The following is a 255617-nucleotide window of genomic DNA, read 5'->3' on the forward strand; positions in this document are numbered from 1 at the left end:
GCAACAGGATTCAATGAGATGAAGTAGTTACTGTAACAGGATTCAATGAGATGGAGTAGTGACTGTAACAGGATTCAATTTAAGAAGGAATAGCGACTGTAACGGGATTCAATGAGAGAAGGAATAGTGACTGTAACAGGATTCAATGAGATGGAATAGTGACTGTAACAGGATTCAGTGAGATGGAATAGTGAATGTAACAGGATTCAATGAGAGAAGGAATAGTGACTCTAACAGGATTCAATGAGATGGAATAGTGACTGTAACAGGATTCAATGAGATGGAATAGTGACTACAACAGGATTCAATGAGATGGAATAGCGACTGTAACAGGATTCAATGAGAAAAGGTATAGTGATTGTAACAGGATTCAATGAGAGTAGAAGTACTGACTGTAACATGATTCAATGAGAGAAGGAGTAGTGACTGTAACCGGATTTAATGAGATGGAATAGTGACAGTGACAGGATTCACTGAGATGGAATAGTGAATGTAACAGGATTCAATGAGAGAAGGAATAGTGACTGTAACAGGATTCAATGAGATGGTATAGTGTCTGTAATAGGATTCAATGAGAGAAGGAATAGTGATTGAAACAGGATTCAATGAGAGAAGGAGTACTGACTATATCAAGATTCAATGAGAAGGAGTAGTGACTGTAACAGGATTCAATAAGATGGAATGGTGACTGTAACAGGATTCAATGAGATGGAATTGTGACTGTAACAGGATTCAATGAAAGAAGGAATAGTGACTGTAACAGGATTCAATGAGATGGAATAGTTACTGTAACAGGATTCAATGAGAGAAGGAATAGTGATTGTAACAGGATTCAATGAGAGAAGACGTACTGACTGTAACAGGATTCAATGAGATGGAATAGTGAGTATAACAGGATTTAATGAGGTGGAATAGTGACTGTAACAGGATTCAATGAGGTGGAATACTGACTGTAACAGGATTCAATGAGATGGAATAGTGACTGTAACAGGATTCAATGAGAGAAGGAATAGTGACTGTAACAGGATTGAATGAGATGGAGTAGTGACTGTAACAGGATTCAATGAGATGGAATAGTGACTGCAACAGGATTCAATGAGATGAAGTAGTTACTGTAACAGGATTCAATGAGATGGAGTAGTGACTGTAACAGGATTCAATTTAAGAAGGAATAGCGACTGTAACGGGATTCAATGAGAGAAGGAATAGTGACTGTAACAGGATTCAATGAGATGGAATAGTGACTGTAACAGGATTCAGTGAGATGGAATAGTGAATGTAACAGGATTCAATGAGAGAAGGAATAGTGACTCTAACAGGATTCAATGAGATGGAATAGTGACTGTAACAGGATTCAATGAGATGGAATAGTGACTACAACAGGATTCAATGAGATGGAATAGCGACTGTAACAGGATTCAATGAGAAAAGGTATAGTGATTGTAACAGGATTCAATGAGAGTAGAAGTACTGACTGTAACATGATTCAATGAGAGAAGGAGTAGTGACTGTAACAGGATTCAATGATATGGAATACTGACTGTAACAGGATTCAATGAGATGGAATAGTTACTGTACCAAGATTCAATGAGATGGAGTAGTGACTGTAACAGGATTCAATGCGATGGAGTAGTGACTGTAACAGGATTCAATGAGATGGAATAGTGACTGTAACAGGATTCAATGAGTTGGAATAGTGACTGTAACAGGATTCAATGAGATGCAATAGTGACTAACACGATTCAATCAGAGAAGGAGTACTGACTAACAAGATTCAATGAGAGAAGGAATAGTGACTGTAACAGGATTCAATGACATGGAATAGTGGCTGTCACAGGATTCAGTGAGATGGAGTAGTGACTAACAGGATTCAATGAAAAGGAATAGTGACTTTAACAGGATTCAATGAGATGGAAGACTGACTGTAACAGGATTCAATGAGAGAAAGCATAGTTACTAACAGGATTCAATGAGATGGAATACTGACTGTAACAGGATTCAATGAGAGAAGGAATAGTGACTGTAACAGGATTCCATGAGATGGAATAGTGGCTGTAACAGGATTCAATGAGATGAAATAGTGACTGTAACAGGGTTGAATGAGATGGAGTAGTGACTGTAACAGGATTCAATGAAAGAAGGAACAGAGACTGTAACAGGATTCAATGAGATGGAATTGTGAATGTAACAGGATTCAATCAGATAGAATAGTGACTGTAACAGGATTCAATGAGATGGAATAGTGACTATAACAGGATTCAATGAGAGAAGGAAAAGTGACTGTAACAGGATTCGATGAGATGGAATAGTGACTGTAACAGGATTCAATGAGAGAAGAAAACGTCACTGTAACAGGATTCAATGAGATGGAATAGTGATTAACAAGATTCAATGAGAAGGAATACTTACTGCAACAGGATTCAATGAGATAGAGTAGTGACTAACAGGATTCAATGAAAGAAGGAATAGTGACTGTAACAGGATTCAATGAGATGGAATAGTGACTGTAACAGGTTTCAATGAGAGAAGGAATAGTTACTAACTGGATTCAGTGAGATGGAATAGTGAGTGTAACAAGATACAATGAGAGAAGGAATAGTGACTAACAGGATTCAATGAGATGGAATAGTGACTGTAAAAGGATTCAATGAGAGAAGGAAAAGTGACTAACAGGATTCAATGAGATGGAATAGTGACTGTAACACGATTCAATGAGATGGAGTAGTGACTGTAACAGAATTCAATCAGAGAAGGAGTACTGACTAACAGGATTCACTGAGAGAAGGAGCAGTGACTGTAACAGGATTCAATGAGATGGAATAATGACTGTAACAGGATTCAATGAGATGGAATAGTGAGTGTAATTGGATTCAATGAGATGGAATAGTGACTGTAACAGGATTCACTGAGATGGAATAGTGACTGCAACAGGATTCAATGAGATGGAGTAGTGACTGTAACAGGATTCAATGAGAGAAGGAAAAGTGACTGTAACAGGATTCAATGAGATGGAATAGTGACTGTAACAGAATTCAATGAGATGGAATAGTGACTGTAACAGGATTCAATGAGATGGAATAGTGATTGTAACATGATTCGATGAGAGAAGGAATAGTGCCTAACAGGATTCAATGAGATGGAATAGTGACTGTAACAGGATTCAGTGAGAGAACGAATAGTGACTGTAACAGGATTCAATGAGATGGAATAGTGACTGTAACACGATTCAATGAGATGGAATAGTGACTGTAACAGAATTCAATCAGAGAAGGAGTACTGACTAACAGGATTCACTGAGAGAAGGTGTAGTGACTGTAACAGGATTCAATGACATGTAATAGTGACTGTAACAGGATTCAATGAGATGGAATAGTGACTGTAACAGGATTCAATGAGATGGAATAGTGACTGTAACAGGATTCAATGAGAGAAGGAACAGTGACTGTAACAGGATTCAATGAGATTGAATAGTGACTGTAACAGGATTCAATGACAGAAGGAAAAGTGACTGTAACAGGATTGAATGAGATGGAATAGTGACTGTAACACGATTCAATGAGATGGAGTAGTGACTGTAACAGAATTCAATCAGAGAAGGAGTACTGACTAACAGGATTCACTGAGAGAAGGAGCAGTGACTGTAACAGGATTCAATGAAATGGAATAGTGACTGTAACAGGATTGAATGAGATGGAATAGTGACTGTAACAGGATTCAATGAGATGGAATAGTGACAGAAACAGTATTCAATGAGATGGAGTAGTGACTGTAACAGAATTCAATCAGAGAAGGAGTACTGACTAACAGGATTCACTGAGAGAAGGAGTAGTAACTGTAACAGGATTCAATGAGATGGAATAATGACTGTAACAGGATTCAATGAGATGGAATAGTGACTAACAGGATTCAATGAAAGAAGGATTACTGACTGTAACAGGATTCAATGAGATGGAATAGTGACTGTAACAGGTTTCAATGAGAGATGGAATAGTGACTGTAACAGGTTTCAATGAGAGAAGGAATAGTGACTAACAGGATTCAATGAGATGGAATAGTGACTGTAACATGATTCAATGAGAGAAGGAAAAGTGACTGTAACAGGATTCAATGAGATGGAATAGTGACTGTAACAGGATTCAATGAGAGATATAAAAGTGACTAACAGGATTCAATGAGATGGAATAGTGACTGTAACACGATTCAATGAGATGGAGTAGTGAGTGTAACAGAATTCAATCTGAGAAGGAGTACTGACTAACAGGATTCACTGAGAGAAGGGGCAGTGACAGTAACAGGATTCAATGAAATGGAATAATGACTAGAACAGGATTCTATGAGATGGAATAGTGACTGTAACTGGATTCAATGAGATGGAATAGTGAGTGTAACAGGATTTACTGAGATGCAATAGTGACTGTAACAGGATTCAATGAGATGGAATAGTGACTGTAACAGGATTCAATGAGAGAAGGAAAAGTGACTGTAACAGGATTCAATGAGATGGAATAGGGACTGTAACAGGAATCAATCAGAGAATGAGTACTGACTAACAGGATTCACTGACAGAAGGAGTAGTGACTGTAACAGGATTCAATGAGATGGAATAGTGACTGTAACAGGATTCAATGAGATGGAATAGTGACTGTAACAGGATTCAATGAGATGCAATAGTGACTGTAACACGATTCAATCAGAGAAGGAGTACTGACTGACAAGATTCAATGAGAGAAGGAATAGTGACTGTAACAGGATTCAATGACATGGAATAGTGACTAACAGGATTCAATGAAAAGGAATAGTGACTGTGACAGGATTCAATGAGATGGAATACTAACTGTAACAGGATTCAATGAGAGAAAGCATAGTTACTAACAGGATTCAATGAGATGGAATAGTGACTGTAACAGGCTTCAATGAGATGGAATAGTGGCTGTAACAAGATTCAATGAGATGAAATAGTGACTGTAACAGGATTCAATGAGATGGAGTAGTGACTGTAACAGGATTCAATGAGGTGAAGTAGTGACTGTAACAGGATTCAATGAAAGAAGGAACAGAGACTGTAACAGGATTCAATGAGATGGAATCGTGAATGTAACTGGATTCAATGAGATGGAATAGTGACTGTAACAGGATTCAATGAGTGAAGGAATAGTGACTGTAACAGGATTCAATGAGATGGAATAGTGACTGTAACAGGATTCAATGAGAGAAGGAAAAGTGACTGTAACAGGATTCGATGAGATGGAATAGTGACTGTAACAGGATTCAATGAGAGAAGGAAACGTCACTGTAACAGGATTCAATGAGATGGAATAGTGACCAACAAGATTCAATGAGATGGAATACTTACTGTAACAGGATTCAATGAGATGGAGTAGTGACTAACAGGATTCAATGAAAGAAGGAATAGTGACTGTAACAGGATTCAATGAGATGGAATAGTGACTGTAACAGGATTCAATGAGAGAAGGAACAGAGACTGTAACAGGATTCAATGAGATGGAATCATGAATGTAACAGGATTCAATGAGATGGAATAGTGACTGTAACAGGATTCAATGAGATGGAATAGTGACTGTATCACGATTCAATGAGATGGAATAGTGATTGTAACAGGATTCAATGAGAGAAGGAATAGTTACTAACTGGATTCAATGAGATGGAATAGTGACTGTAACAGGATTCAATGAGGTGGAATAGTGACTGTAACAGGATTCAATGAAAGAAGGAATAGTGACTGTAACAGGATTAAATGAGATGGAATAGTGACTGTAACAGGATTCAATGAGGTGGAATACTGACTGTAACAGGATTCAATGTGATGGAATAGTGACTGTAACAGGATTCAATGAGAGAAGGAATAGTGACTGTAACAGGATTGAATGAGATGGAATAGTGACTGTAACAGGATTCAATGAGATGGAATACTGACTGTAACAGGATTTAATGAGATGGAGTAGTTACTGTAACAGGATTCAATGAGATGGAGTAGTGACTAACAGGATTCAATGAAAGAAGGAATAGTGACTGTAACAGGATTCAATGAGATGGAATAGTGACTGTAACAGGATTCAATGAGAGAAGGAATAGTTACTAACTGGATTCAATGATATGGAATAGTGACTGTAACAGGATTCAATGAGAGAAGGAATAGTGACTGTAACAGTATTCAATGAGATGGAATAGTGGCTGTAACAGGATTAAATGAGATGGCGCAGTGACTGTAACAGCAATGAGATGGAGTAGTGACTAACAGGATTCAATGAAAGAAGGAACAGAGACTGTAACAGGATTCAATGAGATGGAATCGTGAATGTAACAGGATTCAATGAGATGGAATAGTGACTGTAACAGGATTCAATGAGATGGAATAGTGACTGTATCACGATTCAATGAGATGGAGTAGTGACTGTAACAGAATTCAATCAGAGAAGGAGTACTGACTAACAGGATTCACTGAGAGAAGGAGCAGTGACTGTAACAGGATTCAATGAAATGGAATAGTGACTGTAACAGGATTCAATGAGATGGAATAGTGACTGTAACAGGATTCAATCAGATGGAGCAGTGACTGTAACAGGATTCAATGAGAGAAGGAAAAGTGACTGTAACAGGATTCAATGAGATGGAATAGTGACTGTAACAAGATTCAGTGAGAGAAGGAATAGTGATTGTAACTGGATTCAATGAGAGTAGAAGTACTGACTGTAACAGGATTCAATGAGAGAAGGAGTAGTGACTGTAACAGGATTCAATGCGATGGAATGGTGACTGTAACAGGATTCAATGAGATGGAATAGTGACTGTAACCGAATTCAATGAGAGAAGGAATAGTGACTGTAACAGGGTTCAATGAGAGAAGGAATAGTGATTGTAACAGGATTCAATGAGAGAAGGAATAGTGATTGTAACAGGATTCAATGAGAGAAGAAGTACTGACTGTAACAGGATTCAATGAGATGGAATGGTGACTGTAACGGGATTCAATGAGGTGGAATAGTGACTGTAACAGGATTCAATGAAAGAAGGAATAGTGACTGTAACAGGATTGAATGAGATGAAATAGTGACTGTAACAGGATTCAATGAGGTGGAATACTGACTGTAACAGGATTCAATGAGATGGAATAGTGACTGTAACAGGATTCAATGAGAGAAGGAATAGTGACTGTAACAGGATTGAATGAGATGGAATAGTGAATGTAACAGGATTCAATGAGATGGAATACTGACTGTAACAGGATTCAATGAGATGGAGTAGTTACTGTAACAGGATTCAATGAGATGGCGTAGTGACTGTAAGAGGATTCAATGCAAGAAGGAATAGCGACCGTAACGGGATTCAATGAGTGAAGGAATAGTGACTGTAACAGGATTCAATGAGATGGAATAGTGACTGTAACAGGATTCAATGAGATGGAATAGTGACTGTAACAGGATTCAATGAGAGAAGGAACAGTGACTGTAACAGGGTTCAATGAGATGGAATAGTGACTGTAACAGGATTCAATGAGATGGAATAGCAACTTTAACAGGATTCAATGAGAGAAGGTATAGTGACTGTAACAGGATTCAATGAGAGAAGGAATAGTGATTGTAACAGGATTCGATGAGATGGTATAGTGACTGTAACAGGAATCAATGAGATGGAATAGTGACTGTAACAGGATTCAATGAGATGGAATAGTGACTGTTTACAGGATTCAATGAGATGGAATAGTGACTGTAACAGGATTTAGTGAGATGGAAATGTGACTGTAACAGGATTCAATGAGATGGAATAGTGAGTGTAACAGGATTCAATGAGAGAAGGAGTAGTTACTGTAGCAGGATTCAATGAGATGGAATAGTGACTAACAGAATTCAATGAGAGATGGAATGAATGGTGACTCAAACACGAATTCTGCAGATGCTGGGAATTCAAGCAACACACATAAAAGTTGCTGGTGAACGCAGCAGACCAGGCAGCATCTCTAGGTAAAGGTACAGTCGACATTTCAGGCCGAGACCCTTCTTCAGGACTAACTGAAGAAAGAGCTAGTATGATCTTTAAAAGTGCGAGGGGGAGGGGGAAATCTGAAATGATAGGAGAAGACAGGAGGAGGAGGGATGGAGCCAAAAGATGGACAGGTGATTGGCAAAGGGGATACGCGAGGATCATGGGACAGGAGGTCCGGGAAGAAAGACAAGGTGGGGGGGGACCCAGAGGATGGGCAAGGGGTATAGTCAGCGGGACAGAGGGAGAAAAAGGAGAGAGAGAGAAAGAGTGTGTGTATATAAATAATGGATGGGGTACGAAGGGGAGGTGGGGCATTAGCGGAAGTTAGAGAAGTCAATGTTCATGCCATCAGGTTGGAGGCTACCCAGACAGAATATAAGGTGTTGTTCCTCCAACCTGAGTGTGGCTTCATCTTGAAAGTAGAGGAGGCCGTGGATAGACATATCAGAATGGGAATGGGACGTGGAATTGAAATGTGTGGCCACTGGGAGATCCTGAAGTGTCGCCTCACCTGGAAGGACTGTCTGGGGCCCTGAATGGTGGTAAGGGAGGAAGTGTAAGGGCATGTGTAGCACTTGTTCTGCTTACAAGGATAAGTGCCAGGACGGAGATCGGTGGGAAGGGATCAGGTGACAAATGGACAAAGGAGTTGTGTAGGGAGTGATCCCTGCGGAAAGCAGAGTGAGGGGGGAGGGAAAGATGTGCTTAGTGGTGGGATCCCATTGGAGGTGGCAGAAGTTTCGGAGAATTATATGTTGGACCCAGAGGCTGGTGGGGTGGTAGGTGAGGACAAGGGAACCCTATTCCTAGTGGGGTGGTGGGTCACTGTGCTCCTCAGGCTGTGTCCTTAGTCCCCTCCTTTCCTTCTTGTGTACCCATGACTGTGTGTCACCACCCGAAGTTCAAATCTGCTAATTAAATTTGACGACGACACTTAGTTGATTGTCCTAATCTCAAACAATAACATGCTGGCTTACAGGGAAGAAGTCATCTCTCCAACACAGTGGTATCAAGGAAACAACCTTTCCTTCAGTGTCGCAAAAACAAAGGAGCTGATTGTGGACTACAGGAGGAATGGAGACAGGCTCACCCCTATTGACATCAATCGATGTGGGCTTAAGAGGGTGAACAGCTTCAAGTTCCTCAGTACACACATCACCGAGGATCTCAAGTGGTCTGCACACACCGGCTGTGTGGTGAAAAGAGCAGGACAGCGCCTCTTTCACCTCAGATGGTTGAAGAAGTGTTGTATGAACCCCCAAGTCCTTGGAACCTTCTACGGGGGCACAATTGAGAGCATGCTGACTGGCTGCATCACGGCCTGGTATGGGAACTGTACCCTCCTTAATCGCAGGACTCTACAGAGAGTGGTGTGAACAGCCCAGCACATCTGTAGTTGTGAACTTCCCACCATTCAGGACATTTACAAAGACAGGTGTGTAAAAAGGGGCTGAAGGATCATTGGAGACCCGAGTCACCCCAACCACAAACTGTTCCAGCTACTGCCATCCGGGAAATGGTACCACAACATAAAAGCCAGGACCAACAGGTCCTGGGGCAGCTTCTTCCACCAGGCCATCAGACTGCTTAATTCATGCTGACACAACTGTATTTCTATGTTATATTGGCTGTCCTGTTGTACATACTATTGATTATAAATTACTATAATTGCACATTACACATTTGAACAGAAACGTAACGTAAAGATTTTTACTCCACACACACACACACACACACACACACACACACACACACAGAGGAGGAACTCAGCAGGCCAGGCAGCATCTATAGAAAGAAAGTTCAGTCGACGTTTCAGGCCAAAACCCTTTGGCAGGACAAGAGAGAAAAAGCTGAGGGGTAGATTTAAAAGGTAGAGAGAGGGGAGAGAAACACCAGGTGATAGGTGAAACCTGGAGGGCGAGGGGGAGGGGATGAGGTAGGGAGCTGGGAAGTTGATTGGTGAAGGAGACAGAAGGCCATGGAAGAAAGAGGAAGGGGGAAGGAGCACCAGAGGGAGGCAATGGGTGGGGAAAGAGATGAGGGGAAAGGGGATGGGAAATGGAAAAGGTGGGGAAGTAGGGGCATGACTGGAAGTTTGAGTAATCGATGTTCATGCTATCAGGCTACCGAAACAGAATATAAGGCGTTCTACCTTCAGCCTTAGTGTGGCCTCGTCACACAGTGGAGCAGGCGATGGAGAGACTTATCGGAATGGGAATGGGAAGTGGAATTAAAATGGGTGGCCACTGGGAGATCCTGCTTGTTCTGGCGGGAGCTTAGACACGCGGCAAAGTGGTTTGCCAATCTATGTCGGGTCTCACTGATGTACAGGAGGCCACACTGGGAGCACCAAACACAGTAAATGACCCTAACAGACTCACAGGTGAAGTTAATGGTAGTGAGGGAAGAGGTGCAAGGGCAGGTGTAGCACTTGTTCCGCTTGCAAGGATGTCCCAGGAGGGAGATCAGTGGGGAGGGATGGGGGAGACGAATGGACAAGGGAGTCGTGTAGGGAGTGATCCCTGCAGAGAGCAGAGAGTGGGGTGGGGGGAAGATGTGCTTAGTGGTGGGATCCCGTAGGAGAAGTTGGAGGTTTCGGAGAATTATGTGCTGGACGTGGAGTCTGGTGGTGAGGACAAGAGGAACCCTATCCCTGGTAGGGTGGTGAGAGGACTGGGTAAGAGCAGACCTGCATGAAATGGAAGAGATGCGGGTCAGGTAAGCTTTGATGGTGGAGGAAGGGATCTTTGAAAAAGGACACCCCCTTCATTCTAGAATGAAAAGCCTCATCGTGAGAGCAGATGCAGCGGAGACGGAGGAATTGAGAAAGGGCAGACATCCCACCTCTCCCGGAAGTTCCGGGAGTCTCCCGCATATGGATAGTGGCTTCCTGATACCCGCAAGTTATATACAATATCCCAGAAATCAATTGTTTTGAGAGGGAGAGGGAGAGGGAGAGGGAGAGGGAGAGGGAGAGAGAGGAAGAGAGGGAGAGGCAGGGAGAGAGGGAGAGAGATTGCAGAGTGTTCCAAAAAAATATATAAAACGTACGTCACCCCAGACTACACTAAAGCGTACCCCTGCCTAATAGGGATCAAAATAATGACAGTGTTGCTCGCTGCACTGTTTGCAAGAGACGTTTCTATTGCCCATGGTGGGTTAAGACTGTAAGACATGTTGAGGTGAGTTTAACAGGTGTCATTCGTTCATTAGCATAGCTAACGTTATTTAAACTAGCTGGTTAGGTGCTAAGGAACTACTCTATTGCAGACACCCCACCTCTCCCGCAAATTGATGGTGCTACCCCCCTGAAATGAGTTTTTGCAGGGTGGGATGTTTGAAAAGGGGATGACCCTTTTACAAGTAGTAGGGTGGGACATCGGAGCAGTGCAAGGGGAAACAATAACAGAATGCAAATTGAAGTGTTGAAGAGCGCGCAATGCACGTAGACAATAAACATATCAGTTAGAATGAGGCTGACTGCGAAGTCATGAAGAAGTTTGTTCAAGAGAGAACAAAGTTGACTGGTGGGAATGGGTAAGGAACTCAGATAATTAGGTTACCTGAACCTGAAACCCCCTATATTGAGGTTGAGGCTCTTCCAATACAACAGAGAAGTCCTGTCACCCAGTATTGGGGGTTTCAGTAGAACAAGAGACGTCCAGAACGCCAATGTTTCCACTTCCTTTACTAAGATGGCGCAGACGCAAAATTGACCGAAGCTGTTACGTCATTCACGCGTCGGCTATTGCGGCAGATCTGGCGAAGAATCGAAGCGACGGCACACTCGCGTGGCGCAGGCGCGATGGTGGGCATGATGGCGGCTGTTAGTCTGCAGACGGTGACAGACGCGCTGAAGGAGCTGATGGTGCCAGCTGGTGAGTGAGATCAATAGGCAGTCGGGCGAGGCCGGTGAGGTATTAGAACCGGGGGTGGTCGTGGATTTACTCCAACCTTGGGACTCTTCGCCCCCGCCGTGCACCCTGGATCCCCATACCAACCCTGTGCTCGTTCGCGGGTTTCATTCGCCTTACTTTCCACAGATGCTGCCTGACGTTCGGTTGCAGTGTCTGTAGGTTTCTCTGGTGTTTACTTGTTATCGTCAGGAATTTGGGGATGTGATTTGGGGCAAGCTCCTGTCAGATATCTCGCAACTGATGTATTCCTCTGTGTTCATTTCCAGAAGTGACTGTCGTGCCGCATGCCAGCGGAGAGGATGTGCTCCTGCAGACTCTGTCACGTAATCTCTCTGCTTTCCGGGAGAAGTTGCTGCACGATACAGGCAGGCTGGCTTTGGGGCAGCTGAGGACTTGTGTAGTGACCCGGTTAGCTTGGCCTCTGAGCGGTGACGAAATCGTGTGGAGTTTTGTTGCTGAAGTACTGTTGCTTCTCTTGTGTTTGAAGCAGGCAATGATTGATGTGTTAGCACAATTCACACCCCCAAAACCGAACCCCAAGAGCCCGGAGTGTGCACCACCACTGTCACCTGACACTCTGGGTGTATCACAGCAGAAAACGGTACAGGCTGCTCTACAGTTTGTCGTCACTCTTGGGATCTGCCCGTACCTGCTTCCAGGGGTGGGAATCCCCCTTGGCTGTAGGTCAGAGTTTGCAGCCACAGTTGAAAAGGTGGTTCGTGACTCGGTGCCTGCTGACGGGAGCTGGCGACTGTACACCATCACCCAGTCGCTCCTCACCATTGCTGAGCATCCATCCCTGGAAAGCCTTGTGTTCAGCAGGCACCTGGGAGACCTGATAGCCAGTCTGTGCCAGCTGGGTTATTCGCCAAACAAAAGTCAGCACAAGTTGGTGTTAGAGAAAGGTTCACCAGGACACTGTGCATCTCAGAAGGTATGGTAATCAGCCCTCTTGAGACTCTCTCTGCTGAAATGGCCAGAGGTGAAGGTTATTTTACATCTGTTTTCCTGAAGCTGGGAGGATTTTCCTGCTGCTGGTGGCTCGTTTTGCAAATAATCTTGTAGACCTCCATAAAGTTTCCATTGTTTCAAAGGAAACAACTTTCTGACTAATGTGTTTATGTGATTTCGTAACCCTGACACCTTCTTTGCAAATCCTTACGCAGCGAGGAAACCAGCCCTTCATCTCTCTAGAGTTCACAGTAACCATCAAGCACCCATACACTAACATTTATATCCCATTCTCCCCTCCCCTCCCCTCCCCTCCCCTCCCCTCCCCTCCCCTCCCCTCCCCTCCAATTCCCATGGACTTTTTTCTGGACACCATTCAGTGTTGTCACAATTTTCCATTTTGGTAACTGGAATGGAGCTTTGTACTGGAGCTGTGACATAGAAACATAGAAAATCCACAGCACATTACAGGCCCTTCGGCCCATAATGTTGTGCCAGCCATGTAATCTACTCTAGAAACTGCCTAGAGTTTCCCTGCCGCATGGCCCTCTATTTTTCTAACCTCTGTGTATCTATCTAAGAGTCTCTTAAAAAACCCTATTGTATCCGCCTCTACCACCGTCACTGGCAGTGCATTCCACGTGCTAACCACTCTCTGTGTGAAAAACTTACCTCTGATATCCCCCTTTTACCTACTTCCAAGCACCTTAAAATTATGCCCCTTCATGTTAGCCATTTTATCCCTGGGGTTAAAGCCTCTGACTATCCGTGCCTCTAATCATCCTATACACCTCTATCAGGTCACCTCTCATCCTCCATCACTGCAAGGAGAAAAGGGCGAGTTCGCTCAACCTATTCCTGTAAGGCATGCTCCCGAATCCAGGCAACATCCTTGTAAATCTCCTCTGCACCCTTTCTATGGTTTCCACATCCTTCCTGTAGTGAGATGACCAGAACTGAGCACAGTACTCCAAGTGGCCTAACAGTGTTGAGTGTCATTCTGGTAAGGTGTCGCTGTGCTAGCGTTCTCTGACTGAGCCAATAAAGGTGATTATTCCATGTGCTTTTGTACACACCTGATGTACCTTCAGGGATCATTGGGTTTGCACTTTGAGTTTTCTCTGTTCTTCAACACCTTGAGGTAATCTGCTATTTATTGTGTCTCCTCCTCCTCCTTTTGATAGTGCCCCAAGATTATTCTTCACCCTCAGCCACACGACCAACATTCGTATCAACAAGCACTTTAATCATGATCCCTACATTGTCCAAATATTTGCATACATTATACGTCCTCTGTGATGGGAGTAACAAGAAGAGAGCATGCCATGATCTTGATGATGGATACTGTTGTCCAAGGCTTAACCTGTTGGAAGGTGTCTGGAGTCTGAGCTTTGATTAACGTGTTTTGATCTCTGTCTGGAGGTCCCAGTTGAGAGGGGACTGGAGTGGTTGAGCAGGGTGTTGGCATCTGCAGGACATGGAGGCAGTGAGAGCAGTCCTGTTCTCTCAGCTCCCTTTGTACTGCAGAGTTGCAGTGTGCTTTGTTTAACCTGCCATACTCTGCACGCTGTCCAGAGAAAGGAGAGCAATAGGAAACTGTTGATTGGGGCGACTGCTTGCTTAAGGTTATATCCCATGGAACCATGTTCTATGTCATACATGCAAAGTTTGTATATTGTTGTCAGGGCCTCACTCAGGCTGAGCAGCAGGGATGTCAGGAAGCTCTACAGAGGATTTTGGATAGAGTATATCAGCCGAACGTCATCAAGGAACTGCTGATTCTTCAGGGAGGATCTAGGCAGGTAAGAACTGCAAACATTCAATACTGGCCTTTCCCGTGATATTAAGCACAGAGGCAGATTGTTCAGCTCACACAACCTGAGTAGCTATCAGTTACCCATGCATACTAATCCTGATGGCCAGCACGTGATTGAGATCCAGAACATTCTGTGATTTGGTGATACAAATATTTGATCAAATACTATTAGAAAGTTTATCTTCCTTCACCACGTTCCCAGGTACCACATTCCAAATCCCCTGCTTTAAACCCGTGTACACTCTGCCTCTTGTATGGAAAAGGTTTCTCACCATTAAAGGACAACCATTTCTTAAATTGTAAGTTGAGATTTTTTTTCTTTAGTCAGTGCTTAGCCGTCCTGGAGAAGGGCCTATTCCACACTGTATCTCAATTAATAATACTGGGAAGGGGATGTGCAGATCTGGATTTTGTTTTGGGGAACAAGGTTGTGCAAATCGCAGGAAAATCACGGGGAGAGCAGGTTCATCACACTGATTAATTCATTTAGATTTAGTATAATAGCACATGTACAATTGGAATAAAGTTTCCAAATTGGGTTGTTGAATTTGAACAGACTGACAAGGTCGTGTGGCAGTTAGGCTGATGCTATTGCAGCTCAGGACTTTGGAGTTTAGAGTGCAATTCCAGCACCATCAGGAAGGAATTTGTACGCTCTTCCCATATGCACGTGGCTTTTCTCCGCTTGCTCTGGTTTCCTCTCACAGTCCAAAGAATTACCAGTTAATATATTGATTGGTCGTTGTAAATTTTCCTGTGTTGCTCGGTGGTCCGGAAGGACCGTTCAGCACATATAAATAAACAGTGATTTGACTGCAGCAGTCTGGAAGGTAAAACAATTTGCTGCTTTTCAAGAAAGAGATGCAAGGAATTCAGGTAAACGTGTTTGGCACACAGAGAGGGTGGTGTGGCCACGTGTGGATGTCAAGGTACACAAATGGTAAGGCAGATTAAAGAAGTTCTTATCAGACACAGTTTAGTAAGGTTTCCTGCCTGGAAGAATAGGGATGAAGTTAAATGTTCTTGATTAGTCAGGTTTTGGAGAGAAGTCAGGAGAATGGGGTTGAGAGGGATAATAAATCAGCCATGATGGAATGGCAGAGCAGTCTCGATGGGCTGAATGGCCTGATTCTGCTCCTGTGACTTATATTGGTTAATTGGTGTTTTGGTGACTGAAAGCAGTTATCTGTGTGGAACCACAGAGCTCAGTAGTGGATCCCTGCCTTTATGCAATTGATAATAGTGATCTGGACCTCACTGTGAGGGGAATGATAAAGTAATTTGCAGATGATGCAAATTGGCTGTGTGACAATAAGACAGGAAGCATTGCACTGCAGGACGATTTAGATGGACTCTTCAATTGGGCAGAAAACTGCTGAATGGGTTTAATCCAAGGTCAGTGAGTAATGTATTGCCTTCTTCCCAATCACATTACTCCTGGCAAGGAGGCAAGAGAATGTGAGGATCTTGGGTGGTGTGTGTGGAGGGACTTTGCAATGTGTCTTCACGTCCTTAAAAGCAGGAGGAAGTGAGGAAAAGTGTCGATGTGAGGAAGATAGTTGTCGGATTTGGGCTGGTACTGATTTAATCCCAGCAAGTGCAGGGTGATGTGCTTATGGGAATTATTGTACTATCATGAGAGGATAAATTTAAGGTGGAGATAGGTAATTAACTAAACAATATTGGAATTAAAGATTATTTGGGATGCAGTGAAGAGGAGTTGAGGCTAGCATGACTAGGAATGGTTATATTTAATGGAGGGCTAGACTTGAGGGGTGAATGGCCTACTCTTGTGTTACGATCAATTAAGAGAAAAGCAGTTCCTCAGCATCTGTGTCTAGGTATTCCTGGAAGTGCCAGCAAGGGCCGTGAAGATGATACATGGGAAACCTCCCGTATTCTATAGGGCAGAGAATTAAAGAGCAGGGAAATTACGATGCAGCTTTATAAGTTGAAGATGTAGTTGATTGTCATTGAACTGTACGCATGTATGTAGGTAAACAAAACAGTGTTCTTCCAGGGCCAGGGTGCGAAATGCAGTACATACAGTTACACCGGCACAATAGGTGAGGCCACAGATGAGGCTACTTAACAAGATAAGAGCCCGTGGAATTACGGGAAAGTTACATACATGGATAGAGCGTTGGCTGATTGGCAGGAAACAAAGAGTGGGAATAAAAGGTTCCTATTCTGGTTGGCTGCCGGTTACCAGTGGTGTTCCACAGGGGTCTGTGTTGGGGCCGCTTCTTTTTACATTGTACATCAACGATTTGGATTATGGAATAGATGGCTTTGTGGCTAAGTTTGCTGATGATAGGAAGATAGGTGGAGGGGCTGGTAGTGCTGAGGAAACAGAGTCTGCAGAGAGACTTGGATAGATTAGAAGAATGGGCATCTGTAGTTGTGAACTTCCCATGATTCAGGACACTTACAAGGACAGGTGTGTAAAAAGGGCCTGTAGGACCCAAGCCATTCCAACCACAATCTATTCCAGCTGCTACCATCTGGGAAGCGCTACCACAGCATAAAAGCCAGGACCAGCAGGCTTTGGAACAGCTTCTTCCATCAGGCCATCAGACTGGTGAACCCACACTGATCTGAGTGTACTCTATATTACATTGACTGTTCTCTTTATTATAAATTATAAATTACTATGGTTGCACATGGCACATTTAGATGGAGATGTAACATAAAGATTTTTACTCCTCATGTATGTGAAGGATGTAAGGAATAAAATCAATTCAATTCTATACTTTATGGTGTCCCCATGGTATAAAAACATGGCTACCATATGCCATCATGAGAAAAATGATTCTGCTTTAAATTTTTAGTTGTCTTTAAACATAGCTTGCACAATACCTGTCAGCTGTACAGCAGCTTCGATATCAATGTGGTCCTTGAACTTAATGGTTTTTTGCAACATTTTAAATATCTGGTTCAAGTTATGACAGTAAAAGCCTTAAGTCTCCAAGCACAACAATATCCAAGCAGATTCTGTTTTTTTTTTGTGAGTATGTGGTTCACTACACTGAAGCTTCCTTCAACAAGGTAGGAGAATGGAAATGCAATGAAGAGCAGTTTGGCTCTTCTCCAAAGACAAGGTAACTTTGTATGACATTGTAGCCATATACCACTAAAGCTGACATTTTTGAAAAACATTTTTGCTTCATCATTCTGAATTTCAATTTCTTCTTGCAAGCTCTTCATGTTCTTCCACCTTGCAAAGAAATAGGTGAATTACCCAGTCCGGAATTTCCAGATTGTTCAAATCCTGAATTAATTCTGAAAATCCTTCAGTGACTGCAGGCGTAAGCAGTACTCTTGCAAATCACCATCTGTGAAAGAGATTGCCATACTTCCCATGCAGAGAAACTTAGAGCATTCTTCTCCAAATGTTTTGCTTGTACTTTTCAAATTTTCTGATAAAAGTGGACACTGTGCTGTTTTTCCTGCATTAAATTGAAATTTTCACCCTACTTTTATATTTAAAATGTTCATTTTGTCATGCAGATCTGCTAGGTATACCAGATCAGCATGTAGAAGTTCAATCTTGTTTCCCAAATTCTTGTCGACTTTGAGCAAAAGTTCAACCAGTTTCAAAAAGATCAAAGAAATCTTTTAAGCAGCAGCTTTTTGACAGCCAATGCACTTCAGTGTGAAGAAGCAAGTTTTCAAACTCTTCATTGTTGTCTTGGCATAATAGCCTGCTACTTAATGGATGAACTTTAATTTTGTTGTTAACAGATATTGCAATAGTTGTGCTTGATAAAGGTCGCAGGCTGAGGTTTTTGGCTGTGAGCTGTTGATGATGAGTTACACAATGGATTGCAAACAGACTTGGAATTTCTTTTTTCATAAATGCCACTAAACCAGCATAGCAATCTGTCATATATGGTGCTCCTTTTGGTGCACAAGATCTCATGTTCCTAATTGGAATACTTTTATCCTCATTTTGAGTGTCGTAGATTGATTCTCTGTTGATTTGTTTTTAACTTTTTACAAAAGAGATTCTCCTCAAACTTTTCCATTTTTGATAAACCATACATCTGCCATTAACAATACCTTATTGTCTCGCACACTAGACTTATCCAGTTGGATCCCAAATCCTGTTCTTTGTAGCTCTGTGCATAGTTGATACTGGATGTCTTCACTCATTTTGTCAATACGTCGAGCTACAGAGTTGTTACTCAGAGGAATTGATTTTATGATACTGGTATCCATTTTGAGAACAGTGTTGAGCACTTCTGATACCACAGGCATTATTAATCTTTCACCAGTTGTGTGAGATTTTCCACACTTTGCTATCATTTTGGAAATGTTAGAAGCAATGAGACCACTATCAAGGATTTTTTTTAGTTTTCTTGGCAAGTAACCCTAGTGTGCAATGCTTTTCAAATGCTTCTTTCATCTTCTGGAATTGAGTAATACTATAAGTAGCCTTTTTAGGGTGTCTTTTACGAAAGTGTTCCTGCAATCTTGATGGTTGATTAGACAGTACATTTTACAAGTAAGACACATGGAACTTGGCTGATCTAATGGGAATGGAATAAAACCATACTCCAGGTATGTAAACACGAGGAAAACTGCAGATGCTGGAATTTCAAGCAACACACACAAAATGCTGGTGGAACGCAGCAGGCCAGGCAGCATCTCTAGGAAGAGATACAGTCGACGTTTCAGGCTGAGACCCTTCGTCAGGACTAACTGAAAGAAGAGTTAGTAAGAGATTTGAAAGTGGGAGGGGGAGGGGCAGATCCGAAATGATAAGAGAAGACAGGAGGGGAGGGATGGAGCCAAGAGCTGGAAAGTTGATTGGCAAAAGGGATATGAGAGTATCATGGGATGGGAGGCCTAAGGAGAAAGAAAGGGGGAGGGGAGCATCAGAGGAAGATATAGTGAGAAGGACAGGGAGAAAAAAAGAGAAAGAAAGGGGGGAATAAGTAAATAAATAAATAACTGATGGTATACGAGGGGGAGGTGGGGCATTAACGGAAATTAGAGAAGTCAATGTTCATGTCATCAGGTTGGAGGCTACCCAGATGGAATATAAGGTGTTGTTCCTCCAACCTGAGTGAGGCTTCATCTTGACAGTAGAGGAGGTCATGGATGGACATATCAGAATGGGAATGGGACATGGAATTAAAATGTGTGGCCATTGGGAGATCCTGCTTTCTCTGGCAGACAGAGCATAGGTGTTCAGCAAAACGGTCTCCCAGTCTGCGTCAGGTCTCGCCAATATATAGAAGGCAGGTGTGTATCATTGTATTGATGCACTTTCTGTAGTTTCTGTTTCTTAGCAGGATTAGAATTCAAGGTCAGACTCGTAGAGATTGCACCATATGTATTGTCCATCATTAACAGGGGGCTAAAATAAAATATAAAATTAACACAAACTGGGAATGCCTATTGGATGGAACGATGGTAACGGCATGCAAAGGATCGGCGAGGCGACGATGAAGATGACTACAGCAGTTGACAAGGATTCAGATTGGAATCTGAATGTTAGTTGGGATAGAGCTGGTGTTTTGCAAGCTCCCTTTGTACTATTCCAGTTAGCGCAATTGACCAGTCATGTTAAGGCCTCATAATCCCCAAAGTTGGTTCCTGACCTTGCATATGAAGCCAAGGTCACTTTGAATACTCGAGAATCCTGTGGATCGGCAGGTTCACTGATTGGCTCTCTTTCACTGTTTGGTTCTGGCCAGTGCTGTACCATTGCGTGACTTGTTTTCCATTGATCTGTAGAGAAAGTTGAGATAGTGTACTTAACTTACCAGCTGTTAGACTGTAAGAACTTATTTCTGCCGTGAGTCAGGGGGAACTGTTGGGCACCTTGGTTGCTAATTTATGTATCCGCAATGACATGTGTTTGGTTGTTAAGTTCAGATGAGATTGCTGAGTTTCAGATGAGCACTCACCGCCTGCAGAGCTGTGGTTCTTCCCGTGTTCCAGTGCCTTATCCTTTTTTTTGGAACTGCCTAATGGTCAGTCAGGTGTCATGCCTCAAGTTAGGGTGCCACTGGCCACGCCCCTCCCCCCCACCACCCAAAGAATCTTGGATGCCTCCCAACAACTTCTGTTCCTCCTAACTCCCCCTTAGGACACATAACAGCCCCTGTTGGGAATTACTGACCTAGAGGATGTAGATGGCCTGGAACTCAAAGCCTGAAGGTTTGAAACAGGCAGAAATCTTGCTCACTTTGTAAAAGTAATTAGTTGTGTACTTGAAATCCATCAAACCTGCAGAGATACAAACCCAGTGTGAGAAGACGAGATTAGGTTGGACAGCTCTATCTGTAAGTTACAGATGTAATGGGCCAAACAGACACCTTTGTCATAATTTTACTGAGATCCTCTCTGATTTGTGTTCACTATATCCTTTGGAGAAGGAGGTCTAGTATTCCACATGACAGGAAACCAGCCCATGACCTGGCATGCTGCTTGGTTCTGGGGTAGTCATGGATGGACAATAAGAGCCAGCCTGTGTTCACTTGTGTCATGGGAGGATATTCACCATCCTTGCTTAGTCTGGCCTTCAGTGAGCTGGAAGTTAATAATGCAATGGCTGACGGGGTAGTTTACGATGCACAAAAATGAGAACACGCAAGCGGAACCTGCTTTACGAGAGAGCTGATGGTAGGTGGCTCCAGGCGCGTGTAGCGGGCGGGCGGCCCTGGGAGCGTGGTGCATTGTTCAGTAACTTGTTGCTGCTAAGCTGAATATTTTGTTTGTTTGCAGGTGGTCAGGGCGAGAGGAGGCACCACACAAACTGTCCCCCAAACTCCAGCCTGGCTGCGACGTCTCTGTGGCCAGTTCTTGTCCCAGGCCCTGATGAAGCCTCATGGTGTGCAAGCTGTGGTGAGAGGGATCGTAGAAGGAGCTGGTGGTAAGTGGTCAGATCAGTCCTGAATATTACTGGTCCAGGAACAGAGGTGGGTGGGAGTGGTTGAACATCTGGGGGTTAGTGCAGCTCTTCAAGGTTTATTGTAGGTGGGATTGGTGCCCAGTGTTAGTGAGGGTAGTCACTGACTACAGTAAGAATCAGCTTTAACGTCACTGGCATATGCCATGAAATTTGTTGTTCTGGGGCAGCAGCACATTGTAATCCATAGTAATAAAAACTATATAATAAGCACATATAAATATAAATTAAATAAGTAGTGCAAAAAGAGAGGACAAAGAATAATGAGGTAGTGTTCAGGGGTTCATTGTTCATACAGAAATCTGATGGTGGAGGGGAAGAAGCTGTTCCTAAAAGGTTGGATGTTTGTCTTCAGGCTCCTGTGCCACCTCCCTGACGGTAACAATGAAAGGGCATGTCCTGGGTGATGGGGTCCTTCAAAGTGGATGTCGCCCTTTTAGACCATAAGGCCATCACATATAGGAGCAGAATTAGGCTATTTAGCCCCTTGTGTCTGCTCTGCCATTTCACCATGGCTGATCCAATTTTCCTCTCAGCCCCAATCTCCTGCCTTCTCCCGATATCCCTTGATGCCCTGACCAATCAGGAATCTCAACCTCTGCCTTAAATATACATAAAGACTTGGCCTCCACAGCTGCCTTTGGCAGTGGATTCCACGGATTCACCATCTGGCTAAAGAAATTCCTCCTCATCTCTGTTCTAAAAGGACACCCCTCAATTCTGAGGCTGTGTCCTCTGGTCTTAGACTCTCCAGATCCACTCTTATCAAGGCCCTTCACCTTTTAATAACGTCACCCCTTATTCTTCAGAATTCCAGTGAATACAGGCCCAAAGACATCAAACATTCTTCGTGTGAAAAGCCATTCAACCCTGAAATCATTTTCGTGACCCTGTTTTGAACCCTCTCCAGTTTCAGCACATCCTTTCTAAGATAAGGAGCCAAAACTGCTCACAGTGCTCCAAGTGAGGCCTCACCAGTGCTTTATAAAGTCTCAACATTAAATCCTTACTTTTATATTATAGTTCTCTAGACAGGAATGCTAACATTGCAATTGCCTTCCTCACCACAGACTCAACCTGAAAATTGACCTGTAGGGAATCCTGCATAAGGACACTCAAGATCCTTTGCATCTCAGTTTTTTGTACTTTCTTTCCAACTAGAAAATAGTCAACCATTTCATTTCTTCTACCAAAGTGCCTGACCATATACTTCCCAACACTGTATTCCATCTGCCATTTCTTTGCCATTCTCCTAATCTAAGTCCTTCTGTAGCCTCTCTACTTCCTTAAAACTACCTGTCCCTCTACCTATCCTCATATCGTCTGCAAACTTTGCAATATAGCCATCAATTCCAGCACCCAAATACTTGACATATAATGTAAAAAAATCAGTTCCAACACAGATCCCCGTGGAACTCCACTCGTCTCTAGCAGCCAGCTGGAAAAGGTTCATTTATTCCCACTCTTTGCCTCCTGCTAATCAGCCACTCCATGCTAGAATCTCTCCTGTAATATCATGGGCTTGAAGCTTGTTAAGCAGCCTCATGTGCGGCACCTTTCAAAGGCCTTTGGAAAATCTAAGTGCTCAACATCAACTGATCAACTTTGTCTATCCTGCTTGTTATTCCTTCAAAGAATTCCAACAGACTTTTCAGGCAAAATTTTCCCTTGAGGAATCCATGCTGACTATGGCCTGCTTTATCATGTGCCTCCAAGTACCCTGAGACCTCAAACTTAATAATCAACTCCAACACCTTCCCAACCACTGAGGTCAGACTAATAGCCTAAAGTTTCCTTTCTGCTGCCTCTCTCCCTTCTTGAAGTGTGAAGTGACACATATTTTTCCAGTTGTCTGGAACCATTCCAGAATCTTGTGATTCTTGAAAGATCATTGTAATGCCTCCATGATCTCTTCAGCCACCCCTTTCAGAACTCTGGGGTGTATAACATCTGGTCCAGGTGATTTATCCACTTTCAGTTTCCCAAGAACCTTCTCTCTAGTTGTGGTAACTTCATACACTTCATGCCCCCGACACTGAGAACTTCCTCCATACTGCTAGTGTCTTCCACGGTGAAGACTGATGCAAAAAACTTAATCAGTTCATCCGCTCTTTCATTGTCCCCCATTGTTACTTCTCCAGCATTGTTTTCCAGCAGTCCAATATCCACTCTTGCCACGCAAACACGAGGAAATCTGCAGATGCTGGAATTTCAAGCAACACACATACAAATTGCTGGTGAATGCAGCAGGCCAGGCAGCATCTATAGGAAGAGGTACAGTCGACGTTTCGGGCCAAGACCCTTCGTCAGGACTAACTGAAAGAAGAGACCGTGAGAGATCTTTTACTATATCTTCTTTCGGTTAGTCCTGACGAAGGGTCTCGGCCCAAAACGTCAACTGTACCTCTTCCTATAGGTGCTGCCTGGCCTGCTGCGTTCATCATCCACTATTGCCTCTCTTTCACACTTTATGTATCAGAAGAATACAGATAAATAAAGTGTGAAATAATTTTTGAGGCATCACCTTTTGAAGGTGTCCTTGATGCTGGGGAGGCTACTGCCCATGATGGAGCTGAGTGAGTGTACAACTTTCTGCAGCTTTTTCTGAACTTGTGCAGTGGCCTCTCCATACCAGACAGAGTTACAGCCAGTCAGAATGCTCTCCATGGTACATCTGTAGATATTTGTCATACTAGGTCTTCTGAAACTCCTGATGAAATACAGCCATTGTTGTACCTTTGTTGTAATTACATCAATATGTTGGGCCCAGGATAGGTCGTCTGAGATGTTGATGCCCAGGAACTTGAAACTGCTCACCTTTTTCACTGATGGTCCCTCGATGAGGACTTGTGTGTGTTCCCTTGACTTGTACTTGTTGAAGTCCTCAATTAATTCCCTGGCCTTACTGATGTTGAGTGCAAGCTTGCTGTTGCAACACCACTCAACCAGCTGATCTACCTTGCTCCTGTGTGCCTCCTCATCACCACCTGAAATTTTGCCAACGATAGTTGTGTCATCAGCAGATTTATAGATGCTTTTTGAACTGTGCCTACCCTGACAGTCGTGGTATAGAGAGAATAGAGCAGTGGGCTCAGCACACATCCTTGAGGGGCACCAGTGTTGATCGTCAGCGAGGAGGGGGTGTTATTTCCAATCCGCACAGACTGTGGTCTCCCGGTGAAGAAGTCAAAGGTCCAGGTGCAGAGGAAGGTACAGAGACCCAATTGATTAGGACTGAGGGCATCAATGTGTCTCCAAATGTGGGAGTGAGGGGTTCCCTTTCCTTTACTCCTTCACATCTCTTACCCTCCACCTTCAATTTCACCTTGCTCTCCTTTACTTCCCTCTATTTTACACATCCCTTCCTTGCTACCCCTTTGCCATTTCCACCCACCCTCCCTCCCCTTCGCCCTGGGCTGCTCTGCCCATGTCACAGCTGTGTTCTGAGTTGTGCTGTGTGCTAAGTTGTAACTTGCTTGTGAATTTGCAGCTGGAGTGGCAGGAGGTCAGAGTGCAGAGGCTGCGGCTGCTGATTGGAGGAAATGCGATACCGTGGCCAGGATACTGGCTTCATGTCCTCAGCAATGTTTGTCTGTTGAAGATTACTACCACCAGGTGTGCCCTCAGGTAAGCACAGGTAGTTGTTCATGCTTAGAAATTGAGGGCATGCACTATTGATGGGCATAGGTGTAGATGAGAAAATTCTTGTTGGGAGGTTACAGACAAACATGGGTAGTCAGACCACTGCAGCAGAACCTGGACTCTAGTGGTATAGCAGAGTGACGGGTGCATTGTTTCAATTGGGGAAAATTCCCAATAATGTACTAGTCTTGATTTGTTCTGTATTCTCTCTCCTCAAACTCAAAATGGCATTGGTGATCATTGGTGACATTCTGTGTGCTGCAGGCAATTGTTCCAAATTATTTCTTAAAAATACTATTCTTGTATTGGTCTCACTGCAATCTGCAGCATAACTCCCCTCCAAGCAATGAACTTTTAAATCAACTCAATGGTCTTCATATCTCATACTTGACTCAAGGACTCCACGGACCATACAGGCTTGGCACCTTTAAGAAGACGAAGGTTCATCACCATGACCAAGGGTGAGGCAGGAGGGGGGGTAACCACAGCCAGACTAAAACACAAAGGGATGAGGCCTCCTCTACCCAGCATCTTGTTGGCAAATATGCATTTGCTGGAGAACAAAATTAAGAACCTGAGGGCTGTATCAGAGAGAATTGAAATCTCGTTGTATTCCATGTCTGACTGAGATGTGGCTTTCACCAGGCATACCGGATACACGTGGCCAAGTGGTTAAGGCATTTGACTAGCGATCTGAAGGTTGTGAGTTCGAGCCCCAGCCGAGGCAGCGTGTTGTGTCCTTGAGCAAGGCACTTAATCACACAGTGCTCTGCGACAACACTGGTGCCAAGCTGTATGGGTCCTAATGCCCTTCCCTTGGACAACATCAGTGTCGTGGAAAAGGGAGACTTGCAGCATGGGCAACTGCCGGTCTTCCATACAACCTTGCCCAGGCCTGCGCCCTGGAGAGTGAAGACTTTCCAGGCGCAGATCCATGGTCTCGCAAGACCAGATACAGCAATCAACCCCAAAAGCTTCTCAATACACAGAATGGACCAAACTGTTGATGTGGAAAGGGCAAAAATAGGAGATCTGTGTTTCATGATAAACTCTCTGTGGTGCTGTGATGTGGTGGCTTTGGTGAACTTGTGTTCCCCCAACGTGGAGCACCTAACAGTCAAATGCTGTCCGTTCTATTTCCGTAATGCTGACTGCAGCTTGCGTACCACCAGTGGCCAACTATAATCAAGTGCTTGTGAGTTTCCTCCGGGTGCTCTGGTTTCCTCTCTCAGTCCAAAGAATTACCAGTTAGTATATTGATTGGTCATTGTAAATTTTTCTGTGGTTAGGCGAGCGTTAAATTAGTGGGTTACTGGGTAGCGTGGCTCGGTTGACCGGAAGGGCATTTCCCCGCTGTATCTCCAGATATATAAATAAACAGTGATTTGACTGCAGCAGTCTGGAAGGTAAAACAATTTGCTGCTTTTCAAGAAAGAGATGCAAGGAATTCGGGTAAACGTCTTTGGCACACAGAGAGGGTGGTGTGGCCACGTGTGGATGTTAAGGTACACAAATGGTAAGGCAGATTAAAGAAGTTCTTATCAGACACAGTAAGCTTCCTGCCTGGAAGAATAAGGATGAAGTTAAAAGGGAAATTGGGGAAAACAGAATGGGCCAAGACATTGGGTATGCAAGTGGATTGTTAGGTTCTTGATTAGTCAATGTGTCAAAGGTTTCAGAGAGAAGTCAGGAGAATGGGGTTGAGAGGAATAATAAACCAGCCATAATGGAATGGCAGAGCAGACTTGATGGGCTGAATGGCCTGATTCTACTCCTATTTCTTATGGTCTTATGATGGGGATGTTGTGGATAGTCTGGAGGGTTGCAGCGGTTACAGAGTGACATTGATAGGATGCAGAACTGGGCTGAGAAGTGGCAGATGGAGTTCAACCCAGATACGTGTGGTGGTTCATTTCAGTAGGTCAAATTTGAAGACAGAATATAATATTAATGGTCAGACTCTAGGCGGTGTGAAAAATCAGAGAGATAAGACCATAAGACAAAGGAGCAGAAGTAGGCCATTCGGCCCATCGAGTCTGCTCCACCATTTTATCATGAGCTGATCCATTTTATCCTATTTAGTCCCACTGCCCCGCCTTCTCACCATAACCTTTGATACCCTGGCTACTTAGATACCTATCAATCTCTGCCTTAAATACATCCAATGACTTGGCCTCCACTGCTGCCCCTGGCAACAAATTCCATAGATTCACAAAGGACGAACAAAGCACAACTCCGTAGCGCAAGAGTGTCAATTGTAAACTGACCGGCAAAAACCTGCAACCCACCGCTGGTGCAGACGCCCGGCGTCTCAGCATCAAGCAAGTATCAAACGTCTATTGAACAGTTATGGAACGACTGCAGAACAAAAGTCCTTCTTTCCTAGTTTGACTCGTTGAACAATTTTTAAAATTGAAAACAGATTAATGTGAAAGAAGATAACATTTGCCAAAAGATGTGCACAAAATAATAAAATCGTTAAAAATAATTGTTAACTTTTAGATTTATTCTCACTAAAACCCATTTCTAGCTCTAAGCTACTTGAGTTCCTGTTATAGATTTTTTTTCTACAAATCGGTTTTTGGTTAATACTTTTTGCATCAGTAGGCTTACTTTTTTTTATTATCACTGGGGTGCAATGCGCCACTTCTAATCATCCAATGCGCCGCAGGTTGCTCATCCCTGGACTGAAGTAATTTCTCCATATCTCTGTTTTAAATAGACGTTCTTCAATCCTGAAGTCGTGCTCTCTTGTCCTAGAATCCCCTACCATGGGAAATAACTTTGCCATATCTAATTTGTTCAGGCCTTTTAACTTGAATCAACAAAGGATGCCTGACAGTTGTGGCTGGGCTTGAATACTGTCGCCTCTTATGAAGTTAAGTCAAGCGACATGGGAGACAAGGTTTTTGCTTCCAGTTGAGCTCAATGCCTTCTATGCTTGCGTTGATCGCTAAAACGTGGAGGAACCATCACAACTCCTATAATTCCTGATGATCTTACGGTTTCTGTCTCTAAAGCCGATGTGCACGCTGCCTTCACAAAAAGCATCTGGCCCAAAAGGGGTACCTGGCCAAATACTAAAGAGCAACTGGCTGGGATGTTCACTGAGATCTTTCACCACTGGCTTCGGCAGTCTGAGGTGTCCACCTTCTTCAAGCGGGCTTCAACTATACTGATGACCAAAAAGAGCATGGTGACCTGCCTCAATGACTGTCACCTAGTAGCACACACACCCACAGCAATGAAGTGTTTTGAGAGGCTGGTGATGAAACATATCAACTCCTGCCTGAGAAGTGACCTGAATCCACTCCAATTTGCCTACCGGAGCAACTGGTCCACAGCAGACACCATCTCGTTGGCTCTTCACTCAAGCCTGGAACATCTGGATAGCAAAGATGCATACATCAGAATGCTCTTTGACTGCAGCTCAGCACTCATTACTATCATCCCCTCAAAACTAAGCAACAAGCTGACCTTGGCCTCAATACCTCCTTGTGCAATTGGATTGGCAACAACATCTCCTCAATGCCCTCCATCAACACAGGTGTGCCACGAGGCTGTGTGCTCGTTCCCCTGCTCTACGTGCTTTACGCTTGTGACTGGCTAAGCACAGCTCCAATACCAGATTCAAGTTTGTCGTTGGCCAAATCAAAGGTAGTGATGAATCGGCATATATGATTGAAAATCTGGCTGAATGGGGTCATTACAGCAGCCTCTTACTCAATGTCAGGAAGACCAAGGAACTGATTGTAGACTTCAGGAGAAGGAAACCAGAGGTCCATGAGCCAGTCCTCATTGGGGGATCATTGCTAGGGAAGGTTAACAAGGTGTTACTATTTCAGAGGACCTGTCCTGGGCCCAGCACGTAAGTGTAATTGCAAAGAAAGCCCGGCAGTGCCTCTACTTCCTTAGGAGTTTGTGGAGATTTAGCATCTAAAACTTTGACTAACTTCTATGGGCGTATAGTGGAGAACATAATGACTGGTGGCATCACTGCCTGGTATGGAAATTACAGTACCCTTGCACGGAAAATCCTACAAAAAGTAGTGGATACAGCTCAGTCCGTCACGGGTAAAGCCCTCCCAACCATTGAGCACATCTACATGAACTGCTGTCACTGGAAAGCAGCATCCATCATTTGGGAACCCCCTCTTCTCACTGCTGCCACCAGGAAGAAAGTACAAAAGCCTCAGGACTCTCACCACCAGGATCAGGAACAGTTATTACCCCTCTACCATCGGGCTCTTGAATCAAAGGGGATAACTTCACTCAACATCATTTGCCCCATCTTTGAAATGTTCCCAGAGCCAATAGGCTCATATTTAAGGTCTCTTCATCTCAGGTTCTTGATAATTATTGCTTATTTGTTTATATTATTAGTCCCTTTTCTATTTGCACTGTTTGTGTTTTCTACGCTCTGGTTGAGTGCCCTAGTTGGGCGATCTTTCATTGGCTCCATTGCAGTTATTATCCTATAGATTTGTTGGGTATACCCACAAGAAAATGAACCTCAGGGTTATATATGGTAATGTGTATGTACTTTGATAATATTTACTTTGAACTTTTGGACTTCGAACTCAGTGCTTTGTTAGCTTCTCAAATGGGCTATCCTTTGCATTCTAATGTTTTTTAAAAATTATTATGCTCTTTATCTTATTGTTTTTTTTCTGCATTATATCTGAAGTAACCTTCATTTTGTTTTCCTTTACACTTTATGTAATGCCTTTGACCAAGACTCACTTTCCTCTTCTCCCACTAGATGGGGCTACAGAGCTGAGAATGAGCACAATCCACTTTCCACACCAACGGAGAGCTCTTACAACACCGATGCAGACCATTCCGCCCAGTCAGCCATGATAGTCCTTGTTAGTAAATAGTTCCACCAGCATTTACTCACTTCCCATATCCACTCATCCCTTCTGTTACCCAAACAAAATATCTGATCCAGAGTTTCAATCCGACAAAATGTTTCTGTGCTGTTTGTCTCCTTAGCCGTTCTCTGCATAAAAATACTTGCCCCTCAGATCCCCTTTAACACTCCTTAATCTCACTTTAAAGCTAAGCCTTCTTGTTTTGGACATCTGTAACATGGAGAAGAGATTCTGACCATCAGCTCAATCTATGCATCTCATAATATTTTTTTCAAACCTCTCTCAGGTCACCCCTTAGCCTAATCTGAGAAGCCAGTTTTATTATGACTGATGTATGATGATACTACCCCACAAGCTCATTCCTGTAAAACTCCTCATCACCATCTGAGAGTGTAATGGCAATAGTGAATTTATAGATGGTGTTTGAGCTGTCCCCAACCACCACAGTCATGAGTTCCAGGGAAAACAAGCCCAGCTTATTCATTCTTTTCTAAACTTCTCCAGTCCAAATCTTATTAGCAATCCCTCCAAAACAATCACATCCACTGTGGCAACCAGAAATGTACAGAATACTCCCAAGTGCTATCTAAAGTTGCATAATAATATCCCAATTTCTATGTTCTGGGACCCAAACTGTGAAGGCAAGCATGTTGTACACTTTCTTCCCCAGCCTAACCACCTTCAGGGAAGCATGAGCTTAGATCTGCCAGTCTTTCTGTTCCTTGACTTTCCTTATCACCCTACTATTTGCTGTACACATCCAGCCCCAAATGATTCCCAAAATTTATCACCTTGGACTTGCCAGAAATAAATTTCATTTGCTAACACTTCTCTGACCTGTATTGTGTAGTCTTGGACAACTGTCCTCATTTCCCCACAACACCAAGTCGTAGAGAAGTACAGCACAAAAACAGGCCTTTTGGCCCACCTAGCCCATGCTGAAATCAATTAAACTGCCCACTCCCATCGATCTGCACCAGGACTATAACCCTTCATGTACCTATCCAAACTTCTCTTAAACAATGAAAGTGAGCTCACATAGACCATTTGTGCTGGCAGATCATTCCACACTTTCACAACCCTCTTGACTGAAGAAGTTTCCCCTCGTGTTCCTCTTAAACTTTTCACCTTTCACCCTTAAGCCATCACCTCTGGGTTAAGTTCCACCCAACCTCAGTGGAAAAAACCTGCTTGCATATACCCTATCTATACCCCTCATAATTTTGTATACCTCTATTAAATCTCCTCTCAGTCTTGTACATTCAAAAGAATACGGTCCTAACCTATTCAATCTTTCCTTATAACTCAAGTCCTCCAGAGCCGGCAACATCTTTGCAAATTTTCTTTGCACTCTTTCAAGCTTGTTTGTATCTTCCCTGTAGGGTGGTGAGCAAAACTGCACATAACATTACAAATTAGGCCTCACTAATGTCTTATACAACTTCAACATAACATTCTGTCTTCTGTACTCAATACATTGATTTGGCCAATGTGACAAATACCTTCTGGGGTAGATGACCACATCTGCCTGTGACACCATTTTCAACGAATTATGTACCTGTATTCCAGATACCCTAGTTCTACCACACTCCTCAGTGCCCTACAGTTCACTGTGTAAGACCTACCCTGGTTGGTCCTACTGAAGTTCAAAACCCACACTTGTCTGCATTAAATTCTGTCTCCTAATTTTCAGCCCATTTTTCCACCAGATGTATATCCCTCTGCAGCCATGATAGCCTTCCTCACTGCCCACTATATCCCCAATCTTGGTGTCAGCTGCAAATTTGCTGATCCAATTAACCATATTATCAGTGATTTAGGTGACAAGCAACAAAGGATCCAGCACTGATCCCTGCAACACACCACTAGTCACAGGCCTCCAGTCAGAGAGGCAACCCTCTACTACCACTCTCTGGCTTCTCCCACAAAGCCAATGTCGAATCCAATGTAATGTCTCATCTTGAATGCCGAGTGACTGACCCTTCCTGACCAGCCTCCCAAGCGGGACCCTGTCAAAGTCCATTAGACACCATCCACTGCCTTGCCTTCATCCGCTTTCCTGGTAACTTTTTCAAAAAATTGTATAAGGTTGGTTAGACATGACCTATGTAATGCCCTGGTTAAGATTTTCACTGCTATGTTGTAGGTATTCCATTTTAATAGTTCTGTAAAAGCAATGTGTTCTGCTTTTAGGATGTTTTGGTTTCAGCTAAAAGATAAGGAATATGATGTTCAACTTAGGAATGTTGTGTCAGCCAATCAGGATGGCAGAATCGGGAGAAGGTTTGAGAGAGTGGGACAAAGAGAGATTTGTGGCAGTGTAGTTTGGGGATTTTTTTTCTGGCAGGAGCTGTGGAGAGGACAGGAAGGAAGGTGGCTGAGGATACTGTGGGAAGGAGCATCCCTGCTGCACAAAGTGCTTTGTGCAGATGAATGGCTCCAAGGAGGAAGGACCAATACTCCCGAAGAGAGCACCCATAAGAACATAAGATATAGGAGCAGAAGTAGGCTATTCAGCCCATCGAGTCTGCTACCCCATTCAACCATGGGCTGATCTAATTCTTCCAGTCATCCCCACTCCCCTGCCTTCTCCCCATACCCTTTGATGCCCTGGCTAATAAAGAACCTTTCTACCTCTGCCTTAAATGCAGCCAATGACTTGGCCTCCACAGCTGCTCGTGGCAACAAATTCCACAGATTTACCACCCTGTGACTAAAGTAATTTCTCTGTATCTCAGTTCCAAATAGATGTCCTTCAATCCTGACGTCATGCCCATTTGCTCGAGATGGATTTTGAGCAAAGTTCAGGATGTGGTGTGTGCTTTCATGCAGGCAGTGGGTCCAGTGTGTGAATAGAACTTCAAGATGAGCTCCAATGATGTGCACGTTTAGACTGGTTTAACTGTAATGGGCTCTTTTATTTATTTTTTTCCCTTTTCTTTTTTCCTCCTAGCTGTTAGATATAGCTGAAATTCGTAAAAGTACTTTATAATTTTATATATATGATTTGTTATTTCTTGACAACTGACAATTATGTATGGGCAGTATTTATGCAGCATTCGCTCAAATCGAGGTTTCTTTAATCAGACCATTACATAGAAACATAGAAAATAGGTGCAGGAGTAGGCCATTCGGCCCTTCGAGCCTGCACTGCTACTTATTATGATCATAGCTGATCATCCAACTCAGAACCCTGCACTAGCCTTCCCTCCATACCCCTGGTCCCCGTAGCCACAAGGGCCATATCTAACTCCCTCTTAAAAATAGCCAATGAACTGGCCTCAGCTGTTTCCTGTGGCAGAGAATTCCACAGATTCACCACTCTCTGTGTGAAGAAGTTTTTCCTAATCTCGGTCCTAAAAGGCTTCCCCTTTATCCTCAAACTGTGACCCCTCGTTCTGGACTTCCCCAACATCGGGAACAATCTTCCTGCATCTAGCCTGTCCAATCCCTTTAGGATTTTATACGTTTCAATCAGATCCCCCCTCAATCTTCTAAATTCCAATGAGTACAAGCCCAGTTCATCCAGTCTTTCTTCATATGAAAGTCCTGCCATCCCAGGAATCAATCTGGTGAACCTTCTTTGTACTCCCTCTATGGCAAGGATGTCTTTCCTCAGATTAGGGGACCAAAACTGCACACAATACTCCAGGTGTGGTCTCACCAAGGCCTTGTACAACTGCAGTAGTACCTCCCTGCCCCTGTACTCGAATCTTCTCGCTATAAATGCCAGCATACCATTTGCCTTTTTCACCGCCTGCTGTACCTGCATGCCCACTTTCAATGACTGGTGTATAATGACACCCAGGTCTCACTGCACCTCCCCTTTTCCTAATCGGCCACCATTCAGATAATAATCTGTTTTCCTATTTTTGCCACCAAAGTGGATAACTTCACATTTATCCACATTAAATTGCATCTGCCATGAATTTGCCCACTCACCCAACCTATCCAAGTCACTCTGCACCCTCTTAGCATCCTCCTCACAGCTAACACTGCCGCCCAGCTTCGTGTCATCCGCAAACTTGGAGATGCTGCATTTAATTCCCTCATCCAAGTCATTAATATATATTGCAAACAACTGGGGTCCCAGCACTGAGCCTTGCGGTACCCCACTAGTCACTGCCTGCCATTCTGAAAAGGTCCTGTTTATTCCCACTCTTTGCTTCCTGTCTGCTAACCAATTCTCTATCCACATCAATGTACCTATTTGGTTGAAAGCCAAATCGTACTGACCATAGACGTCTGTGGTTTAGGAAAGATAGCCTTCTCACCATCGAATCCTGTGGTTGTTAGTGGGGCAAGCAACGAGCCAAGTTTGTACACGAGCCTGATGAGGAGACTACGTTGAGGAGCTTGTCCAGGATTCGCTGAATGCCATGTAATTGCTGTTAAGAATTGTTAAGTGGTTTGTGTGTTTAAGCCTGTGTTTAAACTAGTGTCCGGGAAAGTGACTCGGTACTTATTATGGACGCTGCAGTGATTAAGGGTTGGTGCAATTTAAAGAGATTATTCACAAATGATGCTTGTGTTTTGAGCAAGGTAGGTGTCTAACCCCTTGATGAATGGGTGTTCAGGAGTGCTAATTTCTCTAAAGGTTTTGGGGAAAGTTACGTTGATTGAACAGCGTTTTGACGAATTGGCTGGTAAGGATGTCGTGTCAGTTCAGACTAGCAGTGACGTGACTGAAGTCGCGCTGCCTGATAAGTTGGGAAATTCTGGAGAAGTGGAGGCATGAGCAGTCCATATTTTTAGAGAAAGGAGCATGTAACTGAGGGCAGAGACTTTAAAAACAAGTTGTTCTCGTTACTGCGAAGTGAAGGGGAAAAGGTTGTCTGATGTGAAAGGTCTAATGGGTCCTTCAGCAGTTGATTTAAATTTGTAGCTGGTTTTGGCAATTACGTTACTGGATGATAAATACCAAGGTGCATCTGGGGAGAAACGCAATTATTGTAGTCTGGGGTCAAGTCCACACCAATGGAGAAGAAGAATATGAGCAGTCAACTTAGTTTCTGGATGAATGGCAGTGCTCAGATAATATGAAAAAACAGAGACTGGTAGAGAGCTAAAAGGGTCCAGCAGCAGAAAATCCATTAGTCACGTCAGCTAATTACCTGCAAGCTGTGGAAGATTCTCTTGGCACTGCTGAAAGTGCAGCCGATCTGATGATGAAGTTTAGGCACACGCTCCAGGAGGAAGGAGAGAAGTTGTCTCCCTACATTTTCAGGTTGGAGAAACTGTTACATTGTTTGTGCCGCAAAGGGGGCATTAAACTGTCTGAGAGAAATTGCTTGAGGATGAAGCAAGCTGTGAATGGCGCGCTGTCATATGACGTGACTGCTCTACGTATTTGAATGACCCACTAGATGTGCCCTTCTAGGCATGGGATCACAATTCTATCTCCTTTACCATAGCATTGGAGAGGGATAGGAATAGACAAGGTAGAGACATTTAATTGGGGTAAGGGAAAATATGAGGCTATCAGGCAGGAACTTGGAAGCATAAATTGGAAACAGATGTTCTCAGGGAAACGTACGGAAGGAATGTGGCAAATGTTCAGGGGATATTTGTGTGGGGTTCGACATAGGTATGTTCCAATGAGACGGGGAAAGGATGGTAGGCCACTGAGACAGGGTACAGGAACTGTGGTGTACAAATGCTGTTGTAAATCTAGTCAAGAAGAAAAGAAGAGCTTATGAAAGGTTCAAAAAACTAAGCAATGATAGAGATCTAGAAGATTATAAGGCTAGCAGGAAGGAGCTTAAGAATGAAATCAGGAGAGCCAGAAGGGGCCATGAGAAGGCCTTGGCGCACAGGATTAAGGAAAACCCCAAGGCATTCTACAAGTATGTGAAGAGCAAGAGGATAGGACCAATCAAGTGTGACAGTGGAAAAATGTGTATGGAATCGGAGGAGATAGCAGAGGTACTTAATGAATACCTTTCTTCAATATTCACTACGGAAAAGGATCTTGGCGCTTGTAGGGATGACTTGTAGCGGACTGAGATGCTTGAGCATGTAGATATTAAGAAAGAGGATGTGCTGGAGCTTTTGGAAAGCATCAAGTTGGATAAGTCACCGGGACTGGAGGGGATGTACCCCAGGCTACTGTGGGAGGCAAGGGAGAAGATAACTGAACCTCTGGCAATGTTCTTTGCATCATCAATGAGGACAGGAGTGGTTCCGAGGGATTGGAGGGTTGCGGATGTTGTTCCCTTATTGAAGAAAGTAGGCAGGGATAGCCCAGCAAATTATTGAGTAGTGAGTCTTACTTCAGTGGTTGGTAAGTTGATGGAGAAGATCCTGAGAGGCAGGATTTATGAACATTTGGAGAGGTATAATATAATTAGGAACAGTCAGCATGGCTTTGTCAAAGGCAGGTCATGCCTTACGAGCCTGATTGAATTTTTTGAGGATGTGACTAAACACATTGATGAAGGTCGAGCCGTAGATGTAGTGTATATAGATTTTAGCAAAGCATTTGAATAAGGTACCCCGTGCAAGGCTTATTGAGAAAGTAAGAAGGCATGGGATCCAAGGGGACATTGCTTTGTGGATCCAGAACTGGCTTGGCCACAGAAGGCAAAATGTGGTTGTAGACTGGTCATAATCTGCATGGAGGCCGGTGGCTAGTGGTGTACCTCAGGGATCTGTTCTGGGACCCCTACTCTTTGTGATTTTTATAAATGACCTGGATGAAGAAGTGGAGGGATGAGTTAGCAAATTTGCTGATCTGATGACACAAAGATTGGGGGTGTTGTGGATAGTGTGGAGGGCTGTCAGAGGTTACAACGGGACATTGACAGGATGCAAAACTGGGCTGAGAAGTGGCAGATGGAGTTCAACCCAGATAAGTGTGAGGTGGTTCATTTTGATAGGTCAAATATGATGGCAGAACATAGTATTAATGGTAAGACTCTTAGCAGTGTGGAGGATCAGAGGGATCTTGGGGTCTGAGCCCACAGGACACTCAAAGCTGCTACGCAGGTTGACTCTGTGGTTAAGGAGGCATACGGTGCATTGGCCTTCATCAATCGTGGGATTGAGTTTAAGAGCCAAGAGGTAGTGTTGCAGCTATATAGGACCCTGGTCAGATCCCACTTGGAGTACTGTGCTCAATTCCGGTCGCCTCACTACTGGAAGGACATGGAAGCCATAGAAAGGGTGCAGGGGAGATTGTTATGTACCCCGTACTGGGCTGCCAAACCAGCAGAAATGGATCACTCAGTTGGAGTCTGGATTACTAGAACTAAGAAAGTTTTATTAAAGAAACAAGCAACTCAGTACTCTAATCAAACGGATAATAAATGCAACAGTTCAGCAATGGTAAACACACATGTACACAGAATTAGGATAACAGGATCAATCAAGCCCTATCGTCGTCTAGGGGTAAATGACCAGTTTCAAAGTGACGCAAAGTTCAGTTCAATTGAATTCAGTTCAGTTCGCAGTAATCACTGCCATGGGAGATGGACGGTGGGGGGGGGGGAGGAGAGAGAGAGCAAAAACGAATGAATATTCAAACGGCTTCCACACAGACCTTCGATATTCTTCATAGTCAGCTTTCGGGCGAGCCGTTTGTGATGTCTTCTGAGGTCACTGACCGTGACCCCTCCGTTTCCAGATATGATCGTTTCTCTGCGGTGAACCTGGCACCCAGGCAAGGGTCGACACACACCAGGTTCCCGCTGATCGTGCCTTTCCACCCTGTGCGTCTATGGCTTGGTCCCGCGACCAGCCTTCCAAAACTTCCCATCGACTTATGGGAGGCGCACCTCTTCCAGGGTCTCGTTACCTCGTGGTGTCGTGTGTCATGCCTTAGCGAACCTGTCCCTTTTTATCCCCCTGCTGGGGTATCGCCTGTCCATCACTTCAAACAGTTCAGGGTTCAAAGGGGGAGCCGATCTTAACAGCTCTCCTTCCGTTACTCTCTCCCGTCCTTTCATTAACACCTCCAAATGCTGCTCTATTGTTTTCCTTATCTCTCTTTCTCCTGAAGACAGGTGGCAGACCAACTGCTGATCCCACTGGTGCCAGCACAGGACAGCTAACATCTTAATCTATGTGTATTCTTGTCACACCTCCCACCTTTAAGGGTCTTTACCAGGGTAAAAATTACAAACATGAATACATTATTTGATACACACAAATACACATCTTTATCAGCCATTTGGCTAATACAGCGCATTTTAAGTTGTCAACACCTGACAGACAGTCAGCCATCACATTTTCTGTTCCTTTTATATGTGTTATTAATAATCCCTTAGACCAGGCTCCAACTTAGCAAACTTCATAGTGGTCAAAAACACTGATGAACTGCGATCAATGTAACCTCTCATTGGGTTTCGTCCCGGACCACAATAACAAGGGTCGTCCCATTCCAACTTAGTTTTCTGTCGCAAGGGCTTAGTAGGAGGGGGAGGGGTAGTAACCGCAGAGTTATTGCAAAACTTCCTACAGTACCCCACCATCTCCAAGAGCCTTCTGAGGGCCCTCTTGTGTGTCGGGGTTGGGATGTCAGAGATAACCCGCACTTTAGCTTGCATCGCTGCCAGCTGCCCCTGTCTCACCACAATTCCCAGATAAATGACCTTCGTGTGGCCGAACTCATTTTTTTCAAGGTTCACTATCAAGCTGGCTTCAGACAGCCGTATTAAATTGCCAATACACACCTCTGTGTTCATCAGCCCTTTCGTCACTGAATTACTCATTCTATGGGGGTGTTGCTCACTAGGCTGGCCTAGCGTAATAAACACCACCCAGGGTCCCAGTTCTTTGCATCGCCTCGGGACAATCAAACACACGTGTGCAAGTCGTTTAATTACTTCTCCTAAAGAGTCACTTTGTTCGGGGATTAAGGGAGAGACCTTATCAGCAGAGCTGGCCAAAACAATAGCCTTCTCCCATCTGGTCGGTACCATACTCATCTTTTCAAAATGGTTTTTTTCTCTTATCAGGAGGACCCTAGCTTCATTGATTTCTGCGCTAACACCGACTAGGTTTGTTAGCATATCAAAAGCCTGTGACCGTCTCAGTTCGCGTCTGCCATGATCAATAACATCCTTCCCCCTGGGCAGCCGGTAAACCTCTTTCATGATTCCACCAACTGTTTCCTCCAGCACCGCAAAATGTCCACCGGGGGGTACCCTGTGGGCCAGGTTAAAAATCTCATCCCCATAACTCTTTTGCACCACCCCCCCATGCCTCATCTGCGGGTACGGTACTTGGTCTCCCTTTCTTCCTTAGCACTTCCTCCTCCACACAATAGCCTACTGGTTCCCTTGTTAATTCTGCGTCAGAGAGGGCTGTCTCCACCAAAACCATCAGCCCCTCGTCTCGCTCCTGCGCCTGCACAAATTCTTTCCTGGCTAATGCTAAGTCTGTCTCAGCTCCCTCACTACCTCTTGTTTCACTACACTCCTTCTTTTCACTTTCTACCCCCTTCTCGTACAAGGCTGGCAGAAACGTTTCAGCTAAACTTACTTCGGCAGTCCCGTGATGAACCTGTGAGTCCATGGGCGGGGCCTCAATGCTGACAGGCTGACCTGTCAATCTCACTGCTGGGAACACGATTCCCCCGGCGAGGTCATTACCGAGCAAGACTTCCACGCCTTTCATCGGTAATTCGGGCCTCACCCCGATCGTGACTAGTCCAGAGACCAGGTTGCTTTGTAAGTGTATCTGGTGCAAAGGGACTGCCTCTGTCCCTTCCCCAATACCTTTGACCTTGACCTGTCTGGGTCTCTGAGCTAAACTCTAATACACTCTTCAATATCAATGACTGACACGCTCCCGTGTCTCTCCAGATCTGCACTGGAACTGGTTTTAACCCCTCCTTCACTGACACCAATCCGGCCGAGATAAACCTCTCGCACCCTGCCTGAACTTTGGCAGACCTGTCCTCTCCTAGCGGTTCGTTTACCAGCTCGATACAGCCAGTCAAAATCACCGTTTTTCCTTTTCCCGTCTCCTTCTTTGGGGCAAAGCACCTGGACGCAAAGTGTCCGACTTTTCCACAATTATAACAGACGACCCCAGGAGACTTCCTACCAGATTGCTCCCGGTCTACCTTATCCTTCTCACTAGTCCCCGGCTTACTTTCTGACTTTTCTGGCAGACTCTCCCCGCCGTCCTGACTACCCTTCTGGTAGCCTTTACTCGGGGCAAACTTCATTTTATGCGTCAATGCATACTCATCCGCTAACTTAGCAGTTGCGGCTAACATGGCTGCCTCTTTCTCATCTAGGTAGGGTCTCATACCCTCAGGGACACAACCTTTAAACTGCTCAATCAGGATCAGCTGTAGCAGTCTGTCATAATCCCCCTCTACCCCCTTCGAGGCGCACCAACGCTCACAATATGTTTGCATCTCACGGGTAAACTCTAAATATGTGCGGTCCCATTGCTTCCTCACATTCCGGAACCTCTGCCGGTATGCCTCCGGGACCAACTCATAAATCCTGAGGATGGCCTCTTTCACCACCTCATACCTCTGGGCATCTTCCGCGGACAAAGCTGAGTAAGCTTGTTGGGCTTTCCCTTTCAGTACACTCTGAAGCAAAACAGTCCACTTATCCCTCGGCCAGTCCTGACTGGTAGCAACTTTTTCGAAATGGAGAAAGTACCGATCCACGTCGGTATTGTCAAATGGGGGAACCAGCCTAACCTCCTGGGTCACCTGGAACCCTCCACCTTGTTTCGGCACGGGCCCCTGCTCTGCCCTTATCTTTAACTTCTCCAGCTCAAATTCCCTTTCCGTCTGCCTCTCTCTCTCTTCTCGCTCCCATTGCCTCTCTTTCTCTTCTCTCTCCAACTGTCTGTCCCTCTCTTTCTCTTCTCGCTCCAACTGCCGTACCCGGAACTTGTGCTCGAGTCTCAGTTTTTCAAGCTGCACCTGTACCGCGTCTCCAGCAGGTTTTTCAATAGGCACCACCTCCAGCTCCCCTTGGGGAAACACACCTTTAGATACATAGTGCTCTACGATAGCTCTGTGTATCTCCTCTCTCCTCATTGTCGACTTCCCCTTAGCAAGATTCAACCGTCTGGCCACAGCTACCAATTCCGCTTTCCTGGCATCCTCTAATGTCTCCAAGGTCGGCGCCTTTATAAATCCCTCAACCTCCATTTCTGCTGTTTGTCTTTTCTTTCTTTCGGGAATTTTAACCCAATCAATTTACTCCTTCCCAAATTTAGCGTTCAAAATCACGGACGAGAACCCCACTTATGTTATGTACCCCGTAACTGGGCTGCCAAACCAGCAGAAATGGATCACTCAGTTGGAGTCTGGATTACTAGAACTAAGAAAGTTTTATTAAAGAAACAAGCATCTCAGTACTCTAATCAAACAGATAATAAATGCAACAGTTCAGCTATGATAAATACACATGTACAGAGAATTAGAATAACAGGATCAATCAAGCTCTATCATCGTCTAGGGGTAAATGACCAGTTTCAAAGTGACGCAAAGTTCAGTTCAGTTCGCAGTAATCACTGCCATGGGAGATGGACGGTGGGGGGGAGGGGGAGGAGAGAGAGAGCAAAAACGAATGAATATTCAAACGGCTTCCACACAGACCTTCGATATTCTTTGTAGTCAGCTTTCAGGCGAGCCCTTTGTGATGTCTTCTGAGGTCACCGACCGTGACCCCTCCGTTTCCAGATATGATCGTTTCTCTGCGGTGAACCTGGCACCCAGGCAAGGGCGGACACACACCAGGTTCCCGCTGATCGTGCCTTTCCACCCTGTGCGTCTATGGCTTGGTCCCATGACCAGCCTTCCAAAACTTCCCACCGACTTATGGGAGGCGCACAGCTTCCAAGGTCTCGTTACCTCGTGGTGTCGTGTGTCTTGCCTTAGCGAACCTGTCCCTTTTTATCCCCCTGCTGGGGTATCGCCTGTCCATCACTTCAAACAGTTCAGGGTTCAAAGGGGGAGCAGATCTTAACAGCTCTCCTTCCGTTAAACTCTCCCGTCCCTTCATTAACACCTCCAAATGCTGCTCCATTGTTTTCCTTATCTCTCTTTCTCCTGAAGACAGGTGGCAGACCAACTGCTGATCCCACTGGTGCCAGCACAGGCCAGCTAACATCTTAATCTATGTGTATTCTCGTCACAAGATTTACAAGGATGTTGCCTGGATTGAGGAGCCTGTTTTAGGAGAATAGGTTGGGTGAACTCGGCCTTTTCTCCTTGAAGCGACGAAGGATGAGAGGTGACCTGATAGAGGTGTACAAGATAATGAGAGGCATTGATCATGTGGTTAGTCAGAGGCTTTTTCCCAGGGCTGAAATGGCTAGCATGAGAACGCATAGTTTTAAGGTGCTTGGAGGTAGGTACAGAGGAGATGTCAGGGGTAAGTTTGGTTAGTGCGTGGAATGGGCTGCCGGCGGCGGTGGTGGAGGCGGAAGCAATAGGTTCTTTTAAGAGACTCCTGGATGGCTACATGGAGCTTAGAAAAATAGAGGGCTATGGGTAAAGCCTAGGTAGTTCTAAGGTAGGGACATGTTCTGCACAGATTTGTGGGCCGAAGGGCCTGTATTGTGCTGTAGGTTTTCTATGTTTTTTTCTATATTCAGAGCTACTTTTGAGAAAGTGCAAGTTCCTCCTAAATAGGATGATGAGCAGAAATGAGGAACTGTGTGGTACACCCAGTCTAAACCTGTCATGTTTAGCCCTGGAGGAGTAGCTAGAGTGACAGGAACCCCCAGATTTGTTGGATTGTGCAACACCTCGGCCATCTAGGTGGATGGTACTGATGATCTAGGAGAGGAGTCACACTTGCCTGCAGGATTGCTGGTGAGAACTGAAATGGAGAAATCTTCAGCTGTCTGTGCAAACCATAAGACATTGGAGCACTCCCTGGCCTTCTCCCTGTAACCTTCGATGCTGTGTTCAATCAAGAACCGATCAAGCTCTATGTTAAATACACCCAACGAACTGGCCTCCACAGCTGCCGGTAGTAATAAATTCCACAAATTCACCACCTGCTGGCTAAAGAAATTTCTCTGCATCTCTGTTTTAAATGGATGCCCCTTTATCCTGAGGCTGTGCCCCCTTGTCCTGGAATCCCCCACCATGGGAAACATCCTTTCCACATCTACTCTGTCTAGGTCTTTCAACATTCAAAAGGTTTCAATGAGATTCCCCCCCCCAACTTTCTAAATTCCAGCGAGTACAGACCCAGAACTATCAAATATTCCTCATATGATAACCCTTTCATCCTTGTAAACCTCCTCTGAACCCTCTCCATTGCCAGCTCATCTTTCCTTAGATGAAGAGTCCAGAGCTGTTCCAAATATGCAAGGTGGGGCCTCACCAGTGCCTTTTTAAGCCTCAGCATCACATTCCTGCTCTTGTATTCCAGATCTCTTGAAATGAATGCTAGCATTGCATTTGCCTTCCTGTACTCTACTCGCAAGTTTACCTTTAGAGTGTTCTGCACAAGGACTTCCAAGTCCCTTTGCATCTCAGATTTTTGTTTAGAAAGTAGTCTGCACTTTTATTTCTTTTACCAAAGAGCATGACCATGCATTTGCCAGCATTTGCTATCGTCTTGCCCATTCTCCCAATCTCCTAAGACCTAAGTCCTTCTGCAGCCTACCTTTTTCCTCAACTCTACTTGACCCTCCACCAATCTTCGTATCATCTACAAACTTGGCAATAAAGCCATCTATTCCATCATCTGAATCATTGATATACAGCATAAAAAGAAGTGGTCCCAACACCGACCCTGCGGAACACCACTAGTCACTGCCAGCCAACCAGAAGAGGATCCTTTAATTCCCCCTCTCTGCCCCCTACCAATCTGCCAATACTCTGTGTTAGTAACTTCCCTGTAATACCATGGGCTCTTAACTTGGTAAGCAGCCTCATGTGTGGCACCTTGTCAAAGGTCTTCTGAAAGTTCAAATATACAACATCCACTGCATCTTCTTTAACTATCCAACTTGTAATCTCAAATAATTCCAACAGGCTCATCAGGCAAGATTTTCCTCGAAGGAAACCATGTTGACTTAGTACTATCTTGTCCCGTGTCACCATAACCTCATCCTTAATAATTGACTCCAACATCTTCCCAACCACTGAGGTCAGGCTAATCATACCAGAGTCCAATGAATCTTGAGAGATCATTACTAATGTCTCCACAATCTCTATTGCTACCTCTTTCAGAGCCCTAGAGTGCAGTTCATCTGGTCCGGGTGACTTATGTATCCTTGGGTCTTTCAGCTTTTTGAGCACCTTCTCCCTTGTAATAGTAACTCTTCCCTTTCACCCTTCAACATTTCTCTCACTGCTAGTGTCTTCCACAGTGATGCTTTTACTATCCACTTTGATATTGTTTGCTAGCTTGCTTTCATATTTCATCTTTTTGCTCCTTATGATTTTTTGGTTGCTCTCTGTAAGATTTTAAAAGCTTCCCAATCCTCTGTCCTCCCACTAATTTTTGCTTTGTTGTATGCCCTCTCTTTATCTTTTACATTAGCCACGGTTGCACTATTTTGTCAGTGGAGTATTTCATTGCTGGAATACATCTATCCTGCACCTTCCTCATTTTTCCCAGAAACTCTCACCATTGCTGCTGTGTTGTCATCCCGGCCAGCATCTCCTTCCAATTTACTTTGACCAACTCCTCTGTCATACCACTGTAGTTTCCTTTACTCCACTGACATACTGCTATGTCAGACTTTACTTTCTTCTTATCAAATTTCAAGTTGAACTCAATCATATTGTGATCACTGGCTCCTAAGGGTTTTTATTTTACCTTAAGCTCCCTAATCACCTGCGGTTCATTACATAACACCCAATCCGGTATAGCTGATCTTCTAGTGGGTTTAATGACAAACTGCTCTAAAAAGCCATCTCATAGGCATTCAACAAACTCACTCTTTTGAGATCAATTTCCAACCTGATTTTTCCAATCATGTTAAAATCTTCCATGACTATCATAACATTGCCCTTTTGACTCGCCTTTTCTATTTCCTGTTGTAATCTGTGGTCCACATCCTAGCTACTGTTGTGAGGCCTGTATATAACTGCCGTCAGGGTCCATGCAGTTTCTTAACTCAACCCACAAGGATTCAACATCTTCTATGTCAGATCCTATGTCACATCTTACTACTCATTCGATACCAATCTTTACCAGCAGAGGCACACCACCCCCTCTGCCTTCCTTTCTAACCTTCCGATACAACATGTAACCTTGGACAATAAGCTTCCAACTGCAGCCGTCCTTCAGCCACAATTCAGTGATGGCCACAGCATGATACCTGACAACCTGTAATAGTGCACCAAGATCATCCACCTTATTTCTCATACTCCATGTATTGAGATGTAACACTTTGAGGGCTGTATTTGCTCCCTTTTTGATCCTGCATCCCTAATGCACTGATAACTCTTCCTGCTGGCTGCAATTATGTCCTATAATCTGCCTGCCCTTCCTGACAGTCTGACTGCATGCTATCTTTGCTTTTTTACCATCCGTCCTTTCCCGAGTCCCTTCACTCTGGTTCCCACCCCCCTGCCAAATTAGTTTAAGCCCTCCCCAACAGCTTTAACAAACCTGCCCAGGAGAATATCAGTTTCCCTCGGGTTCCAGTGCAGCCCCCGACTTTTGAACAGGTCATACCTCCCCCAAAAGAGATCCCAGTGATCCAAGAACCTGAAGCCTTGCCTTCTGCACCAGCTTCTCAGCCACACATTAATCTGCCAAATCATCTATTTCTACTCTCGCTGGTATGTAGCACAGGCAGCAGTCCAGAAATTACTACCCTGGAGGTCCTGCTTCTCAGCTTTCTGCCCAGGTCTCTAAATTCTCTCTTCAGGACCTCTTTAATTTTCCTCCCTATGTCATTGGTACCAATCTGTACCAAGACATCTGGCTGCTCTCCCTCCCTCTCCAAAATGTTGCAGATATGATCTGAGACATCCCTGACCCTGGCACCTGGGAGGCAACATAACATCCAGGTTTTGCGTTCACATCCACAGAATCTCCTGTTCCCCTGACTATTGAGTACCACTGCCCTCTTCTCCCACTTTACTTTCTGCACCATGGACCTATGCTCAGTGCCAGTAATCTGGTCTCCATGGCATTCCCCTGGAAGGTCATTTCCCCACAACAGTATCCAAAACTATATACTTATTATTAAGGGGAATGGCCACAGGGGTGCTCTGCACTAACTGCCTATTCACATTTCCATTTCTCCTGACAATCACCCAGCTACTCGCCTCCTGCAACTTTGTGGTGACTACTTCCCTGTAACTCTGATCGATCATCTCCTCACTCTACCGTATAAGCTGAAGGTCATCCAGCTGCTGCTCCAGATCCCTAACACGGTCCTCAAGGAGCTGCAGCCAGATGCACCACGCAGATGTAGCTCCCTGGGAGAATCTGGGTCTCCCAGGACTCCAACACCTGGCATGAAGAGCACACAACGGCTATTTACTACACTAGGTACAGTAAGAGAGAAAAAAAGGAATCTCAACAGAAGCTTACCCAGAGCCAACGCTTCTTTCAAGCTGAAGTGTTCTTTGAGCCAAAGTCTAACACCCCTGCTCTCACCACTGGTCTTCTTTCGACAATGGCCTCCCTGCTGATCCCTTCTGTACTTTTAAACATGCGTCGCTAACCTGTGAGAACCCTCGTTGCTGTGGCCTGCTCCAAGCAGGATGACAGTGATTATCAGGAACACCTCAGGGAAAGAGGTTACCTTCAGATGTGGAGTGCCGACTGCCTGTCTTTTTCCTGTGATGGCAGTGTCTAGTTTTTCTGGGGAAACAGAAGAGAAACAGTCTGCTGGATCGAGAAAGTCAATGTCAAAGTGGATCAATTTTGGTGACTCACTGATGCCCGAGGAATGAAAAAAGAGATTAACTGAGAAGATGTTGGAACATAAAGATGCTTTTTCTACTAATGAGTCTGATGTTGGTTGCTGCAAAAATATTTGCCACACTACTAGAGCGGGCGAGGAGGCCCCTTTCCAGGAGGGATCTCGCCAGTTAGCACCAGAGGAAGTTGAAGATGTTTGGCAGCACCTGCTGAAACTGAAGGAAGCCAAGTTGAGTCACGGAGCAGGGGGACCTAAGCCACAGGAAGATATGAGTGTTGGATGGGAGAGGCACCTCTAGAGGACAGGAAGGGTCACAAGGAGTAGCTCAAGCTGGAGTAGCTGAAGAAGAGATAAGGAGGTCTCAGACAGTCAGGAAGCCCCTAGCTAGGCTGGTTGGGAAACAATGTGTCCATTCCCATGATGACATATGCTGCTTCCACTTACATTTGGATTGGGGTCCTGAAATCACCAGATTCATTTGAATACTGTGTTATTAATGGTTTAATAAGTTCCAAAGTCATGAGGGCATGACTGTTTTTGGTGGGGGAGAGTGTAATGCCCTGATTAAGATTTTTCCTGCTGTGCTCTAGGTATTTCATTTTAACGGTTCTGTAAAAACAGTGTCTTCTGCTTTTAAGATGTTTTTGTTTCAGCTAAAAGATAAGGGGCTATGATGTTCAATTTAGGAATGTTGTGTCAGCCATTCAGGATGGCAGAATCGGGAGAAAGTTTGAGAGAGCGCAGCAGAGAGAGGTTTGTGGCGGACAGTGTGGTTCACCTTTGTTTTTCTGGTGGAGAGGACAGAAAGAAAGATGGCTGTGGATGCCATGGAAGGAGTGTCCCCATTGCACAAGGTGCTTTGTGCAGATGAATGGCTGCAATATTTCTAATGAGAACACCCGTTTGTTCGAGATGGATTTCGAGCAAAATTCCGAATGTGGTGTGTCCTTTCATGCAGGCAGTGGGTACAGAGTGTGAGTAAAAAGACAATTTCAAGATGAGCTCCAACGGTATGCACATTTAGACTGGTTTAACTGTAGAGGGCCTTTTTATTCTTTTCTTTTTTCCTACTAACTGATAAAGCTGAAATTTGTAAATATACTGTGGAGGGCATTCTGACAGGCTGCATCACTGTCTGGTATGGAGGGCTACTGCACAGAACCAAAAAAAGCTGCAGAAGGTTGTAAATTTAGTCAGCTCCATCTTGGGTACTAGCCTACAAAGTACCCAGGACAACTTTAGGGAACGGTGTCTCAGAAAGGCAGCGTCCATTATTAAGGACCTCCAGCACCCAGGGCATGCCCTTTTCTCACTGTTACCATCAGGTAGGAGATACAGAAGCCTGAAGGCACACACTCAGCAATTCAGGAACAGCTTCTTTCCCTCCGCCACCTGATTCCTAAATGGATATTGAATCTTTGGACACTACCTCACTTTTTTTTAATATACAGTATTTCTGTTTTTGCACGTTTTTAAAAATCTATTCAACATACAAGATTGATTTACTTGTTTATTTATTATTATTTTTATTTTGTTTTTTTTTCTCTCAGCTAGACTATGTATTGCATTGAACCGCTGCTGCTAAGTTAACAAATTTCACATCACATGCTGGTGATAATAAACCTGATTCTAATTTATAATTTTATGTGTACGATTTGTTATTTCTTGCTGACAAACAGTTGTGTATGGGCAGTATTTTTTTGCAGCATTCGCTCAAATTAAGGTTTCTTTAATTGAAGCATGATGTTCATATTTGGTTGACCGTCAAATCATATTGACCCTAGATGCCTGTAGCTTACTAAAGGTAGCCTTCTCACAGCTGAGTCCCAAGACTGTTAGCAGAGCTGGCAACGAGCCCAGTGAGGGAGCTTCACCTACAACACACACAGCCATGCTGACTGTCCTTAATCCATCCATGTCTATCAAACACTTCTATATCCAGTTCCTTAGAATACCTTGCATTAACTGATGTCAGAGTCACCATAATGTAATTTCCTGGTTTCTGTTTACAGCCTTTTTTAAATAGTGCGAACACCATTAGCTATCCTCCAATCGTCTGCTATCTCTCCTGTCATTTAGAATGATTTAAATATCTCTTGGGACCATGGCAATTTCTGCATTTACCTCCCATAGGGCCAGAGGGAACACCTTGGCAGGCTCTGGGGAATTATCCACCTGATTTGCCTCAGAGTAGCAAACATCTCCTCCTCTGTAATTCATGAAGTTGATGCTGCTTTACCTCACTTCTGTCGACTCTGTATCCATCTCCTGAGTAAATACAAATGCAAATAATCTATTTAAGATTTCCCTCATCTGTTTCGGTTCTACGCTGGTCTTCCAGAGGACCAATTTTGTCCTTAACTATCCTTTTGCTCTTAACATTCCTGTAGAATCCCCTGGGATTCTCCTTCACCTTGTCTGCAGAGCAACTTCATGCAGACATCCCACCCTGCAAAAACTCATTTCAGGGAGGTAGCACCATCAATTTGCGGGGACTTCCGGGAGAGGTGGGATGTCTGCAATGGAGTAGCTCCTTAACAGCTAGCCAGCTAGTTTAAATAACGTTAGCTATGCTAATGAATGAATGACACCTGTTAAACTCACCTCAACATATCTTTTACAGTCTTAACCCACCATGGGCAATAGTCACTGTTGCAAACAGTGCAACGAGCAACACTGTCATTATTTTTAACCTAATTACGCAGGGGTACACTTTAGTGTAGTTTGGGGTGACGTACTGTACGTTTTATATTTTGTTTGGAACACTCTGCCACTCTGACTTCTTTCGGAACTCTCGCTCTTGCTCTTTCTCTATCACGTGCGTGCGCGCTCTCTCACTCGTGGTCACTTTCACTCGCGTTTGCTTTCTTGCTTTTGCTCTTGCTCTCTCTCGTGCTTGCTTTCTCGCTCTCTCATGGTCGCTCTCACTTGCGTTCGCTCTCTCGCGCTTGCTTTCTTGCTCTCACTCTCACGCGCTTGCTTTCTCGCTCATCGCTCACTCGCGTTCGCTCTCGCTTTCTCTCGCGCTTGCTTTCTCGCTCTCTTTCGTGGTCGCTCACTCGCGCTCGCTCTCGCTTGCTTTCTTGCTCTCGCTGTCTCGCTCTCGTGGTTGCTCTCTCGCTCTCTCGCTTTCTTGCTCTTGCTCTCTCTTGCACTTGCTTGGTCGCTCTCACTCGCGCTTGCTTTCTTGCTCTTGCGCTCACTCTCTCACTCTCTCGTGTGTTCTCTCACGCTTGCTCCCAAAAAAATCAATTTCTGGGACATTGTATATAATTTGCGGGCAACAGGGAGTCACTATTAATTTGCGGGAGACTCCCGGAACTTCCGGGAGAGGTGGGATGTCTGTTCATGCCTTCTTTTAGCCTTCCTGATTTCTTTCTTAAATGTTCTCTTGCATCTCTTGTACTCCATAAGCACCTCATTTGTTCCTACTTGCCCGTACCTACTATGCATCTTCTCTTAACCATGGCCTCAATATCACTTGAAAACCCAGGTTCCCACAGTGCTATCTTTACCTTTTATTCTAACGGGCACATAAAAGTTTTGTACTCAAAATTTTGTTTTCCAAGCCTCCCACTTTCTAAGTACACCTTTTCCAGAAAACAGCCTGTCCTAATTCACACTTGCCAGATAACTTCTGATACCATCAAATTTGGCTTTTCTCTGGTTTAGAATCTCGACCTGCACCAGATCTGTCTCTTTGCATATGTACTTTGAAACTAATGGCATTGTGGTCACTGGATGCGAAGTGTTCCCTCACACAAGCTTCTGTCACCTATCTTGTCCCATTCCCCAGTATCAGATCCAGTATCACACACTCTCTCTTTGGGAATTCTGTGTACTGATGAAGGAAACTTCTCTGAACACATTTGATGAACTCTATCCCATCTAGTCCTTTTGCAGTATGGAATTCCCAGTCAATATGTGGAAAGTTAAAATCACCTACTATAACAACTTTGGGTTTCATCCTCAAGTTTCCTTAAGTCATCCTCAAATTTCGCTTATCACATTCCAAGTCATTAATATACATCATAAACAGCAAAAATCTTAGTACCCAGGGAGACTTCCACACCTATATTCTCTCTCTTAATTACCAAGCCACTTTTGGATCTAATTAGCCAGAGTAACACATAAAATGCTGGAGGAACTCAGCAGGACAGGAAGCATCTATGGAAAGGAATAAAGAGTCGACATTTTAGGCCGAAACTCTTCATCAGGATCTAATGAAGAGTCTTGGCATGAAATGCTGACTCTTCATTCTTCTCCATAGATGCTGCCTGACCTGCTGAGTTCCTCCAGTATTTTGTATGTGATTTCCAGCATCTGCAGAATCTCTTGTCTCTAATTAACCTGTTTGCCTTGGATCCTGTGTCCCTTTGCCTTCTGAACCAGCCAATTATGCAGGATTTTGTTAAATGCCTCACTAAAGTTCAGGTAGGCAACATCTTCATCTATCTGTTTGGTTACCTCCTGCAGAATTGGTCTGTCCTAGTTAGTGAGGTAGGGTTTCACCAGCCCCAGGAGCAATCCCAGTGACCTAAGTAACTAATGCCTTCCTCCTACAGCATCTCTCCTGCACCTTGTTCTCTTCTCATCCTACCCTCACTAATATGTTGCACAGGAAGTAATCCTGAGATTAGGGCACTAGAGGTCCAGCTGTTTAACCTAGAGAAACAAGCACAAAATGCTGGAGGAACTCAGCAGGTCAGTCAGCATTTATGGAGAGGAATAACTGTAGACATTTCAGGCCTAGAGCCTTCTGCAGCAGTTTGTGTAACACTATGGCACCAGTGATCAGTGTTCAATTCCCATCTGTGTGTGTAAGGAGTTTGTATGTTTTCCCTGTGACCATGTGGGTTTCCTCCAAGTGCTCTGGTTTCTTCTCACATTCCAAAAACATGTGAGTTGGTAAGGATTAGTGAGTTGTGGCCAAGCTACATTGACACCAGAAGTGTGGCGACACTTGCAGGCTGACCCATTATGTCCTTGGATGATGTTGGTTGTTGAGGCAAATTACATATTTCATTTCATGTTTCAATGTACGTGTGGCAAATAAAGGTAATTTTAAAAAACCTTTACCAGCTCTGCAGGATGTCATCTTTCTATCTGTAGTACGGATGTGTACGCCAATGTCTAACTATTCACCTTTCCCTCTTAAACTGCCCTATTTATGTTTCATCCAGGTTCTCGAACTGCTTCACATCAAGGCCACACTGACAGCTCGACAGTTCCAGCGGGTAGCTACCACTACCCTCCTCTCAATGGTGAAGGAACAACCAGATCTGGCAGACAGGCACCTACTGGGACCTCTACTTGCTCCACTCATCACCTGTTTGAGGACTGGAGGTAGGGGGATAGACGGGCAGCAGATGCAGCTCTGAGAGATCCAGCTGCCATGAACGTAACCTATGAGTAGAGTTCTGCAAAATGATAGAAACTGTAGTTGATATAACAGAACAGCATAGGAACAGGCCCTTCAACACACAAACAATTAAATCAGTAATCAATAAGCCTCTGTCAGTCAGGGTCAGCCATGGATGTTACATCCCAGCTGTCTAGATACACAAGACAATAGACAATTGGTCAGGAGTAGGCCATTCGGCCCTTCGAGCCAGCACAACCATTCACTGTGATCATGGCTGATCATCCACTATCAGTATCCAGTTCCTGCCTTATCCCCATAACCTTTGATTCCACTATCTTTAAGAGCTCTATCCATCTCTTTCTTGAAAGCATCCAGAGACTTGGCCTCCACAGCCTTCTGGGGCAGAGCATTCCATATATCCACCACTCTCTGGGTGAAAAAGTTTTTCCTCAACTCCGTTCTAAATGGCCTACCCCTAATTCTTAAACTGTGGCCTCTGGTTCTGGACTCACCCATCGGCGGGAACATGCTTCCTGCCTGCAGCGTGTCCAATCCCTTAATAATCTTATATGTTTCAATAAGATCCCCTTTCAGCCTTCTAAATTCCAGAGTATACAAGCACAGTCGCTCCAATCTTTCGACATATGACAGTCCCGCCATCCCGGGAATTAACCTTGTGAACCTACGTGGCACTCCCTCAATAGCAAGAATGTCCTTCCTCAAATTTGGAGACCAAAACTGCACACAGTACTCCAGGTGTGGTCTCACCAGGGCCCTGTACAGCTGCAGAAGGACCTCTTTGCTCTTACCTCAATTCTCCTTGTTATGAAGGCCAGCATGCCATTAGCTTTCTTCACAGCCTGCTGTACTTGCATGCTTGCTTTCAGTGACTGATGCACCAGCACACGTAGATCTCGTTGTGCTTCCCCTTTTCCTAACTTGACTCCATTTAGATAATAATCTGCCTTCCCGTTCTTACCACCAAAGTGGATAACCTCACATTTATCCACATTAAACTGCATCTGCCATGCATCTGCCCACTCACCCAGCCTGTCCAAGTCACCCTGCATTCTCAGAACATCCTCCTCACATTTCACACTGTCACCCAGCTTTGTGTCATTGGCAAATTTGCTAATGTTATTTTTAATTCCCTCATCTAAATCATTAATATATATTGTAAACAGCTGCGGTCCCAGCATTGAACCCTGCGGTACCCCACTGGTCACCACCTGCCGTTCTGAAAGGGACCCGTTAATCGCTTCTCTTTGTTTTCTGTCAGCCAGCCAATTTTCAGTCCATGTCAGTACTCTGCCCCCAATACCATGTGCCCTCATTTTGCCCACTAATCTCCTATGTGGGACTTTATCAAGGGCTTTCTGAAAGTCCAGGTACACTACATCCACTGGCTCTCCCTTGTCCATTTTCATAGTTACATCCTCAAAAAATTCCAGATTAGTCAAGCACAATTTCCCCTTCGTAAATCCATGCTGACTTGGACCAATCCTGTTACTACTATCCAGATGTGTTGTAATTTCATCTTTTATAATTGACTCCAGCATCTTTCCCACCACCTACGTCAGGCTAACCGGTCTACAATTCCCTGTTTTCTCTCTTCCTCCCTTCTTAAAGAGAGGGACAACATTAGCCACCCTCCAATCCACAGGAGCTGATCCTGAATCTATAGAATATTGAAAATGATTACCAATGCATCCACGATTTCTAAAGCCACCTCCTTAAGTACCCTGGGATGCAGACCATCAGGTCCCGGGGACTTATCAGCCTTCAGACCCAACAGCCTATCCGACACCATTTCCTGCCTAATATAAATTTCCTTCAATTCATCCATTACCCTAGGTCTTTTGGCCACTATTACATCTGGGAGATTGTTTGTGTCTTCCCTAGTGAAGACAGATCCAAAGTACCTGTTCAACTCGTCTGCCATTTCCTTGTTCCCCATAATAAGTTCACACGCTTCTGTCTTCAAGGGCCCAATTTTGGTCTTAACTATTTTTTTTCCTTTTCACATACCTAAAGAAGCTTTTACTATCCTTCTTTATATTCTTGGCTAGTTTACCTTTGTACCTCATTTTTTCTCCACGTATTGCCTTTTTAGTTACCTTCTGTTGCTCTTCAAAAGTTTCCCAATCCTCTGGCTTCCCACTCATCTTTGCTATGTTATACTTCTTCTCTTTTATTTTTATGCTATCTATTACTTCCCTTGTCAGCCACGGCCTCCCCTTACTCCCCTTAGGATCTTTCTTCTTCTTTGGAATGAACTGATCCTGCACCTTCCGCATTATTCCCAGAAACACTTGCCATTGCTGTTTCACTGTCATCCCCGCTAGGGTATTGTTCCATTGAACTTTGGCCAGCTCCTCCCTCATAGCACCATTGTTCCCTTTGTTCAACTGTAATACTGACACTTACGAGTTTCCCTTCCCCCTCTCAAATTGTAGATTAAATCTTATCATATTATGGTCACTACCTCCTAATGGCTCCTTTACCTTGAGGTCCCTGTTCAAATCCGGTTCATTGCACAACACTGAATCTAGAATTGCGTTCTCTCTGGTAGGCTCCAGTACAAGCTGTTCTAAGAATCCATCTCGGAGGGACTCCACAAACTCCCTTTCTTGGGGTCCAGCACCAACCTGATTCCTCCAGTCTACCTGCATGTTGAAGTCCCCCATAACAACTGTAGCAATACCTTTGCGACATGCCAACTTTAACTCTTGATTCAATTTACACCCTACATCCAGACTACTGTTTGGGGGCCTGTAGATAACTCCCATTAGGGTCTTTCTACCCTTAGAATTTCTCAGTTCTATCCATACTGACTCTACATCTCCTGATTCTATGTCCCCCCTCTCAAGGGACTGAATATCATTCCTCACCAACAGAGCAACCCCACCCCCTCTGCCCATCAGTCTGTCCTTTCGATAAGACGTATAGCCTTGAATATTCATTTCCCAGGCTCTGTCCACTTGAAGCCATGTCTCTGTTATTCCCACAACATCATACTTACCAATTTCCAACTGTGCCTCAAACTCATCCACTTTATTTCTGATACTCTGTGCATTCATATGCAGTACTTTTAATTCATTACTCCCCTGACCTTTCATATCAGTTCCTATATCACTTGGCCATACTGTACGATCCCTTCTTGAGCTTTCTGCTCTGTTGATTCTGCTGTCATTCTTAACTTTTCAAGCCTGGGCAGTTCAATATGGAGAGCAGGCTGTTGCCTGTGTAGCAAGCTCCTCCTCCCCACACATCAGATGAACCAAACGAACAGCAGAGACCGATACAGTTTGGTACCAGCAGTGTCACTGGAGTTGCCAGTCAGCATTGAACTCAATGGAGGACTGTCTTAGGGACTCCAGCTCCGGATTTTTCCTCTCGGGGTTTACTCCCGAAGCCTTCCCCATGAGTGGGTAGAGCTGCAAGGCAGCAGAGGTTTGAGATCTCCTAAATAAGCTGCCAACCACAGCTGACGAGCCCCCTCTGCCCAAAGTGAATAGTTTTAAAGTGCCTTTGCCCCGTCTTCTGTCAGTAGAAATGGTCCTGTTGGGCTCAGTAGCTAAGCCACATGTGAAGGCCAGGAGCTGGACTTGGTTACCAGAGGCACACCATTGGGAGCATTTAATAGGTAGTGGGAGCTTATCCCCATCACCACCCCCGGCTATAACAACCTTAAGGAACAAACAAGTAATCAAATATCCAACTAAGCCAATCCCTTCTGCCCACTCAATGTACATATCCTTCCACTTCCTTCACATTCATGTGCATGTCTGACAGCCTCTTGAACACCTCCAGCACCACTCAGACAGCACATTCCAGTGTCACGTACCCCATGATGGGAATAAAGAACCAGCAGAAATAGAAAACGCTTCGGAGTCCAGTATTGCTATAAACTAATGATGTTTATTAGTAACTACGCAATGCAGTAATATAAATGTAGATAAATCAAACAAGTTAGCAATGATTTATATATATATATATATATATATGTGTGTGTGTGTGTGTATAGGTATATGTATGTATGTGTGTGTCTGTGTATATATGTGTGTGATATCACACAGTAAGTGTGGAAATATATGTATGAAAAACCAAGCTTCTTTAAGCCTTGGGTAAAAAGATACATAGAAACATAGACAATAGGTGCAGGAGTAGGCTATTCGGCCCTTCGAGCCTGCACCACCATTCAGTATGATTATGGCTGATCATCCAACTCAGAACCCTGTACCAGCCTTCCCTCCATATCCCCAATCCCTTTAGCCACAAGGGCCATATCTAACTCCCTCTTAAATATAGCCAATGAACTGGCCTCAACTGTTTCCTGTGACAGAGAATTCCACAGATTGACCACTCTCTGTCTGAAGAATTTTTTCCTAATCTCAGTCCCCTTTATCCTCAAACTGTGACCCCTCGTTCTGGACTTCCCCAACATCGGGAACAATCTTCCCGCATCTAGCCTGTCCAATCCCTTTAGATTTTTATACGTTACAGTAAGATCCCCCCTCAATCTTCTAAATTCCAACGAGTATAAGCCTAGTTGATCCAGACTTTCATTATATGAAAGTCCTGCCATCCCAGGAATCAATCTGGTGAACCTTCTTTGTACTCCCCCTATGGCAGGGATGTCTTTCCTCAGATTAGGGGACCAAAACTGCACACAATACTCCAGGTGTGGTCTCACCAAGGCCTTGTACAACTGCAGTGGTACCTCCCTGCTCCTGTACTCGAATCCTCTTGCTATAGTCTTACGATGATGAGTAAAGTTCAGCTCAGATCAGTTCGTGGTATTTAGTTGAGTAGTGATGGAGACAGAGGGAGGGATTTGAGCCTTCAGGTGAGCTGACGCTGTCGATCTTCTCGTTGTTCTTCGAAATCCTTTAAAAGTCACCGACTGTGACTTTAATAAAGGGGATCGGTTTTCTGTGGTGGAGCTATCCCCCAGGTGAGGGTGGATAACTCTCTCTCTCTCTCTTCAAAAGTACAGTTCATAGGGTTAATTCAGGACCCCGTCACACCAGCTACCCACAGCCCTCCGTAAAATTTTTTAAAAATCCACATTTTTTCCTTTGATCTTGTCCCCTCTCACTGATGAAAACTTACTGATCACATTTGATTTATCAAGAGAATCTATCCTGCATTTGCACTGGTTTCCGGATAGGTTTGTCCATTGAGGCAAGGAAAGGATGGTAGGGTGAAGGAACCACAGTTGATAGGAGATGTGAAACATCTTGTCAAAAGGAAGAAGGAAGCTAACTTAAGGTTTAGGAAGTGAAACCCCCTGGTTTCCTTGGCTGTGTAAGTCTAGGGAAGACACCTACAAGACCCGCCAAACTTGTGAGATTGAGATGGCTCGTCCCATTTCAAATCCCGGTTTGTGTGGATGCAGTGTAATTTGCTACCCTGTTACAAATTAGTGCCACAAAATTATAGACAGTACCCTGCATATGATTAAAGGAATTATATTTATGAATCTTAACTAAAGGGTTAGTAAAAAATAACAAAAAGAAAAGGGCCCATTCTAATTAAACAGTCAAATGCTCACAAGTTGGAGCTCATCTTGAACTTCTCTGTCACTCACGTGCTGGGCCCTCGGTCAACGTGGACGTCCACACCACCTTCCGAACGTCGCTTAAAATCCATCTCGAACAAATCGGCCTCACACCGGATCGTATGCTACGACCTGTTCTCCCCAGCGTCTTCTCTTTTCATCTCCTCTCGAACAAAAGCCCAAGACCAACCTCATTGTCCCTCACCAAGAAAACCTCCCACTAATTGGATGGCACACGTTCCACATCATCCCTTATCTTCAACAATAACCCAAACAGGCTGAAAGCAGAACAGAGCTGCTAAATAATTTCCTGTAGTATAACAGTAAAGATGTGAACCAGGGCATTACAGAAGCAAGGGTCAGACAGGGCTCTGGAGAGTTACAAAGTGGTCAGGAAGGAGCTGATGAATGGACTTAGGAGAGCTAGAAAGGGTAGGAGAAGTCCCTGAGGCATTCTACAGGTATGTGAAGAATTGGGATGACCAGAGTGAGGGGAGATCTGATCCAAGGATAGAAGAGGAAATGTGCCTGGAATCAGAGGAGATATGGGAGGTTCTTTGCTTCATTATTCACCGGTGAGGGACCTTAACATTTGTGAGGACAGCATAAATCAGGCTGATATGCTGGAACATGTCACCGTGCTGGACTCAGTGATGCCGATGAATATGCACCCAAAGTCCAGACTCACTGACAAAGAGACCCGAAACACTAGGCCTCAAACTCCGGTCTTGCTGACCCGCACATCTAGGGATTCCCTATCCTCGCTGGATTGCTGGCCCAACAACCAACCACAGTCTACTTCTGAGGTGCTGCAGGGTGACTCGTGTAGCAGCAGAACTCTTAATGGGTACGATTAAATATTCTCAATTCAGCCTGATACAGCTAAAAAGCACAACTGCTTCCAAGGTCAGTACAGTCAACAAAGATGCCTTAATGTGTTTAAACAAACTATCACTGCTTATAACTGACGGGAACAGAACTGATTGTGGACAGATTCACCCTCATAGGATTCCACGCAGAAAACATGGCTGCAGGTGGCGGATGCAAGTGCATTTAAGGAAACGAGGTTTTAAGCACCCAGTACCAACTGTCTTGCAGGCGAACGTGCAGTCTCTGATGAATAAGATGAATGATCTCACAGCTAGGGTGCTGAATCAGAGGGACATTAGGACCGCGTGTGTCCTTTGTTTCACGGAATCCTGGTTAACCCCTTCCGTATCGGATGCAGCAATTCAGATCGACAGGTTTACTATACACTGTCAGGATAGATCTATAGTCTCTCAAAAGCAGAGGTGGAGGCGGATACCTCATGGTCAACTCTTCTTGGTACATAAATATATCATTGCTGTCCCAGTTCTGCTCACCTGACCTAGATATTCTAGCAGTTAAGTGCTGTCCTTTTTACTGACCATGGAAGGTTTCCAGGATCATTTTGGTAGCTGTATACATTCCATCTCAGGCCAATGTCAATCAGGCTTTAGATGATCTGATCAATGGGATCAACATGCACAAAACAGCACATCCTAACGCCTTCACCATTGTTTTGGGAGATTTTAACCAGGCCAGTCTGAAAAAATCATGAAGCCATTACCATTAACAAATCACTTCCAATACCTTGAATATGCTGCAGTTGTTACCAATCTCATTAAAACCTGTGTGGATGAGTGTGTGCCTACAAAGATTTACTGTACATTCCCAAACCAAAAGCCATGGATCAACCAGGAGGTATGTCGTCTGCTGAAGGTTAGATCTGTGGCATTCAAGTCTGCCAACCCAGGCCTGTACCAGAAAACCAGGTATGATTTGCGGAGGGCAATTTCAAGGGCGAAGACACAATTTCGAACGAAGTTGAAAGCAACATCAGATGTACAACAACTCTGGCAGGGTTTGCAAGCCATTACTTCCTAAATAGCGAAACTCAACAGCATGAATGGTAGCGATGCTTTGCTACCAGATGAATTCAGTGCCTTCTATGCCTGCTTTCAAAGGGAGAATATAACTACAGCTGTAACCCTGTGACCTCTACCTTGGAGGCTGTGTTTAAAGAGAGTGAACCTTCGCAAGGCAGACGGTCCCAATGGAGTACCTGGTAAGGCTCTGAAAACCTGTGCCAACCAACTAGCGGGAGTGTTCAAGGACATTTTCAACCTCTCAGTGCTACTGGCGGAAGTTCCCACTTGCTTCAAAAAGGCAACAATTACACCAGGTCCTAAGGAGAATAATATGAGCTGCTTTAATGACTATTGCCTCGTAGCACTCACATCGATAGTGATGAAATGCTTTGAGAGGTTGGCCATGACTAGACTGAACTCCTGCCTCAGCAAGGATCTAGATCCGTTACAATTTTCCTATCACCACAATAGGTTAACGGCAGATGCAATCTCAAAGGTTCTTCACATGGCTTTAGACGACCTGGACAACACAGAAACACCTATGTCAGGATGCTGTTCATCGACTATAGCTCAGCATTTAATACCATCATTCCCACAATCCTGATTCAGAAGTTACAGAATCTGGGTCTCTGTACACCCCTCTATAATTGGTCTAACCGGAAGACCACAATCTGTGCGGATTAGTGATAACATATCCTCCTTGCTGATCAACACTGGCGCACCTCAGGGGTGTGTGCTTAGCCCACTGCTCTACTTTCTATATACACATGACTGTGTGGCTAGGCATAGCTCAAATACCGTCTATAAATTTGCTGATGATACAGTCATTGTTGGTAGAATCTCAGATGATGACAAGAGAGTGTACAGGAGTGAGATATGCCAACTAGTGGAGTGGTGTCGCAGCAACAACCTGGCACTCAATATCACTAAGACAAAAAACTGATTTTGGATTTCAAGAAGGGTAAGATGAAGGAACACATACCAATCCTCATAGAGGGATCAGAAATGGAGAGAGTGAGCAGCTTCAAGTTCCTGGATGTCAAGATCTCTGAGACCTAACCTGTTCCCAACATATTGATGCAGTTATCAAGAAGGCAAGACAGAGACTATACTTCGTTAGGAGTTTATGAAGAGATTTGACATGTCAACGAATATACTCAAAAACTTCTGTAGATGTACCATGGAGAGCATTCTGACAGGCTGCATCACTGTCTGGTATGGGGTGGGGGGGGCTACTGCACAGGACCAAAAGTAGCTGCAGAGGATTGTAAATTTAGTTGGCTTCATCTTGGGTACTAGCTTACAAAGTACCCAGGACACCTTCAAGGAGCGGTGTCTCAGAAAGACAGCGTCCATTATTAAGGACCTCCAGCACCCAGGGCATGCCCTTTTCTCACTGATACCATCAGGTAAGAGGTACAGAAACCAGAAGGCACACACTCAGTGATTCAGGAACAGCTTTCTTTCATTCGTAAGGCCAGTGATGTTGTGGGGATGGAACTGGACTCCCTCATGGTGGTGTCTGAAAAGAGGATGCTGTCTAAGTTGCATGCCATCTTGGTCAATGTCTCCCATCCACTACATAATGTACTGGGTGGGCACAGGAGTACATTCAGCCAGAGACTCATTCCACCGAGATGCAACACAGAGCGTCATAGGAAGTCATTCCTGCCTGTGGCCATCAAACTTTACAACTCCTCCCTTGGAGGGTCAGACACCCTGAGCCAATAGGCTGGTCCTGGACTTATTTCCTGGCATAATTTACATATTACTATTTAACTATTTATGGTTCTATTACTATTTATTATTTATGGTGCAACTGTAACGAAAACCAATTTTCCCCGGGATCGATAAAGTATGACTATAACTATGAGCTTCTTCCCCTCTGCCATCCAGTTCCTAAATGGACATTGAACCCATGAACACTTCTTCACTTTTTAAACATATTATTTCTGTTTTTTAATCTATTCAATATACATATACTATAATTTATTTATTTATTATTTTTTCTTCCTGTATTATGTACTGCATTGAACTGCTGCTGCTAAGTTAACAAATTCCACGACACGTGCCGGTGATAATAAACTTGATTCTCATTCACTGAGACTCTGGCGTGTTCTCTAGTTTTTCCACATCTCTCTCGAAACCCTAAATCCCATCTCTGTCACCATAACAATCTGTACAAACTTAAAAATAAATCAAAAAACAATTAAACCAAAGCTGCGACCTCAACGGAGACCATAGTTCACGTCATCTTGAAAGAATTTGAGTGAGCTAGAGGTTTTTCTCTTTCAAGGATGAGAGTTGAGTCTGTACGGTTGTACAAGATGATAAGAGGCATAAATAGACCGGACTTTTTCCCAGGGCAGAAATGGTTAATATCAGTAGGCATAATTTTAAGGTGATTGGGCAGATGCAATTTAATGTGGATAAATGTGAGGTTGTCCACTTTGCTGGCAAAAACAGGAAAACAGATTATTATCTGAATGGTGGCCGATTAGGAAAAGGGGAGGTGCAACGAGATCTGGGTGTCATTATACACCAGTCATTGAAAGTGGGCATGCAGGTACAGCAGGCGGTGAAAAAGGCGAATGGTATGCTGGCATTCATAGCAAGAGGATTCGAGTACAGGAGCAGGGAGGTACTACTGCAGTTGTACAAGGCCTTGGTGAGACCACACCTGGGGTATTGTGTGCAGTTTTGGTCCCCTAATCTGAGGAAAGACATTCTTGCCTTAGAGAGAGTACAAAGAAGGTTCATCAGATTGATTCCTGGGATGGCAGGACTTTCATATGATGAAAGACTGGATCGACTAGGCTTGTACTTGTTGGAATTTAGAAGATTGAAGGGGGGATCTGATTGAAACGTATAAAATCCTAAAGGGATTGGACAGGCTAGATGCAGAAAGATTGATCCCGATGTTGGGGAAGTCCAGAACGAGGGGTCACAGTTTGAGGATAAAGGGGAAGCTTCTTAGGACCGAGATTAGGAAAAACTTCTTCACACAAAGAGTGATGAATCTGTGGAATTCTCTGCCACAGGAAATAGTTGAGGCCAGTTCATTGGTGATATTTAAGAGGGAGTTAGATATGGCCCTTGTGGCTAAAGGGATCAGCGTGTATGGAGAGAAGGCAGGTATTGGGTTCTGAGTTGGATGATCAGCCATGATCATATTGAATGGTGGTGCAGGCTCGAAGGGCCGAATGGGCTACTCCTGCACCTATTTTCTACGTTTCTATAGGGGCATGTCAGGAGGAAGTTTTTTATACAGAGAGTGGTGGGTGCTAAGAACGCGCTGCAGGGGTGGTAGAGGCACGTACATTAGACACACGCTTGCATCATAGAAAAATGGAGGGCTATGTGAGAGGGAAGGGTTAGATTGACTTTGGGGTAGGTTACATCATGAGCCAAATAACTTGTGCTGTGATGTACTGGTCCTTGTTTTATCGATGACTTGTGCAACTACAGCGTAATGTCCAGTGCTTTGACTGATGAAAGCCAGCGTGTTAAACACCTTTTTTCATCTCCCTGACTTCCTATCAATCTTTACTCCAGAAGGAGGTGACTGTAATGAGAGATCAAACGTTTAAGGTAGGAGTTTGAGGGGATTTGAATAGAATTTGTTTTCACCCTGAGAATGTTTAGGACCTGGAACTGCTGGAGTGGATGTTGGGGCCAAGGACCTCACAATGTTTAAAAATGGGATGAATTTAGAAAGGTACTTGCAGGCTAGCCTAAATCTTGTAGGCTGAAGGGCCTGTTTTCATGCTGTATGTCTCTATGATTATGTGTGAGCAATGGCAGTAGCATTTACATCCAATGAATGAAAACTCCCCACTGTTGACACCAAGAGATTATAGCAGAGAAAAGTTTAAGAACTGTGGTTTCTCTTTGGTGGTTATATGCAAATTAGTGAGGCAGGAGTGGGCAGGATCCAACTGCGTTCCCGGGTGAAAGTCTGAGCCTGCCAAGGTTTACAGTACTCCTTACATCATGTTCATAAAACAGCACGATGAAACATCAGATTTCTTTCGCAACTTCCACATTTTCACACTACCCACCATCTCCATTGATATTACACTGCATCCTCAGGCAGTACCCCTCCCTTCTGTGCAACAAAGCCCTGAAGCAACAGTAGCTTGTTAGATGTAAAATATCACTCCTGTACTTCATCCATGTAAAGGAGCAGTAGCCTACCCTTAAACATTGTTAATCTGTGTGTGAATCCAGGTGAGGTATTTTTGCAGATGTGAACGTGGAAGGGTTGTAGAGGCCTGGGAGCGAAGCAGTGATCGGAGTGGCGTACTCTGTTGAACTGTGACTGATGTGATTGAATAATGCTTATTAATTCTTATTCCTGTAAAGAAATTTGTTCAGTGGATTTTTGAGCCTTCTTGGAATTGTCACCTCAAAATTTTCCTACCAGAATCTTGATGAGAAGCCACAATTAAATCTACTTCCGTTTCCAAGATCTGCATTCTGATAAAGTCATTATTTCGGCTTGTTCTTAACATTGAGCCTGTTCTTCCTGCCTTGACATGATTCCTCATCTTCTCCAGGTTCTTTTCTCTCAGGTCCATGACAGTTTACAGTTCTTTATACCTGTCAGCTTCTTTTCACTGCCAAATCCCCCTGCACCTCTCTGGTGAATACACACTCAAGGCACACCCCTTTGCCTGGTTGAACTCGTTCTCACGTTGAACATATCCTTCAAATCCATTCACTTTCCCCAAGATGACCTTCAGGGAAAGTGAAGAGGTGATAGAGAGGAGCTATAGGCAAGTAGTCACACTGGGGCCTCGGGAGACAGATAATTATTTACAGTCAGAAGAGGGAAGGGCAAGAGTCAGATACCAGAGAGTATCCCAAAGGGATGGAGTGAGGTGGAGGATAAATGCATGGCTGAGGGATTGGAGCAGGGGGCAGGGATTCAGATTTCTGGATCGTTGGGACCTCTTTTGGGGCAGACGTGACCTGTACAAAAAAAACAGGTTGCACTTGAATCCCAGGGGTCCAATATCCTGGCGGGGAGGTTTGCTAAGGCTATTGGGGAGAGTTTAAACTAGAATTGCTGGGGGGTGGGAACTGAACTGAAGAGACGGAGGAAGGAGAGGTTGGTTCACAAATAGACAAAGCTTGTAGGCAGTGTGAGGGAGGATTGGCAGGTGATAGTGAAGGGATGCGCTCAGACTGATGGTTTGAGATGTGTCTATTTTAATGCAAAGAGTATCATGAACAAAGCGGATGAGCTTAGCGTGTGGATCAGTACTTGGAGCTTTGATGTTGTGGCCATTACAGAGGCTTGGATGGCTCAGGGGCAGGAATGGCTACTTAGTGCCGGGCTTTAGATGTTTCAGGAAGGTCAGGGAGGGAGGCAAAAGAGGTGGGGGCGTGGCACTGCTGATCAGAGATAGTGTCACAGCTGCAGAAAAGGAGGAAGTCATGGAGGGATTGTATACGGAGTCTCTGTGGGCAGAAGTTAGAAACAGGAAGGGGTCAATAACTCTTCTGGTTGTTTTTTTATGGACCACCCAATAGTAACAGGAACATCGAGAGGCAGATGGGCAGACAGATTCTGGTACGGTTGTGGTGATGGGGGATTTTAATTTCCCCAATATTAATTGGCATCTCCCTTGAGCAAGGGGTTTAGATGGGGTGGAGTTTGTTAGGTGTGTTCAGGAAGGTTTCTTGACACAGTATGTAGATAAGTCTCCAAGAGGAGAGGCTGTACTTGATCTGGTATTGGGAAATGAACCTGGTCAGGTGTCAGGTCTCTCAGTGGGAGTGCATTTTGGAGATGATGATCACAATTCTATCTCCTTTACCATAGCATTGGAGAGGGATAGGAACAGACAAGTTAGGAAAGCGTTTAATTGGAGTAAGGGGAAATATAAAGCTATCAGGCAGGAACTTGGAAGCATAAATTGGGAACAGGTGTTCTCAGGGAAATGTCCAGCAGAAATGTGGCAAATGTTCAGGGCATATTTGCTGGGCATTTTTCTTAGGTACGTTCCAATGAGACAGGGAAAGGATAGTAGGGTACAGGAACCGTGGTGTACAAAGGCAGTTGACAAGCTAATCAAGAAGAAAAGAAAAGCTTACAGAAGGTTCAAAAAACTAGGTAATGATAGAGATCTAGAAGATTATAAGGCTAGCAGGAAGGTGTTTAAGAATGAAATTAGGAGAGCCAGAAGGGGCCATGAGAAGGCCTGGGTGAGCAGGATTAAGGAAAGCCCCAAGGCATTCTACAAGTACGTGAAGAGCAAGAGGATAAGACGTGAGAGAATAGGACCAATCAAGTGTGACAGTGGAAAGGTGTGTATGGAACTGCAGGAGGTAGTGGGGGTACTTAATGAATACTTTGCATCAGTATTCACTATGGAAAAGGGTCCTGGTGATTGTCGGGATGACTCACAGTGGACTGAAAAGCTTGAGCATATAGACATTAAGAAAGAGGTTGTGCTGGAGCTTTTGGAAAGCATCAAGTTGGATAAGTCACCGGGACCGGACGAGATGTACCACAAGCTACTGTGGGAGGTGAGGGAGGAGAATGCTGAGCTTCTGGCGATGATCTTTGCATCATCAATGACGATGGGAGAGGTTCTGGAGGATTGGAGGGTTGCGGATGTTGTTCCCTTATTCAAGAAAGGGAGTAGAGATCGCCCAGGAAATTATAGACCAGTGAGTCTTACTTCTGTGGCTGGTAAGTTGTTGGAGAAGCTCCTGAGAGGCAGGATTTATGAACATTTGGAGAGGCATAATATGATTAGGAATAGTCAGCATGGCTTTGTCAAAGGCAGGTCATGTCTTACCAGCCTGATTGAATTTTTTGAGGATGTGACTAAACACATTGATGAAGGTAGAGCAGTAGATGTAGTGTATATGGATTTCAGCAAGGCATTTGATAAGGTACCCCATGCAAGGCTGATTGAGAAAGTAAGGAGACATGGGATCCAAGGGGACATTGCTTTGTGGATCCAGAACCGGCTTGTCCACAGAAGGCAAAGAATGGTTGTAGATGGGTCAAATTCTGCATGGAGATTGGTGATCAGTCATGTGCCTCAGGGACCCCTTCTCTTCATGATTTTTATAAATGACCTGGATGAGGAAATGGAGGGATTTGTTAATAAATTTGCTGATGACACCATGTGGGTGTTGTGTATAGTGTGGAGGGCTGTCAGAGGTTACAGCTGGACATTGATAGGATGCAAAACTGGGCTGAGAAGTGGCAGATGGAGTTGAACCCAGATAAGTGTGAGGTGGTTCATTTTGGTAGGTCAAATATGATAGCAGAATATAGTATTAATGGTAAGACTCTTGGCAGTGTGGAGGATCAGAGGGATCTTGGGGTCTGAGTCTATAGGACATTCAAAGCTGCTGCACAGGTTGACTGTGTGTTTAAGAAGGTACACGGTGTATTGCCCTTCATCAACCATGAGATTGAGTTCAAGAGCAGAGAGGTAATGTTACAGCTGTATAGGACCCTGGTCAGACCCCACTTGAGTACTGTGCTCAGTTCTGATCACCTCAGTACAGCAAGGATGTGGATGCTAAAGATAGAGGGCAGAGGAGATTTACAAGGATGTTGCCTGGATTGGGGAGCATGCCTTATTGGAATCGTTGCGTGAACTTGGCCTTTTCTCCTTGGAGTGACAGAGGATGAGAGGTGACCTGATAGAGGTGTATAAGATGATGAGGGGCTTTGATCGTGTTGTCATGTATCCCGTGACGAGAATAAAGAGCCAGCAGAAATGGAAAACACTTTGGAGTCCAGAATTGCTATTAACTAATAATACTTATTAGTAACTACGCAATACAGTAATAATATAAATGTAGATAAATCAAACAGGTTAGCAATGATTTTATATATGTAAGTAAGTAAATCAGTAAGTGTGGAAATATATGTGAAAAATCAAGCTTCTTTAAGTCTAGGGGTAAAAAGATACGGTCTTATGATGATGAGTAAAGTTCAGTTCAGTTCGTGGTTTTGAGTTGAGTAGCAAGTAGTGTTGGAGAGAGAGGGAGAGATTTGAGTTTTCAAGTGAGCTGACGCCGTTGATCTTCTCTTTGTCCTCCGAAATCCTTTAAAAGTCACCGACTGTGACCACAACAAAGGGGACCGGTTTTCCTGTGGTGGAGCTATCACCCAGGTAAGGGTGGACACATGGACAACTCCCCACCAGTCAACCCCTTTCCTTTTCACTGCAAGAGCCACTGATTGATCTGCCTGATCGATGCTCCAAAAACCCATTTTTTCTGCGGGCACAGCAAAACTCATTCAGTGTCCAAAACATGCGGCTGAGGTCTATATCATCTTACCTCCTATTTATCTCACTATACTGAATACCAGCTGTCATTCAAATAACTCCTCCTTCCTCTCTCTGTGTAAGAAATGCAAGCAGGCAAATGTCCTTGGAGAAAGTATAAACAACCTGTGAGCAGTCTTCATCTCTCTGTCTTTTAAAAACAAGTTGTTGGTGTTAAATAACTCTCTCTTTTCGAAAGCACAGTTAATAGGGGTAAACGAGCACAGTTCATGGGGTAATTCAGGACCCTGTCACAGTGTGGATAGTCAGAGGCTTTTTCCCAGGGCTGAAATAGCTAACACAAGAGGGCACAGTTTTAAGGTGCTTGGAAGCAGGTACAGAGGAGATGTCAGGGGTAAGTTTTTTACGCAGAGAGCGGTGAGTGCGTGGAATGGGCTGCCAACGACTGTGGTGGAGGCAGATACGATAGGATCTTTTAAGAGACTCCTGGATAGGTACACAGAGCTTAGAAAAATAGAGGGCTATGTGTAACCCTAGGTAATTTCTAAAGTAAGTACATGTTCGGCACAGCATCGTGGGCCAAAGGGCCTGTACTGTGCTGTACATTTTCTGTGTTTCTACATTTAAGATATAGATACGGGCATATCTACAGGACCAAGTTATGACTTCCTTTTCATAGGATACATCAAACAATCTTTCTTGGGCTTCTTTTTCATTTCTGTTCAGCTCATTCAGATCAGGTTTTCAGATGGAGTCTTTTGTGTTCATGTTGCTCCCTGATCCCATAGAAAACACGGGTTTCTTCACTTTCGCTACCAGGTGGTCTGACTTGAGGAATACAGGAGATGTAGGAGAATTCTTGACAAAAATAAAGAAGATGGCTAAGGTAAAGGAGATTTAGAGCAAAAGGGTAGTGAGGGAGGGAATAGATACCCCTCAGGATCAATGTGGCTGTCGATGTGTGGAGTCCCAGGATACAGGCAAAATTTTAAAATTTCTCATCTGTATTTACAGTGAGGAAGGTCATAGAAGCTAAGGAATTAAGGAAGATGAATAATGATTGATTGGAGCCATATCAAAATTTAAAATAAAGTTGCAGACGTATAGGCAGAGAAAGCGGCTGTTGAAGCACCAGGACACGAGAGGCTGGCTGATCTTAAACCTTTATTTCAGATAAGCCAGGGATCTGTAGACTGACGAGCCTAATATGTGGTGGGAAAAACTGGAAGGAATTCTGAAGGACAAGATTAGGGGCAGTAAGAATGACGTTTTTTCATTGGAGAACAGTTCTCACGAATTCTTTGAAGCAATGACAAAGGATATTGATGAGGTATGCTAGCAGTAAGGCTTTTGAAAGGGCTCTACATGGTAGGCCAGTTTGGTATATTAGATCACATGGGGAACCAGGCTGAGCTGGGCAATTTGATGCAAATTTACTGTGTTGAAATGTAGTAAAGGTTTTATTTTCAGAGATGGGAGCTGGAACCAGTGTCTGTTGCAGGGATTGGCGTTGGGGCCAGTGTCAGCTGTAGGAATGCATGCTTGGGCTAGTGTCAGCTGTATAAATGGCACTGGGGCCAGTGTCGGCTGTAGGAATGGGCACTGGGGCCAGTGGCAGCTGTGGGGATGGGCACTGGGGCCAGTGTCAGCTGTGGGGATGGGCACTGGGGCCGGTGTCGGCTGTAGGAATGGGCACTGGGGCCGGTGTCAGCTGTAGGGATGGGCACTGGGGCCAGTGTCAGCTGTAGGGATGGGCACTGGGGCCAGTGTCAGCTGTAGGGATGGGCACTGGGGCCAGTGTCAGCTGTAGGGATGGGCACTGGGGCCAGTGTCAGCTGTAGGGATGGGCACTGGGGCCAGTGTCAGGTGTGGGAATGGGCGCTGGGGCCCGTGTCCGCTGAGAGAATGGGCGCTGGGGCCAGTGACTGCAGTTGGGGTGGGCACTGTGGCCAGTGTCTGCTGTTGGGATGGGGTCTGGGGCCACTATTAGCTGCAGGGATGGGTGTTGGGGCCAGTGTTCACTGCAGGGTTGGGCACCAGGGCCAGTGTTAGCTGCAGGGATGGGCAGCGGGGCCAGTGTCTGCGGCAGGGGTGGGCACCGGGGCGAGTGTCAGCTGCAGAGATGGGCACCAGGGCCAGTGTCTGTGTCAGGGGTGGGCAGCAGGACCAGTGTCTGCTGCAGGGATCAGTGTTGGGGCCAGTGTCTACTGTAGTGATGAGCACTGGGGCCAGTGTCTACTGTAGTGATGGGTGTTGGGGCCAGTGTCTGCTGCAGTGATGGGCGTTGGGGCCAGTGTCTGCTGCAGTGATGAGCATTGGGGCCAGTGTCTGCTGCAGTGATGGGCGTTGGGGCCAGTGTCTGCTGTAGTGATGGGTGTTGGGGCCAGTGTCAGCAGCAGGAATGGGCACTGGGGCCAGTGTCAGCTGTAGGGATGGGCACTGGGGCCAGTGTCAGCTGTAGGAATAGGCACTGGGGCCAGTGTCAGCTGTAGGGATGGGCACTGGGGCCAGTGTCAGCTGTAGGGATGGGCACTGGGGCCAGTGTCAGCTGTAGGAATAGGCACTGGGGCCAGTGTCAGCTGTAGGGATGGGCACTGGGGCCAGTGTCAGCTGTAGGGATGGGCACTGGGGCCAGTGTCAGCTGAAGGAATGAGCGCTGGGGCCAGTGTCAGCTGTGGGAATGGGTGCTGGGCAATTTGATGCAAATTTACTGTGTTGAAATGTAGTAAAGGTTTTATTTTCAGAGATGGGAGCTGGAACCAGTGTCTGTTGCAGGGATTGGCGTTGGGGCCAGTGTCAGCTGTAGGAATGCATGCTTGGGCTAGTGTCAGCTGTATAAATGGCACTGGGGCCAGTGTCAGCTGTAGGAATGGGCACTGGGGCCAGTGTCAGCTGTAGGGATGGGCACTGGGACCAGTGTCAGCTGTGGGGATGGGCACTGGGACCAGTGTCAGCTGTGGGGATGGGCACTGGGGCCAGTGTCAGCTGTAGGGATGGGCACTGGGGCTAGTGTCAGCTGTAGGGATGGACACTGGGGCCAGTGTCAGCTGTAGGGATGGGCACTGGGGCCAGTGTCAGCTGTAGGGATGGGCACTGGGGCCAGTGTCAGCTGAAGGAATGAGCGCTGGGGCCAGTGTCAGGTGTGGGAATGGGCGCTGTGCAATTTGATGCAAATTTACTGTGTTGAAATGTAGTAAAGGTTTTATTTTCAGAGATGGGAGCTGGAACCAGTGTCTGTTGCAGGGATTGGCGTTGGGGCCAGTGTCAGCTGTAGGAATGCATGCTTGGGCTAGTGTCAGCTGTATAAATGGCACTGGGGCCAGTGTCAGCTGTAGGGATGGGCACTGGGGCCAGTGTCAGCTGTAGGAATGGGCACTGGGGCCAGTGTCAGCTGTAGGGATGGGCACTGGGGCCAGTGTCAGCTGTAGGGATGGGCACTGGGGCCAGTGTCAGGTGTGGGAATGGGCGCTGGGGCCCGTGTCAGGTGTCGGAATGGGCGCTGGGGCCCGTGTCAGGTGTCGGAATGGGCGCTGGGGCCCGTGTCCGCTGAGAGAATGGGCGCTGGGGCCAGTGCCTGCAGTTGGGGTGGGCACTGTGGCCAGTGTCTGCTGTTGGGATGGGCACTGTGGCCAGTGTCTGCTGTTGGGATGGGGTCTGGGGCCACTATTAGCTGCAGGGATGGGTGTTGGGGCCAGTGTTCACTGCAGGGTTGGGCACCAGGGCCAGTGTTAGCTGCAGGGATGGGCAGCGGGGCCAGTGTCTGCGGCAGGGGTGGGCACCAGGGCGAGTGTCAGCTGCAGAGATGGGCACCGGGGCCAGTGTCTGTGTCAGGGGTGGGCACCAGGGCCAGTGTCTGTGTCAGGGGTGGGCAGCAGGACCAGTGTCTGCTGCAGGGATCAGTGTTGGGGCCAGTGTCTACTGAAGTGATGAGCACTAGGGCCAGTGTCTACTGTAGTGATGGGTGTTGGGGCCAGTGTCTGCTGCAGTGATGGGCGTTGGGTCCAGTGTCTGCTGTAGTGATGGGTGTTGGGGCCAGTGTCTGCTGCAGTGATGGGCATTGGGGCCAGTGTCTGCTGTAGTGATGGGTGTTGGGGCCAGTGTCAGCAGCAGGAATGGGCCAGGACCAGTGACTGCTGCAGGGGTGGATGCCGGTGCCAGTGTTGTTTGTCAGGGATGGGCTCGGTGGGGGGGGGGTGGGCAGTGTTGTCAGGGATGGGCTCTGGGACAGTGAAGGTTGTTATCTACGATTACAGTGGGACCTAGTTGAACTGGGGAAGTTGGCTAGGGTGTTGTGTTAGCCATTTCAGCCCTGGGAAAAAGCTTCAAACTATCCACACGATCAATGCCTCTCATCATCTTATACACCTCTGCCTGAGTTGTTGTACATACATCTGGTGTCACCTCCAACTTCATTCGAAATTGTCTCTTCGCCCTTGAAATAGCCCTCCGCAAATCATCAAAGTTGCTGGTGAACGCAGCAGGCCAGGCAGCATCTCTAGGAAGAGGTACAGTCGACGTTTCAGGCTGAGACCCTTTGTCAGGACTGACGAAGGGTCTCGGCCTGAAACGTCGACCGTACCTCTTCTTAGAGATGCTGCCCGGCCTGCTGCGTTCACCAGCAACTTTGATGTGTGTTGCTTGAATTTCCAGCATCTGCAGAATTCCTGTTGCCTCCGCAAATCATACCTGGTTCAAGCCTGTGTTGCCAGACTTGAATGCCACAGATCTAGCCTTCAGCAGATGACATACCTCCTGGTTCATCCACGACCTTTGGTTTGGGAATGTACAGTAAGTCTTTGTGGGCACACACTCATCCACACGGGTTTTAATGATGTCGGTAACAACTGCAGCATACTCATCCAGATTCCAAGATGAATTCCTGAATACAGTCCAGTCCACTGATTCAAAGTAGTCCTGCAGGCACTCTTGTGCTTTCCTTGTTTATACCTTTTTGGTCCTCACTACTGGGGCTGCAATCTTCAGTCTCTGCCTATACTCAGGGAGTAGAAGTACAGCCGAATGATCAGACTTACCAAAGTGAGTGTGTGGAATGGCATAGCAGGCATTCCTGATGGTGGTGTAGCAATGGTCCAGTGTGTTGTTTCCTCTAGCATTGCAATGGATTTGTTGATGGTAATTGCTTAGTGAGTTTTTCACTGGCCTGGTTAAAATCCCCCAAAAGGATGGTGAAGGCGTTAGGGTGTGCTGTTTCGTGCTTGTTGATCCTATTGCTCAGATTATCTGAAGCCTAATTAACATTGGCCTGAGGTGGAACGTATACTGCTACCAAAATGACCCCAGAGATCTCCCGTGGTAGGTAAAATGGACGGCACTTACTGCTAGATATTCCAGGTCTGGTGAGCATAACTGGGACAGCACTGATATATTTGTGCACCAAGAAGAGTTGATCACGAGGCATACTCCTCCACCTCTGCTTTTGAGAGATCTATCCTGACAGTGTACAGTAAACCCATCGATCTGAATTGCTGTATCCGGTACCAAAGGGGTTAACCAGGATTCCGTAAAACAAAGAAAACAGCGGTCCTAATGTCCCTCTGATTCAGTACCCTAGCTCTGAGATCATCAGACTTGTTCACCAGAGACTGCACGTTTGCCAGCGATATAGTCTGTATTGGGAGTTTAAAACCCCCATTTCCTTAAACGCACTTGTAACCCCGCCCTGCAGCGATAGTTCGTTTAAATGCATTAAGACATCTTTGTTGATTGTACTGACCTTGGAAGCAGTTGTGCTTTTTAGCTGTATCAGGCTGAAACAAGAATATTTAATCATATCCATTGAGAGTTCTGCTGCTACACGAGTTCCCCCTAAGTGCCCCAGAAGACTCTAAAATATTATAAACCTCAGAATTAAATGCCTCTCATTATCTTGGGATAAACACAAGCCAGACCTGATCAATCCTGTCTGGGTTGCCGGAGTGAGGGCGTCTAGTGATTAAAGACCTGAAACACCCGATGACCTCGGGTTGCATTACTGATGTTGTATCCCAGTACACACCCGGATGTTGGACCAGGTTAATGAAAGGCATCGGCCAGATTAAAGTGGTTCAACAATTCAAAATACCTCACTACACTAAACTCCACAACCTTATCTCTCCCAGCCCCACATCTATATCTACCAGCCCTACCCTCAAACCTAATCCTAAAACCAAGGGACCACACACCCCTAGGCTCACCCCAGTTAACCCTGGGCACACCCCCACAAACCCGATGACTTGTGTAAGGAGGAGCAAGATCCAATAAAGGCAAGTGTTGGACCTGGTTAATGAAGACATGGTCCAGATCAAAGAGGCAGGGTTGCATGACACTGAACCTCAATTGACAAGAACAAGAAGCACAAGAGGAATGGTTCTCCCACTGCCCGCATACTCTCCTAACTATCTATGCCTGTCCCCCTAACTATCAAGTCTATCACCATCACTCTACGCTTCCTGCTGAGCCTCGGAGCCTGCCACAGGAGACGATGATGACTGCATAGATTATTCAACATCATTCCAGTTCTGTTGGGCATGTAGGACTCTGCAGTTGAGCACGATGCTTCTTTATTCCAGGAATGGCGTATGAGTCAATGCCGGTGGAAGAGGTGAAGGTGGATGAACAGGAGCTGACCAGGTGTATAGAGGATGTGTACAAGGTAAGACTAGCAAGTCTAATTTATTTCAGATCAGACTGCATTTCCTCTGGGCCAATTCCTGGGGTGTGAGAGCTTTTCTTAGCCAGGGTGATCACTTGGGAGAAAGCCGTGTTGGATCTGTGATGGAATGGCAGACCAGATTTGATGACCCATTTCTGTGCCCATGTCTGTGAGTGCATGGTTTCAGGGGCCTGGTATCTCACCCCACTAGTCCTCCTGTCCTCCCAGCTGCTGCTGACGTTGAACACAATGTGTAATAACCCAGATCTTATTTAGGAGCTTAACGTAAAGGAACCCTTAGGAGGCAGTGATCATAATATAATTGAATTCGTGCTGCAATTTGAGAAGAAAAATCATAAGTCACATGTATCAGTATCGCAATGGAATAAAGGAAATTACAGAGGCATGAGAGAGGAGCTTGCCCAGGTGGATTGGAGGAGGATATTGGAGGGGATGACAGCAGAGCAGAGGCGACTGATGTTTCTGAGAATAGTTCACAAGACGCAGGATACATATGACCCACGGAAGTAGTTCTAAAATGGTAAGGGTTGGCAACTGTGGCTGACAAGGGAAGTTAAAGACTGTGTAAAAGCCAAAGAAAGGACATATATGGTAGCAAAACTGAGTGGGAAGTTGGATTTGGAAGCTTTTAAAATCCAGCAAAAGGCAACTAAAAAAGCTGTAAGAAGGGAAAAGATGAAATATGAGGGCAAACTAGCTAATAATATAAACCAGGATACAAAAAGTGAGAGTTGATATTAGACCACTGGAAAATGATGTTGAGATAGTAACGGGGGACAAAGAAATGGCAGATGAACTTAATGAGTACTTTGCATCAGTTTTCACTGTGGAAGACACTAGTAGTGTGCCAAGTTCCGTGAGTGTCAGGGAGCGGGAGTGAGTGCCAGTGCTATTACAAAAGAAAAAGTGGTAGGTAAGCTGAAAGGTCTTAACGTAGAGAAGTCACCTGGACCAGATGGACTACTTCCCAGAGTCCTCAAGACTGGTTACTGAAGAGATAATGGATGCATTGGACATGATCTTTCGAGAATCACTTGATTCTGGCATGGTCCCAGAGGATTGGAAGATTGCAAATGTCACTCCACTCTTTAAGAAGGGAGGAAGGCAAAAGAAAGCAAATTATAGAACAATTAGCCTAACCTCAGTGGTTGGGAAAGTGTTGGAGTCTATTAAGTGTAGCCTCCTGGTAAGCCTCAGGCTTGCTCAGCTTGCTTCTGTCTGGGGGAGCAGCCTTCGCCCTGCCAAACTCTGTAATTGAGTTTGTGTGGATGCTGTGTGATGTACCCCACCACGCCAAGTAACAGACAGTACCCCATATGCGATTAAATGATTACAGTTTATAGATCTTACTGAAACTATGTAATTAACAGAGCTACAATATAAAAGGAAAGTAAAAGGCGCCAAACTTATCAAAGTTCAATCATAGAAACCATAGAAACTACAGCACAGAAACAGGCCTTTTGGCCCTTCTTGGCTGTGCCGAACCATTTTCTGCCTAGTCCCACTGACCTGCACATAGACCATATCCCTCCATACACCTCCCATCCATGTATCTGTCCAATTTATTCTTAAATGTTAAAAAAGAACCCGCATTTACCACCTCGTCTAGCAGCTCATTACACACTCCCACCACTCTCTGTGTGAAGAAGCCCCCCCTAATGTTCCCTTTAAACTTTTCCCCCCTCACCCTTAACCCATGTCCTCTGGTTTTTTTTCTCCCCTTGCCTCAGTGGAAAAAGCCTGCTTGCATTCACTCTATCTATACCCATCATAATTTTATATACCTCTATCAAATCTCCCCTCACTCTTCTACGCTCCAGGGAATAAAGTCCTAACCTATTCAAACTTTCTCTGTAACTGAGTTTCTCAAGTCCCGGCAACATCCTTGTAAACCTTCTCTGCACTCTTTCAACCTTATTTATATCCCTCCTGTAATTTGGTGACCAAAACTGAACACAATACTCCAGATTCGGCCTCACCAATGCTTGCACTTTGTGCAGAACCGTTGGAGCTCAATTAACGGAGTCTTCTTTCCACCATTCGATCCCCTCCAACCTCCTCGACCCGCCACCTGGGACCAACCACGGTGGTCGACCAGATGCTCCACATGAGTCTGTCCTCATCTCCTCTCCTCGCCGAAGACCCTGGGCCTCGGATGCCTGCTTGGGGTCCGTTCCGCTGCCCAGCTTACAGCATCGTGTCTCCTTTCTCTGTCCCCATTGTGCCTTCTGCCCCAAAGCCTGCGAAAACAATAGCTTACAGAGACACAAGAAAGAATATTGCCTATCCCAATTGGTTAGCAAATGAATACAATTCTCTTTATCAGTAGTTATAACCCAAACAAGCTGCTAGAGAGAAAACCACTGTCTCAGCAGTTAACATCACAGAGAAGCCATTTTATTTTTAACATAACAAAGGAGCCACTTTATTAGCCTTAGCAGTAACATAAAAGGAGAAATCCCTTACAATAAGGATGAGTTTTCAGGGTACTTGGAGACTAATGATAAAATATGTCAAAGTCAGCATGATTTCTGTAAAGAGAAATCTTGCCTGACAAATCTGTTAGAGTTCTTCGATGAAGTAACAAGCAGGGTAGATGTCATTTGTTCGGATTTTCAGAAGACATTTGATAAGGTGCCACACACGAGGCTATTTAACAAGATAAAATCCCATGGCATTACAGGAGAGATACTGGCATGGATAGAGGAATGACTGACAGGCAGGAGGCGGCAAGTGGGAACAAAGGGGATCTTTTCTGGTTGGCTGCCAGTGACTAGTGTTGTTTGTCAGGGTCAGTATTGGGACCGCTGCTTTTCACATTGTCAATGATTTACGTAATGGAATTGATGGCTTTGTGGCAAAGTTTGTGGATGATACGAAGATAGGTGGAGGGGTAGGTAGTGCTGAGGAAGCAATACGATTGCAGCAGGACTTGAACAAATTGGAAGAATGGGCAAAAAAATGGTAGATGGAATACAGTATTGGGAAATGTATGATATTGCTTTTTGGTGAAAGGAACAACAGTGCAGACTATTGTCTACTGTAAATCGGGAGAAAGTTCAAACATCAGAAGTGCAGAGGGACTTATGAGTCCTTGAGCAAGACTCCCAGAAGGTTAATTTACAGGTTGAGTCTGTGGTAAAGAAGGCAAATGCAATGTTGGCATTTATTTCAAGGGGAATAGAATATAAAAGCAAGGAGACAATGCCGAGGCTTTATAAGAAACTAGTCAGGCCACAATTGGAGTATTGTTAACAGTTTTGGCCCCCATATCTCCAAAAGGATGTGTTGTCGTTTGCAAGAGTGCAGAGGAGGTTCACGAGGAGGTGACCAGGCATATAGATGAGGGTAGTGCAGTGGATGTGATCTACATGGATGTTAGTAAGGCATTTGACAAGGTTCCACACGGTAGACTTATTCAGAAAGTCAGAAGGCATGGGATCCAGGGAAGTTTGGCCAGGTAGATTCAGAATTGGCTTGCCTGCAGAAGGCAGAGGGTGGTGGTGGAGGGAGTACATTCGGATTGGAGGATTGTGACTAGTGGTGTCCCACAAGGATCTGTTCTGGGACCTCTAATTTTCGTGATTTTTATTAACGACCTGGATGTGAGGGTAGTAGGGTGGGTTGGCAAGTTTGCAGATGACACAAAGGTTGGTGGTGTTGTGGATAGCGTAGAGGATTGTCAAAGATTGCAGAGAGACATTGATAGGATGCACGGGTGGGCTGAGAAGTGGCAGATGGAGTTCAACCCGGAGAAGTGTGAGGTGGAACACTTTGGAAGGACAAACTCCAAGGCAAAGTACAAAGTAAATGGCAGGATACTTGGTTGTGTGGAGCAGCAGAGGGATCTGGGGGTACATGTCCACAGAACCCTGAAAGTTGCCTTAAAGGTAGATAGTGTAGTTAAGAAAGCCTATGGGGTGTTAGCTTTCATAAGTCAAGGGATAGAGTTTAAGAGTCGCGATGTAATGATGCAGCTCTATAAAACTCTGCTTAGGCCATACTTGGAGTACTGTGTCCAGTTCTGGTCACCTCACTATAGGAAGGATGTGGAAGCATTGGAAAGGGTATAGAGAAGATTTACCAGGATGCTGCCTGGTTTAGAGAGTATGCATTATGATCAGAGATTAAGGGAGCTAGGGCTTTACCCTTTGGAGAGAAGGAGGATGAGAGGAGACATGATAGAGGTGTACAAGATAATAAGAGGAATAAATAGAGTGGATAGCCAGCGCCTCTTCCCCAAGGCGTCACTGCTCAATACAAGAGGACATGGCTTTAAGGGGTGGGAAGTTCAAGGGGGATATTAGAGGAAGGTTTTTTACTCAGGGAGTGGTTGGTGCGTGGAATGCACTGCCTGAGTCAGTGGTGGAGGCAGATACACTAGTGAAATTTAAGAGACTACTAGACAGGTATATGGAGGAATTTAAGGTGGGGGGTTATATGGGTGGCAGGGTTTGAGGGTCGGCATAACATTGTGGGCCGAAGGGCCTGTACTGTGCTGTACTATTCGATGTCTATGATTCCAGAAATGAAAGATTTAATATGTGAGGATCATTTGTCAGCTTTGGCCTGTATTCACTGGAATTTAGAAGAATGCAGGGGATCTCATTGAAACCTACCGAATGTTGAGAGGACGAGTTAGAATGGATGTGAGGAGGATGTTTCCTATGGGGGTGTATCCAGAACTAGAGGGCATGGCCTTAAAATTGAGGGGCAAACTTAGAACAGAAGTAAGGAGGAATATTTTTAGCCAGAGAGAAGTGAATCTGAGGAATACTCTGCCACTGACTGTGGGTATATTTAAAGCCAAAATTGATAGTTTCTTGATTGATCAGGGCATGAAAAGTTATGGCGAGAAGGCTGATGTATGGGGTTGAGTGGGATCAGCAATCAGCTATGGTGGAATGGCAGAGCAGACTCGATGAGCTGAATAGCCTAAATCTGCTTCTTTGTCTTATGGTCTTATGACCCTTTGGCCCATCTTGTCCATACTGATGCTGCCACCCTGTGCTTGGCCCACATCCCTCAGGACCTTTCCCATCCATGTACCTCTCAAAGTAATTTCTACCCATCTCTACCACTTCCTCTGGCAGTGTCTTCCACATACCCACTATCCTCTGTGTGGCGTAGAACACTAGAGCACAGAAACAGGCCATTCAGCCCTTCTAGTCTATGCCAAACTGTTATTTTGCCTGGTCACATTGACCTGCACCGGGTTCATAGCTCTACCTACCCCTCCCATCCACGTGCCTATCCAAATTTCTCTTAAATATTGAAATCAAACTTGCATCAACCACCTCTGGCAGCTTGTTCCACACTCTCACCACCCTCTGAGTGAAGTCATTCCCCCTAAATCTTTCCTTTCTCAACCTAAGCCCAAGTCCTGCCTTGGGACTTCCCTACCCTGAGAAAGAGACTGATCATTCACCCATTTCTTTGTCCCCCATTACTACCTCACCAGAACTATTTTCCAGTGGTCCAATCTCAACTCTCGCCTCCGTTTTACTCTTTATATAACTGAAAGTTTTTATTATCCTACTTTATATTATTGGCTAGTTTGCCCTCATATTTCATCTTTTCCCTTCTTATGCCTTTCATTGGATTTCAAAAGCTCCCTGATAACCCAACTTTCCACTCACTTTTGCTACCTGATATGCCCTTTCCTTGTTTTTTATGCAGTCCTTAACTTCCCTTATCAGCTATGATTGCCTACCCTGCCATTTGAGAACATAATCTTCTGTGGGACATATCTATACTGTACCTTGTGAACTATTCCCAGAAACATCACTCACATTTGCTCTGCTGTCGTCCCCTCCAATCAAACCTGAGCAAGCTCCTCTTTCATGCCTTTGTAGTTCCCTTTATTCTACTGTGATACTAATATAGATGTCTTGTGCTTCTCCCTCTCAAATTGCAGCATGAATTCAATCCTACTATGATCACTGCCTCCTAAGGGTCCCTTTACATTAAGCTCCCTGATAACATCTGGATTATTAGACAACAGCCAATCTAAGATGGCCTTTCCCCCGAGTAGGCTCAAGCACAAGCTGCTCTAAAAAGCCATCTTGTAGGCATTCAACAATTTTCCTGTCTTGCGATCCAACACCAACCTGATTTTCCCAATCCTCTTGCATATTGAAGTCCCCCATTACAATTGTGACATTGCCCTTATTACATGCCTTTCCAGCTCCCTGTGCAGTCTGAACCCGACATGTTGGGTACTATTTGGAGGGCTATATATGACTCCCATGATTTTTTTTTTACCTTTGCAGTTTCTTAACTCCACCCACAAAGATTCAACATTCCCTGACCTTATTTATGCCTCTTCTTTCTGAAGATGTAATTCTATCTCTTACCAACAGAGCCACATCACCTGCCTGCCTGCCTGTCCCTTCGAAATAAAGTATATCCTTTGATATTAGGCTCCCAACCACGACCTTCTTTCAACCATGACTCAGTGATGCCTGCAATGTCATTCTAACTAATCTCTAATTGCACCACAATTTCATCCACCTTATTCCGAATGCTATGTGCATTTAAATACAGCTCCTTCAGTCCTGCATTCTTCGCCTTTTTGAATCTTGTCTCTGTGGTACAATTTAACTCTTTGCATTTGTACCCAATCATTGGCTTGTCCTTCCTTACATATATATTATGTCATCTACTTGTAAACCTGCTGACTCATCCTCAGCTCTATCATGCTGGTTCCCCTCCCCCTGCCATATTAGTTTAAACCACTCCCAACAGCTTTAGTAAAGCTGACAACCAGGGTATCGGTACCCCTCAGATTCAAGTGCAACCCATCCCTTTTGTGCAGGTCCCACCTGCCCTGCAAGAGGTCCCAATGTTCCAGAAATCTGAATGCCTGCTACCTGCTCCAATTCTTCAGCCATGCATTTATCTGCCAGCTCATTCTATCCCTATCCTTACTGTTGAGTGGCACAGGAGGCAATCCCGAGATTACTATCCTTGAGTTCCTGTTTCTTAACTCCCTTCCTAACTCCCTGTATTCTGTTTTCAGGGCCTCCTCACTTTTTCTACCTATGTCTGTGTCTGTGCTGTATGGATCAGTGTTGTTTGCATTGCTTTACATGAAGGAAACCGCTTTTGTTTAGCATGACCGATTGCAGGCAAAATGTTTTAAATTTGTATGTTTTGGGTGATTTAGTTTGTGGTTTACTTTTCCTCATTCACATGAAAGTCATTAATATCAGATGGTATCATTTGGATATTTAATCTTACAGGCTTGAGGACTGGCTTACTTTCCAAATGTTGGTAATTCAGTGATTGAGGGAATAATACAATTATTTCAGAAATTTGCACAAATTGTCAGTTGTCAAAGAGAAATAGCGAAGTTTATTTGTGTGTTGCTCCAGATCTCCAGCATCTGCAGTCTCTCTTTGGTCCCTGAAAGGTGTCTGCCTCGGTCCTGATACAATATTGCTTTTCCTTGCACAGGTGATGGCTGACCTGGAGAGTTTTTCTAGTGTCTGATTGGCCTCAGTGTACACCAGTTCACCACAGTGTGTTATAGTATGTGATCTGGGTGTCAAATAGTGGATAGTCTGGGATTATATACGTGTGCAAACTGGATTTAAATTCCATACTAATTCGAGTTGTTGCCTTGCTTTTCTCTCTTAGGTGTGTGTCGTTGGAAATGATCCTCTCCCCCGGTTGATGGAGTCTCTACAGACAGTGATTCCTGCAGTCTTTAACCTTTACTGCTTCACCAAGCAAGGGGTGTCTCATTTACGGTTTGTTATGCCCTCTGGTTTTACTTTTTCACTTTGTTTATTAAAAAGGCTAGATTTTGATGTGGTTACCAGCACCAGGGATGGGCAGAGTGACAGCTGTGGAAGGAGAGGACAGCAAGGAAGGTTGTGAAGGCTTTGGAGAGGATGCCAAAGAGGTTTACCAGGATACTGCCTGGATTGGAGGGTACGTGCTATAACAAGAGAATGGGTAGTGACAACGGCTGAGGGGAGACCTGATAGAGGGTTGAGAGGCACAGATGTGGTAGACAGCTGAGATGAAATGTATAGTACGAGAGGGCATGCACTTAAGGTGAGGGGGTAAGTTCAGAGGAGGTGTGTAGGGTGAGATTTTTCTCACACAGGTGGTAGGTGCCTGAAATGTGCTGCTGTGGTGGTGGTGGAGGCAAATACAGTTGAGGTACTCGAGTTTCTTAGGTGCATGAATGTGCAGGAAAAGGAGCTGTATAGAGATTGTTTAGGCAGAAGGGATCAGTTTAATTAGGCATGTGATTATGTCTAATTATTTTGGTGGAAGATTGTGGTTTGGAAGACCTGCTCCTGTGCTATAATGTTCTGTGCTCTGTGAGTAAGAGGTTCAGAGAGGATGCAGTGAAGAATGTTTTCCACCCAGAGGGCGTTTGCTGTTTGGAAAGCACTGCAAGAAGGAATGGTGGAGGCAGAGCTTCCTGCAACATTTAGGGAGCATCTGGGTAAGGTCCTAATCACCAGGCATTGAAAACTACAGCCCAGGTGTAGTTATGGAGTTGTATGGTGCAGAAACAGGTCCTTCAGCACAGCCTGTCCGTGCTGACCAAGATGCCTGTCTGAGCTAATTCCATATGTATTGTCCCAGTGTATCCTAAATGTCCCCATACCTTCCTCTGGCAGATGGTTCCACACACTCACCTCCTTCTATGTGGCAAAAAACTTCCCCTCGGGTCCCCTTTAAATCTTTCCTCTTTCCCTCTTCCTTTAAACCTCTGATTGACCTCTACTTTTTGACATTCCTACCTTGGGGAGAAGTACTGTGACTCAGGCAGGATATGCACAGTGATATATATCTATCTATCGTGTTATTGAACAGTGAGACCTGGAAGTGACAATAGAGTTATACAGAGTGTTGAGGAAGGTGTACGGTATGTTTGCCGCCGTCAGCTATGGCATTGAGTGCAGGAGTAGGGTGGTCATGTTACGGTTGTGGTAAAGTGACATCAACTGCACTCTCAGTATCACATTCAGGTTTGTTATCACTGACATAAGTTGTGAAATTTGTTACTGTGTAAGACAAAAAAATTGCAATAAGTTAAACTTTTTTAAAATCAATAGTGCTAAAGAGGAAAAGCAAGGCAGTGCTCTTGGGTTTGTGAACTATTCAGAAATCTGATAGCTGAAGGGAAGAAACTTCCTAAAACATTGGGTGTAGATCTTTAGGCTAGGAGGTGGCACGATAGCATGGTGATTAACATAATACCTTAAAGGCTCAAATCGCACAGGAGTTTGTACGTTCTCCCTGTGGCTGTGTGGGTTTCCCACAGTCCAGAGAAAGGTGTGGATCAATACGGGTTAGTAAGTTGTGGGTGTGCTGTGTTAGATTGATGCAATGACACATTTCCAGTACACAAGTATAAAGGAGAACAAAACAATAGTTACTCTGGATTGGATGCAGCACAAAAAGAAACACAGTAAGATGAAGAACACAAGTACACAACAAATATAAGTACATAGGATAGGTTGTATACAACCTATCTACTTACCTATCTATCAACCTTACTACTTGGGGAAAGTAACTGTTTTTGTATACATGGATTGATTGTATGTCCATGTTACAAACTGTAGTGTTTTAGAAACAAACCAGCAGCAAGATATTTCACACTGAATCAGGTTTTAATGTTAAAACCACTATCTTTATTAGTATCTACTTATAATATAGTAACTCAACCAAGATAAACAGAAGTTAACAGTGTTACGTGTATATATGTGTGTAAATATAACTCCCAAACTATTGGGCTTGGGGGAACAAGGCATAGAGTCTTGAGATGGTAAAGTAGGAAAGTTCAGTAATCCACGAAATAAATGATGGGAGAGAGATATTTGTAATCAACGTTGTAATGGAGAGAGAAGGTAAGTACGAAGTATTCTACAAGTTCCACATCAGGTAAACAAAGTAATACGTCGAAGATCTTGTCCGTAGAATCCGTCCACATACGAATTATCACCAAAAGTGACCTGTCACAGGAATATTGCCTTCCAGTGGTTACCACACAACATACCCAAGCAAGAGCTACACAAGTGGTCCCACAAGATATCCCAAAAGCCACTCCTATGGATTATACGAAGTGACAGTCACACATTCGTTGTGCACTGCATGCCAATGATCAACCCACCTTTGTGGGCATAGGAGAGTTCCAAGCCTCAGCTGCGACAAATTGAAGCTACCAGCTTTCCCGTTCTCTCTTACACTCTGTGTTTAAGTCCACAGTCAACCGTGCCAGCCTGTGACTGACGTCATAGTCCCGCCTCACTCAGGTGCTCTTAAAGAAATAGTCTTAGTAAACGAAACCTGTAGGTTTGTAACATCTATAAGGTGATGCTAGGCACAGGAGTGTCTACATAGGTGACTGACAGGAAGCTCCCTACACAACTCCCTTGTCCATTCGTCCCCCCCATCCCTCCCCACTGATCTCCCTTCTGGCACTTATCCGTGTAAGCAGAACAAGTGCTACACATGCCCTTACACTTCCGCCCTCACCACCATTCAGGGCCCCAAACAGTCCTTCCAGGTGAGGCAACACTTCACCTGTGAGTCGACTGGGGTGATATACTGCGTCCGGTGCTCCCGATGTGGCCTTTTATATATTGGCGAGACCCGACGCAGACTGGGAGACCGCTTTGCTGAACATCTACGCTCTGTCCGCCAGAGAAAGCAGGATCTCCCAGTGGCCACACATTTTAATTCCACATCCCATTCCCATTCTGACATGTCTATCCACGGCCTCCTCTACTGTAAAGATGATGCCACACTCAAATTGGAGGAACAACACCTTATATTCCTTCTGGGTGCCTCCAACCTGATGGCATGAACATCGACTTCCCTAACTTCCGCTAGGCCCCACCTCCCCCTCGTACCCCATCTGTTACTTATTTTTATGCACACATTCTTTCTCTCACTCTCCTTTTTCTCCCTCTGTCCCTCTGAATATACCTCTTGCCCATCTTCTGGGTGCCCCCCCCCTTGTCTTTCTTCCCGGACCTCCTGTCCCATGATCCTCTCGTATCCCCTTTTGCCTATCACCTGTCCAGCTCTTGGCTCTATCCCTCCCCCTCCTGTCTTCTCCTATCATTTTGGATCTCCCCCTCCCTCTCCAACTTTCAAATCCCTTACTCACTCTTCCTTCAGTTAGTCCTGACGAAGGGTCTTGGCCTGAAACGTCGACTGCACCTCTTCCTAGAGATGCTGCCTGGCCTGCTGCGTTCACCAGCAACTTTGATGTGTGTTGAGTGATAAAGTAGTGGTGGTTCGGGGTGTGGAGGGGCGTGTCAGTGGGTGGAGGTGTTGATCAACCTTACTACTTGGAGAAAGTAACTGTTCTTGAGTCTGGTGGTCCTGGCATGGATATGAAGTAGCCTCCTCCCTGATGGGAGTGGGACAAATATCCATCAGCAAAGTTGTTGAGATATTTCATGATGTTACTAGCCCTTTTTTAGCACCTTTCTGTATATATGTCCTTGGTGGTGTGTAGGCTGGTGATGTGTTGGGTAGTTTTGACTACATTGTAGAACCTTCCTGTCTGCCACAGTGCAGTCTCTGTCACTGTATGTTTTGATGTACATGTGACAAATAAAGCTATTCTTATTTAATCTCATCTGTAGTTCTGTTGCCAGGTAGTGTACAAGAAATATTTGAGATGGAAGAGGTGTAAAAAAGATTCACAAGGATGTTGACTGGATTGGAGTTATTGGAAATGTTTTCCCTGGAGGAGAGGCTAAGTTTGCATAGAGATATAGAAGGGCTCTCAGAAGGGTAGGTAACACCTCTCATAGTGCAATTAGAGTGAGTGATCGGAGTCTGTATCTCATGGTAGGGTGTGCCCAAAACCATAGGCTGTATATTTAAGGGGAAAGGTTTGAGGTTTAAAGGGATATGTGAGGGTAAATTTTTCACATAGAATAGCTGGTATCCAGAGCGAGGTGGTGGAGGCAGGAACAGTAACAACATTTAAGAGTTACCTGAATGAACAGGGCACAGAGGGATGTGGCATTAATGCAGGCAGGTAGGATTAAACCTTTATTTAATTCTGGTCACAGGTCACTAGCCCTGAACTGGCTGTCACTCAGGTTATTGTTGTGTTGGGTCAGTAATTGTTTTTGGTCTTTGTTAACACCTTTTTAACCTTTTACCAGGTCTACTTGCCAGGAAATTCTTCAGTGGTTCTTCGGGAAATCAGAGACGCAGGTAGCTCTGCTGGTGCTGAAGCAGCTTGCTGGCCTGTCGCCATCGATTCCAGTCCTGCAGCCACTATACCAGTTCTCAGCAGGCAGTGAGGGGGGTGTGAAACTCGTTACAAAGGCAACAGTAAGGTGAGACTTGTGCAGCAGTATCTCTCCAAAGATAATACATCCCTCCTTCAAACCAGCCTCTTTCTCCAAAGTTCATTCAACTTTCTTGAATGACTCACTCTCAGACTTTGTTTAATAAGTGCTCTGTGCAACACCTGGGGGTATTTCACATTGTCAGTAGACAAAGTGTTGAGACATGAGAGACTGTGGTTTCTCAAGTTCAAGTTTGCTGTCTTCTGACTGTACACGTGTACTAATAAAACAATGTTCCACCAGGCCACGGTGCACCCACCAAACATATATCACACACAGCACATAAAACAGAGTATTACCATAAATAAGTTAATAATATATAATTTTAAATGCATGTAGTGCGCAGCAGAGGTAAATATTAAACAGCATGCTATCCAAGTGATGAAACCTCAGTGGTGGCAGGATATTCATTTGTCTCACCCTGAAGAAAGAAGCTGTCCCCTAGTCTGGCAGTCTTAGTTCTGATGTTCCTGTACCTCCTTGACAGTAATGGGTCAGAGAGATTCTGGGATGGGTGGTAGGGATCCTCAACAATGCTCTGGGCTCTTCTGCAATTCTGTAAATGTGACAAAAATAGGGGGGGGGGAAGGGGAGAGATCTGTAATCTGAAGCAATGGAAAACTGCTGGAGGAACTTGAGTCCTGATGGTGGCTCAAACCAAATCATTGACCAAATGCCTACCTCCACAGATGCTGCCTGACATGTTGAGTTCCTCCATCAGTTTGATATTGATGCAATGTCCAAATAAGGACATTTTTACCCTGGCAATGCAATGCCTGACAAGGACATCTTTACCACAGCCATGCAATGCCCGACAAGGGCATCTTTACCATGGTTGTAAAATGCCGACAAGGACATCTTCTAGATGAATTGGGCAATGGGATAAACATGCACGAAACAGCACATCCTGATCCCTTCACCATCATTCTGGGGGATGTTAACTAGGCCATCCTGAAAAAGTCACAAAATAATTACCATCTACAAATCACTTATAGTATCAGAGGAAACAACACACTGGGCCACTTGCACCACCATCAGGAATGCCTACCATGCTGTTCCACACCTTCACTTCGGGAAGTCTGATCACCTGGCTGTACTTGCACTCCGAGTATAGGCGCGACTGAAGACTGCGGCACCAGTAGTGAGGACCAAGGAGGTATGGACAAGGGAAGTACAGAGGCGCTTGCATGACGGCTTTGAATCGGTGGACTGGACTGATGTCAGGGATTCATCTTTGAATCTTGATGAGTATGTCGCAATTGTAACTGACTTCATTAAAACCTGTGTGGATGAGTGTGTGCCTACGAAAACTTGCTGTACATTCCCAAACCAAATGACGTGGATGAACCAGGAGGTATGGCATCTGCTGAGGGCTAGACCTGTGGCATTTAAGTCTGGTGGTCCGGGTCTATATGAGAAAAGCAGATATGTCTTGTGGAGGGCTATTTCAAGAGCCAAGAGACAGTTCTGAGCGAGATTGGAGGTGATGTCGGATGCACGTCAGCTCCAGCAGGGTTTGCAAAACATTACCTCCTACAAAGTAAAACCCGATAGCATGAATGGCAGCAATGATTCACTACCAGTTGAGCTCAACACCTTCTATGCCTGCTTTGAAAGAGAGAACATGACTACAGCTGTGAGGATCCCTGCTGCACCCAGTGACCCTGTGATCTCTGTCTCAAAAGCCGATGTTAGGCTGTCTTTAAGGAAGGTGAATCATTGCAAGGTGGAAGTTCCCGATGGAGTACCTGGTAAGACTCCAAAAACTTGTACCAACCAACTGGTGGGGGTATTCAAGGACATTTTCAAGCTCTCACTGCTACGGTTGGAAGTTCCCACCTGTTTCAAAAAGGCAACAATTATATCAGTGCTTAAGAAGAGTAGTGTGATTTGCCTTAATGATTATCACCCAGTAGCACTCACATCTACAGTGATGAGATGTTGGTTATGGCTAGAATGAACTGCTGCCTCAGCAAGGACCTGGACCCACAGCAATTTGCTGATCGCCACTATAGGTCTACAGCAGACATAATCTCAATGGCTCTTCACACAGCCTTAGATCACTGGACAATACAAACATCTATGTCAGGATGCTGTTCAATGACCATAGCTCAGCATTCAACACCATCATTCCTATGGTCCTGATCAATAAGCTACAGAACCTAGGTCTCTTGCCTCCCTCTGCAATGGATTCTGGACTTCCTAATCGGAAAACCACAATGTGTGTGAATTGGTGATAATATCTCCTCCTCACTGATGAGCAACACTGGCACATCTCAGGTGTGTGTGCTTAGGCCAGTGCTCTACTCCCTCTATACTTATGGCTGTATGGCTAGGTATAGCTCAAATATCATCTATAAATTTGCCGATGACACAGGAGCGAGATATACCAGCTAGTTGAGTGGTGTCGCAGCAACAAACTTGCAGTCAGTGTCAGTAGGTATTCTTTGCTATTCACTAAGGAGGAAGATATTGAATTCTGTAAGGTAAGGGAAACAGGTAGGGAAGTTATGGAAACTATGATGATTAAAGAAGAGGAAGTACTGGCACTTTTAAGGAATATAAAAGTGGATAAATCTCCGGGTCTTAACAGGATATTCCCTAGGACCTTGAGGGATGTTAGTGTGGAAATAGCAGGGGTTCTGACAGAAATATTTCAAATGTCATTAGAAACGGGGATGGTGCCGGAGGATTGGCGTATTGCTCATGTTGTTCCATTGTTTAAAAACGGTTCTGAGAGTAAATCTAGCAATTATCGGCCTGTGAGTTTGACGTCAGTGGTGGGTAAATTGATGGAAAGTATTCTTAAGAGATGGTATATATAATATCTGGATAGACAGGGTCTGATTAGGAACAGTCAACATGGATTTGTGCGTGGAAGCTCATGTTTGACAAATATTATTGAATTTTTTGAAGAGGTTACTAGGACAGTTGAGGGTAAAGCAGTGGATGTTGTCTATATGGACTTCAGTAAGGCCTTTGACAAGGTTCCACATGGAAGGTTAGTTAGGAAGGTTCAATCGTTAGGTATTAATATTGAAGTAGTAAAATAGATTCAGCAGTGGCTGGGTGGGAGACGCCAGAGAGTGGCTAACTGTGTGTCAGATTGGAGGACGGTGTCTAGTGGTGTGCCTCAGGGATCTGTACGGGGTCCAATGTTGTTTGTCATATGTTCATATTCTGCATGTAGGTCGGTGACCAATAGTTTTCTTCAGGGATCTGTTCTAGGACCCCTCCTCTTTGTGATTTTTATAAATGACCTGGATGAAGAAGTAGAAGAGTGGGTTAGTAAGTTTGCTGATGACACAAAGGTTGGAGATGTTGTGGATAGTCTGGGGTCAGAGGTTTCAGCAGGACATCGATACGATGCAGAACTGGGCTGAGAAGTGGCAGATGGAGTTCAACCCAGATAAGTGTGATGTGGTTCATTTTGGTAGGTCAAATTTGAAGACAGAATATAATATCAATGGTAAGACTTTTAGCAGTGTGGAGGATCTAAGAGATCTTGGGGTCCATGTCGATAGGACACTCAAAGCTGCTGCGCAAGTTGGCAGTTTTGTTAAAAAGACGTACGGTGTGTTGGTATTCATCAATCGTGGGATTGAGTTCAAGAGCCGTGAGGTAATGTTACAGCTATATAAGACATTAGTGAGACCCCACTTGGAGTACTGTGTTCAGTTCTGGTCACCTCACTACAGGAAGGATATGGATACTATAGAGAGAGTGCAGAGAAGATTTACAAGGATGTTGCCTGGATTGGAGGGCATATCTTATGAGAATAGGTTGAATGAATTTGGCCTTTTCTCCTTGGAGCACGGAGGATGAGAGGTGACCTGATAGAGGTGTATAAGCTGATGAGAGGCATTGATCGTGTGGATAGTCAGAGGCTTTTTCCCAGGGCTGAAATGGCTAACACAAGGAGGCATAGTTTTAAGGTGCTTAGAAATAGGTACCAAGGGGATATCAGGGGTAAGTATTTCACAGAGAGTGGTGGATGCGTGGAATACATTGCCAGTGACGGTGGTGGAAGCTGATATAATAGGGTCTTTTAAGGGCCTCTTAGATAAGTACATGGGGCTTAAAAAGGTAGAGGGCAATGCTCTAGGGAAATTCTAGACAGTTTCTAGAGTAGCTCACATGGTTGGTGCAACACTGGGGGCCAGAGGGCCTGTAATGTGCTGTAGGTTTCTATGTTCTGTGTTCTAAGGACCCCCATCACACAGGGCATGCCCTCTTCTCATTGTTACTGTATAGAAGGAGGTACAGAAGCCTGAAGGCACACACTCAGCAATTCAGGAACAGCTTTTTCCCCTCTGGCATGCGATTCCTAAATGGACATTGAACCCGTGAACGTCCCTCACTTTTTAAAAATGTATTATTTCTGTTTTTGCACTATTTTTAATCTATTTAATATACATATATACTGTAATTGGTTTACATATCTATTTTATTTATTTTCTTTCTATATTATCATGTATTGTATTGTCCTGCTGCTGCTAAGTTAACAAATTTCACAGGACGTGGCGGTGATAATAAACCTGATTCTGGTTCTTTACCATGGTCGTGCACTGACAAGGACATCTTTACCATGGCCATACAATGCCCCAACAAGGACATGAGACCATAAGACCCAGGAGCAGAATTGGGCCATTCATCCCATTGAGTCCACTCTGACATTCCATCATGGCTTACCCCGCATCCCATTCAACCCCATATACTTGCCCTCTCACCATATTTCTTGATGCCCCAACCAATCAGAAATCTATCAACTTCCGCTTTGAATATACCCACAGACCTGGCCTCAGTCATGTCTGTGGCAGAGCATTCCACAGATTCACCACTCTTTGGCTAAAAAAATTCCTCCTTACTTCTGTTCTAAAACGTCGTCCCTCAGTTTTGAGGCTGTGCTCTCTAGTTCTGGATACCCCCACCAGAGGAAACACCCACTCCATATCCACCCTATCTGATCCTTTCAACATTCAGTAGGTTTTAATGAGATCCCCATATGTTCTTCTAAATTCCAATGAGTACAAGCCTAAAGCTGCCAAGTGCTCATCAAACATTAACTCCTTCATTCCTGGAATCATCCTCTGGAACCTCCTCTCTACTCTCTCCAATGACGATACATCCTTCCCGGAATAAGGGGCCCAAAACTGTTGACAACACTCCCAAGCGTGGCCTTACTAGTGTCATAAAAGCTTCAGCATTTTCTCCTCGTTTTTCTATTCTATTCCAGTTGAAATAAGTGCCAACATTGCATTTGCTTTCTTTACCACAGATTCAGCATGTAAATTAACCTCTGAGAATCTTGTACGAGGACCTCTAAGGCTCTCTGTACCTCTGATGTTTGAACTTTCTCCCCATTCAGATAGTAGTTTGCACTATTGTTCCTTTTACCAAAATGCGTTATCATATATTTCCCAACCCTTTATTCCATCTGTCACTTTTTGCCCATTCTTCCAATTTCTCTTGAGTCCTGCTGCAATCACATTGTTTCCTCAGCACTACCTATCCCTCCACCAATCTTCATATCATCCGAAAACTTTGCCACAAAACCAATTCCATGATCTGAATCATTGACAAAGAATATGAAAAGTTACAACCCCTGACAAACAACACTAGTCACTGGCAGCCAACCGGAAAAGGCCCCTTTTATTCCCACTCACTGCTTCCTGCCTGTCAGCCATTATGCTATCCATGCCAGTATCTTTCTTGTATTGCCATAGATTGTATCTTGTTAAGCAGCTTCATGTGTGGCACCTTATCAGATGCTTTCTGAAAATCCAAGTAAATGACATCCACTGCCTCTTCTTTGTCCACCCCGCTTGTTATCTCCTCAAAGAACTCTAACAGATTTGTCAGGCAAGATTTCCCTTTACATAAACCATGCTGACTTTGACTTATTTTATCATTAATCTCCAAGTACCCCGAAACTTCGTCCTTAATAATGAACTCCAACACTTTCCCAACCACTGAGGTTAGGCTAATAGGCCTATAATTCCCTCTCTTTTGTCTTCCTCCCTTATTAAAGAAAAGAGTAACATTTCCAAATCTCCAGTCCTCTGGGACCATGCTAGAATCTAGAGATTCTTCAAAGATCATGACCAATGCATCTGTTATCTCTTCAGCAACCTCTCTCAGGAATCTGGGATGTAGTCCATCTGGTCAAGATGATTTATCCACCTTAAGCCCTTTGAGTTTGCCTGCACTTTTTCCTTTCTAATAGCAGTGGCACTTACTCCTGCTCCCTGACACTCAAAGACCTCTGGCATACAGCTGGTGTCTTCCACAGTAAACACTGAAGCAAAGTACTGATTAAGTTCATTTGTCAGTTCTTTGTCCCCCATTACTACCACACCAGCATCATTTTCCAGTGGTCTAATATCAACTCTCACCTCCCTTTTAGTCTTATATAACTGAAAAAACTTTTAGTATCCTACTTATATTATCAGCTGGTTTGCCCACATCTTTTCCCCTCTTACGGTTTTTTTAGTTGCCTTTTGTTGGATTTTAAAAGCTTCCCAATCATCCAACTTCCCACTCACTTTTGCTACCTTATATACCCTTTCCTCGGCTTTTAAGCAATCCTCAACTTCCCTTATCAGCCACGGTTGCCTACCCCTGCCATTTGAGAACATAATCTTCTGTGGGACGTTTTCTATCCTGCACCTGGTGAACTGTTTCCAGAGACATCACTTACTTTTGCTCTGCAGTCATCCCCACCAGTATCCCCTCCAATGCCCCTGGGCAAGCTCCTCTCTCATGCCTCTGTAATTCCCTTTATTCCATTGTGATACTGATACATGTGACTTATGCTTCTCCCACTCAAACTGCAGTACGAATTCAATCATATTATGATCACTTCCTTATGAGATTTCCTTTACATTAAGCTCACTAATAAAATCTGGGTTATTACACAACAGCCAATCTAAGATGGCCTTTCCCCGAGTAGGCTCAAGCACAAGCTGCTCTAAAAAGCCATCTTGTAGGCATTCAACAAATTCCCCCTCTTACAATCCGACATCAACTTGATTTTCCCAATCCTCTTGCATATTGAAGTCCCAAATTACAATTGTGTCAGTACCCTTATTAAATGCCTTTTCTGGCTCCCTTTGGAATCTCAACCCCACATCTTGGTTACTATTTGGAACCAATGATGGTTTTTTTTAACCTTGCGATTTCTTAACTCCACCAACCCTAACCCTAACCCTATGTCACCTCTTTCTGAAGATTTAATTCCATCTCTTACCAATACAGCCACGCCACTGCCTAGGCCTTCCTGCCTGTCCTTTCAATACAAAGTATATCTTTTGACATTAAACTCCCAACATTGGCCTTCTTTCAGCCACGACTCAGTGATGCCCACAATATCATGAAGGAAGTGCAAGACAGATATATTCCAAATAAGAAATTTTTGAACGGAAGGACACAACTGTGGCTGACAAGCGAAATCAGAGCCAAAGTAAAGCAAAAGAGAGGGTCTACAAGGAAGTCAAAGATAGTGGATTGGGAAGCTTTTAAAAGCTTGCAGAAAGGAAACTCAGAGGGTCATTAGGAAGGAAAAGATAAATTATGAAAGGAAGCTGGTGACTTATATCAAAGAAGATACTAAAAGTTTTTTTAAGTATATAAAGGGTAAAAGAGAGTCGAGGACTAATACAAAATGCTGCTGGAGATATTGTATGAGAAACGCAGAGACGGCAGAGGAACTGAATGTGTATTTTTGCATCAGTCTTCACAGTGGAAGACATCTGCAGTATACTGGACATTCAAGAGTGTCAGGGAAGTGAAGTAAGTGCAGTGAAAATTACGACTGAAACTGAGCAGGGATGTGATGTTGAGGCTCAGGAAACTTAATGGTCTGAAGGTGGATAAATCTCCTGGACCTGATGGAATGCACCTTCGGGTTCTGAAGGAAGTAGCTGGAGAATGGTGGAGCAGACTCGATGGACCAAATGGCCTACTTCTGCTCCTATATCTTATGGTCCTATGGTCATAACGACCAATCTGATTGTGCCACGGGTTCATACTCCTTATTCCAAATGGTACGTGTATTTAAATACAATACCTTCAGTCTTGCATTCTTTACCCTTTTGAGTTTTGCTTCTGTGGAACAACTAAGCACTTCCCTTCATCTGCAGTTGTACCCAATCATTGGTTTGTCCTTCCTTACATTCATATTACATATTATGTCATCTAGTTGTAAACCTGCTGGCTCATCCTCAACTCTATCATACTAGTTCCCATCCCCCTGCCATATTAGTTTAAACCACCCCAAACAGCTCTAGTAAACCTGCCCGAAAGGATATTGGTCCCCCTCGGATTCAAGTCCAGAAATCTGAATCCCTGCCCCCTGCTCCAATTCTTCAGCCGCACAGTTATCCACCACCTCATTCTATTTCTATTCTCACTGTCGTATGGCACAGGCAGCAATCCTGAGATTACTACCCTTGAGGTCCTGCTCTCTCAGCTTCCTTCCTAACTCCCTACATTCTGTTTTCAGGACCTCCTCCCTTTTTCTACCTATGTTGTTAATACCAATATGTACCACGACACCTGACTGCTCACCCTCCCTTTCAGGATATTGTGGACATGTTCAATAACATCATGGATCCTGGCACCTAGGTGGTAAACTACCAACCATGTTTCCTTTTTGCATCCACAGAATCGCCTATCTGTACCCCTAACTATAGAGTCCCCATTACTGCTGTCGTCCCCTTCAGTTTCCTGCCTTCCTGAGCCACAGGGCCAGACTCAGTGCCAGAGGCGTGGCCACTGTTGCTTCCCCCAGTAGGTTGTTTTTGCCTACACCCCCCCCCCCCAAAGTACTCAAAATGAAGTACTTATTGTTGAGTGGGACAGCCACAGGGGTGCTCTTCACCATCTGATGTTCTCCTTTCCCTCTCCTGACAGTCACCCACTTATCTGTCTCCTGTACCTTCCGATAGCTCCTGTCTGTCACTACTCCACTTTCACTAATAAGCTGAAGGTCATCGAGCTGCAGCTCCAGTTCCCTAACATGGTCTCTAAGGAGCTGCATCTCGATGCACCTGGTGCAGACGTGGCCATTGGGGACGCTGGTAGTCTCATGAAAATCCCACATCTGACACGCAGAAGAGAACACTGGCTCTGTAGACATACCCTCTATTCTCTCAAAAGTTTATTCAAAAAACAAGAAATGAAGAATGACATCTTTACCATGGATGTGCAATGCCTGAACAAAGACATCTTCATCGGGCCATACAAAGCACTGACAAGGACATCTTTACTGTGGACATGCAATGCCTCAACAAAGACATCTTCACCGAGTCGTACAATGCACTGACATTGACACCTTCATCAAGCTGTACCATGCACTGATATTGACATCTTCACTGGGTCGTACAATACACTGACAAGGACATCGTTACCATGGCTGTACAATGTATTGCCAAGGACATCTTCACCAGGTCGTACAATGCCTTAACAAGGACATCTTCACGGGTCGTTTAATGCATTGTCAAGTACATCGTCACAGGTCGTACAATGTACTGACAAGGAAATCTTCACCGGGTCGCAAGGACACCTTCACCCGTCCATGCAATGCACTGTCAAGGGAATTTATGACTGCTTTTGGCCCTCCTAACTACCCGCGTTTGTTTCTGCTAATTTCAAGGTCTCTGTCTGATATCAACTATCGGTCTGTGCTCTCCTGCACTGGAACAATGAAGCCCAATGCAAGCTTGATGCACCTCATTTTCCATAAGTTTCCTTTGCCGTGGTCGGTGTCAGTTACCGAATTCCCATCTTGCACCAATCCAATTTTACTGTCCTGCATCCTGCCACATTTCTTCTGTACATTTTCCTGAGAACATCTGTTCCCAATTTATGCTTCTCAAGTTCCTGCCTGATAGCCTCATATTTCCCCTTACTGCAATTAAACGCTTTCCTAACTTGTCTGTTCCTATCCCTCTCCAGTGCTATGGTAAAGGAGATAGAATTGTGATCACACAATATGAATGTAGGACGAAACTGGAACACAATGGGGTCACAGGAAATATGTGCAGTTGGTGCTTCTGTGACTCTGCTCCAGCCTCCAGAGCCCAATCCTGACCTCTGAGGCTGTCTGTGTCGAGTTTCCATGTTCTCCCTTTGAAAATGTGGTTTCGTCCCACATCACAGAGGTGAGGGTGGTGGGTTAATTAGCCGCCGTAAATCACCACCCCCCACCCACACTGCGGCCAGGATCTGGGGGTAGTGGATTGGAAGTATGGGGTGGTTAGGTAACGTAAACACTAATGAGGAGTGGGATTGCTCTATGAGCCACTATAGACTCAAAATAATCTCCTTGCATTGGGTCCTGGTCCAAAATATTGACTGTTTATTTCCCTTCATAGATGCTGGCCTACTGAGTTCCTGCAATATTTTGTGCGTGCTGCTGAAGGTTTCCAGAATCTGTAGAATCTCTTTTGATTGTGTCCTTCTGTTGGGTGTACTCAGCCCTGACCTTGGGTTCACAACCTTCGGCTCAGATACTCAGACCAAACCCCTCTCCCCCGTCATGGGTCCACATCCTGTGTGTTACCTGTCCTCAGCCCAGAGCCCCAGACGTACCACCACCCACATCCTCAGGCCATACCATCCTAATCCTGGGTCCATACTACCAGACATGCCAACCCCCCACCCATCAGACAAGACCATTCTACCCCTGGATCCACACCCTTGGATGTTCTCCTGGTCAGCCCCCTTTGGCCGAGACGCTGAGGTGCCTGAACCTTGTCCTGTGAACTTTGGATTTATTTTCTGTCTTGCTGTGCCTGATATTTGCGGACCCTGTTTTACTCTGATTTTCCGTGCTCCCACACTGCCATGACCTCCTGCCCCGGGTACTTGCTGACTTTCGTTTGGTTGATCAGCGATGAAGATGATGCCCTGTATGGAAAGGTTTGCTGGGACCAGTGGCGGGCAGAGAGTCTGGCTGACCTGCTGAGCAGCCTGCAGGAGAGCAGCATCGCTGGAGATTTCTTCATCGATTGTCTGAAGGTAGGAGGGGCTCTGCTGCCCGGACAGTCTCAAATGTTAGAAACAGAGGTTGGAGTTAGCTGGCTGCACCTGACACAGAATGGTGCCACAGATCAGGAGGCAGATATATTACCAGGCTGACTCCTGCCCCATTTGCTCCGACGCACAATTGCATCATATAGAATCAACCATAAACATACAACAGTACAGGCCCTTCAGCCAACGATGTTGTGCTGACCCATTAACCTACTCAATCTAATACTTCCCATGTGCCTATCTAAAAGTCTCTTCATGTCCCTAATGTACCTGCCTCTACCAACACCCTTGGCGGTGTGTTCCAAACACCCACCACTCTGTGTTTTAAAAAAAAACAAACAACCTACCTCCGACATCCACCCTTCCTCCTATCACCTTAAAATTATACCCCCTCGAGTTAGCCATTTACACCCCAGGAAAAACTCTCTGGCTGTCTACTTGATCTATGTCTCTTATCTGTACACCTCAATCGAGACAAATAAAGATCTTGGGGGGCGGGGGGGGGGGTTTGAAGCAGAGACAGCAATGCTCGCTGCAGAGTGGAGTCCAGCCCCGTGCCTTCACCACGAGCTCAATTCCACCCGTGTGAGCAATCAACCTGCTAACTTGTACGTCTTTGGAATGTGGGAGAAAACTGGAACACCCAGGTCACAGGGAGAACACACAAACTCTTTACAGACAGCAGTGGTTTTGGACCCATATTGCTGGCACTGAGCGCTACAATACCGTGCCGCCCTGCAAACTGCAGCATCTAGTCGGGGTGTCACCTGCATCCAGGAGAGAGCCTGGGTGTACAGCTTAGGGAAGGTGTTGCTGCTGATGTGATGTTGGGTGCGATGGGTAAGTGATGTGGGTTCACTGAATGTTTGTGTTCACTCTCCAGGGCCTGGTGAATGCAGCAGGACAGGCTGATGGCAGGTTGGCAGCAGGCCACACCAGTGACTCATCTGATCTGGAGTGTCAGCAGCAGCTTCTGATCACGGTGCAGCTTGTCGCTGTCATGTGTGAGAGAATCGGCCACTCAGTCCTTCGCAACACTGTGCAGGTAAGCACTAGGATGTTTGTCTTTGCCTCTCAAACCCCACCGCCTGGCCCCTCCATGCAGTAACCTTGACCAGTGAAGTGAGTGACGGGATATGGTGGGTGGGGTAGTGATGCGCCTCTCCAGGAGTGATGGATGTCATTGCCCCCATTGGGGAGTGCACAGAGCAGCAGCAGCTGGAAGCTGTGAATAGGTATCGCATTATGCACAGACCAGAGCTCAGCCCAACCTCTGATCCCATTACGGCTTTTGAGCAGATTTGATTTAAAGATGAGTTCCTAGTTTAGGCAATTATTTACTGATTACGGCTCCACCTTCAGTACTATAATAGTCATAGTAGTCATAGTCATACTTTATTGATCCCGAGGGAAATTGGTTTTCGTTACAGTTGCACCATAAGTAATTAAGTAGTAATAAAACCATAAATAATTAAAAGGTAATATGTAATTTATGCCAGGAAATAAGTCCAGGACCAGCCTATTGGCTCAGGGTGTCTGACCCTCCAATGGAGGAGTTGTAAAGTTTGATGGCCACAGGCAGGAATGACTTCCTATGACGCTCTGTGTTGCAACTCGGTGGAATGAGTCTCTGGCTGAATGTACTCCTGTGCCCAACCAGTACATCATGTAGTGGATAGGAGACATTGTCCAAGATGGCATGCAACTTGGACAGCATCCTCTTTTCAGACACCACTGTGAGAGAGTCCAGTTCCATCCCCACAACATCACTGGCCTTACGAATGAGTTTGTTGATTCTGTTGGTGTCTGCTACCCTCAGCCTGCTGCCCCACACAACAGCAAACATGATAACACTGGCCACCACAGACTCGTAGAACATCCTCAGCATCGTCCGGCAGATGTTAAAGGACCTCAGTCTCCTCAGGAAATAGAGACGGCTCTGACCCTTCTTGTAGCCAGCCTCAGTGTTCTTTGACCAGTCCAGTTTATTGTCAATTCGTATCCCCAGGTATTTGTAATCCTCCACCATGTCCATACTGACCCCCTGGATGGAAACAGGGGTCACCGGTACCTTAGCTCTCCTCAGGTCTACCACCAGCTCCTTAAGTCTTTTTCACATTAAGCTACAGATAATTCTGCTCACACCATGTGACAAAGTTTCCTACCGTAGCCCTGTACTCAGCCTCATCTCCCTTGCTGATGCATCCAACTATGGCAGAGTCATCTTCTGAAGATGACAAGACTCTGTGCAGTAGTTGAAGTCCGAGGTGTAAATGGTGAAGAGAAAGGGAGACAAGACAGTCCCTTGTGGAGCCCCAGTGCTGCTGATCACTCTGTCAGACACACAGTGTTGCAAGCACGCGTACTGTGATCTGCCAGTCAGGTAATCAAGAATCCATGATACCAGGAAAGCATCCACCTGCATCGCTGTCAGCTTCTCCCCCAGCAGAGCAGGGCAGATGGTGTTGAACGCACTGGAGAAGTCAAAAAACATGACCCTCGCAGTGCTCGCTGGCTTGTCCAGGTGGGCGTAGACACGGTTCAGCAGGTAGACGATGGCATCCTCAACTCCTAGTCGGGGCTGGTAGGCGAACTGGAGGGGATCTAAGTGTGGCCTGACCATAGGCCGGAGCAGCTCCAGAACAAGTCTCTCCAGGGTCTTCATGATGTGGGAGGTCAATGCCACCGGTTTGTAGTCATTGAGGCCGCTGGGGCGCGGCGTCTTCGGCACAGGGACGAGGCAGGACGTCTTCCACAGCACAGGAATTCCAAGTAAATTACGGATGCTGAGAATCAACACCTCCCTCTGCAGCTAGATCTTTGACTTCCTGACCAACAGACTACAATCAGTAAAGATAGGCGGCAGTACCTCTGCCACGGATATTCTACAAACATTGGAGCTCCACAAGGCTGTGTCACCAGTCCCCTCAACTCCCTGTACACTCATAATAACATCACTGCAGTGGGCTGTACCTCAAATAATGATGAGTTGGAGTACAGGAAGGAGATAAAGAGCTCAGTGACATGGTATCCTGACAACAAGCTTTCCCTCATTGATTTAACTTTATTACTTACATCCTTCATATACATGAGGAGCAAAAAATATTTATGTTACGTCTTCATCCAAATCTGCAATGTGCAATTTATAGTAATTTATAATAAGTATTATGTACAACAGGACAGTCAATATAACATAGAAATACAGGTGTGTCAGCATGAGTTAATCAGTCTGATGGCCTGGTGGAAGAAGCTGTCCCAGGGACTGTTGCTCCTGGCTTTTATGCTGCGGTACCGTCTCCCAGATGGTAGCAACTGGAACAGTTTGTGGTTGGGGTGACTTGGGTCCCCAATGATCCTTCGGGCCCTTTTTACACACCTGTCTTTGTAGATGTCCTGAATAGTGGGAAGTTCAGAATCAGGTGTATTATCACCGGCATGTGAAGTGAAATTTGTTAACTTAGCAGCAGCAGTTCAATGCAGTACATAATCTAGCAGAAAGCGAGAAAAAAATAATAATAAATAAAATAAAACATAATAAATAAACAAGTATATTGAATAGATTTTATAAAATGTGCAAAACCAGAAATACTGTATATTAAAAAAGTGAGGTAGTGTCCAAAGCTTCAATGTCTATTTAGTTCACATCTACAGATGTGCTGGGCTGTCCGCACCATTCTCTGCAGAGTCCTGTGACTGAGGGAAGTACAGTTCCCATACCAGGCTGTGATGCAGCTAGTCAGGATGCTCTCAATTGTGCCCCTATAGAAAGTTCTTCGGATTTGGGGCCCACACCAAACTTCTTCAACTGTCTGAGGTGAAAGAGCCACTGTTGTGCTTTTTTCACCACCCAGCTGGTGTGTACAGACCATGTGAGATCCTCAGTGAAGTTTATGCCGAGGAACTTAAAGCTGTTCACCCTGTCAACCCCAGATCCATTGATGTCAATAGGGGCTAGCCTGTCTCCATTCCTCTTGTAATCCACAACTAGCTCCTTCGTTTTTGCGACACTGAGGGATAGGTTGTTTTCTTGATACCACTGTGTCAGGGTGATGACTTCTTGTCTGTTGAGCTTTGATCAGTAACCAATCTAGATATTGGAATTTTGAGAGGAGCAGATTTTACTCAAGGAGTGCTGCAAGGAGACACTCTGGCACCCTACATCTTTATAATCGTCCTTGATTACGCTCTGCGTCAAGCTACCAAAGATCATGACAAGCTTGGTTTTACCACAAAACCAGGGCAAACCAAAAGGGTCAGACCAGTTACGCTCACAGATCTCGATTTTGCAGATGACATAATCCTGCTCTCTGACCAGATGGAGGAAGCACAGCAGCTACTGACAAAGGTGGAAATTGAGTGCAATGAAGTTGGACTTCACCTAAACACTTAAAAGACAGAGTACATGGCGTTTAACTGCGACAAAGGTACTCTCAAGACCGTAAAAAATGATACCATTAAGAAAGTCTTTGACTACAAGTACCTCGGGTCAAGAATGATGAGTTCGGAGAAGGACATAAAGATACGGAAGGCGCTGGCGTGGAGGGCTATGAATGACATGAAGGAAATCTGGAAGTCGAACCTGACCAGAGGGCTTAAAAAGAGGATCTTCATAGCAGTCATAGAGTCCATTCTCACGTACAGACGTGTGACGTGGACACTCACCAAGACTATGCAGATGGTTGCTATACACCAATGCTCCGGTTGGCTCTTGACGTCAGTTGGCAGCAGCACATGACGAATGTCGAGCTCTATGACAGCCTACCGATGCTCACCACTAAAATCGAGGCGAGAAGACTGCAACTAGCGGGGCACTGTCTACGCCACCCCGAGCTACCTGCCAGCCTAGTCATCATATGGGAGCCCAAGCACGGGAGGATGAACCCTGGGCGCCCTCCCAGGACTATGGTCAACATGCTCCTAGAAGACAGCGGCACGGCTAATGTAGATGAACTGAACACACTGATGAGGGAGAGGGAGAAGTGGAGAGTCCATCATTGTGCCCGACGCCGGCCCCCTAGGCCTGAGTCGACGTAGTAGTCATAGTCATACTTTATTGATCCCAAGGGAAATTGATTTTCGTTACAGTTGCACCATAAGTAATTAAATAGTAATAAAATCATAAATAATTAAATAGTGATATGTAAATTATGCCAGGAAATAAGTCCAGGACCAGCCTATTGGCTCAGGGTGTCTGACCCTCCAAGGGAGGAGTTGTAAAGTTTGATGGCTACAGGCAGGAATGACTTCCTATGACACTGTATCGCATCTCGGTGGAATGAGTCTCTGGCTGAATGTACTCCTGTGCCCACCCAGTACGTTATGTAGTGGATGGGAAACATTGACCAAGATGGCATGCAACTTAGACAGCATCCTCTTTTCAGACACCACTGTGAGAGAGTCCAGTTCCATCCCCACAACATCACTGGCCGTATGAATGAGCTTGTTGATTCTGTTGGTGTCTGCTACCTTCAGCCTGCTACCCCAGCACACAACAGCAAACATGATAACGCTGGCCACCACAGACTCGTAGAACATTCTCAGCATCGTCTGGCAGATGTTAAAGGACCTCAGTCTCCTCAGGAAATAGAGATGGCTCTGACCCTTCTTGTAGCCAGCCTCAGTGTTCTTAGACCAGTCCAGTTTATTGTCAATTCGTATCCCCAGGTATTTGTAATCTTCCACCATGTCCACACTGACCCCCTGCATGGAAACAGGGGTCACCGGTACCTTAGCTCTCCTCAGGTCTACCACCAGCTCCTTAGTCTTTTTCACATTAAGCTGCAGATAATTCTGCTCACACCATGTGACAAAGTTTCCTACCGTAGCCCTGTACTCAGCCTCATCTCCCTTGCTGATGCATCCAATTATGGCAGAGGCATCCAAGAAAACTTCTGTAGTAGTAGGATTTTACTCAGGTTCACTGGCCGAGAAAATAAAGGAACAGCAGATTGCAACAGCATTTATAGAGCTTTGAACAGCGACCAATCAGCACTTGGGATTGATTAGTAAGGGAAAATTAAAGGACGGCAGGGGCAAGCACAGTGGCTGTTGTCTGAGAGGACAGAGTTGGAGTGGTGATCTTGAGCCTTTAACTCTTCAAGGCTTCAGCTTCCACGACCTTCCCAGCAAGGCCTGCTGATGAATCACACAGTGTTAATTCAAGAAGTCGGGAAGATCAGAGTCATGACGGCACAGTGCTGTAAAACCAACGCGCACACCGCGCATTGCTGGGGCCCCATCAGTAGTGATTGCCACCAGTTTATGAATGGGGATGTCATTTTCACAGACATTTTTTAAACTCATTGTAAATATCCTCACCTCTTGTTCTCTCCTTTAAGTGCAAAAGAGTGAAGAAGTCCTCCTTTGTTGTAAAATCCTGGAAAGCCATTCTGACAAATACAACAAGCTGAGCTGTTTGCATTACATCCAGGGATTCATCGAACTGTAGTGAAAAATATTCACAAAGTGACAAGTCCTTTAACACTTGTCGATCCACATCCTCTGACAGTGACTCCACCCTCCTTGTCACTGCTGCAGGACCAAGTGGTATATTACATATTGAGGTTTTGATGTTGTTTTTGTTTTTAAAGTTATTAAAAAATGGGAGGGAGGAGAAGATGGCAGCGCGACGCAGCTCGCAGCAGCCACTCCGGTGGTGATGTCTGTTATTTGTCAAGTAGGGTGTCGTGCACAATCCTGATTTGATAGAGATGGATGTGAGAAAACGAAGGAACATCTGGTGAAACTTCTGAAATGCCTGCTTCGCTGCTGCTGCTACTGTGTGGTCCAGAATCTCCGGAGGAGGAGGCCCCGAGTCCTCGGCTTTGCCTGCTGCTTGGCGGCCGGGGTGGGGTCGAAGCGCTCGGCAGAGGATGGTGCTTGGAGAGGCTGTGTCGGAGGGGCTGGTCGGAGGCTCGAAGTTTTCAGACAGACTCAGAGTCCGCTGTGGTCAGGTGCTTCCAATGGTGCTGCAACGGCGAGTTGGCAGTGCTTGGAGGTTCATGGCAGGGAGAGTTTCTCCCTTCTGCCGCCTGCATGGGATGATGAGTCTATCGGGACTTTGAGACTTTCTTTTAACGTGCCCATGGTCTGCTCTTTATCAAATTACAGTATTGCTTTGCACTGTTGTAACTATATGTTATAATTATGTGGTTTTGTCAGTTTTAGTCTTGGATTTGCCCTGTGTTTTCTTGTGATATCATTCTGGAGGAACATTGTATCATTTTTTAATGCATGCATTTCTAAATGACAATAAACGAGGACTGAGTGTCCTCATAATCTAATCTAATCTAAAACAATCTCTGCGGTAATGGCCATTGCTTCCTTGAATAAATTGCCATCTGTAAAAGGCTTCTTGTGTTTAGCCAAAAGGTGACTTACATGAAATGATGCTTCAATAGCAGCCCTATTTTGAGCAGCATGTTTTGTGAAAAACGATTGCTGGGCCTTCAACCCCAATTTCAGCTCAACTTTCCTGGCATGGATTGTGCTCTTTGGGGGGTAGGTGTCTTTAAATTTCTGGTAGTTGGTGTTGTGGTGCTGCTCCAGATTCCCTCTTTTAGTCAGTGCTTGTGTTTGGTGGCACAACATACATACACACGTGTCTTTCACCAAGGTAAATAGAAATTCCTCTTCCCATTCTGGATGAAATTTGTACGTTTCGCCTTCTTTTGTGGAGCCTCCGCCATGCTAGCTAGCGATTTTGCAGGATATCACCAGCGGGTGCTGTATATTGGTGTTTGCGACAGTCTGTACTCTTATCTAATCTAATTGGTCACTTTGATGCAGCACAAGCTACGCTGAAAAAATACAACAGCTAAATCAAAAGAGAGAGAGGGTGGCTAACTTTTCAGTAAAAACTAAAATTAATGCTAATTACTAAATGCTAAACATGAATTCACACTGTCAAAGGCAAAAAGTTCGAAAGAAAGAAAGAGCAGTACAACTGATCAAACTTTTGCTTAACTGACGTAATATAAATAGCAGCATAATAGAGTCAAAACAGATTAAAGTTGATCAAAGTTTAGTTAAGTCATGAATGCATAAGTGAGTCATTTTTACCCACACGTGTTGTTTTCTTTCGCCATTGGACAGTTTGCCCATTGGTTCGTTTATGTTTAAGATAAACAAGGCTCTCCCATGCTCGGTGGAAATTTGACAGACAGCGGCAATAGTCACGATGTCAGCATACATGTGATGCACGACGCTGGACAGTGGAAAAAGAAACACAATAACCAGGGAAAGCAACGGAGTGTAGGTTAAAAACGACTCACTTATGTGCTCTAGGGGTAAAATTTGCTTTTGCATCAAAAGGTTGATCAGGCATAATGTATTTGTGTATTTATTGTACATTTTTTTTCGGGATCTACTGGGAAAGTCTCAAAGTTCAACCAGTCGATTGCGATCGACTGGTTGGCAACCACTACTGTAAAAGGACTAGATGGTATAGAGTTTGTCAAACGTGTCCAGGGAAGTTTCCTTCATCAGTGCATAGAAGTCCCAATGACAGGGTGTGCGATACTAGATCTGCTATTAGGGAATGAGAAAGGGCAGGTGACAGAAGTTTGTGTGGGTGACCACTTTGCATCCAGTCACCACAATGCCACTAGTTTCAAAGTAAATATGCAAAGAGGTAGGTCTGGTTCGCAGGTTGAGATTCTAAATTGGAGAAAGGCGAAATTTGATGTTATCAGAAATGATCTGGCAAGTGTGGATTGGGACAGGATGTTTTCTGACAAAGGTGTGCTTGGAAAGTGGGAGGCTTGGAAAATGAAAAGGAAATTCTGAGAGCACAAAGCATGTATGTGCCTGTCAGAACAAAAGGTAAAGGTAACAAGTTTTGAGATCCTTGGTTTTCAAGAGATACTGATGCCCTGGTTAAGAGAAAAAAGAAGGTGCATAACAGGTATAGGCAAGTAGGAACAAATGAGGTGTTTATGGAGTACAAGAAATGCAAGAGAACGCTTAAAGAAATCAGGAGGCTAAAGAAGCCATGAGGTTGCTCTAGCAGACTAAGTGAAGGAGAATCGTAAGGGATTCTGCAGGTATGGATAAAATTGGTCCTCTGGAAGACCAGAATGGTAGTTCATGTGTTGAGCCAAAACAGATGGAGGAGTTCTTAAATTCATTGTTTGCATCTGTATTTACTCAAGAGACAGAGTGAGGCAAAGTGGCATCAATTTTCATGGACCCTGTACAGATTACAGAGGAAGAGCTGGATAAATCTTCAGTGCCTGACAAGGTGTTCCCATGGACCCTAGGGGAGGCAAGTGCAGAAATTGTCAGGGCCACAGCAGAGTTATTTAAATCATCCTTAGCGATAGGAGAGGTACCAGAGGATTGGAGGATAGCCAATGTTATTCCGCTATTTAAAAAGGCTCTAAACAGAAACCAGGAAATTATAGACCAGTGAGTCTGACATCGGTTGTGGGAAAGTTACTGGAAGGTATTCTAAGGGACCAGATATGTAAGTATTTGAATAGACATGGACTGATTAAGGATAGTCAGCCGGGCTTCGTGTGCGGTAGGTCATGTTTAATCAATCTTGTAGAGATTTTCAAGGAAAGCTACCAGGAAAGTGGACAAGGGCAAGGCAGTGGATTTTGTGTACGTGGAGTGTGATGAAGCATTTGTCAAGATCCTGCACTGGAGGCTGGTCAGGAAGGTTCAGTCACTCAGCATTCAGGATGAGGTAGTAAATTGGATTAGACATTGGCTTTATGTGAGAAGCCAGAGTGGCAGTAGAGGGTTGCCTCTCTGACTGGAGGCCTGTGACTAGTGGTGTGCCACAGGGATCAGTGCTGGGTACTTCGTTGTTTGTCATCTATATCAGTGATCTGGAAGATAATGTGATTAACTGGATCAGAAAATTTGCAGATGACAGCAAGATTGGGGTGTAGTGGACAGTGGGGAAGGCTATCATGGCTTGCAGAGGGATCTGCATCAGCTTTAAAAATGGGCTGAAAAGTGGCAGATAGAACTTAATGTAAGATTAGTGTGAGAGGGTACAGAGGAGTGTGGTAGAACAAAGAGATAAGACATAGGAGCAATATTAGGCCATTCAGCCCATTGAGTCTGCTCCACCATTCTATCATGGCTGATCCCGAATCCCACTCAACCCCATACACCTGCCTTCTCGCCATATCCTTTGATGCCCTGACCGATCAGGAAATGATCAACTTCCATCTTAAATATACCCACGGACTTGGCCTGCATCACAGTCTGTGGCAGAGCATTCCACAGATTTACTGCTCTCTGGCTGAAAAAGAAGTCCTCCTTATATCTGATCTGTAAGGTCGCCCCTCAATTTTGAGGCTGCGCCCTCTAGTTCTGGATACTCACCATAGGAAACATCCTCTCCACATCCACTCTATCTAGTCCTTTCAACATTCGGTAGCTTTCAATGAGATCCTCTTCCCCCTCCCCCCCCCCAGCTTTCTTCTAAATACCAGTGAGTACAGGCCCAAAGCTGCCAAATGCTCCTCATATGTTAACCCCTTCATTCCTGGAATCATCACCTCCTGAGATATGGGACCCAAAACTGTTGACAATACTCCAAATATGGCCTGATTACCGTCTTATAGAGGCTCAGCATTATCTCCTTGTTTTTATATTATATTCTTTTGAATATTGTGGATCTGAGAATACAGGTCCATAGTTCATTGAAAGTGGTGTCACAGGTCATAAAGAAAACTTTTGGCACATTGGCCTTCATAAATCAGTGTATTGAGTACAGGAGATTGGATGTTATGTTGAAGTTGTACAAGACATTGATGAGGCCTGATTTGGAGTATTGTGTGCAGTTTTGGTCACCTGCCTATAAGAAAGATGTAAATAAGGTTGAAAGAATGCAGAGAGGATTTACAAGGATGTTGCCAGGTCTGGGGGACCTGAGTTATAAGGAAAGATTAAAGTTAGGACTGTATACTTTAGAAGGTAGAAGACTGAGGGGAGATTTAATAGAGGTATACATAATTATGAGGGGTCTAGATAGGGTAAATGCAGGCAGTTTTTTTTCCACTGAGGTTGGGTGCGATTACAACTAGAGGTCATGGGTTAAGGGTGAAAGGTGAGAACTTTAAGGTGAACGTGAGGGGAAACCTCTTCACTCAGAGGGTCATCAGAGTGTGGAGTGTGCAGCCAGCACAAGTGGTCATGCGAACTGGATTTCAATGTTTAAGGGAGGTTTGGATAGTGGGGGTAAGGAGGACGATGGACATGATTCAGGTTTTTGGGAATAGGCTGTTTAAATGGTTGCTGGCATGGAATAGATGGGAAGAAGGGCTTGTTTCTATGTTGTACTTCTTTGTGACTCAATGACTAAATGTGAACAGAACAATAGAGCTAATAGTTGACTTCAGGAAGGGGCACAGTGAACATTCTCCTGTCTACATCAGTGGTTCTGCGGTTGAGATCTTTAAGTTCCTAAACTTAGAAACATAGAAAACCTACAGCACAATACCGGCCCTTCGGCCCACAATGCTTGCTGAGCATCTATTTACTTTAGAAGTTACCGAGGGTTACCCATAGCCCTCTATTTTTGTACCTATCCAGGAGTCTCTTAAAAGACCCTATTGTATCTGCCTCCACCACCGTCACCGGCAGTCCATTCCAGGCACTCACCATTCTCTGCGTAAAAAAACCTTACCCCTGACATATCCTCTGTTCCTACTTCCAAGCACCTTAAAACTGTGCCCTCTCGTGTTAGCCATTTCAGCCCTGGGAAAAAGCCTCTGACTATCCACACAATCAATCCCTCTCATCATCTTATACACCTCTATCAGGTCACCTCTCATCCTCTGCCACTCCAAGGAGAAAAGGCCGAGTTCACTCAACCTGTCTTCATAAGGCATGCTCCTCAATCCAGGCAACATCCTTGTGAATCTCCTCTGCACCCTCTCTATAGTTTCTGCATCCTTCCTGTAGTGAGGCGACCAGAACTGAGCACAGTACTCCAATTGGGGTCTGACCAGGGTCCTATATAGCTGTAACATTACCTCTCGGCTCCTAAACTCAATCCCACGGTTGAAGAAGGCCAATACCCCGTATGTCGCCTTATTCGCACAGTCAACCTGCATAGCAGCTTTGAATGTCCTATGGACTCGGACCCCAAGATCCCTCTGATCCTCCAGACTGCCAAGAGTCTTACCATTAATACTATATATTCTGCCATCATATTTGGCCTACCAAAATGAACTACCTCACACTTATCTGGGTTCAACTCCATCTGCCACTTCTCAGCCCAGTTTTGCATCTTATCAATGTCCCGCTGTAACCTCTGACAGCCCTCCACACTATCCACAACACCCCCAACCTTTGTGTCATCAGCAAATTTACTAACCCATCCCGCCACTTCCTCATCTAGGTCATTTATAAAAATCACGAAGAGAAGGGGACCCAGAACAGATCCCTGAGGCACACCACTGGTCACCAACCTCTATGTAGAATATGACCCGTGTACAACCACTCTTTGCCTTCTGTGGGCAAGCCAGTTCTGGATCCACAAAGTAAGGTCCCCTTAGATCCGGTGCCTCCTTACTTTCTCAATAAGCCTTGCATGGGGTACCTTATCAAATGCCTTGCTGAAATCCATATACACTACATCTACTGCTCTACCTTCATCAATGTGTTTAGTCACATCCTCAAAAAATTCATTCAGGCTCGTAAGGCATGACCTGCCTTTGACAAAGCCATGCTGACTGTTCCTAATTGTATTATGCCTCTCCAAATGTTTCTAAATCCTGCCTCTCAGGATCTTCTCCATCAACTTACCAACCACTGAAGTAAGGCTCACTGGTTTATAATTTCCTGCGCTACCACTACTCCTGTCCTTGAATAAGGGAACAACATCCGCAACCCTCCAATACTCCGGAACCTCTCCCGTCCCCATTGATGATGCAAAGATCATCGCCAGAGGCTCAGCAATCTCCTCCCTCGCCTCCCACAGTAGCCTGGGGTATATCTCGTCCGGTGCTGGTGACTTATCTAACTTGATGCTTTCCAAAAGCTCCAGCGCATACTCTTTTTTTAATGTCCATATGCTCAAGCTTTTCAGTCCGCTGTAAGTCATCCTTACAATCGCCAAGGTCCTTTTCTATAGTGAATACTGAAGCAAAGTATTCATTAAGTACCTCTGTTGTCTCCTCCGGTTCCATACACACTTTTCCATGGTCACACTTGATTGGTCCTATTCTGTCATGTCTTATCCTCTTGCTCTTCACATACTTGTAGAATGCCTTGGGGTTTTCCTTAATCCGGCCCACCAAGGCCTTCTCATGGCCCCTTCTGGCTCTCCTAATTTCACTCTTAAGCTCCTTCCTGCTAGCCTTATAATCTTCTAGATCTCTATCATTACCTAGTTTTTTGAACCTTTCGTAAGCTCTTCTTCTTGACTAGATTTACAGCAGCCTTTGTCCACCACGGTTCCTGTACCCTACCATTCTTTCCCTGCCTATGTAGAACTCCACGCAAATATCCCCTGAGCATTTGCCACATTTCTTCCGTACATTTTCCTGAGAACATCTGTTCCCAATTTATGCTTCTCAAGTTCCTGCCTGATAGCCTCATATTTCACCTTACTGCAATTAAACACTTTCCTAACTTGTCTGTTCCTATCCCTCTCCAGTGCTATGGTAAAGGAGATAGAATTATGATCACACAATATGAATGTAGGACGAAACTGGAACACAATGGGGTCACAGGAAATATGTGCAGTTGGTGCTTCTGTGACTCTGCTCCAGCCTCCAGAGCCCAATCCTGACTTCTGACGCTGTCTGTGTCGAGTTTCCATGTTCTCCCTTTGAAAGTGTGGTTTCCCCTGGGTGCTCTGGTTTCCTCCCACCATCACAGAGGTGAGGTTGTTGGGTTAATTAGCTGCTGTAAATGACCCCCCCCCCCCACCCCGCCATGGCTAGGATCTGCTGGGATAGTGATCACTGTCTCCAAAATGCTCTCCCACTGAGAGACCTGACACCTGACCAGGTTCATTTCCCAATACCAGATCAAGTACGCCTCTCCTCTTGTAGGCTTATCTACATATTGTGTCAGGAAACCTTCCTGAACACACCGAACAAACTGCATCCCATCTAAACCCCTTGTTGTAGGGAGATGCCAATCAGTATTGGGGAAATTAAAATCTCCCATCACGACAACCCTGTTATTATTGCACCTTTGCAGAATCTGTCTCCCTATCTGCTCCTCGATGTCCCTGTTACTATTGGGTGGTCTATAAAAAACATCCAGTAGAGTTACTGACCCCTTCCTGTTCCTAACTTCCAGCCTTAGAGACTCGGTAGGCAATCCCTCCATGACCTCCTTTTCTGCAGCCGTGACACTATCTCTGATCAGCAGTACCACGCCCCCACCTCTTTTGCCTCCCTCCCTGTCCTTTCTGAAACAACTAAAACTTAGCACTCTTAAGTAACCATTCCTGCCCCTGAGCCATCCAAATCTCTGTAATGGCCACAACATCATAGATCCCAAATACTGATCCACGCTCTAAGCTCATCCGCTTTGTTCATGATACTCTTTTCATTAAAACAGACACATCTCAAACCATGGGTCTGAGCGTGTCCCTTCTCCGTCACCTGCCAATCCTCCCTCTCACACTGCCTACAAGCTTTCTCTATTTATGAGCTAACCTCTCCTTCCTCTGTCTCTTCAGTTCAGTTCCCACCCGCCAGCAATTCTAGTTTAAACTCTCCCCAATAGCCTTAGCAAACCTCCCCGCCAAGATATTGGTCCCCCTGGGATTCAAGTGTAGCCCATCCTTTCTGTACAGGTCACATCTGCCCCAAAAGAGGTCCCAATAATCCAGAAATCTGAATCCCTGCTCCCTGCCCCAATCCCTCAGCCACGCATTTATCCTCCACCTTACTGTATTCCTATACTCACTGTTATGTGACACAGGCAGTAATCTATAGCCAGAAATGCCGGCTTTGCTGCTACTGTGTGGTAACCGGAATCTCCGGAACAGAAGGCCCTGAATCCTCGGCTTTGCTTGTTTCGGCGGCCGGGGCTAGGTGGAAGGTGCTGGGCAGAGGATGGCGCTCAGGAGGCTGTATCAGAGGGTTGGTCGGAGGCTCAAAGTTTTCGGATGGACGGACTCGGTGTCGGCTGTGGTCGGCTGCTTCCAAGGCATCGGCAGTTGTCAGTGCCTTGGAGGTTTATGGCAGGGAGTTTCTCCCTTTTGCTGCCTGCTATCAGGGACTCGGGAGTCGATCGGGACTTGAGACTTTTTTTTTAGCGTGCCCATGGTCTGTTCTTTATCAAATTATGGTATTGTTTTGCACTATATGTTATAATTATGTGGTTCTGTCAGTGTTAGTCTTTGGTTTGTCTTGTTTTCTGTGATATCACTCTGGAGGAACATTGTATCATTTCTTAATGCATGTATGCATTTCTAAATGACAATAAAAGAGGACTGAGTGTTCTCATGATCTAATCCTGACATTACTGCATTTGAGATCCTGCTTCTCAGCTTCTTTCCTAACTCCCTGTAGTCTGTTTTCAGGATCTCCTACCTATGTTATTGGTACCAATATGTACCATAACCTCTGGCTGTTCACTTTCCCACTTCATGATGTCGTGGACGTGATTAGAAACATCCCGGACCCTGGCACATGGGAGGCAAACTACCATCTTTGTTTCTTTGCTTCATCCACAGAATCATTTGTCTGCCCCCCTGACTATAGAGTCCCCTATCACTACTGCCATCCTCTTCCTTTCCCTACCCTTCTGAGCCACAGGGCCAGACACTGTGCCAGAGGCGTGGCCACTGTCGCTTCCCCCAGGTAGGCTGTCCCCCTCAACAGTACTCAAACAGGAGTACTTATTGTTAAGGGGGACAGCCACAGGGGTACTCTCTAGTGTCTGACTCTCGTCCTTCTCTCTCCTGACTGTTACCCACTTATCTGTCTCCCCAGGCCCCGGTGTGACCACCTGCCTGTAGTTCCTCTCTATCACCTCCCTACTCTCCCTGACCAGACGAAGGTCATCGATCTGCATCTCCAGTTGCCTAACCTAGTCCCTGAGGAGCTGCAGCTCGACACACCTGGCACAGACGTGGCCGTCCGGGAGGCTGGGAGTCTCCCGGACATCCCACATCTGACACCCAGTACAGACACTGGCCTCACAGACGTACTCTGTATTCGTATTCTTCACAAGTAACTTACCTCGCCTTGATCCGTTATTGCCGAAGCCCTATTGAGCCAAAGCCCTCCTACTCTGACTCCCTGTACTCCAATGCCTGCTCCTCAGACGCCTGCTCTATAAAGCTGTCTTCCTTTTAAATTCTACCCGCCGATCTAACTTGCTGACGTCCACACGCCTGCACAGTCGTGCCTCGATCAAACCACAGAAGAAAAATCTCTCTCTTTTTAAATTCTTCCCGCCGGTCTAACTCGCTGACATCCACACACCTGCACAGTCATGCCTCAATTAAACATTATCGACAGGCAGTCCTAGTCCATCTATGTAGATAGCACAGTCAAGGAGGCTCATCCATGCCTGTACTTCCTCATGAGGCAAAAGAAGTCTGGAATGTTCACGTCGACCCTTCCCAATTTTATTGATTCATCATGGAGGGCATCCTATCGGGATGCATCACAGCTTGGTATGATAACTGCTCGGTACGAGACCACAAGAAACTGTAGACAGTTGTGGACACAGCTCAGCACATCATGGAATCCAGCACCCCTCACTGGACTTTCTATACATTTCTTGCTGCCTCAGTAAAACAACCATCATAATCAGAGACATCACCCACATTCTCTCTTCTTATCCCTCCAATCAGGCAGAGGATAGAAAATGCTGAAACCATGGTCCACCAGGCACAAGGACCGCCTCTACGCTGCTATTGGTTCCCTATTCTGATAAGATAGACTTTTGACCTCACAAACTACATCATTGTCTTTTCTTTATTGTATTGTATTTTCTCTGTAACTTACACTTTGTTCTACACTCTGTTATTATTTTGATTTACCTTGTTCTACCTTAATGAACCATTGTAATGAAATGATCTATGTGAACAAATATGAGTACTGTTAAAGGATTTCGGCCTGAAACATCAACTGTTTATTCCTCTCCATAGATGCTGTCGGTGTGACCTGCTGGTTTCCTCTGCCATTGTATGTATGTGTGTTACATGAACAAGTGTGCAAAGCAAACGTTTTACTTAATAATAATCCAATTGTAATACTTGGGAATCTCATACAAATTGGTCCACCAATTTAAATAAAAGGTGAATTAATTCCAGTGACAATTGCATTAATCACAGTCATCTCAATGTGATCTCAGCAGTCACATTGTATTACATTGGAGCTCAGCATCCCATAAACCATCAATTTACTGGCCATGCCACGGGGATTTAGGCTGTATTATTTTTCTGCTATGTGAACTGTTGTGTGTTTGTGTGTGTGACTTTTGGTACTGTATTTTGCACCTTGGCCCTGGAGAAATACTGCTTCATTTGGCTGTATTCATGTATGAATCAATGACAATTAAAGGTGAACTTGATGCGGTAAAGGATGAATGGTGAACAGTCGATTGGGACTTGCTGGTCATTCACAGCGGATCTGGTTATATCTGCAGGTATTGGTCACCGAACAAAGATGCTCTTGTCGGTCACTGAGTGCCTGTCAGACTGCTGGTACCATGTCTTACCGTCCGGTAAGATGTTGGCACATTTGAAAGCAGCAGCCTTCAGGGGCCAAGCAAAGGTGCACCTTTCTTTTTAAAATATGTTTTTTTATGAACATAAAACTACACTGTATTCCAAGGACAGCGGGTAGAGCAGTTTGTCTGCTGCATCAGTGATCTGTTCATTTTTTGGAGTCACCGGCTGGGGTAACGAGGGAGCCAGCGGGTGAGTCGGAGAAGGAGAAGCCAGCGTTCAGCCGGAAGTAGATGAAGCTGGCAGAAGGCCGGGAGAAGGGGAACCTGGTGCTTGGGCTGGTGAAGGGTAAGCCAGCAGTGGCTCGGAGAAGGAGATCCCGGAGGTCGGCCGGGAGAAGGAGATCCCGGCAGATGGCCGGGAGAAGGAGAAAGAGAAGCCGGCAGTCGGCCGGGAGACGGTTCGGAGGAGCTGAGCCGGGTGCAGACCATGTTGCTGCCTGCCACACAAAGACATCGGAGTTGATGCACGAAGACGGCATGCAGTGTAACTGTGAGTGACTCTGTTGGGCGTTTCTCTTCAGATCACAAGACCCTGTTGAAAATTGATAATGTGAGATATTTCCCTTGTTTGATGGAAAGTCAGGCGACGAGGCAGCAGTGTGGCCTCGGTTGTTGTGAGGACTAGGCCTCAGGCAGTCTTGCCTGCTGCTGCAATCCAGGTGAGACGACAGTGGAGTCCACGCTCAGGAGCTGGCCTCTCCCATTAGTACTGACCTTCAGTGTTCAATCAATGGAAGGACAGGCTGGATTGCCGGGAGCTGTTCCATCAACTTACATGTCGCTCAGGGACTTGGACTATACATGTATTCTTGCATAACAATGTGTTTTTATCCTCTCTCTCTTGCAATTTTGAATGCATGTTATGCAGCTTGGCGCAGAGGATCACTGTCTGGTTTGAATGATAATTAAACTTGATTTGATTTGATTCTTCTGCACATGCACCTCATTATACAGGAACCCATGGTTGTTTAACAGTTCTGCCTGACTATGGCATGAACCCACACACTAAAGGAAAAGCATTCTGATGTTGGAAGTGAGAGGAATGGCTGGAAATACTAAGACAGCATCTGTACAAGAAGAAACAAAATGAAGATTTCAAGCTGAGAACTTTTTTGTCTATTCTTGAAGAAGCAGGCCTGATGAGCCAGGTGGCTGTGGAGGCCAAGTCATTGGGTATGTAACACCCTGGGAAAGGTTTCACTGCTAATGTAATGGTCTTTCTGTAGCAGCAGTGTTTGGGTTATGGCTAGAGATAACAGGGGCTTTGGAATGTGCGCCGTCCAATGAAGGGGAGTGTTTTTTCTTGTTGTGTGCCTGAGAACGAGGTGATCTGGGTCTTTTGTTCACAGAAGATTGGGAGCTATGTCACTGTCTTTTACACCTGAGTTGGACTTTTATGCTTGGCATGAATAGTTGGGAATCCCTTCCTCGATCAGTGGGGAGTTAGCAAAAAGCAGCATATACCACACCCCCATTTCCTCATCCTCCGAATCAGTATCCCATTCAGAAGTGGGATACTGTTGGTCCTTCAGTTGCCCTGCATCGCCAGAGTCCTCTTACTAGGCGTAGGCTCCAGGTTGGGCTCTGGGTCAACCCGCATCTCTTGTCCCAGAGGCAGAAGATGGTTCCAATGAGAATCTTGACAGACCCATTCCCATCCTCTGGTTTTACCCGGAAAACTGGTAGGTTTGGCATCTGACTCTCCGCTACATGAGGCATAGCCACTGAGCTGTCAGCCAACTTATGCTTCCCTGGTGGCCCCAAATTCCTTATGAGGACTCGGTCTCCCGGCAGGAGTTGGGAGAACCTCACCTTTTGATCATACCTCCTCTTATTTCCTTGATTCTGCTTGGCAGCTGCGACGCCAGCTAACTCGTAAGCCTTTTTCAGCTCCCTTCCCATATCCGACACATACTTCAGATAAATCTTCCTTGGTCTTCCTTGCCAGTCCCAAAACAAAGGTCGATGGACAACCTCTCCTCGGGCCCAAACACCAGTTAATATGGCGAGTATCCGGTAGCTTCATTAGTAGTGGACCAGATGTCCAATATGTTGACTTCACTTGTTCTTGCTGATTTCCGAGGTTCAGAGAATGTGTAGTCAGGTCCGATTAAACCTCTCTGGCTGGGGATCACCTGCGGATGATGAGGAGTAGTCCTCAACTTCTCATCTCCAAGCAGGCTCAGTAACTCCTGTATGAGCCTACTCTCAAAATCCTGTCCTGATCACTATGTATCTGCTTGGGAAGGCCATAATAAATGAAATACTTCTCCCATAACACTACGGCCATCGTGGACGCCCTTTGATCCTTGCTAGGGAAAGCTTGCATGTATCTGGTGTAGTGATCTGTGATGACTAAGACATTAGCCATGTTGCTGGCATCTGGCTCCATTGACAGAAAATCCATACACACCAGGTCAAGGGGCCCTGGTGGAACAACGGAGCTGCCCTCAGCGTCTTCCTCCGTGTGCATTGGATACACAACTTGCAGTATTTTTCGACCTCCAGCTTCATTTGGCCCAGTAAAACTAATCTCTGAGCAACCCATAGGTCTTTTCAACTCCCAAATGTCCAGAATCATCATGAAGTGACTTCAACACAATCCTCCGATACTTCTCAGGCAGAACCAACTGGGAATGGTGAGGTCAGTCCAGGGGTGACGTGACCCTGTGTAGGATCTGGTTCCTCAACTTCAATCTGGGCCATTCCCTCAGTAATGGAGGCACCACGGTGTGTTTCATCTTCTCCACTTGGGCCATGTCTCCCTTTTCGACTGCTGACCAAATGGTACCGATGCCCAGGTCATCTCGCTGAGCAGCTGCCACTTCCCTGGGACCCAGTTCCGGTAACTGGTTTATCTTCAGAGCAGTCAGGTTATAGTAAACTTGCGGAATGGCGTTATCAGAAGCCCCCAATTGATTACCGCTCGATCCTGCCCTTGCCTTCCGTCTGCCTTCACCATGATGGCAAACTGGCACATGGCTTTCATCCCCGGGGCAGAAGCGCTCTCCCACTCTTCGTCCCTGTCCAGCCCTTTCTGGTGTCTACAACCTCTCCTTTCTGGACCCTTCATGCAAAGCACAAAGTCCAACCCAGGTGTAAGAGACAGCAACATAGCTCCCCATCTTCCACTGAACAAAAGACCCAGATCACCTCGTCCTCAGGCACACAACAAGAAAAAACACTCCCTTCATGGAACGGTGCACATTCCAAAGCCCCTGTTATCTCTAGCCATAACCCAAACACTGCTGCTACAGAAAGACCATTACATAAGCAGTGAAACCTTTCCCAGGGTGTTACAGGTATATTTAAGACAAAGGTTGATAGATTCATGATTGGTCAGGGCATGAAGGGATATGGGAAGAAGGCAGGAGATTGGGACTGAGAAGGAAATATGATGAAATGGTGGAGCAGACCCAACGGGCCAAATGGATTAATTCTGCTCCTATATCTTATGGTCTTCGGATGACTTGGTGTAATGTCATGCAATCACACCAGCCACTGGCCATCCAAAAGGTGCCTCAGAATAGGTGCTACACTTAGGACAATGTCAGTGAAAACCAACCATGTGCGCTCAAGGATACTAGTTATAATACAACAGACATTACTCAGTTGCACTGAAACTGCAAACGACTGGCTGTAGCTCACTGAGTTGCATTGGAAGCATCACAGTGAGGAACCCTGAGGCTGTTCTGAAGCTGCGCCAGACAAGAGCAGATTTGGTTATTAGAAATTCTGTTTTTGTCATTTGGAGAGGAGGGTTGCTACGTGTAGTGGGATAACAGCAGAATCAGCAATAACCTCACTGTTATTCTGTGATGGTGCAGGTCATTGAGTTTATCACCGCTACGTTGGAGCGTTCCTGTGTCAGTTTGGTACATCGAGCCGAGGAGACAGTGGAAGCACAGACGCTGAGTATGGGCATGGGACTGATGGCAGCAATGCTTGGAGGGGCCGTCCAGGTTAGTGAACAGACATCAGGTTGTGCATATAGACAGTGTTTTCCATTAATTTTACTGCAGCAAGATTCCCGCTTCGTTACTCCACAAGGAGACTTGTGAGAGTGTAGATGCTGAAACTCAGCAGCTGAGCAGCTTCTGTGGGGGAAGAAACTGGCCCAATGAGTTCCTCCAGCAGATTATTTGTTACTACAAATTAATTAACATTAACAGGCCATTTGGCCAAACTTGTGCATGATGCCTGTCCACCTTGATCCAATTTACCTGTGTTTGGCCTGTCTCTAAAAATCTTTCCTACCTATGTACCTGCCCAAATTCCATTAATCATTGTATTTGTACCCACTTTGTCCACATACCACCACCTCCTATGTGGAAAAATTGCCCCTCTCACCTTAAGCCTATGCCCTGTAGTTTTAGACTTACCACTGTCCTGGGAAAAGGACTGTGATTATCTACCTTATCCATGCCCCACATCATTTTTACGAACCTTTCTAAGGTCGTCCCTTAGCTTTCCCCCACTGCGGGGAAAACAGTTCCAGCCTACCCAACTCTCTTTAAAATGTGTCCTCCAATTTAGGTGACATTCCTAGTATCACTGAATCAAAGAAAGGTACGGCATAGAAATTGGACCTTTTGGCCCATCTGGTCGTCATTAGGTCGCATCTGGAATTTCCAGTTGGCAGACGATTTCCCTCCACACCACTCTGACATATCATGTACTCGGCAGGTTACAGCGGTGGTTTGCCTTTGCCTTCTGCCGGGAGAGTTTAAAGAGGACACCACCTCTTGAGGTGGATGACCAGGATGTCTAAGTGTCTTGTCGTGCTCTTAGCGCTCCGCCAACACCAGCTGGCCTGCCTTCTTGACCATTGGACCATTAATTGGTCTCTTCCACTCCATCTGCCAGGGCCAGACTTCACATGCTGTGATAGGCAGATCCCCTACCTCACCGAGGGTCGAAGACCCGTCAGCTATCCTCACCCGGTTTGGCTCGTCTGCCGAGATGGTTTACCGGGGTGTGGCCACTGCACGTGTTACAGCTATTTGGAGCCACAGGTGAGAGCTGAGCGCCAGGTGGGGACCAAAGGTGGATGAGCTGCCCTGAAAAGGGCACAGCAGGCCTCCGCCACCAGAGGTGCTACCCCTCCCTAGACACCCCATACACCCCTTGGCCCATCTAGCCCGTGCAAAACCATTTAAACTGGCGACTCCCATGAACCTGAACTAGGACCATAGCCCTGTAAAGTGAAGCCTCAAATGTTGTTCTCAATCACCAATGAGCAGAATTAGGACATTCATCCCACTCTGTCAAACCCCAATTCTTCCACCTTCTCCTTGTGATCCTTAACCCCCTTAATAATCAGCACCTTGACTGATGAAGACAAGCACATCAAATGCCTTCTTCACCACGGAGCGATCTCTACCTGTGTCACCATGTTCAGGAAGTACTTGTACTGCTGTCCATCACCACACCCAGGGCCTGGCCATTCACTCTTTACATCCTGCACTGCTGTAAGTCACCAAAATAGCTCGCACTGGTCTATGTTGCATTCCTTTCCCCACTTTCCCAGAACTACCTTTACTGTCCACTCTGCCACCAACTTTGGTGTCATTTGCACACTTCCTCTGGTTTGCGTGACCCTTACCATACTGCCATTTCCTGCTGCTGTTCTCTCATGCCCTCCTCACCTTTCACACCCTTGCCACATGCTGCTTGTGGATCCACATGGTTAGGTTTATTTAGAGATACAGCATGATAACAGGTCTTTCAACCCAATGAGTCTGCGTCACCCAGTTACAAGCATGTGACCAACTAACCTGCTAATCCTGTGAAATGTGGGATGAAGCCGGAGCACCTGGATGAAACCCATTTGGTCATGGTGAGAATGCACAAACTCCTTACAAACAGCAGTGCAACTGAACCCAGGTCACTGGAGTTGTAATAGCATTACACTAACTGCTGCGTTACTATGCATTTTGTACTCAATCGCCTGTCTCTCACTCGCTCCTCCTCTCCTCTGATCACTGCATCTGTCTGCCCTAGCTGACCTCATCGGACTTTGTTGCAATGAGACCGATGTTGCCTCTCCTCGAACGGCTCTCAGCGTTACATCCTGATCCTGTGATACAAGAGCTGGCGTCAGACCTGCGTGTTACCATTGCCACCCACGGAGCATTCTCCAGTGAAACGGTTTCCAAGGCTGCACACAGTACCATGGGCAGTAAAACAGAGTCGACTCGTGGAATACAGGCAGTGGAGGCCAGTGCAGGGACCAGGAGCCGAGACAGGAACTGCGCCTCCAATGACTTCCAGCAGATTCTTGAGGTAGCCTTTGACACTGAGGTGTCTGCACGTGCAGCTGCTCTAAGGACACTCACTCAGATGGTTCGGCAACATAACTCCGAAGCCCTTAGTAACCAGGAAAAGGTTCTGACGGTGAGTTCTCACTTTGCTTTGTTGAGGTTGCAGTAGTTCTTGTTGGATGTTTTGCTCCACAGGCTGAGGCCTTAATAGAGTCTGATTCTATCAGCTGGGAAATTTTTAACCAACTTAGAACAGGGGGTTATCTCTGGACCCTTTGACCATTTAGATCTTTTACCATTCAGATCACCTGTCCTCCTGTTACTGCCATCAGTAAATCACCTCTTGTTAATCCATGTTAAACTGCAGAATCTCTCACCATACTGGAGCTTTCCCCCATCCTCGTCACAGCCCACATGATCTCTCAGCTTTGAGTTAGATATACATGGTGTACCTGCACCTCAGGGACTGCAGCGGTTCAGAAAGGCAGCTCATCACCACCTTCTCAGGGGCAACTAGGGATGGGCAATAAATGCTGACTTAGCTGGCGACGACAACATCCCGTAAATGAATAAATAAAAACAAAAAAAATTCCTTCACTGCGAACATCTTGGGTGCCAGTACTGATCCCCGTGCTAGCTGGTTAATCACTTGCAAACAGACTTGGTTAACCATAGGATTCAGCTGGTATTTGGATATCCTGGTATTTGCATTCGTGAAAGAAAAAGTTTGTGAAAAGCTTTTTTGCGTTATCTTTCTTCAGGACATTGGCATTGCTAACGATTCTGGTGTGTCTTGTCCATTCCTCACTGCCCTCAATAAGGTGGTGGTGAACTGCTTGCTAGCCTGCTGATGAAAGTATCCCCTGGGCCCTGAGAGAGAGGTGTTCCAAGATTTCCACCAGTCAGGATGAGGTGTCCGTTAATTGTGTTGCAAAGGAGAATGTGTTGTTTGAGAGAGGTGTATAATTGGCATCAGTCGATGTTGCTGAGGAAAATTGTGTTGATCTGCACAGTTGATTCTGCCTCTGTTTGCCGATCTCCAGAGTCTGGCTGCATCTCAAGTCGTTGATCTCTTGTCTCTTTCCAGGTGTTTCTGGAAAACCTGAGCCATGAAGATTCGTTTGTTTATTTGTCTGCGATTCAAGGTAAGAGGGTTGCTTCAAAGTTATGTATGACAATATCCACTATTGACCCCATGTGCTGTTATCCTTTGATTCTGATCCCTCTGATTGGGTCTTTGTGAGTCCTGGTCACACGGGAAAAAGAGTTCAAACCCAGCCTATGAACTACAGAGTAACTACTCAGAATCAGATGCTTCAGCCCAGTGTCTCTCTGCCAGCTAAGATGCCATCTACGCTAGTCCCATTTGCCCTCATTTGGCCTTCCAAACTTTTCTTATCCATGGATTTGTTCAAATGTCCTCAGGCATCTCATTCCATATACTCACCACCCTGTGTGAAGGAGCTGCTGCTCAGGGACCCTCTTCCCTCTTGTTTTTATTCCATTTCCCGAGGAAAGACTGAACACATTCATCCTCTCTAAGCTCCTTGTGATTTCATGTAGCTCTGTAAGATCACTTCTCAGTCTCTACGTTATGATGAATAAAATCTTAACCTTCCCAACCTCTCCACATAACACATGTACTGGAATCCTGGCAACATTTTCATAGATCATCTTTGTGTTCATAACGATATCCTTCCTATAACAAGATAATCAAAACTGAAGACAATACTCACAGGAGTGACCTCCTTAGCACCTTGTACAACTGCAGCATAATGCTCCAACTGATATACCCAGTGCCCTGACTGATGAAGGCCAGCATTCCAAAAGTCTCCTTTATCAACCTGCCTACCTATGATGCCACTTTAAGGACCCATATGCTTGTACTCCAAGGTCCCTCTGTTCCACAACACTCCCCAGGACTCAGCTGAAAGTCCTGCCCAGGTCTGACTTCCCAACAACCAACACCTCAAATTTATAGTCATACCAGCATGGAAACAGGCTGTTCAGCTCAGCTGGTCCAAAGTGCCCCTTTTGAGTGAGTTACATATGTCAGTGTTTGGGCCTTGTCCTCCTCAACATTTCATAGAAACATAGAAAATAGGTGCAGGAGTAGGCCATTTGGCCCTTCGAGCCTGCACCGCCATTTATTATGATCATGGCTGATCATCCAACTCAGAACCCCGCCCCAGCCTTCCCTCCATACCCCCTGACCCCCGTAGCCACAAGGGCCATATCTAACTCCCTCTTAAATATAGCCAATGAACTGGCCTCAACTGTTTCCTGTGGCAGAGAATTCCACAGATTCACCACTCTCTGTGTGAAGAAGTTTTTCCTAATCTCGGTCCTAAAAGGCTTCCCCTCTATCCTCAAACTGTGACCCCTCGTTCTGGACTTCCCCAACATCGGGAACAATCTTCCTGCATCTAGCCTGTCCAATCCCTTTAGGATCTTATACGTTTCAATCAGATCCCCCCTCAATCTTCTAAATTCCAACGAGTACAAGCCCAGTTCATCCAGTCTTTCTTCATATGAAAGTCCTGCCATCCCAGGAATCAATCTGGTGAACCTTCTTTGTACTCCCTCTATGGCAAGGATGTCTTTCCTCAGATTAGGGGACCAAAACTGCACACAATACTCCAGGTGTTGTCTCACCAAGGCCTTGTACAACTGCAGTAGTACCTCCCTGCTCCTGTACTCGAATCCTCTCACTGTAAATGCCAGCATACCATTCGCCTTTTTCACTGCCTGCTGTACCTGCATGCCCACTTTCAATGACTGGTGTATAATGACACTCAGGTCTCGTTGCACCTCCCCTTTTCCTAATCGGCCACCATTCAGATAATAATCTGTTTTCCTATTTTTGCCACCAAAGTGGATAACTTCACATTTATCCACATTAAATTGCATCTGCCATGAATTTGCCCACTCACCCAACCTATCCAAGTCACCCTGCATCCTCTTAGCATCCTCCTCACAGCTAACACTGCCACCCAGCTTCGTGTCATCCGCAAACTTGGAGATGCTGTATTTAATTCCCTCATCCAAGTCATTAATATATATTGTAAACAACTGGGGTCCCAGCACTGAGCCTTGCGGTACCCCACTAGTCACCGCCTGCCATTCTGAAAAGGCCCCGTTTATTCCCACTCTTTGCTTCCTGTCTGAATACCTTACCCCCAATACCGTGTGCTTTAAGTTTGCACACTAATCTCCTGTGTGGGACCTTGTCAAAAGCCTTTTGAAAATCCAAATATACCACATCCACTGGTTCTCCCCTATCCACTCTACTAGTTACATCCTCAAAAAATTCTATGAGATTCGTCAGACATGATTTTCCTTTCACAAATCCATGCTGACTTTGTCCGATCATTTCACCGCTTTCCAAATGTGCTGTTATCACATCCTTGATAACTGACTCCAGCAGTTTCCGCACCACCGATGTTAGGCTAACCGGTCTATAATTCCCCGGTTTCTCTCTCCCTCCTTTTTTAAAAAGTGGAGTTACATTAGCCACCCTCCAATCCTCAGGAACTAGTCCAGAATCTAACGAGTTTTGAAAAATTATCACTAATGCATCCACTATTTCTTGGGCTACTTCCTTAAGCACTCTAGGATGCAGACCATCTGGCCCTGGGGATTTATCTGCCTTCAATCCCTTCAATTTACCTAACACCACTTCCCTACTAACATGTATTTCGCTCAGTTCCTCCATCTCACTGGACCCTCTGTCCCCTACTATTTCTGGAAGATTATTTATGTCCTCCTTAGTGAAGACAGAACCAAAGTAATTATTCAATTGGTCTGCCATGTCCTTGCTCCCCATAATCAATTCACCTGTTTCTGTCTGCAGGGGACCTACATTTGTCTTTACCAGTCTTTTCCTTTTTACATATCTATAAAAGCTTTTACAGTCCGTTTTTATGTTCCCTGCCAGTTTTCTCTCATAATCTTTTTTTCCCCTTCCTAATTAAGCCCTTTGTCCTCCTCTGCTGAACTCTGAATTTCTCCCAGTCCTCAGGTGAGCCACTTTCTCTGGCTAACTTGTATGCTTCTTCTTTGGAATTGATACTATCCCTAATTTCTCTTGTCAGCCACGGGTGCACTACCTTCCTTGATTTATTCTTTTGCCAAACTGGGATGAACAATTGTTGTAGTTCATCCATGCAACCTTTAAATGCTTGCCATTGCATATCCACCGTCAATCCTTTAAGTGTCATTTGCCAGTCTATCTTAGCTAATTCACGTCTCATACCTTCAAAGTTACCCCTCTTTAAGTTCAGAACCTTTGTTTCTGAATTAACTATGTCACTCTCCATCTTAATGAAGAATTCCACCATACTATGGTCACTCTTACCCAAGGGGCCTCTCACAACAAGATTGCTAATTAACCCTTCCTCATTGCTCAAAACCCAGTCCAGAATAGCCTGCTCTCTAGTTGGTTCCTCGACATGTTGGTTCAAAAAACCATCCTGCATACATTCCAAGAAATCCTCTTCCTCAGCACCTTTACCAATTTGATTCACCCAATCTACATGTAGATTGAAGTCACCCATTATAACTGCTGTTCCTTTATTGCACACATTTCTAATTTCCTGTTTAATACCATCTCCGACCTCACTACTACTGTTAGGTGGCCTGTACACAACTCCCACCAGCGTCTTCCGCCCCTTAGTGTTACGCAGCTCTACCCATATCGATTCCACATCTTCCCGGCTTATGTTCTTCCTTTCTATTGCGTTAATTTCTTCTTTAACCAGCAACGCCACCCCACCACCCCTTCCTTCATGTCTATCCCTCCTGAATATTGAATATCCTTGAACCTTGAGCTCCCATCCCTGGTCACCCTGGAGCCATGTCTCTGTGATCCCAACTATATCATAATCATTAATAACAATCTGCACTTTCAATTCATCCACCTTATTACGAATGCTCCTTGCATTGACACACAAAGCCTTCAGGCGCTCTTTTACAACTCTCTTAGCCCTTATACAATTATGCTGAAAAGTGGCCCTTTTTAATGCTTGCCCTAGATTTGTCGGCCTGCCACTTTTACTTTTCTTAGTACTTTTTGCTTCTACCCTCACTTTACACCCCTCTGTCTCCCTGCACTGGTTCCCATCCCCCTGTTGTGAACTAACCTCCTCACGCCTAGCCTCTTTAATTTGATTCCCACCCCTAAAGTCACCTCAGTAGCCCCCGCTAATCTCCCTGCCAGGATATTGGTCCCCCTAGGATTCAAGTGTAACCCGTCCTTTTTGTACAGGTCACGCCTGCGCCAAAAGAGGTCCCAATGATCCAAAAACTTGAATCCCTGCCCCCTGCTCCAATCCTTCAGCCACGCATTTATCCTCCACCTCATCGCATTCCTACTCTCACTGTCGCGTGGCACAGGCAGTAATCCCGAGATTACTACCTTTGCGGTCCTTTTTCTCAACTCCCTTCCTAGCTCCCTATATTCTCCTTTCAGGACCTCATCTCTTTTCCTACCTATGTCATTGGTACCTATATGTACCACGACCTCTGGCTCCTCACCCTCCCACTTCAGGATATCTTGGACACGATCAGAAATATCCCGGACCCTGGCACCAGGAAGGCAAACTACCATCTGGGTCTCTGGACTGCGTCCACAGAATCGCCTATCTGACCCCCTTACTATCGAGTCCCCTATCACAACTGCCCTCCTCTTCCTTGCCCTACCCTTCTGAGCTACAGGGCCAGACTCTGTGCTGGAGGCACGGCCACTGTCGCTTCCCCCGGGTAAGCTGTCCCCCCCAACAGTACTCAAACAGGAGTACCTGTTGTTAAGGGGCACAGCCACCGGGGTACTCCCTATTACCTGACTTTTCCCCTTCCCCCTCCTAACCGTGACCCACTTGTCTGCCTCCCGTGGCCCCGGCGTGACCACCTGCCTGCAACTCCTCTCTATCACCTCCTCACTCTCCCTGACCAGACGAAGGTCATCGAGCTGCAGCTCCAGTTCCGTAACACGGTCCCTTAGGAGCTGCATCTCGATGCACTTGGCGCAGATGTAGACGTCTGGGAGGCTTGGAGACTCCAGGGCCTCCCACATCCGACACCGAGAACAGCAAACTGCCCTCACACTCATACTGCCCCTCTCCTCAAATAACAACAGAAAATGAATGCCAAACCTTCCTCGCCTGTTTCCGCCTAAGCCCGTTGAGCCAAAGCCCTTAAGTCTTCACTCTGCTCCTGGCTCACTCCGCAGCCCGCAAACTACGCTGCCCGCTCTATGAGGCTCTGTTCCTTTTAAATCTGCCGCGCTGCGCTGCACTGCCCGACGTCACACGCCTGTGCAGTCCCGCCTCTCAGAACGCCGTTGGAGAAAAAAAATAACGAAAATTTCAAAAATGTCTTCCTCGGCACTCCCACTCAGACTCTCAGACTCCTTCTTCGAATCAAACCCGAAGCAGGATATCTGCCCTTTTAAATCTGCCGCGCTGCACTGCCCGACGTCACACGCCGGCGCAGTCCCGCCTCTCAGAACGCCGTTGGAGAAAAAAAATAACGAAAATTTCAAAAATGTCTTTCTCGGCACTCCCACTCAGACTCTCAGACTCCTTCTTCGAATCAATTTCCTCGCCATGTACCTGTCAAACTGTCATCTACAAATAGTTATTGTCCCTGCCTCAGCCACTTACTCTGACAGCTTGTTCAACATTCATATACCCTAGTGTAAAAAAGAAGTAAATTCTCCTCCGCTCCAGAGAAATGCTGGAGAAACTCAGCCAGCCAGACAGCTTCTATGGAAATGAAGAAACAGTCGTGGTTTCGGGCCATGTCCCTTCTTCAGGACCTTACTCCTGAACTCCTCTACTTCCTCAAATTTTTTGCTTCCTCAGGAGGCTAAAGAAATTTGGCATGTCCCCGTTGACCATTGCCAATTTTTATTGAGGCACCATAAAAAACATTCTGTCTGGAGGCATAACAGCTTGATACCTTGGTGCCAATGACATGGGTAGAAAAAGGGAGAAGGTCCTGAAGAGAGAATTCAGGGAGTTGGGTAGGAAGCTGAAAAGCAGGACCTCCAGGGTAGTAATCTCGGGATTGCTGCCTGTGCCACGTGCTAACGAGCGCAAGAGTAGCATGACCAGGCATGAGACACTGGTGTAGGGGGCAGGGCTTCAGGTTCCTGAATCAGTGGGGCCTCTTCTGGGGGAAGGTAAACGTCCAAGGATATACAGTATATTGGAAAGATAGGTTAGTAGGCAGAGGGCGTGGTGTGACCCTTTTTTTGATAGGTTTTCCTTTATTGTCCTTAGTCATCCCAGAAAAGAAACATCCTCTCTACATCTCTTTTATGACCTACCAGGATTGTGTATATTTAAATCAATAGCTTCTCACTCTTACAAACTCCAGTGAATACAAGTCCTGTCTTGTGCAACCTTTCCTCACAATGTTTGAAACTAGTGATATTTTTATTTCTGGCTCGGTTACTCTATAATCTCCCTTCATTTATTTCTTTGCTGAATTGTGAAGTTGAAAACAAGTGGAATTGGGATAGAGGGAACAAGAGGAAGACTTTGAGAGGGTGGTGAGACTAGGCTGAAAAGCCATAAGGATGATTCTAGATGAGGTGAGAATAAGGGATGAAAGGTGGCATTAAGTTTATTAACTGTTACCAAGTTCCACCCTGTAATAAATCATAGCTTGACTCAGTGCGGTTATAGTTAGGGTTGGCTTGAGCACAATGCCCAGCAGCTGTGTGAGACCACATTCTGTACGTAGGTGTGCTGTGTAGTAAGAAATGTAAATAAGAGCAAATTTGCTCTGTAAAAACACATTAAAACATTTTTTATCATCTAATTGTTGCTCTGCCAGTAGCAGGCTCTGAACTTGTACTGTGGCCCCTAGGTAATCTCAAACAAGAGAAAATCTGCAGATGCTGGAAATCTGAGCAACACACACAAAATGCTGGAGGAACTCAGCAGGCCAGGTAGCATCTATGGAAAAGAGTACAGTTGACGTTTCAATCTGAGACCCTTCATCAGGACTCCTGATGGTTTTTCATTAAATGTTGCTGCTGATCCAAATAGAAACATTCACTACTGCAGTTTACATCAGGTCAGAGTGGGGAATTGGATGGAAAGCTTGGAGTCACCCTGACACACTTTGTAAAGTGATTGTACAGCCTGCACACAAGACCGTAAGATATAGGAGCAGAATTAGGCCATTTTGGCCCATCAAGTCTGCTCTGCCATTTTATCATGGCAGATCCAATTTTCTTCTCCGTTCCAATCTCCTGCCTTCCCCTCCCTCCAAATCTCTCTTATCTCCTCATGTAACAATTCCATCAGCCAAATCATTGACATATAATCTAACAAAGAATCGGTCCCAACATAGACCCCTGCTGCTGACTAATGGAATACCACTAGTCACCGGCAGCCAACCAGAAAAGGCTTCCTTTATTCCCACTCTTTGCCACCTGCCAATCAGCCACTGCTTTATCCACACTAGTATCCTTCATGAAATACCATGGGCTCGTAGCTTGCTAAGCAGCTTCATGTGTGGCACCTTGTCAAAGGGCTTCTGAAAATCCAAGTACACAACATCAACCAATTCTCCTTTGTCTATCCTGATTAGTTGTTCTTCAAAGAATTCCAATAGATTTGTCCTTGAGGAAACCATATGGACTACATGCCTCCAAGTACCCTGAGACCTCATCCTTAATAATCCACTCCAACATCTTCCCAACCACTCAGATCAGATTAACTGATCTTTCTTCAATTTCTCTCCCTTCTTGAAGAGTAGAGTGATATTTGCCATTTTCCAGTCTTTTGGAACCATTCCAGAATCTGGTGATTCTTAAAAGATCATTACTAATGCCTCCACAATCTCTTCAGCCACCATTTTCAGAACCCTTGGGTGTACACCTTCTAGTCCACATGACTTGCCTACCATCAGACCTTTCAGTTTCCCAAGAACCTTGTCTCTAGTTATGGTAACTTCTCACACTTCATGACCCCGACACTTGGAACTTCCACCATACTGCTAGTGTCTCTCACAGTTAAGACTGATGCAAAATGCTTATCCAGTTCATCCACCATTTCGTAGTTCCCCCATTAATACCACTCCAGCATTGTTTTCCAGCAGTCTGATATCTACTCTCACCTCTCTTTTACACTTTATGTACCTAAAGAAAGTTTTGGTATCCTCTTTAATGTTATTGGCTAGCTTACTTTGGAATTCCAGTTTTACCTTAATAACTTTCTTAGTTGCGTTCAGTTGGTTTTTAAAAGCTTCCTAATCCTCTAACTTTCCACTAATGGTTGCTCTATTATATGCCTTCTCGTTGGCTTTTATGTTGGCTTGTTAGCTATGGTTGTGTCATCTTAACTTTAGAATATTTCTTCCTCTGGCATGTATATATCCTGTGCCTTTCAAATTGCTTCCAGAAATTCCACTCGTTGTTGCTCTGATGTTATCCCTGCCAGTGTTCTTTTCCGATCAATTCTGGCCAACTCTACTGTCATGGTTAGAGCATTGACTGATTGATAGGAGGCAGTGAGTGGGAATAAAAGGATCCTTTTCTGGTTGGCTGCCAGTGACTAGTGGTGTTCCGCAGGGGTCGGCATTGGGACCGCTTCTTTTTATGCTGTCTATCAATGGCTTTGTTGCCAAGTTTGCAGATGAAATGAAGATTGATAGAGGGGCAAGGAGTGTTGAGGAAACAGGTAGGCTGCAAAAGGACTTAGATTAGGAGAATGGGCAAGAAAGTGGCAAATTAAATAGAGTGTTAGAAAATGTATGGTCATGCACCGGTAGTAGAAATAAATGTGCAGACTATTTTCTAACTGGAGAGAAAATCCAAAACTATGAGATGCAAAGGGACCTGGGAGTCCTTGTGCAGAACACTCTCAAGGTTAACTTACAATTAGAGTTGGTGGTGAGAAAGGCAAATGAAATTTTAGCATTCATTTCAAGAGGTCTAGAATACAAGAGCAGGGATATGATGCTGAGGCTTTATAAGGCACTGGTGAGGCTTCACGTTGAGTAGGGCTCCTCATCTGGGAAAAGATGTGCTGGTATTGGAGAGGGTTCAGAGGAGGTTTGGAGGTTCACAAGGATGATTCTGGGAATGAAAGGGTTATCGTATGAGGAATGTCTGATAGTTCTGGGCCTGTAATTGCTCGAATTTAGAAGGATGAGGGGGAATCTCATTGAAACCTTTCGAATGCTGAAAGGCCAAGACAGAGTAGATGTGCAGAGGAAGTTTCCCATTGTTGGGGAGTCTAAGACACGAGGGCACAGCCTCAGGATAGAGGGGTGTCCATTTAAAAGAGATGCAGAGAAATTTCTTTAGCCGGAGGGTGGTGAATTTCTGGAATTTGTTACCACAGGCAGCTCTGGAGGCCAGGTTGTTTTGTGTATTTAAGGCAGACCTTGTTAAGTTCTTGATTGGACATGGCATCAAAGGTTAGCCAATAGACAATAGGTGCAGGAGTAGGCCATTCGGCCATTCGAGCCAACACCGCCATTCACTGTGATCATGGCTGATCATCCACTATCAGTATCCAGTTCATGCCTTACCCCCTTTGATTCCGCTATCTTTAAGAGCTCTACCCATCTCTTTCTTGAAAGCATCCAGAGAGTTGGCCTCCACAGCCTTCTGGGGCAGAGCATTCCATATATCCACCACTCTCTGGGTGATGAAGTTTTTCCTCAACTCCGTTCTAAATGGCCAACCCCTTATTCTTAAACTGTGGGCTCTGGTTCTGGACTCCCCCATCAGCGGGAACATGCTTCCTGTCTCCAGCGTGTCCAATCCCTTAATAATCTTATATGTTTCAATAAAATCCCCTCTCAGCCTTCTAAATTCCAGAGTATACAAGCCCAGGGAAGAAGGCCAGGCAGTGGGGCTGAGGAGGGGAAAAAAGGATCAGGCATGATTGAATGTTGGAGCAGACTCGATGGGCCAAATGGCATAATTCTGCTCCTATGTCTTTTGGTCTTACTCATCTGCAGATTTTCTCATCCTCTCTCATGCCTCTGTAGTTCCCTTTACTCCATTTAATACTGATACATCTGACTTTAGTTTCTCCTTCTCAGGTTTCAGGGTGCATTTGATCATATTATGATCACTTTACCCTCAGGGTTCCTTTACCTTAAGCTCTCTAATATATTTTGGTTCATTGCACGACACCCAGTGCAGAATAGCTGATCCCCTCGTGGGCTTAACCAATTGCTGCTCTAAAAAGTTATCTTGTAGGCACTCTAGAAATAACCTCTCCTAGAACCCAGCACCGACTTGATTTTCCAACCTACCCACATATTAAAGACCTCATGACTTGTTTTACATTGCCCTGTTGGTGTGCATTTTCAATCTCCCTTTGTAATTTGTAGCCCACATCCTTACTACTGTTTGAGGCTCTGTATATAATTTCCATCAGGGTCTTTTTACCTTTGCAGTTCCTTGGCTCCAAAGAAACATGGTTTCTTTACTGCAGATAAGATATGGAATGCAATGTGTTGCAGTGGAAGAAATATATATTTGCTACATCTGGAGGTGTGTTTGGGTCCCTAGACTGCATGATACAAGCTACAGGGGACGTTTTAGAAGCAGTGCCTAGTTTGTAATAGTTATGGAAAAAGATTGGACAGCTCCCCAAGTTAAAGTCCTAAATTTGGGCAAGGCAAATTTTGAAGGCATTAGGTTGAAACTTGCAGAGGTAGACTGGCAGAGGCTGTGTGCAAGTAAAGGGGCAAATGTCCAGTGGGTGGTTGTTAAAGTGAGATAGGAAGAGTTCAGGCCCAACACATTCCCATTAGAGTGAAGGGCGAGACTGGCAGCATCCGGGAGCTGTTAACAAAAGGGAAGAAGCATATGTAAGTTATAGACAGCTGGGTTCAAATGAATCCCTTGAAGGGTATCGGACATAAGGCTTAAGGAATACATTTAAGAATGAAATGAGGGCTACAAATGGGACATGGGATAGTCAACATGGCAGAAAGAATACAGGGGAATCATAAGATGTTCTGCACCTATATTAATAGCAAAAAGCTAACAAAGAAGGCAATAGGATCAATGTGGTCATGTGTGTGAAATCAGAGAAAGGCGAGCTCTTGAGTGGATATTTCTTATCGGTATTTGCTGTGGAGAAGATCATGGAAGCTAGGGAATTCAGTGAAGTGAATAGTTATGAATTAGAACAAATACACAACACAATAGCAGAGGTACTGGCAATGTTAAAGCATATTAAGGTGGATAAATCACAGGGCCTGACAAGTGTATTCTAGGACATTATAGAAGGTAGAGAAGACATTCCAGAGTTCCTGCAAAAGATAAGGTTTAAAAGGAGAAAATTTCAACGGGGTTCTTGTTTCAGTCGAAGCAAGCAGCTGAAGAAGGGAGTGGAAGAAATCGGGTAGAAAAAGTCTTTGTTTTTAAACACTGCTCGGGGAGTAGGGTCTTCACTGCGCAGGCGCGTGACGTAGCGCACCAAGGTTTAAAAACAGACCACCATATACAGCGGCCATCATCGGAGTGGACTGAGTCAGAGTGGGACGGCTTTGGCTCAACAGGCAGAGGCCAGGTTTGGTTCCAGTAAGTTTGTTTTGTTCAGATTGTTTAGAGTAGAGAGAATGCCAGGCAGAGTGTTGGAATGCTCCTCTTGCAGGATGTGGGAAGTCAGGGAGCCCTCCGGTGTCCCTGACAACGACACCTGCAAGAAGTGCATCCAGCTGCAGCTCCTAACAAACCGTGTTAGGGAACTGGAGCAGGAGCTAGATGACATGCGGATCATTCGGGAGAATGAGGAGATTATAGATAGTAGCTACAGGGAGGTAGTTACGCCAAAGGAGCAGAGCACAGGAAATTGGGTCACTGTCAGGCGAGGGAAGAGGAAAGGGCAGGCAGAGCAGGGTTCCCCTGTGGCCATTCCCCTCAACAACAAGTATACCGCATTGGATACTGTTGGGGGGGATGACTTACCTGGGACAAGCTGCAGTAGCCGGATCCCTGGCACTGAGTCTGGCTCTGCAGTGCAGAAGGGAGGGTGGAAAAAGGAGAGCGGTATTGATAGGGGACTCGATAGTTAGAGGTACAGATAGGAGGTTCTGTGGTCGTGACAGAGAATCCAGGATGGTTTGTTGCCTCCCGGGTGCCAGGGTCAAGGATGTCTCTGATCGATTGCATGACATTCTGAAGTGGGAGGGTGACCAGCCAGATGTCGTGGTGCACATCGGTACCAATGACATAGCAAGGAAGAGTGAGGAGGTCCTGGACAGTGAGTATAGAGAGCTTGGTAGGAAGTTGAAAAGCAGGGCCTCGAGGGTGGTAATCTCAGGATTGCTACCTGTGCTACGTGCCAGTGAGGGTAGGAATAGGATGCTCTGGAGGATGGCTGAGGAACTGGTGTAGGGGGCAGGATTTCAGATTTCAGGATAATTGGGACCTCTTCTGGGGCATATGGGACCTGTACAGGAGAGACGGGTTACACTTGAACTACAAGGGAACCAATATCCTTTCAGGGAGGTTTGTTAGTGCTATTGGGGAGGCTTTAAACTAGATTTGCAGGGGGATGGGAACCAGAGTGCCAGAGCTGACAGTGTGGCTGGGGTGAAAATAAATGATGTTAAAAGTTCAAGCAAATCTGCTAATAGAAAGGTTGTGAGTGGTGGTAAAAATCTTCTGAGGTGTATATATTTCAATGCTAGGAGTATTGCGGGGAAGGCGGATGAGTTGAGGGCGTGGATTGACACGTGGAATTATGACGTTATAGCAATTAGTGAAACTTGGCTACAGGAGGGGCAGGACTGGCAGCTTAATATTCCAGGGTTCCGATGTTTTAAATGTGATCGAGGCAGAGGAATGAAAGGTGGGGGAGTAGCATTGCCTGTTAGGGAAAATATTACAGCAGTGCTCAGGCAGGACAGATTAGAGGGCTTGTCTACTGAGTCCTTATGGGTGGAGCTGAGAAACAGGAAAGGTATGGCCACATTAGTGGGATTGTATTACAGACCACCCAATAGTCAACGAGAATTGGAAGAGCAAATCTGCAGAGAGATAGTAGGCAACTGCAGGAAACATAAAGTTGTGGTGGTAGGGGGTTATAATTTTCCATATATTGATTGGGACTCCCATACTGTTAGGGGTCTAGATGGTTTAGAGTTTGTAAAATGTGTTCAGGAAAGTTTTCTAAATCAATATATAGAGGGACCAACTGGAGGGGATGCAATATTGGATCTCCTGTTAGGAACCGAGTTAGGACAAGTGACAGAAGTCTGTGTAGGGGAGCACTTTGGTTCCAGTGATCATAACACCATTAGTTTCAACTTGATCATGGACAAGGATAGATCTGGTCCTAGGGTTGAGGTTCTTAACTGGAAGAAGGCCAAATTTGAAGAAATGAGAAAGGATCCAAAAAGCATGGATTGGGACAGGTTGTTCTCTGGCAAGGATGTGATCGGTAGGTGAGAAGCCTTCAAAGGAGAAATTTTGAGAGTGCAGAATTTGTATGTTCCTGTCAGGATTAAAGGCAAAGTGAATAGGAATAAGGAACCTTGGTTCTCAAGGGATATTGCAACTCTGATAAGGAAGAAGAAGAGTTGTATGACATGTATAGGAAGCAGGGAGTAAATCAGGTGCTTGAGGAGTATAAGATGTGCAAGAAAACACTTAAGAAAGAAATCAGGAGGGCTAAAAGAAGACATGAGGTTGCCTTGGCAGTTAAAGTGAAGGATAATCCAAAGAGCTTTTACAGGTATATTAAGAGCAAAAGGATTGTAAGGGATAAAATTGGTCCTCTTGAAGATCAGAGTGGTCGGCTATGTGCGGAACCAAAGGAAATGGGGGAGATCTGAAATAGGTTTTTTGCGTCTGTATTTACTAAGGAAACTGGCATGAAGTCTATGGAATTAAGGGAAACAAGTAGTGAGATCATGGAAACTGCACAGATCGAAAAGGAGGAGGGCCTTGCTGTCTTGAGGAAAATTAAAGTGGATAAATCCCCGGGACCTGACAGGGTGTTCCCTCGGACCTTGAAGGAGACTAGTGTTGAAATTGCAGGGCCCTGGCAGAAATATTTAAAATGTCGCTGTCTACAGGTGAGGTGCCAGAAGATTGGAGAGTGGCTCATGTTGTTCCGTTGTTTAAAAAAGGATCGAAAAGTAATCCAGGAAATTATAGGCCAGTAAGGTTAACGTCGGTAGTAGGTATGTTATTGGAGGGAGTACTAAGAGACAGAATCTACAAGCATTTGGATAAACAGGGACTTATTAGGGAGAGTCAACATGGCTTTGTGCATGGTAGGTCATGTTTGACCAATCTGTTGGAGTTTTTTGAGGAGATTACCAGGAAAGTGAATGAAGGGAAGGCAGTAGATATTGTCTACATGGACTTCAGTAAGGCCTTTGACAAGGTCCCGCATGGGAGGTTAGTTAGGAAAATTCAGTCACTAGGTATACATAGAGAGGTGGTAAATTGGATTAGACATTGGCTCAATGGAAGAAGCCAAAGAGTGGTAGTAGAGAATTGCTTCTCTGAGTGGAGGCCTGTGACTAGTGGTGTGCCACAGGGATCAGTGCTGGGTCCATTGTTATTTGTCATCTATATCAATGATCTGAATGATAATGTGGTAAATTGGATCAGCAAATTTGCTGGTGATACAAAGATTGGAGGTGTAGTTGACAGTGAGGAAAGTTTTCAGAGCCTGCAGAGGGACTTGGACCAGCTGGAAAAATGGGCTGAAAAATGGCAGATGGAGTTTAATACAGACAAGTGTGAGGTATTGCACGTTGGAAGGACAAACCAACGTAGAACATACAGGGTTAATGGTAAGGCACTGAGGAGTGCAGTGGAACAGAGGGATCTGGGAATACAGATACAAAATTCCCTGAAAGTGGCGTCACAGGTGGATAGGGTCGTAAAGAAAGCTTTTGGTACATTGGCCTTTATTAATCAAAGTATTAAGTATAAGAGCTGGAATGTTATGATGAGGTTGTATAAGGCATTGGTGAGGCCGAATCTGGAGTATTGTGTTCAGTTTTGGTCACCAAATTACAGGAAGGATATAAATAAGGTTGAAAGAGTGCAGAGAAAGTTTACAAGGATGTTGCCGGGACTTGAGAAACTCAGTTACAGAAGAAGGTTGAATAGGTTAGGACTTTATTCCCTGGAGCGTAGAAGAATGAGGGGAGATTTGATAGAGTTATATAAAATTATGATGGGTATATATAGAGTGAATGCAAGCAGGCTATTTCCACTGAGGCAAGGGGAGAAAAACTCCAGAGGACATGGGTTAAGGGTGAGGGGGGAAAAGTTTAAAGGGAACATTAGCGGGGGCTTCCTCACACAGAGTGGTGGGAGTATGGAATGAGCTGCCAGATGAGGTGGTAAATGCGGGTTCTTTTTTAACATTTAAGAATAAATTGGACAGATACATGGATGGGAGGTGTATGGAGGGATATGGTCCGTGTGCAGGTCAGTGGGACTGGGCAGAAAATGGTTCGGCACAGCCAAGAAGGGCCAAAAGGCCTGTTTCTGTGCTGCAGTTTCTATGGTTTCTATATATACATTATCTTCAACAACAGGTGAGGTGCGGGGTGGAAAAAATTGTGCCTTATTTATAAGAAAGGCTGCGAGGACAAGGTGTGGAATTACAGGCTAGTGAGCCATAATATCAGTGATAGGAAAGTTACTTGGCGGGGTTCTGAGATATAGGGTTACCTGCATTTGGAAAGGCAGAGACTGAGGTAGTCAGCATGACCTTGTGTGTAGGAAACCATGTCTACAAATTTGATTGCTTTTGAAGAGATGGCAGAGAGAACTGATGAGGGCAGGGTGATGGATGTTGTCTACTGGACTTCAGCACGCACTTTGCCAAGGTCCCACATGGCAGGCTGGTCAGGAAGAGTTGATCATATGGGATCTAGAGTGCGATAGTCAATTTGATGCCGAACTGGACTGCAGCAGTCAGAAGTGGTAGTTGAGGATTGTTTTTCAGTTTGGAGGCTGTGACCAGTGGTGGTGATCATCCATACGAACGATCTGGATAAGACTGTTCTTGGTGTGGTTAGTATGTTCGTGGATGACAAGCCTTTGACAAAGTCCCACATGGCAGCCTGGACCAGAAAGTTTTGTCACTTGACTAAACAGAATGAAGTAGTAAATTGGAATTAATATTTCTTTATTGAGAGAAGCCAGAGGTGGTAGTAGATGCTTTCATGTGAATTAGAACAAATGCACAACACAACAGCAGAGGTACTGGCAATGTTAAAGCATATTAAGTTGTTAAAGCATGGTTAGTTGGACTAGGAGATTTACCCTGGATGCGAGGGGTGACCCCTGTGCCTAGCATCACTTTACAGGCATACAGTCAATCTATGTATATAAATTATTTTATGCATTTATATTTATTGTTTTTATTATTGTGCTCTTTATCTATTATCTATTATGTTTTTTTTTCATGTTGGTTCAGATCCAGAGTAACAATTATTTCTTTCTGCTTGTTTACACTTGTTTACAGGAAAAGACATTAAATGATCTTGAAATCTCTGGAGGTATATAAAGCCAGGAGGGTCACAGATATTGTGAATGGTCACAATCTGCTTTTCAGGGAAGGGGAGTGCACAGGTTTCGATGTTGTGCATTGTTTCTTCTTGACTGTTATAACCCCTGGCTTCAGGCACCAGTGAAAAAGACAGGAGAATGTGGGGAGGGGGAAGCAAGAAGCATAGCAATGGGCCATTCAGCCCAACGCATTCATACTGACCAAGTGGAGAAGGTTTGGTGAGTGGGAAAATGGGACACAGCAGGTATGGATTCCACCCCCATCGATGACCCCTTCTCCCGTCTTCAACCCTCCTCTTCTTCATGGACACCCCGCTCTGGTCTTCTGCCTGCTCTGGATCTCTTTATTGCTAACTGCCGACGGGACATCAACCGTCTCGACTTCACCGCACCTTGTCCCCATTCTAACCTCACTCCTTCGGAACGCTCTGCTCTCCACTCCCTCCGCACTAATCCTAACTTTATTATTAAACCCGCCGATAAGGGGAGTGCTGTTGTAGTCTGGCGTACTGACCTCTACCTTGCCGAGGCACAGCGACAACTCGCGGATACCTCCTCTTATTTACCCCTGGATCGTGACCCCACTAAGGAGCACCAGGCCATTGTCTCCCACACCATCACGGACTTTATCCGCTCAGGGGATCTCCCATCCACTGCTACCGACCTTATAGTTTCCACACCTTGCACTTCCCGTTTCTACCTCCTACCCAAGACCCACAAACCTGCCTGTCCTGGCAGACCTATTGTCTCAGCTTCCTCCTGCCCCACCAAACTCGTTTCTGCATACCTCGACACGGTTTTATCCCCCCTTGTTCAATCCCTTCCTACCTATGTTCGTGACACTTCTCACGCTCTTAAACTTTTCGATGATTTTAAGTTCCCTGGCCCCCACCACTTTGTTTTCACCATGGATGTCCAGTCCCTATATACTTCCATTCCCCATCAGGAAGGTCTCAAAGCTCTACGCTTCTTTTTGTATTCCAGACCTAATCAGTTCCCCTCTACCACCACTCTGCTCCATCTAGCGGAATTAGTCCTTACTCTTAATAATTTCTCCTTTGGCTCCTCCCACTTCTTCCAAACTAAAGGTGTAGCTATGGGCACCCGTATGGGTCCTAGCTATGCCTGCTTTTTTGTTGGCTTTGTGGAACAATCTATGTTCCGTGCCTATTCTGGTATCTGTCCCCCACTTTTCCTTCGCTACATCGACAACTGCATTGGCGCTGCTTCCTGCCCGCATGCTGAGCTCGTTGACTTTATTAACTTTGCCTCCAACTTTCACCCTGCCCTCAAGTTTACCTGGTCCATTTCCGACACCTCCCTCCCCTTTCTAGATCTTTCTGTCTCTGAAGACAGCTTATCCACTGATGTCTACTATAAGCCTACTGACTCTCATAGCTATCTGGACTATTCCTCTTCTCACCCTGTCTCTTGCAAAAACGCCATCCCCTTCTCGCAATTCCTCCGTCTCTGCCGCATCTGCTCTCAGGATGAGGCTTTTCATTCTAGGACGAGAGAGATGTCTTCCTTTTTTAAAGAAAGAGGCTTCCCTTCCTCCACTATCAACTCTGCTCTTAAATGCATCTCCCCCATTTCACGTACATCTGCTCTCACTCCATCCTCCCGCCGCCCCACTAGGAATAGGGTTCCCCTGGTCCTCACCTACCACCCCACCAGCCTCCGGGTCCAACGTACTATTCTCCGTAACTTCCGCCACCTCCAACGGGATCCCACCACTAAGCACATCTTTCCCTCCCCACCTCTCTCTGCATTCCGCAGGGATCGCTCCCTACGCAACTCCCTTGTCCATTCGTCCCCCCCATCCCTCCCCACTGATCTCCCTCCTGGCACTTATCCGTGTAAGCGGAACAAGTGCTACACATGCCCTTACACTTCCTCCCTTACCACCATTCAGGGCCCCAAACAGTCCTTCCAGGTGAGGCGACACTTCACCTGTGAGTCGGCTGGGGTGATATACTGCGTCCGGTGCTCCCGATGTGGCCTTTTATATATTGGCGAGACCCGACGCAGACTGGGAGACCGCTTTGCTGAACACCTACGCTCTGTCCGCCAGAGAAAGCAGGATCTCCCAGTGGCCACACATTTTAATTCCACATCCCATTCCCATTCTGACATGTCTATCCACGGCCTCCTCTACTGTAAAGATGATGCCACACTCAAGTTGGAGGAACAACACCTTATATTCCGTCTGGGTAGCCTCCAACCTGACGGCATGAACATCGACTTCTCTAACTTCCGCTTATGCCCCACCTCCCCCTCGTACCCCATCTGTTACTTATTTCTATACACACATTCTTTCTCTCACTCTCCTTTTTCTCCCTCTGTCCCTCTGACTATACCCCTTGCCCATCCTCTGGGTCCCCCCCCCCCGTCTTTCTCCCTGGGCCTCCTGTCCCATGATCCTCTCGTATCCCTTTTGCCTATCACCTGTCCAGCTCTTGGCTCCATCCCTCCCCCTCCTGTCTTCTCCTATCATTTTGGATCTCCCCCTCCCCCTCCTACTTTCAAATCCCTTACTCACTCTTCCTTTAGTTAGTCCTGACGAAGGGTCTCAGCCTGAAACGTCGACTGCACCTCTTCCTAGAGATGCTGCCTGGCCTGCTGCGTTCACCAGCAACTTTTATGTGTGTTGCATGGATTCATTTAAATGTTTTTGTTTGCAGCTTTTGTGTTTGTGAACAGTATGTATTTCTGAATTACCCTCATCAACCTGGTGATTAATCTGAGTGCTTTGAAGACTGATACGTGATATTTTACCTCTATTGTGAGAGCAGTTTCTCAATAGTATGACACAATGTAAACACAGTCTGCACTGGTTACTACTACTCTGATGCGTCAATGTCAGATTTCCAGCAGCCTTGTGCTTGTCAGTCACGACATTTCTGAGAAGCTAGAGGGGTTCTGCAGAGGCCTCACAGTGTAGTTGAGGGAAAGGACAAATCACTTTCAATGAGGCTTGAAGAAGTTCCCAAGAATCAGTCTTATCAAATGTGGGAGGATTTAATTTCAGTTTGAAATAAGAGTTTTAATCTAGAAAATTCACCTGACATTCGAGCTGATGTGGGGATGAATGAGTGGTTTTGAAACAGTGGCTGGAGTGCATTTTGTTCCTCTACTTTCCGCAGAGAGCTGTTTGAAACAGCATCTGCCATCTTTCGCGAGCAACACAGAGTGAGATGTGGAGAGGTTGGAGGTGCAAGGTCGATAGCATCTGTGGGTAGAGAAGCTCAGTTAATGTTTCAAGTCAGTAACTTTTTGTAGGGTCGAAATAGGCCCTTCGGACTGACATACATGCAAGGTGACTTCTTCAGTTGGTCTCATTTGCCTGTGTTCGGCCCATATCTCTCTCACTGGACTGAGTGTGGGTGCTCTGTGAAATGATCGCCCTGTTCGTGCTTGGTCTCATTGGTGAAGGAGTCCACATCGGGAGCACCAGATACAGTTCAGGTGAATCTCTGTCTCACCTGGAGGGGCTGATGAGGTCCTGGGATCAGGGTGGGAGTGGTGGCGACACATGTTTCACTTCCTGTGAAGGGCGGGGAAGTGCCAGGGGTCAGGGAGGGATGAATGGACCAGAAGTTACGGAACAAGTGGTCCTTTTGGAAGGTGGACAGGTGTGGAAAGGAGATGAGATTTGGCCACCAGCCAAAGTTTTATCAGCTGCATTGTGAATTTCCACTTTTTCTAATGAATCCCTAACTGAAAAAGTGTAGCCTTTCAACTGAGCTCCCAAGTTCCTTCTGTACATCAGTGTTCACAGTTCTCCGGGATTTATTGTATATTTTTATCTTACATTTGACCATCCAAGTTATATACCTCACACTTGTCTATTTGCCATTTCTCCACCCAACTTTCCAACTGGTCTATATCCTGTTGAATCTTTTGACAACCTTCATCACTATCTACAACTCCTCCAATGTTTTGTCATCTGTGACGTTACCAATCCGACCATCTCCATTTTCATCCAAAACATTTACATCATCAACAGCAGAAGTCCCAGCACTGAATGCCACTGGTCACAAGCCTCCAGTCAGAAAAACGGGTCTCTGTCTCTATCTCTATCACGAGTTCTGATGCAATGTGTTGTCCTGAAACATCGACCATTCTTTTGCCTCCACAGATTCTGCTCGACCCACTGAGTTCGTTATGCATCTGCAGTCTATTGTGTTGTAGACACTTCCACCTGCACCTTCAGCCTGTCTTTTATGACCAAGCCGATTCTAGATCCAATTTACCATGTATCTTGTGGCTTATACCTGCCCATTTTGAGGGACTTTGTAGAATGCTTTAAAGTCCATGTAGACGACATATACTGGCAGTCCCTCATCAATGATTCCTCAAGAAAAACTCAACTTAAATTTGTGAGATGGGACCTTCCCTACACAAAGTCATCCTGACTAACCCGAAGAAGTCCCGATGACGGGTCTCGACCTGAACTGTAATGTCCTGGTCTGTTTTGGTTGTTCTTCTTAAATATAGTAAGAAAATTGACTATTTTGAACCCTCTATTGCCTTGCCCATAGCAAAGTGAATACAAAGACCTTTAAGGCCCGGCAGTCCCCTTCCTTTCTTCCCTCAGTACCCTGGGACAGATGCTGTCAGGCACTTTAATGCTTGTCCAGAGACCCAACACATCCACCTCCTTCATATCAACCCTACCTTTACCATCATCCATGCCTTCCTCCTTGGTAAAGTACTCACTAAAGATCTTGCCCACTTCCTTTGGCTCCAGGCAGAGAGATTCCTGCCTCAGTCAAGAAGCCCTGCTCTTTCCCTTACTGTCCTCACTCCTCAAAAAGAAGTATCAAGTGCCTTGGGGATTTACATACTTCAACTTGCCAAGGACAATTTATGGTTCTTTCTGGCTCTTCTGATTTTCATGTTCACACTCCTTCCTGCTTCCACATCCTACACCTTATTTGTGCTTCCTTTACAATTTGGACTAAAATTACAGTGTTTGTTGTGTTCCCCTAGCATTCGAACATGTCAATTCTTCCACATTTAAAACTTGCCAGTTAGAATATTGGCTGTGGTGGGTGAGCAGTATGATGTGCCTTGTTGTAATGTTGTGTGATTGAAAAGCTACACCTCAGGCAAATCATTTCCATATTTTCTGGGATTGCTCTAAATTAAGTCTATTTTGGGAAGGTATTCATAGAACATTAGTTAAGGTACTTAGGTCCCAGATACCTCTGAACTTTGAGACGCTTTATTTGGGGCATGTATTGTTTCTTGAACAGAAGGAAGCTATAAAGTTACTGCAGGCCCTCTTAGCGGCAAGTAGGAAATCAATTACTAGAAAGTGGCTAAATCCAATACCACCTACGTTAGAAGACTGGCACGAAATTATCTTGGAAATATTTAAAATGGAAAAGTTGACTTACTCCCTGAGAATTCAAAAAGAAAAATTTTATCAAATCTGGAATAAATGGATTGAATATATAACCCCAATGCAAGCAGACTTTGACTCTCCTAATGATTTATACTGCTCTTCTCATCAACACAGTAATATTGCTAATGTAAGCACCCCTAGTCTAAATGTCTTTTTTTTTGTTTTCTTTTGGAAAATAGAGAATTAACACAAGTAAAGGGAAAGATTTGGTAAAGGGATAAAAAATGAAAAAATTAAGTAAATAAGTACATAGGGATTAGATAACTATGTCTGCGGGCAGGAGCAAGCATTAACAAATTAGGATATAAACACCTACAATGGTTGTTACATAGGCTTATATACAACATTTTGGACCAGTGGAAATGGTCCAGAAGAGTTATATGGAAACTATTATTACCATTTTTCTTAACAACTAATTCCATTACTTAGCCTAATAGATTAGTATTACCACAGTACATAATTATCTATTTAAGTGTCTAATTTTCTTTTATATCATCTCAATGTGTACTTAAGAATGTATAAATAATTGTAGTTTTATACATATCAAAAAATGGAAAAGGTTATATGTGTGAAAAAAGTACATGATATTTGTGAATTCCTTATCCAAATAAAAATAGAATTAAAAAAAAATAAAAGCTACACCTGGGTAAGTGTAAATGCGTGGTATGGGCTTGTCAGGCTGGATGTTACACCTGGGTAAGTGTAACTGGGTGGTGTGGGCTTGTCAGGTTGGATGTTACACCTGGGTAAGTGTAAATGCGTGGTATGGGCTTGTCAGGCTGGATGTTACACCTGGGTAAGTGTAACTGGCTGGTGTGGGCTTGTCAGGTTGGATGTTACACCTGGATAAGTGAAACTGGGTGGTGTGGGCTTGTCAGGTTGGATGTTACACCTGGGTAAGTGTAAATGCGTGGTGTCGGCTTGTCAGGTTGGATGTTACACCTGGGTAAGTGCAAATGCGTGGTGTGGGCTTGTCAGGTTGGATGTTACACCTGGGTAAGTGTAACTGGGTGGTGTGGGCTTGTCAGGTTGGATGTTACACCTGGGTAAGTGTAAATACGTGGTGTGGGCTTGTCAGGTTGGATGTTACACCTGGGTAAGTGTAACTGGGTGGTGTGGGCTTGTCAGGTTGCATGTTACACCTGGGTGGTGTGGGCTTCTCAGGTTGCATGTGACACCTGGGTAAGTGTAAATGCGTGGTGTGGGCTTGTCAGGTTGGATGTTACACCTGGGTAAGTGTAAGTGCGTGGTGTGGGCTTGTCAGGTTGGATGTTACACCTGGGTAAGTGTAACTGGGTGGTGTGGGCTTGTCAGGTTGTATGTTAAACCTGGGTAAGTGTAAATGCGTGGTGTGGGCTTGTCAGGTTGGATGTTACACTTGGGTAAGTGTAAATGCGTGGTGTGGGCTTGTCAGGTTGCATGTTACACCTGGGTAAGTGTAACTAGGTGGTTTGGGCTTGTCAGGTTGGATGTTACACCTGGGTAAGTGTAAATGCGTGGTGTGGGTTTGTCAGGTTGGATGTTACACCAGGGTAGGTGTAACTGGGTGGTGTGGGCTTGTCAGGTTGCATGTTACACCTGGGTAAGTGTAAATGCGTGGTGTGGGCTTGTCAGGTTGGATGTTACACCTGGGTAAGTGTAACTGGGTGGTGTGGGCTTGTCAGGTTGGATGTTACACCTGGGTAAGTGTAAATGCGTGGTGTGGGCTTGTCAGGTTGGATGTTACACCTGGGTGGTGTGGGCTTGTAAGGTTGGATGTTACACCTGGGTAGGTGTAAATGCGTGGTGTGGGCTTGTCAGGTTGGATGTTACACCTGGGTAAGTGTAACTGGGTGGTGTGGGCTTGTCAGGTTGGATGTTACACCTGGGTAAGTGTAAATGCGTGGTGTGGACTTGTCAGGTTGGATGTTACACCTGGGTAAGTGTAACTGGGTGGTGTGGGCTTGTCAGGTTGGATGTTACACCTGGGTAAGTGTAACTGGGTGGTGTGGGCTTGTCAGGTTGGATGTTACACCTGGGTGGTGTGGGCTTGTCAGGTTGGATGTTACACCTGGGTAAGTGTAAATGCGTGGTGTGGGCTTGTCAGGTTGGATGTTACACCTGGGTAAGTGTAAATGCGTGGTGTGGGCTTGTCAGGTTGGATGTTACACCTGGGTAAGTGCAAATGCGTGGTTTGGGCTTGTCAGGTTGCATGTTACACCTGGGTAAGTGTAAATGCGTGGTGTGGGCTTGTCAGGTTGGATGTTACACCTGGGTAAATGTAACTGGGTGGTGTGGGCTTGTCAGGTTGGATGTTACACCTGGGTAAGTGAAACTGGGTGGTGTGGGCTTGTCAGGTTGGATGTTACACCTGGGTAAGTGTAACTGGGTGGTGTGGGCTTGTCAGGTTGGATGTTACACCTGGGTGGTGTGGGCTTGTCAGGTTGGATGTTACACCTGGGTAAGTGTAAATGCGTGGTGTGGGCTTGTCAGGTTGGATGTTACACCTGGGTAAGTGTAAATGCGTGATGTGGGCTTTTCAGGTTGGATGTTACACCTGGGTAAGTGTAACTGGGTGGTGTGGGCTTGTCAGGTTGGATGTTACACCTGGGTAAGTGTAACCAGGTGTTGCGGGCTCGTCAGGCTGGAAGGAACTGTTACCATACTGTATCCCTAAATAAAATTTAGAAAATAGGATTAATGAATTTGGTACTTTGAGCTGTTTTGCCATTCTACAAGATCACATTAACTTCTTCTGAAGCCCATCTCCCCTCCTGTTGACAGCAGCTCACCAGAGTCCTCTGTTCTGGGCCAGTCTTTCAGTGTTTCAAAGTGTAGCCCATTGAAGATCCTTCCTCTCCCAGGATGAAGTCTTTAGAGCCTCTGTTGACATTTCTGTAGTGCTGGGTTCTTATGGAATGGAGTTGCTTGCCCCATGTCCACCCCTCCTGCTCTCACAGTTGTGTTTAGGACTGTCCATGGTAGATTAAGATCACAGCTAGTCTGTACCTAAACTCCTGATTAAAGAGAGGGAGTTCCACACACTCTTTGCAAAACTGATTCTTCACCCCCCAACTGTGGCCTGGCCCTGTCTTTGTGGTTGAACCTGTCACTTCCAGAACATTCTCTTTGTACTATTAAACCCTTCCAGCATTTTTAAAACCTCATTCACACCTTACCCCTTTAAACTCATGGGAACCAAACAAATGTGTGTGAGCAGTCCCTGAATCACTTATTTCCCAGAGTTGTGACATTTCCCTGTAATTATGAACATTACAGCTCAGTCTAGCCCTGTCAAGTCTCAACAAGACCAACTTTGCATCTAGTTATTCTACATACTTGTGAATAATTTCCATTCCCTGAAACACTTGAATGAAGCAATTGCCTTGACTTCATTGCCTCGATCTTGAGACCTCATAATTACGGTTTCTCTGTTAATGCTTGTGAACCTTGAATTGATTCAGGTCAAAATAAAGCAATTAAAATCAGCATCGCGCTATCAATCCCTTGAAGGAAAACACTCCTGTGACTCTTTACCTGGGCACACAGTAAAGCTTCCCTGCTGTCTCATCATGTGGGTTTACAGTCAGTGGCCATTTTGTTAGGTACTCCTGTGTACCTGCTTGTTTATGCAAATTTATAAGACCGATCTGTAAGACATAGGGGCAGAATTAGGCCATTCGGATCATTTAGTTTGCTCAGCCATTCCATCCGTGCCGGGTTGAACGTCGAGCTAGCCATTCGGCCTCATAAACAAAACAAGGGTCAAGTCAGGAACGTTTATATCGTGACCCAGTTAATCCGAAAGGAGACCAATCCTGACATCACGCGCCAGGCAAGAATGGCTGACTGTCTGGTGCAACATGCTAAAAAAAAAGCCATTCATTCATGGGTGATTTATTATCACTTTCCATCCCATTCTTCTGCCTTCTCCCTGCAACCTTTGATACCCTGATTAATCAAGAACCTGCCGGAAGGATGTTCAATTACATCCAGCCACCTTAGGGACTCCAGATTTGCTGTCTGTGTTTTCTCCCGTAGCCTCATTCTCTCCCACGAGGGCACATTAAGTATAAATATGTCTATTAAATAGTTATGTTAAAGTAGGTAGTGCAAAGTAACAGAAATAAAAAAGTTGTGAGGTAGAGTTCATGGACTGAATTTAGAAATCAGATGGCAGAGAGAAAGAAGCTGTTCCTGAATTGCTGAGTGTGTGCCTTTAGGCTTCTGTGCCTCCTTTCCGATGGTAACAGTGTGAAGAGGACATGTCCTGGTGCTGGGAATCCTTAATGATGGATGCCGCCTTTCTAAGGCACCGCTCCGTGAAGGTGTCTTAGATACTACAGAGGCTGGTACCCATGATAGAGCTGACTAATTTTACAAGTTTCTGCAACTTATTTCGATCTTATGCAGTAGCCTCTCCCCTCAATAGCAGACAGTGACACAGTCAGTCAGAATGCTCTCCACGGTACATTTGTAGAACTTTTCAAGTGTGTTAATTGACAAACTAAATCTCCTCAAACTCCTAATGAAATATAGCCCTATCTTGCTTTCTGTATAGCTGCATCAATATGTTGCATCCAGGTTAGGTCCTCAGAGATCTTGACACCCAGGAACTTGAAATTGCTCATTCTCCCCACTTCTGATCCCTCTAGGAGGACTGGCTTGTGTTCCCCTCTCTTACCCTTCCTGAGTCCACAATCAGCTCTTTGGTCTTGCTGAAGTTGTGCAAGGTTGTTTCTGCGACACCTCTGATATATCTTGCCCTTTTGTCACCATCTGAATTATGCCAACAATGGTTGTATCATCAACAAATTTATAGACGCTTTTGATCTATACTTAGCCACACAGAAATAGGTGTAGAGAGTAGAGCGGTGGGCTAAGCACACATTCCTGCGGAGTGCCAAGTGTTAATTGCCAGCGAGGTGGAGATGTTATTTCCAATCCACGCAGATTATGGTCTTCCGATTACGAAGTCAAGAATCCAGTTGCAGAGGGAGGTACAGAGGTCTACAGTCTGTAGCTTTTGCAATCAGGACTGTAGGAATGATGGTGTTAAATGCTGAGCTATAGTCAATAAACAGCATCCTGACATTGGTATTTGCATTGTCCAGGTGATCCAAGGCTGCGAGGAGAGCCACTGAGATTGTGTCTGCTGTAGACCTACTATGGCGATAGGCAAACTGCAGTGAGTCCAGGTCCTTCCTGAGACAGGTGTTGATCCTAACCATGACAAACCTCCCAAAGCATTTCATCACAGTAGGTGTGAGTGCTACTGGACGATAGTCGTTGAGGCAGTTCACGCTGCTCTTCTTGGGCACTGGTCTAATTGTCGCCCTTTTGAAGCAGGTGGGAACTTTCAACTGTAGCAGTGAGAGGTTGAAAATGTCTTTGACTACTCCCAGGAGTTGGTTGGCACAGGTTTTCAGAGCCTTACTAGGTATTCCATTGGACCCTGCTGCCCTACAAGGGTTCACCCACAAGGAAGACAGGTTGACGTCAGGCTCCGGGATAGAGATATAAACATAGAAAACATACAGCAAAATACAGACCCTTCATCCCACAAAGCTGTGCCGAACATGTCCCTACCTTAGAACTACCTAGACTTTACCCACAGCCCTCTATTTTTCTAAGCTCCATGTACCTGTCCAGGAGTCTCTTAAAAGACCCTATCGTATCCGCCTCCACCACCGCCGCCGGCAGCCCATTCCACACACTCACCACTCTCTGCGTAAAAAACTGACCCCTGACTTCTCCTTTGTATCTACCTCCAAGCACCTTAAAACTATGCCCTCTTGTGCTAGCCATTTCAGCCCTGGAGAAAAGCCTCTGACTATCCACACGATCAATGCCTTTCATTGTCTTGTATACCTCTATCAGGTCACCTCTCATCCTCACTTAACCTATTCTCATAAGGCATGCTCCCCAATCCAGGCAACATCCTTGTAAATCTCTTCTGCACCCGTTCTATGGTTTCCATGTCCTTCCCGTAGTGAGGCGACCAGAATTGAGCACAGTACACCAAGTGGGATCTGACCAGGGTCCTATATAGCTGCAACATTACCTCTCAGCTCTTAAACTCAATCCCACGATTGATGAAGAGCAATACACCGTATGCCTTCTTAACCACAGAGTCAATCTGCGTAGCAGCTTTGAGTGTCTTATGGACTCGGATCCCAAGGTCCCTCTGATCCTCCACACTGCCAAGAGTCTTACCATTAATGCTATATTCTGCATCATATTTGACCTATAAAAATGAACCACCTTACACTTATCTGGGTTGAACTCTATTTGCCACTTCTCAGCACAGTTTTGCATCCTATTGATGTCCTGTTGTAACCTCTGACAGCCCTCCACACTATCCACAACACCCCCAACCTTTGTGTCATCAGCAAATTTACTAACCCATCACTCCACTTCCTCATCCAGGTCATTTATAAAAATCACGAAGAGAAGAGGTCCCAGGACAGATCCCTGAGGCACAACACTTTTCTCCGGCCTCCATGCAGTATATGACCCATCTACAACCACTCTTTGCCTTCTGTGGGCAAGCCAGTTCTGGATCCACAAAGCAATGTCCCCTTGGATCCCATGCCTCCTTACTTTCTCAATAAGCCTTGCATGGGGTACCTTATCAAATGCCTTGCTGAAATCCATATACACGACATCTACTGCTCTACCTTCATCAATGTGTTTAGTCATGTCCTCAAAAAATTCAATCAGGCTGGTAAGGCATGAACTGCCTTTGACAAAGCCATGCTGACTATTCCTAATCATATTATGCCTCTCCAAATGTTCATAAATCCTGCCTCTCAGGATCTTCTCCATCAACTTACCAACCACTGAAGTAAGACTCACTGGCCTATAATTTCCTGGGCTGTCCCTGCTCCCTTTCTTGAATAAGAGAACAACATCTACAACCCTCCAATCCTCCAGAACCTCTCCCATCGTCATTGATGATGCAAAGATCATTTCCAGAGGCTCAGCAATTTGCTCCCTCGCTTCCCACAGTAGCCTGGGATATATCCCATCCGGTCCCAGTGACTTATCCAACTTGATGCTTTCCAAAAGCTCCAGCACATCCTCTTCCTTAATATCTACATTCTCAAGCTTTTCAGTCCACTGCAAGTCATCCCTACAATCGCCAAGATCCTTTTCCATAGTGAATACTGAAGCAAAGTACTCATTAAGAACCTCTGCTATTTCCTCCGGTTTCATACACACTTTTCCACTGTCACACTTGATTGGTCCTATTCTCTCACGTCTTATCCTCTTGCTCTTCACATACTTGTAGAATGCCTCAGGGTTTTCCTTAATCCTGTCTGCCAAGGCCTTCTCATGGCTCCTTCTGGCTCTCCTAATTTCATTCGTAAACTCCTTTCTGCTCATTTTATAATCTTGTAGATTCCTATCATTACCCACTTTTTTGAACCTTTCGTAAGCTCTTTTCTTCTTGACTAGATTTACAAAAGCCTTTGTATACCACAGATCTTGTACCCTACCATTCTTTCCATGTGTCATTGGAACGTACCTGTGCCGAACCCCATGCAAATACCCCCTGAACATTTGCCACATTACTTCCGTACATTTTCCTGAGAACATCTGTTTCCAATTTATGCTTCCAAGTTCCTGCCTGATAGCCTCATATTTCCCCTTACTCCAATTAAACATTTCCCTAACTTGTCTGTTCCTATCCCTCTCCAGTGCTATGGTAAAGGAGATAGAATTGTGATCACTATCTCCAAAATGCTCTCCCACTGAGAGATCTGACACCTGACCAGGTTCATTTCCCAATACCAGATCAAGTACAGCCTCTCCCCTTGTAGGCTTTTCTACATATTATGTCAAGAAACCTTCCTGAACACACCGAACAAACTCCACCCCCTCTAAACCCCTCACTCTAGGGAGATGCCAATCAATATTTGGGGAATTGAAATCTCCCACCACAACAACCCCGTTATTATTGCTCCTTTCCAGAATCTGACTCCCTATCTGCTCCTCGATGTCCCTGTTACTGTTGGGAGGTCTATAAAAAAACACCCAGTAGAGAAATTCATCCCTTCCTATTCCTAACTTCCACCCACAGATCACAGGGGCATCTGATAGTACAGGGGATCCTCATAGCTGTAATTTTATTCTCCCTGTCAAAGCAAGCATAAAAGGCATTGAGTTCGCCTGGTAATGAAGCATCACTGTCATTCATGATATTGGGTTTTGCTTTGTAGGAAGTAGTGGCCTGCAAACCCCGACACAGTTGACATGCATCTGATATCACCTTCAACCTCTCCCGGAATTGTTTCTTTGCTCTTGAAATAGCCTTCCACAAGTCATACCTGGTTTTCTTTACAGACCTGTGTTACCAGACTTAAATGCTATAGATCTAGCCCTCAGCAGACTATGAACCTCAAGGTTAATCCACGGCTTTTAGTTTGGGAATGTACAGTACGTTTTCGTTAGCACACACTCATCCACATGATCTTAATGAAGTCAGTGACAACTGTGGCGTACTCATTCAGGTTCAAAGATGAACCTGAACATAGTCCAGTCCACTGCTTCAAAGCAGTCCTGTAGGCGCTCCTGTGGTTCACTGGTCCAAACCTTCTTGGTTCTCATTACTGGTGCTGCAGTCTTCAGACTCTACCTATTCTCAGGGAGTAGAAATACAGCTAGGTGATCAGACCTACCAAAGTGTGGGCATGGGATAGCTTGGTAGGCACTCCTAAACTTAGTGTAACAGTGGTCCAGTGTGTTATTTCCTCTGGTACTGCAGGGGATTTGTTGATGATAATTATTTAGTGACTTTATCAAGCTGGCCTGGTTAAAATCCCCCGAAATGATGGGGAAGGCCTCGTCCTTGTTGATTACATTGCTCAGTTTGTCTAGAGCCTGTTTTGACATTAGCCTGAGGTGGAATGAACACTGCTACCAAAAATATCACTGAAATCTCCCGCGGCCTGTAAAATGGCCGGCACGTAATTGCAAGGTAATCCAGGTCTGATGAGCAATATTGGTACGTCACCGAAACATTAGTACACCACAAGGAGTAGAGCACGAGGTACACCTCCACCTTTACTTTGGATAGACTTGACCAACGTATCTTGATGCTGAATTGTGAACCTGTGTATTTGAATCGCAGCGTCCAACACAAAAGGGGTTAACCAAAATTCAGTAAAACAAAAGCAGCACACGCTCCTAACGTCCCTCTGATACAGCACCTGGCTATGAGATCGTCAATTTTATCTGCCGGCAAGGTAATTGGCATTGGGAGTCAAAAACCTTGATCTTTAAGCCAGCATGTCAACCCCTCTTTCATCAGTCCAGTCTATAACGGTCGAATTTAAGCAGCAATAGATCACTCAATTAAAATTTCAACACTTACTGTACAGATCATCAATGCGGATATGGTTCTCAGCTGTGGCAGGCTAAAGTGAGAATATTTGATGTTTTCTATCATTTTAAATGAGAGCTGCCATTCAGGTTTTCAGTGGTGTTGACACCCCAGAAGTGAAAATACAAAATAGTCCTTCTGCCATTTTGGAGATAGTGATCACAATTCTATCTCCTTTACAATAGCATTGGAGAGGGATAGGAAAAGACAAATTAGGAAAGCGTTTAATTGGAATAAGGGGAAATATGAAGCTATCAGGCAGGAACTTGGAAGCATAAATTGGGAACAGATGTTCTCAGGGAAATGTACGGCAGAAATGTGGTAAATGTTCAGAGGATATTTGTGTGGCGTTCTGCATAGGTACATTACATTGAGGGAGGGAAAGGATGGTAGGGTACAGGAACCGTGGTGTACAAATCTAGTCAAGAGAAAAGAAAAGCTTACGAAAGGTTCAAAAAACTAGGTAATGACAGAGATGTTGAAGATTATAAGGCTAGCAGGAAGGAGCTTAAGAATGAAATTAGGAGAGCCAGAAGGGGCCGTGAGAAGGCCTTGGCAAGCAGGATTAAAGAAAACCCCAAGGCATTCTACAAGTATGTGAAAAGCAAGAGCATAACACGTGAGAGAATAGGACCAATTAAGTGTGACAGTGGAAAAGTGTGTATGGAACCGGAGGAGATAGCTGAGGTACTTAATGAATACTTTGCTTCAGTATTCACTATGGAAAGGATCTTCAGAATGAGAATCAGGTTTATTATCACGGCACGTGACATGAAATTTGTTAACTTAGCAGCAGCACTTCAATGCAATACATAATCTAGCAGAGAAAAAAATAATAAATGAAATAATCATAATAATAAATAAACAAGTAAATCAATTATGTATATTGAATAGATTTTTTAAAATGTGCACAAACAGAAATACTGTATATTTTTTAAAAGTGAGGTTGTGTCCAAAGATTGAATGTCCATAAGACCATAAGACAAAGGAGCAGAAGTAGGCCATTCGGCCCATCGAGTCTGCTCCACCATTTTATCATGAGCTGATCCATTCTCCTATTTAGTCCCACTCCCCCGCCTTTTCACCATAACCTTTGATGCCCTGGTTACTCAGATACCTATCAATCTCTGCCTTAAATACACCCAATGACTTGGCCTCCATTGCTGCCCGTGGCAACAAATTCCATAGATTCACCACCCTCTGACTAAAAAAATTTCTTCACATTTCTGTTCTGAATGGGCGCCCTTCAATCCTTAAGTCATGCCCTCTCGTACTAGACTCCCCCATCATGGGAAACAACTTTGCCACATCCACTCTGTCCATGCCTTTCAACATTCAAAATGTTTCTATGAGGTCTCCCCTCATTCTTCTAAACTCCAAGGAATACAGTCCAAGAGCGGACAAACATTCCTCATATGTTAACCCTCTCATTCCTGGAGTCCTTCTAGTGAATCTTCTCTGTACCCTCTCCAGCGTCAGAACATCCTTTCTTAAATAAGGAGACCAAAACTGCCCACAGTACTCCAAGTGAGGTCTCACCAGCGCCTTATAGAGCCTCAACATCACATCCCTGCTCTTATACTCTATTCCTCCAGAAATGAATGCCAACATTGCATTCGCCTTCTTCACTACTGACTCAACCTGGAGGTCAACTTCAAGGGTATCCTGTACGAGGACTCCCAAGTCCCGTCGCATCTCAGAACTTTGAATTCTTTCCCCATTTAAATAATAGTCTGCCGGTTTATTTTTTCTGCCAAAGTGCATAACCATAAACTTTCCAACATTGTACTTCATTTGCCACTTCTCTGCCCATTCTTCCAATCTATCCAAATCTCTCTGCAGACTCTCCGTTTTCTCAGCACTACCGGCCCCTCCACCTATCTTCATATCGTCAGCAAACTTAACCACAAAGCCATCTATTCCATAATCCAAATCGTTGATGTACAATGTAAAAAGAAGTGGCCCCAACACTGATCCCTGTGGAAAACCACTGGTAACCGGCAGCCAACCAGAATAGGATCCCTTTATTCCCACTCTCTGTTTCCTGCCAATCAGCCAATGCTCTATCCACGTATGTAACTTTCCCGTAATTCCATGGGCTCTTATCTTGTTAAGTAGCCTCCTGTGTGGCACCTTGTCAAAGGCCTTCTGAAAATCCAAATATACAACATCCACTGCATCTCCCTTGTCTAGCCTACTTGTAATTTCCTCAAAAAATTGTAATAGGTTTGTCAGGCAGGATTTTCCTTTAAGGAATCCATGCTGAGTTCTGCCTATCTTGTCATATGCCTCCAGGTACTCTGTAACCTCATCCTTGACAATCAACTCCAACAACTTCCCAACCACCGACGTCAAGCTAACAGGTCTATAATTTCCTTTTTGCTTCCTTGCCCCCTTCTTAAATAGCAGAGTGACATTTGCAGTCTTCCAGTCTTCTGGAACCATGCCAGAATCTATTGACTTTTGAAAGATCATCGCTAATGCCTCAGCAATCTCCACAGCTACTTCCTTCAGAACATGAGGGTGCATTCCATCTGGTCCAGGAGATTTATCTACCTTTAGACTATTCAGCTTCCTGAGTACTTTCTCTGTCGTAATTGTGACTGCGCACACTTCTCTTCCCTGCCACCCTTGAGTGTCCGGTATACTGCTGATGTCTTCCTCAGTGAAGACTGATGCAAAATACTCGTTCAGTTCCTCTGCCATCTCCTTATCTCCCATTACAATTTCTCCAACATCATTTTCTATCGGTCCTATATCTACTCTCACCTGTCTTTTACTCTTTATATACTTGAAAAAGCTTTTAGTATCCTCTTCGATATTATTTGCTAGCTTCCTTTCATAGTTAATCTTTTCTCTCTTAATGACCTTCTTGGTTTCCTTTTGTAAGGTTTTAAAAACTTCCCAATCCTCTGTCTTCCCACTAATTTTTGCTTCCTTGTATGCCCTCTCTTTTGCTTTAACTTTGGCTTTGACTTCTCTTGTCAACCACAATTGCATCCTTTTTCCACTCGAAAATTTCTTCTTCTTTGGAATATTCCAAAATGTCCATTGAGGAATCAGATGGCAGAGGGGAAGAAGCTGTTCCTGAATCACTGAGTGTGTGCCTTCAGGCTTCTGTCCCTCTTACCTGATGGTAACAGTGAGAAAAGGGCATGCCCTGGGTGCTGGAGGTCATTAATAATGGACGCTGCCTTTCTGGGAGACCGCTCCCTAAAGATGTCCTGGATACTTTGTAGGCTAGTACCCAAGATGGAGCTGACTAAATTTACAATCTTCTGTAGCTTCTTTCGGTCCTGTGCATTAGCACCCCACCCCCATACCAGACAGTGATGCAGCCTGTCAGAATGCTTTCCGCAGTACAACTATAGAAGTTTTTGAGTTTATTTGTTGATATGCCAAATCTCTTCAAACTTCTAATAAAGTATAGCTGCTGTCTCGCCTTCTTTATAACTACATCAATATGTTGGGACCAGGTTAGATCCTCAGAGATCTTGACACCCAGGAACTTGAAGCTGTTCACTCTCTCCGCTTCTGAGCTCTCTGTGAGGATTAGTATGTGTTCCTTCGTCTTACCCTTCCTGAAGTCCACAATCAGCTCTTTTGTCTTACTGACGTTGAGTGCCAGGTTGTTACTGCGGCACCATTCCACTAGTTGACATCTCACTCCTCTTCACCTGAGATTCTACCAACAATGGTTGTATTGTCAGCAAATTTATAGGTGGTATTTGAGCTATGCCTAGCTACACAGTCATGCATATATAGAGAGTAGAGCAGTGGGCTAAGCACACACCCCTGAGGTGCGCCAGTGTTGATCATCAGCGAGAAGGGAATGTTATCACCAATCCTCACAGATTGTGGTGTTCCGGTTAGAAAGTCAAGGATCCAATTGCAGAGGGAGGTACAGAGGCTCAGGTTCTGCAACTTCTCGATCAGGACTGTGGGGATGATGGTATTAAGTGCTGAGCTATAGTCGATGAACAGCATCCTGATGTAGGTGTTTGTGTTGACCAGGTGGTCTAACACCGTGTGGAGAGCCATTGAGATTGTGTCTGCCGTTGACGGATTGTGGCGATAGGCAAATTGCAATGGGTCCAGGTCCTTGCTGAGGCAGGAGTTCAGTCTAGTTATGACCAACCTCTCAAAGCATTTCATCACTGTAGATGTGAGTGCTACCGGTCAATAATCGTTAAGGCAGCCCACATTATTCTTCTTAGGACCTGACGAAGGGTCTCGGCTTGAAACGTCGACTGCACCTCTTCCTACAGATGCTGCTTGGCCTGCTGTGTTCACCAGCAACTTTGATGTGTGTTGCTTGAATTTCCAGCATCTGCAGAATTCCTGTTGTTTCCCTGAATACAGTCCAGTCTGCTGATTCAATGCCTGTAGGCTCCTGCGCTTCCCTTGTCCGTACCTTCTTGGTCCTCACTACTGGTACTGCAGTCTTCAGTCTCTGCCTATACTCAGGGAGTAGAAGTACAGCCAGGTGATCAGACTTCCCGAAGTTATGGAGTGGAATAGCACGGTAGGCATTCTTGATGGTGGTGTAACAATGGTCCAGTGTGTTGTTTCCTCTGGTATTGCAAATGATCTGCTGATAGTCGTTACTTAGTGATTTTTTCAGACTGGCCTGGTTAAAATCTCCCAAAACAATGGTGAAGGCATTAGGATGCACTGTTTTGTGCATGTTGATCCCATTGCTCAGATCATCTGAAGCCTGCTTGACATTGGCCTGAGGTGGAATGTACTCTGCTACCAAAACGACCCCAGAGAACTCCCGTGGTAGGTAAAAAGGACAGCACTTTACTGCTAGATATTCCAACTCTGGTGAGCAGAATTGGGACAGCACTGATATATCTGTGCACCAAGAAGAGTTAACCCTGAGGCATACTCCTCCACCTCTGCTTTTGAGAGACTTTTTAGATCTATTCTGACAGTGTATAGTGAACCCGTCGATCTGAATTGGTGCATCCGGTATGGAAGGGGTTAACCAGGATTCCGTGAAACAAAGGACACACGCGGTCCTAACGTCCCTCTGGTTCAGCACCCTGGCTCTGAGATCATCAATTTTATTCACCAGAGACTGCACGTTCACCTGGAAGATAGTCGGTATAGGGAGTTTAAAACCTCATTTCCTTAAACGCACTTGTAACCCGGATCTAGACCCGCGCTTCCTCCGTGGGCACTTCCGACCACAATCGGTGTTGTTTCCATCGGTTTTAAGCAGCGATAGTTCATTTAAACGCATTAAGATATCTTTGTTGACTGTACTGACCTTGGAAGCAGTTGTGCTTTTTAGCTGTATCGGGCTGAAACGGGAATATTTGATCATATCCATTGAGAGTACTGCTGCTACTCTAGTTGTGTCACTAAAGACCATGTACACAACATCCACTGCCTTACCGTCATAAACTTTCCTGGATAGCTTGCTCAAAAACCTCTATAAAATTGGTTAGACACAACCCACCACACACAAAGCCATGCTAACTATCCTTAATCAGTCCATGTCTATCCAAATACTTGTGTGTTCAGTCCCTCAGAATACCAATAATTCTCCCACTAGTGATGTCAGGCTCACCAGCCTATAATTTCCTGGTTTATTTTTAGACCCTAAATTACAGCTAATTAATTAAAGTAAGGATGATGCAGGTTCAGCTGATGTGCTGTAGCTGCATGATGTGGGAGCTGGTGGACCCCATTGTGGTTCCTGGTGACCACATCTGCAACAAGCGTTGGCTGCTCGAGGAACTCAGGCTCAAAGCTGATGACCTGGAATCTGAGCACATCAGGGAGGGGGAGAGTTACCTGGATTCACTGTTTCAGGAGGTAGTCACATCCATTAGATTAGCTGTTCAAATTTGGTCTGTGGTCAGGGACTGTGAGTGAGACAGGTAATGGGATCCAAGAGACAGTGCTGGAGGAGTCTCAGTCCTTGAGCTCGTCCAACAGGTCAGATTCTTGCTCCCTGTGTGGATGAGAGTGGGGGCTGTAGGAAGGATGAACAACCTAACTGTGGCACCATTCAAGGGTTGGGGAGGAAGAAGAGAAATATAGTGGTAATAGGGGATAATATAGTCAGGGGAATAGACAGAGTTCTCTGTTTTGAGGATAGAGCATCCTGAAGGCTGTGTTACCTGCCTGGTGCCCAGGTTCAGAACATCTTATCTGACCTGCAGAGGAATTTGCAGTGGGAAAGCAAAGATCCAGTTGTCATGGTCCATGTGGGTACCAACGACATAGGTAGAACAAGGAAAGAGGTTCTGCTGAGGGAATTTGAGCAGCTAGGGACTAAATTAAAAAGCAGAACCAAAAAGGTAGTAATCTTTATATTAGTACCTGAGCCATGTGCAAATTGGCAGAGGGTCAGGAAGATTAAAGAGTTAAATGCATGGCTCAAGGATTGGTGTGGGAGAAGTGTGTTTGAATTCATGGGAAATTGGCACCAGTATTGGGAAAGGAGGGAGCTGTACCAATGGGACGGGCTCCATCCGAACCGTGATGGGACCTGGATCCTAGTGAATCACACAAATAGGGCTGTGGATAGGGCTTAAAACTAAATAGTAAGGGGATGGGTTCAACAGATTGGAGAAGAAAGGATAAAGTAAAAGAGAAAAGTGTGGATAAAGATTTAAAAAAATAAGAGAAAAGTAAAAGTGGAATGAAGAATAGTCAAGTGCAGAAGAGTAAAAGATTACGAGATATGAAAAGCACAATGAGTGTAAGGGCACATTATTTAAATGCCTGTAGTATTTGAAACAAGGGCGGTGAACTTGTGTCTCAAATCAGCACAAAAGGGCTGATTCAGTGGCCATTACAGAGACGTGATTGCAGGGTGGAGAGGACTGGGAATTAAATATCCAAGGATATCAGGTAATACGGAAGGATAGGCAGGAAGGTAAGGGATGTGGGGTAGTGCTCTTAATTAAAGATGAGATCAGGACGATAGTGAGAGACGATATAAGATGTAAGGAGTAGAATGTTGAATCCATCTGGGTAGAGATTAGGAATAATAAAGGGGAAAAAATCACTGGTGGGAGTTGTCTCTGGGCCACCAAATAATCACATTACAGTGGTTCAGGCAGCAAAGAGAGAAATATCTGAGGCATGTGAGAATGGAACAGCAGTTATCATGGGGGACTTGCACATAGATTGGATGAATCAAGTTGGTCAAGAAATTCTTGAGGACGACTTCACAGAATGCATCCGTGATGGCTTTCTTGAACAGCATGTTACTGAACCTACAAGGGAATGTGCTATCTTAGATCTGATACTGTGCAATGAGTTAGGTAAAATTGGTGATCTTGCAATTAGGGGTCCTCTTGGAAAGAGTGATGACAGTATGACTGAGCTTCTCATACAAATGGAGGGTATAATAATTCAATCTAAAACCAGTGTATTATGTCTAAACAATGGAGACTACAATAGGATGAAGGAGGATTTGGCCAGAGTTGACTAGGAACACAGACTATATGGTGGGGCAGTTGAGGAACTGTGGAAGACTTTCAAAGAGATTTTTCACAGTGCTCAACAAAAGTATATTCCAGTTAAAAGCAAGGACAGTAAGAGTGGAGAGAGCCAGCCTTGGATAACTAATGAAATAAAAGAAGGCATCAAACTAAAAGCTTGTGCATACAAAGTCGCCAAGAGCAGTGGGAAACTGGAAGATTGGAAAGCTCTAAAAAGCAACAAAGTACCACTAAGCGAACAATAAAGAAAGGGAAGCTAGATTATGTAAATAAACTAGCACAAAATATAAAAAAGGATAGTAGAAGTTTTTATAATTGTGTAAAGCAGAAAAGGGTGGCTAAAGTGAATGTAGGTCACTTGTGGGCTTGAAGATAGATAAGTCCCCTGGTCCTGATGGAATGCATCCCAGGGTATTGAAAGAAATGGCACAAGTTATAGTAGAGGCTTTGGTGATGATTTACCAAAAGTCTCTGGACTCTGAGCAGGTCCCGGTGAATTAGAAGAAGATGAATGTCACACCTCTGTTCAAAAAAGAATGTAGGCAAAAGACAGGTAACCAACTATAGGCCAGTTAGTTGAACATCTGTAGTTGGGAAAATCCTTGCTATCATTAAAGAAGAACTAGAAAAGCATCTGGAGAGAAATGGATCCATCAGGCAAATGCAGCATGAATTCAGCAAAGGCAGGTCTGTTTGACAAACTTACTGGAGTTCTTTAAGGATATAACAAGCACAGTGGATAAAGGGGAACAGGTGGATGTTATTTACTTGGATTTCCAGAAGGCGTTCGATAAAGTGCCACATAAAAGTTTTATCTTTGTGGATAGAGGATTGGTTAACTAATAGAAAGTAGAGAGTAGGAATACATGGGTGTTACTCCGGTTGGCAATCAGTGGTGAGCGGTGTGCCGCTGGGGTCGATGCTGGGCCTGCAAATGTTCACGATTTACATTAACGACCCAGAAGAGGGGACTGAGTGTAGTGCCTCTAAGTTTGCTGATGATAAAATTGAGTGGAAAAGCAAATTGTGCAGAAGATATGGAGAGTCTGCAGAGAAGAGATATAGATAGGTTAAGTGAGTGGGCAAGGGTCTGGCAGATGGAGTACAATGTTGGTAAATGCGAGGTCATCCACTTTGGAAGGAAAAATGAAAGAGCAGATTATTATTTAAATAGTAAAAAAAGTTGCAGCATGCTGCTGTGCAGAGGGATTTGGGAGGCTTGTGCATGAATCACTGAAGGTCGGTTTGCAGGTGCAGCAGGCTATCAAGAAGGCAAATGGAATGTTGGCCTTCATTGCCAGAGGGATTGAATTTAAGAGCAGGGAGGTTATGCTGCAACTGTACAGGGTACTGGTGAGGCCACATCTGGAGTACTGTGTGCAGTTCTGGTCTCCTTACTTGAGGAAGGATATATTGGCTTTGGAGGCGGTGCAGAGGAGGTTCACTAGGTTGATTCCAGAGATGAGGGGGTTAGACTATGAGGAGAGGTTGAGTCGCCTGGGTCTGTACTCGCTGGAATTCAGAAGAATGAGAGGAGATATTTTAGAGACATAATAAAATTATGAAAGGGATAGATAAGATAGAGGCAGGAAAGTTGTTTCCACTGGTAGGTGAGACTAGAACTAGGAGACATGGCTTCATGGTTCAGAGGAGTAGTTTTAGGACGGAGATGAGGAGGAACTGCTTTTCCCAGAGAGTGGTGAATCTGTGGAATTCTCTGCTCAACGAAGCAGTGGCGGCTACATCAGTAAATATACTTAAGACAAGATTGGATAGATTTTTGCATAGTAGGGGAATTAAAGATTTTGGGGAAAAAGCAGGTAGATGGAGATGAGTCCATGGTCAGGTCAGCCATGATCTTATTGAATGGCGGAGCAGGCTCAACGGGCCAGATGGCCGACTCCTGCTCCTATTTCTTATGTTCTTTCTTGAACAGCAGAACAACATTGGGTATCCTCCAGTCCTCTGGTACCTCACCTGTCGCTAAGAATGATTTAAATATCTCTGGTAGGGCCCTGGCAATTTTTGCAGGGTCTGAGGGAACGTTTTGTTAGGTCCTGGGTGTTTATCTACCCTAATTTGCCTCTCTTCTATAGACTCTGTGTCTGCCTCCTGAGTAAATACAGATGCAAAAATTTATTTAAGATTCCCCCCATCTGTTTTATCTCCACACATGGATTACCATTCTGATCTTCCAGAAGACGAATTTTATCCCTTGCAACACTCATACTTTTAACATAAGATTCTCCTTCACCTTGTCTTCTGGGGCCAACTCATGCCTTTTTTTAGCCGTCCTGATTTCTCTCTTGTGTTCTCTTGCGTTTCTTATACTCCAGAAGCACCCCATTTGTTCCTACCTGCACTTGCTAGGTACCTGCTTTTTTTCCTTAACCAGGGCCTCAGCCAAGGTTCCCTACAGTTGTTATCTTTACCTTTTATTCTGACAAACACATACAAGCTTTGTTCTCTCAAAATTTCACTTTGGAATGCCTCCCACTTACCAAGTACACTTTTGCCAGATTACAGTCTGTCCCAGTCCATGCTTGCCAGGTGTTTTCTGATATCATCAAAATTGGCTTTTCTCCAATTTAGAATTTCAACCTGTAGATTAGACCCATCTTTTTGCATACTTACATTGAAACTAATGGCATTGTGATCAAGCGATGCAAAGTGTTCCCCTACACAAACTTCTTTTACCTGCCCTGTCTCATTCCCTAATAGCAGATCTAGTATCGCACACTTGCTCAGTGGGACTTCTGTGTACTGATTAGGGAAACTTTCCTGAACACATTTGACAAACTCTATACCATCTAGTCTTTTTACAGTATGAGATTCCCAGTCAATATGTGGGAAGTTAAAATCACCCACTGTTGCAATCTTATGTTTTTGCAACAGCCTGCAACCTCTGCAAATTTGTTCCTCGGGCTGTTGGGTGGTCTGTAATATGGCCCCACCGATGTAGTCATACCTTTCTTATTTCTCAGTTCCAATATCATAATTCGAGGTGTTGACCCATGCCCTGAGCTCATCTACCTTTCCTATGATACTTTTTGCCTCTCCTGGGATTTTCACGCACAACAGTTTCTAGTGTTTACAGAGAATGGTGTGGAAAAACAAAATATTTCCAGTGAGTGGCAGTTTTATGGACAAAAATGTCTTATTATTCAGAGAGGTCAGAGTCAGGAAGACAACAGTAACTCAAATAACCACACATTACAACAATGGTGTGCAGAAGAGCACATTGAAGTTTGAAGTGAATGGGCTGCAGCAGCAGAAAGCCACAAACATACACCCACTGGCCACTTTATAAATACAGAAGGTATACAATAATACAGGAGTGTGTATGGGTTGTGTACAGAGCAAAGCTTCTGCTGCACTATGCCTTAACACATTCCCAGGGAATTGCCATCACAAATTCCTTGTTCACATAAAGGTAACAGAGTAAACAGTGTACACAGTACTGATGGAGTGCAAACGGAAGTGCTGGAACTGCTGAAAGAAGGAGAGATGTGTCACTGTCGGCAATCTTTGAGCCCTTCCTCTGCACCACTCAGTGCCGAACCTAACCCAAATCGTTGTTCCAAACTCTGCCACTGTAGGTTTGTCAGTGCTGTCAGATGTGTACCCAGCCCGAATCCTGCCCCGATTACTCAGAGAATATCAAACATCACTGGACGAAAGTGAGACACCACGCTCTGTGGAGATGCGAATGAAGATCGGAGAGGTGCTGATGCGCTGTACGAGAGCACTGGGTGAGTCACTCCGGACAGGCACTGTCCTTTGGTTGGAATCCATACTCCAGAGCTTCTCTGGAGGTGTCTGAAAGTCTGAGCTTCTGAAATGTGACTACTGGTTGGCTGACATTGGGGAACTGCATCTGTCCAGATGACAGGTCTCAACCCTATGCAACAAATAAGTCCATTTCCCTCCATAGATGCTGCCTGGCCTGCTGAGTCCCTCCAGCACTTTGTGACTTGTACCTTGTTCCAGCAGTTGCACTCTGTGTCTTCCTAAGGATTGTTAAATGTCTGTCTGCTATCAGAGTTGAGTTTATTATCAACAATGAACACAGCAACATCACAGGGACAGAGCATCATATAAGTAGCACTCACAAGAAAAAACATCAATTATGCACAATGTTTACCACAAAAAGAAACAAAGTCTATTCTAGTCATTGTCAGTATTAAATGTCGAACTTAAAACTGAAGTAATTTGAGGATCCATATGTATAGATGACTAATATAAAAAGACAAGCTCAAAAAAATTAAGTCAAAGACTATTACCATTGTATATCGTCAGACAGAGCATGAGGAGGAAGTATTTTGCTGCAGTTATAAGAGATGGCTATTAGAACCTGAAACGTAAAACAATGCAGGAAGAACAGAGTGGATCAGGCCGCATCTGTGGAAGCAAAAAGTATATTTCCATATTTTGGATGGAAAACCTGCATCCATCTTCCTCTTCGGCGCAGCCCCCTCAATCCCTCCTTCCTTGCCCCCCCCTCAATCCCTCCTTCCTTGCCCCCCAATCCCTCCTTCCTTGCCCCCAATCCCTCCTTCCTTGCCCCCCCTCAATCCCTCCTTCCTTGCCCCCCCTCAATCCCTCCTTCCTTGCCCCCCTCAATCCCTCCTCCCTTGCCCCTCCAATCCCTCCCCTTTCCCCTCCAATCCCTCCTCTCTTGCCTCCCAATCCCTCCTCCCTTGCCCCTCCAATCCCTCCTCCCTTGCTCCCCTCAGTCCCTCCTCCCGTGCCCCCCTCAATCCCTCCTCCCTTGCCACCCTCAATCCCTGCTACCTCAACCCTCTGCTTAATCCCCTTTCTTAATCCTGTTTCTTTCTGTACATGATCATTGTGCTGTGATCGTAAAACATAGGAACAGAATTAGGCCATTCAGCCCATCGAGCCTGCTCTGCCATTCCATCATTATCCCCCCTCAACCCCTATTCTCCTGCCCTCTCCATGTAACCCCTGACACTCTGACTAATCAAGAACCTACCAATCTCTTTAAATATACTCAATGACTTGGCCAACACAGCCATCTGTGGCAATGAATTCCACAGATTCACTACCAGCTAAAGAAATTCTTCTTCATCTTTATTCTAAAGGGACGTCCTTTTATTCTGAGGCTGTGCCATCCAATCCTAGACTCCTCCACTATTGGAAACATTCTCTCCACTTCAACAAATGTAACGTTGTGGCTTTATAAGGCACTGATGAGGTCTCACTTTGAGTATTGTGAGCAGTTTTGTGCCCCTTATATAAGAAAGGATGTGCTGAGATTGGAGAGGGTTCAAAAGATATTCACAAAAATGATTCTGGATTGCAAGTCTTATCATATCAGGAGCATTTGATTGCTCTGGGCCTGTTCTCCCTAGAATTCAGAAGAATGAGGATGGATCTCATCGAAACCTATTGAAAGTTGAAAGGCCTCAATAATGTGGAGCCTAAGACCAGAGGACACAGCCTCAGAATAGAGGGGCTTCCATTTAGAATGGACATGAGGAGGAATATCTTTAGCCAGGGGGTGGTGAATCTGTGGAATTTGTTGCCACATGTGGCTGTGGAGGCCAAGTCATTGGGTATAGTTAATAGAGAGGTTGATAGATGCTTGATTAGTCAGGACATGAAGGGATACAGGGTTGAGAAGGAAATGGATCAGCCATGATAAAATGGCAGAGATGATCAACGGGCCAAAAGGCCTAATTCTGCTCCTCTGTCTTACGGACTTTATCTAGGCCTTTCAATATTTGATTGGTTTTAATACAGTTCCCCCCTCACTCTTCCAAACTCCAGCAAGGACAGGCCCAGAGCTATCAAATGGTAACCCTCATATGTTAACCCTTTTGTTTCTAGGATCATTTTCATGAACCTCCTCTGAACCCTCTCCAATGTCAGCACATCCTTTCTTAGGTAAAAATCCCAGAACTGCTCACCAAACTCCAAGTACAGTCCAATCATTGCCTTATAAAGCCTCAGCATTACATTCTTGCTCTTGTATTCTAGTCCTCTCAAAATGAATGCTATACTGCATTGGCCTTCATTACCACTGACTCAACCTACAGGCTAACCTTTAGGGAATCCTGCATGAGGACCCTCAAGTACCTTTGCACCTCAGATTTTTAATTTTCACCCCATTTATAAAATAGTTTATGCCTGTCCCCTCTCCCTCCCACCTCAAAAATGCATCAAGTGTGGAATTTGGAAGCCAACAAATGCAGTCCATCATATAAGAAAGGGAGAATGCATTTTGTAATAGGTTTGGACAGAACTAATGTGTAAGGAAATTGAACCTTTAGAAATGCTGTAACTTGCAGAAAAACAAATGAACCGATTCACATGGTGTGTCTGGACAGTGAGAAGCCCTTCGAAGAGATGCTGCACTAAAGAAAATTTAATAGAGTTAGACCCAATTCATTTACTTATCACGGGTACATCAAACATACCACCAAATGCATGAGTGAATGCAAAGAATTTATGGGTGAAATCCAAAAAACTGTGGACATTGGAAAGCTGGAAGTAATTCCAAAATCACTTAGCAGGTCAGACTGCGCCCATGGGGAGAGAAACACGGTCAACATTTCACGTCAAAGATTTCATCAGAACTGAAATGGAGACAGTTTAACCCCATTTCACCCTGGTTTTACCCCATGAGAGATATTCCCCTCCCTGCATATTCACAAGCTTCCATTGTCTCTCCTCATTTCTTACTCCCTGTTCTCTCCCTTCCCACCCTGTTTCTCCCTCATGGCATATCCTCTGCCCCATACTCTCTTGTCCCATCTCACCATGCCTTTTGCCTTTCTCTCAATAGGTGAGATGGCTTCGCACTACCGTGACCAGCTGATCCATGTGTTTTTGATGGGATCACGTGATCCAGATAGCTCATTACGAGCCAGTAGCCTGTCAAACCTGGGAGAGCTCTGTGCCTGCCTGGACTTCTCTTTAGGATCAGTGATTCATGAGGTAAGCCCAGGGACATCAGGATCTGTGAGGAGGTTAATTCCTTTTACACATCCCACCTACAAACTGGGTAACAAGAACACCAGCCACTGTCTATCACATGATCAGAGGTCGAGGATGATTTGTGATCTATGTTGTTGATTTGATACTCCCCCGCCACCTTAAAATCAGAAATAGGAAGGGCAAGGAGGCTTCTCAAGTTGGATTCTGTACCAGTGTTTGCATAACTATATTAACCACTACATAACTATACATTCAGACCCCGCTTAATGCTGAGGATGGGTTCCTCGGAGGTGGAGCACTATGGAAATCAGTGCTACGTGGGGTCATTATAACATCATGTAAATGGTCGTGTGCCTGATATAAAAGCAATCAAACATGAGATATGATGTATTATTTTATGTATACACAATAATCCGTGGAGTAACAACCACGCACATCGGTCCAATCTGTACGTCAGTGGAGCAGCAACACATCGCAGCAGAGGAGGGAGGCGGGTGGTGGTTACATCCTGGAGGGCGGACCAGGCTGTGGGTCCTCCTTTGACTTTGGCTTCTTCTTCAAGTAGGCTACAACATTTGACTACCTTTTCTTAAGTTTCCTCTCATGAAGCAGTCATGTCAAGATCACCTCTCTTTGTCTTATTTCTTCACTCCCAGTCAGGCTGATTATCAATGAACATGGAAAATTTCAGAGGCACCAACATCAACCTAATGCTCACCAGCTTTCAAATGCCGTATCACTTGCAATTTTACAACCAGAAGACCATAAGACATAGGAGCAGAATTAGGCCATTCAGCCCTTCGAGCCTACTCTGCCATTCCATCATGGTTGATCCCAGATCCCACTCAACCACATACACCTGCCTTCTCCCCATATCCTTTGATGCCCTGACTGATCAGGAAAACATCAACTTCCATTTTAAATATGCTCACAAACTCCACTACTCTCTGTGGCAGATCATTCCACAGATTCACTACTCTCTGGCTAAAAAAAATTCCTCCTCACCTCGGATCTAAAGGGTCACCCCTCAATTTTTGAGGCTGTGCCCGCTAGTTCTGGATACCCCCAACACAGGAAACATCCTCTCCACATCCACCCTACCTAGTCCTTTCAACATTTGGTAGGTTTCAATAAGATTCTCCACCACTCGCCCCCACCACCACGTTTTGACTTCCAGTGAGTACAGGCTCAAAGCTGCAAAATGCTCCTCATATGTTAACCCCTTCATTCCCAGAATCATCCTCATGAACCTCCTCTGGACTCTCCAATGACAACATATCTTTTCTGAAACATGGAGCCCAGAACTGTTGACAGTACTCTGTGTGGCCTGACTTTCTCTTATAAAGGGTTAGCATTATCTCTTTGCTTTTATATTCTATTCCCCTTCAAATCGAATGTTGAAAAGCATGGACAGAGTGGATGTGGCAAAGTTGTTTCCCATGATGGGGGAGTCCAGTACGAGAGGGCATGACTCAAGGATTGAAGGTCGCCCATTCAGAACAGAAATGCGAAGAAATTTTTTCAGTCAGAGGGTGGTGAATCTATGGAATTTGTTGCCACGGGCAGCAGTGGAGGCCAAGTCATTAGGTGTATTTAAGGCAGAGATTGATAGGTATCTGAGTAGCCAGGGCATCAAAGGTTATGGTGAGAAGGCGGGGGAGTGGGACTAAATGGGAGAATGGATCAGCTCATGATAAAATGGCAGAGCAGACTAGATGGGCCAAATGGCTGACTTCTGCTCCTTTGTCTTATGGTCTAAATAAATGGCAAGATTGCATTTACCTTCTTTACCATAAACTCAACCTGTAAATTAACCTTTTGGGAGTCTTGCACGAGGACTCCTAAGTTCCCCTGCACCTCTGATGTTTGAACCTTCTCCCCATTTGGATGATAATCCAGACCATTGTTCCTTCTACCAAAAAATAGTAATGCTTTTCCTGGAAAAATTAGATGTATTAACCTCACTGGAAGTTGCAGGCTGTTTTCCAGACATGGGTGAAATAAACGGAATAAATTGGCAAGGGAGCAAGAACATTTACAAGCATGAGGCAGGCAGAGTGTGAAGGAATACGTGACAGGCTGAGCGTGGCTCAGAGCGTACGTAAAGCGCCCTCTTTGGCTGATTGAATGCTTACTGTTATGGTGGCTGCTCTTGTGAGTTTAGATGATCCTTGGTCACTTTTTAGTTATTCAATAAAGAATTGAATAACTGCATTGTAACAAATAAGCACAATGCAGGGTTTGAGTGTTCAGCACAATTGTGACAAATGTTCAGGGGATATTTGCATGGTGTTCTGCATAGGTACGTTCCAATGAGAAGGGAAAGGATGGTAGGGTACAGGAACTGTGGTGTTGAAAATCTAGTCAAGAAGAAAAGAAAAGCTTATGAAAGGTTCAAAAAGCAAGGTAATGATAGAGATGTTGAAGATTAGAAGGCTAGCTGGAAGGGGCTTAAGAATGAAATTAGGACAGCTTAGAGGCTATGAGAAGGCCTTGGCGAGTAGGATTAAGGAAAACCTCAAGGCATTCTACCAGTATGTGAAGAGCAAGAGGATAAGATTTGAGAGAATAGGACCAATCAAGTGTGACAGTGGAAAAGTGTGTATGGAACCAGAGGAAATAGCACAGCTTCTTAATGAATTTTGCTTCAATATTCACTACGGAAAAGGATCTTGGCAATTGTAGAGATGACTTTCAGCAGACTGAAAAGCTTGAGCTATGTAGATATTAAGAAAGGGGATGTGCTGGAGCTTTTCGAAAGCATCAAGTTGGATAAGTCTCTGGGACCAGACAAGATGTACTCCAGGCTACTGCGGGAGGCGAGGGAGGAGATTGCTGAGCCTCTGGCAATGATCTTTGTATTATCAATGGGGATGGGAGTGGTTCCAGAGGATTGGAAGGTTACAGATGTTGTTCCCTTATTCAAGAAAGGGAGCAGAGATAGCCCAGGAAATTATAGACAGTGAGTCTTACTTCAGTGGTTGGTAAGTTGGTGGAAAAGATCCTGACAGGCAGGATTTATGAACATTTGGAGGGGCAAAATATGATTAGGAATCGTCAGCATGGCTTTGTCAAAGGCAGGTCATGCCTTACAAGCCTCGCTGAATTTTTTGAGGATGTGACTAAACACATTGATGAAGGTAGAGCAGCGAATGTAGCATATATGGATTTCAGCAGGGCATTGGATAAAGTACCTGATGCAAGGCTTATTGAGAAAGTAAGGAGGCATGGGATCCAAGGGGATCTTGCTTTGTGGATCCAGAATTGGCTGGCCCCAGAAGGCAAAGAGTGATTGTAGACGGGTCATATTCTGCATGGAGGTCGGTGACCAGTGGTGTGCCTCAGGGATCTATTCTGGGATCCCTTCTCTTCGTGATTTTTATAAATGACTGGATGAGGAAGTGGAGGGATGGGTTAGTAAATTTGCTGATGACACAAAGATTGGGGGTGTTGTGGAAAATGTGGAGGGTTGTCAGAGGTTACAACGGGACATTGATAGGGTGCAATACTGGGCTGAGAAGTGGCAGATGGAGTTCAACCCAGATAAGTGTGAGATGGTTCATTTTGGTAGGTCAAATATGATGGCAGAATACAGTATTTTGTCTGTTCCTATTCCTCTCCAATGCTCTGGTAAAGGAAACAGAATTATGATCACTATCTCCAAAATGATCTACTGAGAGATCTGACACCTGACCAGGTTCATTTCCCAATACCAGATCAAGTACAGCCTCTCCTCTTGTAGGCTTATCTACATATTGTGTCAAGAAACCTTCCTGAACACGCCTAACAAACTCCACCCCATCTAAACCCCTTGCTCTAGGGAGATGCCAATCAGTATTGGGAAATTAAAATCTCCTACCACAACAACTCTGTTATTATTACACCTTTCCAGGATCTGTTTCCCTATCTGCTCCTCGATGTCCCTGTTACTATTGGGTGGTCTATAAAAAACACCCAGTAGAGTTATTGACCCCTTCCTGTTCCTAACCTCCACCCACAGAGACTCAGTAGACAATCCCTCCATAACGTCCACCTTTTCTGCAGCCATGACACTATCTCTGATCAACAATGCCACGCCCCCACCTCTTATGGCTCCCTCTGTCCTGTCTGAAACACCTAAAACCCGGCACTTGAAGTAACCATTCCTGTCCCTGAGCCATCCAAGTCTATGTAATGGCCACATCATCATAGTTCCAAGTACTGATCCACGCTCTAAGCTCATCCACTTTGTCACAATACTCCTTGCGTTAAAATAGACACATCTCAAACTGTTGGTCTGAGTGCGTCCCCTCTCTATCACCCGCCTATCCTCCCTCACACACTGTCTCCAAGCTTTCTCTACTTGTGAGCCAACCGCCTCTTCCCCAGTCTCTTCAGTGCGGTTCCCACCGCCCAACAATTCTAGTTTAAACTCTCCCTTATGGTGGGAGAATCTAAGACCAGAGGGCACAACCTCAGAATGGAGGGGTATCCATTTAGAACAGAGGTAAGGAGGAATTCCTTTTGCCACAGGGTGGTGAGCCTGTGGAATTCATTGCCATGAATGGCTGCGGAGGCCATGTTATTGGATACCTTTAAAACTGAGGTTGACTGGTTCTTGATTAGTCAGGGCATCAAAGGTTACAGGGAGAAGACAGGAGAATGGGGTTGGGAGGGATAATAAATCAGCCATGATGGAATGGAGGAGCAGACTTGATGGGCCAAATGGCCTCATTCTACTCCTTTGTCTTAAGGTCTTATAGAGACACATACTTGATGATTTAGGAACCAGAAGACACATTTTTAAGGTTGCTGAGATTGGGGGAGTTTAAAGGTGACCTGAAAGTAAGTATGTCAATGTTCGAAGTCAATGTATTATCAAAGCACATATACGTCCCTGAGATTCATTTTCCTGCGGGCGTACTCAATAAATCCATAATGTAATAACCGTAATAGAATCGAAGAAACACCACCCAACAGGCATTCAACTTGTGTGCAAAAGGCAACAAACTGTGCAAGAAAGAATTAATTAATAAACAAACAAACAAACAAGCAAGCAATAAGTATCAAAAACATGAGCTGGAGAGTCCTTGAAAGTGAATCCGCTGGTTGTGGGAACATTTCAAAGATGGGCAAATGAGTGAAAATATCCCCTTTGGCTCAAGAGTCTGATGGTTGATGGGTGATAATTTTCTGAACCTGCTGGTGTGGGTCCTGAGGCTCCCGTACCTTCTCCCTGATGACAACAGCAAGGAAAAGGTATGACCTGAGTGATGGTGGTCCCTGATGACGAATGTTGCTTTCCTGCAACAATGCTCCCTGCAGATGTGCTCAATGGTGGGGAGGGCGTATCCATTACCTTTTGTCGGATTTTCCATTCAGGGGCATTGGTATTTCCATAGCAGGCTGTGATGCAACCAGTCAATATACTCTCCCCCACACATCTATCCAAGTTTGTCAAAGATATTGTGCAGAATCTTTGCAAGCTTGGAAGGAAGAAGAGGCACTGCTGTGCTTCCTCCGTAATTGCACTGCCCTGTCCTCTGAAATGATTTACAGTTGTTGACTCTCTCCACCTCTGATCCTCCACTGAGGGCTGGTTCATTGACCTCTGCTTTCCTCCTCCTGAAGTCAATAACCAGCTCCTTGGTCTTGCTGACATTGAACAAGAGGTGGTTGTTGTGGCACCACTCAGCCTCCACTATGCTGATTCAGCTACAACAGTGGCGTCGTCAGCAAACTTCAATTTGCATTGGAGCTGTGCTTGGGCTGATAGGGGTAACTATGAAGCGAGTTGGCCAGGGGGCTAAGCACACTGCCTTGTGCTCATGGAGATTGTGGAAGAGATGTTGTTGCTGATCTGAATTGACTGGAGTCTGAAAGTGAGGAAATCGAGGATCCAATTGCACAAGGTCTTGAAGCTTATTTATTAATTTTGAGGGGATGATAGTATTGAATGCCAATTTGTAGTTGATAAAGAGCATCCTGATGTCTGCATCTTTGCTGTCCAGATGTTCCAGGGTTGAGAGAGGAGCCAGTGAGCTGGCTTCTACTGTGGACCTGTTGCCAGTAGGCAAGTTAGAGCTGATCCAAGTCCCTTCTCAGGCAAAGTCGACAGTTTCAACGCCAACCTCTCAAAACAGTCCATCACTGTGGATGATAGTCACTGAGGCAGGTTACCATGGTCTTCTTAGCTACCAGTAGAATTGAAGTCTGCTTGAAGTAGGTGGTACCTCAGACTACTGAAACGTGAGGTTAAAGATCTCAGTGAACACTCCAGCCAGTTGATCAGCACTTGTCCAGTAACCCCATCTGGGCTGGTTGCTTTCCATGAGTTCACCTGCCTGAAGGATGCTCTCATGTCAGCCTCAGAGAATGGAAATCACAGGATCATTGGGGGCTGTGGGTGTTCATGATGGTTCCTTCATGTTTTGCCGGTCAAAGTGAGAATAGAAGGCATTGAGTTCATCTGGAAGCGAACCCTATTGTCACCTATGTCGCTTGATTTCCCTTTATAAGAGGTGATAGCATTTAAACCCTGCCACAACTGCCAAACATCCTTCATTGATTCAAATCTAGTCCGGAATTTCCACTCGCCTACGAGATGGTACTCCAGAGATTGTATCTGGACCTCTTCTAACTTTCTCGGTTGTCAGATTTGAATGCCTCTGATCTGGCTCTCAGCAGATTGTAGATCTCATGGTTTATCCAGGGCTTTTAATTGTTGGAGAAGACTGAATGATTTAGTGGGGACACACTCTTCTGCAACTGTTTTTATAGGGTTCAAGATAATGATGGTGTGTTTGATACAGACCCACAGATGCATTATTGAACACGGCTCAGTCTACCAACTTGAAGCAATCACGTAGCCGCTCCTCTGCCTCCGACAACCACCTTTTTGTTGTCTTTATCTCTGGAGCCTTGCTCTTTAGCCTCTGCATGTGTGCAGGTAGGAGAAGGACAGCCAAAATATCAGATTTCTGGGTATGGAACGGTAGGTATTGCTTATCTTAGTATAGCAGTGGTCTAGTGTGTCAGGACCTCTGGTGCTACAGGTTGTATGCTGATGGTAATTGGCCAGGAATTTCTTCAAACAAACAGGCGAAGTCCCCAACTATGATTTGAAATATGTTGGGATGGATTGTTCCTTGTTTGGAGATGGCATCATGCACTATCTCAAGTGCTTGATTATAGTTGGCCATTGCTGATATGTAAACTTCGGTGAGGATCACGGATGAGAACTCCCTTGGTAAATAGAACAGAAGGCGTTTGATTATCTGGTGTTCAAAGTCGGGGGAACACAAGTACAACAAAACCACTGCATTAGAACACTAGCTCTGTTCATCATGAAACACACACCGTTTCCCTTTTCTGAATCAAGCAGTTCAGTCCATCCTGTGGATCAAGAAGCCTTCCCATCTGATTGCCCTATTTGTTGTACTGGGTGAAAGCCATATCTCAGTTAAACATAGAAGACATTTCCCTTCGACAGAACAATTTTATCCTAAATCCTCAGTTTTCTTCTCCAGCAACTGCACATTTGCTAACAAGATCAAACAACAGGAATTCTGCAGGTGCTGGAAATTCAAGCAACACACATAAAAGTTGCTGGTGAATGCAGCAGGCCAGGCAGCATCTCTAGGAAGAGGTGCTGCCTGGCCTGCTGCGTTCACCAGCAACTTTTATGTGTGTTGCTAACAAGATGTTGGGTAGAGGAGGCCTCATCCCTCTGTGTTTCAGCCTGGCTTGGAGACCTTGTCCCCTCACTTACGGCCATGGCGATGAACCTTTATCCGCTTAAAGGTGCCATATCTGCTTGTTTGAGTGTTGTCCACTGAGTCCTTCAGAAGATTGTGAAATCTGTAGTTCATTAAGACAGTTCAAAAGTACATTGCTTAAAGGGAAATTACATGCTGCTGATTGCAGTGAGGTTAATTCAAAAGAAGTATATTTAGAAGTATTGTACGTGGCCCACAGAACATAGCCATGGTTCATCGGCGCCATCTTGATGCCAAATTTCTGTGTTTTTAATGCAGAGAATGGTGTGTGTCTGAAATAGGTTACCAATGATGGTATTGGAATCAGGCAGTTTGGGGAGTTTAAGAGGCTTTTAGGCAGACACATGAATATGAAGGGAATGGACGGATATGGATGACACATATTACCGGAGGAGGACAGTGGACAAGGGAATGGCAGGTGGAAATGAGCTCAGACATGTGTGGGATGTTAAACCAGGTAGGACCAGGTGAATGGCAGGTTCCTGGGGAGTGTGTAGAACTGAGAGATCTTGGAGTACAAGTAGATATTTTCCCAAAAGTGGTGACACAGGTAGGCAGAGTGGAGGAGGAGTTATCTGACATACTGAACGTCATCAGACAGGGCAGTGAGTACAGGAGTTGGTGCTCTGTTACATAGGTGAGACTGCACTGAAATATTGTGTGTGTTCTGGTTGCATTAGGGTCGGATAGATGTCAGCTTGCTCGGAAAGGCATGGACAAGAGATAGAATTATACAGCATGGAACTAGGCTTCAGGCCCAAATTGTCCACACTGACTAAGCTATTCCTCTGAGCTGGTAACATTTGTCCCTATTTCGTCCATATCTATACGTATGGTTAACATTTGACCAGCAGTTAATGTCTCTGGGCCTATACTCACTAGAGTTTAGAAGAATGGCGATTGGGGGGGGGGGGGGGGGGTCCTTAAAACCTATCGAATATTAAAAGGCCTACATAGAATGGATGTGGATTGTATGTATGCTTCCTATAGTGGGGGAGTTTGGGACTAGAGGGTACATCCTCTGAATACAAGGAAGTCCCGATTGAAGAGATGAGGAGTAATTTCTTTAGCCAGAGAGTGGTGAATCTGTGAAATTCATTGCCACAGACAGCTGTGGGTTGAAGTCATTAAATATATTTAAAATGGCGGTTGATAGGTTCTTGATTAGCCAGGGCATCAAAGATTACGGAGAGAAGGCAGGAGAATGGGGTAGAGAGGGATGATGAGTCAGTTATGATGGAATGGCAGAGCAGACACTGGGCCGAATGGCCTAATTCTACTCCATGTCTTATGATCTTGGCCCTTTTTTAACTCCATGCAGTTGTTGAAAATGTCTTTTAAATACTTAATTGTATTCGTCTCTATAGCTTCCTCATTCCATGCTCACCACCTTCTGAGTGGAAAAACTTGACCCTCAGGTCCTTTTTAAATACCTCTCTCACCTTAAATCTACGCCCTCTACATTTAGGTTCAAATTGGTTTATTGTACATTGTAATAAATTAATGCCAGTCCATGCAGATAACATCCACTACCTCACCCTGGTCCATCGTCATTGTCACATTCAAACAGCTCAGTTACTGTACAGTATATTACCGAGACATGAGATGGGTTGGTTAGTAAGTCGGCAGATGATACACAAATTGGTGGAGCTATGGGCAGTGCAGAAGGTCGAAAAAGGCCACAGTCGGACAATTGATGTTGGTGTCAATTGTTAAGGATGAGGTGATGGAGTACTTGGTGACACAGGACAAAGTCAGCACGGTTCCTTGAGACAGTTTTGCCTGATGAACCTGTTGGAATTCTTTGAGGAGATTACAAGTAGGATCGATAAAGGGGATATAGTGGATGTTGTATATTTGGATTTTCAGAAGGCCTTTGACAAGGTGCCACACATGAGGCTGCTTACCAAGTTAAGAGCCCGTGGTATTACAGGAAAGTTACTAACATGGTTAGAGCATTGGCTGATTGGTAGGAGGCAGCAAGTGGGAATATAAAGACCCTTTTCTGTTTGGCTGCCAGTGAGTACTGGTGTTCCAAAGGGGTCGATGTTCCAAACAGACTACTTCTTTTTATGCTGTACATCAATGAATTAGATGATGACTTTGTTGCCAAGTTTGCAGATGATACGAAGATTGGTGGAGGGGTGGGTAGTGTTGAGGAAACAGGAAGGATGCAGAAGGACTTATTCAGATTAGGAGAATGGACAAGAAAGTGGCAAATGAAATGCAATGTTGGAAAATGCATGGTCAAGCACTTTGGTAGTAGAAATAAATGTGTAGACTATTTTCTAAATGAGGAGAAAATCCAAAAATCTGAGATGCAAAAGGACTCAGGAGTCCTTGTGCAGAACACCCTTAAAGTTAACTTGCAGGTCGAGTAGGCGGTGAGGAAAGCAAATGCAATGTGAGCATTTATTTCAAGAGGTCTAGAATACAAGAGCAGGGATGTGCTGCTGAGGCTTTATGAGGCACTGGTGAGGCCTCACCTTGAGTAATGTGATCAGTTTTGGACTCTTCAAAAAAGAAAAGATGTGCTGGCATTGGAGGAGGTTCAGAAAGAAGATTCCAGGAATGAAAGGGTTATCACACGAGGAACGGTTGATGGCTCTGGGTCTGTACTCGCTGGAATTTAGAAGGATGTGGGGGGATCACATGAAACGTTTGGAATGTTGATAGGCCTAGATAGAGTAGATGTGGAGAGGATATTTCCCATGGTGTAGGAGTCTAGGATGAGTGGGCACAGACAAGTGGGAGTCTAGGATGAGTGGCCTAATTTTGCTCCTGTGTCTTATGGTCTTATAGATCAGTTACCACTATCAGCAGAGAAATGGCAGGTGGAGTTTAATCGAAGCAAGTGTGAGGTGTTGCACTTTGGAAGCTCAAATGTAGGGGGGTACCTAGATGTCAGGCCACTGGAAGGTTCAGAGGTGTTGATGAGTTCCAGGAGGTTGCCAGCTGTCCAACACCAAAGGTAGCATTCACTGGTTGCATCAAGGCCTGTTACAGAAACACCAATGCCCAGGAATGGAAAAGGCTACAGGAAAGTGTGAATACAGCCCAGTCCATCACAGGCAAAGCTCTCTGCACCAGTGAGCACATCTACAAAGAGCGCTGCCACAGGAAAGCAGCATCGATCATCAAGGAACCAACTGTCCAGGTCATGCCCTTTTCGTGCTGCTATCATTGGGCAGGAGGTACAGGAGTCTAAGGTCCCACACCAGCTGGTTCAAGAACAGTTATTATCCTACAACCATCAACCTCCTGAACCAGCATGGATAAGTTCACTCAGCTCAACTCTGAACTGATTCTATGACCTAAAGTCTCATTTTCAAGGACACTTTACATCTCATGTTCTCCGTATTATTTTGTTTTATTTGCACAGTTTGTCTTTTTTGTACATTGGTTGTTTATCAGTCTTTGTTTTTGTATAGTTTTTTGTGATTCTATCGTATTTTTCATGTAAGTGCCTGCAAGAAAATGAGTCTCAAGTTACGGTCACATACATACTTACTTTGAATTTGATTCTCTTTTTGCAATCTGTTGGGATTAAACATTGTGCTGTAAACCATTGTTGGTGGTTGTGGTGTTCCAGCTGCACAAAGTCACTCTGCTCTCCACCCAGGTGTCAACGTGCCTTTCTGCCGTCGTTAAGACAGAACGTGAAGCTGAGGTGCGTCGGGCTGCAATTCATGTTATCACGCTCCTGCTCCGGGGACTTTGTGACAAGGCTCTTCAGGTGAGGGAGGAACTTTCTGTTTGCAGGTTTTTCAGTGAGACGTGGCCAGCTCCTCCAGAGACTCCAGGCACTGAAAACACCATGAAAATCATGGCAGATCCTATGCACTGTTGAAAAAATGCGGGGTTCTCTATTTTGCACAACACGTGCTTGTTTACTTTGTGGTGGAGTCCAGAGATGTGGATGTGCCTGGACACACGTCACTGAAGGCCAATATGCTGACAAGGCAGGTAATAAAAGCGAGTGGGTTGTAGGTCTTCCCTGCACAGACTGGAGTCTAGGAGTGCACCAGTCATAAAGAACTTTGGTTTCATTCTTCACCAACATTGTACATACTTGCTGAGAAGGAATGTGAGAGATATTGGATTAGACATTGACTTTGTGGGAGAGGCCTGAGAGTGGTAATAGAGAGTTGCTTCTCTGACTGGAGGACTGTGACTAGTGGTGTGCCGCAGGGATGGGTGCTGGGTCCGTTGTTTGTCAACTATATCAATGATCTGGATGATGACGTGGTTAACTGGCTCAGCATAATGATGATAATGTGGTTGACACCAAGGATGAGGGTGTAGTGGACAGTGAGGAAGATGGTCGTGGCTTGCAGCAGGATCTGAACCAGCTGGAAAAATGGCAGATGGAATTTAAAGTAGACAAGTAAGAGGTGTTGTACTTTGGGAGGACCAACCAGGGTCTTACATAGTGAACAGTAAGGGACTGAAGATGTGGAAGAACAGGGGATCTGGGAATACAGGTCGATAATGCAGTGAAAGTGGTGACACTGGTAAGTAGGGGCGTAAAGAAAGTTTTTGGCACATTGGCCTTCATAAATCTAAGTACTGAGAACAGGAGACAGGAAGTTATATTGAAGTTGTGTAAGACATTCATGAGACCTAATTTGGAGTATTGGGTGCAGTTTTGGTTACCTGTCTACAGGAAAGATTTTCATATGTACAGTACATCAAAATATTAACACACACAGTGAAATTCATCATTTGTATCAATGACCAACACAGTCCAAGGATTTGCTTGCAACAGTCTGCAAGTGTTTCCATTTATCTGGGGCCAACACAGCATACCCACAAGTCACTAACCCTAACCTGAACAATGTGGGAAGAAACCCGTGCAGTCATCAGGCAGAACATACAAACTCCCTGCTACCCTTCTCTACTGTGCTGATGTGAAGCTGGTGTTGACCTGTTCTTCTCCTCGTTCTCAGGTCCTGGGTGACGTCTTGCGTGACCTCTACCGCCTGCTGAAATTTTCAGTGCAGAGGGACGTGGATGAGGTGGTACGACTGCACGCACAGTTGGCACTGGAAGAATTGGACCTTGTTGTCAGAAGGGCTTTGTTTCCAGAGGAGAAACTTGAGAAAGAAATCACCGTCCTTCCCTAAGCAAAGATTCCAGAATGCTGTTGTCAGCTGACTTGCACCATTCCTGGTGCAGAGACTGTGACGCAGCTGCTGTCTTTAACCTGTTACTCGTGACTGATTCTGCCTGGCGTGGCAAAAGGTTACCCCCTTGGCTGCAACAGATTTCACAGTCCCCACACTGTCGAGACTCACCGGCTTACCCCCATCCCCTCTCAGCAGGTTCACTGCAAAGGTTCTTTGGGATGAGTGTGTGTGGGAATGTCAGTTCAGTGCCAGCCCGGCTGCAGGGACCAGTGCTGGGGTTGGGGAGTTGGATGCCTGTGATTATACTGTGGGGAAGGGTGGGGGCTGCAGAATCACTGAGGGACTGAAGTTGATCAGAGGTTACAGTGGTCTGGTGATCAGCAGAGATGAGATCGTGCTTGTCGTAGGCAGCCGCACACTCAGCGAAGCCCTGGCATTTGTCTGCAGAGAGCATGACTGGTCCTCCCTCTCCATATACTAATCCCTGTCCGTCCCCATTACACCACTGGGGGCATGTTACGTTCTTGCTAGCACTCTGTCCCTTCACTGAGTTTACAGGAGCTTTGCAGGACACTGACCCCTCACTGTTGAACTTGTGGCCTTTCTAACCTGGAGTGATTGCCCATAAACACTGATCAGTCTTTTCCTCCTCATGAGGGAGGTCCAAGGAGGAAGCATGTCCTGCTGGAGGTGGAAACTCAGCTGATGACCCACAGCTGGTCGGGTTTTGTACGGCTTCTGGTTACGGGGAGCAGTGTGATATGTGTGCCCTTGGCAGCACTTTCTGGCATACAGGTGATCAACAGGCTGCTGAAAACTGCAGTGCAGTCCCATCCTCCCACAGCAGACAAACACTTCTCCACTGTGTTAAAGACAATGAAATGTAGATCAGAGACAAAAGAGATTCTGCAGACGCTGGAACTCCACAGCAACCCGTACAAAATGCTGGGAGAGCTCAGTACTTCAGACAGCATCTATGGAAAGGAATAGACAGTCGTTCTGGCCGAGATCCTCCATCAGGACCTGAATCATTGGCTGTCTATTCCTTTCCATAATTGCTGTCTGACCTACTGAGTTATTCCAACATTTTGTGTGTAATGTAGATCTGAACTGTGTCAGTGGATGGTGGAAGCAGAGTGGGCTTACACAATGTGGTGTAGTGGATTAGTTTGGAGGCTGGGACTAACGACATGGAGAGAGTATATGATGCTCCGCTTGCAAATATTCTGCTGGTTAAACAAATCTAAAAGACAAATAGTGCTGGAGTGATGCAACACAGAGACGGGCCTTTTCCCGCCTGGACCAGTTCCACTCCCACTTGCCCACATTAAATCTGTGTCTATTTAGGCCCTGTTGTTTCAGTATGGATATCTGAGCAGTAGCTGCAGATATCAACCAACATTGCTGCCTTTTACAATAATGTGTTTATTGGGATCTGGGTGGGAGCGGCCAGGCTAGCCTCATTCAGCTACAATTCCAACAGTGCCAGTTCCAGGGATTAGAGCCAGTGATGACAGAGTGGATCAGACTGTGTGTGATTTGGAGGGAAACATACAGGTGGCGATGTGCCTGTGGATCGTAAAGACTTTTTCCTTCTTGTGGATGAGGAAGGTTGCTGGTGGCTGCAGTCACAGCGGTCAAGGTGAGTAATGTGTGTATGTTGTAGATACTTCACTCTGCTGTCAATCAGGGAGACAAAACCAGTGGGACTGTTGTGAGATCTTCTCTTTCTCACAGAGACTCTGCTGCAGGGAGCCACCCCACAGTAGGGTGAAAAGGGTATCAGAACAAAAATTTCAATCTGCCACATCATCCAACAGCAGTTGAGGTACCGGGTCTGGATGTGGCAAAAGCCCATTCCAATCCCTCCTGACAAGGGGGCTGATATCAAACCTGAGAATAATGGCCCCGTTGACTGGCCTAACTCTGCCAGGCAGGAAACATGCAAAAGCCACTTTGCCCTCACCACACAATCTGTGATAGGAATGACCTGTACATTGTGCTGTCTTCAAGATTGTTTAATGTCATTTCCAGTACACAAGTGTAAATGAGAATGAAATGATTGTTTTCCCGGATCCGATGCAACACCAAGAAACACAATAAGATAAAGAACGCAATAATAAAAAACAATAATATAAATACATCAGATAGCTTACATACAGAGATTGATTGTATGTCCGTAAAGTGACACTAGGCACAGGAGTGTCTCTACAGAGGTGACTGACAGGAAACGATAAAGTAGTGGTGGTTGGGGTGGGGAGGGGTGGATTAGTGACTGGGGAAAGTAACTGTTTTTGAGTCTGGTGGTCTGCTTTGGAAACAAGGACAGCCTCCATGCTGGCATTGAGCATTGTCACAGCATTGTGGATCTGGGGATCCACCACAAAACGAGCAATGGAACGCTGCAGCTGTTGGGTTTAAATCCAAGGCTGGTGGATTACCAAAGGCATTTAGATCTACATGTAGTTGTGTCTTTACACAAAGTGTGGAGCATTGCTGTTTCTTTGTTTGTCTCTTTTTTCGAGGCCAAGTTGTTAGCTCAAAACAGCATGGATGGAAAGCGTACAAGGGAGCCAGTTGGACCTCTCACATTAGGGTTAATCCAGTGCACCACTGGCCAGCTTAGGTACACATGGACCCATAGGTAATGTAAATATCTAATCAGGCAATTACATGGCAGCAACCCAATGCATAAAATCATGCAGACATGGTCAACAGGTTTAATTGTTCGGAATGGTAAGAAATGTGATCTACGAGGGGTGATTAATAAGTTTGTGGCCTAAGGTAGAAGGAGTTAATTTTAGAAAACCTGGCACATTTATTTTTCAGCATAGTCCCCTCCTACATGCACACACTTAGTCCAGCGGTCGTGGAGCATACAGGTCCCTTCTTTGTAGAATTGGTCCACAGCAGGGGTGATTGATAGGTTTGTGGCCTAAGGTAGAAAGAGATGAGTCATACAGCTCTCGTTACATGCACATGCAGTTCAACTCTTTGAGTGATAATGCAGAAAGTTTGCAGTGAATAACTGATCGTCTACTTTAGGCCATGAACTTATCAATCACCCTGCTGTGGACCACTTTCTGGAGGTCCAAGATGCTGACTTTTACAAAGAAGGGATCCGTGACGGCTGGACTAAGTGTGTAAATGTAGGAAAAAACAAATGTGCTAGGTTTTCTAAAATTGACCCCTTCTACCTTAGGCCACGAACTTATCAATCAGCCCTCGTAAGTGAGTTTGACTGTGAAATGATTGCTGGTGCCAGACAAGAGTGGTTTGAATATCGCAGAAACTGCTGATCACCTCGGATTTTCACGCATTAGTTTACAGAGAATAGAGCAAAAAATCCAGTGAGTGGTATTATGTGGGAGAAAATGTCTCATTAATGAGTGGTCAGAGGGGAATGTCTAGACTAGTTCAAGCTGATAGAGTTACCACACATTACAACATTATGCCAGAGGGAATATCAACACACAGCTTATCGAACCTTGAAGTGAATGGGCTACAGCAGGAGAAGAACTTGAAGCAGCAGTCACTTTATAACAAATAACAATAACATAGAAAACCTACAGCACAATACAGGCCCTTCTGCTCACCAAGTTGTGTCAAACATGTCCCTACCTTAGAAATTACTAGGCTTACCCATAGCCCTCTATTTTTCTAAGCTCCATGTACCTATCCAAAAGTCTCTTAAAAGACCCTATCGTATCCGCCTCCACCACCATTTCCAGCAGCCCATTCCACGCACTCACCACTCTCTGAGTAAAAAACTTACCCCTGACATCTCTGTACCTACTTCCATGCACCTTAAATCTGTGTCCTCTTGTGGCAGCCATTTCAGCCCTGGGCAAAAGGCTCTGACTATCCACATGATCAATGCCTCTATCAGGTCACCTCTCATCCTCTGTTGATTTAAGGAGAAAAGGCCGAGTTTATTCAACCTGTTTAACCTGTTTTTATAAGGCACGCTCCCCAATCCAGGCAACATCCTTGTAAATCTCCTCTGCACCCTTTCTATGGCTTCCACATCCTTCCTGTAGTGAGGTGACCAGAACTGAGCACAGAACTCCAAGTGGGGTCTGACCAGGGTCCTATATAGCTGTAACATTACCTCTCGGCTCTTAAACTCAATCCCACGGTTGATGAAGGCCAATGAGCCGTATGCTTTCTTAACCACAGAGTCAACCTGCACAGCAGCTTTGAGCATCCTATGGACTCGGACCCCAAGACCCCTCTGATCTTCCACACTGCCAAGAATCTTACCATTAATACTATATTCTGCCATCATATTTGACCTACCAAAATGAACCACCTCACACTTATCTGGGTTGAACTCCATCTGCCACTTCCCAGCCCAGTTTTGCATCCTATCAATATCCCACTGTAACCTCTGACAGCCCTCCACACTATCCACAACACCCCCAACCTAATGTATGTATCGAGCACTGTTCATACAAACGACGATGTACTTCGACGTGCTACATCGGTATAAAGTGCAAACGAAAATAAAAGACAATGATGTTAGATAAAAGCAAGGTTAAATAAAAGGGGTTTGAACTAGCGTTTAAAAGTAAGAAGGATCTGCATCCCTTATAGTTTCAAGTATTAAATTCCATAGTTTAGGAGCGTAATTCAAAAAAAAATGAGCTGTAATTATCTTTTGAGAGAGATCGTTTAAATTTAAAATAGCGGCGGAAAAAGACAAAGCTGGAGCAGGATTAAAAAACGAAAACGATTCTGAGATGTACTCCGGTCGCAGAGCATTGAGAGCTTTAAAAACAAGTAAGAAATTTGCCTGCCAGTCCTACAGCCCCAACTCCAGGCGGTGCGAGACGCGTGGACAAGAGCGCCATTTAGTTGCTAGTTTATTCCAACGGAGCACTGTGTGCATGGTAATTTTTTTCAGACAAATTAGTGAACGGAAAAACTAACAAGCATTTCAATTAAAACTGAAATGCTAGAAAATAGAGATGCAACAATGGTCAGGTATGGATCAATAACAATAAAGGAAAAAAGTGAAACGTTCCCTGTTATTTACATTCAGTAATTGGTGAGACTGCGAGGCGGTAATGGGGTGAATCTTGGGGTTACCTTGTCCGGAGAGTGGGGGCACAGAGCAAACACTGTTGTTATCACAATTCTGTCCATTTTACATAATGTACCGAGGCACTGGGGCAGCACAATGGGATGAGGCCTGCTGAAATAAATCTTCGATTTAGTTAACAGTTTTAACGGAAACCTCTCAGAGGATGAATGTCATTACGACTCTTTAGAGTAAAAGGTTAGAAGTTTACTGGCAGAGATTAAAGGACAGGAAAGAGAACGGTAGTGGTTTATGGGGGTAATTTCAGAGTTTGTGCAATGGCTGTCCATAGAAAATGAAGTGTGTGTAGGGGCTGCATTCAAACGCTCCAGGAGGTTAGAAGTGCTAGCGAGTATGACGGATAAAGAGCAAGGATTTAAACAGATTGTCCATCATGGATAAAGCCCTCCCAATCATTAAACTAATCTACATGAAACGCTGTCGAAGCAAAGCAGCATCCATTTGGAACCCCACCACCTCAACCATTAGGCTCTTAAGCTAAAGGAGATAACTTCACTCAACTCAACACTGTGAACAGTTCGCACAACCAATGGACTTGCTTTCAAGGACTCTTCATCTTATGTGCTCGATATTTATTTATTACTATTGTTTCTTGTTGTATTGCACACTTTGTAGTCCTCTGCATTCCAATTGAACGCCCTATTAAGGCGGTCTTTCATTGGTTCTGCTATAGATATTCTATAGATTTGTTGAATGAGCCCACAAGAAAATGAATCTCAGCTGTGTATATAGTGTACTTTGCAAATAAAATTTATTTTAAACTTTGAAATAAGGATGTAATCAGTAAAGAACAGTGCCAACTGACAGAGTAGCAAGTACAACCAGCAACTGGTATAGGGCTGTGAGTGTGACTGATACCCAGTCTAAGTCTGTGAGTGAATTATACCCAGTGTAAGTCTGTGAGTGTGACTGACAGATGGGGTAGGGCAGTGAGTAAAATCCACAGCGAGTGTAGGCAGGATTTGATTTTAAAAAGTAAATGTAACTCGCGAGGTCGTTCAAGAAATTAGGATGTGATTCATGTTGACCTTAAATCTCCACTGTTCTAATTGAAATTATTCTCACTTATTGAAGAATTACCTGTCTGCAGTCGCTAATGTGAAATTAATTGCTACCGTTCCAATTCTGGACTTTGATCGCTTTCCATATTTCCTTGAAATTTACATTTGGGGTCACTTTCTCCAAAAACGTTCTTCCAATAGTACATCAGCTACCGGCTAGACTCCATTCACAAAGACTTGATCCAGTGCGACCTCTTCTCCTATACACCTATTATATTGGTTCAAAAATATCTGTGGCGAATTTTAAAAGTTCCAGCCCGTCAGCTGTCCCGCCCTCACACCAAGAGAACATACATGCTTATGAGGATAGGTTGAACAAGTTCGGGATTTTCTCTTCGTAGAGTGGCTAGCACATGGAATTTCCTGTTAGGGATGGTGGTAGAGATAGGTTTATTTAGGACATTTAAAAGACTCTTTGATAGAAAAATGGAGGCCTGTGTAGGAGGGAAGGGTTAGATTGATCTTAAAGTAGGTTAAAAGTTTGGCACAACATCGTGGGCCGAAGGGCCTGTACTGTTCCATGGCAACAAGAGACTAGAATATGAAGCAGCAAGCAACTTGCCGTCGGAACTCAGTGCGTCAGGCAGCGTGTATGGAGAGGAAATGGACAGTTGGCTTTTCAGGCGGAGGTACACCAGATATCGCCTGGACCGGCCGGGTCTGTTCCCGTAGGGGCGGAGTATAAAGGGGTAAGAGGGTTGGAGGGATTCGGGGAGGAGGGGAGATTGGAATGCACTGCCTCAGGAATGTAGAATCTCCACATTGCAAAGTGGGCCAGAGCTTGAACCACTAAAGGCAGAGTAGGCTCCGGTCTGAGTGGTGGCTATTGGGAGATAGGTACAGGATAATCGGCAGGGTCGTAGCGGGCCGAACGGACTGTTTCTGTGCCGCGGGATTCGTTATATTAAAAGTGTTCCGAAGTGCTGCGTGGATGAAGTTGAGCGCCACTTGCCGTGTGGACGCTCCGCTCTCTCCTCACCCTCGGAGCCGGAGGCGATTCGCGTTGTTCAAAGCTCCAGAACCTGTTTCGCGCCGTTCGATGGGAAGATGTGGTGATTAAACCTGGGAATCCTTTCTCATCTCAGACCTGATGAACCCAGACAGGAACTGTTAATTTCCATCCGCAGATGTTGCCTGACCTCCTCCTCATTTGGTATTTTATGTGTCGGTCCAGATTCCCGCAGCTGCCGTCCGTGTCTCCCTCCCTCCCGAGCAACCTCTTTCCCCATCCTCCACCATTCCCCTCCTCCCGACACCCTGTCCTCTCCCCCTTTCCTCTCCTCCTCCTCCTCCTCCTCCCATAAGACGATAAGACATAAAAGCAGAATAATGCCATTCAGCCCGTCGAGTCCTGTCCGCCATTCCGTCATGGCTGATCCCGGATCCCACTCAACCCCATATACCTGCCCTCTCACTATATCAAGTCGCTTTTTATTGTCATTTCGACCACAAACTGCTGGACCAGTACATAGTAAAAATGAAACAACGTTCCTCCAGGACCATGGTGCTACATGAAACACAAAACTACACCAGACTAAGTGAGACAACAACAAGGCTAACACCAGACTACGTAAAACAACAAAAACTACACTAGACTACAGACCTACACAGGACTGCATAAAGTGCACAAAACAGTGCAGGGCAGGACAATAAATAATAAACAAGACAATAGCCACAGTAGAGGACAAATTACAATATAATGATAAATGATGTAGATGTCAGTCTAGTCTCTGGGTACTGAGGAGTCTGATGACTTGGGGGAAGAAACTGTTGCACAGTCTAGTCGTGAGAGCCCGAATACTTTGGTGCTTTTTGCCAGATGGCAGGAGGAAGAAGAGTTTGTATGAGGGGAGCGTGGGGTCCTTCCTAATACTGTTTGCTTTGCGGATGCAGCTTGTGGTGTAAATATCTGTGATGGCGGGAAGAGAGACCCCGATGATCTTCTCAGCTGACCTCACTATCTGCTGCAGGGTCTTGCGATCTGAGATGGTGCAATTTCCGAACCAGGCAGTGATGCAGCTGCTCAGGATGCTCTCGATACATCCTCTGTAGAATGTGGTGAGGATGGGAGATGGACTTTTCTCAACCTTCGAAGAAAGTTGAGACGCTCCTGGGCTTTCTTAGCTATGGAGCTGGTGTTGAGGGACCAGGTGAGATTCTCCGCTAGGTGAACACCAAGAAATTGGGTTCCCTATATCACTTAATGCCCCGACCAATCAGGAATCTATCAACTTCCGCCTGAAATTTTCCCACGGACCTGGCCTCCACCGCAGTCTGTGGCAGAGTATTCCACAGATTCACCACGCCTTGGCTACAAAAAAAAAATCCTCCTTACTTCTGTTCTAAAAGGTCGACCCTCAATTTTGAGGCTGTGTCCTGTAGTTCTGGATATCCCCACCACAGGAAACATCCTCTCAATTCCCGCCTGCCTCCTCTCAACGCCCATCCCGCTCCACTCCCACACTCGCTTTCCCGCCTCCCTCAAGAACACCGGCGGTTTACCCCGCTTGTGGGTTGGGTTTGGATGGGAGGGCGGCACGGGGGAGGATTCAATGATTTTCCGCCTTTACTTCAGGGAGACACGTTACAGCCCTTTGCATTCGGGGCCGCGGGAGAGTGAAGGTGAGACCGCTGGGCGAAGACGATGAAAGGTTAATCGTTCGCCTTTCGGCTCCACTGGGAATTCGGCGCTGCCTCCAAAGCGAACGGAGAGAACCCGGAGACAGGCAACCCCGACCGCTCAATTGCAGCTAGACAAAGAGAGGCGACGGGGTGTCCCTTCACCTTTCCACCCGCACCGCAGAGCCAGCTCAAGCAAACAAGGAGCGACGCAAAAGAAGCAAAGGTGAGAAGATGACATAAAAATTATTTTACGCAGCGCATGTCTGAAATGAAGGGCGAGGAGCGGAGTCAGGTTCAGAGAGTCTGGAAGAACTCGTAGGGCAGAGGGAGGGGGCAAGTGGGATCCTCTTGTCGGGGACTAACCAAGCAATTGGCTCCCGTACAGTTACACAAAGACACAAAGCACCGATTACAAGAGCAAGGATGGAACACAACAGTAACAATACCGCAGGCAGCGCAGTCCCACACGGAAACTGCAGTCACACAGAGGTTCCACACAGACCAGTACCACGAAACGTCCAGAACGGCCAAACAATGCAGAGACGAGGCCACTGTAGAGACAGCAGGTACACGGGCAGTAATACTCGCAGTGATGACTGTGTAGAAAGAGCAGGTACACGAGGTATAATACTCAGAGTGATGACTGTGTAGAGACAGCAGGTATACAGGGTATAATACTCAGGGTGGTAACTGTGGAGAGCAGATACACAGGGTATAATACTCAGGGTGGTAACTGTGGAGAGCAGATACACAGGGTATAATACTCAGGGTGGTAACTGTGGAGAACAGGTACATAGGGTATAATACTCAGGGTAGTAACTGTAGAGAGAAAAGGTACACAGGTTGTCATACACAGGATAGTGACTGTAGAGAGAGCAGGTACATGGGACATAATACTCAGGGTAATGATTGTGTAGAGAGGGCAGGAACACAGGGTGTAATACTCAGGGTAGTAAAATTCAAAAATCTAAGGTGCAAATGGACTTGGGATTCCTTGTGCAGGATTCCCTAAAGGTTAATTCCCCCAAAAATGAGGGGTGACCTAATTGAAACCTATCGAATGGTGAAAGGCCTTGATCGAGTGGATGTGGAGAGGATGTTTCCTAGGGTGTAATAGTCTAAGACAGAGAACACAGATTCAGAATAGAGTGGTGTCCTTTCAGAACAGTGATAAGGAGGAATTTCGTTAGCCAAAGAGTGGTGAACCTGTGGAATTCTTTGCCACAGACAGCTGTAGAGGCCAAGTGTTTATGTATATTTAAGGCAGAGGTTGATCGATTCTTGATTGGTCAGGACATGAAGGGATACAGGGAGAAGACAGGAGGTTGGGGCTGAGAGGAAAATTGATGAAATGGTGGAGCAAACTCATGTGTCAAATATCTTAATGGTCTTATGTTCTTAATCATCTACCCTTTCATTTCTTCTACCGAAGTACATGACCATACACATCCTGACACTGTATTCCATTTGTCACTTATTTGCCCATTCTCTTAATCTGAAGTCCTTCTGTACCCACTGTGCTTCCTCATAATTACCTGCTCCTCCATCTAATTTCATATTAACTACAAACTTTGCAACAAAGCCATCAATTCCATCATCTAAATCATTGACATATAACATAAAAAGGATCGGTCCCAACACTGACCCCTGTGTAACACCACTAGTCACTGGCAGCCAACCAGAAAAGGTTCCCTTTATTGCCTCCAGCCAATCAGCCGATGCTCTATCCATGCTCGAATCTTTCAAGTAATTCCATCGGCTCATAGCTTGTTAGGCACCCTCATGTGTGGCACCTTGTGAAACACCTGAAGATCTAAACGCACAATATCCACAAATGGCATTATATCTGATGTCCCTTGAGGAAACCATGATAACTTTGGCCTAGTTTATCATGTGCCCCCATGCACCCCAAAACCACATAATTAACAATCAACTCCAACAACTTCCTAACCAATAAGGTCAGACAAACTGGCCTGTAATTTCCTTTCTGCTGCCTCTCTCCCTGCAATTAGCTGCCTTTATTGTTGCTCGAGTTGATACTGGAGGGCCATTCAATGTGCTCTGCCCTCCCTGTGTTGTGCACCTTCACATTATGCAGTTACTTATGAGACAGATGGAAATGGCTGGATTAATTTGCAGGGATTATCCACTTGAGAAGGAAGAAATGACAGGGTGGTCTGATGCCCTCTGGGTCAACGATGTGATGCCTCCCTCCCAGCACAACTCAGGTACTTGGCTAGTTTGAAAGTTTCGCCTTCCTCAGCTGTGGAAAGGCGTCACAAGCACCTGTCTCGTGTGCTGATCATTACTTCAATAACATCGTGGACGAAATATTGACTAGAGAATAACAGGGCATTCTGACCACCTTTAATGTTAATACTGTACACTCAGGATTGTCACCTGACTTGTTGCATCTGAGGTGGGCCTTCCAGGAGTGTGAGAAGAGTCAGGTCGGGAATGAAGGGACAATTGAGGACTCTTTAGGCAAGGGTGCTCTTACTGGGAAAATCAGTAAATGTTGTTTGTGCTTTGTAACTTGAATCTACTTAAGACCAATCTCAGTGAAGTTTCTTGTTTACTGTGAGGTGATTTTCCCTATTTTCTGGTCACCATTGTGTTGCTAGTAGGTGTTATCACTTCCACTTTGTATCAGCTCCAGTGTGCAACCTCATTGTACCATTCTGTAGCTGTGTATGAGATTGCAGAAGTGGATTTAATAACCAAGACCAGATCAACAACATTGGACAGATACATGCTTTGAATATAGAATATAGAATAGAACAGCACAGTACAGGCCCCTCAGCCCAAAACGTTGTGCTGACCCTCAAACCCTGCCTCCCACATAACTCCCCACCTTCAATTCCTCCATATACCTGTCTAGTAGTCTCTTAAACTTCACTAGTGTATCTGCCTCCACCACATTCCACACACCAACCACTCTCTGAGTAAAAACCCTTCCTCTAATATCCCCCTTGAACATCCCACCCCTTACGTTAAAGCCATGTCCTCTTGTATTGAGCAGTGGTGCCCTGGGGATGAGGCGCTGGCTATCCACTCTATCTATTCCTCTTATTATCTTGTACACCTCTATCATGCCTCCTCTCATCCTCCTTCTCTCCAAAGAGTAAAGCCCTAGCTCCCTTAATCTCTGATCATAATGCATACTCTCTAAATCAGGCAGCATCCTGGTAAATCTCCTTTGTACCCTTTCCAATGCTTCCACATCCTTCCTATAGTGAGGCAACCAGAACTGGACACAGTACTCCAAGTGTGGTCTAATCAGAGTTTTATAGAGCTGCATCATTACCTTGCAACTCTTAAAATCTGTCCCATGACTTATGAAAGCTAACACCCCATAAGCTTTCTTAACTACCCTATCCACCTGTGAGGCAACTTTCAGGGATCTGTGGACATGTACCCCCAGATCCCTCTGCTCCTCCACACTACCAAGTATCCTGCCATTTACTTTGTACTCTGCCTTGGAGTTTGTCCTTCCAAAGTGCACCACCTCACACTTCTCCGGGTTGAACTCCATCTGCCACTTCTCAGCCCACTTCTGCATCCTATCAATGTCTCTCTGCAATCTTTGACAATCCCCTACACTATCTACCACACCACCAACCTTTGCGTCATCTGCAAACTTGCCAACCCACCCTTCTACCCCCACATCCAGGTCATTAATAAAAATCACGAAAAGCAGAGGTCCCACAACCGATCCTTGTGGAACACCACTAGTTACAACCCTCCAATCTGAATGTACTCCCTCTACCACGACCCTCTGCTTTCTGCAGGCAAGCCAATTCTGAATCCACCTGGCCAAACTTCCCTGGATCCCATGCCTTCTAACTTTCTGAATAAGCCTACTGTGTGGAACCTTGTCAAATGCCTTACTAAAATCCATATAGATCACATCCACTGCACTACCCTCATCTATATGCCTGGTCACCTCCTCAAAGAGCTCTATCAGGCTTGTTAGACACGATCTGCCCTTCACAAAGCCATGCTGACTGTCCCTGATCAGACCATGATTCTCTAAATGCCCATAGATCTTATCTCTAAGAATCTTTTCCTACAGCTTTCCCACCACAGACGTAAGGCTTACTGGTCTATAATTACCCAGACTATCCCTACTACCTTTTTTGAACAAAGGAACAACATTTGCCTCCCTCCAATCCTCCGGTACCATTCCCGTGGACAACGAGGACATAAAGATCCTAGCCAGAGGCTCAGCAATCTCTTCCCTTGCCTCATGGAGCAGCCTGGGGAATATTCCGTCAGGCCCCAGGGACTTATCTGTCCTAATGTATTTTAACAACTCCAACACATCCTCTCCCTTAATATCAGCATGCTCCAGAACATCAACCTCACTCATATTGTCCTCACCGTCATCAAGTTCTCTCTCATTGGTGAATACCGAAGAGACATATTCATTGAGGACCTCGCTCACTGCCACAGCCTCCAGGCACATCTTTCCACCTTTATCTCTAATCGGTCCTACCTTCACTCCTGTCATCCTTTTTTTCTTCACATATTTGAAGAATGCCTTGGGTTTTTCCTTTACCCTACTCGCCAAGGCCTTCTCATGCCCCCTTCTTGCTCTTCTCAGCCCCTTCTAAAGCTCCTTTCTTGCTACCCTATATTCCTCAATAGGCCCATCTGATCCTTGCTTCCTAAACCTCATGTATGCTGCCTTCTTCCACCTGACTAGATTCTCCACCTCACTTGTCACCCATGGTTCCTTCACCCTACCATTCTTTATCTTCCTCACAGGGACAAATTTATCCCTAACATCTTGCAAGAGATCCTAAACATTGACCACATGTCCATAGTACATTTCCCTGCAAAAACATCAACCCAATTCACACCCGCAAGTTCTAGCCTTATAGCCTCATAATTTGCCCTTCCCCAATTAAAAATTTTCCTGCCCTTTCTGATTCTATCCTTTTCCATGATAATGCTAAAGGCCAGGGAGCGGTGGTCACTGTCTCCCAGATGCTCACCCACTGAGAGATCTGTGACCTGACCCGGTTCATTACCTAGTACTGGTTGGTTGTTCGTCCATCATTGACATCGATGAGGACCTCGACACCATTATGATGGTGTCGAGACTAGCGCGTGATTTGGATTTAAGTGAGGGAGAGTTGAGCAGCGTCAGCCTCACTCTCTCTTCCCAATTCCCATCTAGATCCAGTGGCAAGACAGAGTCTAGACGGCTGGAGATGGGACTAGGCACAGTGGATGACCAGGACGTCTTCTGTGTCTTGTCCTGCTCTACACGTTCCACGACACTTGCAGAGACCGCCTTCTTGACCGTTGGACCTTCCATTGGTCTCGTCCGCTCAATCCGCCGGAGTCTGTCTTCACATGCTGGGATAGACAACTCCCTATCTCACCGAGGGTCTGAGACCCGTCGGCTACCCTCACCTGGTTTAGCCAGCTTGTCGAAGCCATTGCCCGGGGTGTGGCCACTGTCGCATGCAAACAGCTTTGGGGAGCCACAGGTGAGAGCCTAGTACCTAGTACTAGATCTAGTATGGCATTCCCCCTAGTCGGCCTGTCCACATACGGTGACAGGAATCCATCCTCCCAATCTGCTCCTCTGTATCTCTGCTGCTACCAGGGGGCCTATAGAATACCCCCAATAGAGTAACTGCTCCCTTCCTGTTCCTGACTTCCACCCACATTGACTCAAAAGAGGATCCTGCTACATTACCCACCCTTTCTGTAGCTGTAATAGTATCCCTGACCAGTAATGCCACCCCTCCTTCCCTTTCCCCCCCTTTCTATCCCTTTTAAAGCACTGAAATCCAGGAATATTGAGAATCCATTCCTGCCCTGGTGCCAGCCAAGTCTCTGTAATGGCCACTACATTATAATTTCATGTATGTATCCAAGCTCTCAGTTCATCACCTTTGTTCCTGATGCTTCTTGCATTGAAGTACACACATTTCAGTCCTACTACCTTACTGTCTTTACACCCTTTATTCTGCTTCTCTTTCCTCAAAGCCTCTCTGTATGTTAGATCTGGCTTTACTCCATGCACTTCTTCCACTGCTCTATCGCTCTGGGTCCCATCCCCCTCGCAAATTAGCTTAAACCCTCCCGAACCATGCTAGCAAACCTACCGGCAAGGATCTTGCTCCCCCTCGAGTTCAGGTGCAACCCATCCAATCTGTACAGGTCCCACCTTCCCCAGAAGAGATCCCAATGATCCAAAAAATCTAAAACCCTGCTCCCTGCACCAACTCCTCAGCCATGCATTCAACTGCCATCTCCTCCAATTCTTACCATCACTGTCACGTAGCACTGGCAGCAATCCTGAGAATGCCACCCTTGAGGTCCTGTTCTTCGGCCTTCTGCCTAGTTTCCGAAACTCACACTTCAGGACCTCATCCCTCTTCCTGCCTATGTCGTTGGTGCCAACATGTATCACGACTTCTGGTTGCTTTCCCTCTCGTACCGGGATGTCGTGCACTCAGTCAGAGACATCTGGGACCCTGGCACCAGGGAGGCAACAAACCATGTGGGTGTCCTTCTCACGTCCACAAAATCTCCTGTCTGCTCCCCTGACTATAGAGTCTCCAATGACGACAGCTCTCCTCTTCTCCGTTCCACCCTTCTGCACCACAGGGTCAGACTCAGTGCCGGAGGCCCTGCCACCGTGGCTCACCCCTGGTCGGTCGTCCCCACCAACAGTATCCAGGACGGTAAACTTATTATTCAGGGGAATGGCTACAGGGGTGCTCTGCACTACCTGTCTGCTCACTTTCGCTTTCCCCCCTCTGACTGTCACCCAACAACCTGCTTCCGACAGCCTAGGTGTGACTACCTCCCTGTAGCTCTCATCTATGACTGCCTCATTCTCCCGTATGAGTCGAAGGTCATCCAGCTGCTGCTCCAGATTCCTTACACGGTCTTCCAGATCGCCCAGCCGTATGCACTTCTGGCAGATGTGACTCTGCGGGAGAGGGGCGTTCCCCCAAGACTGCCACATCTCACATGAGAGGCACATCACCGTCTCAGGAGGCATTGTAAAAAATAACTGCGAGCTAGTTCGTCCTCTGCCTCTTCTCGTCGAAGCCTCTCAAGTCAAAGCCTCAAAGCTCCACTCCTTCACTGGCCCACTCACGCACTGGCTGCTTCGTTTGAGCTATCCCCCTATTTATCTGTTTGAGCTTTTCAAACTGCTTGGTCACCTGACCTCGACTGCCCAATCAGCTGCTTTCTGCTGAGTCTGAGCTATTCACATCTCGATTGTCTAATCAACAGCTTTCTGCTTTGGAGCTGGGGTTCCCAACATTTTTTATGCCATGGACCAATCTCATTAAGCAAGGGGTCCGTGGACTCCTGCTTGGGAACTCCCTGGTGTAGAGGGATATGGTCAAACATACAAAAATGGGACGAACTTATAAGGGAACGTGGTCAGCATGGACCATTTCAGCCGAAGGGTTTGTTTGATAGAACAGAGAAAGCCCACAGCACAACACAGACCCTTCGGCCCGCAAAGCTGTCCTAAACATGTCCTTACTTTAGAAACTACCTAGGCTTACCCATAGCCCTCTATTTTTCTGTGCTCCACGTACCTGTCCAGGAGTCTCTTAATAGACCCTATCGTATCCGCCTCCAGCACCGTCACCGGCAGCCCATTCCACACACTCACCACTCTCTGAGTAAAAAACTTACCCCTGACATCTCCTCTGTACCTACTGCGAAGAACCTTAAAACTGTGCCCTCTTGTGCTAGCCATTTCAGTCCTGGGAAAAACCCTCTGACTATCCACCTGATCAATGCCTCTCATCATCTTATACACCTCTATCAGGTCACCTCTCATGCTCCGTCACTCTACGGAGAAAAGGCCGAGTTCACTCAACCAGTTTTCATAAGGCATGCTCCCCCACACTGTACAACTCTATGATGTGCGTTTGGCCCACAGGAGTGTTCCTGAGCTGCCACTTTCCACTACAGTCTCTATCCCACTACAGTCTCTATCCCACTACAGTCTCTATCCCACTACGGTCTCTATCCCACTACGGTCTCTATCCCACTACGGTCTCTATCCCACTACGGTCCCTATCCCACTACGGTCTCTATCCCACTACGGTCTCTATCCCACTACAGTCCCTATCCCACTATAGTCTCTATCCCACTACAGTCTCTATCCCACTACAGTCCCTATCCCACTATAGTCTCTATCCCACTACAGTCCCTATCCCACTACAGTCCCTATCCCACTATAGTCCCTATCCCACTATTGCTCTGTGACCTCCCACACTGTTACAGTGAGATCCAGCACAATCTTCATTACTCCTTGTGCGAGTACCAAGATCTTTGCCTGTCCTTTTAGTTTGTTTGTATTCACTGAGCACATTCCCCAGCACAATGTGATTTAACTGTCCACCCATTGTCACACTGTCATCAAATCCCAGTCAATCAGAGGAAGTCCCGTTGGCCCACCCATCACCACGACTTCGTTCCCTGCTTTTCCTCCACAGATGCTGCCTGACCTGTTAATTGTTCTCCTTCCTTTGCTAAGTTTAATCTCCACCCAAACAGTCATCCCCCTGTGCTACCCAACTCCCTTTCCTCCCTGCCTGTCCTTCCTGAAACTCAAATACCCCTCGATAATAAATTGTCAGGTTTCACCTTGCCACCATGTCTTTGTCATCACCTCCTGCATTATCTCTTCACTGCATTCGGCTGGTCTCATGCCCCACCCTGCTGCCGTCCTCACCAGCGTGTGATCCTGAAATCACTACCCTGAGATCCACCTTTTGAAGTAATTTCCCAACTCCTTCAATTGTCCTTCTGCTTCCTGTTACAGAAGATGTCCAGAGAGCGAGTCTACTCTGCAGTCCGGATCACAGCCAGCACCTTGTTTGCTCTGTCCATTCTGGGCGCCATCACCTGTACCTATGTGAAAGGTTATCAGTTCGGCTACACGGAGCATTACCACCTGTCCTTTGGGCTCTATGGGGCCTTTCTCACTCTCCATCTCTTCATCCAAAGTTTCTTCGCCTTCCTGGAGCACCGAAGAGTCAGGAAAGAGAACCGACCTATCAAATTCACCAAGTCAGTGGCTCTCTGCATAGCGGCGTACCAAGAAGACCCTGACTACCTGAGGAAGTGCCTGGTGTCTGTGAAGCGCATCGCCTACCCCAACCTGAAGGTGGTGATGGTCATTGACGGAAACCAGGAGGAGGACATTTACATGCTGGAGATATTCAATGAGCTGATGGGTGCCGAGAATACCGCCTCCTATATCTGGCAGAGTAACTACCACCAGGAGGGGCCTGGAGAGACCACATTCACCCACAACGAGGGCAAGAGCAGGGTGCAGCAAATCGTCAGCCAGTCCACGTTCTCCTGCATTATGCAGATGTGGGGAGGGAAGCGGGAGGTGATGTACACAGCCTTTGCTGCCCTGGGAGACTCTGTGGATTACATACAGGTGGGTGAATGAGATGTTGTTAATGTGGATTACATACAGGTGGGTGACGGGCAGCACGTGGGGAATGCTGGCATTCAAAGGTATGTGGCTGGTAACCCTAACCCGTATACAGCTCTCCCCGTGGGCAGCTACCCGTACACAGCTTGTTACAGAACCTGAAACAGCAGGGAATCAGGCCATTCGGCCCATTCTTTCTGTGCTGACCATCAGCCTGCACATGGTCACCTTGGTTTGATGTCCCAAAATGCAATATCTCACATTTATCTGAATTGAAATCCATTTGCCAACCCTTAGCCGAGCTACCCAGCTGATCAAGGTCCCCTTGTCATTTTTCATGCTATCTTATGATTCATTTTCTTACAGGCATTTGCCGGAAGTACAATAGATTAGGCCTAATTTGGAGAATTGTGTGCAGTTTTGGTCACCTACTTGCAAGAAAGATGTCTATAAGGTTGAAAGAGTGCAGGGAAAATTTATAAGGATGTTGCCCAGTTTGGAGGATCTGAGTTATCCAGAAAGATTGAATAGGTTAGGACTTTATTCTTTGGAGTGTAGAGAATTGAGGAGATTTGATAGAGATGTACAAAATTATGAGGAGTATAGATGGGGTAAATGCAAGCAGGCTTTTTCATTGAGGTTGGGTGGGACTGCAACCAGAGGTCATGGGTTAAGGGTGAAAGGTGAAAAGTTTAAGGGGAACATGGGAGGAAACATCTTTACTCAAAGGGTAGTGAGAGCATTTGGATGAGCTGCCAGCACAAGTGGTGCATGCAAGCTCGATTTCCACATTGAAGAGAAGTTTGGATAGTACATGGATGGTAGGGGTATGGAGGTTGATGGGAGTGGGCAGTTTAAATGGTTTGGATAGTACTCCTTTCAGTGGTGAGGAAGGCTATGCCCGTGATGGACTCAGCTTTATCACCACTTTCTGTAGTCTTTTCAATTCCTTGATATTGATGTTTCCATACCAGCCTGTGATGCAGCCAGTAAGGGTACTCTTCACTGTGAATCTATAGAAGTATCTCCTTTGAATGCTGCTCTTGTGGTTTGTGAGAAGGCAGGGAGACCTCCAGGGCCCCTATGACTTTATCTGCAGGAATTGCATCCAGCTGCAGCTTCAACACTCTGCATTAAGGGGTTGGAGCTGGACCCGTACTAATTTTTATAGATGCACTGTAGAAAGCATTCTTCTAGGGTGCATCAGAACCTGGTATGGAAGTTGTCCTGTCCAAGACCGTAAGAAGCTGCAGAAGGTTGTGAACACGGCACAGCACATCACATAAACCAATCTTCCGTCCGTGGACTCACTTTACGCCGCACGCTGTCGGACCAGTGCTGCCAGGATAATCAAGGACATGATCCACCCAGCCAACACACTTTTCGTCCCTCTTCCCTCCGGGAGAAGGCTCAGGAGCTTAAAGACTCATATGGCCAGATTTGGGAACAGCTTCTTTCCAACTGTGATAAGACTGCTGAACGGATCCTGACCCGGATCTGGGCCGTACCCTCCAAATATCCGGACCTGCCTCTTGGTTTTTTTTTCACTACCTTACTTTCCCTTTTCTATTTTCTATTTATGATTTATAATTTAAATTTTTAATATTTACTATCGATTTGTACTCCAGGGAGCGGGAAGCACAGAATCAAATATCGCTGTGATGATTGTATGTTCTAGTATCAATTGTTTGGCGACAATAAAGTATGAAGTATAAATGGATGAACTCCAGATCATTCGGTAGGCGAGGTAGCACATATAGGGAGGTAGGATTCAGGAAACTTGGCGTTGGTCAAGAGGGTGAATGGGATTAGACAGCCAGTGAAGAGTACCCCTGCGGCCAATCCCCTCAACAACAGTTTTGATATTGTAGTGATAGGGGATTCATTAGTTAAGTGAACAGAAAGGAAGCTCTATGGACGAAAAGAAGATTCCCAGATGGTATGTTGCCTCCTGGGCGCCAGAGTCTGAGGCACCTTGGATCGAGTCCTCAGCATTCTTAAGTGGAAGGGTGAGTAGCCAGAGGTTGTGGTCCATGTAGGTACCAATGACATAGGCAGGAAAAGTGACGAGCTTCTGCAAAGGGAATTCAGGGAGTTAGGTGCTAAGTTAAAGGACAGGATCTCCAAGGTTGTGCTCTCAGGATTGCTACCCATGCCACGTGCTAGTGAGGCCAGAATATGGAAGATCATACAGCTTAACACATGGCTAAGGAATTGGAGTGAGAGAGAGGGCATAAGATTTTTGGATCATTGGGCTCTCTTCCAGGGAAGGTAAGACCTGTACAGAAGAGACAGTTTGGACCTGAACTGAAAGGGGACTAATTTCCTAGCAGGAAGGAACAGTGCTGCACAGGGTGTGTGTTTAAACTAGGGCTGCAGGGAGATGAGAACAAGAGTGCCGGAACAGATATTGGAGTGGTGTGGACACAGATGTTGTTCAGACCCCAGACAAAGTCAGGAACCAAAAAGTTGAGCAGGATGGGACTAATATTCTGAGTTGTGTATATTTCAATGTAAGAAGTATTGTAGGAAAGGCAGATGAGCTCAGGGCATGGACCAGCACCTGGAATTATAATATTGTAGGCGTCAGTGAAACTTGGTTGCAGGAGGGAAGGACTGGCAGCTGGGTTTTCTGGGGTTTCGTTGTTTTAGATGTGACAGAGCAGGAGGAATTAAACAGGGAAGGGTAACACTCACAACACACTGGAGGAAATCAGCAGGCCGGGCAGCATCTGTGGAAAAGATCGGTTGACGTTTTGGGCCAGAACCCTTCGTCAGGACAGGGAAGGGTGGCATTGCTGGTCAGGGAAAGATCACAGCAGTGTTCAGTCAGGATAGACTGGAGAACTGAACTGGTGGAGCTTTATGGGTGGAACTGAGGGATAAGAAAGGTATGACCATGTTAATGGGGTTATATTATAGACCACCCAACAGTCCGTGGGATTTAGAGGAACAAATATGAAAATAGATCGTAGACTGTTGCAAGAAACAAAAGATTGTGATAGTTGATGAGCTTAACTTTGCACATATTGACTGGGACTCCCATACTATAAGAGGACTAAAAAGTATAGAGTTTGTCAAATGTGTTCAGGAAAGTTTCCTTAATCAGTATATAAAAGTCCCAATGCAAAATTGTGCAATACTTGATCTGCTGTTAGGACAGAGCAGTTAATAATAGTCTGTGTAGGGAAACACTTTGCATCTAGTGACCATAATACAATTTGTTTCAAGATAATTATGGAAAAAGATAGTATAGGTCTGGTCCTTGGGTTGAGATGTTAAATTGGAGAAAGGCCAATTTTGATGATATGAGAAAGGATCTGGAAAGTGTGGAATAGGACAGGCTGTTTCCTGGCAAAGATGTACTTGGCAAGTAGGAGATCTTCAAAAGTGAAATTTTGAAAGCTTGCATGTGCCTGTCAGAATAAAAAGGCAAGAATAACAGGTTTAGGGAACCTTGATTCTCGAAAGATATTGAGGCCCTGGTTAAGAAAAAAAAAAGGATGTGCAATGCAGGTATAGGCAGATAGGAACAAATGAGGTGCTTATGGAGTAAAAGAGAACACTTAAAGAAAGAAATCAGGAGGGCTAAGAGAAGGCATGTGGTTGCTCTAGCAGACAAGGTGAAGGAGAAGGGATTCTCCTTCTAAGAGCAAAAGAGTTGCAAGGGACAAAGTATGTCCTCTGGATGATCAGTATGGCAATGTATGTGTAAAGCTAAAAGAGATAGGGGAAGATCTTCAATGGATTTATTTTTTGCTTCTGTATTTACTCGGGAGACGGACACAGAGTATAGAAGTGAGGCAAAGCAGCAGCGAGGTCATGGACACTATGCAGATTACAAAGGAGGAGGTGCTTGCTGTCAAATTAGGGTGGACAGATACCCAGGGCATGATAAGGTGTTCCTTCAGACCTGGTGGGAGGCAAGTGCAGAAATTGTAGGGCCCTAATGGAGATATTTAAATCATCTTTAGCGACAGGTGGGATATCAATGAATTGGAGGATAGCTAATGTTGTTCTGTTGTTTAAGTCTGTCTGTCTTTCTAGGTACCATGTCCGATGCGGACTTTGGTGACCATGGTTTTCCATATAGATCTATCCTTCGTTTTTTGGATGACCTCCATTTCCTCGATGTGTCGCCGCCTGGCTATGCTTTTGATATACGTAAGCCGAGGTCTTCCTCTAGGTTTGCTCTCCTCGATCTTTCCAGAGAGTATGAGTTTTTCTAGTTCATCTTTCTGCATGATGTGTCCTAGGAATCTGAGTTGTCTTTCTCTTATTGTTGGTATGAGTGATCGAACTGCTTGGGCTCTTTTTGATTTGATGGTTGTTTAAGCAAGTTTAAGTTTAAGTAAGCCACTAAAATTAAACCAGGAAATTATAGGTCAGTGAGCCTGACATCAGTTGTGGGAAAGTTACTGAAAAGTATTCCAAGGTTCTGGATAAATGAGCATTTGGATAGATAGCGACTGATTAGGGATTGTCAGTATGTCGTGGTATGTGGTAGGTTGTGTCTAACCAATCTTATAGAGTTTTTTGAGGAAGTTACCAGGAAAGATGATGAAGGCAAGGCAGTGGATGTTGTCTACATGAACATTTGACAAGATCCTGCATGGGAAGTTGGTCAGGAAAGTTCAATCACTTGGCATTCAAAATGAGGTAGTAAGTTGGATTAGGCATTGGCTTTGTGGAAGAAGTCAGAAAGTGGTAGTAAATGGTTGCCAGTGACCAGGGATTAGCAGGCATTGGTGCTGGGTTTCATCTATATCAATGATCTGGATGATAATGTAGTTAACTGGATCAGCAAATTTGCAGATGACACCAAGACTGGGGGTGTAGTGGACAGCAAGGAAGACTATCAAAGCATGCAGTGGGGTCTGGACCAGCTAGAAAAATAGCAGATGGAATTTAATGCAGACAAGTGAGAGGTTTTACATAGAGAGCAGTAAGGCACTGAGGAGTACTGAGAACAAAGGGATCTGGGAATAAAGATCCATAATTCATTGAAGGTGAGGCCTGGAGAACCTGAGTTATAGGGAGAGGCTGAATAGGTCAGAACTTCATTTCTTAGAATGTAGACGATTGAGAGGCGATTTGATAGAGGTACACAAAATTGAGGGATTGTAGCGGTGTGCTACACACAGCGCTAGAATAACCACACGGAGTCGGTGAGTTGGAGTTGCGATAAAAGAGATTTATTCAAACTTCGCGGCCTGCTTTAAAGCCTTCCCGTTCCCGCCCTCCCTGGGGCGGGACTGCTGTGGGGAATGCATATTCCCAGACCTTTCCCGCGCGCGGGATATTCCCCCGCTGGTGAAGATGGCCTGGCGCCCTTTTTGGGGCCGACCCTCTGCCTGAGCGCACTGGTTCGTGTGTGCTAGAAAGTGGGTTGCCACATAACCCCCCCCCCCCACGCCCCAGAACCGGCAATACCTCCCCCAATGTCCACAGTCTGGATCGGCCTCTGTTTGGGAGGTCTGCCCCTGCGCCGCGGTGCCTGAGCCTGGACCGGCTGCGCCAAGTCCACATGGGCCGGTTTGAGTCGGTCCACCGTGAAAACCTCCTCTCTCCCCAATGTCCAGCACGAATGTGGAGCCGTTGTTCCTGATCACCTTAAACGGCCCCTTGTAGGGCCGCTGTAGCGGTGCCCAGTGTCTACCCCGTCGTACAAAAAGAAACTTACAGTTCTGCAGGTCTTTGGGTACGCAGGTCAGGCTCTGTCCGTGCTGTGAAGTGGGGATGGGGGCCAGGTTACTGAGCCTCTCCCGTAGTCTGTCCAGGACTGCTGTGGGTTCTTCCTCTTGCCCCCTTGGGGCTGGTATGAACTCTCCTGGGACGACCAGGGGCGCGCTGTACACCAACTCGGCCGACGAGGTGTGCAGATCCTCCTTGGGCGCCGTGCAGATTCCGAGCAGGACCCAGGGAAGCTCGTCCACCCAGTTAGGCCCCTCCAGGCGGGCCATGAGAGCCGATTTCAGGTGATGGTGGAAACGCTCCACTAGTCCGTTTGACTGTGGGTGGTAGGCAGTTGTGTGGTGTAGCTGCGATCCTAAAAGGCTGGCCATGGCCGACCACAGGCTGGAGGTGAACTGGGCGCCCCTGTCGGAGGTAATGTGGGCCGGTACCCCGAAGCGGGCTACCCAGGTTGCGATCAGTGCTCGGGCGCAGGATTCGGAGGTGGTGTCGGTGAGCGGGACTGCCTCTGGCCATCTGGTGAACCGGTCTATCATAGTTAGGAGGTACCGCGCTCCTCGCGACACTGGCAGGGGCCCCACGATATCCACATGGATGTGGTCGAACCTCCGGCGGGTGGGTTCGAACCGCTGCGGCGGAGCCTTGGTGTGCCGCTGCACCTTGGCCGTTTGGCACTGCATGCACGTTTTGGCCCATTCACTGACTTGTTTACGAAGTCCATACCACACGAACCTGTTGGAGACCAGCCGGACGGTTGTCCTGATGGAGGGGTGCGCTAATTTGTGAATGGATTCGAAAACCCGCCGGCGCCAGGCTGCTGGGACGACGGGGCAGGGTTGGACGGTAGCTATGTCACACAGTAGGGCCCTCTCACCTGGGCCTACGGGGAGGTCCTGGAGCTGCAAACCGGAGACTGCAGTCCTGAAACTGGGGATCTCAGCGTCTCCCTGCTGTGCCTCTGCCAGCGCTGCATAGTCCACCCCCGGGACAGGGCCTGTATGGTAGGTCTGGAAAGTGCGTCCGCCACGACGTTGTCCTTTCCAGAGACATGCTGGATGTCCGTCGTGTACTCGGAGATGTAGGACAGATGTCGCTGCTGGCGGGACCACCAGGGGTCGGACACCTTCGTGAACGCAAAGGTAAGCGGTTTGTGGTCCGTGAACATGGTGAAGGGCCTACCTTCTAAGAAGTACCTGAAATGCCAGATTGCCAGGTATAGTGCCAATAGCTTCCAGTCGAAAGCACTGTATTTGAGTTCAGGTGGTCATAGGTGTTTGCTGAAGAACCCCAGGGGTTGCCAGCGACCCTCGACCGACTGCTGTGTTGGATGCGTCCACAGTGAGGGCAGTAGGAACGTCCGTTCTGGGGTGCACTAGCATCGCAGCGTTTGCCAAGGCTTCTTTGGTTTTAACGAAAGCGGCTGCGGCCTCTTCGTCCCAGGTAATGTCCTTGCCCTTACCCGACATTAGAGTGAACAGGGGGCGCATGGTTCGGGCTGCTGAGGGGAGGAAACGGTGGTAGAAATTCACCATACCCACGAATTCCTGCAGGCCTTTGATTGTGTTGGGTCGGGGGAAGTGGCGGACCGCGTCTACCTTGGCGGGCAGCGGGGTTGCCCCGTCTTTAGTAATCCTGTGGCCCAGGAAGTCGATGGTGTCGAGTCCGAACTGGCATTTGGCCGGGTTGATTGTAAGGCCGAATTCGCTCAGGGGGGAGTAGAGCTGGCGGAGGTGGGACAGATGCTCCTGCCGACTACTGCTGGCTATGAGGATGTCATCCAAATAGATGAATGCAAAGTCCAGGTCGCATCCCACCGCGTCCATTAGCCGCTGGAACGTTTGTGCGGCACAGGGTAGCGGTCTGGCGTTGTAGCCTCGTTCAGTCTGCGGTAGTCACCGCATGGTCTCCAACCCCCCCGTTGCCTTGGGCACCATGTGCAGCGCGGAGGCCCATGGGCTGTCGGACCATCATATGATCCCCAATTCCTCCATCTTCTTGAACTCCTCCTTCGCCAGTCGGAGCTTGTCCGGGGGAAGCCTTCGAGCACGGGCATGGAGGGGTGGTCCCTGGGTCGGGATGTGGTGCTGTACTCCGTGTCTGGGCATGGCTGCCGTGAACTGCGGTGTCAGTACTGATGGGAAATCCGCCAGGACCCTGGTGAATTCATCGTCGGACAGCGTGATGGAGTCCAGGTGTGGGGCTGGCAACTTGGCTTCACCGTTTGAAAAGTCTTGGCGTGGACTAGTCGCTTCCCTTGCAGGTTGACCAGCAGGCTGTGGGCTCGTAGAAAATCCGCCCCCAGGAGTGGTTGGGCCACGGCGGCCAGTGTGAAGTCCCACGTGAACCAGCTGGAGCTGAACTGTAGCCGCACCGTGCGGGTGCCGTAGGTTCGTATTGTACTGCCATTTGCGGCCATCAGGGTGGGTCCCGGTTCTCTGTTGCGGGTGTCGTAACTCGTTGGAGGTAAGACGCTGATCTCCGCTCCGGTGTCGACCAAAAAGCGGCGTCCCGACTGCTTGTCCCAGACATACAGGAGACTGTCCTGATGGCCAGCTGCCGTAGCCATCAGCGGTGGCTGGACCTGGTGTTTCCTGGAATTTGCAGGGTGGTCTGCAGCGGCGGGCCTCTGTGCCCCACCGCTGGTGGTAGAAGCACCATTGTTCGTTGGGCTCCTCACTCCCGTCACCGGGTTTTGTAGGCTCTGCTGTCAGGCCTGGTCTGGTCTGTGGTTGGGCACACGGATTGGTGATCTGTGCGACGGATGCCCCTCTCTCCTTCTTGGCATTCCAGAGCACATCTGCCCGGGCCGCCACCTTCCGGGGGGTTGCTGAAATCTGCGTCGGACAGCAGCAGGCATATGTCCTCGGGCAGTTGCTCTAGGAACACCTGCTCAAACATGAGGCAGGGTTTGTGTCCTTCAGCCAGGGCCAGCATTTCGTTCATTAATGCCGATGAAAGCCTGTCTCCCAAACCATCCAGGTGCATTAAGCGGCGTGCTCGTTCGCGCCGTGAGAGTCCAAAAGTCCTTATGAGCAGGGCTTTGAATGCTGTGTATTTGCCGTCCTCCGGAGGCGACTGTATAAACTCCTCAACTTGTGCAGCTGTCTCCTGGTCGAGGGAGCTCAGCACGTAGTAGTAACGAGTGGAATCCGAGGTTATCTGCCGAATGTGGAATTGTGCTTCTGCTTGTTCGAACCACAGACGGGGTCGCAGCGCCCAGAAGCTTGGCAGTTTTAACGAAACTGCGTGAACAGATGCGGCGTCGGTCATCTCTGGTCCAAATATCGTTTGGGCCGTCGGCGTCACCAATTGTAGCGGCGTGGTACACACAGCACTAGAATAACGACACGTAGTCGGTGAGTTGGAGTTGCGATAAAAGAAATTCATTCAAACTTCGCAGCCTGCTTTAAAGCCTTCCCGTTTCCGCCCTCCCTGGGCGGGACTGCTGTGGGGAATGCATATCCCCAGACCCCTTCTGCACGCGGGATCTTCTCCCTGCTGGTGAAGATGGCCTGGCGCTCTTGTTGGGGCCGGCCTCTCCGCCAGCGCGCGCCAGTTCGTGTGTGCTAGAAAGCGGGTCGCCACAGGATATAGATAGGGTAAATTCAAGCAGGCTTTTTCCATTGAATTTGGGTGAGACTACAACCAGAAGTTTGGATCAGTACATGAATAGTAGGGGTATGGAGGGCTATGGTCCTTTTGCAAGTCGATGGGAGTGGGCAGTTTAAATGCTTTTGGTACAGTATTGACTAGATGGGCTGAGGGGCCTGTTTCTGAGCTGTACTTCTCTATGAAGTAGTCATGTTCTCAGGAGAGGCACACCACAACAGTGACAGGAGATGAAAGAAAAAGTTGAAAATGCACATGATTATGTCATTTTAACTAAGGAAAGTGATTGCCATTAGATGATGGGATAAGCATCAGGGTACAAATATTTGAAGTCTTGGACAAGAAACATGGTGGGGGGATGGTTGGTGGGTTATGAGGAAGAATATTTTAACAAAGTGAATGGTAATAGAAACATAGAAAACCTACAACACAATACAGGCCCTTCAGCCCACAAAGTTGTGCCGAACATGTCCCTACCTTAAAATTATTAAGGTTACCCATAGCCCTCTATTTTTCTTTTTTTTTAATTTTTTTTTGCTCAGCATAACAAAACTTTAAATTTCCAGATACACTTACATTTACATTTCTTCCCCTCACAGATATCAGGTATCAGAACACTTCCATCAAAATATAGACATCACCACAACATCCTATACAAAAGCAAACATGAGGAAATCTGCCGATGCTGGAAATTCAAGCCACACACACCAAAGTTGCTGGTGAACGCAGTTGTTGTTGGCCTGCTGCGTTCACCAGCAACTTTGATGTGTGTGGATCCTGTACAAAAGCCCTTATTAGTATAGCAGACAGGTTGACATCAATATACGGCGGAAAAGATTGCCATGTTTTATGAAAACTATTTGTTTTTGAGTGTACCATACATGTCAAGAAGTCCAAAGGAATGTATTCCATGATTAATTTACGCCAACCAAAAAGTCCAGGGGCCTTATCGGATATCCAACAAAGTAAAATGTTCTTCCTCACGCAAAAAGTCAGGATGTTAAAAAGGTTTTTTCTGATGTGCATTAATAATACGACTGCTCGGTAAGCCTAAGAGAAAAGGCACTGGGTCCAGTTCAACAACAGGTATACCACATTGGATACTGTTGGGGGGGATGACTTACCTGGGACAAGCTGCAGTAGCCGGATCCCTGGCACTGAGTCTGGCTCAGCAGTGCAGAAGGGAGGGTGGAAAAAGGAGAGCGGTATTGATAGGGGACTCGATAGTTAGAGGTGCAGATAGATAGGAGGTTCTGTGGTCGTGACAGAGAATCCAGGATGGTTTGTTGCCTCCCGGGTGCCAGGGTCAAGGATGTCTCTGATCGATTGCATGACATTCTGAAGTGGGAGGGTGATCAGCCAGATGTCGTGGTGCACATTGGTACCAATGACATAGCAAGGAAGAGTGAGGAGGTCCTGGACAGTGAGTATAGAGAGCTTGGTAGGAAGTTAAAAAGCAGGACCTCAAGGGTGGTAATCTCAGGATTGCTACCTGTGCTACGTGCCAGTGAGGGTAGGAATAGGATGCTCTGGAGGATGAACAAGTGGCTGAAGAACTGGTGTAGGGGGCAAGGTTTCAGATTTCAGGATCATTGGGACATCGTCTGGGGCAGGTGGGACCTGTACAAGAGAGACAGGTTACACTTGAACTACAAGGGGACCAATATCCTTGCAGGGAGGTTTGTTAGTGCTATTGGAAAGGCTTTAAACTAGATTTGCAGGGGAATAGGAACCAGAGTGCCAGGGCAGATAGTGGAGTGGGGGTGAAAATAAATGATGTTAAAAGTTCATGCAAAGTCACAAATAGAAGGGTTGTGAGTAGTTGGTGATAATCTTCTGAGGTGTATATATTTCAATGCAAGGAGTATTGTGGGGAAGGCTGACGAGCTGAGGGCGTGGATTGACACATGGAATTACGACATTATAGCCATTAGTGAAACTTGGCTACAGGAGGAGCAGGACTGGCAGCTTAATGTTCCAGGGTTCCGATGTTTCAGATGTGATAGAGGCAGAGGAATGAAGGGTGGGAGTGGGGGGTGGCATTGCTAGTCAGGGAAAATATTACAGCAGTGCTCAGGCAGGACAGATTAGAGGGCTTGTCCACTGAGTCCTTATGGGTGCAGCCGAGAAACAGGAAAGGTATGACCACATTAATGGGGTTGCATTATAGACCACCCAATAGTCAGCGAGAATTGGAGGAGCAAATCTGCAGAGAGATAGCACAGAACTGCAGGAAACATAAAGTTGTGATAGCAGGGGATTTTAATTTTCCACATATTGATTGGAACTCCCATACTTTTAAAGGTCTAGACGGGTTAGAGTTTGTGAAATGCGTTCAGGAAAGTTTTCAAACTCAATATATAGAGGTACCTACTAGAGAGGGTGCAATATTACATCTCCTATTAGGAAACGAGTTAGGACAGGTGACGGAAGTGTGTGTAGGCCTTTGACAAGGTCCCGCATGGGAGGTTAGTTAGGAAGATTCAGTCGCTAGGTATACATGGAGAGGTAGTAAATTGGATTAGACATTGGCTCAATGGAAGAAGCCAGAGAGTGGTAGTGGAGGATTGCTTCTCAGAGTGGAGGCCTGTAGTTAGTGTTGTGCCACAGGGATCAGTGCTGGGTCCATTGTTATTTGTCATCTATATCAATGATCTGGATGATAATGTGGTAAATTGGATCAGCAAATTTGCTGATGATACAAAGATTGGAGGTGTAGTGGACAGTGAGGAAGGTTTTCAAAGCTTGCAGAGGGATTTGGACCAGCTGGAAAAATGGGCTGAAAAATGGCAGATGGAGTTTAATACAGACAAGTGTGAGGTATTGCACTTTGGAAGGACAAACCAAGGTAGAACATACAAGGTAAATGGTAGGGCACTGAGGAGTGCAGTAGAACAGAGGGATCTGGGAATACAGAAACAAAATTCCCTAAAAATGGTGTCACAGGTAGATAGGGTCATAAAGAAAGCTTTTGGTACATTGGCCATTATAAATCAAAGTATTGAGTATAAGAGTTGGAATGTTATGGTGAGGTTGTATTAGGCATTGATGAGGCCGAATTTGGAGTATTGTGTGCAATTTTGGTCACCAAATTACAGGAAGGATATAAATAAGTTTGAAGGAGCGCAGAGAAGGTTTACAAGGATGTTGCCGGGACTTGAGAAACTCAGTTACAGAGAAAGGTTGAATAGGTTAGGACTTTATTCCCTGGAGCGTAGAAGAATGAGGGGAGATTTGATAGAGGTATATAAAATTATGATGGGTATAGATAGAGTGAATGCAAGCAGGCTTTTCCACTGAGGCAAGGGGAGAAAAAAACCAGAGGACATGGGTTAAGGGTGAAGGGGGAAAAGTTTAAAGGGAACATTAGCTGCCAGATGAAGTGGGAAATGCAGGCTCACTTTTAACATTTAAGAAAATCTTGGACAGGTAGATGGATGAGAGGTTGTATGGAGGGATATGGTCCAGGTGGGGGTCAGTGGGACTAGGCAGAAAAATGGTTCGGCACAGCCAAGAAGGGCCAAAAGGCCTGTTTCTGTGCGGTAATGTTCTATGGTTCTGTGGTTCTAAGCTCCATCTTCAGAATCTTTTCCATTTCACCCAAAATATGCCTGAAGTTTGGGACATGTCCAAAAACAGTGGGTAAAAGTTCCAGTATTTACTTTACATTTAGAACACATAAGAGAAACCCCCGTCTTAAATTTCGAGAGACGATCTGGAGTCAGATGGGCTCTATGCAGAATTTTGAGTTGCAATGCTTTAGTTTTATTACAATCTGAAATCTTTGCATTATCACAGATATCTTCCCATGTTTCAGCTGTAATTTCTACTCCCAACTCTTCCTGCCAGACCCTTCCCAGCTGCTCAGCCTCTCCTCAGGATGCTGTAAAAAGTACTAATACAGACTTCACCCTTAGAACAAAACACTCTCTGTTCTGTCAGAACTATAGAAATCAGTTAACAATGATGTTTTTTTTCTGTATATAATCTCTTATCTGAAAGAAACGAAAAAGATCCTTGTTGGGTATGTTAAATTTCTGTACTATTTCACTAAAATACATCATCGTTCCTTCATCAAACAAATCTCTTAGATGGAAAATACCCTTAGTTTAAATCCAGAATCCATTATGCCAGGCAGAAAATCTGGACTGCCGGTTATTGGAGTGAAGGGTGATACTTTCGCTACGTTGCCCTCAATTTGTCGCAGTCCCACCAAGCCCTGACTGTATTAATTGTTATTGGATTGCGAGAATATTCCTTAACTAGTTTCATCTTATTGAGGAAAAGCAAAGTAATAAGAAGGCATTTTGCTTGTGAAGCTTCAATGTCTAGCCAAATCGAGGAGGGGTCCCTGCAAACCCAGTCAACCCCATAAGAAAAAAAAGGAACCTAACTGATATTTTTTGATGCCTGGAAAATCCAGATCCCCCTAGACTACTGGGAAGCTGTAACTTAGACGTTTTAATACAGGGTCTTTTTTGTTCCAGATGAAAGAAACAAACCAGCCATTTATTGTTTTAAGTATTTGTTGGGTAAAAATGACTGGAATCATTTGTATTGGGTAGAGCAGACAAGGAAGAATGTTCATTTTGAGCAAGGATATTCTGCCAATCCATGAAATGGGAAGAGTGCTCCATCACTCAAGATCCTGCTTGATTTTGTCAAATGACTGTGTAAGGTTAGCTTTGAATAATTGATCAAACATGGGTGTGATAAATATGCCAAAGTAAACAAAACCTGTCTGCGACCATTAGTCTGGAGCAGATATTTTGGGGTCTCGCCGAGTAGCCTCAGCCAATGGCTCGATCACCAGTGTGAAAAGTAGTGGTGATAAAGGGCAACCCTGCCGGCTGCCCCTCCGAATACTAAAACTATCCGACCGAATACTATTAGTGAGAATCGCAGCCAAAGGGTCATTAAGACCATAAGACAAAGGAGCAGAAGCTGGCCATTCAGCCCATCGAGTCTGCTCCGCGATTTTATCATGAGCTGATCCATTCTCCCATTTAGTCCCACTCCCCCGCCTTCTCACCATAACCTTTGATGCCCTGGCTACTCAGATACCTATCAATCTCTGCCTTAAACACACTCAATAACTTGGCCTCCATTGCTGCCCATGGCAACAAATTCCATAGGTTCACCACCCTCTGACTAAAAAAATTTCTTCACCTTTCTGTTCTGAATGGGTGCCCTTCAATCCTTAAGTCATGCCCTCTCGTCCTAGGCTCCCCCATCATGGGAAACAACTTTGCCACATCCACTCTGTCCATGCCTTTCAACATTCAAAATGTTTCTATGAGGTTTCCCCTCATTCTTCGAAGCTCCAAGGAATACAGTCCAAGAGCGGACAAACATTCCTCATATGTTAACCCTCTCATTCCTGGAATCATTCTAGTGAATCTTCTCTGTACCCTCTCCAACGTCAGCACATCCTTTCTTAAATAAGGAGACCAAAACTGCCCACAGTACTCCAAGTGAGGTCTCACCAGCACCTTATAGAGCCTCAACATCACATCCCTGCTCCTATACTCTATTCATCTAGAAATGAACGCCAATATTGCATTCGTCTTCTTCACTACCGACTCAACCTGCAGGTTAACCTTAGGGGTATCCTGTACGAGGACTCCCAAGTCCCGTTGCATCTCAGAACTTTGAATTCTTCCCCCATTTAAATAATAGTCTGCCCGTTTATTTTTTCTGCCGGTGCATAACCATACATTTTCCAACATTGTACTTCATTTGCCACTTCTCTGCCCATTCTTCCAATCTATCCAAGTCTCTCTGCAGACTCTCCGTTTCCTTAGCACTACCAGCCCCTCCACCTATCTTCATATCGTCAGCAAACTTAGCCACAAAGCCATCTATTCCATAATCCAAATCGTTGATGTACAATGTAAAAAGAAGCGGCCCCAACACGGACCCCTGTGGAACACCACTGGTAACCGGCAGCCAACCAGAATAGGATCCCTTTATTCCCACTCTCTGTTTCCTGCCAATCAGCCAACACTCTATCCACGTATGTAACTTTCCCGTAATTCCATGGGCTCTTATCTTGTTAAGTAGCCTCATGTGTGGCACCTTGTCAAAGGCCTTCTGAAAATCCAAATATACAACATCCACTGCATCTCCCTTGTCTAGCCTACTGGTAATTTCCTCAAAAAATTGTAATAGGTTTGTCAGGCAGGATTTTCCTTTAAGGAATCGATGCTGAGTTCTGCCTATCTTGTCATATGCCTCCAGGTACTCTGTAACCTCATCCTTGACAATCAACTCCAACAACTTCCCAACCACCGATGTCAAGCTAACAGGTCTATAATTTCCTTTTTGCTTCCTTGCCCCCTTCTTAAATAGCGGAGTGACATTTGCAATCTTCCAGTCTTCCAGAACCATGCCAGAATCTATCGAATTTTGAAAGACCATCGCTAATGCCTCCACAATCTCCACAGCTACTTCCTTCAGAACACGCGGGTGCATTCCATCTGGTCCAGGTGATTTATCTACCTTTAGACTATTCAGCTTCCTGAGTACTTTCTCTGTCGTAATTGTGACTGCGCACACTTCTCTTCCCTGCCACCCTTGAGTGTCCGGTATACTGCTGATGTCTTCCTCAGTGAAGACTGATGCAAAATACTTATTCAGTTCCTCTGCCATCTCCTTATCTCCCATTATAATTTCTCCAGCATCATTTTCTATCAGTCCTATATCTACTCTCACCTGTCTTTTACTCTTTATATACTTGAAAAAGCTTTTAGTATCCTCTTTGATATTATTTGCTAGCTTCCTTTCATAGTTAATCTTTTCTCTCTTAACGACCTTCTTAGTTTCCTTTTGTAAGGTTTTAAAAACTTCCCAATCCTCTGTCTTCCCACTAATTTTTGTTTCCTTGTATGCCCTCTCCTTTGCTTTAACTTTGGCTTTGACTTCTCTTGTCAACCACGGTTGCATCCTTTTTCCATTCGAAAATTTCTTCTTTTTTGGAATATACCTGTCTTGCACCTTCCTCACTTCTCGCATAAACTCCAGCCACTTCTGCTCTGCTGTCTTTCCCGCCAGTGTCTCTTTCCAGTCAACTTTGGCCAGTTCCTCTCTCATGCCACTGTAATTTCCTTTACTCCACTGAAATACCGACACATCAGATTTCGGCTTCTCTTTTTCTAATCTCACAGTGAACTCAATCATGTTATGATCACTGTCTCCTAAGGGTTCCTTCACCTCAATCTCTCTAATCACCTTCGGTTCATTACACAATACCCAATCCAGCCAATCCCCTAGTGGGCTCAACAACAGGCTGTTCTAAAAAGCCATCTCGCAGACATTCTACAAATTCTCTCTCTTGAGATCCAGTGCCGACCTGATTTTCCCAATCCACTCGCATGTTAAAATCCCCCACAATTATCATAACACTGCCCTTCTGACAAGCCTTTTCTATTTCCAGTTGTAATTTGTAGTCCACATCCCTGCAGCTGTTTGGAGGCCTATAAATAACTGCCATCAGGGTCCTTTTACCCCTGCGATTTCTTAGCTCAACCCATAAAGATTCTGCACCTTCCGATCCTATATCACCTCTTTCTAATGATTTAATATCATTTCTTACCAATAAAGCCACACCCCCCCCCCCGCCTACCTTCCTTTTATGAAGTATTACACATCTGCAATAGAATTGAACTTGAAGTAACCTGAGTACCAGGTCTCTTCGGGAAACTACTTCCAATATCCCCATCCCCCCAGGCTGTGAAACTTCAAGACCAGCCGAGACCCCTCCTCGGGCCTGGACCATGCATTTTCCAACATTGTATTTCATTTGCCACATTCTTGTTCATTCTCCCAACTTATCTAAGTCCTTCTTCAGCCTACCTGTTTCCTCAATGCTACCTGTCCCTCCACCAATCTTCATATCATCGGCAAACTTGGAAACAAAGCCATCTATTCCATCATCTAAATCATTGATATACAGCATAAAAACAAGCAGTCCCAACACCTTCCCCTGTGAAACACCACTGGTTACTGGCAGCCAACCAGAAAAAGATCTTTTATTCCCACACGCTTCCTCCTACAAATCAGCCAAAGCCTTAACCATGCTAGTAACTTTTCTGTAATACCACGGGCTCTTAATGAGGTAAGCAGCCTCATGTGTGGCACCTTGTCAAAAACCTTCTGAAAATCTGAATATACAAAATGCACTGCATTCCCTTTATCTATCCTACTTGTAACCTCCTCAAAGAATTTCAACAGGCAATTTTGTTGGGGAAGATTTTCCCTTAAGGAAACCATGCCAGACCTTGTCCTATCCTGTCCTGTGTCACCAAGTCCTCCATAACCTCATCCTTAACAATTGACTCCAACATCTTCCCAACCACTGAGGTCAGACTAACTAGTCTATAATTTCCTATAGTTAATTCGGAAACAAAGGTTCTGAACTTAAAGAAGGGTAACTTTGAAGGTATGAGACGTGAATTAGCTAAGATAGACTGGTAAATGTCACTTAAAGGGTTGACGGTGGATATGCAATGGCAAGCATTTAAGGATCGCATGGATGAACTACAACAATTGTTCATCCCAGTTTGGCAAAAGAATAAATCAAGGAAGGTAGTGCACCTGTGGCTGACAAGGGAAATTAAGGATAGTATCAATTCCAAAGAAGAAACATACAAATTAGGCAGAAAAAGTGGCTCAGCTGGGGACTGGGAGAAATTCAGAGTCCAGCAGAGGAGGACAAAGGGCTTAATTAGGAAAGGAAAAAAAAAATTATGAGAGAAAACTGGCAGGGAACATAAAAACTGACTGTAAAAGCTTTTATAGATATGTGAAAAGAAAAAAATTGGTTAAGACAAATGTAGGTCCCCTACAGACAGAAACAGGAGAATTGATTATGGGGAGCAAGGACATGGCAGACCAATTGAATAACTACTTTGGTTCTGTCTTCACTAAGGAGGACATAAATAATCTTCCGGAAATATTAGGGGACAGAGGGTCCAGTGAGATGGAGGAACTGAGGGAAATACATGTTAGTAGGGAAGTGGTGTTAGGTAAATTGAAGGGATTAAAGGCAGATAAATCCCCAGGGCCAGATGGTCTGCATCCCAGAGTGCTTAAGGAAGTAGCCCAAGAAATAGTGGATGCATTAGTGATAATTTTTCAAAACTCTTTAGATTCTGGACTAATTCCTGAGGATTGGAGGGTGGCTAATGTAACCCCGCTTTTTAAAAAAGGAGGGAGAGAGAAACCAGGGAATTATAGACCGGTTAGCCTAACATCGGTGGTGGGGAAAATGCTCGAGTCAGTTATCAAAGATGTGATAACAGCACATTTGGAAAGCGGTGAAATCATCGGACAAAGTCAGCATGGATTTGCGAAAGGAAAATCATGTCTGACGAATCTCACAGAATTTTTTGAGGATGTAACTAGTAGAGTGGATAGGGGAGAACCAGTGGATGTGGTATATTTGGATTTTCAAAAGGCTTTTGACAAGGTTCCACACAGGAGATTAGTGTGCAAACTTAAAGCACATGGTATTGGGGGTAAGGTATTGATGTGGATGCAGACAGGAAGCAAAGAGTGGGAATAAACAGGACCTTTACAGAATGGCAGGCAGTGACTAGTGGGGTACTGCAAGGCTCAGTGCTGGGACCCCAGTTGTTTACAATATATATTAATGACTTAGATGAGGGAATTAAATGCAGCATCTCCAAGTTTGCGGATGACACGAAGCTGGGCGGCAGTGTTAGCTGTGAGGAGGATGCTAAGAGGATGCAGGGTGACTTGGATAGGTTAGGTGAGTGGGCAAATTCATAGCAGATGCAATTTAATGTGGATAAATGCGAGGTTATCCACTTTGGTGGCAAAAACAGGAAAACAGATTATTATCTGAATGGTGGCCAATTAGGAAAAGGGGAGGTGCAATGAGACCTGGGTGTCATTATACACCAGTCATTGAAAGTGGGCATGCAGGTACAGCAGGCGGTGAAAAAGGCGAATGGTATGCTGGCATTCATAGCAAGAGGATTCGAGTATAGGAGCAGGGAGGTACTACTGCAGTTGTACAAGGCCTTGGTGAGACCACACCTGGGGTATTGTGTGCAGTTTTGGTCCCCTAATCTGAGGAAGGACATTCTTGCCATAGAGGGAGTACAAAGAAGGTTCACCAGATTGATTCCTGGGATGGCAGGACTTTCATATGATGAAAGGCTGGATCGACTAGGCTTATACTTGTTGGAATTTAGAAGATTGAGGGGAGGATCTTATTGAAACGTATAAAATCCTAAAGGGATTGGACAGGCTAGATGCAGGAAGATTGTTCCCGATGTTGGGGAAGTCCAGAACGAGGGGTCACAGTTTGAGGATAAAGGGGAAGCCTTTTAGGACTGAGATGAGGAAAAACTTCTTCACACAGAGAGTGGTGAATCTGTGGAATTCTCTGCCACAGGAAACAGTTGAGGCCAGTTCATTGGCTATATTTAAGAGGGAGTTAGATATGGCCCTTGTGGCTAAAGGGACTGGGGGTATGGAGGGAAGGCAGGTACAGGGTTCCGAGTTGGATGATCAGCTATGATCATACTGAATGGGGGTGCAGGCTCAAAGGGCCAAATGGTCTACTTCTGCAACTATTTTCTATGTTTCTATGGAGGCTCTGTTTTTTAGCTTTCTTCCTGACTCTCTAAAATCTCTTCAGGACCTCCTCATCTTATCTACCTATGTCATTGCTGCCAATATGCACCAAGACTTCTGGCTGCTCCCCCTCCCCCTTGAGAATGCCATGTACCCGATCCTACACATCCCTGACCCTGGCACCAGTGATGCAACATACCATTTGGGTGTCTCTATCGCACCCACAATACCTCGTCTCTGTTCCTCTGACCAAGGAATCTCCTATCACTACTGCAGTCCTCTTCACCTCTCTGTTCTTCTGTGCCACAGCACCAGACTCAGTGCCAGAGACCACTGTGGCTCCCCCCGGGAGGTTGTTCCCCGCAGTAGTATCTGAAGTTGAGTGCTTATTATTAAAGGGAATGGTCACAGGTGTACTCTGCTCTGGCTGTGCATTTCCCCTCCTTCTCCTGACAGACACCCAGTTACCTGTCCCCTTCAATCTAGGGGTGACTACCTCCCCGTAGCTCCTGGCTATCATTTCCTCATTCTCCTGTATGAATCGAAGGCACAGTGCATTGAGATAGGACAAGGTAAACCAATGTAGAATAAAGTGTTGCAGCTACACAGAAAGCTCACTGCAGGTAACAATGTGTAAGATCATAACAAAATATACACAAGAGATTCTGCAGATCCTGGAAGCGCAGAGCAACACAAAAAATGTGGAGGAACTTACTCAACAGATCAGGCAGCATCTTGGGAGGTGAATAAACAATACTTGAAAGGTGAGGAGGTGGATCTGAATTCCAGACGAAGGTTACAATTAGGTTAACTGTGATTTCACTGACTGATGGGGCAAGATTGAATGGCTTGACCTCCATACGAACAGCAGAGTGGCAGTGGTGTGACATCGCCATCTGTTGCTGAGACCTGGTAGTTCGGTGCTGAATATTTGGTTAAAACTGCTGGGAACATAGGAACAAAAGTATATTTATTTATTATTAAAATATGTATACCATATACAACCACGAGATTCATCCTGAAACAACTGGCTAACAATTTTGTCATTAAAATTCAAGGAAATGTTAAAATTTGGCGAGAGACATAGAACTGACCAAAACAATTTTGGGGATGTGAAAACAATGAAGAGGTTTCAAGAGGAATGGGAAAACACAATACAGATGCAAAAAGAGAATAAATGTGGAAATATCCACCATAAAGCAGAAAGGCAGAGTATTTTTATCGATGGGTTTCATAGTCAATGAGGTCAGATGAGTGGTACTGATGAACAGCAGCTAGCCTAGAGTGGTACCTTCACCAAGTACCAAGACCAGTACTGATTAACTGGTTGGAGTGTTGACTGAGATCATTAACCTCCTGCTTCAGCAGTCTGAGGTAACTACCTGCTTCAAGCAGGCTTCAATTCTACTGGTAGCTAAGAAGAACGTGGTAACCTGCCTTAATGACTATCGTCCAGCAGCACTTACATCCACAGTGATGAAGTGTTTTGAGAAGTTGGTGATGAAACATATAAACTCCTGCCTGAGAAATGACTTGGATCCACTTCTATTTGCCCACTGGCACAAAAGGTTGACAGCAGATGCCATCTCACTGGCTCTTCACTCAACCTTGTAACATCTGGACATCAAAGATGCTTTTTATTGACAACAGCTTGGCATCCGATAAGACCATAAGACAAAGGAGCAGAATTAAGCCAATTGGCCCATTGACAAGAGAAGCTCCATTGAAGATCCACTTTCCATTGAGAGTGGGGGATATTCAAACAAGAGGACATGAGTTGAAAATTAAAGGGCGAAAGTTTAGGGGTAACATGAGGGGGAACTTCTTTACTCAGAGAGTGGTAGCTGTGTGGAACGAGCTTCCAGCAGAAGTAGTTGAGACAGGTTGGATATTGTTGTTTAAAGTTAAATTGGATAGCTATATGGACAGGAAAGGAATGGAGGGTTATGGGCTGAGTGCAGGTCGGTGGAACTAGGTGAGAGTAAGAGTTTGGCATGGACTAGAAGGGCTGAGATGGCCTGCTTCCGTGCTGTAATTGTTATATGGTTATCTGCAGCTGCTAGAAATCTGAGCACATAAAATACTGGAGGAACTCAGCAGGTCAGGCAGCATCTATGGAAAAAAGTACAGTCAATGTTTCAGGCCAAAACCCCTTGGCAGGACTGGAGAAAAAACTAGTCCTCAGCTTTTTTTCTTCTGGTATTTTGAACTTCTGATATTAGTGGTTAGAGTTATCATTAAGAATGAGGTTTCCAGGTACTAGGAGACCAATGATAAAATCAGTCAAAGTCATCATGGTTTTTTGTAAAGGGAAATCTTGCCTGACAAATCTGTTAGAGTTCTTCGAGGAAGTAACAAGCAGGGTGGACAAAGGAGAGGCAGTGGGTGTCACTTACTTGGATTTTCAGAAGCCGTTTGATAATTTCCCACACATGAGGCTGCTTAACAAGATAAAATCCTACGGCATTATAAGAAAGATACTGGCATGGATAACGGAATGGCCAAAGGACAGGAGGCGGTGAGTGGGAATAAAGGGGGCTTCTTCTAGTTGGCTGACAGTGACTAGTGGTGTTCCTCAGGGGTCAGTCTTGGGACTGCTGTTTTTCACATTGTTTGTCAATGATTTAGGTAATGGAATTGATAGCTTTGTGGCAAACTTTGTGGATGATACAAAGATAGGTGGAGGGGTAGGCAGTGTTGAGGAAGTAATGTGATTGCAGCAGGACTTGGAAGAATGGGCAAAAAATTGGCGGGTGGAATACAATGTTGGGAAATGTATGCTAATGCATTTTGGTTAAAGGACTATTATCTAAATGGGGAGAAGGTTCAAACACCAGAGGTGCAGAGGAACTCATGCAAGACCAACAACACCAGAGTCCTCGTGCAAGACTCCCAGAAGGTTGATTTACAGGTTGAGTCTGTGGTAAATAAGGCAGCTACAATGTTGGCATTTATTTCAAGGGGAATAGAATATAAAAGCAAGGAGATAATGCTGAGGCTTTATAAGACACTAGTCAGGTTGCACTTAGAATATTGGCAACAGTTTTGGGCCCACTATCTTAGAAAGGATGTGTTCTCATTGGAGAGAGTCCAGATGAGGTTCACGAGGATGATTCTGGGAATGAAGATATGAACATATGAGGAGCATTTGGCAGCTTTGGGCCTGTACTCACTAGAATTTAGAAGGATGTGAGGGGGATCTCATTGAAACCTACCGAATGTTGAAAGGATTAGATAGGGTGGATGTGGAGAGGGTGTTTCCTATGGCGGCGGTATCCAGAACTAGAAGGCACAGCCTCAAAATTGAAGGGGTGCCCCTTTAGAACAGAGGTAAAGAGGATTTTTTTTAGCCAGAGAATAGTAGATCTGTGGAATGCTCTGCCTCAGACTGTGGTGGAGGTCAAGTCTGTGGGTATATTTAAGGTGGAAGTTGATCATTTCCTGATCGGTCAGGGCATCAAAGGACATGGTGAGAAGGCAGGTGTACGGGGTTGAGTGGGATCTGGGATCAGCCATGATCGACTGGCGGAGCAGAGTTAATGGGCTGAATGGCCTAATTCTACTCCTATGTCTTACGGTCTAAGCCTTTTTAACATAAAAATTAGGAGCAGGAGGCCATCTGGCCCATCGAGCCTGCTCGGCCATTCAATAAGATCATGGACGATCTGATCATTGGCTCATCTCTGCCTACCTGCCTTTTCCTCATAACCCTTAATTCCCCTACTGTGCAAAAATCTATCCAACTTTTTCTTAAATATATTTACTGAGATTGTTCCCACTGTGTCATTGGGCAGAGAATTCCAGAGACTCACCACTCTTTGGGCAAAGTAGTTCCGCCTTATCTCTGTCCTCACTTTACACCCTGAATCTTGAGGCTGTTAACCACCTTATCAACCTGTGTAGCTACTTCCAAAGAGCTATGAACTTGGATCCCAAGATCTTTCTGCTCAGCAACACCATTAGGGATCTTGCCCTTAACAGCCTTCTGTCTCCTTGCATTTGTCCTACATATTTATTTGGTTTAAACTCCATCTGCCATTTTGCTACCCATATCTGCAACTGATCTAAATTGTGCTATATTCTTTGCCAGTCTTCTACACTATCCATAACTCTACCGATCCTGGTGTCATCTGCAAATTTACTAATCCACCCATCTACATTTTCAGCCAGGTCATTTGTATACATAACAAACTGCAGAGGTCCCAGCACAGATCTCTGCAGAACTCCACTAATGACAGACCTCTCCCACTACTCTCTGTCTGCTATGGGCAAACTAGTTCTGAATCCAATCAGCCAATTCACCATGGATCCCGCGCATCTTAATCTTCAGGAGTAGTCTCCCATGAGGAACTTTGTCAAACACCTTACTAAAGTTTATGTAGACAATATTCACTCCCTATCCTCATTGATCTCTCTTGTTATCTTGTCAAAAAAAAACAATGTGTATATATATATAGAGAATACAAATAAAGTAGAATGAGCTGAGGAAATATAAAACTGAAAATGTTATAAATAATTCAGTAGCTCTGGCAGAAAGAAAGTCAATATTAAAGATTAATGGTCTTTCCCATTGAGCTGTTTCTTTACATGGATGCTCCCTGACCTGTTGACTATCCCTGGAAGTCTGTTTTTATTTTAGATGAACATTATCTGCATTTGAAGTTTCTCGTGGTAACAACTGGATGCATGGGCCTTGTGCAGGCAGATAAGAGTAGTTTAGTTTACAACAGGATTTGGATCATCTGGGAAATTGGGCCCAGGATTGGCTGATGGATTTTAAATCTGACAATGCGATTTTTGGTCAGTTGGAGGTCAATCATCTCAGCCTCAGGACATCACTGCAGGAGTTCCTCAGGGAAATGTTCTAGGAACAACCATCTTCAGCTGCTTCATCAATGACCTTCCTTCCATCAGAAGGTCAGAAGTGGGGATGTTTGCAGATGGCTGCACAATGTTCTGCATCATTTGTGACTCCTCAGATAGTGAAGCAGTTCATCCCCAAATGCAGCAGGACCTAGCCAATATCCAGGCTTGGGCTGACAAGTGGCAAGTTACATTCGATCCATGCAAGTGCCAGGCAATGACCAACTCCAACAAGAGAGGCTCTAACCATCATCCCTTGACATTCAGTGGCATCACCATCACTGAATCCCCTACTACCAACATCCTGGGGGTTACCATTAACAGGAAACTGAACTGGTATAGCCATATAAACACTGTGGCCACCAGAGTGGGTCAAAGCCTAGGAATCTTGTGGCGTGTAACTCATCTCCTGACTCCCCAAAGCCTGTCCACCATCTACAAGGCTCAGGTCAGGAGTGTAATGGAATACTCACCACTCGCCTGGATCAACACTCAAGAAGTTTGACACCAGCCAGTACAAGGCAGCTACTTGACTGATATCCCTTCCACAAGCTTCCAGTCCCTCCACCATCGATGAACAGTTGCAGCAGTGTGACCTATCTACAAGATGTATTGCATCTACACACCAAAGTTTCTAAGGCAGCACCTTCTAGATCCACAACCACTATCATCTAGAAGGATGAGATACCTGGGAAGACCACCACTTGGAAATTCCCCTCCAAGTCACTCAGCATCTTGACTTGGAAACATATCACCATTCCTTCGTTATCGCTGGGTCAAAATCATGGAATTCCCTCCCTAACAGCACTGTGGGTGCAGCGGTTCAAGAAGGCAGCTCATCACCACCTTCTCAAGGGCAACTAGGGATGGACAATAAATGCTGGCTTTGTTGGCAACATCCACATTCTGTAAATGTGAATAAATAAATTACCCAGGGTAGGACTTGCACACTGCCATAGGAAGGAAATCATTAAGTCAGAAAAAGTGCGGAAAAGATTCATGAAGGTGTTATCAGGTATGTAGGGCTTGAGTCATATGAAGAAACTGAATAGGCTAGTGTTCTTTCTTCCTAGAGGATAGGAGGCTGAGGGTGATCTTAGGGAGGTTTTATAAAATCATGAGGGATATAGAAAAGATGAATGGTCACTGTCTTTTTCTCAAGGTAGGAAATCTAGAACTAGAGGCTGTAGATTTAATATGAGAGGGGAAGAACAAAAAGAGGACATTAGGTGCTCACTTACCACATAGAGGTTGGTGGTTATATGGAATGAGCTGCCAGAGAAAGAGGTTTAGTGGGTACAAATAAAATGCATTTGGACAGGTAGAAAGGGCCAAATGCAGGGAAAAGCCACTAGCTCAGGTCAGCATGGATGATTTGAGCCAAAGGGTCCTTTATTGAACTATTTGTCTATTCCTCTTATAATTTTATATGGAGCTACAGAGTCTTTTCCCCATGGAGGAAATGTCAAATATTAGATATCCAAGAACACGGTGGGAGGCTAGAGAAGGAATTGTGGGAGCCCTGGCTGAGATATTTGCATTATTGTTTTATTGTTAGCCACAGGTGAGGTGCCAGTAGAGTGAAGGGTAGCCAATGTTGTGCCTTTATTTGAGGATGGGGAACTATAGATCTGTAAAATGCACATAAGTGATCAGTAAGTTACTGGAGAGGATTCTGAGGGATAATATATCTGGAAAGGTTGATTAGGAGAAGTCAGCATGGCTTTGTGTGAGGGAGAGATCATGTCCTATCAATTTGATTATTTTGATGAGATGACCAAGAAAGTTGATGAGTGCAGGGTTGTAGGCATAGTCTATATGAACTTCAATAAGGCCTTTGATAAGATTCCATATAGCAAGCTGCTCTGGAAGGTTAAATTACATGGATTCTAGGAAGAACTGGCTAATGGGATACACGGGCAGAATTCAGAGAGTGAGGGTAGAGTGCTGTTTCTTGGACTGGAGGCCCATGACTAATGATATATAGGGGCATTGGAGTACAAATACATGGCGAAGCAAAAGTGGAATCACGGTTGACAGGGTGGAGAAGAAGGCTTCTGGCATGCAATCCTGTATAAGTTGGGAAGTTGTGGAGGGTGGGAGCTGTCAGCAGTGGAACACCTCACAACTATTTTTCTTTTTAAGCCCATTACTCTGACTGGGGCATAGGCTGCGAATAATAGCTCACCTGAGATCTGTCCTGGGACAGTCTTTCAGACTTTCAAGGTATAGCTCGTCAAAGAACCATCCTGTCCGAGGGATGAGGTCTTTGGAGGTTCTGTTGGTGTTTCTGTAGCGCTGGGTTTTTACAGGATGGGGTTGCCAGCCCCATGACCAACCTTCTCACCTGTACAGCTAGGTTTGGGATCATGCACGGTGGAGTCAACATCTCAAACTTACCTGCATTAAATTCCAATTGCCTCTATAACTCTTTAGCTCACTCTCAGCATCTATTCTCAGAGTATTAGAAACATACTGGTATCTGTTTCAAATGAACTGACAATCTGCTGTCATTTTCTATCAGGTTTGTGACTCAGACACTGTGTTAGATCCGGCCTGCACTGCAGAAATGGTGAGAGTCCTGGATGGAGACCCCAGTGTAGGGGGAGTGGGTGGCGACGTGCAGGTCAGTACCAACTCTTGTCAGTATCTGAAATGCTCCACTTTTTTCCTTCAATGATAAGCCAGAAAAACATCCATGATGCTGTGCCGAGGATTACTGCTCTCCATTCCTTTCCCTCTATACCTCAGTTTTTGCAGCCTTCTTACTATCACTCAAACTCTGGCCCAATCTCTGGGTACCTCACCACTACATTGAACCTCTATTAAGTGGCCCAGTGCACTGCCCTGACACACTTGGCTGGCCAGAATGTCTTTTACAGTGCTCTTACTGATTTCAGATTCAAGAGACTGCAGATGCTGGAACCTGGAGTAGAAACAAAACTGCAGAAGATAGTGAATATAGGAAGGAAGCTGAAAAGCAGAACATAAAGGGTAGATATCTCTAGATTGCTGTCTCTGCCACATTCCAGTGAGGGTAAAATAGGATATTATGGCAGATGAATGTGTGACTGCAGAATTGGTGTAGGAGGCAGGATTTCAGATTTGTGGATTATTGGGATATTCTCTTCCGACCTGTACAAAAGGGACAGATTACACCCAAACCTGAGAGGGACCAACATTCCTGCAAACAGATTTGCTAGAGCTGTTGGAGAGGGTTTAAACTAGTTTGGCAGGGAGATGGGAACCAGAGTGATAGGGCTGAGGATGGGGCAGTTAGTATACAGGTAGACAACAGACAATAGGTGCAGGAGTAGGCCATTTGGCTGAGAGGCTGAGCAAGGAAAGGCAGTGAATATAATAAAAACACATTCTTTTGAATGGGTTGAAATGTGTTTACTTTCATGCGAGATGTATCGGGAACAAGGGTGATAAAGTTAGAGCATGGATTAGTACATGGAACTACAATGACGTGACACTTGCTGTTACCAGGGCAGGACCCAATGGGCCAGATGTCCTAATTCTACTCCTATGTCTTATGGAATGGTTGTTGAATGTTCCGGGGTTAAGGAGTTTCAAACATCTGAAGGGAGGGTGGTGAAAGAGGTGGGGGGGGGGGCAAAGGAGTGGCATTGCTAATCAAAGATGTCTTGGAGTAATTATCTACTGAGATAGTGTGGGTGGAAGTCAGAAACAAGAAGACAGGAAGGGAGCAATCACTTTATTGGGAGTATTCTATAGACCCCCACTCCAATAGCAGCAGATCGGGAGGCAGATTTTTGAAAGGTGCAAAAATAACAAGGTTGTTGTCAAGGTGACTTCAACATTAATAATATTTATTGGCATCTCCTTAGTGCAACAGGTTTAGATGGGGCAGGATTTATTAGGTATGTGCAGGAAAGATTGCCGACACAGTCTGAGGACAGGCAGACTACAGCACAAACCTTACTGCATCTGATATTCAACAATGAGCCAGGTCGGGTGTCAGATCGCTTAGTGGGTGAGCATTCTGGAGACAGTGACCACAACAGCTTTACCTTAATCATAGCCTTGGCAAGAAATAGGAATAGATAGTATGGTGAAGTATTTCATGGGGGGGGGGGGAATTAAAATGCTATTAAGCAGGAACTTAGGACTGTAAGTTGGGAATGGATATGCTCAAGGAAATGCAAAAGAGAAATATGGAGTCCCTTTAGGGAGCATTTGCATGGGGTTCTGGATAGAGTTATAAAGAGCTAGAAGGGAACATGAGAAGGCCTTGGCAAGTAGCATTGAGAAAAATCTCACGTACATGAGACTGACTGTGACTTAGAAAGGAAGGGGGGAAGAAAAGGTCCAGTTGAAGTGATAGGGGATTCAATAGTGAGGGGAACAGAAAGGAGGTTCTGTGGACAAAGATGAGATTCCTCAATGGTTTGATGCCTCCCGGATATCAGGGTCCAGAGCATCTGGGATTGAGAGAGTTCAGGGAGTTAGGTGGTAAGTTAAAGGGCAGGAGGTCAGGACTTCCAGGGTTGTGATCTCAGGATTACTACCCGTGACACGTGCTACTGGGCCAGAAATAGTAAGATCATACACTTTCACACATGGGTAAGGAGTTGGTGTACGAGGGAGGGCGTAAGATGTTTGATCTTTGGGCTCTCTTCCAGGGAAGGGGGACCTGTATAGAAGAGACAGTTTGCACCTGAACTGGAGGGGGAACTAATACCTAGTGGGAAGGTTTGCTAGTGTGGGATAGGGTGGGGGGGTTTTACCAGATCTACAGGAGGATGGGAAACAGGGTGTAAGAACAGAAAATGGAGAGGTTGTGGAAATGTTGAGAACTTGGACAAAGTCAGGAATCAAAAGGTTGAGCATGGTGTGACTAATATCCTGAGATATTTCAATGCTGGAAGTATTGTTAGAAAGGCAGATGAGCTCAGGGTAGGGATTTGTCCATGGAATTATGATATTGTAGCCATTAGTGAGACTTGGCTGCAGGAGGAGTAGAGCTGGTAGTTCAATATTCTAAACAAGAGAGAATCAGCAGATGCTGGAAATCTAAGCAACATACATAAAATGCTGGAGGAACTCAGTAGGCCAGGCAGCATCTATGGAAAAGAGTATAGTCAATGTTTCGAGCCGAGACCCTTCAACAGGACTGGAAAAAAAAAGATGAGGACTCAAAATAAGAAAGTGGGGACAGGGAAGGAAGAACCACAAGGCGATAGGTGAAACCTGGGGGCGGGGGTGAAGAAAAGAGCTAGGAAATGATTGGTGAAAGAGATACGGGCTGGAGATACAGGGAATCTGATAAAGAGAGGACAGAAGGCCATGGAAGAAAGAAATAGGGGAGGAGCACCAACGGGATGTGATAGGCAAGTAAGGAGATAAGGTGAGAGAGAGAAATGAGAAATGGGAATGGGGAATGGTGAACAGTGGGGGCATTACCGAAAATTCGAGAAATCTATGTTCATCCCATCGGGTTGGAGAGAATATAAGGTGTTACTCCTACAACCCGAGTGTGGCCTTACTGCGGCAGTAGAGGAGGCCATAGACTGAAATGTCGGAATGGGAATCGGCATTAAAATGGGTGGCCATTGAGAGATCCACTTTTTCTGGCGGATGGAGCATGGGTGCTTGGTGAAGCAGTCTCCCAATCCGCATCGGCTCTCCCTGATATACAGGAGGCCACACCAGCAGCACCGGACAGTAGATGACCCCAACAGACTCACAGGTGGAGTGTTGCCTCACCTGGAAGGACCGTTTGGGGCCTTAAATGGTAGTGAGGGAGGAGGTGTAGCACTTGTTCCACTTGCAAGGATAAGTGCTGGAAGGGAGATCAATATTCTGGTGTTCCATTGTTTTAGATGTGATAGAGTGGAAGGGGTTAAAGGGGGAGGGGTGGCATTACTAGTCAGGAAAAACGTCAAGGCAGTGCTCAGCCAGGACAGGCTGGAGAACTCATCTAGTAAGGTTTTATGGGTAGACCTGAGAGTGAGAATGGTATGACCACCTTAATGGAGCTATATTAGAGACCACCGAATTGTCCGCAAGATTTAGGGGAACAAGTGTGTAGAGAGATTACAGACTGTTGCAAGAAAAATACAGTTAGTATCACAGGTGATTTTAATTTTGACTGGGACTCCCATATTGTAAAAGGACTAGATGGGATGGAGTTGTCATGTGTGTTTGGGAAAGTTTCCTTAATCAGTTCATAGAAGGCCCAACAAGAGAGTCTGCAATACTTGATCTGCTATCAGGGAATGAGACAGGGCAGGTGACAGAAGTTTGTGCAGGGGAACACTTCACACCCAGTGATCACAGTGCCATTAGTTTCAAGGCAAATATGCAAAAAGATAGGTGTGGTCTGTGGGTTGTGATTCTAAACTGGAGAAAGGCCAATTTTGGTGGATTCAGAAAGGATTCAGCAAGCGTGGAGGAAACATCAAAATTGCTGGTGGAACTCAGCAGGCCAGGCAGCATCTATAGGATGGGGTACAGTTGATGTTTCGAACCGAGACCTTTCCTCAGGACTAACTGAAGCAAGAGATAGTAAGGAATTTGAAAGGGGTAGGGGGAGATCCGAAATGATAGGAGAAGACAGGAGGGGGAGGGATGGAGCTAAGAGCTGGAAAGTTGATTAGCAAAAGGGATATGAGAGGATCATGGGACGGGAGGCCTAGGGAGAAAGAAAAGGGGGCGGGGAATCCCAGAGGATGGGCAAGGAGTATAGGGAGAGGGAGAGGGAGGCGGGGGGGGGGCGAAGAGAGAGAGAGAGAGAGAAAAAGGAGAAAATAAATAAATAAATAACGGATGGGGTACCAAGGGGAGGTGGGGCATTAACGGAAGTTATTGAAGTCGATGTTCATGCCATCAGGTTGGAGGCTACCCAGATGGAATATAAGGTGTTGTTCCTCCAACCTGAATATGGTTTCATCTTTACAGTAGAGGAGGCCGTGGATGGACATGTCAGAATGGGAATGGGACACGGAATTAAAATGTGTGGCCACTGGGAGATCCTGCTTTCTCTGGCGGACAGAGCATAGGTGTTCAGCGAAACCGTCTCCCTGCCTGTGTCGGGTTTCGCCAATATATAGAAGGCCGCACCAGACGCAGTATATCACCCCAGCCGACTCACAGGTGAAGTGTCGCCTCACCTGGAAGGACTATCTGGGACCCCGAATGGTGGTGAGGGAGGAAGTGTAAGGGCATGTGTAGCACTTGTTCCACTTACACGGATAAGTGCCGGGAGGGAGATCGGTGGGAAGGGAATGGTGGGGGGATGAATGGACAAGGGAGTCCAGTCACCCCAAATCCCACCATCAACTCCTGGGCCCTCAGAGGCTCCATTTTCCTCTCCTCCCAACCCTCCCCTCTCCACTGACGCCCCCAGCCTCTCCCACCCGCCCCCCCACCCCCCGATCCTAGCTCTCAAGACTCCAGGCTGGGTCTTTATGGGCTGCTATTGTGACTCCCGTCTCCCTCACATTCCATCTTCTACTCCTGGGCCCTCGGAGACTCCTTCTTCCTCTCACTCCAAGCCTCCTCTCTCCACTGACACCACCAGCCTCCCTCCCCCTCCCTGCTCTGATCCCACTTCTCATCCGTGCCAGGTCTTTACCATCCCCTCCAACCTTCAACTGTCTGAGGCAGAATGCTCTGTCCTCAGTAAAGGTCTTACCTTTGCCCCCTTCGCCCACACCTCAGCGAGTTCCGCGTTCGCCATAACGTTGAACTCTTCTTCCGCCGGCTCCGTCTTCGAGCCTACTTCTTCAGCAAGGACTCTCCCACCCCCACCGATGACCCCTTCTCCCGTCTTCAACCCTCCTCCTCTTCATGGACACCCCGCTCTGAATCTCTTTATTGCTAACTGCTGACGGGACATCAACCGTCTCGACTTCACTGCACCTTGTTCCCATTCCAACCTTACTCCTCCCGAACACTCTGCTCTCCACTCCCTCCGCACTAATCGTAACCTTACTGTAAAACCTGCCGATAAGGTGGGGGGGGGGGTGCTGTTGTAGTCTGGCGTACTGACCTCTACCTCGCCAAGGCACAGCAACAACTCGCGGATACCTCCTCTTATTTACCCTTCGATCGTGACCCCACGAAGGAGCACCAGGCCATTGTCTCCCACACCATCACCGACTTTATCCACTCAGGGGATCTCCCATCCACTGCTACCAACCTTATAGTTCCCACACCCCGCACTTCCTGTTTCTACCTCCTACCCAAGATCCACAAACCTGCCTGTCCTGGCAGACCTATTGCCTCAGCTTGCTCCTGCCCCACCGAACTCGTTTCTGCATACCTCGACACGGTTTTATCCCCCCCTTGTTCAATCCCTTCCTACCTATGTTCGTGACACTTCTCATGACCCCACCGCTTTATTTTCATCATGGATGTCCAGTCCCTATATACTTCCATCCCCCATCAGGAAGGTCTCAAAGCTCTCCGCTTCTTTTTGGATTCCAGACCTGACCAGTTCCCCTCTACCACCACTCTGCTCCGTCTAGCGGAATTAGTCCTTACTCTTAATAATTTCTCCTTTGGCTCCTCCCACTTCCTCCAAACTAAAGGTGTAGCTATGGGCACCCGTATGGGTCCCAGCTATGCCTGCCTTTTTGTTGGCTTTGTGGAACAATCTATGTTCCGTGTCTATTCTGGTATCTGTCCCCTACTTTTCCATCGCTACATCGACGACTGCATTGGCACTGCTTCCTGCACGCATGCTGAGCTCGTTGACTTCATTAACTTTGCCTCCAACTTTCACCCAAGTTTACCTGGTCCATTTCCGATACATCCCTCCCCTTTCTTGATCTTTCTGTCTCTATCTCTGGAGACAGCTTATCTACTGATGTCTACTATACGCCTACTGACTCTCACAGCTACCTGGACTATTCCTCTCCTCACCGTCTCTTGCAAAAATGCCATCCCCTTCTTGCAATTCCTCTGTCTCCGCCACATCTGCTTTCAGGATGAGGCTTTTCATTCCAGGACGAAGGAGGTGTCCTCCTTTTTTAAAGAAAGGGGCTTCCCTTCCTCCACCATCAACACTGCTCTCAAACGCATCTTTCCCATTTCACGCACATCTGCTCTCACTCCATCCTCCCGCCACCCCATTAGGAATACGGATCCCCTTGTCCTCACCTACGACCCCACCAGCCTCAGGGTCCAACATATAATTCTCTGCAACTTCCGCCACCTCCAATGGGATCCCACCACTAAGCACATCTTTCCCTCCCCCTCTCTCTCTGCTTTCCGCAGGGATCGCTCCCTACGCGATTCCCTTGTCCATTCGTTCCCCACCACCATCCCTTCCCACCGATCTCCCTCCTGGCACTTATCCTTGTAAGCAGAACAAGTGCTACACATGCCCTTACACTTCCTCCCTCACCACCATTCAGGGTTCCAGACAGTCCTTCCAGGTGAGGCGACACTTCACCTGTAAATCGGCTGGGGTGATAAACTGCGTCCGGTGCTCCCGATGTGACCTTCTATATATTGGCGAGACCCAACGCAGGCTGGGAGACAGTTTCGTTGAACACCTACGCTCTGTCCGCCAGAGAAAGCAGAATCTCCCAGTGGCCACACATTTCAATTCCACGTCCCATTCCCATTCTGACATGTCTATCCACAGCCTCCTCTACAGTCAAGATGAAGCCACACTCAGGTTGGAGGAACAACGCCTTATATTCCGTCTGGGTAGCCTCCAACCTGATGGCATGAACATTGACTTCTCTAACTTCCGTTAATGCCCCACCTCCCCTTTGTACCTCATCCCTTCTTTATTTATTATTATTATATATTTTTTCTCTCTCTCTCCTTTTTCTCTCTGTCCCTCTCACTATACTCCTTGCTCATCCTCTGGGCTTCCCCCTTCCCCCTTTCTTTCTCCCTAGGCCTCCCATCCCATGATCCTCTCATATCCCTTTTGCCAATCAACTTCCCAGCTCTTAGCTCCATCCCTCCCCCTCCTGTCTTCTCCTATCATCTCGGATCTCCCCCTACCCCTTTCAAATCTCTTACTATCTCTTGTTTCAGTTAGTCCTGATGAAGGGTCTCGGCCTGAAACGTCGACTGTACCTCTTCCTATAGATGCTGCCTGGCCTGCTGCATTCACCAGCAATTTTTATGTGTGTTGCTTGAAATTCCAGCATCTGCAGGTTTCCTCGTGTTGGAGTGAGACAGGTTGTTTTCTGGCAAAGGTGTACTTGGTAAGTGGGAGGCCTTCAAAAGTGAACTTTTGAGAATACAAAGATTGTATGTCTGTCAGAATAAAAGGTAAAGATACCAAGTTTAGGGAACCTTTAGTTTCAATAGATATTGAGGCCCTGGTTAAGAAAAAAAGATGTGTAGCAGGTATAGCCAGGTAGGAACAAATGAGGTACTTATTGAGTATAAGTAGTACAACAGAGTACTTAAGAAAGAAATCAGGAGGGCTAAATGAAGGCATGAGGTTGCCTTAGCTAACAAGGTGAAGGAGAATCCTAAGGGAGTCTATAGAAATGTTAAGAGCAAAAGAGTTGCAAGGGACAAAATTGGTCCTCTGGAAGACTAGACCAGTAATCCATGTGTGGAGCCAAAGCAGTTGGGGGCCATCATAAATGATTCTGTTTCGCTTCTGCATTTACTCAGGAGACAGACACCAGACTATAGAAGCGAGGCAAAACAACTAGCGAGGTCATGGATCCTACATGGGTATTTGCTGTCTCGAGGCAAATTAGGGTGGATAAATCCCCAGGGCCTGACAAGATGTCCCCTTGGACCCTGTGGGAGGCAAGTGCAGAAATTGCAGGGACCTAGCAGAGATATTTAAATCACCCTTTGCGACAGGTGATGTACTGGAGGATAGGAGGCTAGCTAGTGTTGTTCCTTTGTTTAAGAAAGGCTCTAAAAATAAACCAGGGAATTACAGGTCGGTGAGCCTGATATCAATAGTGGGGAAATTATTGGAAGGTATTCTAAAGACCGGATATATAAATATTTGGGGAGACATGGACTGACTAAGGATGGGCAGCATGGCTTTGTGCCTGCCCGTTCATGTCTAACCAATCTTTTAGTTTTACAAGAAAGTTGATGAAGGTAAGGCAGTGGATGTTGTCTACATAGACTTTAGCAAAGCATTTGATAAGGTCCATATAGAAGGTTGGTCAGGAAGGTTCAGTTGCTCGGCATTCAAGATGAGGTAGTAAATTGGATTAGATATTGGCTTTGTGGGAGAAGCCAGAGAGTGGTAATAGATGGTTGCCTCTCTGACTGGAGGCCTGTGACTAGTGGTGTGCTGCAGGGATGGGTGCTGGGTCCGTTGTTTGTCAACTATATCAATGATCTGGATGATGACATGGTTAACTGGCTCAGCAAATTTGCGGATGACACCAAGATTAGGGGTGTAGTGGACAGCGAGGAACAATGTCATGGCTTGCAGCAGGATCTGGAACAGACGGAAAAATGGGCTGAAAATGGCAGATGAAATTTAATGCGGACAAGTGTGAGGTGTTGCACTTTGGAAGGATCAACCAAGGTAGGTCTTACACAGTGAATGGTGGGGCACAGATGAGTGCAGTAGAACAAAGGGATCCAGGAATACAGGTCCATAATTCATTGAAAGTGGTGGCACAGGTAGGTAGGGCTATAAAGAAAGCTTTTGGCACATTTGTCTTCATAAATCAAAGCAATAAGTACAGAAGATGGGATGTTATGTTGAAGTTATATAAGATGTTGGTGTGGCCTAATTTGGAGTATTGTGTGCAGTTTTAATCACCTTTCTGCAGGACCTAAGTTATAAGAGTAGATTGAATAGGTTAGGATTTTATCCTTTGGAACATAGAAGATTGAGGAGAGATTTGATAGGGGTATACAAAATCGTTAGCGGTATAGATGAAGTAAATACAAACAGGCTTTTCCACTGAGGTTGAGTGACAAAACAAGTGGAGGTCATGGGTAAAAGGTGGAAGGTGAAAAGTTTAATGGGAACATGAGGGGAAACTTCTTCACTTAGTGGGTGGTGAGAGTGTGGTACGAGCTGCCAATGTGAGTGGTGCAATGTAAGCTTGATTTCAACATTTAAGTAAAGTTTGGATAGGTACATGGTGGTAGGTGAATGGAGAGCTATGGTCTGGGTGCAGGCAGTTTAAATGGTTTGGCATGGTCTAAATGGGCCAAAAGGTTTGTTTTTGTGCTGTACTTTTCTATGACTCAATAACAGGATGACTAGAATAAGGATGGGACCAATCAGAGATACAAGAAGAAATTTGGCTGGAGTTGGAGGAGGTAAGGGAGCTCCCTAATGATTGCTTTGCTTTGGTATTTACCAGTGAGAAAGGACCTTGACGAATGTGAGGTCAGCATAGAACAGGCTGGAACATGTCAAGATTAAGAAAGAGGCAGTGTCTGAACTTTAGAAAAACTTTAGGATAGACAAGTCCTCAGGGTTGGATGGAATAAACCCCAGGCTACTACGAAGAACAAGGAAAGTGTTTACTGCACTTTTGGCAATGATCTTTTTGTCCTCACGGGCCACAGGGGTGTATAAAATAATAAGCATAGATCAAATGGACAACCAGTGCCTTTTTCCCAAGGCAGAATAGGCCAATACTGGAGGACATACCTTTAAGGTAGTTAGCATATGTATGGGCGGGGGATATCAGAGGTAGGTTTTTCACAGAGAGGTGAGTGCACGGCATGCCATTCCAGAGGTGGTGGTAGAGCCAGATACACTGGAGCCATTTAAGAGACTCTTAGACAGGCACACAGATGAAGGAAAACAATGGAGGGCTATGTAGGAAGGAAAGGTTAGATTGACCTCGGAGTAGGTTAAAGGGCTAGCACAACATCAAGGGCCAAAGGGCCTATATTGTTCTACAATGTACAGTGTAACTCTACCCTGCTCTGCCTGCCCACAGATCCTGAACCAGTACGACTCCTGGATCTCCTTCCTCAGCAGTGTGCGTTACTGGATGGCCTTCAATGTGGAGCGTGCCTGTCAGTCATACTTTGGGTGTGTTCAGTGCATCAGTGGCCCACTGGGCATGTACCGTAATTCTCTGCTGCGCATCTTCCTGCATGACTGGTACAGTCAACACTTCCTGGGCTCCAAGTGCAGCTTTGGAGACGACCGCCACCTCACCAACCGTGTGCTTAATCTGGGCTTTAAAACCAAGTTCACGGCCCGTTCCCGGTGCTTGACTGAGACGCCGAGCCGCTACCTCCGCTGGCTCAACCAGCAGACGCGTTGGAGCAAGTCCTATTTCCGTGAGTGGCTGTATGGTGCACTCTGCTTCCACAAGCACCACCCCTGGATGACCTACGAGGCCGTGGTCAGCGGCTTCTTCCCCTTCTTTCTGATCAGCACCGTCATGCAGCTGTTCTATCGTGGACGGCTGTGGAACATCCTGCTCTTCCTGTTGGCTGTGCAAGGGGTGGGGGTACTGAAGGCGGGCCTGGCCTGCCTGCTGCGTGGCTCAGCACACATGCTCTTTCTGTCCCTCTACTCGTTGCTCTACATGTCCAGCCTGTTGCCAGCCAAACTCTTTGCCCTGCTAACCATCAACCGGCCTGGCTGGGGAACGTCGGGCCGCCGCAAGTTGGTGGTGAACCTGGTGGGATTGCTGCCCGTCTCTGTTTGGTTTGGTGTGCTGACCGGGGGCCTGGCCTACACCATTTACCAGGAGAGCCAGCGTCCGCTGCCCGATACTGAAAGGCCCTTCCTCATTGCCGGCTCTGTTATCTATGCCTGCTACTGGCTGCTGCTACTTGTCCTCTACCTGGCCATCGTGGCTAAGCCCTGCCGCCACAAGCAGCAGCATTGCGACCTGGCCCTGCTGGAGGCTTGAGGCCCGACCTGTGCCAAGTGCCAAACCCCCCAGGGCTGAGGGCTTGGCTTGGCCCGTCTCACGGCCCCTGCACCTGGGAAATAAATACTTCAATGCTGAAGCCAAAGGCACCAAACAATATTTCCAGTGTAGTCCCACTGAAAGTGGGTGTTTACCAAGCAATACGTTCTGCTGAACAGGGTGGAGCATCAACTCTAACTGGATTTATTTATACAGAAAATTATTTTCGATTTGCAGTTGACATCAGCCTGGTTCTGCTGGGGTTCCCACACCTTTCTCACCGCTGGGGAGCTGGGCCAACAACTGCCACCTCTTTTGCAATATTGCTGTTTTTAAAATGTAAATTATTTTTGTACAAATAGACAAAATTCAGTGTTTAAGCTACAGCTGGACTTACAGGAAGTGAATGAGTTTTACAGTTTGTACAACTGTGATGGTGTAAAGTCATGACATTAATCCTCTGAGTGAACTTGATGCTTGTCCTGTGGAAGGAGGCTTGTATCAAAAATTTCTACTGATTTACGATCACTTTATATTCTGGTGATGGCTCAGAAGAACTTTTATCAAAATAAAGATTATAATATATGAAGTCAGCTATCCATGTCACCGATTCATCTTTTCAAATCATCCTATTTTATTTAGAGATACAACCCACCTATTTAACCCTGGCCTAATTACACAATAATTTATAATGACCAATTAACCTACTGACTGTGGGAGGAATCCAGAGTACCTAGAGGAAACCCACATGATCATGGGATGTGCTGACAGAGGACATTGGGATTGAAGTCTGAACTCCGACACCCTCAGGCTACAATACTGTCGTTCTAACTGCTATATTACCCGAATTACCAAAGAGTGAACTGTATAATGAGAAATAAATAAAATGCAGGAGAAACAGAACAGGTCATGCAGCATCTGTCCACAGCATAGAATCAGGCCTTTTAGCCCATAATATTGTGCTGGACTAATTAAGTGATCAAATGTCCAAATAAACTAATTTTGTCTACCTACACAGTGTCCATATCCCTCTATTCCCTGCATATTCATGTGCCCATCGAAGAGTCTCTTGAATACTACTGTTTTAAATCCCTCCACCACCACTCCTAGCAGTGCATTTCAGGCACCCACTCAGTAAAAAAAAAAATTGCCCCATGTATCTCCTTTGAATTTACCCCACTTGCCTTAAATATTTGCCCTCTGCTATTAGAGGGAAAATATTTGCCTGGGAAAAAGATACTGGCTCTCTATCTATATTTGCCTTTCATAAACCTCTATCAGATCTCCCCTCAGCCTCTTCTGATCCTGAGAAAACCCCAAGATTGCCTAACCTTCCCTTCTAGTATATGACCCCTAATCCAGGCAGCATCCTGGTAAACTTCTTCTCCACCCTCTCCAAAGCCTCCACATCCTTCTTATAATGGGGTGACCAGAACTGTATGCAATACTCCAGATGTGGCCCAACCAAAGTTTTATAAAGCTGCAGCATAACTTTCTGTCACTTGAACTTAGTGTCTCAAGTAATAAGAACAAGCATGTCATACAGCTCTGAACCTGAATAACTATTTTCAGTGAAATATGAACTTGAACCCCAAAATCCCTCTATACCTCAGCACTGTTAATGTTCTTACCATTAACTGTGTACTGTCCCTCTACATTCAATCTCTCAAAGTGCAACATGTCACAATTGGCCACATTGAACTCCACCTGCCTTTTCTCCACCCATATCTGCAAATAAACTACATCTTAATGTACTTTTTGCCAGTCTTCTACGCTAACTACACCACCACCAATCTTTGTACCGTCTCTGAACTTACCATCAACATATCCATCCAGGTCACTTATATACAATCACAAACAGCAGAGGTTCCAGTATGGATCCTTGCAGAACCTCCAGCCGGAATAAGACCCATTGACGATTACCCTCTGTCTTCTATGGGCAAATCAATTCTGAATCCAAATAGACAACTTGCTATGAATCCCATGCATCTTAATAAGACATACGGAATTAAGCCATTCAGCCCATCGAGTCTGCTATGCCATTCCATTAATGCTGATCCCGGATCCTACTCAACCCCTTCTTGCCATATCCTTTGTTGCCCTGACCAATCAGGAAATGATCAACTTCTGCCTTAAGTATACGCACGGGCTTGACCTCCACCGCAGTCTGTGGCAGAGCATTCCACAGATTTACTACTCTCTGCTAAAAAAAATTACTCCTTACCTCTGTTATGTAAAGATCACCCCTCAATTTTGAGGCTGTGCTCTCTAGTTCTGGACACCCCCAACATAGGAAACATCATCTCCACATCCACCCTATCTAGGCCAAGTTCACTCAACCTATTCTCATAAGGCATGCTTTCCAATCCAGGCAACATCCTTGAGATTTACAACAATGTTGCCTGGATTGGAGAGCATACCTTATGAGAATATGATGAGTGAACTTGACCTTTTCTCCTTGGAGTGACAGAGGATGAGAGGTGACTTGATAGAGGTGTATAAGATGATGAGAGACAGTGATTGTGTGGATAGCCAGAGGCTTTTTCCCAGGGCTGAAATGAGGGGGCATTGTTTTAAGGTGCTTGGAAGTAGGTACAAGGGGGATGTCAGGGGTAAGTATTTCATACAGAGAGTGGTGGGTGTGTGGAATGCACTGACAGAGATGATGATAGAGGCAGATACAATATGGTCTTTTAAGAGACTCTTAGATAGGTACATGGAACTTAAAAAAATAGAGGGCTATGTGGCAGAGAAATTCTCGGCAGCTTCTAGAGTAGGTTACATGGCCGGCACAACATTATGAGCTGAAGGGGCTGTAATGTACACACAAGGAAATCTGCAGAAAATTCAAGCAAGCAGCATCTATAGGAAGAGGTACAGTCTATGCTTCAGGCCGAGACCCTTCGTCAGGACTCGGCCTGAAATGTCGACTGTACCTCTTCCTATAGATGCTGCCTGGCCTGCTGCGTTCACCAGCATTTTTTTGTGTGTGGACTGTAATGTACTGTAGATTTTCTACGTTCTATGTTCAACATCCAGTAGGCTTCAATGAGAACCCCCTGCATTCATCCAAATTCTAGTGAGTACAGACCCAATGCTGCCAAATGCCCCTCGTATGTTGTCCCCTTCGTTCCCGGAATCATCCTCGTGAACATCATCTGGACTCTCTCCAATGACTTCTTATCTTTTCTGAGATATGGAGCCCAAAGCTGTTGACAATACTCCAAGTGTGGCCTGACTAGTTTCTTATAAAGGCTCGGCATTATCTCCTTGCTTTTACATTCTATTCCCCTTGAAATAAATGCCAACATTGCATTTCCTTTCTTTACCACAGACTCAAACAGTAAATTAACCTTCTGGGAGTCTTGCACGAGGACTCCTAAGCCCCTCTGTACCTCTGACGTTTTAACCTTCTTCCCCATTTAGATAATAGTCTGCACTATTGTACCTTTTACCAACATACATTTCCCAACACTGTATTCCATCTGCCAATTTTTTGGCCATTCTTCCAATTTGTCCTGCTGCAATCACATTGCTTCCTCAGCACAACCTACGCCTCCACCTATCTTTGTATCATCTGCAAACTTTGCCACAAAGACGTCAATTCAATTATCCAAATCATTGACAAACAATGTGAAAAGTAGCGGTCCCAATACTGACCCCTGAGGAACACCACTAGTCACTGGCAGCCAGCCAGAAAAGGCCCCTTTTACTCCCACTCGCTGCCTCCCTCCGTTCAGTCATTCCGCTATCCATGCCAATATCTTTCCTGTAACAACATACGATCTTATCTTGTTAATCAGCCTCATGTGTGGCACCTTATCAAATGCCTTCTGAAAATCCAAGTAAGTGACAGCTACTGCCTCTCCTTTGTCCACCCTGCTTGTTACTTCCTTGAACAACTCTAACAGACTTGTCAGGCAAGATTTCCCTTTACCGAAACCATACTGACTTTGACTTATTTTATCATTTGACTCCAAGTTCCCCGAAACCTCATCCTTAATAATAGGATCCAACATTTTCCCAACCACTGAGGTTAAGCTAACTGGCCTATAATTTCCTTTCTTTTGCCTTCCTCCTTTCTTAAAGAGTGGATTGACATTTGCAATCTTCCAGTCCTCTGGGACTATGCTAGAATCAAGTGATACTTGAAAGATCATGGCCAAAGCATCCGTTATCTCTTCAGCAACATCTCTGAGGACTCTTGAATGTAGCTCCTCTAGTCCAGGTGAATTATCCACTTTAAAACTAGTAAGACATAGGAGCAGAATTAGGCCATTTGGCCCATCGAGTCTGCTCTGCCATGCGATCACATCTGATCCTGTTTTTTCCCCTCCTTAGCCTTCTCCCCATAACCTTTGATGCTGTGTCCAATCAAGAACCTATCAATCTCTGCCTTAAATACACCCAATGACCTGGCCTCCACAACTGACTGTGGTAACAAATTCCACAAATTCACCACCCTCAGATTCAAGGAATTTCTCTGCATCTGTTTTAAATGGATGCCCCTCTACCCTGAGGCTGTGCCCTCTTGTCCTAGACTCCCCCACCTTGGGAAATATCCTTTCCAGATCTACTCTGTCTAGGCCTTTCTACATTCAAAAGGTTTCAATGAGATCCCCCTTCCTCCATCTACATTCCAGCAAGTACAGGCCCAGTGCCATGAAGGACTCCCAAGTCCATGTGCGTCTTAGATTTTTTGGATTTTCTCCCTGCTTAGAAAAATAGTCCACTCATTTATTTCTACTACCAAAGAGCATGACCAAGCATTTTCCAATATTGTATTTCATTTATCATTTTCTTGCCCATTCTCCTAATCTGTCTACGTACTTCTGTAACCTACCTGTTTCCTCAACAATACCTTACCCTCCACCAACCTTCATATCATCTGCAAACTTGGCAACAAAGCCATCTATCCCATCATCTAAATCATTGATATACAGCATAGAAAGAAGCGGTCCCAACACCGACCCCTGTGAACACTAATCACTGGCAGCCAACTGAACAAAAATCCTTTTATTCCCCCTCACTGCCTCCTACCAATCAGCCAGTGCTTCAACCATGCCAGTAACTTTCTTGTAATACCATGTGCTCTTAACTTGGAAAGCAGCCTCATGTGTGGCACCTTGTCAAAGGCCTTCTGAAAGTTCAAATATACAACATCCACCACATCCCCTTTATCTATCCTACCTGTAACCTGCTCAAAGAATTCCAACAGGTTGGTCAGGCAAGATCTTCCCTTAAGGAAACCATGCTGACTTTGTTCTGTGTCACCAAGTACTCCATAAGATCATCCTTAACAATTAACTCCAACATTTTTCCAACCACTGAGGTCAGACTAACCGATCTATAACTTCCTTTCTGCTGCGTTCCTCTTTTCTTAAAGAGTGGAGTGACATTTGCAATCCTCTGGCACCATGCCAGAGTCCAACAATTTTTGAAAGATTATTGCTGATGCCTCCACAATCTCTACCACCACTTCTTTCAGAACCCTAGGGTGCAATTCATCTAGTCCGGATAACTTGTGTACCCTTAGGTCTTTCAGCTTTTTGAGCACATTCTACCTTGTTATAGTAACTGCACTCACTTCTCTTCCCCCACACCCTTCAACATCTGGCACACTGCTACTGTCTTCCACAGTGAAGACTGATGTAAAATACCTAGTTCATCTGCCATCTCCTTGGCCCCTGTTATTATTTCTCCAGCCTCTTTTTCTAGTGGTCCTATATCCACTCTCATCTCTCTCTTATTTTTTTACCTACTTGAAAAAGCTTTCATTATCCACATTGATATTGTTTGCTAGCTTGCTTTCACATTTCATCTTTTCCTTCCTAATGATTCTATTATTTGCTCTCTGTAGGTTTTTAAAACCTTCCCAATCCTCTATTTTCCCACTATTTTTTGATTTGTTGTATGCCCTTTCTTTTATTTTTACATTAGCTTTGACTTCCCTTGTCAGCCACAGTTGTACTATTTTGCCATTTGAGTATTTCTTTGTTTTTGGAATACATCTGTCCTGCACCCTCCTCATTTTTCCCAGAAACTCACGCCATTGCTGTTCTGCTGTCATCCCTGCCAGCATTTCCTTCCAACTTACTTTGGCCAGCTCGATCATATTGTGATCACTGGCTCCAAAGAGCTCTTTAACCTTAAGCACCCCAGTCGCCTCCAGTTCATGACATTACACCCAATCCAGTATAGCTGATCCTGTGTCACATCTTTCTACTGGAAAATGTTGAGTTCTTGTTGGCTGAGTTAAGAAACTGAAAGGGTAAAAGGACACTGTTGACAGATATATACAGGTCTCAAAACAGTAGCCTGGATGTGTACCACAGATTACAATAGGAAATAGAAAAGGTGTGTCAAAAGGGCAATATTATGATAGTCATGGGAAATTTTAACATGCACGTCGATTGTGAAAATAGGGTTGGTTATGGATCTCAAGAGTGTGCGTTTGTTGAATGCCTATGATATGGCTTTTTAGAGCAGTTTGTCATCGAGCCTACTAGAGGATCAAATATACTGGATTGGGTGTTATGTAATGAACTGGTGGCAATTAGGGAGCTTAAGGTAAAAGAACCCTTAGGAGCCTGTGATCATAATATGATTGAGTTCAACTTGAAATTTGATAGGGGGAAAGTAAAGTCTGGTGTAGCAGTATTTCAGTGGAGTAAGGGAAATTACAGTGGTATGAGAGAGGAGTTGGCCAAAGTAAATTGGAAGGAGCTGCTGGCAAGGATGACGGCAGAGCAGCATTGGCTTGAGTTTCTGGAAAAAATGAGGAAGGTGCAGGACAGATCTATTCCAAACACAAAGAAATACTCAAATGGCAAAATAGTTCAACCATGGCTGACAAGGGAAGTCAAAACTAATGTAAAAAGAAAAGAGACAATACACAACAAAGTAAAAATTAGTAGGAGGTTGGAGGATTGTGAAGCTTTTTAAAACCTACAGAGAGCAAGTGTTGGCACGTGGCCAAGTGGTTAAGGCGTCGGTCTAGTGATCTGAAGGTCTCTAGGTCGAGCCTCAGCTGAGGCAGTATGTTGTGTCCTTGAGCAAGGCACTTAAACACACTGCTCTACGACACCAGTGCCAAGCTGTATCGGCCCTAGTGCCCTTCCCTTGGACAACATCAGTGGCGTGGAGAGGGGAGACTTGCAGCATGGGCAACTGCCAGTCTTCCATACAGCCTTGCCCAGGCCTGTGCCCTGGAAACCTTCCAAGGCGCAAATCCATGGTCTCATGAGACTAATGGATGCCTATAAAACAGAGAGCAAGTAAAAGAATCATTAGAAGTGAAAAGATGAAATATGAGAGCAATCTAGCAAACAATATCAAAGTGGATAGTAAAAGAGATGAGTGTGGATTTAGGACTGCTAGAAAATGTGGCTGGAGATAGAATAACGGGAGGCAAAGACATGGCAGATGAACTAAATGAGTATTCTGCATCAGTCTTCACTGTGGAAGACACTAACAGTGTGCTAGGTGTTGTAGTGTGTGAAGGAAAAGAAGAAAATGGAGAAACTATTACAAGGGAGAAGGTGAAAGACCTATGAGTACATAAGTCATTCAGACCAGATAAGCTGCACCATAGGGTTCTGAAAGAGGTAGCGGTAGAGATAGTGGAGGCATCTTTCAAAAATCATTGGACTCTGGCATGGTGCCAGAGGACTGGAAAATTGCAAATGTCACTCCATGCTTTAAGAAAGGTGGAAGGCAGCAGAAGGGAAATTATATACCAGTTAGCCTGACCTCAGCGGTTGTGAAGATGTTGGTGTCAATTGTTAAGGATGAACTTATGGAGTACTTGGTGACACAGGAATAAGTCAACATGGTTTCCTTAAGGGAAAATCTTGCCTGATGAACCTGTTGGAATTCTTTGAGATTACAAATAAGATAGATAAAGGGGATGCAGTGGTTGCTGTACATTTGGACTTTCAGAAGGCCTTTGACAAGGTGCCACACATGAGGCTGCTTACCAGGTTAAGCGCCCATGATATTACAGGAAAGTTAATAACATGTTTAGAACATTGGCTGATTGGTAGGAGGCAGTGAGTGGGAATAAAAGGATCCTTGTCTGCCAGTGACTAGTGGTGTTCTCCAGGGGTCAGTGTTGGGACCGCTTCTTTTTATGCCGTAGATAAATGATTTAGATAATGGAATAGATGGTTTTGTTGCCAAGTTTGCACATGATATGAAGATTGGTGGAGGGTCAGGTAATGTTGAGGAAAACAGATAGGTTGCAGAAGGAATCTGGGAGGTGAGGACCTTGAGAAAATCACTGCCACTAAACAGATAGTGATGAGCAAACTACAGGGCCTAAAGGTAGATAAGTCCCCTGGTCCTGATGGGATGCATCCCAGGGTGCTGAGGAACTGGCGGAGGATATAGTAGACGCGTTGGTAATCATTTACCAAAATTCTCTAGACTCTGGGCAGGTCCCGGCGGATTGGAAGACAGCAAATGTCACACCACTTTTTAAAAAAGGATGTAGGTAAAAGAGGGGCAACCATAGGCCAGTTAGCTTAACATCTGTAGTCGGGAAAATGCTTGAAGCTCTCCTTAAGGAAGAGATAGCGAAACATTTAGAATTGAGTGGTTCCATTAGACAGACGCAGCATGGATTCAGAAAGGGCAGGTCCTGTTTCATAAACTTACCGGAGTTCTTTGAGGACATAATGAGTGCAGTGGATAGAGGGGAACAGGTGGATGTCATATACTTGGATTTCCAGAAGGCGTTCAATAAGGTGCTGCACAAGAGACTTATAATTAAGATACCAATGCATGGAGTTGGAGAAAGTGTATTGGTTAACAAATAGAAGGCTGATAGTTAGTATAAATGGGTGTTTCTCCGGTTGGCAGTCAGTGGTGAGTTGGGTGCCACAGTGGTCGGTGCTGGGCCTGCAGCTGTTTACCATTTACATTGATGATTTGGAAGAGGGGACTGAGTATAGTGAAGCAAAATTTGCTGATGACACTAAACTGAGTGGAAAAGCAAATTGTACAGAGGATGTGGAGAGTCTGCAGAGGGATATAGATAGGTTAAGTGAGTGGGCCAAGGTCTGGCAGATGGAATACAACATTGGTAAATGCGAGATCATCCATTTTGGAACGAATAATAGAAGAGCAGATTATTATTTAAATGGTGAAAGATTGAAGCATGCTGTTGTGCAGAGGGACTTGGGAGTGCTTGTGCATGAATCACAAAAAGTTGGCTTGCAGGTACAACAGGTTATTAAGAAGGCAAACGGAATGTTGGCCTTCATTGCTAGACGGATTGAAATCAAGAGCAGGGAGGTCATGCTGCAACTATACAGGGTACTGGTGAGACGGCACCTGGAGTACTGTGTGCAGTTCTGGTCTCCATACTTGAGGAAGGATTTGGAGGCAGTGCAGAGGAGTTTCACCAAGTTGATTCCAGAGATGCAACACGCACAAAAAGCTGGAGGAACTCAGCAGGTCAGGCAGCATCCGTGGAAACGAACAGTCAGCGTTTCGGGCTGAGACCCTTCGTCAGGACTTAACAGGGCGGAGGCAGGGCTCCTATAAAGAAGGTGAGGGAGGGTGGGAAGGAGAAGGCAGGTAGGTGCCTGGTGAAAAACCAGTAAGGGGAAAGATCGAGGGGTGGGGGAGGAGAAAGGCAGGAACGGTGAAGGAGGAATAGGGGAAAGCACAATGAGTAGTAGAAGGAGGCAGAACCAAGAGGGAGGTGATGGGCAGCTGGAGGAGGGGGCAGAGTGAAACTGGGATGGGGGAAGGGAGGGGGAGGGAATTACCGGAAATTGGAGAATTCAATGTTCATGCCAAGGGGCTGGAGACTGCCCAGACGGTATATGAGGTGTTACACAGAAACATAGAAAATAGGTGCAGGAGTAGGTCATTCAAGCCTGCACTGCCATTCAGTATGATCATGGCTGATCATCCAATTCAGAACCCTGTACCAGCCTTCCCTCCATACCCCTTGATCCCTTTAGCCACAAGGGCCATATCTAACTCCCTCTTAAATATAGCCAATGAACTGGCCTCAACAGTTTCCTGTGGCAGAGAATTCCACAGATTCACCACTCTCTGTGTGAAGAAGTTTTTCCTAATCTCGGTCCTAAAAGGCTTCCCCTTTATCTTCAAACTGTGATCCCTTGTTCCGGACTTCCCCAACATCGGGAACAATCTTCCTGCATCTAGCCTGTCCAATCCCTTTAGGATTTTATACATTTCAATAAGATCCCCGCTCAATCTTCTAAATTCCAGAGTATAAGCCCAGTCCATCCAGTCTTTCATCATATGAAAGTCCTGCCATCCCAGGAATCAATCTGGTGAACCTTCTTTGTACTCCCTCTATGGCAGAATGTCGTTCCTCAGATTAGGTGTTGCTCCTCCAACCTGAGTTTGGCCTCATCATGGCAGTAGAGGAGGCCATGTATGGCCATATCTGAATGGGAATGTAAAGCAGAGTTGAAGTGGGTGGCAACCAGGAGATCCTGTCCATTGTGGTGGACGAAGCAGTCCCCCAATCCGTGTCGGGTCTCACCAAGTAGAGGAGGCCGCACCGGATGCAATAGATGACCCCGACAGACTCACAAGTGAAGCGTTGTCTCACCTGTTTGGGGCCCTGAATAGTGGTGAGAGAGGAGATGTAGGGACAGGTGTAGCACTTACACTTGCAGGGATGAGTGCCAGGTGGAAGATCTGTGGGGAGGGACGTATGGACCAGGGAGTTGCGGAGGGAACGATCCCTGCGGAAAGCGGAGAGGGGTAGAGATATGCTTAGTGGTGGGGTCCTGTTGAAGATGGCGAAAGTTGCGGAGGATAATGTGCTGGATCCGGAGGCTGGTAGGTGAGGACAAGGGGAACTCTGTCCCTGTTGTGGTGATGGGAGGATGGGGTGAGGGCCAAAGTGCAGGAAATGGAGGAGATGTGGGTGAGGGCATCATTGATGATGGCAGAAGGGAAACCACGATTCTTAAGAAAGAGGACATTTGAGATGTCCTGGAACAGAAAGCCTTATCATTTCCACGGATGCTACCCGACCTGCTGAGTTCCTCCAGCGTGTTGTGCATGTTGCTTTGACCCCAGAATCAGCAGAGAATTTTGTGTTTATGATTCCAGAGATGAAGGGCAGATTGAGTCACCTGGGACTGTACTCTCTGGAATTCAGAAGAATGAGAGGGGATCTTATGGAAACATACACAATTTTGAAAGGGATAGATAAGACAGAAGTAGGAAAGTTGTTTCCATTGGTAGGTAAGACTAGAAATAGGGGACATTGCCTCAAGATTCAGGGGAGAAGATTTAGGACGGAGATGAGGAGAAACTGTTTTTCCCAGAGAGTGGTGAATCTGTGGAATTCTCTGCCCAGGGAAGCAGTTGAGGCTTCTTCACTGAATATATTTAAGAAACAGTTAGATAGATTTTTACATAGTAGGGGAATTAAGGGTTATGGGGAAAAGGCAGGTAGGTGGAGCTGAGGTTACAAGTAGATTAGCCATGATCTTATTGAATCGTGGGGCAGGCTCGATGGGCTGGATGGCCTACTCCTGCTCCTATTTCTTATGTTCCTATATAAAGACTTAGATAAATTGGGAAAATGAGCAAGAATGTGGCAAATGAAATACAATGTTGGAAAATGCATGGTCATGCACTTTGGCAGTAGCAATAAAGAGATAATCCAAAAATCTGAGATGCAAAGGGGCTTGTGCAGAACACCCTAAAGGTTAACTTGCAGGTGAGTTGGTGGTGAGAAAGGCAAATGCAATGTGAGCATTCATTTCAAGAGGTCTAGAATACAAGAGCAGAGATGTGATGCTGAAGCTTTATAAGGCACTGGTGAGGTCTCACCTTGAGTAACGTTAACAATTTTCAGTTGCTCATCAAAGAAAAGATGTGCTGGCATTGGAGAGGGTCTAGAGGAGGTTCACAAGAATGATTCTGGGAATGAAAGTTATCATACCAGGAACATTTGATGTATTGTCCCTGGGTCTGTACTCACTGGAATTTAGAGGGATGGGGACATCTCATTGAAATCTTTTGAATGTTGAAAGGCCTAGACAGAGTAGATGTGGAAAAGATGGTAGGGGAGTCTAGGACAAGAGGGCACAGCTTCAGGATAGAGGGGTGTCCATTTAAAACAGAGATGTGGAGAAATTTCTTTAGCCAGAGTATGATGAATTTGTGACCACAGGTATTTGTGGAGGCCAGGTTGTTGGTTGTATTTAATACAGAGATTGATAGATTCTTGGTTGGACACAGCATCAAAATTTATGGGGATAAGGCTGGGAAGTGGGGCTGAGGAGAGGAAAAAAGGAGCAGCCATGATTTAATGGCAGAGCAGCCTCGATGGGCCAAATGGCCTAATTCTGCTCCTATGTCTTACGGTCTTGTATTGCACTGTACTGCTGCTGCTAAGTTAACAATTTGCAGGTGAATCCAAAGACATTCTATACATAAATCAAGTAAGAGGATAACTAGGGAAAGGGTCGGCTCACTCAAGGATGAAGGGGGGAATATATGCTTGAATGCAGAGAATGTGAGTGAGGTACTTAATGAGTACTTTGCTTCAGCATTTACTAAGGAAAAGGATTTGGAGGACTAGATTACTGCTGAGTGTATAAATATGTTAGGGTATCTAGAAGTCAGGGTGGAGGAAGTGTTGGGCCTCCAAATTAAAGTAGATAAGTCCCCAGAGCCTGATGGGATTTAAATTGCTTTTAGCACAAAGCATTTTGGACCATTGGTATAGGGACAGAAGCTGTTAAATGGGGAGGTGTTGCACCTTCGGGAGTTACTTGAGAAAGTACTGCAGCATAGGAGTGGGTATTAGTAGAAATTAAAGAATGTTCCTTTCAGAATACTGGAAAGGTAGAAGAGGGGTAGGTGTGTTTGTTGGTGGTGTCATTACTGTTTAATTGATAAGTGTATGGAAGTCTCTACATCTATGAAATGAAAAAATACCTTAGAACAAAATTGGCCGAATTTGGAGTATTGTGTGCAGTTTTGGTCACCACATTAAAGGAAGGATATTAATAAGGTTGAAAGAGTGCGGAGAAGGTTTACAAGGATGTTGCCGGAACTTGAGAAACTGCATTACAGAGAAAGGTTGAAAAGGTTAGAACTTTATTCCCTGCAGCGTAGAAGAATGAGGGAGATTTGATAGAGGTATATGAAATTACGATGGGTGTAGATAGAGTGAATGTAAGCAGGCTTTTTCCACTGAGGCTAGGGGAGAAAAAAAAAGAGGACATGGGTTAAGGGTGAAGTGGGAAAAGCTTAAAGGGAACATTAGGGGGGGCTTCTTCACACAGAGAGTGGTGGGAGTGTGGAATGAGCTGCCAGATGAAGTGGTAAATGTGGGCTCACTTTTAACATTTAAGAAAAACTTGGATAGGTACATGGATGAGAGGTGTATGGAGGGATATGGTCCAGGTGCAGGTCAGTGGGACTAGGCAGAAAAATGGTTCGGCACAGCCAAGAAGGGCCAAAAGGCCTGTTTCTGTGCTGTCACACATCAAAGTTGCTGGTGAATGCAGCAGGCCAGGCAGCATCTCTAGGAAGAGGTACAGTCGACGTTTCAGGCCGAGGCCCTTTGTCAGGACTAATTGAAGGAAGAGTTAGTAAGAGATTTGAAAGTGGGAGGGGGAGGGGGAGATCCAAAATGATAGGAGAAGACAGGAGGGGGCGGGATGGAGCCAAGATCTGGACAGGTGATTGGCAAAGGGGATATGAGAAGATCATGGGACAGGAGGTCCGGGGAGAAAGACAAGGGGGGGGAACCAGAGGATGGGCAAAGGGTATAGTCAGAGGGACAGAGGGAGAAAAAGGAGAGAGAAAGAATGTGTGTATATAAATAAATTACGGATGGGGTACGAGGGGGAGGTGGGGTATTAGCGGAAGTTAGAGAAGTCAATGTTCATGCCATCAGGTTGGAGGCTACCCAGACGGAATATAAGGTGTTGTTCCTCCAACCTGAGTGTGGCTTCATCTTTACAGTAGAGGAGGCCGTAGATAGACATGTCAGAATGGGAATGGGATGTGGAATTAAAATGTGTGGCCATTGGGAGATCCTGCTTTCTCTGGCGGACAGAGCATAGGTGTTCAGCAAAGCGGTCTCCCAGTCTGCATCGGGTCTCGCCAATATATAGAAGGCCACATCGGGAGCACCGGACGCAGTATATCACCCCAGCCGACTCACAGGTGAAGTGTCGCCTCACCTGGAAGGACTGTCTGGGGCCCTGAATGGTGGTAAGGGAGGAAGTGTAAGGGCATGTGTAGCACTTGTTCCGCTTACAAGGATAAGTGCCAGGAGGGAGATCAGTGGGGAGGGATGGGGGGGACGAATGGACAAGGGAGTCGCGTAGGGAGTGATCCCTGTGGAAAGCAGAGAGAGGGGGGAGGGAAAGATGTGCTTAGTGGTGGGATCCCATTGGAGGTGGCAGAAGTTACGGAGAATAATATGTTGGACCCGGAGGCTGGTGGGGTGGTAAGTGAGGACCAAGGGAATCCTATTCCTAGTGGGGTGGCGGGAGGATAGAGTGAGAGCAGATGTGCATGAAATGGGGAGATGCATCCTCTGGTTCCCCCTCCCCCGTCTTTCTCCCCGGACCTCCTGTCCCATGATCCTCTCATATTCCCTTTGCCAATCACCTGTCCAGCTCTTGGCTCCATCCCTCCCCCTCCTGTCTTCTCCTATCATTTTGGATCTCCCCCTCCCCCTCCCACTTTCAAATCTCTTACTAACTCTTCCTTCAGTTAGTCCTGACGAAGGGTCTCGGCCTGAAACGTCGACTGTACCTCTTCCTAGAGATGCTGCCTGGCCTGCTGCGTTCACCAGCAACTTTGATGTGTGTTGCTTGAATTTCCAGCATCTGCAGAATTCCTGTTGTTTGTTGTTTCTGTGCTGTAATGTTTTATGGTTCTATTATTGAAGGAGCAAGAGACAAGATTGCTGGTCCTTGACCAGTACCTTTGTGTCCTCTCTGGCCAGACGAGATACCAAAGGACTGGCAAGTGGCTGATGATGTACCTCTATTTTAGAAGGGAACAAGGGAAAATCCTGGGAACTATAGATTGCCGAGTCTCATGTCAGCTGTAGTAAAACTGCTGGAAAAATTCTTAGAAATAGGATATGTGAGTATTTGAATATCCATGGCCTAATTGGGAGACCCAGCATGGCTTTGTGTGTGGCAGGTTGTGTCTTATCAACTTGATTGAGTTTTTTGACAAGATGACGAGATAGATTGATGAAGGTAGGGCAGCGGATGTTGTCTACATGGATTTTGACAAAGTCCTTCATGGGTGGCTAATCCAGATGCATGGAGTCCATGGCAAGTTGGCTGGTTGGATTCTGAAGTGGCTTGCACATAGACACAGAAAGTAATGGTTTGAGCAGGGCGTCTGCAACTAGTTGAGTTCTGTAGGGATCTGTCCAGGGACCTCTGCTGTTAGTGAAGTATATAAATGACATGTATGAAAACATAGATGGGTGGGTTAGAAAATTTTTGGATGATATCAAGATTAGTGGAGTTGAGGGTAGTGTAGAAGACTGGCAAAGAATACAGCACAATATAGATGAGTTGCAGATATGGACTGAGAAATGGCAGATGGAGTTTAACCCAGATAAATGTGGGGTGCTGCATCTTAGTAGGACAAATGCAAGGAGACAGTAGATTTAAGGGCACGACCCTTAACATGTTGCTGAACTGAGAGATTTTGGGATCCAAGTTCATTGCTCCTTGAAAGTGGCTACACAGGTCGATAAGGTGGGTAAGAAGGCTTACTGAATACTTGCTTTTATTAGTTGAGGCATTGAGTTCAAAAGCCAGGAGGTTATGTTGCAACTTTATAAAACTCTGGTTAGGCCACATCTGAAGTATTGTGTACAGTTCTGGTCGCCCATACGAATGTTGAGGCTTTTCAGAGGGTGCAAACGAGGTTTACCAGGATGCTGACGAAGGGTCTCGGCCCGAAATGTTGACTGTACCTCTTCCTATAGATGCTGCTTGGCCTGCTGTATTCACCAGCAATTTTTATGTGTGTTGTTTTACCAGGATGCTGCCTGGTTTAATGGGTATGTGCTATTACGAAAGGCTGGATAAACTTGGGTTGTTTTCTCTGGAACATCAGAGGCAAACGGGAAATCTGATAGAGGTTTATAAAATTATGAGAGGCATATATGGAGTGGACAGAGTATCTGTTTCCCAGGGTTGAAATTTCTAATACCAGAGGGCATGCATTGAAGGTGAGAAGGGGTGGTTTCAAGGGGGGATGTGAGGGGCAAGTTTTTTCTTCAGAATTCTGGATGCCTGGAGTGTGCTGCCTGGTATGGTGTGGTGGTATCTGCACTGGACTTCGAGGCATGGTCCCGGGTTTGAATCCAGCCAGCTATTTGTATCCTCTCTATTTGTGCTGGGTCGAGTATCGCGGCTGGCAACTCAGCCTCATAAAAACAGAAAATTGCTAAACAAACAGCAAGGTTGACACCCGATCTGCCACAAGGCGTGGAGAGGAACAAGAAACGTTTGGACAGGCACATAGATGTAAAGACGATGGAGGGATATGAACATGGTGTAGGTAGGAGGGATTGGTGTTTGGGTGTTTTTGATTTGCTTTTTAGCTGGTTTGGCACAATACTGTGGGCCGAATAGCCTGATCCTGTGCTGTAGTGTTCTATGTTCTCTTAGATAGCGGACCCAAAACTGCTCAAAATACTCCAGGTCCGGTCTGACCAATGCCTTATATGTCCTCAGAATTAGATCCTTGCTTTTATGTTCTTGAAATGAAAGGTAAAATTGCATTTGCTTTCCTCAGAACTGATTCAACCTGCAAGTTAACCTTCAGGGAATCCTGCACAAGAACTCCAGTCGCTTTGCACCTCGAATGAATTTTCTCTCTATTAGAAAATAGTCTACGCCTTTATTCCTTCCACCAAAGTGAATGACTACACACTTCCCGACACTGTATTCCATCTGCCATTCCTCAGCCCATTCTCCCAATCTGTCTAAGTCCTTCTGCAGACTCCCTGCTTCCTTAACACTCATGGCCACACCACCTATCTTTGTATCATCTGAAACCCCGGCCACAGAACCATCAATTCTATCATCCAAATCATTGACATATAACGTGAAAAGAAGCGTAACCAATACCAACCGTGGC

At 45.4% G+C, this 255617-nt stretch overlaps 2 protein-coding genes across 6 annotated transcripts; both read left to right on the plus strand.

Annotated features, from left to right (window-relative positions):
- Nucleotides 1-11802: 11802 nt before the first annotated feature.
- tango6 (transport and golgi organization 6 homolog (Drosophila)) lies at nt 11803-187493 on the plus strand. 5 transcript variants are annotated; one of them, XM_072280060.1, is made up of 18 exons: nt 11803-11879; nt 12185-12852; nt 14555-14671; nt 21424-21571; nt 25098-25234; nt 52134-52296; nt 74607-74689; nt 82352-82464; nt 86866-87042; nt 97950-98076; nt 98975-99136; nt 119592-119726; nt 121768-122160; nt 123115-123172; nt 165403-165555; nt 168615-168766; nt 180146-180259; nt 181473-187493. In XM_072280060.1, exons 1-18 carry the CDS (start codon nt 11807-11809, stop codon nt 181647-181649), a joined length of 3150 nt encoding a protein of 1049 aa, XP_072136161.1. In that variant the 5' UTR covers nt 11803-11806; the 3' UTR covers nt 181650-187493. The 5 variants fall into 5 exon arrangements, with proteins under 5 accessions (XP_072136161.1, XP_072136162.1, XP_072136164.1 ...); XM_072280061.1 differs by lacking the exon at nt 14555-14671; XM_072280063.1 differs by lacking the exons at nt 165403-165555; nt 168615-168766; nt 180146-180259; nt 181473-187493 and adding an exon at nt 143699-145535.
- A 3094-nt stretch (nt 187494-190587) lies between these two features.
- On the plus strand, nt 190588-238472 carry has3 (hyaluronan synthase 3). The gene is made up of 4 exons (XM_072279080.1): nt 190588-190662; nt 199261-199887; nt 227180-227281; nt 237543-238472. The coding sequence occupies exons 2-4, from the start codon at nt 199264-199266 to the stop codon at nt 238470-238472; spliced, it is 1656 nt and encodes a 551-aa protein (XP_072135181.1). The 5' UTR covers nt 190588-190662; nt 199261-199263.
- The last annotated feature ends 17145 nt before the right edge of the window (nt 238473-255617 follow it).

This window comes from Mobula birostris, chromosome 15, assembly GCF_030028105.1.
Source record: "Mobula birostris isolate sMobBir1 chromosome 15, sMobBir1.hap1, whole genome shotgun sequence".
In the NCBI taxonomy this organism is placed as follows: domain Eukaryota; kingdom Metazoa; phylum Chordata; class Chondrichthyes; order Myliobatiformes; family Myliobatidae; genus Mobula; species Mobula birostris.

What these genes read in the sequence shown, in the direction of transcription:
- has3 (XM_072279080.1), top strand. Translation starts at nt 199,264, where the DNA reads ATGTCCAGAGAGCGAGTCTACTCTGCAGTCCGGATCACAGCCAGCACC. An exon ending in ACTCTGTGGATTACATACAG is followed by an intron (nt 199,888 to 227,179) that starts GTGGGTGAATGA and finishes ATTTTCTATCAG; the next exon opens with GTTTGTGACTCAGACACTGT. An exon ending in GAGTGGGTGGCGACGTGCAG is followed by an intron (nt 227,282 to 237,542) that starts GTCAGTACCAAC and finishes GCCTGCCCACAG; the next exon opens with ATCCTGAACCAGTACGACTC.
- tango6 (XM_072280060.1), top strand. Translation starts at nt 11,807, where the DNA reads ATGGTGGGCATGATGGCGGCTGTTAGTCTGCAGACGGTGACAGACGCG. An exon ending in GGAGCTGATGGTGCCAGCTG is followed by an intron (nt 11,880 to 12,184) that starts GTGAGTGAGATC and finishes GTTCATTTCCAG; the next exon opens with AAGTGACTGTCGTGCCGCAT. An exon ending in CAAGGGGTGTCTCATTTACG is followed by an intron (nt 82,465 to 86,865) that starts GTTTGTTATGCC and finishes ACCTTTTACCAG; the next exon opens with GTCTACTTGCCAGGAAATTC.